The sequence below is a fragment of the Miniopterus natalensis genome, chromosome 13, assembly GCF_054644295.1.
Source record: "Miniopterus natalensis isolate mMinNat1 chromosome 13, mMinNat1.hap1, whole genome shotgun sequence".
NCBI lineage: Eukaryota > Metazoa > Chordata > Mammalia > Chiroptera > Miniopteridae > Miniopterus > Miniopterus natalensis.
Window position 1 is genome coordinate 29071984 of NC_142093.1, and position 223360 is coordinate 29295343.

The 223360-nt window shown below is 37.1% G+C and overlaps 3 protein-coding genes, 1 long non-coding RNA gene and 1 pseudogene across 6 annotated transcripts; 2 read left to right on the top strand and 3 right to left on the bottom strand.

The window, feature by feature from the left end:
• Positions 1-6335: 6335 nt before the first annotated feature.
• LOC107544292 (cytochrome c oxidase subunit 6B1 pseudogene) lies at positions 6336-6668 on the bottom strand (annotated as a pseudogene).
• A 44537-nt stretch (positions 6669-51205) lies between these two features.
• On the top strand, positions 51206-71235 carry CFAP36 (cilia and flagella associated protein 36). 2 transcript variants are annotated; one of them, XM_087823571.1, is made up of 10 exons: positions 51206-51496; positions 54786-54850; positions 55441-55542; positions 58455-58569; positions 60145-60232; positions 61630-61717; positions 63297-63399; positions 66909-67048; positions 67240-67389; positions 67893-71235. In XM_087823571.1, exons 1-10 carry the CDS (start codon positions 51382-51384, stop codon positions 67992-67994), a joined length of 1068 nt encoding a protein of 355 aa, XP_087679697.1. In that variant the 5' UTR covers positions 51206-51381; the 3' UTR covers positions 67995-71235. The 2 variants fall into 2 exon arrangements, with proteins under 2 accessions (XP_087679697.1, XP_016077633.1); XM_016222147.2 differs by having other exon boundaries at positions 61666-61717.
• An 840-nt stretch (positions 71236-72075) lies between these two features.
• On the bottom strand, positions 72076-117574 carry PPP4R3B (protein phosphatase 4 regulatory subunit 3B). Of its 2 annotated transcripts, XM_016222145.2 has the most exons (17): positions 117020-117574; positions 115673-115728; positions 106481-106579; positions 103605-104228; positions 99491-99568; positions 98304-98420; positions 96562-96678; positions 93013-93060; positions 91659-91790; positions 90205-90307; positions 88024-88065; positions 86213-86371; positions 81888-82057; positions 79809-79948; positions 79320-79504; positions 77379-77581; positions 72076-72242 (listed from the first exon to the last, which is right to left on the bottom strand). In XM_016222145.2, the coding sequence occupies exons 1-17, from the start codon at positions 117159-117161 to the stop codon at positions 72147-72149; spliced, it is 2511 nt and encodes an 836-aa protein (XP_016077631.1). In that variant the 5' UTR covers positions 117162-117574; the 3' UTR covers positions 72076-72146. The 2 variants fall into 2 exon arrangements, with proteins under 2 accessions (XP_016077631.1, XP_016077632.1); XM_016222146.2 differs by lacking the exon at positions 93013-93060 and having other exon boundaries at positions 117020-117573.
• A 140-nt stretch (positions 117575-117714) lies between these two features.
• On the top strand, positions 117715-222950 carry LOC148091637 (uncharacterized). Its single transcript, XR_015715520.1, has 3 exons — positions 117715-117886; positions 131443-131532; positions 222708-222950. It is a non-coding gene; the product is annotated as an uncharacterized LOC148091637 (long non-coding RNA).
• On the bottom strand, positions 125990-158632 carry PNPT1 (polyribonucleotide nucleotidyltransferase 1). Its single transcript, XM_016222154.2, has 28 exons — positions 158455-158632; positions 155306-155366; positions 154385-154459; positions 153601-153706; positions 151904-151953; positions 150611-150674; positions 150476-150523; positions 149440-149553; positions 147396-147582; positions 146240-146291; positions 145799-145856; positions 145236-145332; positions 144668-144770; positions 141291-141361; positions 139957-139993; positions 137777-137843; positions 137594-137683; positions 136465-136518; positions 133966-134072; positions 133450-133521; positions 133300-133363; positions 132802-132885; positions 132205-132288; positions 130988-131094; positions 130849-130904; positions 129649-129727; positions 127548-127595; positions 125990-126278 (listed from the first exon to the last, which is right to left on the bottom strand). The coding sequence occupies exons 1-28, from the start codon at positions 158613-158615 to the stop codon at positions 126120-126122; spliced, it is 2355 nt and encodes a 784-aa protein (XP_016077640.1). The 5' UTR covers positions 158616-158632; the 3' UTR covers positions 125990-126119.
• Positions 222951-223360: the final 410 nt, after the last annotated feature.

Genomic DNA, 223360 nt, shown 5'->3' on the forward strand with positions numbered 1-223360 from the left:
ACCGTACCACTGTCATAACACATTAGAAAATACAACAATGATTAAAATTTGGACATGCCACTCAGTTTAAATTAATCAATGAATGGACTTCACAGGCATTTTTAATAACAACATTCATCATATATTAAGTGAGTAGAACTACCATATTACCAATTTTTAAAACATCACACTCCAAATTTCCATAACCATATCTAAAATTTTACTAATAAACCTTGCAAAAAAATAAAGGTATAGTTTCTGGATTTTAAGTAAAACTGCAGTTATGAGTTCCATATTTGTCAGTGCATTCTCACTTTCTTCATTAATATTTATTGAGCTACCATATGTGTGATAGAGCATATTGAGCATATAAGACACATAGAAGATTGTATCTAAATGAAACCAAAAGAAATAAAATGGCAAATATATCATTCGATCAATGAGTTCAGAGGTCAGCAAACTTCTGTAAAAGGCCAGATAGTAAATATTCTAGGCTTTGTGTGCCATAAGGTCTTGTTGCAACTGCCACAGTAGCCTAAAGCACCCACTGACTCTACACAAAGAAAGAGGCTTTGCTGTGTTGTAGTAAACCTTTATTTGCAAAAGGAGACGGTGGGCCAGTGTTCATTGACCTCTAAGCTAGTATTCAGTATATTTACACTGGATGCAGCAAAACAGAACAGGGCTGAAGTTTTTTCCAGTCAGTTAACTTCATAAACAATTAAAGTAACCATCCATCTACATTGCATAAGTATACAATATGCAGAAGAGTTGGTCCACAAGCAGTTTGGGAATTGATTCTGTTATTCTAGTGTACAAGGGATAGTTAAAATTGTTTTCAGTTTCTCATGTTACCATTGAAAACCTTTCCCCTGGGTAAAAAGCCATTTTGTGGGGAATTCTCTTGTGCTTCTGCAAGAAACAGGGGGCAACTTTGGAGTGTCTAACAAGAGCGTTTAACGAAGGGATGCCTCCAAGAGGTATGAGGAGTTAGGTGAACCCACACAGGGTGGTCTAACACCCAGAGAGGAGTAAAAGTAGGGACTGTTTTCACCCTTAGTCGGGGTGGAAGAGACAAAAGGAGGAAACTGTATTCCTAGAACCCTGAACGCTCCTAGTCTTAGAAGAGGAGCCACTGAGTAGGAGCTGTGTCCGTAGAGAATGGGGCCACTGCCGTCACCGTGATGCAGAAGAAGAACCTGGAGAGGAATGTGCCGATCCCTCTGCCCTTCTCACTTATGCTGCTGGCCAGTGCCCCCCCCCCCCGCTCCTCCCATGAGCTGCAGAAAGCAAGAGAACACCAACACAAATGATGCAGTCCTCGGGGGCCAGCCCCGGGCAAGGAGAAAGGCAGAGAGGTCAGAACTCAGGGCCCCCAAAGAAAAAGCACAGGGCTGCATGTGAAAACTGTGGGTAACCCCTAGAATCACTTCTGTGGACTCTCTGACAGTCATACAAGATGGAAATTCTTTCCAAAATGCCATGATGAGACAGAGGAAACTGACATTGTTGACAATAAAGTGCCATAAAATCGTGGCATTTCGTTTGACATATGTGATCTGTTAATGAAGGTATAAACCAGATATATATTTTTTTAATCCTCACCCAAGGACATGTTTTTATTGATTTTAGAGAGAGAGGAAAAGAGAGAGACAAACATCCATGTGAGAGAGAAACATCACTTTGTTGCGTCCCACACACTCCTGGACTGGGGATCCAACCTGAAACCTACGTATGTGCCCTGACTGGAACTGAACCCCAAACCTTTTGATGCAGGGGACGACATTCCAACCAACTGAGCCACCCAGCCAGGGCCCAAATCTTTTTTTTTTTTTTTTTACTGACAAATATAAAATATCAGCACCTCACAGTGTCTTGTCAATAGTATTTGCTCTATATTAGTTGAATGAATAAATTTGTGAAAATAATAATTTTTATAACTTTATTTAAAGGACTTGATTTTTAAGTTGTGGGAAATGTAACTTATTAAAAGACATTATTTTTGAAAAATAACAAAAGTAAGTTAACATGACTATGGGGCACTTGTGATTCTCTGATCTGTGTCCCCCACTCATAGCAAAAACTGGAACACCCATTCATGTAACATTTATTTGGAATGTCTCCCCATTCGAAATCAGTCATCACTTTGTTTAATAAAAGCAAAATTGATAACAAATTGGAGTTATGCCCTTTACTTATATTTGAGAAAGTTCTAATAATCTCTTCCAAAATCACTGTGAAATCAACATAGTAGACAGCCATGGTACTGACTGAAATACTGGTAGTAGGTCATACCAACGAGATTGCCTATATTTCACAATACATTAATCATGTGAAGACTTTGACTCTAAAATAAGAAGAAATCTTTATGCATAAATGTGAACTTTCACAAACTCATACACACCCCCTGCGGAATTTACTCACATAAGTCTAAAAAGACAGGTTTTCAAGTCCTGGAGTGGGTATATTATTATCCCAGAAGGCTTTAGATCTCATCTCCCCTCTTTTTGGTTTAAGACATGGTAATAGTACATCAACTATACTGCAGCTACAATTTTCAAGTTTTGGTAATTCTGAATTAGTTACGCAGCTGTCTCTGTCTCTTTTATTTTCTTTTATTTACTATGGCCCTATCTAACTCATACTTGAATTTTTTTGAACAAGGGTCATAAGAACAATGGCCATATTTTTCCTGTAGCTCAATGTGAAAGCACTTTTCTCTCACTCATTTTGCAGGGGCCTATCAAATTACGTGGAATTGGCAAAAATCAACATGATTTTGTGAAGAGCAAATCCTGCCAAACTAATTTCTTTTTCTTTCTTTAACCAACTGCAGACCCTGGCAGATGGTATAGCAATGATCACCTCTGCAAAACATCATCTGTGTCTACTTACTGGTATATATATCATGTGTTTTTAAACAAACTGTGGTGCTCAAGTCAGAGGTAGAATCATGAAAGGAATGTTTCTTCTCCCCTCATTGCACTCTTGAATGCTGATTTCAGCATAAAAGTGTAAATGAGACTGGAATTGGTTACTGAGTGTGCCAAGTACACAGATTGTATCATCCCTGTCTCCAGAGAAACAGGAAAGTGGAATTCCACCTGGCCTAGAAATCAAGGGACCTGGTGCTACCAGGGTTTCTCCAAATTATGAATAACATGTTATTCCTGTACTTTTGCACTAAAGGACCCCCATTTTGACAACTAAAAAAAACTCCTGTATATTTCAAAAACAATCTCTTAGTAATATCTGATGTTTCCTGGACTTGTGAGAAGCACTATCCACATGCCTTAGCTGCAAACGTCAGTCCAAAGTTTTATTGAAGGTGTTTTGTTCAATATGAAGTTCCTGTTTAGTTACTTTCTTTTGTCCATTCAGTGAATACGCATTTTGAGTATTTATTACACACCAGGCATTGGAGTTACAAAGATAAATAAGATGTTTCCTTTCGACACATGAACACTCAGGGACCTTATGATCAGGTAGGAAATACAGACAAACTGGTTGTCCTCTAACAGGGCAATGCATGATGTGATATTTGAGGGAGGAAAAGGAAAGTCTTAATGGAAAGTCAAGAAAGTCTTCACAGAAATGTGGCTTTTGATCTAGGCCTTGAAGGAAAAGTAGACATTCAATGTGGAGCGGAAGTATAGGGAATTTCAGGCGGAAGATCAACAGAAGCAACACATAAAAGTCCAGAAGAGTGTGATAGGTTTGGGGAGCCATGAATAGCTTTGTGCGGCTAAAGAATAGTTTCTGAAGGTGTGGAAAATGGTGAGAAATGAAAGTTCAAGTCATAATGTGAAGAAACTCAAGTATCATTTTATTCTATAGTCAGCAGGGTTCAATTAAAACTTTCAAAAAAGTCAAGAAAATATCAGATTTTTATTATTATTTTTTAATCTTACCCAAGGACATGTTTCTATTGATTTCAGAGAGAGAGGAAGGGAGAGAGTGAGAAACATCGATGTGAGAGAAAAACATGGATTGGTTGCCTCCCGTACCCACCATGACTGGGGACCGAACTCACACCCCAGGTATGTGCTCTGACCGCGAACCCACAACCTTCCGGTGCACAGGATGATGCTCCAGCCCACTGAACCACCCAGTCAGGGCCACATTTCTCTTTTAAAAAGGAAATTCTAGTGGCACTGTAATGGGGGAATTGGGAGGAGGCGAGACTGCAGGCAGAGAAACCACCCAGGAGTTCCTCCTACTAAAGTTTTATAGATTCAACTTGTGTTGCTTTTGTTTGTTGCAAGTTTAACACTGAGTTCCTCACATTTTGTTGATAGGAGGCTATAAACACTACCATCAACCCAGCAACTTGGTAATTTTGCCCTCTATTGGCAGAAAGGAAAAGAAATTACTGTTTAGAGCATTATTTCACATTTCATTTGTGGGCAGTATTTCAATCTCCCTGAAATAATGTTTGTTATTTTGGTGATGTAAAAAGACATGCCAGCATTATGTTACAAATATATATGTGTTCCACCACTGAGGTTTTAAATCATTCTCTCCACATTATTAAACACAACTACATACAAAATGTACTCCTTCCTTGAAACTCAAGTCAGTCATAAATTTTATTACAACTGTATGCCAGTAACTGTGCAAGAGCAGAGGATGCAGAAAAGAATCTTAAGAAGTTTGCAATATAAGAATAAAATAAAATAAAAATAGCATTAGTGCGGTGGTCTCAATGCATAAGTAACATTAGCATGTGTTATACAAAATACGGTAAATACAGCTAATTCACATCTGTGTCTTGAATACTTATACATCCTAATATATTCAGTAATAAGCACATTAACAAAAACTATAACATATTTATATAAATTAACTTGTAAGAATATGTCGTCACTGCAGGAAAATCAGAATAATGCTTTCTTTCTTCATTCATCTGCTGTCAATGGACACTTAGATTGTTCCCATGTCTTGGCTTTGTGAATAATGCTGTAATGAACATGGGAGTAGAGATACGTCTTCAAGACACTGATTTCATTTCCTCTGGATATATACCAGCAGCGGCATTGTTAAATCACATGGTGGTTCTATTTTTAATTTTTTGAGGAACCTCTACACTGTTTTCCATAATGGCTGCACCGATTTACATGCCCATCAACAGTGAACAAGGGTTTCCCTTTCTCCACAGCCCCACCAACACTTAGATCTTGTCTTTTTAATAACAGCCCGCCCACCTGGCTGGCGTGGTTCAGTGGTAGAGCATTGACCTAGGATCCTGGAGAGCGGGGTTCAATTCCTGGTCAGGGCACATGCCCGGGTTGCAGGCTAGGCAGCTGATCAATGACTCTCTAATCGTTGATGTTTCTGTCTCTCTCTCTGCCCCCTCCTTTCCTCTCTCTGAAATCAATAAAGATATGTTTAAAAAAAAAATAGCCATCTCAACCGGTGTGAGCTTATCTATCACGGAGGTTTTGATTTACATTTACCTGATGATGAGTGATGTTGAGCTGCTTTTAGTGTACCTGTTGGCCATTTGTATGACTTCTTTGGAAACGTTTCTATCCAGATACTTGGTCAATATTTTAATCAAATTGTTTGGCTTTTTCTTTTCCCTCCTTCTCCCTCTCCTCTTCTTCTTCTGCTCCTCCTCCTTGCTGTTGAGTTGAATGACTTTTTGTATTTCAGATATTAACTGCTTATTTCAGATCTATGGTGTGCAAATATGTTCTCCCATTCCATAGGCTGCCTTTTCATTTTGCTGATAGTTTCTTTTGCTGTACACTCTTTTAGTTTGATATAGTCCCACTTGTTTATTTTTGCTTTTGTTGCTCTTTTGGTATCATATCCAAAAAACCATTGCCAAGACCAGTGTCAAGGAAATTTTTCCCTATGTTTTCTTCTTGTAGTTTTATAGTTTTAGGTCTTACACTGTAATCTCTAGTCATGCCAGCCAGGCTTCATTTCTGATTTGGATGCTTTTATTTCATTTTCTTAGCTAATTGCTCAGGTTAGGACTTCCACTACTATGTTGAATAAGAGTGATGAGAGCAGGCTCCCCTGTCTTGTTTCTGATCTTGGAAGAAAAGCTTCAAACTTTCCACCACTGACTCTAGTGTTGGCTGTGGACTTGTCCTGTGAGGCCTCTACTATGTTGAGATGTGTTTCTTCTATAACCAATTTGTGGAGAGCTTTCATCATGAAAGGATGTTGAATTGTGTGAAATGCCTTTTCTGCATCTATTGAGATGATCGTAAGATTTTTCTCTCTCACTTTTCCAACAAGTATTTATTATTAGTTAAGCCATGATTCAGGACCTTAGAGTGCTATGTACCCGGGTCCCCCCCTTCACCTCCCTGGGAGAAGGGATGGACTATAGGACAGGTGGGGCGCAGCCAGTTCAGATCTTCCCAGGAAACGTGCCTTCTGCCCGGCAATCAGCCCAGGTCGACACCCAGGATATGGGGCAGAGGGACTTGTACAAGTGCCGGTACCATTCACACATGGAGACATCATCCCCTTTAGCAGTCACTGCCTTCTCACAGCGGTGGAAGTCCAGGTAGTTCTGCCAACAGTTCCTGGCCTGGTTCTGGTTGGGAAGCAGCTGTCAAAAGGAGCAGTCCGGTAGTTCTTGATTTGGGTCTTGATGTCTTCTTCCATGTTGCTGACTCCTAAAGCTGCCCCTGAAGCCGCTCGCAGCTCAATGTGACCCTCAGCAAAGACTTCTCTCAAGATTTTTTTTTATCTTTCTTTCATTCTATTAATGTGAGAAATCACATTTATTGATTTGCATGTGTTAAACCACCCTTGCATCCCAGGAGTAAATTCCACTTGATCATGGATTTTTAAATGTGGTTTTTAATGTCTTTATTGTGGTAAATGGAAATAATATAAAATTTACCATTTTAACTATTTTTAACTGTACAGTTCAGTGGCATGAAGTACATTCACATTGTTTTACAATCATCACCACTATCCATCTCCAGAAATTTTTCATCATCCTGTTGAGGATAGTGAGAACTGGCACCAGGTGTTAGACCAGAGGAATCAGACCCCACCTGGGTTCAGCAACCTCAGTACTTGAGCCTAGCTAGGAAAGAATTCAGAGCCAAGACTCAAACTGTAAGAGAACACTTATTTGGAAAATCAGAGGTAGAAGTAATTTGTAGAAGAAATGGGCTTAGGAAACAAGTTATAGAGGTAAAGGAAGGGCCCTTGGAGCTTAGAAGTGAGGAAGGTAAAGGTGACATGCCTGGGGGCATGGGGGTGGAGTGGGGGAAGGGAAAGGGAAAGGCACAGAGTGTGCTTTTGGGAGGGAGAGAGTCCTGGGTCCTCTGTCCTAAGGGTTTTAAGGGTGGAGTTTTTAGGGAAGGTCCTAGGGGCAGACCTCAATAGAATATTCAGCTTTCCAGGTGCGTCCTTTCAGGGTAGGGGCCTCCACTGATTGGTGGGTGCCAGCTGATCCTGAGGTCAGCCTTGGCATGGCATTGCTTGTCTGGTTTTGCTGCTTTTCTGGGCCTGGAGCTGAAATATAACTAAGGCCTAGATGCTATCTCTAGGGAGGAAAGGTCAGGGGGTCCAAACCACATACCAGCGATATGCTAGGGGAGGATAGGTCATCCTGAGGACCAGGTCCCACCCTACAATTGTCCTTTGCTAGGCACCGGGGGTTTTCCACCCTGGTGACCTTCTGTACCTGGCCCTTCGTTCTTGCTCTGCTCATGTCTGTCTGACTCCCTAAGACAATCCCAAACTGAAAACTCTATGTCCATTACACAGTAACTCTCCATTCCTTCCTTCCCCCAGCCACAGGTAACCACTATTCTTTCTGTCTCTATAAAGTTGACTATTCTAGGTACCTCATAAATGAAATCATATAATATTTGTCCTTTTGTGTCTGGCTTATTTCATTTTCCATAAGGTCTTCAAAGTTCATCCATGTTGTAGCATGTATCAGGACTGCATACTAGGAGTATGCAAGCCCAGCTCCCTTGTCTCAATCTGGGACAAACTCTGAGGGGTAACATCTCAAAGTTCCCCGGTGGGATCAGGCCGAAGCTACCCTCGGTGATACTTTGCCTGAAGTCACACCTGTGCTTGGCTTCTTCTCCTTCCTTATCCTGCTTCTCACACTCCCCATTATTTCCTCCTGGGAGTACTTTCTGAAAATCATTCGCACTAGGATACTTATCTCACGGTCTCCTTCCAGAGAATTCAAACTGAGACATCAAGAAACAACTTGGATCTATAACATTTATTTATTTTAAAAGTCCTTCAAAAAATAGAAAAATGCAAGCCATCTAATAGGAAAAATGGCTAAAGATTTAAACAGATACTTTATAAAAGAGCATATCCAAGTGATCAATAAACATAGGAAAAGGTAATGTACTTCATTAGTCTCCGGGGAAACGCAAATTGAAATCACAGTGGTGTAACCACTACGCACCCACCTGAAACACTCAAACGAAATTACCGTGTGTTGCAAACACTTGCGAATGTGAAGCAGACGAGTTCTCACATTGCTGGTGGGAGTGTAAGCTGATCCTTTGAGAAACTATTTGGCAGCAGGTACTAAAACTAAATGTGCTTACTCCATAATAGAGTGATTCCACTTATAAGTAAATACGCAACAGGAATGTATGTCTGCATACACCAAAGATATGTGCTGGAACGTTTATGGTGGCTCTATTTGTGGTAGCCCCAAACTGAGAACTACCGAAATGCCCATCAACAGGAAAATTGATACATAAATAGATTACTAGACAGCAAAAAGAATGAATAATCTACACAGGCCAATATAGGTGATTCTCACAATATAATGTTCAGTGAAAGGAGACAGACACAAATGAGTGCATACTGTATAATTCTATTGATATGAAGAACAAAAATAGGAGAAACTATCTTTATTCTTAGTAGGATTGTGGTTAGTTACCATGGGGGTGGGGTAGGGGTAAGTAATAAGAAGGAAGCAGCTCAAGGAGGGCTTTGGGGGCACTAATAATGTTGTTTCTTGACCTGGTTCCTGGTTACCCTCGTGTGTTCAGTTTGTGAAAATTCACTGAGCTGTACACTTTGATATGTGCATATAGTTTGACATGTGCGTACATGTATATTTCTATTAAAATTTTTAAAAAATATATATAATTTAAAAAATGGCTCCTGTTAGAATAATAAAATAAACGATTGCACAGCAACACAAAGTCACATCATACAGCTGTAAAAGAGGGTGAGGAAGAGCACTATGAGCTAATTTCAAGGGGGGAGGGGAGGGGAGGGGAGGGGAGGGGAGGGGAGGGGAGGGGAGGGGAGGGGAGGGGAGGGGAGGGGAGGGGAGGGGAGGGGAGGGGAGGGGATAATAAAATGGTTAGCAACCAGGAACCCGGGAAATGCCTTCTCATATCCTGTCCCTGCTTCTCTATTTAATTCTCATTTCTCTGCCTAGCAACTGTCTCTGCTACTCAGTTCACACGTCAGGTTATGGCTGTGGTCCAGCTCTGAAGTTTTTATATTTCCTTCACTCAAGATGTAGCTCAATCTGAACAAGAATCTTACAGACCCGATTTCAAAATCCTGGCAGAAAGAATCCAATAGACCCAATTTTTGTCAGACCTCTACCCATGGTCTGATCATCTGTGACCAAGGAATGAAGTCGTATGTAATAGAGATACAGTTGTTTGGGGCCCATCTTTAAGGAAAAGGAAGTTACAGTTAAGCTAGACCATTGTGAGATGAGCCAACACCCAAAAAAGAGTTGACTACAATTGTTAAGTGGAAACCAAAAAGAATCATGTATAATAAACCCCATTTCTGTAAAAACAGAACAAAACTATTTATATACAAATATATGTCTGTTGCTAATGTATATATTAGAAGAGTCTGGAAAGACTTTAGTGAACAAGAAAAAAACATATTTATATTTTAACTTTTCATTATGAAATAATTTCAGATTTACAGAGTTGCAAAAATAGCACAAAGAATTCCTGTATACCTTACCTCAACTTCCCCAAATGTTAAATGTTACATAACCACATTAAAATGATCAAGACCAAGGAAATACCACTAACTAATCTATGGGCCATATTCAAGTTTTGCCAACAGTCCCACTAATGTCATCTTTTTCCTTGACAATCAGCATCACATAATGCATTGTTATCATGTCTTCTTAGACTCTTTAATCTGGTATACTTTTTAAATCTTCCTTTGTCTTTTGTGACCTTGACACTTTTTCTTTTTGCCATTAATAAGTATCTTCTATGAAGATACTTTCACCTTATGTAAAAATCCCATTTCTCCAGACTTTAGCCAAACAATTTTAGCATTCATTAATGATTCTTGCCTGAAACAACTTTTACTATAGTGTTTGGCAAATGGTTCTTTTTTTATTATTTTAATATATCCTTATTGATTTCAGAGAGAGGAAAGAAGAGGGAGAGAGAGATGGAAACATCAATGATGAGAGAGTCATTGATCAGCTGCCTCCTGCACGCCCCTGACTGGGAATGGAGCCCGTAACCCTGGCATGTGCCCTGACTGGGAATCGAACCGTGGTATCCTGGATCCTAGGTCGATGCTCAACCGCTGAGCCACGGCTGGCCAGGCGCAAATGGTTATTCTCTATTTCCATTACTTCTTCAACATTTATTACTTGGAATTCTACTATAATTTTATAATTTTTTCCCAACTTCACTGATTATTTCTATAACTGTATCAATTATTTATTTATTCAATTTTTTATCATGTGGTCTTATGGACATTGGTTTTATTCCATAGGTTATAATATGTTGCTATCATTATCAATTTTGTTGCTTAAATTGTCTCAGATTTGGCCACTGGGATCCCCTTCATATTGGTTTTTATGTTCTTTCAACATTCCCCCATCATTTTTTGACCATTTCTCTTTTGGCATTATAAGATGTTCCAGGCTCCTCTTGTTCTCTCCTTGTTCCAGCCCTGGTATCGGCCATTTCTTTAAGGAGCTATGGTTTCCTTTTCTTTTTTGTTTTTTGGAATATTGTATTTACAGAACAAAATCTGGGTACTGGGTGTGTTGCTACTGAGGTATCATTGCTTCTAGGCCCTCTCAGCAGAAAGAGCTAAAAACATATGTATATATACATACATTAATATCTATTTATATACACACCTCTATTTCTATTTATCCAAAATCACTAGTTTATGCTGATACTTTTTCCAGTTTTATTGAGGTAAAACTGACAAATAAAATTGTATCTAAATTGAACAACATATTCAATATATGTATACATTGTGAAATGATTACCACAATTAAGTCTATTAACACATACATTACCTGGCATAATTATTTTTTTGTGTATGTGCTGAGAATGCTTAAGATCCACTCACTTAGCAAACTTCAAGTATAGAGTATAGTATTATTAATTATAGTCACCATGCGGTACATTAGATTCCCAGAACTTATGCAAATAAAGTGAAACCATCCTTCTTACCCTCTTCACTGTGTCCATCCTCAGACTGTTTTTTGCTCCAGTGATGTGCTGGAGCTCTACCACTGGACTCCCGGACTCGGGCAAAGGGACTCTCGTCTGTGGGTGGTGGTCAAAATTGATGTTCTGTGGTGGGGCGACAGTAGAAAACTCCTATTCTGCTACCTTGCTCCCCCTACTTTTTATTCCAATGGAACACCACAGGGGTCATTCTAGCTTTGGTCCTTTCCTTATTTGTAATTCCTTTTTCTGATGTTGCAAACTTATTGAGCACTTAGTCTCTATCAGAACTGTGCAAATTGCTTTACATACACATCTCATTTAATCTTCATGAAAACCCTATGGGAGGTAATATTTTTTGCCTGCCTTTAATAGAAAAGTGAAATATTAAGAGGTTGAGTAATATTGCTAATTTTTTATTCGGTGTCAGAGCCAAGATTTGGACCCACGGAGTCTGACTCCAGAATTCATGTTCTTGACCACTATGCACACCCTACTAATAAAACCCGAGGAAGCTAGCACGATACAAACGAATCTCACCCATATAGACAGAAATAGTCTAACCAGAGGGATTTAAAATACATGTGAAATCTCAAATAATAAAACCAGGAGAAAACATATGTGAATATTTATTCAGTCTCAGGATGGGAGAGGACTCTGTGACCTTACAAGTGTCTAGTTTTCATCTGCATCAGTCACTTAGGATATACTCTCTTTTAGCTGTGACAGTAACCAGGTGAAAAGGGAAATTTTAGCTGTATTCTTTTTTTCTCAGGGGTCATTCTTGGCTTGTCTGCCTTCCTCCCTGTTTGAACTCTCTCTGCCTTGCCTTCTCTGTCAGATCAGCTTCGAATTAGAGCTTCCTCTTTTCACTGTCCTGTCTGAATTTGGCATCCTGACCTTACACTATTGGTCTTGGCACCGCTGACCCAGGAACTCCATAGGAAACTGCCCTGGTAATTATGCTCTTGGCTCCATTTACCGTAGCTTCATGCCCACTTCCAGCCCAGAAACTCAGGGCTCTACCATGCCTCTCAGGCCCCCATATGTCCAAGACAGGAGTTTGTGGTCAAAAAGTAACGGAAAATACACATGCAAACAAAGAAGCAAAGATGGATGGACTTGACTAAAGTGTACAGCTTTCATTTTTCAAGACACACATCCATGCACATATTGCAATAATTGATTTTTTAATTGCTAACATTCCTTAGTACTTAGTTTTTACCCAATATTATTAATTTTTCTACAAATTTATATTTTGAAAAATTTCAAACTTACAGGAAACTTTAAAGAATAGTACAATGAACACCCACATACCCATCACTTATATTTAGCAATCAAGAATTGAATTTTTCCACCAGATCTAAATATTGTCTCGACTGAAAAAAATCTATGTGCATTTTGAATCTTGTTGCATGCAGTATGTTTCAGGGGTCCCATGCCACCCATGTTTGGCAATTTGCTAGAAGGATTTTTAAGACTCAATATTGGGTTATGCTCACGGCTAAGGTTTATTACAGCAAAGGGTACAGAGCAAAAGCAGCAGGAAAAAGATATCATTGGGCAGAATCCAAAGAGATCAGATATAAGCTTTCAAGTCCTTCCCCATTATGTGCCACATAGGATGTGCTTTCTCTCTTGCATAGGAAATGTGCAGAATGTCTCCACTCAGGGGACAGTTCGAGTCTTAGGGTCCAAGGCGTTTATGGAGGGCTAATCACATAGGCACATTCGAGCACATGACCATTCATGGCAAGTGAAATTCAGGACCCTAAAAATGAAACCAGTGCACATAGGCAATCTTGATGTTTGGGCAAAGCAATTCTGACAAGCTGGTAGAGCATGGCCCATTGCTCTAGGTGTATAAAATAAAATCATCAAAATTAATAAAACAAATTTTCCAGGGACTACACATGCAGAGGTTGTCAATGGTCGGTCATGGATCCAGGCTTCCTTGGAGATACGCAAGAAGAGGGCTACCAGAACTACTGTATTAACTCCTCACACCGTATTTTTCCTTTTGCTGTTTCTGCCACTTGAATTGCCTTTCCCAAAAGCCTAGCTCAAGTTCCACATTTTCTCCAGCACCTGCATGAGGCCCTTCCTGGAGCAGTTACTTCTTAAACATGTGCTCAGTAGAGGAGCCTTGAGTGAAGTCTTCCCAGATCTCTTCAACCCAATGATCTCTTCCTTTTCACTGAATTCCCCACCTATTTTTATAAGTAATCATACAATGTTTAGGGATATCTTTTTTCTTATTATCTAACATTGTCATTAAATTTTCAAATTTATAGTTTCTTTTTAACCAGATGTTAAATGATGATCATGTCTTAGGCCACTTGATATTCCACTGCTCCTAGAACAGAGTATTGGTTGTAACATACACTTAATATTTGTTGCTGCTGATTAATCATTGTTTCAAAAAGTACCTTCCAACAATTTCATTTTTAATTAATATCTGAATAGTAAGGAGTGAATTATGTGGCTTTGGCTAGCACATGCTGAAAGGACTTTGTCCTAGTACTAAGTGACGTAAGAAAATTCAAGTCTTCCAGTCTTACGAAAAAATAGTTAAAAGGAAAAATGAACTTTTAAAAAATATGTTTTACAGAAGAAATTCCTTAGTTGTATTAACTATAAGAGATAGCATTGTATATATTATATGGGATTGAGTAACGATAACAGAGTACAGAACTCTAGAAGTGAGAGTGACCTGAAAAGTCCTGTTGATGACTTTAAAGAAATTGATGAGGAATATGATACTATTTCAACCTACCTAATATGCAGTTTAAAATTTAGGTGAAAGAAGTCATTGCAATACTGGAGGTCTACTAAATTGGTCTATTGCTGCAGGTAGTGACCTAGATGAACAGTCATCGCCTATGTCTACATCATCAGTACAAGTCCTATCGCTTGGGCGGTTGCATAAGCCACCAGAAGAGTGCTCATGACTATTAGGATGGTGCTTCTCAGGCTTTAAGATGCACCAGAAGCGTGTGGAGGGCTTGTAAAGCACAGATTGCTGGACCAGTTACAAGAATTTCTGATGCAGTAGGCCCAGGGTAGGGCCAAATAATTTACATTTTAAACAAGCTCCCAGCTAATGCTGATGCTGCAGGTCCACATACGAGGTACTATATCATTCATGTACACACAACAGTATATATTTTCGTTTTCCTAACTGTAATTCTCAGCAACCAATGAGGTCCCACGTAGCAGAACTTAGACTTTATCGCTCACCATTCCACCTTTGTTTGGGTCTTATCCACTTACCTGAGGCCACTATCTTTCATATATGAATACTAATATATTATTTTTCCTACAATGGCACTCCTCTTCAAAAGATGTTAAATAATAGAATTTAACGCCAGAGAGTTGCTAGTAATTCCATCGAAGTGTTTCTGTTAACACTTAAAATTGCAACTGATGCCATTTGTCCATTTTTAATCAACACTGCTATTCATTATCATCATACAATGGTCAGATCTCATATCACAATTTATTGTTGTCTGAATAGTGTTCTTGCCATTTGTTCTCTTTGTTCTTCTTTGAAGACTTTTAGTAGCTGAGAGAAGTAGGGAAATAATGGTATCCACATTGTGTGTGGTCACTTTTTGGCCTGGCACTTCATGTCTGACAGACACTACGTGGAGTGAGCTATTACCAGCAATCTGTTCATTCTCCCCTCCAGTAGGCACAGCAAACAGGATGGGTTCCAACTAGGCTGTAGGTCTCTCTGCGTGCTAAATACTACATATGGCATTTGTTGGATCATTTTATTGTCCACAAGACAGAGAGATATTCATCATGAACATCATTCACCTGGAAAGTCCAGGAGCCTCTTACCTATAGACAGTGATTAAATGGGTAAATAGTCTCTTTTTCTTTAGTCCCGGATTCAATTAAGTTCAGTGATGAAGGAAATTGATTTTTGTTATGATCTTCACTGTGATGGCATATTGGCACTTTTTCCCAGATGATCTTAAGGGGTTTTGGGGAGTTAATGGTATTGAAGGGGAGGCTGAAAAACCTGCTTGGAATGAGGTGGTTCCTGTGGGTTTTAATAGCAGGGATCCTATTTGGTCTCAGCTGGGTACTTATGCTGCAATGTGTGGACTCCATGGGCTCTTTCTTTCCTTACGATACACACTGTAAAATATAAAAACCCTGGCTACGCAACATTGTGGATGTACTTGATGCCATTGAATTGTGCACTTAAAAATGGTTAGAATGGCAAATTTTATGTTATATACATTTTACCACACAAACAAAAAATTAACAATGATCTTGATGTAGTCAAATGCTGAAAATATTCAGGAAAGCAATTTTAGAGCAATGAAACATAAATATAGCTTTTAATCTTTGTAGGAATTAGATGACATATGATAATACATGGAATTAAATAAATGTGATCAAATTAAGAAGCAGAGAAGCACAGAAGGTGACCAAAGCTGGACATTTCTTCTTTTCTCCAATGAGGAAAATGCTTTTTTCAGGTATTGTCAGTTTCAGTCTTAGGCAATAAAAGGACTTCAGAAAGTATCACTTCTAGCACAAAGCAATATTTTCATCAAACTAACTTCAATTAATCTAATGGCTTATATTAATAATACTGGGGAAATATTCCTTGACATTATATCTCTAAAATATGCTTCAAAAAGACCTGGGGACTAGAGGAAATCACAGGTAGATTGGCCATGAATTGTTCATTGTTGAAAATGAGTTTAGGTTTATGGAGATTCATTACACTATATATTTCCTTCTAATTCTGTGTATGTTTGAATTCTCCACAATAAAAAGATGATTAAATCCTAAAACAAAAAAAGTTCCAAGACAGAGAGTGTAGTTGGTTTAGTTTAGGTCCCATGCCATGCTCAGCCCTTGAATGTACCAGGGAGGTGAGAGGAAAGTCGTTGTGGGGGGAGACCCTCCAAGTGCTCCTTTGGTTTCTCTATCAGAAGACCACCTGGACTTACCATTCTGTCAGTGAAACACAGGAGGGAAGAGGTAATTCCCCCGGTGGACATTGGGATGCATCTAGGAAGAGGGATGATGGCTGAGCGTTCAAATAATGACAAATGTCTACTGCTTTGCATTAACATCGGGCTCTTTATCAACTCTTCTCCCTCATCGCCTGTCACCCCTGCTGCACCCACACTCCAGCCAGGCCAGCCACCATGTGCAGTCTTGCTCCCTGCTCTCTCTCGCCTCTGTGCCTTTTCACTTGTTGTTATATCTGCCTGATAGGCCCCTCTGTCCCTTGTCCCCAGTGAAAGTCTACTCGCTCTGCAGACGTCATCTCCTTTGACTTTCCAAACAGGAGGTGGTACGTCTTGAATGGTTCTAAAATCTTCATCTCACAATAACAGAGCAAAGATTCTGCCTCAGAATGAGCCGAGAGCTGGTTACAGTACAGATTGCTGGGCCCTACCCTTGGAGTTTCTGACTCAGTAGATCTGGGTGGGGTCCCAAGAATTTACATTTTTAACAAATTCCCAGGTGATGCTGATGCTCTTAGTCTGGGGACCAGTTTAGAAACTTCTGCTTTAGAGCACCGGTGTCCAAATCTGACAACATATCAGCCTCGCCTATAGAACTGTTAAAAATATGACCTGAGACTGGCACCCAGGAATTGCATTTTTAATAGATTCTGCAGCTGTTATTTCTGAAGTGGTTTGACACATTTTTTTTTGAATAAGCTTTTGAGGATGATTATAATAGTCTGTGGGCCTGATTAGTCAGCCCACCCCAACTTCCACTTCAGGCAAAGTGACAGAAGAGCCTGGTATATTCTTCCTAATATGACAGAAGCCACCCTGAAAAAAGGGTGCCTTCTTACTGGTTAAAACATTATGTTTGGAAGATTAACAAAATTTCACACAAATATTCACAACACATTCATCCTCATTAGTAATTTTGAATTTTAAATTAACACCAGATCAATTTCTACCTCTTAAATGAGCAAACATTAAACTAATTTAATAGATTAGAGAAAGTGGGGTGAAATGCATACTCTCATTTATTGCTGTTGGCATGGTACATTGATATACTCTCTTTGAAAAGTAATTTGGCAGCTCCATCAAGAGTCAGAAATGTTTGGTTTTGTAATCTTGATTCAGTGACCTTTGATTCAGTAATCTCACTTCTGGGAATCAGTCCAAAGAAAATAATCCATAATATATTAAAACTCATATAAATGAAAATACATATAATAGTAAACACTGGAAACAATTTAAGTGTCTAAAAATAGACTATTGGTTAAATAAATACAGGCATTTAATGGAATATTTTAAAGCAATTTAAATGCCTGATTATTTATTCATTCATACAAAAATAAAGTAGTTGCCAAGTTGTCCTCAAAGGATTATATCAAATTGCACTCTTCCCAGCATTGTACCTGTACCTTCAATGACAATGGACATTATCATTTAAAAAAATCTGTCAATTGTATCTTGTGTTGTTTTATATATTATTTTTATAGTGGAAAAATGCTAAAATTATATTTTAAAAAGATTTTATCAATTAGGGAGGAATGTATATCAGGTGCCATGGTTGAATATCAGTGTTTTTTCTTTCTTTTAGTTCCTGTAATTGTATGTGGCTTAAATTTTAAATTGAGCTCATTCAAGATAGCTTTTGCCCCTAAAAAGAACTACTTATTGAAGGCCTGATGGTATCTTACTGGCTTTCCTCTTATTTAACGCCACATATTTGAATCACTTAATCCCAATTACCCATGAAAAATAAATTTCTCGTATGTGTATACTTGTAGCCAACTAAATAAGGAATCATATCTAAAACATATCATGAGGCTTTAAAAATGTTCCAATATTTAGGCCCAGTAATTATATTTCTGAAAATAAATGCTAGGGCTATAACCTAAAATGGTTATAATATTTCAAAATTATCCAATAATAGAGAAAATTTATGAAAACTTTATTTATAAGGTGGTTTAAGAGCATGGGAAAATGTTATAATGTTAAATAGAAAGTATATTATGCTTGCATATTTATTATGATCATAACTATGTAAAATAAACATTTAAAATACTGCAAAACCTCTAAAATGCTAATCTATTTATACTTGAAGCGTAACAGAATATTCTCCTTTTTCTTTCTACTGATCTGTATTTCCAAATTTCATTTACAGTGAGTATGTATTGCTTTTATATTTAGAAAAGTAAAATAAATATAAAGACTATTCAGTTGAAATTAACAGAAACACAACTCAAATTAATGTAAGCCAAAAAGTAAGAGTAGGTAAAGGGAGACAGAAGTTCACAGAGGGGTTTGGCTTCAGGCCAGGGTGGAAATTATATCCTCAGTTCTCTTTCACCCTCCCCCAATATCTCAGCTCAGCCTCCTCTGTGGAGTGACCTCATTTCCTTCCATCTTCCAGGCTGCCAGAGAAGTAGGTTGGCCACACCTCTAGGCTACATCATCTGCTTTAGAAATCCCTGTGGGAAGAGACCTCTTTCCCCCAATGTCTATGTATCACTTCCAGGGAAGGACTATTCTAGGTCCTGCTTGGGCCACATGCCCACCTCTAGACTAATCATGTTGGCTGGGGAATGGAGTATTAAAATTGGGTGGGCTAATGACATGATCCAGAAGAGATGAACTGGTACCGGAAGAGAGAAACAGAAATATTGGCCAGCCACATAAATTCAATAAATTTTTAAAAACCTGAAAAAATAAAATACAGAAAGATAATGGGCAGCACAGTGTGCTATCTTAGTTCGCTATTATCATCTACACTCTAGCCTTTTGCAACACAAAATTCCAGAATTTCCCCTACTGGATTTACGGCAACACCTCCCTGTACAGTTCACCTCCTAGAAAAGCAACCCAAAGTCTTGTCCAGTGAGCACATTGTCTTAAAGTCTACAAACTCCGGGCCACACGCTTTCTTGGTCGGATGAAAACAGGGCTCCTCCTGCTTCTGCAATGCGAATATCATCTACATCGCTTCCATTGCCCTGGAGTTCTCTAGTGACTCAGCCTTGCTGCCCCCGTGTCTGTACATGTGAGAAGCAAGCCTCCCTCACCCATCGTATTGCAGAATCGAACCATTTTAGCCACCATCTCTTGCTGGCCTGATTATGGAGCCTCTGTGTTGCCTTAAGCTTTGGACATTCACAGGCTTGTTTTCAAGCTGGGTTTTCCTGGTAGTATGACTCCCTTCAGATCTCTGCTGGTTTTCTGCCAGATTTGTACCTGGGGATTCCATAAACCAGGCACCAATAGAAATTTCACCCCCTCCTCACAGTTTCTGTCTCTTAGTGCAAATCTCAGCTTTGCTTCGCCTATAAGCTCTCAATCTCCAGCCTCCCGTAATCATCAGCCTGCCGCAGGCTGCACTCCGGTGGACAGTGTTTCACCACAGGCAAGGTTTCTAGTTGTAGTTGGCAGGGAATAAGCACAATTGTTTAAGAGAAAGCGGCAAGGGACACAGGGTTCCCTAATTTTTATCAAGTCTCTGGTGTGTTTCCTGCCTCCCTCCTTTGTGTTCATTTTAGATTGGAGCATAGTTTGGCTTTTTCAAATCAACAAGGAGAATTATTATTGACCTTCAGTGGTCCTGGATTCCTGGCTAGGGGCAGAAGGGTCTTTCCTGTATGCTGGTGCCTCTGTGCTTCCAGCTTATCCTTTCCTCTCCTCTTAGCAGGGTTTCTTTCTAGCCACTCCATGCTCACATCATCCCAATTTGTGAGTATGTCTAGAGAAATGGGGTGCCATGTTTGATTGACCTGGGTCATGGGCCCACCTCTGAGGGGCTGGGATTTACTAGAGAAAGGGGGAGGGTAGAAATCCAAGCTCCTATTTAACCTTTATCTTTAAAAGAGTTTAGTACTCCATATAAAAATCATTGAATCTAAAACTGAAAATGTGCAAGTAGAAAAGATTCTTAGGATCACACCCTCATGTTTAAAAATTGCAAGGTGATCTCAAACAGAGTGAGAAAGAGCCAGAACCAGAGAACAAGGAAAACAAGAGAAGACTTTGCCACCCCTTCCTCACACCATCAGAAATGCAAGAGCTGGTCCTGCAAATATTTAGCGGCTTCCTTGGCTTTCGTCAACCTCCAGCTTTACCCACGTTTGACAGGTAGAATCTAAATTTCTTTTATTTTTTACTTATTTTTATTGACTGATTGATCTGAGAGAGAGGAAGGGAGAGAGAGATCAATTTGTTGTTCCACTAATTTATGCATTCATTGGTTGATTCTTGTATGTGCCCTGACCAGGGATCAAACCTTGGCATATTGAGAACGGCGCACTAACCAACTGAACTACGCTGCCAGGGCCTAGAATTTAAATTTCAAAAGTACTTTTAGAAGGTGCTATATCCATTATTTTCATCTACATATATGTTTTGTGTTTCTAACATTATGTGCGTCTAAAATCTCATTGCTAAATTTATATTAGCACTTAGTGAATACCAATATTCACAACCTAGAGAACTTCCCCTGCAGTTCTAGAGTTTTCTGCTAGCTTTGGACCTCCTCACTGAGAAGCTCTCTTCGTTTCCAGCCTTTTCAGTTTTGCATCTTGGTTCTGTCTTGTTTTTCCCCATAGCTCCAAATCCAATCCAGATCCCTGGAATTGTGGGCCTGGCCCCCTTATTCATGGAAATAGGTTGGAAAATATAACTTCAACATTTGCCTAAATTGCTTTGAGTTTTAAAAAATAAACTTTTAATTTCAGAGTAATTTTAGATTTACAGAAAGATTACAAAGATAGTACAGGGTCCCTTCACATCCTTCATCCAATGTCCCCTAATGTTAACATGTTACCTAGCTATGAAGCATTTGTCAAAACTAGAAAATCAAATTTGGCACATTACTATCAACTAAGCTTCAGACTTTATATGGATTTTACTCGTTTTCCGCTAATGTTCCTTTTCTATTCCAGGATTCAATCCAGGATAGCACATTGCACTTAATCTGCTAAATTTTAAAACAAATCATTTTTCAAGTCATTTCTAGTTAAGCTTTGATAATTATTATGAATGTGGCATTTTAATATTTAATATAAACTATTCAGTAGCCAAAACACAAACTGTCAAGATGCCACATTCTGTGATTACGAGTCCTCTGGGGAAGACTATTACTTGTGTGGCACATTTTAGCCACATATAGTTTCATACATTCTCTACAGGATGTAGTTTTCACAGCGGTAAGAGTTAAGAGAAGTACAAGAAAATTCAAAGCATTCTAACTTAGTGGAAAAAAATTTCATTCTTCCTAATGTAGAAGTTAGGATTTTATTCCAGTGACATGCTATAAAGGTGGCAGAAATATAATTTATGAATATATTATAGGTCTGATCTAATCGTCACACTTTAAGCCATAGAAACCACAAAAGACCGAAGAAAGATTCTTATCCAACTTCTCCAGGGAGAAAGACACTTGCCACCCAAGGCAAGAGTTCTCTCTAGGAAAATAAAGCTCTCTCTAGGAGTAATATCTGGAGTCATTTGGGGGATGTGGGAGTGAAAGTTACTTTGCAATTTTAAAGAGATATTTTCGGATCTATAGAGGTTATCTTGATGTAAGACCGATTTTTTAAAAAAGTTTACATTTTAAGAGAACAATATTGTAGGTATTATAACAAAAGAGCTCTAAAGAATTCTATTTGATGTCAATTCGAGGACTTATCCAATCCAAGGGAAATACAGAACTTTACTAAGAATATATATTCCATTTTATTCAATCTAGTTCCTGCCAAAATTAATAGTTATCTGTGAGTACTGTCATCAATCACAGGATGAGATGTAAAATTCCTATAGAAGTCTTCCTCTTTCTCCATCCCAGGAAAAAAAAATCAAGACTTATCATAATTATTTTGTAAAACCCAAACCAAAGAAAACAAAAATAGATGAGAAAAGCAACAAGAAACAACAAAATATTTTGCCAAGCATTAGTATATAAATAAAGAAGGCAAATAAGAATATTTTGTGTTTAGATTTTTATTTAACAATTTATTTTCTGGAGGAATAAGAAATATAATAATTTAACTATTTTAAAAAAGAAAGAAAAAACAATATTTACATAGCACCTTACTGCTTCCTAATCATTTGCTCATATGTAATATATTGAATAGTTAACTGGTGACTATATTTTAGGCACAGCTGCCACGGGTGCTGGCACAAAGTATACAATGTCTAACTGTCCTCTGAAGCCACTTCAAAAATAACCTCCTCTGTGAAGTCTTCTGATTGCTCCCAGCCCCTCTATCACTGAAGAATCTGCATGCTTTCCTCTGTGCTCTCAAGATACGTGACCAATTTTGCATACTTCTATGATAGAACTTGTCTCGGTGTCAACACTTTTGGGGATAGCAACTTATTCAACTTTTTATCTTCATAAGTAGGTGGCAGGCAGTGGTGTGGGCTGAATTGTGCCTCCTCCCCCCATTCATATGTTGAAGCCCAACCCCCACTACCTCGAATGTAACTGTATGGAGATCTTTAAAGAGGCCATTGAGCTAACCTGAGGCCATTGGGGTGGGCCCTGTTCCCATCTGACTGGTGTAAGATTGGTCAGATAAGAAGAAGAAATTTGGACACACAGAGAACGCACAGAGAAAAGACCACATGAGGACACAGCAAGAAGGTCACCAACTGAAAGCCTAGGAGAAAGGCCTAAGAAGAAACTGAATCTGCTGACACCTTGATTGGACTCCCAGCCTCCAGAATTGTGAGAAAATTAATTTCTGTTTAAATCATCCTGTGTATGGTATTTTGTTACGGCAACCCTAGCAAACTAATACAGTCACCAGTAAATGACATACAGTAAGTGCTTTAAAAAGGGTAGTTATTATATATAATTGGCAATTATTATACATACATTAGACCTCTTGTATATAAATTATACAAGCCCTGGCCGGTGTGGCTTGGTTGGTTGGAGCATCGTCCTGTACACCAAGGGGTGGTGGGTTTGATTCCCGGTCAGGGCATGTACCCAGGTTGTGGGTTCCATCCCCCGTCCGGCACCTGCAAGAGGCAACTGATCGATGTTGCTCTCTCTCTTTCTCCTTTCCTCTCTCTCTAAAAAAAAATCAGTAGAAACACATCCTCGGATGAAAAAAATAAAATAAAATAATAAATCATTTATGCTTATGATTGCAAGTTTTAAGAATTGATGTGGTTCTGAATTCATGTCTCTTTTATGATTGTCTTTAGATTCTATGGGTGTCTGTTTCTTTGTGTGTTAGGCAGTTGAGTAAATTATGTTTTTAAAGTTTTGCATTCAACACTGCAAAGGTTTCTACTCACATTTACCTTGTCTTGGGGATCCTGAGTAATCTGGCTCTCGAGAACTACTTTTCCTGGGAGTCACATGACTCACCCTTTCCCCTTCATTCCAATCTCTACTTCAATGTCACCAGATCAGAGTCTTTCCTAATCATCCAGCTAAAGAGCATCCCCTGTCATTCTCTATCTCCTTACTTTTTGTTTTTCAGAGCATCTATTAATTACCTGGGCATCGTGTCTTTGAATATCTGCTATTGTCTGGATCCCCTCTACCACATTTTCAGCTCCATGAGGATAGAGATAATAGCTTTCAATATTCCTTAATGATATAAGAAATATTGCAATGAAGTAGTCAAATAATGCTGAAAAGACGCATTCCACTATCGTTTGAGTACATTAGGTTGCGCCAGAAATCTCTGTATTTATTTTTTTACTGTGTATTTGACCCCTTTCCGAGGTCTGTTCTGCTCAGAACTTTTATCCAGTATCTTGAAACTGCTCCAGGTTCTCAAAAACAGAGGAATGCTGTCCAGTAGAAATATAATGTGCACCACATATGTACTTTAACATCTTCTAGTAGCTATATTTGTAAAAGTAAAAAGAATAGGCAAACTATTTTACTATTTTGTTTAACCCAAGATATCCAAAACATTATCCTTTCAACATGAAATCAATTTAACCTAGATACAATTATTATTATTTTTTATCCTTACCTGAGGATATCATACAATTATTAATGAAATATTTCACATTGTTTCTTTTTTATACTGTCTTAGAAATTTGATGAGCATTTTACACTGGCTGCACATCTTAATTCAGATGGGAAATTGTAACTATTAAAGTGAAATGTAGTTCTACTAAAACAGTAAAGTTATATGTAATGAAAAAATACTTTACACTGTTTCAGTTTTAAATTTTAAATTAATACCAGTTAAATAAAATGGAAATTCAGCTCCTCGGCGGTACTAGCCACGTTTCAAACGCCGCGCTCGGCCCGCGTGTGGGACGGTTCCAACTGAGGGCACAGGCCTCCGCCTCCGGCCGTAGCTGATTGGAGCCGCAGTAGCCCTCTGGCCACAGCTCAGCCAATCAGATTCTTCCTCCCGGGAATTTGAATTTTGAACTGAGACACACGGGGAAGCAAGAAATTTGGCTCCGAGTCATGTTAGTGGCAGAATTCCAGAACGAAGGTCATGAGCAGCTGCTGTCGGGGTCCCCAGAGATTCCTTCCTGTCGTCTGTCGTTCCAGAGGCCTTGCTGGTGGTTCAATTCGCTTTTGAATTCCATGAGAAAGCCTAACATATTTCCAGTAAGCTTTTATTTTCCCTTGAGGCAGCTCAGGCTGGTTTTTGTTACTTGGAATGATGTAAATGAAAAAGTAAAACGAACAAAAAAATCTTAAAAAATTTCTTTTAAAGGAGATGCGTAGGAGAACATAATTATGCAAAAGGATATACATTTATGCATAATTTTCCAGGGTGTTATCAACCCTCAACAGAATGGAGCAGGTTGTAGATCATTCAAAACAGTAAATTGATACGAAAAGAGCATCTCTTTGATTTTGGAATGCATTTATGTGAGTTGGGGGATGGGGCAGGGCAGAAACAGGATACAGCTTCCTAATTGTTTTACAGAGAATTTAATCAGCATGAATTCTCCGAGAATGACGTTGATCACACAGCAGGTGCTTGATAAATGCATGTTGATTAATTGACTTAGAATACACCAGCTGTCGGTGAAAAAATGTGATCCACAATCAAACCATTTGACAGAAGAAAGCCAGGATGGCTTTTTTTTCTTGCTTCTTTTTTTTAGGTTAAATGTGTGCTTGTATTAGCTCCTTCGGAGGGATGAAGCGGGAGGAGCGGGCGGCTCCGAGGCCAGGCCGGCCGTGGGTGATGGAGAACCCACCCAAGTAGAGGCCAGTCATCTCGGGCTTGATCTGCACCGGGCGGGAAGGCCGCCTTTGCCCACGCCCTGCGTGCCGCCCGCCACCTCGGGCAGGAGGGCCCGTCCCGCAGGCGCGCGAGCAGCGAGCGCCGCTTCCCCCGCAGGCCCGGCTCAGACCCGGCTCAGGCCCGGCTCAGGCTCAGGCCCGGCTCAGGCTCAGGCTCAGGCTCAGGCCCGGCTCAGGCTCAGGCTCAGGCTCAGGCCCGGCTCAGGCTCAGGCTCAGGCGCGGCTCAGGCTCAGGCGCGGCTCAGGCTCAGGCTCATGCTCAGGCTCAGGCTCAGGCCCGGCTCAGGCTCAGGCCCAGGCCCGGCTCAGGCTCAGGCTCAGGCCCGGCTCAGCTCAGGCTCAGGCTCAGGCTCAGGCTCAGGCTCAGGCCCGGCTCAGCTCAGGCTCAGGCTCAGGCTCAGGCCCAGGCCCGGCTCAGGCCCAGGCTCAGGCCCGGCTCAGGCTCAGGCTCAGGCTCAGGCCCGGCTCAGGCCCGGCTCAGGCCCGGCTCAGGCTCAGGCTCAGGCTCAGGCCCGGCTCAGGCCCAGGCCCGGCTCAGGCTCAGGCTCAGGCTCAGGCCCGGCTCAGCTCAGGCTCAGGCTCAGGCTCAGGCCCAGGCCCGGCTCAGCAGGCCCGGCTCAGCTCAGGCTCAGGCTCAGGCTCAGGCTCAGGCTCAGGCCCAGGCCCGGCTCAGGCCCAGGCTCAGGCCCGGCTCAGCTCAGGCTCAGGCTCAGGCCCGGCTCAGCTCAGGCTCAGGCTCAGGCTCAGGCCCAGGCCCGGCTCAGGCCCGGCTCAGGCCCGGCTCAGGCTCAGGCCCAGGCTCAGGCCCAGGCTCAGGCCCAGGCTCAGGCTCAGGCTCAGGCCCAGGCCCGGCTCAGGCTCAGGCTCAGGCTCCGCAGCCCAGCCCCGTGCACCCGCCGACCGGGACCCGCGCCGCCGAAGGTGAACTTAGGTCGGCTGCTGCTTCTGCTCCACCCCCGCCATCTTGTCTGTTCCTCCCGGGATGGCTTTTAAAATGAGTAACAATGTGGACTTCTGCATGCAGATAATGCAGAGACGGTGTCGCTCTTTGGCTTCCTTTCTAGGCGAGGAGCCAATCAGACTCTGCTTTGGGAGGAGGGCACTTGGCAGCGGAGGCTGTAACCCGGGTAAGCAGCCCCGGCGCTCCCTCCGAGCTCGCGCCGCGCACCCGGAGAGCCTTTCCCGCGCGTGCGCCCGGCGCGGGGAGGCGGCCCGGAGCGGGCAGGGGGCGGGCAGCCGTCAGCGATTCCCTCCTGACCCTGGGAAGCTTTGATGTCTTCCCCTCCTCCTCGAATCAGATCGTCAATATTTAAATTTTACACGGCAGACAAAGAGAAGTCCAGAGAGCTTCGGAACCCCAGGTTTTGACGGGTGGGAGTGGATCTAACGAAGCCTCTAGGGTTATGGCCGCTTTACAGGAAGGATCCGGTGAAGAATGAACGCAGGGAGGCAACCCGCCAACTCCGATATATGGGAGATTCTACAGAACAAATGACCCGGGGCTTTCAACAGATAATAGATTTTGTAACTATATTATAAAGGGCACGATTCCATTTGGAGGAGAGTGCCCCCCGCGGGACGTGATTTTAAGCTGGTTCCCTCCGCGCGCATCCCGAGCTGCAGAGCTGCGCGCAGGTTACCGGGGACGCGAGGAGGGTGCGCCTGGACGGTGGGGAGCTGACCCAGCCAGGTTTCAGCTGAGGTCTCCCTGGTCCATCGGGGTTCTGGAGTGGGGATGACCCTTCAGAGTTTGCCCAAATTGAGGGAAGAGGGCCGAGCTTTGTATTCCTGGTTCCACCAGGCGTGTGACAGGAGCTGCCTCCTACCAGGACGTACAGCCCTAGGAGAGGCACCCACGCGCGTTCGCAGCAGGGGCTGCAGCTGTGAGCCACAGCAGTTAACATGCTCAGCTGCGCGGGCCTGAGAGCGTTGACCCCTGATGGAGCACAATGTGGCATTCACTAAAATAATGTAACACAGAATTAAATCCTGAGATTACAGTCACCTGTAGCTATTATTCAACCCATAGTTTGCATAATAATGGCTATTTTATTTAAAAAGTCAAAAAGAATATGACTTCACCGTAAAAGTGCTGGCATTTTATATCAATTGATTAGTTCAGAGGTTGCATGTATATTTTCTCCTTTCTCTCCCCCCTCCCTTTTTTTTCTGAAGAATGTGGGCATGAGCAGTTGTACATTTTGATGCGGGGAAATAAATGTGTTGTATTGGCTTGTTAAACATTTTCAGTATACTGCCACTTTTGGAGCCCTGGGTGGGGGCCACTTTCTTCACTTGGCTCTCAGCTGCCATGCGTCCCACTCACTGGCCACTCCTTCGCAGTCCTCTAAGGACCTCCTCATCTATGGCCTCTCGATTTTGGAGTACTTATGGCTTAGTCTTCAGACTTCTTTTTCTCTTGTCAAAAATCTAATTTCCTAGATGTGTCCATCCTGACTCATGGCTTTAAATATCATGTATAGCTTCATAATTCTCAGATGTTTATCTCCAGCCAGCTTCTCTTCCCTGAATTCCATTCTTACTCAACATCTCTACTCAGGTATCTACACACATCTCGAGTTTAACCTGTCAAACCAAGCTCACAATTTTCTCCCTCTCCCATCCCTGCAAAACTGCTTCCTCCTGCTGTCTTCAAAAATCTCAGCAAAGAACAGGCCCGCTCTTCCAGTTGCTCAAGCCAAAAAATCTTGGACTTATTCCTGAGTATTTAAAAGAAAATTTTGGACATTATGTCAGTTCACTCCCATATACTTTGTTGGCCATCTCTGACAAGGACTTCCCCCCCCACATCAACACCATGTCTAACAAAATTAACATAATTCTTAAATATCTTTTAATAACAGTCTATACTCAAATACCCCTAATTGTCTCAAAGGTGTCATTATATAGTTGCCTTGTTCAGATCAGGATTGAAATAAGAGAGAAAATCAATTAACAAATAATTCCAAAATATGTCAGGTAGTAATACTGAAGTGACATTTGAACTGAGATTAGAATGAAATGTTTTAAGGAGAACTTAACCAAATGTGTCATGTGTTACAAATGAAAGGTGAGGACTGAGAATTGATCTTTATGGTAACATGAGGGTCAATGGGTACCTTGAGTAAAGCTGTTTTTGTGGAGTGATGGCGGTAAAAGCCTGGTTGGAACGGATTCAGGAGAGACTAGGAAAGGAAGTGGAATCACCAAGTATTGACAACTCTGTAGAGGAGTTTTGCTTATAGGGAAACTGACAATTGGGATCTTGGCTGGAGGAAAACATAGAGTCACTGGATGATTTTTTTTCCTCCACATGGGAGCTGTAATAATATGTTTGATGCTGTTGGGAATGATTCAGTAGAGAGAAAACATTGATGGTGCAGGAGAAAGAACAATTCCTAGAGAGAGTGACTTCAGTATGTGGACAGGGTTGGAATCTAGTGCACAACTGCAGAGGTGGCTTTAGACAGGAGGACTGACAGTATATCCATAGTTATGGGAGAGAAGGCAGAACATGTGGGCACTAATGCTGGTCGGCCAGTAGCCCTGGTGGTAGCTGTGGAAGTTCTCTTCTGAGTGAAGTAGGAAGCAAAGACATCCACAGAGGGATTCAGGAGATGTTGGAGAGTTGGAGAAGAAAAGGAATAAAATTGTGTTCTAGGAGAGTCGGACAGTAAGTGGCTTAGGGAACGTACTGGGACTTTATTAAAGGCCTAGTTGAGGCTGAGGGCCATGAATTTGCAGTGAGTATCTTCTGCATGGTTGTTTGTTTTTCTCCAGTCTCATTTAGCTGCTGGTGTAACAGAGGAAGAGGGTTGGATTTAACTGGGGCTGGAGTTTCACCATAGTGTACAGTTGAGGGAGAGAGGTGGGGTGAAGAATATGACATTCTGTGTAAGAATAATTGTAATGATGGACTATGGCATATGACAAGAGAGAACATGAGGAAGAGTAATGAGCAGTGAAAAGCTGACAATGGCCTGTAAACTTTATGGGACTTACAACATAATGAGAGTAAACTGGAAAAATAGGAGGTGATGGTAGGTACAAAGCAGAAATATATAGTCAAAAAATTAGGGAATGGGAAAATAGGCAGTCTTATGCACTGACTGTGGGAATGTAAATCGGTATCATTCTCTTGGGGGGGAACATTGACATATCTACCAAATGTTAAATGCCTTTGAACTGATAATTTTTCTCCCTAGAATTTATCTGACAATTATATTTGCAATTTCTATAAAAGATACCAGGTTTTCTTTGTAGCATTATTTGTAATGGCAAAAGATTAAAAACAATCTAAATGTCCATCAATAGTGGACTTAATAAGTAAATTATGACATAGCTCTAAAGGATGATCTATTAGCAGCCATTTAAAAAATGATTAAAAAAAAATCATTTTAGGAGGGTATGGGGGGATAAATGGTGATGGAAGGCGACTTGACTTGGGGTGGTGAACACACAATACAGTGTACAGATGATGTGTTGTGCAACTGTGCACCTGAAACCTGTGTAATTTTGTTAACCAGTGTCAACCCAATAAATTTAATAAAAAGGGAAAAAAATCACAATTTTAAAACCTCATGGTAATTGATTTACACATGGGTCATCAGTGGATGCTAAAACTGAAACTGAGGGTCCTTGCAATTCTAATTTGATTTAAACTGTAGTGTTTTTAAAAAAAAAATATTTTTATTGATTTTTAGAGAGAGAGGAAGGGGGAGGGAAGGAAAGAGAGAAATATCGATGGGAGAATGAAACATCAATCTTGATCGGCTGCCCCCTGCATGCCCCCTGTTGGGGAGCAAGCCGAAAACCCGGGCATGTGCCTTGACCAGGAATCAAACTGGCAACCGTTCAGTGCATGGGATGACACTCCGTCAACTGAGCCACACCTGCCAGGGCTAAGCTGGAGTTTTAAAACAATCATTTTTCTTCTCTCACTTCACTGACCTGACCTTACCTAGGTGATCGGTCACCCCTGAAGCAGCGGAAGACAATAACCAGGTTTTGACTAAAGGTCACAAGGTTTAGGCCCAGGCAGCTTAAGATAACATCTTAGTCTAAATTATGTTTCAGCTCCTGATCCCTAAGGCTGGATGACTCTTTGGCTACCTCTCTTTGAAACAGGTTATGGACAACTGGACTCTTCAAAAATGTCCATGTCATGAAAGACAAAAAAAAAAAAAGTTAAATAAAATCAAAGTAAGGGACAGTAAAGGAGACTAAAGAGATATTTCTATTATATGCAACACGTGAGCGTTGACTGAATCCTGGATAGAAAAAAGCTATACAGGACATTTTTGTGGATAATTGGGGAAATTTGGATATGGGTTATGTCATAGGTATTCTAGAATTGACATTAAATTTCTTGGATCTGATAATGGGATTACGGTTTTGTAGGAAAATATCCTTGTTCTAGGAGAAACATGCAAGTGATGAGTTGTCATGCTGTCTGGAATGTGCTTCCAAATGAGTCAGCAAAAACAAGAGAGAAATAAAGCAAACGCAGCAAATTTTAACGATTGTGTATCTAGATAAAGGGCAGACAGGCACTTATTCTGCTATTCTACTTTTTCTGTAGGCTTGACAATTTCTGATTGTTATGTTGTTGTCATTGGAACCAAGATTCTCTGCATAGTGAAAAGAGATGGAAATATAAAATCAAGCCAGCCAAGTAAAACTCTACGATATTAAATTTGAACAGTTTTTAACATGATCTGTAGAGTCCCTGGGGAGAGGAAAATGAAATCCTAGTATCTAATTTTCCTATCAACAATATTTACATAGTTATAACATATCAGTGATTGTTACTGGTTTTCAACTTTTAGAAGCAGCCTACGAACATGACAGGTAAAACTTACAGTTACTGGAGAAATTATAAATGCAAACCTTTATAATGCGAACGTAAAGGTATAAACACAGAAAGCAGGAGGAAGCTGGAGAAGGTTGGAAAAGAACTTATCTTCTCACCTAATACAGTGATTTACCAAGTAAATCAAGAAACAGCATTGTTGCTTGTGGGGGAGGGGGTCACTAGGAGGGGGGAAGGCAGACATCTGTAATACTTTCAACCATAAAGATAAATTTTTAAAAAGAAGTTAAATATTTTTTTTTTAAAAAAGAAATAGCATTGTTCAGAATTAGGAAAGTAGCCATCAGAAAGCCTTAAAACAGAAACAATTAAACGTGTTTCCTTTTGGGAAATCAAATTAGGGCTGGGAGAGGGTGGGGGAGTAGACTACCGTTTTCAAGATAAGCCCTGTTATATCATTATTTTTTTTCCTGTGTGTGATGATTGCAATAAAATGTTTTAAAATAAGGAAATTTTAATAAGGCAGGGCTTACGATTCCTAATGCCTGTACAAGCACGATAGAAACCTGGTGTTCAAATTACATCAGTTGCAGAGATTCCAGGGTGGGATTGGTATTAGAGGGTCTATCAGCGCCAACAGCAGAGGAGCCCCTCGGAGAGCAGGAGGGAAGGGGGAGGGAGGAAAGGGGGCTCATTAAAATATACGATGTGGCTGTCGGAGTAATTTTGAGAATGGTACAGTGTATTAATGATTTTATTCTCTATCCAGTGGTGTCCCAGCAACTAGGAACTTGAGCCAAAGTGCTAGAGGAAGATGGCTATTAATTTAGAAAAGAGTGAAAGCCCTGGAGTGTCCGGCTGTGTGAGATGCACGGAGCAGTCCTGCTGTGCTCTGGAGGTGGCAGGGGACGCTGCTGTCCTCAGCAGGCTAGGAACCCAGGCTGGCCAGGTACCAGGGAGGGCCTCCTGGGCACGCGGGCCTCCCTGTGGGAGCACTTGCAGCACCTGGTAAATTTTGAGAGAGAGAAGGGCTTGCATTGCTGTGGGTGTAGGCTAAGCTAGAAAAATAGTTTTCTTAATGTTATTATAACCCATAGTAGCTGCAGCCTGGTGTGGCCTATAAAAACATGATCAGCACAGCTGATTTCATAGCAAAGTGCATTAAGGGAGACAAACAGTGTTATATTATGAGTTAAGATACATTTAAAAATGGAAACATAAATGCTATAATGGTAAATCCCAGATATAATCCAACAATAAAATGGAGTTTCAAACCAACAGAGACACAAGAATAAAGCTTTCTGGTTGCAGCATTATGGGGGACAACATGGGAGTAGATTATATTACTATTTCCTACTATTTGTTGCCTTGCCTACCACAGGATTTTGTTTACCGCCCATTTGCCATCAAGTTGAGCCTTATGACTTGCTTTGGCCCGTGGAATGTATGCAGAAGTGATGTATGCCCCGCGTCTGAGCAGAAGCTTTAGAAGACTCCTGTGGCTCAGCTATGAACCAGAGTGTCTCACACAGAGGCAGCTCCGTCCGTCTACAGCCTGGAACTAAGATCCCGGAGCAGAACTGTAGCCAACATGTGCAGTGAATGAATAATAAACCTCTGCTGTAAGCCCCTGGGATTTGGGGGGCTTGTTTGTTTTACAATATAACCTAGTGAGAGCCAGCTAATATACAATAGAGCATAATCTTCAAGCCCTTTGCTACCAGCACCTAGAAAAGCTAGCTGAATTATAGCAAACAATCTTAAATGCATATTTAAACTCCCTCAGGATCTCTAAATTAACCAAAACAAAGTATGAGTGCTTGAAATGATGCTGCAGCTATAAATAGTAACAAGAAAAAAAAGAAAAATGTAATAAATTAACCTGAAAAAATCTAGAAAAGGAAATGGGTAATGTCTTAAAGACCAGCAAGAAAAAGGGAAATGTTAAAAATAAAAGCAGAAATGAACAAAGTTGAGTAATAGGAATGCAGAACATTAAATACATGTACCTAATGACTATTTTCATTTAAAAATTATTTCTGGAATGTAGCCTGTCTGTTTTGTGGTCCCTCTCTTTTACTATTAGGCTTAATTTACCAACTCTCATGGGTTTGATGTTCACTTTGAGAAAACTAATACATTTTTGGTATATTAATAAACAACATTAAATAACAAATTAAGGTTAGATACAGAAACTATTTAAATTCTGAACAAATGTTTATGCTTCCTTTTAAAGTGAAACAGAATATATTCTTCACCACAAACTCTATATCTTGACCTACATGATCTGGGTCAGTGTTTTCCAGTTGAGTGTTGCAAGCTACTAGTGAATCATGAAATCACTTTAGTGGGTTGAAATTTAAACTAAAAAATAGAAGAGAATTGAAAATATCAGAGTGCAATACAGGTAGTAAAGGTAAGTACAGTTTCATGAGATGTTAGTTTAGTTATATAATGTGTGTGTGTGTGTGTGTGTGTATGTGTGTTTCAGGGGGATGTATGTGTGTCCTGGGTTGAAATCAAAATGTATGTCTTTACTGTAGGTGGGTTGGAGTCAAAAAAATTTGAAAGTCACTGATTTAGGTCTCTGTAATGAAATCAAAAGTAATGTTCAAAATATTTCACAACTGGGAAAGCTTGGGCATAGCTCAGTCAGAACTAAAGCTGGTTGCCATTTGGGAGCAGCTGTCCAGGGAACTCTGCTATGTCAGGAGTGATCCTTGTTACTGGTTTGAGAGTCCCAAGGAAGCATAAGCATGGTAGAGGGAGGAGTGGGCTTGGGACAGTGGCTTTACGGGTATATTAGTTTTCTATTGTCGCAGTAACAAATTGCTACAAACATAGTGTCTTAAAATAACGCAAATTTATTATCTTACAGTTCTGAAGGTCAGAAATCAAGCACAGGTCTCACTGACCTGAAATCAAGAGGTTGACACAGCCGTATGCCTTTCCGACGGCTCTAAGGGAGGATGTTTCCCTGCCCTTTTCAACTTCGTGAGGCTGCCCACACTCCTTGACTTGTGGCCCCTTCTGTCTTCAAAGCCATCAACATTACACTTCCCTCTCGCCCTCCTTTCACAGTCACATTTTTCTCTGATCCCAGCTCCGGGAGAGTGTGCTTTTTAAAGATCCGTGTGATTAGACAGCCTACTGGATATTCTGGAATAACCTCCTCACTTCAAGATCTTAGTTGCATCTGCAAAGTCTTCTGCCATGTAAGGTAACGCTTTCACAGGTTCGAGAGGTGTAGAGAATGGGCATCTTGGGGGCCATTATTCTGCCTCCGCAATGGGCATGGAAGCGTTTCATTGCTTGAAAAACAGCACAGCCAAGCCTGTGCTGCCTGAGTGGAACTGAATACAGGTCGTCTGTAAAATGACCCCTCTGGATTCTCTCTGTAGCACCCAGTGAATGTGTCCTGAATGTTCACCCTATAACCCCCAAGAGAAGAAAGGGGAAAGGTTAAGCTACACAAACCAGTGCAACTTAATCTGCTGCTTTTACCTCTCCAGTACTTTCCTAGGGGATTAACTATGAAATGGGCCGACTACTTCAGATCCAGGAGAACTGGAGAAGAATTGTGCGCAAACTTAAGTAAATATCTGACAGTAATTTTCTCCCTTTTACCACATGTGAAAATTTCAAATGCATATATAGGAAGTTATTTTATTATTTTTATATTTTCATTAGTTCTATAGTGTGCATTTCATGATGACAGCAAGCAGCAGTTTAAAAAAAAATTAAGTTCCAGAAATCCATTCTGACTTTCATAACTGTAAAACATTTCATAACTCTGAATGAAGGCTTTAGCACAGCATTTCAGGGTGATACACCACAAAATGTAGTCATGAACTTAAGATGCCTACACACACACACACACACCCTGGCAAGGAGCAAAGTTCATTTTAAAAACTAATGTTTTAAGTTCATAACGTTTTAAAAATTTAATCTATTTTATTATAGATTAGAACTTTCAAAACAGTCTCTGAAATGATTTCTACATCTTTACTCATAGAGTAATCATTCCTATTCAGCATTGCTCATTGAATGCCAGCTAACAAAATAGGAATTAACAGATTTTTGAGTCATGTAAGCCACAAAGCCCCAACGAACTCTTAACAAAGCATTTTGTGAATTAGAGTGAGGGTGGAGGAAATATAAGGAAATTAAAAAAAATTCCACATCAGGTATCAACTGATGGTGACATGAGCCTTTTACAAATGCTACTATTTATGCCTGGGTGGAATATTAAAGAAAGCTAATTTGGGGACATAACTCTGTTATGCTGTTTCCCTCGTCTAAAGGCATTAAACGATGTTAATTTATGTAGCTTTTGTGGTTTTGGTGACTCATTTTTCTTCCCTTGTAAAGAATTTACATATAATTAGTGAGCTAGATTTTTCTTCTGCTTCTGAAATTCACTGGCTCTTGCTCTTTGGACAAAAGGAAAGGGTTTTTATTGCTATTTCCTGTCTCCACCCTCAATTTTAGAGACAAAATGTTTTATTTTATTATTTATTTATTTGTGTTTTTATTGATTTTAGAAAGAAAGGAAGGGGGGGAGAGAGGGAGAAAGAACTATCAATAGGTTGCCTCTTATATGCACCCTGACCAGGGATCAAACCCACAACCTAGGTATGTGCCCTGACCGGGAACTGAACCCACAACCTTTTGGTGTATAGGACGACTGAGCTCCAGACAACTGAGCCACCTGGCCAGGGCTGTTCTGTTTTATTGATTTTATAGAAAGAGGATTGGAGAGAGAGAGAGAGAGAGAGAGAGAGAGAGAACCACACTGATTTGTCGTTCCGCTTATTTATGCAGTCACTTGTTGATTCTTGTATGTGCCCTGACTGGGGATTGAACCCACAACCTTGGTGTATTGGGGCAATGCTCTGACCAACTGAGCTACCTGGCCAGGGTGAGACAAAATGTTTTCTAATTGGAAAGATGGAGTGTTTTTCAAAATTCTTTCTGGCTTTTCATCAAGTTAATTACTCATGTGTCTGCTCCTGGACCTGTTGTGTCCTGTCATTCCCTTTCTTGACCATCCCTGGCTTCCTATCTCAGTCTTGCCCTGCCATCTTAAATTCATCAAGATTTCTCAAGAAATGATCAGAAAGAAAGCGATTAGTGCTATACACTTATCCAATCCATTCAAAATAATTTTCTATCAAATGTAATTTATTAAAATGATTAATATCTACCTAATTGCTAACACTATTATGCCAGTTATATTTCTGTTGACGTAATGCCACGCTCGGCCTTCTGTAGTCTGTAATTCTAGGGACTGGAAGCCTGGAACTGCATTCCCCAGAGTCTTTTCCCAACTGGCTTCCAGTCAGGTTTGCACAACGGGAACCACTGGTGGGAGAAGAGAAGAAGCCATTCTGGTCTGGTGCCAGTGGTAGGGGTGTCTCAGCGGGCACTGGCGACGTGGTGCCCTTTCTGTGAAGGGCCAGTTGCTGCACCGGCCACACAGCAAGTGCAGCGGGGACTCCAGCCTGAGAGTGGCGGTGGCGGCTGTCTCAGGTCTGGGTAACATTCCTTCTTTCTCCCCCTTTCGCCTCCAGCCCCCCCAGTACCTTTGTAACCATTTCCCAGGATTAAATCCCTTTCTGTTTGAACTATGTCCAGTGATTTCTGTTTTCCTGACTGGACTGATTGGACTGATTATAGACCAAACTATTTCCTAAACTGCCAGAGCTTTGGAAAATCAAGATGTTTGTAAGTGAAAATAGTGTGACATTTCTCTGGAAACTGTCCCTACCCACAAACTATCAGGCGTTTTCTGCAGTTAGTACTAAACCCTCAAGGCCCCACCCAAATGTAATGGATCATGGAGTGTGACTGAGTCCGGTTTCAGGGGCACAAATGGGATACCCAGTGTGTAATTTGGACACTCTGGAAAGTGCCTGTGGGCAACAGTGAAGGTCCTTGGCCTACAGGAAATACAAATATTGTAGCTTGGTTTATGCTGTTTAGAGATACCCTAAGCTGAGGGCTCGGGCTCTGGTACTTCCTTGAAAATTCACTGAGAATATTTAGTAATTTGCAGGTGGAGAAAGCAGTAGGTCAGGCAAGAGAAGGTTGAGGCACCTAACTGAAGGTGGCAAGGTGGCTTAGGTGCTGTCCTACCTGGTTCTTCCCGTTTGACAAATACGCCCAGTAGAGCTCTCTCAAAGTCTATTTCCTGTCTTTGTTTCACAGATCAGGGATTTGGGATGGGAACCCCCAAAGGAAATGGGGTTAATTAAGGATGGTTAAGGTCACATTGGAGAGGATTCCTGGGGGTGCCACCATTTCTGGGCTCCTCAGATTCTCCATTTCAGGACCACATGAATGCATTTATGTGGGTGAGTCTGTATTTAATGCCCATCTCCCCTTGAGGTCTGTTTCTGCCCAGCACTATATCTTCAAGGCACAAGAAAGTGCTACATATATTCATTCAATCCTTCATTCATTCAATTAATATTACATGCCTATTTTATTGCCAACACCCCAACATTATAACCTCTTCAAAAGTTTTAGAAGTTTATGGCAACAAATCTTCAACACTTTTTTAGGGGCAGAAGGGAGAAAACATTTCAGTGTTGTTTTTTTAAAGGCAGATATTAGTAATATTTAATTAACTATGTATGGGAGTTACTTTGATAAATCAAAAATTTAAATAATACCATAATAAATAGACATATGTCATATATATAAACCAAAACCATTTACTGAGCACCTACTATTTCTGTGCTAAACAGAGAACTTAAATTACCCAATCTCTTAGCTTCCTTCCATCTCTAAATTTCTTTGTTTTTAATCAATGTCTACTCATTTTAAAAAATATCATAAAAAAAGTTTTAATAACTACCAGTTCCCTGTTATATCCCTATGTTTCTTTTATTTATTTTTAATTTTTTTAAATTACAGTTTACATTCATATTATTTTGTATTAGCTTCAGTTGTACATCATATAACACTCTTAAAGTGACATTTCCTCCAACAAAACCTTCCTTATGCAGTTTTGAATGTCTAAGCAGAAATTGCTATTTCTAAATTGATTTTCAGCGATATGGAGTGTGATGTGCCTGTGTTACCTTAATTCTACTGGCATGAGTCCTTTGTCTATATGATTGCCCAGTGTTCAACATCAGTGAGTCTCAAACTTAATGAACATAACATGTTTGAAGTGAGTAGGTATTACTTTTGATTAAGAAAATAAATAACAGCAACAACAAAAAGTAAAAAAAGTAAAAGAAATAGACAACAAAAACAAATTCCATTTTGGGGAGAGGAATATAGAATACTTTTAGAATATAGTAAGATGCTTGGAAATAAGGTAAATTTATAAAATTGAAACAACATTCAAATGTACCAACAATACTCAAGTTGAAATATATAATTTGAAAGGAATCATAATTTACAATAGCAGCAGATATGAATATGTTAATAACCTTTAATGGAAACTATATTGTCAATATGAAGAAAACTAGAATATTTTCCTGAAAGATGCTAAGTATAAGAAAAGTGGCACCATATTTTAGAAGACTAATGTTTTAATAATGTCATTCTCCCACCAATTAATTAATGTACTTAAAGCAACTAGGCAAAATTCCAATAGAAATATTTCAGAAGAACTTGACAAAATAATTTTGAAATTTATCTGAAAGGATAAACAGGTAAAAATAGCTAATATCCTTAGCCATCATAAAAAGTGAGCTTATGTTTCATTAACTTTTAAAATGAGGTAATCATACAAAAATAAAGGATTATCTCATGTTTTATATTATTTTTTCAGTTCACATTATTATTTCATTAGCAAAATGTTCTTCTAAGAAACAGCGCAAACGTAAACTCTGAGTTGGTGGGGACCAAGACAATAAGATTATATCTTATCAAGATTCTAGACTAATCTCAGTTAGACTCGGCTGATCTGAGGGAGGTATAGCACCTCGTTTCTGCTTCCTCCTGAAGTTTGTGAGTCACCTCTCTCACCCCCACTGGAATGGCCTCCACCACCAGACCCAGCACCTTTATAACATCCAGCCAGTCCAACATATCAATATTTTCACTATCTGGATTCCATTCACAGATAATTTCATTTAAAATTATTTTTTTTAAAACTTAGGCAGCTACCGTTATTTGCAACTACTGAAGATTATGACTTGAATGATGATTTATTTTATGAAATGATGAAGCTTTAGCTTCAAATGAATGATTGTTCCAACCTCTGTAAAAATGGTACTTTTCAATTTAATAAAAAAATAATTCACTGAAATTATTCCTTGATCCTATTAGGTTATTTGAAACCATAAAGCGTTTCAAGTCTACATTCAAATTGCTCCTACAGAAATACAAGGGCAACACATGCAGTATTGTTACAATAGTATAACCTCCAGATCTTAAAATTTTAATAATAATGGAGCTGGATGTGGAGACTCCATGTAAAACTGGTGTAGGCTGAAGTGTATATTTTTAGCAAGTTTAAAGTGTAATTACAGTAATGGATTCAGTAAAATGGCTTCATCTTTGAAAAGCAGTTCCATGATATAGCTGCAATTTCCATACTAAAGTGCCAATTCTATTCTTATAAGTTCACATGATATTTTTTTTTGCAAACACTTCCTGATAATTTTTTACCCATGACCATTTTATTGATATAATTATCTATCATTATACATGGCAAAATGTTCATGTCCAATAATTGAACCAAATTACTTCTTTTTAAAGGAACTAATAAAAATTCAGTAGGTTTGGATGCAAAATTACCAGCACCTAATGGCAGCTAAAGCATGTAAACAACAGGGAACAACAAAAATAGCAAAATGCCAATGACAGGAGGAACAGATACTTCTCAGAATGGCAGAAGAAGGTAGCTCAGACAGGAGGGAAGTATTAAGCCAACTTTTTTGTTTGTTTGTTTAATTCTCACCTGAGACATTAAAAGAAAGGAAGGAAGAGAGAGAGAGAAATACCCACTTATTCCTGCATTCATTGGTTGCTTCTTGTATGTGCCCTGACCGGGGATTGAACCCTCAACCAAGTTTTAAAAATGCAAGTATAAATAATTCTGGAGAAGTGAGCAGAGACTAATACTGATTATCAGTTGTCAAAATACTGACAAGTGAAATTTATTTATGCGTAATAAGAAATGTTTAGTGGTGAAAACATTCTGGGTTTTAGTGTATCTGTACTGATCAAATTTTATACTTTAAGCTGTGCTGTCCAACATGATAGCCACTAGCCACATGTGGCTACTTAAGTTTAAATTAATTAAAATTTAAAAAAATGCAGTCTCTCATTTGTACTAGCCACATTTCAACTCCTCAGAGCCACATTGGACACATGGAAACAGGACGTTTCCATCAAAGCAGAAAGTTCTGTTGAATGAAACTCTGATCCATCCTGAGGAGAAGAATCGTAATGAAGCTTTATCAATATTATTCATCTGGAAGTTTACCACAACTATGCCTTTTTATTATCCAAGCCATGAGCTACCTCTAAAGACAAAGATATACAACTAGATAAAGCAAGGGTCAAATGCTTCCCCCTCCCAGAAAGACTTCCTTGGAATATTCTCTACCAGCACCTAAAGAATGCAATAGCTTATTGTGAGAAATATATAGGAAGCAACTTTTGACTTGGTATAACATTGCAGATGCTGCATCCCTAGGCATAATTTTATTCTCTCCATGACTGAGCAGAGCAGTTGAGTAAAATAAAAGATTTTGTCTGCTTTATGTAATAGTATAACCCACAGCATACCCAGACAGAGATAATCTTTTATAATGTGTTTGGCAAGCATTTCTTTAATATGTTGGTGTAGGAAAAATAACCTTTATTACAGTTCTTTGAATTATAAAACATCTCTACTGTAATATAAGCATTTATTTATTTTCATTTAAAAATTTTAAAAATAGCATTCTTTTCGGAGCTGCCTTAGGAACATAATAATAAAATAGATAAAAATCATTACATATTTATTCTGGAACATGAAACACAAAGTTATTGGATGCTATCCAATTCTTTTATGAGCTAAATATAGCTCTGATACTATAATACAATCAAGATGTGACACACCAAAAACTTATAGACAATGCTTACTTGTGGTTAGAGCATTGGCCTGCTGACTGAAGGGTCCTGGGTTTGATTCCCGTCAAGGGCATGTACCTCTGTTGCAGGCTCGATCCCTTGCCTGTCAGGGCATGTGTGGGAAGCAACCAATTGATGTGTCTCTCTTACATCGATGTTTCTCTCTCTCTCTCTCCCTCTCTCCCTTCCACTCTCTCTGAAAAACAATGGAAAAGAATTCTCAAGTGAGATTAAAAAAATAATAAAAAATAAAAAAATAAACATGATGAGTATCTATTCCAAATAAAAAGTCTATTAGACATAGTAAGGATATATTATTTGTATTTATCATTATTTTATATTTTTATGTCATTTTTATCCAATTTAATAAAGTATGAAACAGAAATAAGAGAAATAAACAGTGGAAAGACAAACGCAGGAATTTTATGATCTTTTCAGATTATATAATTGCATTGCAAGAAAATTAAAAAGAATACAGAGATTATACATAACTCTGCAAAGATCAATATAGCTCTGTAAAGTCATCAAAATCCAGTTTCCATTTAAAAATTTTGAATACCTGTAAAATAAACCCATTCCCAAGTAAAATTCTTAATGAGTGACATCTATGATCTCTATAATGAAAAGTTCAATTCTCACTGAGAAATCTAAAATGAAGACTTAAATAAATGGGGAAAACATGCTCTTTCAATGGAAAAATAAGTATCACAAGGATCTTGATATTTTTCAAGTTAACTTATAAGTTTAATGCAATTCTAATTAAAACATTACTTTGGTAGGCCTTATGGATGAAAATAAATTCATAGGAAAAAAACAAAAAATATAAAAGATATTTTATCTAATAACAAAATACATCAGATTATAAACTACATTATCATTAGATCATTAAAATATTACCATGGTTTAAAACAATGCCTTCGACTAAGCTCCCCTTAACCCCCCCGCACCCCCCCACCCCCAGCCCAATAATAGTAAGAAACCAAGTTCCTTAAGGCCCGGGGCCCATCCTGAAGCCAGGTCTGGGCCGGTGTAGATTCTCCTTCTTCTTTCTTCCTGTGGTCTGCCATCTGGTGGCCTGAATCGGCAACTACCTTTCCGCTGTTACAAGGCACCTAGGGTTGGCTGTTGCTCTTTAATTTATGCTTTTCTCTGGTTAGCCAAGGAGTTAGAGGTGAGTGTGTGGGTCAAAGGACACTAAATGACATCTTCCAACCTTACTTAAAATCATTCCTATATAAAATGACATGGTGTCTGGATTTGGCAAAAATGTTGATACTTGTCGAAGCATGGTGCTTCTTTTGTGTCTATTTGCAAATTTGTCTAGTAAAAAGCTAAAAATAGAAACAAAAAATCATTGTTCTCACAATGATAAGTGGTCAGTTATTATATGAAAGGATCCTCAATCTCTTGAACAATTAAACTTAGGCAAATTAAAATGATTAAATTTTTTTTTACCTTTCAGATGAAAAAGGGATTAAAACACTAATAGTTTTTAGTGCTGAAAAGGTATGAAAAAATAAACACATAATCTTTTGGTGAGAGTATCAGTTGGTATACTGTCTTTGGAGGGCAATTTAGTAACACTGATGGAAAATTTTATGGTTCCAGAAATGTTTCATATCCTTACACCCAGAATTCCACTTCTCTTTTATGAAATGACACCAGCAAGAATACAAAAATAAATGCACACTGATGTTTATTATAACATTGCTTATAAGAGCAAAATATTGAAAAAGGGCATGAATAAGATATTAAATAAAGGTATGTCTATACAATTAAGTACCAGGCATCAATTTAAAAGAACAATTTAGTATTAATATTGAAAGATATCTTTGGAAAATGAGGTAAAAACAAGTTGTATAAATGGATATGAACACATTTTAGTTTAAGAGGATCATATGTGTTAATGCATGCCCAATAATCTGGAGGCCAATAACCACACAATTACAGTGGTTTTCTTTGTTGGTAATAAAAATAGGAGACTTTCACTTTCTTCATTGTGTAGTTCTATGATGCTTGAGTTTCTCACAATGTACATATATTACTTTTCCAATAGAAAAAGCAATAAAGATAAAATTTAAAAGTAAATAGTTAAAGAGTGTTTCCCTGTAATCCTTTAACAAATGTTCCTTTATGAAGCCCAGTTCTCTGCTGCCTCCCACATCAGGATCTTTCCCAGTCGGATGGCTCCCCTCTTCTGAAGGTAGCAGGGGTTTTGTCTTCCTTTTTTGTTCAAGAGTCTTTTATTTTTTTTTAAAAATATATCTTTATTGATTTCAGAGAGAGTAAGGGAGAGAGGGGGAGAGAGAAACATCAATGATGAGAGAGTCATTGATGAGCTGCCTCCTGCAGGCCCCCGACTGGGGATCGAGCCCGCAACCCGGGCATGTGCCCTGACCAGGAATCGAACTCTGATCACCTGGATCCTAGGTGGATGCCCACCTGGGCTTGTTTGAGAGTCTTGATCTCAATGTCCTGGCTCCAAATATGAATCTCAAAATTTTCTTTACTCTTTCTCCCAGAATATTCTTAAAGGAACTGGAGCAAATCAGAGACTCACTGGCTTCCTTACTACGCCAGAGGCCCAAACTGTCAAGATTTTCAAGCCCAAATTAATGACCTCCATAGTGGGTGTGCAAGATAATTCATATATTAATACTAATATATAAGCTGAAATAGTGTTAGTATTTCAGCCTATATATTTTATCTTATTCTTTGTTAATTTTAAATTTTGAGTTTCGTTTTTTAATTGTATATATGCAATTGTTAATATTCATATATGGATATCTACATGTATGTAGTTCATTAGTAAATATATATTCACATATTAAGGGGAATATTCAAAACTTTTTTTTACTGATGAAGCGTCTGCTCAAAAAAAATTAGAGGCCATTAATCTAGACTATGGCTGCCTTTGAGAGAACTAAAAGCAGATTTAAGGCACATATAAACGTGTTCTACAAGCTAGTCGCCCTCCCCAAAGTCACCAATATAGTAGTGAAAAGGAAAAAACCTAGGAAAATAGGCAAGAAAACATAATGAAAGACAAATAAATGCCAGAGCCAACAGAGTAGGTAATAAAAGGTAGAAGGAAAGAGAAGGAAACAGAAACATTTCTACATATACACAAATGAAACAATTAAAAAAACATAATGGATAAAGGAAGGGAGGTGAAATAAAGAGAAGAAATAATTCACAAGAAGACGCTGAACCTTTAGAGATGAAGTAAGCGACTTCATACAGCTGGAATTTAGGCTACGCCACGTCCAGAGCTCTTTATGTCAGTGTCTGGCATAATGCTTGGCACATACCAAGCACTCAATGAATAAAGAAATGATTTTAAGCTATGCCATTTTATACCAAATGGTTGTATTTAGTCATGATTTGAAAGGTCTGTATTTTTATTATTTCTTGGCTGCTAATTTAAATCAAGCTGCTAAATATTTTATAAGTTATGAGGAACAGAAAACAAAATACACTGAGAAGAGAATGGAAATTCTGTGATGCCGTATCTGCAAATGCAACAAACATCTAAAAATTCATTGGATGCATCCATATTGCATAACCCATGGACACAGACAATAGTGTGGTGGAGGCCTGAGGCTGGGAGTGGAGGTGGGGTGGAATGGGTCCATGGGGGAAAAAAGGGGACATCTGTAATATTTTGAACCATAAAAAAATAAATAAATAAAAATTCACTGGAGAGCTTGAAGATATGGCAGGTAATTATTTATTTACCAACCCATGGAAACTTTCTCCATCTCTTTGCTGTTATAGAAACCAAATAATCAAGTAAAAATATTTGCAAAGAACCTATAATTTAGAACTTCTAAACAGTCTTGCTATAACCAGAATAAAAGCAATTTATAGTGACCTTTTTTCTCTCTTTACTTGAAAGCTGACTTTGGAGTAGCAATTAGGTAGTTGATTAGTGATGTTTTATATGCTCTATAAATTACACATGAAAATTACACTTCCATTGCATCAGTATTTTTAGGCCTATTGCTAATAATAACTGTAAGCCATCTGATCTAGAATGCAAACGTGTTTTGTTAAAATGAAAAAACACTCTGCTCTGCCAGTAGTCATACCTTTACTCTCTCCCCAGGGTCAGAAAAGAGAAATGGATTATTTTTAGGCAAATATGAGGCACTATATCCTGAGATCATCATTCACATATTCATCATATATTCATTGTGGGTCTCTTTGTGCCAAGCATTGTGTTTGGCTTTTTAAATACACTTGTGAAATTAAAGGGTCTGCTTCCTGAGGAACTCACACTCATTTCTCTAGTCTTCCTTGATTAAATTAGCAATCTCCAAAGTACCAGAGATATATTTGTGCATGCGTATGGACATGTAGACTCATGGATGTAAAACAATAATAAAAAGGGTAAGAATTACTTAGCATTTACTATGATTATTGCAGAATGCACAAATCTTTCTCTTTAAAAAACTGCATAGGTACAAATGTCTTTAAAAACTGCATACTGTGTAATTTAGCAATTCTACTTTTAGAAAGGATAACGATTAGGTGCAAAGATTTAGTTAAAAGGATGCTCACTGTAAAATTATTTTTTAAATAGTACAAGAAACAGTCTAGATCAATACAGTCTTATTTAAATAAATTGTGTTATGTTCACACAATGGAAAAGTAAGTGCTCTATAAAACTGAATAGTTTGTGTATCCCTAAAATTTATATGTTGAAATCCTAATCCCCAAGGTGCTGGCATTAGGAGGTGGGGCCTTTGGTGGGTGATAGGTCATGAGGGTGGAGCCCTCATAAATGGAGTAAATGCCCTTATAAAAGGGACCCTGGAGAGATTCCTTACACTTTCCACCTCTGAGGACACAGACGATGACATCTATGAACCACCAGACATTGAATGAATCTGCTGACTCTTCGGTCTTAAATTTCTCAGCCTCCAGAACTGTGAAAATACATTTCTGTTGTTCATAAGCCACCTGTCTATGGTATTCATAGCAGCCTGAGCTAAGACACTAGGCAACATTTAAAAGGATCATGTAGAAATGTTTTGATTGACATGGAAAAATTTCTGTGATGTAATATAAAGTGAAAAATGGGAAGTTACTTGTTGCTTAAGTATCAAATACAGGGAAGTACAAACCCTGAGTTTGGTCTACTCCTGGGTAAGAAAGTTGACCCTCATACAGTCTCAGTTTTCCCATCTGTTATGGGGCTGAATTGTGTCCCCCAAATTCACATGTCAAAGTACAAACCCCTGGTACCTAAGAGTTTGACTGTATTTGGAGATACGGGCTTTAAAAGGGTAATTAAGTTAAAATGAAGCCTTTAGGGTGGGCTTTAATCCAATACAACTATGTAGGGAAGGAAAAAAAAAACATTTCCTCTATCTTCTTAGGTTTAGTAACTAGGGCCTATGAATTAAACTGACAAAAGAAAAATTAACAGGAGAGAAGGCATACAATTTTATTATTTAAAATTTTATGTGTATGGGGCTTTACAAAAAAGAAGTGAAAAAGTCAATGAGCAGACAAACTTGAGGGCTTACATATTATTTTAACAAAGGGTGGTAAGTTGTGGAGAAGTAACTAGCAATGGAAAGGGGATTTGGGCTTCAAGAGCTGATAAATTGTGCAAGAGTGACTACGAAATATATGGGGGTGGGTTAAGGTATCTTCCAATGAAAGATAATTTTAGTAAGGTCTGTTCATGCAGACTCATGTCAACATTGACTCCTCTTCTCCAGAGATAAGAGTGCTCTCCTATCCTCTCCTCTTTCTAGTATAGGAACTGTACATTTTTCACATGAAATTTATGCCCTGCTTTCATGCAGATAGCAGAGAGCTCTTTCTGCACCTGCTGTTTCTCATTTGCCTTCAGCTCAAAACAATCAATATGCCAAAGTGGCATATTTGGGGGTGTCATATTCTGATCCCCTTCGACTGATGTCCTTCTGCAAAGAAATTTGGATACGAATGGGTAAAGAGGGAAGACCCTGTGGGCACAGCAAGAAGGCTGCATCTAGAAGCCAAGGAGAGAGGCATTAAAAGAAACCAACCCTGCTGACATGTTGATCTCAGACTTCTCAATTTCCAGAACTGTGAGAAAATAAAATTTTGTTGTTTAACTACCCGGTCTCTGGTAATTTGTTACAGTGGTCCTAATAAAATAATACACCACTTCACTTAGCTCTCAAGTTGCACTGAGTCAAATAGATATAAATCCCTTTGTAAACCATAAAGCACTACAGAAATGTAACTGTTATTCATATGGTAGCTGAAAAACCTGGAGGAATACAGTTATCTTGTTAAGACTGACTTTTTAACACTTTAGTATGGAAAAGGCTCAGTGTCCATACACGAGATTTCAGTAGGACTTCAGGAAAGAACACAAATGACTTGCCAGTGAAAGGAGAGAGGCAGAAAAAAGAGAATGGCCTTTTTATACCCATGCTGTAAGTTGCTAAAAACACAAAACCCCACCTAGATTTCGTATAATGATAACAGCTAACATGTATTGAGCATTTACTAACTACCAAGCATGGCCCTGAGTCCTTTTTATGTGTTCTCTAATTAAACCTCTTATCAACCCTATGATAAAAGTACCATAGATACGTGTGTGTGTGTGTGTGTGGGGGGGTAGATAAATGTTTATTTGTCTATGTGTCAAATTTTCAATATGAAAATTTGTTCATATGATAAAAATCAATAAAATTGCCAAAATGAGAATCATGATTTTTCAAGAGATGACTCTTTGCACTACTGCAAAACATGAAAAAACACTACGTGACTGAACACAGTGTCCTATGGTAAAACATACAACACCCACCCACCACCCACCTCATCTCCTTCCCCTTATGACGTGCATTGCTCTGAGTGTAGGCACTGTTCTTTTGGGTTTGTGTTTATTTCATGAAGAGCATATTGAGTATATTATATCAAACCTATATAAGCACCCTGGTTATAAGAATCCTAAATAGTGAATAAAAAGAAAAGCCTTAGGTTTTGAGGAGAAAACTGAAATAATGAAATGTTTTGAAATAAATGAGAGAACTTACAGGCCTGAGGGAATCCACATTGCTCACATTCAGGAACCAGGATGAGAGAATAAATTAAAGGAGAGCTGAGCATCCCACTTGTCATCTGCATCCAGTACAACTGGAAAGCAAGACAAAGACCCTAATGCCAAGGAATGTTGAATGCAGCTGAATAGTACTGGTGGCCTCCAGGCTCAGTAGAAACCATACAAGCAACTTCTTTATGAAAAGAGGAAACTCTCAGAACAAAAGTGGGATTTCTATTTCAGGCTGGTTTAGGAAACAGAAAAACAGAACAATAAGCCAGAGTAATCCAACTCTGGTATCACAATATTTTAGCCTAAGGATGATGATGTCCTTCTTTCCTTTCACCTCTTAGCAGTAATTGAAAAACCACAACACTTTACCACACTGATTTTCAGCAAATGGTGTTTGGAGCACGGCTACCCACTAAGGAAAATAATCAGTGTATTACCTCCCATTTAGAGTAGACATGGAAAATATAAAACTTCTACATGACAAAAGACCAAATGACAAACATGCCATTGTAACATGTGACAAAGGGTTAAATTTTTTCTAATAATGTGTTATGAGTTCTTAAAAATCAGTAAGAAAAAAAAGAACATCCCAGTAAGAAGTGATGAACGGATGTGAAAAGATAACACAGGAAGAAACATGAAGTCTAATCAACATGAACCAGTGCTCAATTTCAAATTTAAAAATGCAAATTAAAATTATGCATAATTTTTAACCTAGTAGATTCGCAAAAACTTACTCAAAAAGATTTTAAAAATAGATTCAGCCTTGGCCAGGTGGCTCAGTTGGTTGGAGCATCGTCTTTGGAGCGTTGTCCATATACCAAAAAGGTTGCTGGATGGATCCTGGGTCAGGGCACCTTCTGCAGGCAACCAATTAATGTCTCTGTCTCTCCCCCATCCCCCTTCCTTTCTCTCTAAAAATCAATACACTTATCCTTGAAAAAAAAGTTTCAGTAGGTTCAGTAATTCTCCCTGGGGGAGTGAATTTATTCAAAGGAAATGAGACATGGGTTCAAAAACATATGCGCAAATATGTTCATTACAGAATTGTTTATAAGGTTAAAACACCGAAGCAATTTCATCTAGCAATTGAGAATTGGTCAATTAAGTCACAGTAAATACATTTTCATTTAGAAATTCTGCTAGAATCTACTCTTTGGAATAGTCATTTAAAACAACAGTTCATAAAGACACAAAGATTTTTATTTCAGCAGTTTGCAGAAGGTTAAAATGGTACAATACACCCACATCAGGGAAGGAGAGAAGAAAAAAACTGCACACTAATAATCACATTTTTGCACCCATGTAAGATACTGTATATATACATAAGTGAAATAAAAATGGGTTGAATGGTAGTTTCTAGAATACTAGTAAGGTTGTTTGAAGGTATTCTGGGACGCCAAGCACCTTGACCAGGGACACCCATCTAATAGTTGACTTGATGTTGTTAATGCAAGAAACATTCCAACCTGTAAAGAATTTTTTGTGTTTATTTGAACCAAACTGTCGACAATTGCCGGGAAGCCAAAACCTCAACAGCTTAAGATAATGCTCCGGAGAATGGCAGTTGTGCACTTTGTTTTAAACATTACAATCCAAAGAGATGTAAATGGATTACATGAAGTCCACTGGTGATAGATTAGGGAGGTGGGAGAAAGCAAAGCGGGGAAACCTCTGGGACTGGATAAAAAGTAAAACGATGGACACACTTCTTTTACTTAGGTGGGTGCAGGTTAAGTCAACAATTAACTCTATAACAATGAAGGGATTCGTGATCTCCCCAGCCTGCCTGTGCTTTGAGGGGTGGGGGGTGGGGAAGGAAAATTTCACATTCCAAGGATATGTTATTACAGATGCAAAAAGACAATCAACAGACTTAGTTAAGGTGAAAATTAACCTTTGTTAGGGAAAAATGCGGCCTTAGGACTTGACTACTTACCATAGACTGCTTTGAGTTAAAAAAGGTTTAATTTCAGACCATCCTTGTGGTTACTTCAGGTCTTTGGAGTTTGCAAGGCCGCCATGCAGGCCTTCCCTGAGCTTGTCAAGTTTAGCATGTGGCCCCTTTTTGTCCACAATGTTATTTGACCTAAGATTCAGTTACTTAAACACTTACTTAAATGAATAATAACTTTGATTTTACTCTTGAAAAGCTCCTAATTCTAGTTTCTTTCCCTATCTACGCATGAAAAAAAGACCAGAGGCAAAGACTGCAGAGCCAATCAGCAAGCCTTACAGAGCGATTTTGCTGGGCTTTGTATTTTCAAACAACCCTTTAATTACAGACACACCTGGGCCTGCACGTTTGCAAAAAGTTGGCACTTAGTTGGGTTCAAAGCCTTTGCAGCCCCTTGAGCCGGAGGTCAGGTCTCTGCTGGGACCTCCCAACGCCTTCCCCAAGACTGGGCTCCCACGCACTCCTCTGGAGAGGGAACGTCCGGCGGCGCGCTAGGACCTCCACCCAATGGCTGCACTTCTACTCTCCGCAGCTACTCCGGACCAATGGGCGGGAGGCTATCTTTTGATACTGTTCTTTTCCAGCCAATAGGAAACGTTCTTCAAATGCCTCTCGCTAAAATGCGCAGGCTCCGGGGAAGCTGGCTTCACTTCCGGGCGGCTCCCCAGAGCGCCGCGGCTGTTGCTATAGCGACCGTTTTACGTTGACTAGTTTGTGGGTTTCCTCCAGGTGGCGGGGCGACTGCTGCGGCAGCTCTAGGCCGATTCGCTCCCGCCTCCCCGCGGCCCAAGGCCTCAGCTGGCTCTGGGGGTCTGGCCCGAGGCTCCGCGGCGCTCCGCCGGTCGGGATGGCTGCGGAAGAAGAGGACGAGGTGGAATGGGTGGTGGAGAGCATCGCGGGATTCCTGCGAGGCCCGGACTGGTCCATCCCCATCTTGGATTTTGTGGAACAGAAATGCGAAGGTAAGAACTAGAGCCCGGACTGACCGTCCTTGCTCGCCTCTCTCACAGCAGCAGTCGGCAGGGAGGTGGTGCCCCCAAACCATCTCCCCCTCCCGGCCTCCACCTCTGTCCGCCGTGCTTAGAGCTGGGTTTGTAGGAGGTTTTGCCGTCGCCGCGCCAGTGTTGGATGGAACTGAAAATGGCATGGCCGCGACTCCCCTCCCTCTGGGCCCAAGCTCCCGTCCGAAAAACATTAGACTTGACTCCCGTGTTTGGTGTCTCCCCGGGTCCTGCACGTGTCCGCGCCGGGCGGTGGCTGTGGGGGCGGCTTCTTCAGCAGCCTCCCCGGCGGCTTGAGGGGAGCGGCGTCGGTTTGCCTCTGAGTCCGCCGGACCCCAGCAGTTGACCTCAGCGAGGGGCGTGCGGACCCTGCGGGCCAGGAGGCCGCGGCCCCGGCGGCCCGCATTCCCTTCGTTGAGCCTGAAACGGGTGGTGGTGGTCGGGCGCCTCCTGGCAGGTGAGGTGCGTGAACGTGGCGTCATGTTCCCGCCGCCTGGTTCCGACCGGTTCTCCCTGGAGAGTGGTGCGTTCAGCCTTTGGAGACCAATTGGAGCCCATTAGGAGCCAGAACCCCGTCGTACGAATGAACGCCCCCCTGGTTTGCTGCTGGCTTAGCTGGGCGAGACTTTGAGAGCAGTAATGTCCCTTGATCTTGGGAAGTTCGGGCTTATGTTGGAGGGATTAGACTGTTTCGTACGGTTCAGGGGGACGGAGCTGGAGTCGGTGGGTACGAGCGACAGGGAGACATTTCTTTGAAGGCGGCGAATCTGACACAGTGCGTCCCGGGTAGGGGAGCCTGCCCCTGGAGGAAACGAGCTCCCCAGGCTCTAGCAGTGTTCGAATGGACCTGACAGCACGTTAGTGGAAATGTTATCGAGGGGGAACTCAGCTGTCAAATGTTTTTTTTTATCCTGGATGACCTTTTTTTTTTTAAATTCTCACCCGAGGATATTTTTTTCCATTGCTTTTCAGAGAGAGTGGGGGAGAGAGAGAGAGAAAGAGAGAAACAGAAACAGGGAAACATTGATGTGAGAGAGACATCAATTGGTTGCCTCCCGCAGGCGCCCTGATTGGGGGGGGGGGGAGGGAGCGTATGTGCCCTTGGCCGGAATCGAACCCGGGACCCTCGGGCGGACAGTAACCACTGCGCCAAACAGGCTAGGGCGATAGGGCCCTAGATGACCTTTTAAGAATCCTTTCAATCCTAATATTCCATGAATATGGTAGAGAAGAAGTTTAGTTTGACCACTGAGTCTTTTCATGACATTCTCATTGCCATAATCAAAATTCAAATAGTATTTATTATATATTGTTTTTACAGGTGATTTTTAAAAAAAATTAAAAATAACTTGTATTTGTGCTCTTTTAAAGAATTTAAAATGCTATTATGAGGCTGGTGAAGCATGTGGAATTCTGACCTTGTTTAGGTGAAAAAGGAAATTTTGTCATCTTTTGATTCCATTTACACTACTGAGACTAAATGCTGAAATGAAAAAAAAATTCAAGCATTGTTCTTCCTTGTTATCCTTATGTTTAAACTGGCTGCATCTCAGTAATAATGCATACAGTTGTGTGATTTTACAAGAAACAGTAATTCTCAGCTTTATAAACATGTAATGTAGCGATTTGGTTTCAGAATTAACATTCCAGTGACTCTTGAAATAACAGTCATTATACTTCCCTGACTTTGGGTTGTCAGTGTGCTTTTCTTCACCTCAGATATTTTAAAGATTAGTTTCGTACAACTTTGTGATACCAGCATTTATTTCAACAAACATTTATTGAGTGTCCTTGGGCCGGAAGCTGGGGATAGAAAGATGAATAAAACAAAATCCTTGTGCTTGAGAAGTTTATAATTTAGTAGGGAAAACAGGCAGATAAATAGAATTTAAATATAGAATGGCAGGTATTATAGTCCGGCTGGCGTTGCTCAGCGGTTGAGCACCGACCTCCGGAGGCTGAGGTTTGATTCCCGGTCAGGGCACATCCCCTTGTGGGCTCGATCCCCAGTCAGGGGCATGCAGGAGGCAGCCAATCAATGACTCTCTCATCACTGATGTTTCTGTCTCTCTCTATCTCTCCCTTCCTCTCCATGAAATCAATAGACATATTTTTTAAAAAATGAAAAAATAGCAGGTGTTCTAATAAATGTAGGCACTTGGTGCTTTATTATAAGGGTTCAAAATGCTATTAGGAAGGTACCTAACCAGCCTGGGAGCTGGGAGTGGGTAGCAGGTCATGAAGAATGTGCCACTTACAATGTCTTGAAGAATGGTTGGGACAAGGGGGCCAGGTAAAGGTGAGAAGATCCAGGACTGGCTTGAGTAAAGGCATGGGGTTTTGAAGCACCGTGTCTATTGTATTTGGTGGTATTCCAAGTAATTGTAAGGAGTGCAAAGATTGGGTGTTGGAGTGGTGGGTGATGAGACTTGGGATCCAGTCCTGGAGGCTTTTGTCTGGCCTTCTAAGGATTTTGTATTTATTCTCTGGGCAAAGAATAGTCATTCAAGAGTTTTAAATTAAAAATTACAGAAGTTAGTTTTGCAGTTTTGAAAGATGGGGGGTGGGTGGGTTTTAAAAAGTTAATTGTTTACAATTCTTGAATTTGTCCTGTTTCCCTAATTAGATTGTTAGCTTCCTGAGGGACTATAGTATATCTTTCTAATCTACATTGTTTCACACATATGATCATTCAGTTAAATATTTGTTTTAGTTTTATTTATTTTTAACTTCACTATTGATTTATATGTAACAAAAATGGCCTAGTCACTTTCAGTAAAATTTTCATCAGCAAAGGTCCAGTACTCTAAAATCTGGAGCCTATTGTGAAAGGAATTAATGTTTAAAAATTATTAACAATAATATTCCATTAAAAGTTTATAAAGAAATTATTTATATTATTGATTGAAAAGTAGGAAATTAGTGTTTATCTTACATATGAAGTAGATTTTAAGTAAGAAAAATAACTTGTTTACAATTAACACTATATATACAGGGTGGGCAAAAGTAGGTTTATAGTTCATAAGGAAAATACAGTAATACAATAAATAACAATACAAGAATAAACTCTCTGTTTCACATACTCACAACTGTAAACCTACTTTTGCTCACCCCTGTATAGTATGCATGTGTAAGTATATGCTTGTAAGTATATATATAAGTACCTATTTGTAAGCTATAAGGAACAGACTTTTATACTAGCATTAATGAAATGATTTATTTTTTATGCAATATTTTTCTTTTGAATTAGTTTTTGATGATGAAGAAGAAAGCAAATTGACCTATACAGAGATTCATCAGGAATACAAAGAACTAGTGAGTATTTTTTCCCCCACTGATTTTTGAAGGTAATTAGAATAATTTTAGCTGTTCTAAATTAAAAAATGGATTTGTCCATCAAAATTCTTTAATTAACAAAAAATTCCATCTACCCTAATAGTACTACCACTTACATCAGGCTCCAAGGGTTCTCTCAGCATCTCATCCTTGTGACTTCTTATATCTTCTACTCTAGAATCTAAGGATTGGTTTAGGATGACTAGGTTAAGGGATCTTGCATCTCATTTTTAAATTTTATTCTTCTTTTGCTGACTATTAATTTAGTCAGGGTTGTCTTGTGATTTTTAAAAATGACTCTGGTTAGCAGAAGAGTTGTATCTCATCAAATTTCATAATCCTGACTTCAGTTATTTCTAGTAGAGGAAATAAAATTTCATTTGATTCTCTGACTTTTTGTTGTTTGTTTTTTCAATGAAAGACATTGTTACTGCTATGTAATATAATTTTATGTAGATTAATAATTGCAAATAAGCATTTGATTGTACTTTTTACAACTTATACTTAACATGAAACTGTCACTTTGAATTTTTTGTGTAAGTTATAAAAGTTAAACTTTCCCTTTTTAGGTTGAAAAGCTGTTAGAAGGTTACCTCAAAGAAATTGGAATTAATGAAGATCAGTTTCGAGAAGCATGCACTTCTCCTCTTGCAAAGACCCGCACATCACAGGTTTTTGCTCTCATGCTATTCCATCACACAGTTTTGACAAAATGATAAAAATAAGGGTTTCACTTAAGTTTGCTGTCTTTGATTATGAAAGTATAATATTCTTGACATTGTACTTATTCATCACATACGACTTCTTTTTTATAACTGCTGTGAGAAATGATAATTTGAGGCATTAATGAACTGATGCAATTAAAAAAAAACTTTCTGAACTCAGAACTATAATAGATCACTGGCTTAAATGTTACTTCTTAAGGCAGCTTTCCTGCTCCGTCTGGTCTGACTAGTGCTCACTGTGCCTCACTGGGCACTTATGTTTTTGGTACTCTGTCTTGTTTTATAGGTTCTTTCAAGTCTCTTTGCCTTACTAGATTTTAAGTCCTTTGAGCTATTTTCAGTATCTTTTCATTCCCAGCATCTAGCTCAGAGATGAGAACTTAGTTCCTAGTAGGTAGTTCTTAATAAATTATTGTTAACTTAAATTACCTTTTTATTGTGGCTTAGAAGACCTTGCTTTGACTACTGTTTAATCCAGCACTTCCTGCTACAGTTCTCTTTTGCACAACTTTTGCTCACTGAATGATCACCTCTAATTCTAGAGATAGAAAACCTTTAATATAACATGATATTTAAAGAAATATTAAATGCTATTGATATGCCCACACTAATGTAAAAAAACATGATTTTGTTAGTTAATAATTCTACAAAACAAAAGCTGTTTTACAGTTCACCAACAGCTTTTATTCTATATGCACCAGAGTTTTAGTTTAAGGAATAATAATAGATATTATTGTCCTTTTTAGTGGAATAGGAAGAATTTGATTGAAAATTACTGAGTAGTATTTAAATTTCTTTTAAGACATTGGTATTTGTTTTTATTTTCCTTGTTTTTCAGGAATATTTTCTGCTTTGGTAATATTTGTCAGCCTCTTAATTAGGTCATCGTGAATGAGTCTGAATTACTTTGTGAATAAAGATGTTCACAGTAATATTTGACACATCCATCTGTTGTTTTTGTTGTCAGGATAACTTGAAATTATTTGTGAATGAAGATGTCCAGAATTTTAAAATATTGTTTTCAGATCAAGAGTGACACACATTTCTCTTTTGTTCTGTTATACACACCTTTTGATTTATTTGGAGCTGATGGGTACCAGGAAGCAAGTCTTTTGACACAGACAGATGTGGATTTGAGTCATAGATCTTTCGTTTACTAGCTGTAAGACTTCGGACAAAAGTTGTTTTACAGTTTTTCTTTCTTACGCATTCAGATTCTAAATTTCCACACCTATAAAATACGGATAGTATCTGCTTTGAAAGGTTTTTGTGAATTTTAAGAGATAATGTTCATAAAGCATTTAGCACAATACCTGACATACATAAGGTGGTCTATAAATGGAAGCACCTCTTAATTATCAGTAGCTATTTTGGTGGTTGATTAGCACTGTGCTAATCAGGCCAGGGTCATGGGTTCAATCCCTGTGTGGACTAGTTAGCTTTATTCTCTTTTGGAGCAAACTCTTAGCACCAAATACTGAATAGCAACATGACTGAGCCAACCAATGCTGTCACCGTTACCCGAAAAACAGCTCAAAGCATGTTACATATTGCTTTGCAGCAATCATATAATCTTTTTTTTTTAATCCTCCCTCGAGGATATTTTTCCCCAGTGCTTTCCAGAGAGAGTGGAATGGAGAAAGAGAAACATCGATGTGAGAGAGACATCAATTGGTTGCCTCTCGCACGCACCCTGACTGGGGTATGTGCCCTTGGCTGGAATCGAACCCAGGACCCTTAAGGCTGTGGGCCGACGCTCTAACCACTGAGCCAAACTGGCTAGGGCTGCCCACAATTATTTTAATACTGAGCTCTAAGTTGCAACTTTCAGTCAAACACAGATGAAGTCTATTTGCCATCTCTGCCCTGGGCCTTTTGAACAGTATATATGGATTTAAGGGAAAAGAAACTTTTTTTCCTACGGTCGACTCCTTATAAATGTCACAGAGAGCTGCATTTGCACTTTACTTTGCTGTCTGCAGGTGTCTAGGATGTGAGCTGGTTGCTGCTGGAAGGGTCCTTCCTCTTCTTTGCTTAGAGCTTTTGTTACGGTGTCTCTGACATTATTGCTGCCTCCTACCTGGTGAGCAATAACTGCACACCCGTCATGGCCTCTCCACGGTTTTATGTGATCAGCTGTTCCATTAATGTCATGTAAAGCCTGAAATAAGATTTTAGTAAAATGGGTAAGATGGGACGGAGTGTTTTCTTTTGGGTTTTCACACATTTCAAATTTTATTCTACTTATTGGTTATCTCAGGAATTAGTTTGCTCTTTGATATGGCAATAGTTCTCTATAGTTACAGAAATGTCAATTTGGGTATTCTAGGGTAGACACCTTCATTTTTTCTAATTTGTTACACTTCAGTTTTATCCAGAAAATGATTTTACATCTTAATTTCTAACTTTACCTCTCCCGTGAAACTTTCTGCATATAGGACAACTACAGTTGTGTTTTCACATTACTAATACCTCATTACACTTATTTTCCAGACTCCATGTTTTGGCATTTACTTTTATTTAATTGGGTACTTTTATTAATTAAGGGATAATTTTGTAGTTAATGATTTATCATTAAGCAGTAAATTTCAAGTGACAGAATATAGCCAAATAGATTATTCAGGCTGAAAAACAAACTCAGATACTGTTTTTTTATGTAAAAAATTTAAGTTTTTAAATTAAAAAATAATGTATTTCTAACATCATCTGAGCCTTCAGTGAGTTATAATCTTTGTGTTGGTAGAAGGTCTTTCCTTGATGTTGAGGAAAACATTATCTAAGGAGTGCAATAAAATGGATAATCACGTACTAGTTTTAAAACTTGAGTCTTCATTTAACCTACAGATTTCTTCCCACAGGCCATTTTGCAACCTGTGTTGGCCGCAGAAGATTTTACTATCTTTAAAGCAATGATGGTCCAGAAAAACATTGAAATGCAGCTGCAAGCCATTCGCGTAATTCAAGAGAGAAATGGTAAAATGTTGAATTTAGAAATCTAAGTGCTAAATACATTTTTTTTGCAGTTTTGACTATTCTGATTCTAACATGGTATATGTAACTGCCTTATATAAATTTATTCCAAGTTTGAAAGTCTATGGCTGACTTAAGAGATCAAGAGTGTAAACTTCCTCATCATTGTGTGTTTGGCATCTCAGAAGCAGACCAGAATTTGATTTAAGTTTCTGCCACAGAATTTGTAATACATGTATTTAAGAATGTTGTTTAACGTAGATCCAGGGCCAAGGACCTTAGAGCAATGTTGATTGTACTCAAAACTGTAGACCATTTGAAAACTGTCTTTGTGGTGAGAAAAATTCAAAAGCTCTCTGGATTCTTTGTTGTACCTTATCAAAGAATTTGGAGGAAATGCAAATCAGAGTGTTATTTTGATGATTTTGAGGAATTGCTTACTGTTACATTATTCTTTCCTTTGTACCTTCATTTTCCTTACAAAGTTTTTTAGGAGAATACTGATTGTATCTCTTTTGACTTAGCAAAAATGCACTTAAGATTAATGGGTTGTATAGATGTAGTTTTCTGGTTGTGATACTATACTATAGTTTTGCAAGATGTTACCATTAGGAGAAACTGGGTAATGGGTACATAGTATCACTCTGTATTATTATTGCAATTGGGTGTGAAACTGCAATTATCTCAAAATAAAAATTTTAATTAAAAATGCACTTAAACATCAAGGTGATTAGAATAATAAAGCTGCTTTAATTTAGAGCATATCCAAAATCCCATTTTTATTATGTGGATAAAGAAATAGAAGGTAAAAATTTGAGACATGCTGCTAATGTCATGAGGCTATAATTATAGATATGAACAGAATACTTATTACCAGTTTACCTGCTTATAAGGAAGATATAGGTAATAAAGTAAATTAAATCAATACTTAAAATTACTTGCCATGAATTATTATTTGCTTTGGGCTGAAGTTGGTACTGCCCTGGTTTATAGTTAGTTATTAGTCCAATATCTGCATAGAAGCTTCCAAGGCAGAGATTGTTTTATCCATATTTATATTTCCCCTAAGTGCTTAGCACCAGGTTTTTTTGCATGTTGTAAGCACGGCCCCTTTCAGTAGATTTGTTGTATAAATGAAGACTATCAATGTGCTATTTCAATTAACAAAGTATTTTATATTTTATTTGTAAACTCTTTTCCCATTTAAGGGATACTTTTGAGAGCATAGTTTCATTAGTAGGAGCTTATTGAGTTCAGTGCTATACCCTCTAATAGTTATGACTATGGAAGGTAATAGCTTAAGTTAACTTTTATTGCCATATATAATTGTTGTTTTTAATAGACAGTACAAATAAGAGACATTTCTAGGCAAAATTGTGTTTTGTTTTTTTTGGGGGGGGTGCTGATTCCTTAAAACAACAAAAAGTAGAAAAGACCATAGTTAAGAAAACTAATAGCTTAGACTGCTTTTTAAAGTGACAGATATTACTTAATTTGCACTTCTTGAACCAAGATAGTAAGAAATAAGTATTTTCAGTTGAGCTGATATTCTTCCATGTGGTCTTTGGCTTTGAACAGGTGTGTTACCTGACTGCTTAACAGATGGTTCTGATGTGGTCAGTGATCTTGAACAGGAAGAGATGAAAATCCTGAGGGAAGTTCTTAGGTATCCTTCTTTAATTATTTTTTGAATGAATCATTAGAATTATGTAATATGACTTGTATATATGCTTTTTACCTCCAAAATATTATGAACTAGTACAATATCTAAATTTTCTGCTGAAGACCATGAAAATGATTTATCATTTTATTTGTTTCTAACTATGTATGTGCTACATTTCTTAATGACAGAAGAGATTATTTTCAGATGACTCATACCAGATCAACGCAAAAGGGAGTGTCTTCTTCCACTCCCATGGTGGGAATAGGAAGCTAAACCGAAATAAGATGCATTAGATCCAGGCCTGGAAGGGGGTGTAGTGGTCTGAGCTGAAACTCCATGGCTTCTGGATCTCAGTATTAGAGGTGGCTCAAGCCATGTGTCTCACAGTAGGAGGCTGGGCATCCAGACTCCACAGACCAAATAGCTGACTGGGTGGCAGGTAACCCGCCAGGGGAAGAGGGCAGGGGGAGGTGCCTATCCCAGACAACTGTCTTTTCCATCTCGTTTTTGCCTCAGTTACTTGATTCTCAGCCAAATGCCTGACATGGAATGTGTAGCCCACTAAAGGGGCAACTTTTTCCCCTTGGGCCTGTTGTCCCAGACGCCTATGGGAGTTTTGGAAGGGAGGGGCAATTGCAGCACCTACTTTTTAAATCTCCTGTGAGAATGTATAGGTTTAGGGCAAAAGGATACCTGCAGCCACTGTGTCACCTGTAGAATGGGGCCTTGGCCTCTACCTGTAACCACAAATCTAGCATCTGTTGTCCCTCCACTTACTCCCTTTGTCCCCAACTCCAAAGCAGAAGGGAGGATAGGCTGGTTGGTGGTAAGGAGCTCTAGGATTCACTGCTTAACTTGAGGGGATTTGAGTGTTGTGGGGAGGGAGGCAGGTGTGCAAGTGAACCGAGCCTTTTCCTGCCAGATCCTACATTCCATGGCAGGGACAAATGGGAGCCAAGACAGCACAGAAAGCTTTGAGTTTACAGTGTTGAAGAGGTAAGGATATTTGGTGACAGGTTTAGAAGACTGGTAAAGTTTTGACTTACACTGGTTGCTTCTGTTAATTGGTTGGTGGTTTTATCAGAAGGGCTGTAACTAAAGGAGGGGGTCAAAGTCTATATTAATGGGTTTTGCCATTCAAACTTGGGTTTAGGGTTTCAAAACTGCCGATCTTTGCTCAGGAGGGGTTCTTCACATTTCCAGAAGGAGTGGGAGCACCTGTGTTTATATTACTAACTCTGTTGTGCTGTGCATGCCTGTGTCTGTCTTTCTCAGTGAATGGTAAGCGGATTTAAGCGAAGCCTGATTATTTTCATCTTTGTTTCCAAAATTCCATGCACATACTGTAAGATTAGGGTAGCAAGTTACTTGTTGCATATTTTTTTCTTTAACCAAAAAAGAACACTTCCTTTTCTACCTTACTTTATATATTTCAGAAAATCAAAAGAGGAGTATGACCAGGAGGAAGAGAGGAAGAGGAAACAGCAGGTGCCCGCGGAGCATTCTAGGATAGCCCGTGTTTCATTGTCGTTGCCCCCAGGTTTTGTTGTTAAAATCTAGGCTTACGGAACTGCACAATTCCTCAGAGCATTCATATTATCTTGGCAATTCTAAGCATTTATATTTAACTTTATAATTTTATTCACTTTATAATCCATCCAGCAACCTACCTTTACATTTCCAATAAAGAATGAGATTATTAACTCCAAAAAACTGTAATACCATTTATATTTGGGGGTAATCCTTTTAAAAATTCCCCTTTTATGAATAAAATAAGAGTAAGAAAAATATTTTCCTTTCCCACTCTCCTTGATTTCTTTACTGTTTGAAACAGCAAGTGCAGTTACTACTGAGGGTGGTCTGCAGCGTTAATGTGACTGTCGGCCTGAAGCAGAGTCAGGGTCGCATTTCCTGGCCTACTGTGTTAGGAGCTAGTTCCATAAAGTGCCTAATCTTTCCTAAGGATAAATTAGGCATGTATCTGGCTGAGGTGAGGGAAGATAATACATATTTTTCTCCCCTCTTCTCCCTTCCCACATCTCCCTGAAGGGAAAGGGAATCTAATAGAAACTCTCTCAATCACTTGCAAGTTATTTCCCTTTTTCCTTCAATCACTATAGTGTGTACTTGTATCACTCACTGTCTTGGAAAAACCTGTTTTACTCTGAGGCCCCCGATGAAGAGCAGATGAAAGATGTTTTAGCTTTAAAAGGTGGTGTATGTAGCTTTGAGGTAAATCTCCTTTTAGTAGATGAAGGTAAAATTCATAGATATTAATACTTTTTAAAATGTAAGGGTATACAACAGAAACCATTTCAAAACTGCTATCAGAAGATACTAGTATTTACTCTGATTTATAAGCAGTCTGTTAGGCTTCTTGAATAATATTACTTTTTTAGGCGCATTGGTTTTTTTAAGACTTTTTGTTATGGAAAATTTTAAACACATAGAAGTAGAGCTGATGATAATAATGAATCTTTATGTATCCATCACTAAGCATGTAGGGGCTTATGATTTAGATATCCGTGAGTTACCTAATAAGTTGCATGTGATTGGATTGTCCTCTGTTTTTAAGGAAAAATAAATGATCAGTTTACTTAGTTCTTTCCAAGATTTAAATGATTTCTTGGTTTAAATATGCTATCCCATTTTAGAAATGGAAATAAACCAATTTGTGACTTCTTCAGGTACATCATAGTAGAGTTATACAGGTTATCTTAAGTAGAAATGCATCTTATAATTCAGTGGTTTTATTTTTCTTAGAGTATTTCTTGGTGTCTTGCTCAAGGTCACATGAATAGTAAAGTAAAGCTTGAGTTTGAATCCACTTCTTGCTAAGTCCAAAGTCCTAATCGTACTAGTTTTTTAATCTTAACACCACATGATTTGAAATGAGAGTGTTTGTGTACTTCAGAAAGTGGAAGATAAACATTAATGTAAACATCTTAAAAACTGGAAAAATAGAATAGTAATTTTTTTAAAACTAATGTTTTTAGATCTCTTAAGTAGTGAATTAGTCAAAATTAATCTAAAATGTCTTTTTTAATTGTATTATGGATTCCTGAAGTTATCAGAGGCTAAAACAGAAGAGCCCCCAGTGCATGCTAATGAAACTGCAAAAATGAATAATTCCCAAGGGGATGGTGAACATGTTACACACCCGCCCTTAGGTAAGCTTGAAGTGTTACTAAACTTTCTCTAATAATATGAATATATAAACATTGTAAAATGTGTTTAACTTTCTCTGACATACTTAACCTTCAAAAACCCTGGGAGGGAGCGGAGCATTGAGTGGCCATTGATATTAAAGTTCTTTGTGAATTTAGCTAAAGAAGTTGCAGGTAGGAAAAACCCAGCTGACAGAAACAATGTAGTCTACAAATTTCTAAGTGAAGCCTGGAACCCAGGACAGTGAGGGAGCCACACCAGCCTTTGGTACCACAGCTGTAGCATCCAAGATGTATTCACATAACATTTGGTATTTTCACCCTTGACCACAATTATATGGTCAGTAAGAAGCTGAACTTGGAATGATAATATTATTTTCCCAGTGAATTAAAGCACATCTAGAAAATAAGAAGGAACTAATTTGTCCAGATATTTAGTCAGAAACTATTGTTGAAAGCAAAATCAATGAGAATCCTTGTGGGAAATGTTAGCAGATGAAATTGTTAAATATGCAGCAAAATCGCTTTCAATATATTCTGATTTCCTTTATATGAAAACAAATAATTCTGAAATAGAAATTGAATTATGATCATGAATTCAGTTCATTTTATCATGGATTTCTATGGTTTTAAAGAAATATCCTTTTCTCAGTTAAAAACAAACAAAATAAGTCTGTTAGTTAGATATTATGGTCTGTCAGTTAGATATTATGATCTTTCCTTTTTTTTTTTTTTTAACAAGAAATTCAGGGAAAGTGAATGACTTATCCAAAATCACTAAACTATTAAGTGGAGAAACTGTGACTTACCTAGGTCTTCTCATTTCAGATCTTGTTTTCTTCTACACTTAAGTTTAGAAGAACTTTTATAATTGAGATAAGATAGGTTTGATGTTTACCCATTGATTTTAAGGCACTATATTCTTAAACTGATCAAATAATGGGGCATATGAAACAGGAGCAGGTTTATGAAGTTTCCTTGCTTCCTTCTTCCTAGCAAATGTAACCTTTTCTTTTTCTTTTTTTCATATTCTGCAGATTCTGAGTAGAATAACCTCATTTGAATTCCACCTATGAAAAGCACCTGCTTTAGATTTGTCTGAGCTTTTTTTTAATTTGCTGGCCCAAATTTAACTTTCTGTTTTATACAGACCCACACATATTACTGTTTAAATCTTGTGTCCGACATAATTTGAATAAACTTGCTTTGCCTAGTTCCTTATCTATTAAGTGAAACTATAGAAAACTTAATCTCAATCCATACTTAACTCAGTTATGCAGATTAGTGGCACAAAATAGCAGATAATTTCAAAACTAATGATTTTAATTTTCAAAAATGTTCTATTTTTAAAAAAAATGAGTATTTCTGATTTTATAGGCAGCCCAATTGTGAAAGCCCAATTTAGGAGGAATCAGCCCTTTGCTCTTTTTTCCCTGGTAGAAATGGGTAGTATCTGTTCTCAGATTCACACAGTTGCCAGAGATGAGACGATCTTTCTTTAAACTTGCTGGCTTTCTGATTCTCCATTCCTAGAATTCAGAGAAGCTAAGTATTTTGATCTCAAGTACTTTCCTCTCTAGGTCTGAGTTAGAAATAAAAGATGTTCATAACCAACTAACTCAAGGCAACAACTATCCAGAGCAAATACATGAATTTAACATAAAGGCTTATGTGCCTGGAATCCTCCACCTTAGAAATGAATTGAGCTGTCCCTTCTCCAGCTCTGTGGTTCCATACTGGGAGCTAAGCCTACCTCTGCTTAAGGTCACCCTCAGTAAGAACAGCATGTTTGATGGTGTCTACATACTATGACCAACTTGTTTAAGCTCATCTTTATTTCTGTTGAAGATAGTTCTGTAGCTCTCTGTTTAGGTTGGTTGGAGTGTTAGCTCCAGGCTCCTCTATTCCCTGGAGACTTCCCGTATTGCCCAAGTCTGAAGAGCTTTTCTTCTTCCAACCTCCCTGGCACTGTAGTTAGCCCACTCACCTCATGCTAGAGCACTGGTCCTTTGGCAAGCTTCTTGCTCATATAAAGTTCTGTTTCTGGTTTTACTATGCTGGCAAGATTTTTAATCATTTGGAGACATGTATATCATGTTCTCCCATTATGCTTTTAGTTCCTGGGTTCATTTTTATGTGAATCTTTATCTCATTCTGCTTTTTTTTTTTTTTAAAATATATCTTTTATTGATTTCAGAGAGAGGAAAGGAGAGGGAGAGAGAGAGATAGAAACATCAATGATGAGAGAATCATTGATCGGCTGCCTCCTGCATGCCCCTGACTGGGGATCAAGCCCGCAACCCGGGCATGTGCCCTGACCGGGAATCGAACCCTGATCGCCTGCATCCCAGGTCGACGCTCAGCCACTGAGCCACGCCCTGCTGGGCTCATTCCGCTATCTTTTATAGTCCATGTACTTACACTGAAAATGTGTTCTCTTAAAAAAATCACCTTGCCTTGGATGAGTAGCCCAGTTGGTTAGAGTGTCGTTCCAGTGTGCCAAGGTTGTGGGTTGATCCCTGGTAAGGACACATGCCAGGCCTGGTCAGGCGTGGCTCAGTGGTTGAGCGTCGACCTAGGATCCAGGCGATCGGGGTTCGATTCCCGGTCAGGGCACATGCCCAGGTTGTGGGCTTGATCAATGACTCTCTTATCATTGATATTTCTCTCTCTCTCTCTCCCTCTCCCTCTCCTTTCCTCTCTCTGAAATCAATAAAGATATATTAAAAAAAAAGGACACATGCCAGAATCAACCAATGAATGCATAAATAAGTGGAACAACAAATGATGTTTCTCTGTCTCTCTCGCTTTCTGTCTTTCTCTAAAATCAATAAAAAAAAATAAAAAAAGTATCACCTTATAACAGAAAGTGGCCCAGAAAAGCAATTAGCATATAATCCTGTCTCATGGCACAGTCACCAAATAACTGGAAAGTGCTGAGTGTTCATGTTATATCTGCTTCCAAGTTCTACTTACTTTAAAATCTTTACATTTTCTTAATGCTTTGTAGGTTCATGGTTATCTGCAATATGTAGTACAAACAAAAATTATTGATATTACTGGCACTTACTCTTTTGCTACAAAAAATTATAGTGTTACATTAATGATTCTGAAAATACAGGTTCACTTACAGTTTTTACCTGCAAGCAAAAGTTCAGAAACCAGTTACATTATTGGTAGGAGATTTTAGTACTATTTGGCTTATGTGGCAACCTTGTATTACATTATAGTGGAGTTCTAATCTTTAGATAAGAATTATATCTTTTTGTAGCTATAGGAGCAAACAGCAGGAGTTTGGTATTTGTTGAAATGTCATTGTTTGTAAGAAACTGAGGTCCTTGAGGACAAAGACCATGTTTATTGTTCTCACCCAGTGCCCGGCACAGTGTAAGCAGTGTGTGTTGATTGAATGAATGTGAGCAAAAACGTATTAATACTAGCTCATTTTGATGAACCTAGCCTAATACTTAATATTATAATATTCTGCTTGATCTCTACCTAATTACTGCCAGAAGTGAAAGTGCATTTTGCTAATTCGTCAGTGCAACCTTTGGCAAGAAAGCTGGAAGTGTTGCCTGAAACTTCCTCCCTCCCACAAAAAGGCCTGAAGATTCCTGGCTTTGAACTTGCAAGCACTGAAGGACCAATAGCAGTAAGTAAAGAAACATTACTTTTTAAGAACTATGAGCAAAAGGACAAAGTACTAGGAGCAAGCAATGTAAATAGTCATATCCTTAGCTTTTGTTATGATCTTGAACTCAAACTTCTAATTTTCAGTCAGGTGTCTATGCCACTTATTATATGGACTTCACTTGAAAATAGTTCTGTATTTTTTTGACCCAGAATTTATCAACACTTGGAACGGAAGAGCTCCGGCAACGAGAGCACTACCTCAAGCAGAAGAGAGATAAGTTGATGTCCATGAGAAAGGATTTGAGGGCAAAGCAGATGCAAAATGCGGAGCAGAAGGGAAAGCCCGCCGGGGAGGCCGAGGTAGGCTGATGGCGGGATGTCAGCGTTTGTAAGTCTGGAGGTGGACGGCTCAGGATCAGGGTACCTGGAAGAAAGCCTCCTGGGGAACTTGCTCGGACCCGTTCATACTGACCTCGGCTAGTGCGGCGCCTGCCCAGGCTCCGGGAAGTGAGGTGCTTGTGAATGAGGATTTCGTGAGGGAGCAATGACGGCAGCGTCGTCACACCTTTTATTTCTTTACTTGCCCTATTCTGAGTGCTTCAGGGTCAGCAACCTGTTTTACCCGAGCCTTTTGAAACAGTTTATCACACAGCAGCATTAGTATCCCAGCCACCACCTCTAAGAGGCTTCCTCAAGAAGAGATTTTCACAAAGAGGAGATTTAGGGAACTCAGTCCACGTGTGACTTTTAAAACAAATTTATTCACTAAAAATGCTCTTTGTTCAAAGCAGTATGCTGGGAATTTCAGACAAATGAACCCATCTTATACTGTAGCCAATTTTTTCTTTTTCTGTTTTTTTAAGGAAATGACAGAGAAACCAGAAATGACAGCAGAGGAGAAGCAAACATTACTAAAGAGGAGATTGCTTGCAGAGAAACTTAAAGAAGAAGTTATTAATAAGTAAATTTAAAACCAATTTAGCAGAAATTCAAATTTTCTTAAAAATAAATTATTTAATCCTTATACTGAGCCTGTTAGTTTCAAATACTTGTGCTTGTAAATGCAAATATAAACTCATTATTACTGTTTTATTAAACATTTTCAGGAAAAGGCAGCTACTTATGCTGACCAGTTTAAGATAAATTTCTGAATATTTATTGGAAAGAGAAGGTATAGAAAACTGATTCATTCATTCGAACTTGGTTACCTATTATTTCTGCTGAGCATTGTGCTAAGTATTAAAGATACAGTAGTCAACTAGATCCATAGTGTCTCTGCCTTTATAGGGCTAGTGAAGGCCCAAAGAGCAAAATGTTAGGCGGAAAAAGTGCAGTTGTAAGTAGGGCTGGCCATGCCTCCTTGAGAAAGCAATGTTTAAGCTGATTGGAAGGCTAATTGCAGGGAGAAAGGGGAAGCCCCCCCAACAGTCAGATCCTGTGGCAGGAAATAATAAAGCACATACTAAGGAGTCATCGGTATGGTTGGAGTATATATAAAATGAGGGGAGAGGGTTAACATGAAATTGGAGATAGGTTGGGGAACTGATTTGCAGGCTCTTATAGACAATGGGAGGATTTTAAATTTTACGGCACTGGGAAGTCACTGAAAAGTTTTAAAGCAGAGAAGTTACATGATCATAATGTTCATTTAAAACAAGATGTGTGGCTGCTGTGTGGACCCTGTGGGCGAGTGGGATATTAGAGTAGGTGTGGGTATAGCAGGTGTAAGGTAATTCAGTGGTAAGAGGAGTTACCTTGGACAGTGGTAAAATAGAGTTCAGCACTTTGCATTCGAGGCGGGAGCAAACAGGACTTGGAAAATGGATGGGTGGGGGGTGTCAAAAATGCTCTTTCTAGAAAAGCTATTAAAACACATAACAGGAACAATCAGCTGAGCCTGTTAAGGGGAATGCTGCCTTGAGTGTAGGTCTTTTGCATGTGAAAGTATTCTGGATGGTTTTCTGTAGTCTGTTTACTTAAGATAACCGGAAAACAGATGCTCCTTTACTTACACTGGGGTTACATCCTGATAAACCCCATTGAAAATGCATCTAATATACCTAACTACTGAACATCATAGCTTAGCCCTGCCTACCTTACATGTGCTCAGAACACTTAGACTAGCCTACAGTTGGGCAGTTATCTTAAGTTTCATCTAGAGTAATTGCCTTCCTCTGCTTCCCATTAAAAGCAGGAGACACAGATGGGTGTTTTGTAGAGGTGTGAAAACAATACAGTATCAAAAACCACTGGCAACACAGTACACTTGACGGTACTGGCTGTTCATCCTTGCGATGTGGCTGATGGAGCCGCAGCTCACTGCAGCAGCATGAGACTATCATCCCGTCTGTACTAGCCCAGGGAGAGATGGAAATTCAAAATTCGAAATAAGGTTTGTACTGAAAGCTTATCGGTTCTGCACCATCATAAAGTCAAAAAATTGTTAGGTGAAACCATCATCAGTTGGAGACTGTAGTAAAGAGAGACTTTTCTTTCAGAAATTTCCCGTGTTGTGTCATTCCAAAAGCACCTCCTTTCTCTAGTTATGGACCACTCGAGGTTTAACCTATAATTCCATTTTACTTCCTTAAATGTACAGTTATAAACTTTTTAAAAAAGGGATACCAAAATTAGTTTAGTTCCAAATCTTCAACCTGCAGAGAAAACCAGTATTACTTTTACATTTGTTACATTTTTATCACTTAGTGGACATGAGGAAAAACTAGTGATTAAAACACAGAAATCTGTTTCATGTAACTTTTTATTAAAAATAGTTTTTATATTGGATACATGTTTACAGATATAATTTTAAGAGAACCTCTCAGGCTGTGTATACAAATGTGGACTCTGGCTTGCTTCACTGAATGAAGGTAAAGATTTAAAAATCCTGATCTGCCTGAGGGTAGTCACTTAAGAGCAGCTAACATGTAGAATCTTGTTATTCTTTTAAGGGCTATTTTAAGTCCTGTTCTCATATCATTGTGGATGAGCCTGTGTACCAAGTGTTATTCTGTAATTGAAAAAAAAGTTCAATTTGTGCTATAAGAAAAGGTTCCTATGACAACGATGATTTAAATGTCTAAGACTCATGGCAGTTCTTCAGAAAGGAAAATTAAAGAAACTCTTAAAGGCACTACTTCCTACTGGAACTTAAAATTAACCAGGAAAAGTCAAGAGTAAACTTGTTTGAAAGAAAATGTATTCATATGGTAATGTTACTGATCTTGGTTTAAGTGATCTTAAGTCACTTATTTTATGAGGTGGAAAGTCTTTTTCATTATATGTACCTGTAATCAAAGAGGTGGTGATAGCCCCATGTCATGATGCTTTGGTGCTGGGACTTTGCCAGAGGCGCACCTTCTAAAAGTAAAGCTGGTGATATTTAAAGTGCAGTTGACCCTCATTTGTTTAGAATTCTTTCATTCAGATTGGTGTATGACCTAGTAGTTCATAATAAATATGGATAATTTATTGGCTTTTAAAGGATAAGTGTAAAATGGACATATCTCAAATGGAGTTAACTTATATTTACAACAAACCAAACAAAAACAACAATCATAGAATTACAGGGTCACATTTTAATTCCTGAATTTTACAGTTCAGCATTAATATCACCACATGTATACAAATGGTGTAAAACAAGTACAGTGGTATTTTTAATACAAAATAAACATCTGTTTTATGGAAAAACTATACTTCATATCTACACAAACAGCCCATCTTTTCCAAATAATAACCAAAATTAAAATTAACTACAAAATCTCCAAAACAGGGAAAACTGCTTTAGTTTATGCTATTCCAAGAAAAATGGACCCATAACACATTACAAGGGTGATCTGAAGATTATAGCTGGAATTACTATTTTTTATTTTTTTCCCAATGCATTAAACTGTAGTTTGGGGGATGTTTTTTATCAGCATTATCTCAGATCACAGATGAGCAAACTAGCATTAAAATATTTACAGTTAACTTGCTTGTTCTAAAAATAAAACCTCTTGTTTGCCTCAACTTATTATTTTAAGTTCATTGACGTACATGGAATGTGCTTTTACTCTTAAAAAAAAAAAAAAAAAAAAAAAAAAAAGCAGCTTTCGTATTACTTATACCCTTGTTTGTTTATGGAAAAGCTTCATGTGCTGCATACTGACAATGAAATAACTTCTTGGATCAAAATGGCCTCTACATATTAAATTCCGCTGAATTCAGCACTATTCTTTGTATGTTAGTCTTTATAAATTATACTTTAAAAATTGCCTGCAACTCTGGAGACAGAAATTTCCTAACAAAGCAGAAAGTAACTTCAAAGTAGCTTCCACAAAAGATTGTACTGATAGGCAGCTGAAAACATTCTGTTCAATCTACTTCCGTTTCTACAGAAAATCATTTTGGAATACTATTGTACTGATTCTTGGCATCTGTTATCTCCAAAAGTGCTGATTTTAAAGTTACATGAACAAAACTGTCCATTCTGAATCCAGCTTGTTTGTTTTCATCAAAATACATATGAAAATTCCTGGTGTAGAAAACGCAACATGTGCTGAAATACAGGGTGTACTTCCCTCCAACTATATAGAAAGGTTGAATTTCTGTTAAATCTTCAAAGAAATGGTCTCAACAGCTTGACTTCTTTTTTTATGATAGTTGAACCTGTTTTCTGTAAAAATTTCTTTTAAAAAGAGGCAACTGATTAAAAGAACAACATGGCCAGCACCATTAGACAAGTATTGGGTTTTCAACTGAAGTTTTATAACTGCTTCTACATCGACACCCCCCTGGAGCAACCCTGCATTAATATTATTTTATCAACCTTGTCCCGCCCCTAAAACCGTCCCCAAACCTGAGAGCTTCCTTGCTGAGAAGCTGTCTCCCAGGTTCTGGTTACTAACCTTTTTTTTTTTGACAGCCTGTAAGGCAAACCCTTTAATTACTAGCAAGCGATCAAGTTCCTGGGAAGCCTGTTTTTTACAGAAGCAAACGCTCCTAGCTGAAACACCGCGTGTCTTTTGCTACTCCTTGTATATTTGTAAGTTCAAGTGAGAACAGATTCAGATTTTCAGCTCATTGAACAGCTGCAGCATTTTAGTGAGACCACATGTGGAGGGTCCCCAGTAAAGGTTTTATGAGCCAAGGCGAGGTCTTTTCCTGGGAGATGTTTCTTCTTCTTCATCTTCCTCTTCATCATCTGGATAATCCACTAAACCAACCAAACTTCCCTGTTGAAGAATAAGTTTTTTTAAAAAAAACCATGTTACTTAAATAGAGATACCTGAATCTGATAAAGGAATTGCCTGAAATTACGAACACTTAGTAAAAACTGGTGGCACTCTTAGCTACCCTCAACTTCTCCATTTCTTTAGGATTTTTAATGATATCTCACAATTCAATTCAGCAAAATTTCACTGTGGAAAAATAATTATTTCCAAACAGTAGGGCTGACAAGGAATCATGACATTTGGAACTGGAAGGACCTTGGAGATGAACTAGTTCATTTCTCTAATTTGAAACTAGAGACTAGCCAGTCAGTGACAGGAAGTCTCTTCTGAGTCTCTTTCTCATGTATGTATTTCAGATTGCAATTATATTGACCCTTGTACAGCTGTGTTCACTTAAAAACACATAGTTGCCCTGGCCAGTGTGGCTCTCTGGTTAGAGCATCGGCTCAGGCACTGAAGGGTCCCAGGTATGATTCCTGGTCAAAGGCATGCAGGGCTTTGGATTTGCTCCCCGCCCCCAGTTGGGGTGCATGTGGGAGGCAACCAGTCCATGTGTCTCTCTCACATCGATGTCTCTCTCCTCCTCCCTCCCTCCTTTCCATTCTCTCTGAAAAAGCAGTGGGAAAAATATCCTAATGTGAGGATTAACAAAAGAAAACCAACAACAAAAATCCATACACATTACAGAAAACATTTTATGTTAGTAGACAAAGTTCTATTTCATTCTTTTAAACCCTAGTATTCCATGGTATGAATATACCATCATATAGTTAAATTCCTTGTTGGACATTTTGATTGCTTCCCCAAGATATTATATTCTCTTAAAAAAACTGTGTTTCTGACAATAGCTTTTCTCATCTATTAATGAAATTGATTGAGAATCATCTTTGTATATGGAATATCATATGGATATGTTAAATTGTTAAAGATTTATGCATTTGTATTCATAAATAAAATTCATCTACCTTTTTTTTCTTTCTTAGTGCTAACTTTTAAAAAGTATTACATTTGTATAATTGGAGGAGAGGTCGAGCTTACTAAGTTGCTGGAAGACTGATAAATACGTTTACTTCCATTGTCTCCTGAAAGCTCATGAAAATCAAAGTAAAGAAATTTTAAAAGGACAAAAATATAGTATTGACACACATACACACAAAGAAATTTTAAAAAGTATATTTTAACAAAGACGAAATAGGAAAGGAGAAAACAAATGAAAGCAGCCAAGGCATTTTTGGAAAAGAGAAATCAGAGGCAAGAGCTAGTAACTCATTTTTAACAGAGAAGAGTGTCAAGAATGAACTGATTTGACTTAACCCAAGAAAGAAGTAGGAAGTAAAGGCACCAAAATACTGGGGAAAGCAGGGAAGACAGTTAAGTCATGTCAGTAAAACAGACAACTGAGTCCTCAATTCTACAATCCATTCCCCCACCTGCAAGCCCCTCCTCCAGGAGATTCCTGCTCTTCCACAACCACCAACTATAAAGAAAATGAACCAGAAAGGTTCTGTTCTGCAGGCACAGTAAAGGGCAAGAATAAAGTACCAGGTTGAAAATGGAAGAATAAATTTAAATTCTGTACAGGGCACTGTTAGAGGATATGCTCTACCCAAATGATAGGGGAATTCAAGAAAGAGAACAGAGCAATGAGGTCCAGAAATAATCAATACAAGAAAAGGAGAGAGGTAAATGGAAGTATTAGGGTGATGAGAGAGGCAGCCTTAAAACCAGCTGTGCAGCAAGTCTAGAGAGCAACCAATCAAGGCTGGAACAGGATGGGAGACTTCAAGAGAGATGTCTCCAAGGGGGAAGCTATGCGGGAACTAATCTTAGAGGTAGTGAAAAAATTATCGATAGGCATATAACTATGGCAACAAATGAAAGAACTGACATTTTATTTATTGTAGAAAAGAAAAACTATAGAAAAAAAGAGCAGGAAAAAATGAGTAAAGAATATATTGTCAATACAGCTAGGAAATACGACAAACCTACAGCCAACATCATACTCAGTGGTCAAAAACTAAAACCATTTCCCTTAAAAACAGGAACAAGACAGGGTTGTCTGCTTTCACCACTCTTATTCAACATAGTACTGGAAGTCCTAGCCACAGACATCAGACAGGAAGAAAACATAAAAGGTATCCAAATTGGAAAGGAGGGAGTAAAACTGTCATCATTTGCAGATGACATGATACTGTACAGAGAAAACCCTAAAGACTCCACCGAAGTACTACTAGATTTGATAAGTGAATTTGGCAAGGTAGCTGGATACAAAATTAACATCTGAAAATTGAAGGCATTTTTATACACCAACAATGAACTCTCAGAAAGAGACACTAAAAAAAATACCATTTATCATTGCAACTAAAAAAATAAGATACCTTGGAATAAACTTAACCAAGGATGTAAAAGACCTGTACTCGGAAAACTACTGGACACTGAAAAAGGAAATAGAGGAAGATATAAACAAGTGGAAGAATATACCGTGTTCATGGATTGGAAGAATTAATATCATTAAAATGTCCATACTACCCAAAGCAATCTATAGATTCAATGCAATTCCCATTAAAATACCAACAGTATATTTCACAAGAGCTAGAACAAATATTCCAAAATTTTATCTGGAACCAAAAGAGACCCCGAGTAGCGGTAGCAATCTTGAAAAAGAAGAATAGAGTTGGAGGGACCGCTTTACAGGGTGTCAAACTATTACAAAGCCACTGTAATCAAAACAGCCTGGTATTGGTACAACAACAGACATATAGATCAATGGAACAGAACAGAGACCCCAGAAATAGACCCACGCCATTATGGTCAATCAATATTTGACAAAGGAGGCAAGCGCATACAATGGAGTAAAGACAGTCTCTTCAATAAATGGTGTTGGGAAAATTGTACAGATACATGTAAAAAAATGAAACGATCACCAACATACTCCATACAGAAGAATAAATTCAGAATGGATAAAAGACTTAAATGTAAGTCATGAAACCATAAAAATCCTGGAAGAAAACTTAAGCAGTAAAGTCACAGATATCTCGTGTAGTGGAATTTTCACTGATACATCACCTAGGGCAAGAGAAACAAAAGAAAAAATAAACAAATGGGACTACATCAAATTGAAAAGCTTCTGCACAGCAAAAGAAATCAGCCTCAAAATGCAAAGGAACCCCATGGTATGGGAGAACATATTTGCCAAGGATGCATCTGATAAGGGACTAATTTCCAAAATGTATAAAGAACTCATACAACTCCACAAGAGGAAGACAAACAATCCCATTAAAAAATGGGCAAAGGACCTGAATAGACACTTCTCCAAAGAGGACATACAGATGGCCAAGAGACATGAAAAAAATGCTCAACAGTGATAATCATCAGAGAGATGCAAATTAAAACCACAAAGAGGTATCACTTCACACCTGTCAGAATGGCTGCCATAAACAAATCAACAAACGACACGTGCTGGTGAGGGTGTGGAGAAAGGGGAACCCTGGTACACTGCTGGTGGGAATGCAGACTGGGGCAGCCACTATGGAAAACAGTATGGAGGTCCCTTAAAAAATTAAAAATGGAACTGTCTTTTGACCCAGTGATCCCACTTCTAGGAATATATCCTAAGAATCCTGAAACACTAATCAGAAAGAATATATCCACCCCAATGTTCACAGCAGCACAATTTACAATGGCTAAGATCTGGAAATAGCCCAAATGCCCATCAGTAGATGAATGGATAAAAAGCTGTGGTACATTTACACCATGGAATACCATGCAGCCGTAAAGAAGGATCTCGTACCCTTTGGGACAGTAGGGATGGACCTGGAGAATATTATGCTAAGCAAAATAAACCAGGCAGAGAAAGACAAATATCACATGATTTCACATATATGTGCAATCTAAAGAACTTAATAAACTGATGAACAAAATAGATTCAGTGACATGGAAGCATGGATCAGACTGACGAATCTCAGAGGGAAGGTGGGGGTGGGTGGGTGCGTGGGGAGAGATTAACCAAGGAATCTATATGCATATATGCATAACCCATGGACACAGACAATAGTGTGGTGAAGGCCTAGGGAGGGGAGTGGGTGTGGGGTGGAAGGGGTCAATGGGGGAAAAAAGGGACATCTCTAATATTTTGAATAAAAAAAAAGAAAAAAAAGAAGCTAACTTTTAAAAGGCAAGGCTGGCCAGCTAGTTTGGCTCAGTGGTTAGAGCGTTGGCCTGCGGAATAAAGGGTCCCAGGTTCAGTTCCACCAAGGGCATGTACCTTGGTTGCAGGCTCAATCCCTGGCCCCGGTCTGGGACCCGTGGGGGAGACAACCAATTGATGTGTCTCTCTCACATCGATGCCTCTCTCTCTCCCCCTTCCACTCTCTCTGAAAAAGCAATGGAAAAATATCCTCTGGTGAGGATAAAAATAAATAAATAAATAAAAAAAATAAATAAAAGGCAAGACTATGAACAGATTAACTTACAGAAGAGCAAATTCAAAAGGCTAACATTCAACCTAACTACTAACAAAGGACACAGGACTGGGAATAAGATATATACTGTCTCCTCTCCCTGACTGGCAAAGGTTAAAAATAATGATAGCAACACTGGCAAAGCTGCAGTGAGCCAAGCACACTCATATGATGCCTGCTGTAACATAAATCAGCATAGACTTTCAGGAGAGGAATTTGACACTATGTATGAAAACATTCTACTCATTTATCCAAGAAAATAATTTAAAATGCAACAACACTAGTAGTCATATCAGTAAAATATCAGAATCAACTTACATGTTCCAAAATATTACTGGGGGGGAGGGGACACTTACAAATATCATGATATAGCTAAATAAAATGAAATTCTACAGTCACCAACAATGTTTTAGTAACATAAAAATTCTTACAATAAATAAATAAAAGCAGGATACGAAACTGTTTATAGAAAGACCTCAATTATGTGTCAGATAAAGAAACCCACATACCTAAAGAAAAATCAATCAAATGTTAGCAGTCTCATATTCTCTGATGATGTGCAACGTTTTCTTCTTTTAAATCATTATTATCCAAATTTACTCCAGTAAACATAAAATAATTTCAAAGATTGGGAAAAAAAGCAAAGTTTATTTATGTGTAGAGCAGTTTCACATACCTTGGTGGCTGTTACTGATGTAGCCAAGTTTGTAGTTTTGGAAGAGGATCCATTAGAACTTGCTGGTGGTGTCTGCGCCACTACAGATTTACTGTTTGTACTGTTTGCTCCATTAGCAGCACTGGTGGAGTGGGAGAAAGTAAATTTGAAGCCACCAGAAGATGTCCTTTTGGGAAGGTTTTCCTTGTCTTCACTTTCTTTTGCTAAAGCGAAAGTAAAATTTTGAACCTATATCAGTAAATATTGCTAAGTCAAAGTATCTGAAAAGAAAAACTTATAAAACATTGTCTTTGCTTTATAAGAGCTAAAAGAGTAGAGAAGCATGACGTGTACAGTGATACGTCTTTATTAGTTGGAATCTTAGAAATCTCAGCATTAAAAAGGAACTTTAGAATCAAATAACAAGCCCTGGCTGGTGTGGCTCAGTTGAAAGGTTGCTGGTTCGAATCCCTGTCCGGGCACATACCCAGGTTGCAGGTTTGATCTCAGGTTAGGGTGCTTCCGGGAGGCAACCGATCAGTTTCTCTCTCACACCGATGTCTCTCTCTCTCTTACTCTCAAATCAATAAAACCATTAAAAAAAATAATCACATAACAAATCAGCCACCCTATGCTAGAATTCTACACTGCTGTATCTAGGACACTTACAAGGACACTTTAGTTGCTTCTTTCTTTGTCTCCCTGCAGCTTTCACCCACTGACTCTATACTTCTATGGTCCTATAAACACCTAATAATCCCCCACAAGCTAATATTTCAAATTCCTAAAGACAATGATATCAATCTTATTTCCTGAATATTCCATGTTCCTGTGTGGACATCTTTTATGAGACAGGTGTCTACCATCCTTTGACATCTGGTTGCTACTATTTTTTTTGTATTTGATTTTTAATTGGATACAGTAAGTTTGGCCTCACTGCCTCTTTCGAGAGTAGTCAGTCAGCACAGTGCCTGCAATGAGTAAAGGTAGACGAATATGGCTACTAAAAGGTGCCTATTCCTTAGGACATTTTAATAGGCTATTCGCTCCTGTAGGCTAAAATAAATGGAACTTAGGGCACTAATGAGTGGAAAATGAGTGAAGCTGAAAATAACAGTTTCAGGGAAAATGCAATAACTAATGAAACACTAACTAATAAGAAATACCTTTAGAAATCTCACATTCAAAATAAAAAACTTATCCAGGAAGTGCTTTTTCCTTTCAAGATACACATTTTTATTAAACATTTGGATGAGTACTCTAATATTGGTAATTACTCAGACCATAGAATTAAAGTGATTAGTTCTCTGGAAAGATGGGAAATTTTACTTTTATTTCTCTTGATATTATCTTTATAAAACTTTTGGGTGGGGGGATGTAGAAGGGAGTAAAGGAGGAATAGATGGTGATGGAAGCAGACTTGACCTGGGGTAGTGAATACACAATATAGTGTACAGATGATGAATTATAGAATTACACACCTGAAACCTATATAATTTTATTAACCAATGTCACCCCAATAAATTCAATAAAAAAAAAAAAAAAAATTTTACAATGATTTTAAAATTTCAAAGAGCAAATTTACTTTGCACTTAGTTTCCTGAGTAGTAAATGGCAGAGTGCTCTGGAACATGTCTACGGGTCTGTATGTTGTCTGTTATTACTGCAGATTTCAGAATAGAAAAGAAGCCACAGCTGTTCATAGAAGGCAAAGTGTAAGCAGACAATGCAATTTCTAAATAGCAAGGGAAGACGACTGTAAAATAGCAAGCTTCAGGAAAAACATGAAAATAAATGCCAAACAAATTTAGAAAAAGTGCAAAATATAAAAATTATGATTCAGCATAAAAATAACGTCTTTCATGCTTTTTATAAACAATGACCAGATCTTTACAAGGAAATGAATAATCTCTGTAAGAATTATAATAGGATGCACTATTCAAAAATGCAAACTTGCAATACCTTTCTTAGTTTCCATGAACTTCTCATAGCTGTCTGGGAAGTCATCTTCCGGCTTAGGCTTCTCCCCGGGCGCCGCGGCCGCCTTCCCTTCCTCCTCGTCGTCCTCGGTGAACCACATCTCCTCCTCCTCCTCCACGGCCTTGGCGTCCCTGCGGAACCTGTTGCTGCGCAGGATGGACGGCACGCTGTAAGGGAGGACCGCGGACACTGAGCGGCTGCAGTCAGTTCAAGGTGAAGTCTGAGAATAATTACTATACCCGAGGGGAGCTGAAACGATTTTACTGGGTAACATTTATATACTAAAAATTTATCTTGGAGTTTAGTTTTTCATATAAAACAATTTAGGGTAGGGAGGGTATCCCACCCTCTTACATATAATGCTGTCCTATCTAGTGATGGAAAGGAAATGCCTGGTAAATTTCAGCTCCAACTACGGACAATTTTGGACATGAATTTATAGGCTATAAATGCAATATACTTAAACAATACCTGTTCAGTTTCTGATTTTGTCTGTCTTTTTCTTGCTCATATTTAGTCTTCAATCCTTTGAATGTCTGAACATATTCAATCGATTCAAGTGCTTTATAAAAGTTTTCAACTATATGTGCAGTAAGAGACTTGATATCTTCCTGTATAAGCACAAAATTTAGATTTCAAATATAATACAATGCTTGTTAGGAGGGAAAACTTAAAAATAATTCCAAAACTGATCAAAAAAGGTTTTTCAAAATCACCTTCCAAAAATAAATGTTCTAGTTTCTTTATACATGAGCCAGGACTCCACAGAAAACTTGGAAAAAAGGAGAAGCAATTCACTGGAGCCCTTTTGGGGGATTATAAAGAACATTTTGAAAGTAAGTGGATGTAGTTTATGCCTTCTGTCTATTTTTACACTTACACAGCACATCACAATTTAAAAAGCATTTTCACGTACAATTTCACTTGATCCTCCTAATTATTATACTGATTTTACAGAGAAGGAAAACTGAGGCTCTGAGAGAAGTTGGATGGCCTGATCAAGAGCACAAGGCAAATTAGAAAGCGGATTTTGAAATTATATTTTAATAAACGTTAGGTACTACTTAATGACTTCTCATTTAACATGACATCCTATCTATCAAAATGGAATAAATTTTACCTAAAATATAAACATAGATTCCTCATACTATATTACATATACAGATCAGATAAACTATTAACTGGAATACTACTTGCTTATTCCCGTCTTCTAATGGTATAATCTTTGTGAAATAAACTGGTAGTAACAACTTCTCAATTCTAAATGAACCATTCTAAATGATCACTGCAATACAGGGGTACAAAGCAGGCTCATTATTAAAAATAATTGAAGTTGCGATTCAGGACTTTAATAGTAGTAAGAAATATACAGGCCACTTCTTTTAAAGATCCACCATAATCTGACTGCATAAAGGATTTTAAGTCTTTAAGTGAGTTTCCCTGGACATCTCAATTAAAAAAAAAAAATGCAGAGAAGGAAAATTAGAAATCTAGGTAAAATGGTCTAAAAGAAAAGTTAACCTTTGAGATTCAATGTACAATTATCAACCATTTCTATTTTCAGAAAAACAAACTCAATCACAGCAATAGGTAGGGGTTTGTGAACCCTATGACTTACTTTATTAGTATATCATCAAAAATTTTAAAGGAAAAAATGTAAAAGTTAATCTCTGATTCATCAGGACAGTGTACTGTGAATCTGGGTTGACACTTGGTGAGCTTGAGCTAGTTAACTACATTTCCTCTTTTCTAAGGCTAAGGACAGTACTTCTATCCTCTTCATTCTTTTGACTATCATACTCTTGGCAAGTGACCAATATTAGAAAAACAACCCAGCTGCTCAAATAATCTCCATATGAGAACAGTATGTCATCACTAGAAATCTGATTTGTAAGAAACATAAATAGAAAATGTATTTCTAGCTTTGACTTTCTTTTTTCAAGTTCTTTCTAACCATGTGGCTAGTTTCCCTGGTGGAATGATTTCGGTGTGTGAGAGAGGGCAAATTTATTCTATCAGTTCTATAGTTACGTCTTACCCGTTATTCATTTAGAGCTCTCTCCAGGTCTTTTTCTGACAAATCTTTTGTTGCCTGAAATTGAGCTGTAACATACTTCAAACCCTGACTGTGCTCCTAACCAAATAAATGTATGCTCTTGAATAGGTCATTTAATCACTTGGGTATCTCAAGTCCCTCACCTGTAAAATAAGGCAGAGTAGTCCATCTAACTCCCTGATCTCTTCAACTTAAAATTCCATGACATACTATTTTTATGCATTGCATATCAATGTCTAACAAAAGAATTATTTTCAACCTTTCTCTTCATTTTTAACACTACCCCTACAATCAATCAAAGACATCACATGAATGATATGCTTGACTGAAATGGCCACATATGACAAATTTGATCCTGAAACACTTGGCCAATAAATGGAAGATTACAGAATAAATATGGGTTAAAAGGATATGCTAAATTTCACAATTTAATGTTAACATCACTAAACATATAATTATTTTACTTTACTAAGAATCCTTTAATATAAACTTACCACTCTTATAAATTCAAATAACTCAATAACAGCTGAATTTAACAGATTGTACCGAGTTCCATTATCCAGAAGAGCATTTATAACCGGCTCAAAAAGATTTCCCTTGGTGATGTAACGATTGTAAAATTCATCTTTAAGGCCAATTATCCGCCTCATAAAACGAAGAGCACCTAATTAAAAATAATTCCAGGAATAAGTCAATGATCTTACTAATTTAATCATTATACAGATATTTTTACATAAAACAATGTACATGTTCTTCTAGAATAAAAACCAAAACTGTGCACTAAAAGGTTTTGAGAAAAATACAGGGGAAGAACACTTAAAACCTGTACAACTTTAGTAGCCAGAGCTAACAAAAAAACTCAGTAAATGGCAATTTGGAGATCTATCTAGGCAGGTTAGGTCCAGAACAAAGATTAAAAAATACACAAAAATCTCAAAACACAAATGTTGGTCATACTTAGAGCAGTGTGGGTGGATATGGAGACAATGAAGTGAAAGGCAGCTCAGAAGTAGTAGGGGGCTGTCATTAAGGTGGGCACAGGAGTGGTACAAACTGTCAAGAGCCAAGATAGCCTGCCTCTCTGGGGAAGGGAGCTGTGGAGGGAGGTGCTGCTTTAAAATTTTCTGAAAACATAGCCAAAGGGGTCACTTGCTGGGTTTTAACAGAGGGCTAAATGATTTTTACTTTTCACTATTTCAACTCTCTTTGCCTTGGAAAAATCAATACCACTTCCACATTATAACATCATTCTCTTGTTTACCGATTGCTTATGAACTATTTTACCTTCAGACTATGTTTGTAAAAAAACAATAGAGTAACAAATAAAATAGTACAATTTGGCTTTTCACATTTTATAATACTGAAAAAAATTTTCCTTTTAACTAGTCTTTTCCCTAGCTAAATAAAGCTAAACAAATTTTACAATGTTACTGCTAACATTACTAAAGACTGTATTTTAATCCCTTATTATTATTTTTATGTCTCTACTGATTTTTAGAGAGAGGAAGGGAGAGGGAGAGACAGACAGAAACATCAATGATAAGAGAGAATCATTGATCTGCTGCCTTCCCCATGCTCCCCACCAGGGATAGAGCCCACAATCCATCTCCTGGTTCACGGGTCAATGCTTAACCACTGAGCTACACTGGCCAGGCTAATCCCTTATTTTTATGTTTGTTCATTCTTTAACTTGTAACCTTTCCTCTAAGTAGTTTAAATTAATCTATTGATGCCAGTAACCAAATCTTTAAAAATATAAGATTTCCAATTTTATAAGTCATCTTTCATTTCAACCCTCTGTTGATGGATGGAAGTCATTAAAAGAAGTTGTGTGACTATTGAAAGAGGTTCTAAATATTATCTGAGAATAAAACAGAAACAGGACATATAAGGTAAAAACTTATGGTACCTGTAACACTAATCAAGTGTGGAGAGAAGTGCTTGACTTATCACATCACCTCTTTTTGTGGTGGGATAAGAAATAGTTTACTTAAGATGAAAAAGAATGAAGTATTAGCAAAGATGTGAGCAAATGGGCACTCTCATATACTGCTTGCTGGTGAATGAACTGACATGCAAGCAAAGCTATAGTTAGAAACCACAATGCTTTTAACAGTAGAAATCTTGAAGCAATATAAACATTTAAATACTGGAGATTCGTTCAATTATAATATATCCATAGAAATTGAACTATTCTACAGTAATGAAAAAGGACTAGTTATAGAAAACCAGACAGAAAAGCCTACCAGGAGAACCCTTCTTAAATTAATAAAAAATTTATATAAACGGAATCAGAATGAACTAGATTAATTTTTTAAGGTACTGTGAAAGAAAAAAATGTCCAAGAAGCAAGAACATTACAAATAAGAAAAGTGAGGGAGACCCTGGCTGGGTGGCTCAGTTGGTCGGAGTGTTGTCCCACACATCAAAGGGTTGAGGGATGGTCAGGGCGCATATGGAAGGCAATGAATGGACTGATTTCTCTCTCACATTGATGTCTCTCTTGCGCACTCTCCCCCTTCCTCTCTCTCAAATCAACAGACATACCCTTTGGTGAGGAAAAAAAAATAAATAAATAAAAAATAAATAATAAATAAAAGGTGAGGGGCACTTCACAGATATTAAACTTTACAGCAGAGAGAGACTATAACGGCACAAAAATAAACATCCCCTTTATTTCACCTGGTGAAATAAAAGAATAGACGGCCCAGAAATAAGACACAAGTATATATGATAACTTAGTGTATAACAAAAGCGATTATTTTAATTCAGTAAAGAAACTAGTTCATTTAATAAAGATGTTTGCACAACTGGCTATCCATTTAGAAGAGAACAAAGATAGATGCAAAAAAAAAAAATTCAGATGTATTACATATATAAATGTAAAACATAAAAATATTATTGAGAATTGAGGAAATTGAGAATATTTGTATAATCTTAGGACATAGGAGGCTTTCCTAAGAAAGACAAAAAACCCAAAAGCCATAAAAAGAAGAGATATATAAGAATTTTAAAATAATTATATGGAAAACAATACCATAAATAAAGATCAAAACAAAAGACAAATGAGACAGACATTTTCCCCAAAATGTGATAAAGTGGTAGTATCTCTAATATAAAAAGAGCTCTAAGAAAAAGATAACAGTTAATTCATAACAGATAAAATACAAAAGCACTAAAATAAAAAAAAAAAATGTTGTCAAGAAAAATGTAAATTAAAACACAAAGGAAATGGCACATTTTCCATCATCAGCTTGATAATATTTTTAAAAAAACCAGTAACACTCAGTGCTAGAAGAATGTCAAGTGCTTTAATCTTTTGGGAAAGAAATCCAGAGGCTATATATAAATATTTTATCCTGGCAATCCCATTATTGGGAATCTACCCTACGGAAAAAATCAACTAGTACATAAAAGATTTATAAACTAGACTACTTACTACAGTGTTGTTTGGAGTGGCAAAATACCAAAACAATTTTGTAACCCATGTATTAAAGAATGGTAAAGTAAATGTGGAAGAGCCACTCTAGGAAATGTTACTCAACTATGTTTAGGAAACAAAAATTGGTCCACACCATATCCAATGACCTAGAGTACTATTATGGGACTGAGAAGTGTGTTTAAGTATAATCCTGTTTTTGTAAAAATAAAAAAATGTGTGTGTGAATATGTTTATGTAAATTTGTACAAGTATGGAAAAACGAATAGACAAGAAATAGTGCAGGCAGTTAACAGTGGCTACTTTAAGGCCTTAAAAGTAAAGGAAGTAGCAGGGAGATTAACCTTTTCTCTACACATTAAGTTAATGCTTAAATTTAACTATAATTTTTATGCTAAGAAAAAAAGCCACAAAACTCTTTTTGTTTGGAAGGAGAAGGGAGCTTATCTATCTCTATTTGCAGGTGAAATTTTGAAGAGGAAAGAAAAACACATAGTTTGCCAAAAGTCAAAATTATTGCAAATATTTCTTACAAGTTCAATAAATAACCTGAGTTATACAAAAACATATCAAGGCCCCTATCTCAAAATATAAAGAGAGTCACTACTAAATGGCAGTTTGATGAAGCAGAGGTAAAAGATAGCAGGACTGGGTCTATTAGTGAAATGTTATCACTGCACAGGGTATTATCTCAGTTAAGCTAATTGAATCTAAATGTGAGAAAATGTGTGTGTATGGGTGAGGAAGCACTACGACCTATTCCTCTTATCCTTTAAATAAAAGATCAGTGCCTGGCCAGTGTGGCTAAGTGGTTGAGCATGGACCCATGAACCATGAGGTCACGGTTTGATTCCCAGTCAGGGCACATGCCTGGATTGCGGGCTCGATCCCCACTGTGTGTGTGGGGGGGGGAGGGGGGTGCAGGAGGCAGCTGATCAATGACTCTCATCATTGATGTTTCTATCTCTTCCTTCCTCTCTCTGAAATAAATGAAAACATATTTAGAAAATAAACATAAAAGATCAGTATTTCTCACAGTCATCTTTTTTTAAAAAATATATATATTTATTAATTTCAGAGAGAGGAAAGGAAAGGGGGAGAGAGAAATAGAAACATCAATGATGAGAGAGTCATTGATCGGCTGCCTAGCCCGTGCAACCCGGGCATGTCCCCTGACCAGGAATTAAACCCCGATCGCCTGGATCCTAGGTTGACGCTCAATTGCTGAGCCATGCCCGGCCAGGCTCTCATAGTCATCTCTTTCACAGCATATATACTGCTAAAAAATAAATTCACATGGGTAACTTTGGCTTTTATCTCTATAAAAAATGTTGTTCCTTTAAACATTTTAGTAGACTGTTCACTTAAATTGCTACTTACACAATGCCAGGAAAGTGTGCTTTGAATTCATCAAGACCAAGACTCTTCTTAGCAAATCCTTGTTCATAATATAGTTTTTTATGTGATATGTGTGATGCTCCACACAAAATGTGAGTAGTTCCAAAATTAAGGCAAGCAGCTGTGCTGTTTGGTAATTATCTGCAAAGAAAGTCATCACATGAAAATCAAATATTGCAATACATTTGAATAAAGCTTTTATCCCAGATTTTAGAGCAAAAGTAAAATTTTATTTCCTTCTCATTTTTATATCAATTAAAGAAGCTATATACATTTTTACTTTTTCATTAGGCAGACTCTCCAGAAGCACTGTCAGTTTCACCTACTAACTAGATACTTTTCTAAGGCTCCTGTATAAAATATTTAATAACTTTAAGAGGAAAAAAGAAACCTCAATAAAGATATACCAACATGATAATAAAACCCTCAATGTACTGAGATTTTCTTTAAGACATGCTTTAATGATTAATATTAATAAATCTATAAAAGGGCCCACAATAAAGATGAAGTACCTCAAACTTTTTGCCTAAAGTGGTGCAATGCAAAATTCCCAAGAAAAAATAATATGCTTTCTTTAAAGATATCTTTAAGGAAAGGATATTTTTGGCTACTTGAATATCAAGTGAAAACTGTTATATGAAGATTTTTTTTTTAAAACACTAATCTTTTTAACATCCAACCATAATATCCCTGAGAGGTCTACTGAAACGCACTAGCTTTATTCTCAAGTCTTTGGTTTATACATTCGTGGAATGATTTCAAGCTGCTTCCTGAGCATCAAAATTGAATATAATTGAAGAGCTAGTATAGGTAATTACCTACACCTATTATAAATGTTTTAGATTAGGAAATATTAAACTGTGAGCAATTTATGGAATCACAGTCCTATAGAATAGAAAAAAATAACTGACATCATGTAGTACAACTATTTTATTTTTCAAGAAGATGATACACAAATATTTTGTGGAACTATGTTTCTATTAGGAATAAATTAACATTCTTTTTAATAACAGAACAACCATTAAATATACAAAATACAATTCTGGTATTTCAAAGATCTTTTCTACTTTAAATCAAGTAAAGAGTTTTAGTTGCTCCAGACAGATTACAGCAAACACTTGAACTAGTCCCTTACAAATAAAAACAAACTCATTTAATTTCTCAATTCTAAAATTTTATATATAAAAGATTTTGCAACAATGACCTACAGTGTTAATTAAATGTCTTATTTTCACTTTCCCAAGTTAGGACATGAAATTAGTTATCCAATATCTGAACTGTCTCCTTACTTGAAACTGGTTTTCCTAGAGCTTTGATGAACCCAGTTGAAGAGAAAGGATGCTGGGTACACAAAGGCATATTTTCTATACTACCAGGCCCATACCTGGTATGCATGTTACAAGTAAAAACAACACTTTACACTCAAATTCACAAATAAAACTTAAACATAAGACTGTATGAATGCTAATTCCTAACTAATTGGTCTTAGTTTACTAAATTTCAAAACAAGCATGAACTAAATCATCAATGTTCAGACGCTTCTCAAAAAATATCAGAAAATAAGTTCTAAATCTAGAGAAAAAACACAAAAACAAAATTCAAAATAGTTTTCCAGTTTTTACATTGGAGAAAGTGGACTATTTTCTTTGTAATAAAGAAAAAAGTGAACGTATTTTTGTATTCTGTTTTTGTTGAAAATATGCCTTTCTTAACCTTGTACAAATGTATTGTACCCTGAGTAGAAAAAAGTTTACTATTTGCATTAAGTTCATAAAATAAAAATTTATACTTACCAGGACAAATCGTGCTGTTTTTGTTAGATCCAACTATATTATCTAATAAAAAAAAATTAAAATCAGTTACTTCAGTAATAATATCCCATATTTCCCTGGCATTACAATATATAAAGCACATCTTTGATCATAATTTCATTTTACCCACATAATAACCACCAAGAATTAGTTGCTTCAGTCAAATATCATACTTCTATCTGCCATCTTTTACAGAATTTGGTACAGATGACAAGTTATTAAAAGGCAATATCATAAATGTTCTGATAAAAAATGAGATTACAACCAGAGAAGACTGATATATCATCTTTTATCTTCACTCAGTCATCCTCCACCAATCTAAATATGTCTCTCCATATAGATAATTCTTAAATTTTATAACAACACAAATGGTAACAATAGATGCTTCATGCTTTGAATTTTTTAAAAGACAAAATAAGTGGAACATTTTAAGTAAGTTCCAATTTCTTGGCACACATCATAGGGCATATTTGTGTAGAGAAATATAAGGATGTATATTGCAGCACTGTTTGTAACAGCAAAAAGCTAGAAACAAATGTACATTAGAAGCAGAATGGCTGAATTACAGCATACTCATACAAGAGAATACTACATAAGAATTAAAAATAAATAAGAACTCTAGGAATCAATAAAGAGACTTCTCAAAAAAAGCAGTGGGGCCCTGGCAGGTGGCTCGGGCACACCAAAAATGTTGTGGGCTCAATTCCTGGTCAGGGCACAAACCTAAAGTTTCAGGTTCAATCCCAGGTTGGGGTGTGTACAGGAGGCAACCGACTGATGTTTCTCTCTTTCTCCTCCTTCCTCTCTCTCTCTAATGCATTATACATATTATAATAAAATAAAGGAACATAGGGGTGATAAATTCCAAATTCAGCATTCTTTGAGGGATGGAGGTGGGTAGGGTGGAATGAGAATGGGAGAGCTAATAGGAAATACATGGACGTCTGTTAAACTATTATCTAAGTATTTCTGTATGCTAGAGTGTTTTAAATTAAATGTTAAAACTGCATTTATTTTCATTTATATACATGGAACCATTCTGCAATAAAATGTTTTATGATGTTTTACCCATTCAGCTTTACATTTCTGAGAACTAGTCAGATGACAATCAATATTCAATTACTCTAACAGCTATATAGTATTCCATTATATGCATATGCCACACTTTAACTTTCCTACCATGAATAATGCAACAACATTCTTGTACTTGTCATGCTTATGCACAAACCCTCCCTAGGATATATACTCAGAAAGAGAGTTGAGATATTATGTGGGTGTGCCCATTCTACAACTTTATTAGTTTAGTATACATTCTCTTAAGTGACTCAATAAATTAACCAACAGTCGCAGAGAATATGTCCTACACATATCTCCCTTCACAAGTTGAGTTTTATTCTGATCAGAGTCAATTCTTTGTTTATGCTAGTTATATTTGGTAGCATGATTACATTCTTTAAATATTGCAGACTGATGAAATACAGATTTACAAAATACAGAAAGATAATACAGGAACTACCTAAAACTATACAGTAAGATTCTATACTCAGACTGTTTAAAAAATATCTTTAGGTTTTCACTCTAATAAACTGAAACCAGAAATATTAGCTGATGAATTATGGGTATAGTTTATACAAGAAAGACAGTATGGAAACACAATAAAAAACACATTGGAAAAAAAAGGCCTTGAGCTTGTACAAAAAAAAATTGGCAAATAAGTTAACATTTAGAGTAAAATGCTTATAAAGAATTTATTTTCATTTGCTCTCTGCTTTAATCACATCAGCTCGATTAACCCATCAGCTTCTGATCCTTACGTTGTGAAATCAGAAAACTTACTGTGCTGCCAAAATGATGGTATCCTTGACTTTTCAAATATAGGCAATAATCTGTCTGCTCTTATTCTAGAGATCAACTCTAACAACTTTGGGAACAATTTCCGTTTTCTACTAAGTGTTTACATCTCTTCCTCAAGGTGTAATACTTTTTGCCACATTTCTGCCACAGACAGAAATAAGGAAAATCATGATTTTATACTGCAGTTTAGATCTTTCAGTAGTAATTTCCCTGTCATATAAATAACTAAGTAAACCGCCTGTTAATTATAATACTTATTTCACTCTTTATAGAAACAGAAATCATAGGCTGATAAGTAAGAGACCCTACCCTTTTCACATTTGTCTTCTGAAGTATTGGTCAAAAGCGGTGCTGTGAGGACATGCATACAATGGTTGTAGAAGAAATTCAGAAATTCACTTTTTTCAGTTTTCTGAAACATACAGAATTTAAAAAGTACTTTATTACCTTTATAATTAATAAGACATCGTCCAGAATTAGCAGTGTAAAGAAAAAAAAGAATTAGCAATGTGGGTCATACACAAACAACAGATACTTTAAGATACCGTGAAAGAACCAAAAAACCAATTATATTCATCTTAATCTTACTTGTGCAGAATTTAAAAATCAAATCTGTTTAATATTACAAATAAAAATGAAAGGGATAAAAAGATCAGATAGTATGAAAAAGTTGTTTTTAGGAAATTATTCAGAGCAATTCTTTTCAGATATGCTATGATCTGAAATGCAATGAAGAATCTATTAGGCAGTGTAAGAGCAACTAAACTGCTTAAAAGTGATACCCAGATTTCACAATGTATCCAAATTTGAAAACCCAACAAATTGATTTATCCATCCATTAGAAACAGAATATAATTTAGATCTATTTTTAAAATTAAAAAAAATCTTATTATTTAGAAATTTGGAAAATAATGCCTTTTGAGTTTATGGGCTACTACTTTTTTATACAACTGGTTCTATATATTTGTATATAATTTAAAAATAATATACATGTTCTCTAAATATGAGGGAATTTTATAAAGAAAAACTATCCCACTATTAATATTTGGGGATAGTTCCTTAAATCAATTTTTTAATGACTTCCTTTACTAGGTAGTTGAGACCATTCAGTACATATTTTTTCCTTTTTTATTATAATAAAAAAAAAAAAGCTTACCATTTAACCATTATTGTTTACAGTTCAATAGTGTTAAGTATATTCACATTGTTGTATATTAATTTTTAAGAAGTTAGCCCTGGCTGATGTGGCTCAGCAGTCAGACCATTGGCCTGTGCACCAAAGGGTCTTGGGTTTGATACCTGGTTAAGGGCACATACCTGGGTTGTAGGTTTGATCCCCAGTCCTGGTTGGGTGCATGCAGGAGGCAACCAATTGATGTGGTTTTTTTCCTCTCTCTCTTGCACTCCCTTTCCCCCTTCCTCTCTCTCTAAAAATCAATGGAAAAAAATATCCTTCGGTGAGGATTAACAGAAAAACAAAAAAGAAGTTAACTTAGTTAACTTACAGGAGCCAAGGGTCATAAACAGAAGTGCTAACATTTCACTAAGATTTTACAGATTACAAGATTGTATTTTGCTCCAAGTGAACTGCTATAGGAATACCACTGCTACTTGAATACCAAGTATACAAATACTTAAGTATTTATTGTTTTTCAAAATTGTACACATTTTCAAAAATTTTATATTTACATATAATTTATATAAAAAACATCTACAACTGACTAGATCAAAACTTTTTTTTTAACCTCACAGTAATTTCTTACATTAGTTGTAGCCAGCATGTTCTCTGGATCAATCAGAGTACGAAGAAGTCCCATTAACTGAACAGCACCTCCTAGCTCAGGATCAGTATCACAGATCATTTGTTCAATTACTACATTAATGAGAAGGATATCCTGAAAGAAAATGTTTCCATTAGACCTGGTTTAGAAATATGACAAATATACCAGCTGAAAGAACAAAATCAGAATCACAAAGAAAACCCCCCAAAGAATATATTAACTTATTTAAGCTCTTTTCTTCCTAATCTTTTTCAAAGTTCTATAAACACAATAGAGGAAAAAAAAATCCACTTAAAAAGAAAAGTAGAGCATGCTACAGCTTACAATACCATTAGTATAGGGAAGCGGAAAATAAAATCATTTACCAGTGATTCTTGTTGAGTGGAGGTTCTAACGGATTCTCATTCTAGATTTCAGTGTCAAGTATGAATTTAGAAGTTGATTAAACAAGCAATATTGCACATCACATGAACCCCCAAAACACAATTTGTCTCAGCTTCTAACTGGAAGATCCTTTCTAGCAAAATAATGAGAAAAAAATAACCCAGTACACAGTTCTCCAAAGGAGGTGAGTGTACCCATATGTGTTATATAATGATCTAAGGCCAAATAGAGTTTCTGGTATATTAGCAACATGCTCTTGGGTCTTAATTAATATACAGAGCTACAAAGTGGCTTGTAGTTACAAAATTTGTCTTCTGCTTATATTTTTAAAGTAGAAATCTTGAGCATTAAATTAGGATACAAAATGATTATTCATATCAAAAAGTTCTGACATCAATTCAGTGGATTTGAAAATATGTTTATTACTGAGGGAAGAAAGGTAGTTCTGAAGATGAAAAAAGGGTATTGTATGGAATGAAGACAGATATCTTAAATTGGGAGAATTCTGGAAAGTAATAAATAGAAAGCTTCAGTATAAAGCACTTTTTGTTATTATTTTGTTTTGCTAGCCCTTCACAAACAATACACTGTTATCCAAAAATAATATATCCCTGTGAATTGTTTGCTTGTGAACTTAATGCAATAAAAGAACCAATAAAACCAAATCATAGCAACATAACTGCTTAAAATTAGAATACTATCCTCTACCATGTTTCAAATAGCAACATTTGAGTGAGTTTAACTACAGTTTCTAGGAGGTATTTCAATGCTTTAGTTACTTCTAAATCAAGGTTTTAGAGAAATGATATTCCTACTGGTTTTATCACACTCAAACCTCATACTATTCTTAGAAGCAAATACTTTTGTTTTAAAAGTATATTTAAGTGGGCTTAAGAATTTTGTTATATTGTGAAAAATAATTAGCAACAAAGGGGAAGTTCTGGGTACCTACACATGGAGTTCGGAGATTATCCAGGTTAAGAGCTGGTATCTCTATTTTCTGATTGGGAAAGATAGAGAACATACTTTATTTCATTGCTTCTGAGACAGATTTCTTAAAAATTTTAACTTCTTAATATTGAGATACATTTTCTAATCTATGGAATTAGACAGTTACTATTAGCCCAGTGGCAATAATGCATCATAAAGTTATATGAAAAAATTTTCACTGACACTTTCTAGTAAGATCAAGAAAACATTAGCATTCTGTATATCTTAGATTCCATAAATGTAGAAAGTAAGAGAAAGAAAGAATGGCAAGGGCAGGAAGAATATTCTGAAGTAGAATAAAAATAGCTGTTGATGTTGGGGAAACATTTCCAATTTTTGTTTTTTTTAAAAATAGAAGTGTAATAATTTAAAAAAAAAGGTCATGCACATGAAATTTACTCTGCAGCAACTTGAATGAAGGCTACAAATATTATAGAATAGTTCTTCCAACCCATTCTCACAAGTTAGAAGAAAGCAACAATAGTTCCTCAAATTTGACAGAACTTTAATGGTCCAATTCCTCACATTTGTGAAATGGCAAAATGGCCCAGACAAAGAAATCTGAAACACTTTTTTTAAAGTTGATGGAATTTCTTGATACAGTGCATTGAAGGAAATGTTACTTCTGTACTATTCCTGAGACAAAGAAATAACCTAAAGTGAATCATGAGCAAACATCAGACAAATCCAAATTGTTGACACTAGACCAGAAACGTTTCATTTTTGTCTAGGCTAAAGAGGGCATTATTGGGACAGCTGACAAAATCTGAAATTAGGACTGTAGTTAAATAAAGTAAAAATGTTAATTTCCTAATTTTGATAATTATAGTGTGGTTATGTATGTAGAGTTTTTAGTTGACACTGAAGTAAATATGGGTAAAGGGATATTGTGCCATCATTTCTGTACCTTCTTCTTCAATGGTTCAGAAAAAAAAATATATATGTAAAAGTGTATATACAAATACCGAGCAAAGAAAGAGAATGATAAAGCAAATGGGAGACAAAATGTTAATAATTGGGGAATCTGGGTGAAGTGTATGTGGGAGTTCTTTGTACTATTATAACTTTTCCGTTAATTTAAAATTACCTCAAAATAAAAAGTTAAAAAAAAGGATGCAGTTTTAAGAAATAAAATGTGACATTGTTCAATACAAATGAATTTATTCCTAAGTGAGAAATACACTGAAAATACTTGCCAAAATAAGCAGTTCAGTAATAGCTGTATTACTTATCCAGTCAGATTCTAAAATAAGTTTTACTGGATGTTTCAAAGGCCATTAGCATAAAAATCTGTGAAATCTGTGGCATAACAAAAAAGACAGCAATTACTGCTAAATCTACCCTTACAGCTTGGATAGAAATAATGACTACAGTAAAAAATGTTAATATTTCCTACTGTCCCAAAACACGTTAATATCGCTATCAATGATCCTAAAATCAACTCTGTTCCATACTGTTAGAAAGAACTTGAGTCTGAATGCTGTGCATTTATTTTAAAAGAACATCAAAATATCAACTGCCCACTGAATACACATGGAAGTTATTTCTTTTTTCTTTTTAAAGGTTGCCACCAACCCAATATAGAATTCAGCATGTAGGATCCTTTATTTTGAAAATTAAAAAAAATTATTTATCCTCTTTTACTGGCTAAGAATTATTTTGAGGCAACAAAAAATTCAAATTATAAAATTGTTAAATATCAGAAAACTCAAGGAAATGAAAGGCTTTGAAGACTGTGATTGTAAGAAAAAGAAAAACTGTAGTTAAAAATCAGTAACTGCTTCTCTAAGTTTCATGCATCAGTTAAATGTAAACAAGAAAATAATTCTACAAACTAAATGAACAAACAAAATTGAGACAGAATCACAGATACAGAGAATAGACTGATATGGTTGCCAGGGAGGGGTTGGGGGACTGGTTGAAAAGGTGAAGGAGTTAAGAAGTACAAATTGGTAGTTACAATACTCACAGGGATGTCAAGTATAGCACAGGGAACACAGTCAATAATATTGCAGTAACTATGCATGGTGCCAGGTGGGTACTGGAAATAGTGGGGGAATACTATGGAAAGTATATGACTGTCTAGCCACTATACTGCACAAATGAAACTAATGCAAAATAATACTGAACGTAAACTGTAATTGAAAAATTAAAAAACAAAATAGTTCTAATGAAAACAGAAAGTTAAAATTCTTTTTTTGTTTCTTTATTAATCTGTTCCTGAGGATATTTTTTCCATTGATTTCTTGAGAGAGTGGAAGGGAGGGGAAGAGGGACGGGGAGAGGAAGGAGGAGGGAGAGAAAGAGAAAGAGAGAAACATCAATGTGAGAGAGACACATCAATTGGTTGCCTCCAGCACACCCCCAACTAGGGCCAGGGATTGTACCTGTGACCCAGGTAGGTGCCCTTGACCTAGAATTGAACCCCAGATCCTTTAGTCCAAGGGCTGACACTCTAACCACTGAGCAAAACCAGCCAAGGGTGAAAGTTAAGAATTCTTAAAGTTAGTTGCTTACTCTTCTTATGGTCTGAGAGATTTTTAGGATGAATACCTTTAGTCATACTCATCACAAAGGATGGAACACTGAGTATTAATTTCAAAATTACCTTTTATAAAGGATGTCACTAAGATAATATCAACAATGAGATAAACTCGGCGTTTATTTCTTTAATGTCAGATTAGCATTACTTGGGTTAAAAAAAAAATCTTAAAATACTTAACACAAAATATGTCTTCTATTTCTTTTCTACCATTTAAACTATACCATTACCCCACACTGATTCTAAATAAAACTGCTTTAAAAAGAAACTGGAAATATCTATGAAAAACAGACATAAAAATCTAAGTTAAGAGATCAAAACATATAAAACAGCTGTAGTTTAATTTAATAATAACTCATACAAGGGTCAAATTAACATTGGAATTAAAAACCTTTAAGAAAGGACATCATAATATTTTAGTTATTTTTCCACTTAACACTAAAATACATTTAATATAAGAAAGTATTTAAAATGATAGCTATATGTTTATTTTATCTTAAAAGTAGTATAAGGGGAAAGTGTAAATATTTCTGTAGTGGGGAAACACAACATTGCTCTCATTATTAAACATTCATCCCCACTTAAAAAAAAATACACATCTGAACATAGTGAAAGTAACTTATTAGTTATACTAGGTAAGTGCCTGACCTCTGAGGCTTGAAATGATATTTCATTAGCACTTGAAACATTTAAGACCGGCATGTAAGAATCTGATTCTATGAAAATCTATTTATCTCAATCTCAATACTAGCTTGAGTATCTTTTTTTTTCAAACAGTCAATCCAATTGCCAACTGAATACAATGCAAATCAATTGGTACATATTCTGGGCCTTCCAAAGACACAAATTATCAGAAATCTATTATTTTGCTTCATAAAATATTAAGATAATGGCCATACTTTTTCTCTCAATAGTTTGCAAACACTACTCTACAGGTAATTCACATAGAACCAGAGCATTATTACTTACATCATCACTCTGCTGGGCTTCTTGCATTACAAACTCCCGGACCATGGATGGACTAAACTCTACTAGGTAAGAAAATATATCTGTAGCAGCTGATCTGACTTGCAAATCATCCATGCCCTGATAAAAGGAAAATTAGGTTACTTAGAGACTGTTAACAAATGCTATGCTTGTGTTTTTCTTTTTCCCAAATCTATGTACACCCTCAACTTTTCGGATTTAATTGTACAGGAATCAAAATATATAACCTCTCTATCCTTTTCTTCCTTTCCTTTTACAAACATTAAAAACTTTTAGGCAGCTCAATGATTAGTTTCTGCCAGTTTTTACCACCACAAAAATAAATACTTAGAGAATTTAAATACAAGAATTACCACAGGGCTATAAAGCAATGCTTTACAAATGCTGTAACAAAATGTTGGGTTCTTTTGGAGGGGAGTTGAGGGGAAGAATTCTTGATTTAAACATATTCAAAATTGTGAATGATGTCTCCCACTGAAGTCTTTAAAACCTTCCAGAACCTGTCTTTGGCCCTGGATTTGCCAGTTACTTTACACCTTAGTAACTGATTCTCTCTTATGATTCTCCTAATAGAGGATGCTTTGGAAAACACTTTGGGTATTTTTACTCTTTTTCACAACTTAGTTTTCTAAGGTAGTGATTCTGAAGGCTTTTCCCCTTTCAATACAGGAAGAATACATGATTCGTAACTTACAAAATCTTTAGGTTATTCTGAAAACATCCTATGACTCAGCAGTTCTCAAAGTGTGGTCCAGGGAATTTTGGCAAGGAGTCTCAGACTCTTTTCAGGAAGTGCAAGAGATTAAAACTACTTTCATAATAATAAATAATACTTGGGCATTTAATGGCCTTTTTCACTCTCAGTCTATCATAAATATAGTTGGTTTTTCAAGAGGCTACATGACATGTGATATCACAACAAATTAAATGCAGAAGCTGCTATGAGACTCAAGCTATTTTCTACTAAGCCAGACATTAAAAGGATTGGCAAAAAATATGAAACAGGCTCTGGCCAGGCAGCTCCGTTGGTTAGAGCGTTGTCTGGATAAGCCAAGATCAGGGCACATACAAGAATCAACCAATGAATGCATATTAAGTGGAACAACAAATCAGTGTTTCTCTGCCTCTGTCTGTCTCTTTCTCTTTTAAATAAATCAATAAATTTTAAAAATTGTTTAAAAAATATGAAATAATGCCATTCTTTCCACTAACTATTGTTTTACTTTGGAAAAATTATTTTTTTCATAAAAGTTATATAAATACTTTAAAATTTTCTCAATTTTAATTTTTCATATAATAAATACCAATAGATAAAATTCATAAACAAAAGCATGAAAACCATTGCCCTAATACCGTATTTCAGCATGAGCCCCTTTGATTCAGCCTGCCCTCACTCTATCACTGGTCTAAAAAGGAAAGACGTTTTATTAGCTTCTATGAAATATCCTTAATATTGTTACAGAACATACAGTCTTATAAAGACATGCGGGATTTTTATTCATCTGAAGCCATTTTATATGCAAGTGATTACATATTAATATTATAAATTTAAGTTAATAAAAATATGAAGATTGAAAACACTCTTGTATAACTCACTATCAAGAGAATCATAACTTAAATTATAAAATTCAATATGCATTACTATAATAAATACTTTGTATCCATGATATAAATTTATTATAAATTCACAATTTTAAAAACATGAAGAAAAGCTATACAATTACCATTACAATTTCAAGAGCAGGAAGAATCCCCAATTTTGCCAAAGTTTTGAAAAATGCATCCCTGTTTTGAGGTTGTAATGTCTGAGAAAATGTGCAAAATTCCTTGAAAAAATTCACCTGTAATGTTAGAAAGTACAGTGAGACATTGACACACATAGAAGTAAATTTAAAGCACACCATAATGTGATCAACAACAGTGTGGCATTCACCCTTCTGAAGAACCTTGACTTTTCAGGGTATCCTGACTCCTTAAAACTTACATCAAAGAACATATTAGAAGCTAAAATCCCATTAAAAGTAAACCTTGCATTCAGCAATTACCTCTCTAAAGACATTATGGTGTACACGTTATACATGGAGCCTCAGAGGGCATGCATATACTTATATATGTTATTCTCTATTTCTGATTAAGTTGTAAAAATGCCATGTAAGACAGATATTTTGAATTAGAGCACACATTTTCACAGAAGCCATGCTATAATAAACAGTGGACAGGTTTCTAGGGAGCCCTCAAAAGTATGACTCAGGTTTTAAGAATTGGAAAGGACACTACAGATTCCCTAGTCTAAAGGGCTAGAATATTGGGTAGGCTATTAATAACTGCACCAAAAGCGACTTGGCTGATTTTAAGTCAGCAATCTTTCATTACTTCTTAAAACCCAAATATCTAATTATAATTTTGAAAAATTGATAAACTGCTGATAAACAGCAATCACTACTCTCTTCCCCCAAGGCAAAGTTTATATATCAAAAAAGTGATAATAAACACATTTGTAAGAAAAAAAAATTTCCAAGAAGCAATTATCTAATTCATTTATTTAAGAAGCATTCTCCTTACTATTTCTTTAAAAAGAAAAGCATTTCCATAATGTATCTACAACCAAGAAAATGTGTGAGTTTGTAGTTCTGTCTTAACATAAACCACCTATCTGATTTTGGGATTTATAAGGAACACAATTTCCCTTACGGAAGGGGGACACATCAAAATTTCTTAAGAAATTTCTAAAATATATAAAACAACTTGAAGAAACAGAATAATTACTTATAGTGTAATTTCACATCTTTCATCTCATACTCTAATTGTAAAAAATTCTCTTTTAAGTTAACAAATTCAATATTAAAATCCTGTATGCCAAATGAGTAAGTGCTCTTTTTAAGGGTTTAAATTTCAAGAATAAATAACTTACCAATTCACGCCGTTTGTCATCATCTGTAGCCTCATCTGTTAATTGTGCAAATACTTCAGACAAAAACTTCTCATCTTCCTACATGAGAAAAAAATGTTAATTTTTAAACTAACATTAATTACTATGAAATATTAAAGGCATAAATTATACTCATTTTTATGATATAATAATTCCAGGATATATTCATGTTATAATTTTCAAAACTTGACTATACCATTCATTATTAGTTATATATACATTTAACCAGAAACTTCAATTATAAAGAACTCTTTGGAAAACAAAAATATTCTAGAAGTCATCCATAAACACTCATTTGCTTTAACTCAGAACCTCTTTAGCTCCCCCTCAGGGTGTATTTACTCTTTAATTTAAACATAATTCAGGTGAGTTTACAGATTTCATTGTCAGTCCATAGCAGATTAAACAATATAGTTTTTTGGTGTGCTGCAGAATTTTAGTAATTAGTTTATATGTGCCATGAGATGAAAGAGACTGAAAATTGCTGGTGTAGAGTCTCACATGTTCCATGGTCCCCAAGGATACCACTAAACAAGGAAACGCTACAATAACTGCTTTTCATACTGATGAGATGAAAAAGATTGAAAATCACTGGCGGAATCTTACAACTAAATGACAAAACATTACAATAAATGCTTTGCATAGTGAACCCATTCACCTTTTTTAGAATTAGATCAGGCTTTAAGAGATTACCTAGAGACTGCCTAGTCCAATTTTAAATTTCGTAAGAATGAGTTCCAAAGAGTGGACTTACCTGAGGCTAGCTAGTGACAGAGATAGATTTATAATCCAAGTCTCTTGCATAATGAGGTTTTCGTCACTCCTACCCAATAAAATGAACTACAGAATAGATCCCTAAGTAGTTCAAAGTTATGAAATAAACGAAAGCAACACACATACATACACACACACACTAGAATGGGACAAATCTAATAAGATAACATTTAATATGTTCTGTGTTTTTTTAAAATATATCTTTATTGATTTCAGAGAGAGAAAGGGAGAGGGAGAGAAATATCAATGACAAGAGAGTCCTCACTGATAGGCTGCCCCCGACTGGGGACTGAGCCCGCAACACAGGCATGTGCCCTGACAGTCAATCGAACCTCATCTCCTGGATCCTAGGCCGATGCAAAACCGCTGAGCCACACCTGGCCGGGCATAAGATAACATTTAATATTGTAAATCCTATACTTGAGGCCAACGCCTCTAAAACAAAATGAAGAACCATATGTTTACCATTAGTCGTTTTCACAAAGATTTTACATATTTAATTAGTTATCGGAATGAATGGCTAAACATTTCTTTTTCACTGCTGAAATCTTGATATATGCAAAATATGTCAAAAAGAACTAAATCGCTGATCTTACTGGATTTGTTTTTAGCTCAACTCTTATCTATGGAACAGTGGAATTACATGTAATATGTTTAAAATGTCAACATTTAAGAGACCTGTCCTCCATCATTTCTAGAGAAGGAAGAAGTTACAACTTCTTGTTCTGAAAAAGATCTTAATCTGTAGCTGTTCACGTGGACATAACTTCATTTTATTGGCTTTTAGGAATTTAATTTGCAAACATTTTAAGGTATATTTCTCAATTCTGGGAACAAGGAATTTTGAACTTCAATTAGCTAGAAAAGTTCAGGTCAACAAAAATCTATGCCTCTATCATGCTAAAGGCAATCTCAACATATATTAGAGTATATTCTAGGAGCCAGTGACCACACTAAATAATTTCTCCGTTACTTAACCTAAGTTAATCTAGGAGTTATGTACTTTTACACTACCTCATTTTGGCCCAGTTAGCTAAAATTCTTACATTCACTTGCCTTGTGTAACTCATGTAACAGCAGGTTAATACTCATTTAAGAAGCTACAGATATGTATACTAATTAGCCAGAAGGGTTATCTGGAAACACCGAATACCTAGCCACAAAATTTTTACATGGAAATCTTAGAGTTGAGTTGTAGGAAATGAGACTTTAGAGGTCAACAGCCATAAGCTTAATTATTTTCTTCTCATACACTGTTGGAAGCAGAATTCTGCATCATGGCTGGTACATAAGAGATAAGTGGTAAGCCCTAAACAACAGGTAATTTACAGTATCTGGCTATTTTATTAAATGCATCTCATGGACCAGAAATGAAGATTTTCCTTTTTTAAAGCTATACTTGATTTATATAATTATAGCCTTCACAAACAAACCTGTGAAAACATATATAAAATGACAAAGTGTTACAAATATTTATAAATTAGTTTGTGTAATTTATTTTTTTAAATCATAAAAGAGCATTGACTTACGGTTTTGGCAAACCTTCTGAAGTCAAAAGCAGTCATTTGAAATTCACAATGCAGCTTCTGTCACTGGGTTCTTTTACGTAAACTATATTGACTGTGGGCCCATTTCCTGACTTTTTTTTCTGTCAGGAAGTGAAATGGGAACCTGAATTGTACAGTATGATTTTTAAAAAGCAGGTCCCATATATTGTAAATGAAATGTAATGTATAGGTCTAACTTCCCTCACACTTTTACGGTAGAACAACGAAAAACTGCTGGGTGAAAGAATGATCTGGAGAATGAAATACTATATGAAAAGTAAAGTAACAATAATAGAAAGTTGAATAATGGTTGGAAGTGTCATAAAATGGAATCTTATAACTAAATACTAAGTCAGAGATTCTCAATTTTTTGGTCTCAGGACCCCTTTAAACTCTTAAAACTTACTGAGGGGCCCAAAGAGCTTTTATTATGTGGGTTATGTTTATCAATTCTTACATACTTAAAACCAAGACATTCAAAAATATTTATTAATTCATTTAAAAAGTATTATGTTTATATAAATATTTTTATGAGAGAGAACTATATAATTCCAAATTTTAAAAATTTAGAAACAAGACTGGCTCTGTTTTACATTCTGGCAAATCTTGTTAATGACTGGCTTAACAGAGGACAGCCAGATTCTCGTTATCTTCTTCAGCAGTCTGTTGTGGTGTGTTATTTGGGTTGAAATATAGTGAAGAAAATACAGCCTTACACTGAAATGAAGCTGAAAAGGGAAAACGTCAAAGACCTCTCTAAAAGGGTTCCAGGGACCACCAGCGGTCCACAGACCATATTTGAGAACCCACTACACTAAGTATACAGTAGCTGCTCAATAAACTTAGTGACTCATATGGAAATAGCAAAGAGTTACATAGGATACTGTGCATATACTATACTATCACCACAAGTAAAGCAAACTCTTCAAAATCATGTTTACTACACAGGGTATAAAAGATTAACAGGATAAACATGGTGCAAAACTCCTATTTTACAACTCAAAGAGACAGAATAAAATCAACCCCACACAGCAAATAATGTGACTAATTATCATTTCCTGAAAATTAATATTTCTCAATCCTGGCTGCACATTTTAATTATTTGGGCAGCTATAAGCACTCATATTTATACATATCCCAATAATAACTAAATCTCACAAAACGGAATAAACGGTGATTTAAAAACAGCTGGCGTGGCTCAGTGGCTGAGCGTCGGCCTATGATCCAGGAGGTGATGGTTCGGTTCCCAGTGAGGGCACATGCCCAGGTTGCAGGCTCGATCCCCAGTGAGAGGTGTACAGGAGGCAGCCGATCAATGACTCTCATCATTGATGTTTCTACCTCTCTCTCCCTCTCCTTTCCTCTCTCTGAAATCAATAAAAAACACACACAAAAAAACCAGAACAAAACAAAAGAAAAACAAACAATAAAAATCCAGCTGCTCTTGTTTGGGATGATAAAAAAATTCTGAAAATGGACAGAGGTGAATGTACTTAATGTTACGAATCCTACACTTAATGGTTAAAATGGTGAATTTTATGTCATGTATATTCTACCACGATTTTTATAAAGGAAAAAAAAGGTTAAATAAAACCCAGCTACATCATAGGACAATTAAAACTATAAAAGGTCACATTAAGAAATTATTCTCCTTCAGAAAGCCAAGAGATAAAGAAAATAAATCTTTCAAAAAGAAGGAATGAACAGCAGCTTGAACTATTATTAAAACTAAACATCTGAAAACAAAATTGTGAAGAACATCTTAGTTTACTTACCTGCAACATGCTGACTATCTCAACTTTGTTGAAGAAAATAAAAGATGTAAGAGTAGAGAGAAAATTCTCCTCAAAAACAGATGGTGTAGGCAAAATGATGTCCTGAATGTACTGTACCCTGTAAGTCTGATGTATTTTTTGCCTTAGTTCAGAGTCTGTTATTGGTATAACTTCCTTAAACTTTGCAGTTTTGGTCAGGAATTCTCTATGCCTTTTTGGCTGAGACAAAGCAGGGTCATATTCAAGGCATCCCACGACATCCATGATACACTCGTCAGAAAACATTACCTCAAACAGAGTTGCCTTATTTAGGAATAAGATTCCTCTAATAATTTCATACAAATGGTGTAAGCCTTCAGTGTTTTCTAGGTTCTCACAAGCTTGGAACAGCTGCAGTAGTTTTTTAATGTAGCCTTCATTTTCCAAGGCCAGAGCCAGCTTTTCCCTACGGATAGGTGAGGAGAGAACTGAGGTAACTAAGTCAGCAATCTCTTCAAGTTTATTGAGTTCACATGTGGGCAGGTCAATCAGATGACTGGTTTCAGGCATTTCTTCAAATCGTTCTTCTTCTGATTCATCAATGAGGTCCTGTGTGACTTCCACTGATGGATCCTTACCTTGAACCTGAAAATATCCAAGTATAGCTGGTTACCTTAAAATATAAATGAATTCCATTTTCTGGAAATCAAATTATTGACCATTGAGCTTAAGTAAAAATAACTTGCAAAAAATCAGTACTAGTAATATAGTCATTGTTAATTAAAAGTGAAGTCTAGAGGAGGAAAATACACCCAGTTTAGAGTCAATTATTTGATCTAAGTTACTAACCACATCATTTCACCTCTAAATTATGACTTACTTTACAGAAAACTTTGCAAACATAAAATTCAATCTTAATTCTTGGCGAGCACACGAAGGGGAAAAAAGGGGAAAAATTAGGACCTTCTTGCCATCAGCACGAAAGTTCCAAGTTAAAAATAGACAAAACCAAAGGCAAAATAAAAAAAGCTATTTGGATTATAGTCTATGTATATTGTACAAATTAAAGCAAAATCATATTTACTAGTGTTTTCAATTGTATGTAACTGGAATTCTTCTATTTAATAATGTATACTAATAATGCTCCAGCAATACATGATGGTAAGAAAAAAAGAAACCATTTACTCCCAGTTAAGTTTAGTGATTTAGAGCTATATGTCAAATAAGCTTTATATCAAATCAGAAGATTCACACTACACTTTCTTAGGCCACTTTATTACACTGTGTGCAACTATTACTGGGAAGACCTAGAGAAAAAAATGTCTGCAGTCAAATGCATAAAACTACTCAAGAACCTTCAGTGGTAAGAATCACTAGAGGGAAAAGCTGATATAAGTGAAAATGACAATAGTAAAACACTATATGTAATAGGATATCAGAGTAGGCAACCACTGAAACAGTGATTTCTATTTACAGAAAATGGTAGTTAAAATGAATGTTATGATTAAAAATGTTATGATTTAAAATTCCAGAAACTGCCACAGCGAAGACTTACCGAAGGAGACATAACTATTAAATGTAGTGTGGGTACAGCCACTGTGGAAAGGAGTATGGAGTTATCTCAAAAAATTAAAAATGGAACTGCTTCATTACCCAGCAATTCCACTTTTGGGAACATATCTGGAGAAACCTGAAACACTGATTCGAAAGAATATATGCGCCTCTATGTTCATTGCAGCATTATTTACAATAGTCAAAATTTGAAACAGCCCTAGTGTCCATCAGTGAATGAGTGGGTAAAAAAGCTGTGGTACATTTACACAATGGACTACTACTCAGTGGTAAAAAAGAAGGAACTCTTACCCTTTGTGACAGCATGGATGGACTTGGAGAGCATTATGCTAAGTGAAATAAGCCAGTCAGAGAAAGACAAGTACAGTGTAATTTCATTCATATGTGGAATCTAGTGAACAAAATAAACTAAACAAAACAGAAACAGACTCATAGAGAATGGACTAACAGCTGTCAGAAGGGAGGGGAGTTGCAGGGTTGGGTGAAAAAGGTGAAGGGATCAAGCAAGCAAGCATGCAAACAAACAAACAAAACACCCACATAGACACAGACAACAGTATGGTGATTACCAGAAGGAATGGAGAGTGGAGGGAAATGGAGGAGGGTACTGGGGGTTAAATGGTGATGGAAGGAGACTTGACTTGGGGGTGGTAAACATACAATATACACATGATGTATTATAGAACTGTACACCTGAAACCTATATAATTTTAGTAAGCAATGTCACCCCAATAAATTCAATAAAAAAGAAAAATAAATAAATAAATGTAATATGTAACCCTGAATGGGATCCTGTAGCAAAGAAAGGACACTGGGTTTTAAGCTGAGGATATCTAAATAAAGAATTGGCTTTAGCTAATAACAGTATATGAATAATAAAAACAAATAATAATAAATGTTTAGTTCATTAACTGTGATAAGTATATCATACTAATGTAAGATAACTAATTCCAGTTATCTGAGTTACCACTTATACAAGTTCTTCATGAATTAAAGTCATGAGCACTTTCAATCATCAGTGTCTCTCGCACATAGTATTCATGAACATTAGGAAAATGGATAAATAAAAAAAATCTAAAAGTCTTAGAACATAGTTACTTATTGTTTTGTTTTTTGAAAGATCCTGACATTTTACAGGGTATTAAAATCTAAAATGATTAACAAAATTATAATTTAAAAAAAATTTGGTGTAAAATATAAAAGGAATTTCCAGGTTAGGTTACCAAAATCTCACATGAAGACATTTTAATACACATCTTTTAGGTTAAAAAAAAATTCAAGAATGCATACAACTGTTAAGTTAAATATTATTCAAAGACCCTTACCTGACAAATTTTTTCCCAGATCTCATCACAGCCAGCTTTTTCCTGAAAACTTAGAGCCAGATCATAGTTTTCAGCTTCTGACCAAACAATTAATGTATCCTGTTTGAAAACAAAAATTTCTAGATCATCACATTTGAAAAGAAACAATTACAAAGCATAAAAAAAAATCAAAAGGACAGAAACCAGCACAGCAATGACAAATGCCCTCTCAATTAATGTACACTTAATTGACATCATTTAACTCTATTTTGATACCCTTTAAAACTTTAGTAACATACTGGCAATGAAATAGTAGCTTTGGCACTAAAAATGACATTGAATAATTTTCTAAAACAAAAAAGACTAAAGTAGGTTAGCAGGTTCTGGCTGATGTTACCAAGATAATGTTTAATGTAAAGTCTAGCCATTCTTGGCTAAACTGTAAGTAGACAATCTAATCATCTACTTTCTATTGTTTCCATAAAGTCAGCTGTTCCACTCACTAACCACCTACAAGTTTATTTTCCCCTTTTAGCCAGTTGTAACTGGCTGCAAATAGGCTAATAGCTGAAAATATCTTAAGGTTTAACCCTTTCTATTTTTGCCTTTTTTAACCTGGAAAAGCCTTCAGAATATTAAGAAATGTAAAACAATGGTGAAATGAAGATAACTTGCTTTATCTGTATTACCAATAGCACTTAGTTCAGCAGCTTAGGTTGTATAAAAATTAAGAACCCCACGTTCAGGTAAGTACTTTCTCAGAATGTCCTTAATCATATCTCCACCAAAAGGTTGGTTATCTGTTTAGGAAAAAGTTGTCAACCCATTTATTAAAAATTAAGGTTTGGGTTTAAACTAAAACACACATACACATTTAAACACTAAAAGCACTAAAACACTCAAATAAAATGAAATTTTTTTTTTTCGGATACATAATGAAAGTTTAATATGGCTAAAACTTTGATTTTCAAAATATGTATATTTGAATTTATACCTTAATTAGTAAAAATATAATCCATAAAAACACCTTATTTACTCATTGTTCATCTGACCTCTTATTAAAAATATAAAACTGAAAGTAAGCTCCAGATTAATAAATACAAAGTCTTCAAAATAAAAACATTTCAATATTTTGGTAGGTCTAACCAATACTCAAATAAAAAATATGCTTTAAATGATCCAGGCCTCGGATTACTACTTTTTTGCTGGGTAACCAGGTAAAAAAACAGCTAGAAATCAGTTTTCTAGCTTCTGCTTGGTCATGCTTCTAGTAAGGGAAATTTACCACCAGGTATTCTAAAATTTTATCAGGCCACTCTTGCATTTAAAAGCTTTAAGTAGTTCCCCCATTTACAGAAGAGATTTTGAAATCTTAAAAAACCAAACAAAATCTAGCAGAATTCTTTTTACAAGCAAAATTTACTAAAATTCTCCGTGTTAAAAAAAAAAAAAAAAGATAGAAACAATGCTACTTAGGTTAAAGCACTAAGACACCCACTCAGGCTCTGTGTTTCCTCAGTCCTGAGCTGTGTTAGATACCTCCTCAAAACAGTTTCATGAACAGTGATCTCCAAAACATTTTTAACTGTGTCTCAAATTACTTATATATTATATACAGGAATATAATATTAATACAGCAATACTTTTAAAAACATACACTGAAACAGACATAAAAAGGTTTACATAAGGATAAAATAAACAGTACCTTAAAGTGTTGGAATTATAATGTCTCCATACCATTAGCATTTTAAGATGCAATATATACTTAGGGCACAGTATACCCACAAATGACAGTACACACAAATCCATATGTAATGTCATTGTTTTAATAATTCTAAATTTTTGAGGAGGGGCAACTTCTTGTAAGATCACAATTGGTTCTTTGTGACCTGGTTGATAGAACAATTACACTAGGAGTATAAATGTCAGTTTAACCATTACCTTGTTCATTTGCACTTATTGTTACCAACCATTTTTAAGGCATTTATTTATTTTGTTAGGGTTACAGGTAGCTTAAATTGAAAAATATCTGTGAACAGTTAACTGTACAGATAGTCTATAATAATTCACCACAAGTGGGAACTCTTTTCATGGAAATGCTACTTTTCTCTCAGAATACCATACCTGTTTTTGACTCTTGATCACCTGACTTCATTAAATATTAGCAAAACTCAACTTCTGAAAATGGGTTTCTTCTCAAATCCCAATGCTTCATACTGTGCATTCCACTTTGGAGATCACTAGTACAAGAGAATGAAATCCAAAACCCTTACTCCAGGCATCCAAGGCCTTTTCAATTTTGGTTCCAATCTACCTTCTAAGTCCACATAAGCAGCAGCCTGAATTAAGGTAACGGAGTCCTCTTCTTCATCATCATTTTCTTTTGTTCTTTCCTCCCCCATTCCTAAAGGAAACTTTTCCCCAAGCCAGTCAAAATCCCAGAAACTAAATGGAATTTATAAACAGAATTGTTTTTTAATGCAAAGAAGATTGACTTTGGGAGATGGTTAAAATACAGATTCCTCCTCTTTGGGGGCAGATCTGGAGTGAAGCCCAAGAATCCTTATTTTTAACAAGGGTCCCAGGTTATTCTTTTGATAAGTCAAATTTGAGAACCTGACTTAAGTGTATCTCTGGTTGACAAAGGATAGGGAAGTGCCATCAGAGTAGGCACCTTTCGGCTGTAGGTATCTACTCCAAATGGGTGACCAACCCCATCCTTCCTTCTCCACACCACTGCCTCAGTTGAAAAAAATACTGGGAAGAAGCACTCCTTAAAATTGCTTATTCCAAGGGTTAGCATAAAAGCTCCTACTGAGCACAGAGTTGGCACAAGAACATGTAAAACAGAATGAGAAGTGTAAAGTGGCAGGGTTTCCTGCATATGAAAATGCCTAGATAGAGCCAAGCTTAATTTTTCATGGTAAGGTCTGTTTTCTATCATTGTGCTTTGTGATATATTTTTTGCACATTTGTGTGCCACACATATCTTTGGGATGTTATTAATGCCTTCTCTAAAACCAAGAGAAGCTGAGAGGTTTTCCCCCCAACTCTACTAACTAAAACATTTAATCACCACTATGTCCCTGTGGAAATCAGATTTAAAATGAGCCTGCAGGGAGAATAGAAAAAGGCAGTTATGTATGGTCTGGTCGTTTAAAAAAATAGGAAAGGTGATTATGTCCAAGTCCATGATGGGAATAAGACATGAGCTAGAGAAGCTTGACAATTTAATCTTTACCAAATCAGGTGTTCACAATGTAGTATTATTATAAGGAATTGTTATTTTCAATCTTATATATTAAATAGATTATTAAGCCATATACTGTTTAAATGAGAGTTTCTTAATACAGAGTCCAAATGATACCTTAAAACTATATCACATCTCTTTTGGGTAAAGGGTTGGATTTTTAATATCATATTCACAAAGGCACCTGTGACACATTTAAAAGGATCTAACAAACTAATGGATTGTCTGTTTCAGTTTTCTGGTACTGATCCACTTCATTAACATAAATAAATGCAGAGTCATGAAATAGATCTGAGACATTATAGTTTGCCAGATCACCCTATACCTGCCCCTTATTGACTCTGACAAAATTCAATACAGAGAGAGCTGAAATTTTCAAAAAGGAGTATTTTTTTTTTTAAAAAGGAAAATAAAAAATATCAGCAGGTTTACAGAATTTAATTGGAAGATCAAAATCAATTTAAAAGTCTGAAAATGAGTGAGTTTAACCAGATAAATAATGCAGCATCTAACTCTCTAGTAGTCCCTAATAGTTAACCTAGTTTTTCTGAGATGGATTTTTAAAATATAGTATGGTAAAACATAGAGTCCAAGAAAGACATGATGACACTTATAAACAGTAGTAATATCTATCTTCCCAAAATCATTGATATATTTGGATGCAAAAATAATAATTCTCAGCTAGAATTACGACCTGAGTACAACTCAAAGTTTCACTGTCCCCTATTTCTGTGAATTTCATCAGAGTATTTCACCTCTTTGATCTTTTTTCATTGGAAGAGAGGAAAATGCTGCCTACATTGGGATTATTTTAAGATTATTATGAATATAGTTCTCTTACTGAACTTATGTGTCAGGTACTGTGCTAAAGCATTTCTCATACATTAATTCACAACTATTCTACAATGTAGGTTGTATCTCCATTTAAAAGATGAGATTCAGAGAAAATTTGCTCAAAATCACACAGCTAGAAATATGAAGTTAAATCCACATTACTACTATGCCACATAATAAACGTGAACAAATTCTAAAAACCCCCACAAAGTTCTTTACAACTTTGCTTTCCAAGCTTCTCCCCTGTGGCATTATGTTTATCTAGGCATCTCCCTAAACACTTAAATAAGAAAAATCTGTCTCCATCTGATTCCCAAAGATCTCTCCTTGGTCCCATTCCAAGCCATCACCCAGAACACATCTCCAACCATCACCTCACCCAATCTTTCAAAGCTAATCATTCATATCCTCTACTCATGCACCTGCTCAATAGTTCAAAGTGCAGAGTGAACTCTACTCACTACAAATTCATGCTGTGATTTTAAAGTAGCATTCAAAATTGTAGAAATCTCATTCTCCCTGTATACTCATTAGTCCATTCTCCACAATGACTCTCAGGCTAAATCCCAACATCCTTAATGGTATTGGAGTTTTTGCCAATTAAGAGGTAAATACAATAAATGTATGATCAATCTCAGTGGACATTCTACTAACCAGAACCTAGAATATTCTCAATCTTTCTCTTGCAGGATATGGAACAGCCATTTGCTGATTGAATGGCTGTCCTTTCCTTACCAAAATTCTGCTCTCCCTTAGTTTGAAGACATTTTCCTGATTTTCTACTTTTTCCAATTGCTTAATCTTCTCTTTACTGAATCTTCATTCTTCCTGATTACCAAACACCTAATCTAGCAGCATGCCCTGTCAATTCTATCTCCAATATATATTTCAAACCCATCCATCCATGTCCGTCTCCACTGCTATCACTGCTAACCCAATCCAACATTATCTCTTGCTTGGACTATGCTGTGATCTCTCCATTAGTATCCCACCCCAGTTATTGGCGCTCTTCAATTCCATAAATTCATGTCACTATTTTGGATCATGTCATTCCTCTAATGAAACGTTTCAGAAACTTTCAAATGCACTTCAAAAAATCCAAACTAAAGATAGTGGCCAACCCATAAGCATCACTCAACCAAGTATTACTGGATGGATGAATTAATGTGGAGAATTCAACAAAGCTCAGTCTTAAGCTCTGTTCTTTTCTCAATTTGTATCTGCTTTCTCAAAGGAGGTCCTTCTTACAGCTAAAAATATTAATGATTCTCAAATTAGAATCTCCTACAACAAATTCTTACTGTATTTTTGGTCCCAGGTGTTCATTATAAGACCTTTCCATTTATTTTACAATCGCTTTGGAGCCTGAATGAAAAAAAGCAAGGCACAGAACAGTATATGGTGTGCTACATTTATGCCAATAAGAGAAATATCTGCGACTGAGGGCATATTTGTTTTATATGCATAAAACCTCTAGGAAGATAACAAGAAACTAGTAACATTGGTAGCTTCTAGCAAGGGAAACTGTATGGACTGAGTCCAGGATGGAAGAGAGACTTTACCAAATACTGTCTGAATTTTTAACAATGTGAATGTATTACCCATTTAAAATAAGCCTCGAACCAAATTATTAACGTAAATATGCTTTCTTCTTAACTTCCCAGTTTCCTAAGGGAACCATCATTTCCCTGGCCCCAAGATTCAAAAACACTACCAGTAACTTGATTTTTCTCTGACATATAATCATTCACTAAATCTTCCAGCACTTTCTTAAAAATATACTGGAGCTCTGTTCCTTCTTTCTAATTCCATTTACTACACTGAAACAGACTTTCACTTTCTTGTATCTGAATTATTACAAAAGATCTTGCTACCTACAGCTCGTTTCCCTCCCCACCCTCAATTCATTATTGATGACTGCCACACTCACTTCCTAAACAGAGTATCACTTTCACCATGTCAGGTCCCTAAAGAACCTATAAATTGTTCCCTTTTGTTTAGGAAACCAAGCTCTCAATTAAGAAACCTAGGCTGAAAATAGGCATACCACCTTTTGTATTAGGTGTACTATTTCCTTCCTTATCAGTTCAGTTCCTTTAGCATATACTACACCCAGGAGTGTGTTTTTCTTAATGATTCTGGTTGAAGTCAATGTCTCCCTTCTCTAATTTTCTACTGCCCAAGTCTGTAGAAGTTGCTTTTTATAAATAATATTTAGTGTTGGCATATACCTGCTGTATAGTCTTAGTCATGAAACGTAAACCTTCTGTGCCTTAGTTACCTTATCTGTGAAATTCTTTCATGGCCTTTCAATGAAGACTGAGTTAAAACACTCCATCGGCTATTTTATCATCGTTCTGTGATTGTTTCACCTTTTAGTTCTTATCCCCCAATAAAACCAAGGCCGAGAACGTCTTTATACTTCCTTCCTAAACCCAATGAACACAAACTGTGTTACATATAAAAGGTACACATCCCAATGACACTTTCATCAGCAGGGCTGAATTTACGTAACTTAAAATTTTGGCATATGTATCAGGCACTTTATTTCATGTTCCACTGTATAGTCATTCTCTTCCCTTCCCAGTGTGGATACTGGCTCCTTTAGGGTAAGTGTACCTTTTCCTTCCCAGTAACTACTTCAGTAGTGCCCACAATATGCAAGAAAATTGATGTGAATAATGATAACCTACTGATATTGAACATGACATTCAACTCAACTCTAACTTATTTTGAAAACACAGTTCATTACTTAGCTCGTTTTAGAACTGTAATGTTGAAAAGAATATTGAATATTCCTCTCTGAATTTATTCAATGTATTGTAATACAGTAAAATATTCTATAAACTATGGATGTCTCATTCATTCATTTTTTAAAATTAAAATCCACTAATGATCAATATACTTCATATACTGATATAAAGTATATTGACTTATATTTCATATACATTTTGGAAATAATTTTTTAGACTAATTTACTGAATAACTTAAATGAAATTCTAAAAAAGGTAATTCTAATGAACATAGAAAAATAGCAATGTGTTTGGAAATCCCAATTTGTGTAACTTGGTATAAACTTTAATGTTATTTAGTAAAAGTACCTCAACTTGAAAAAAATAAAAAGAGCCCAATAGTATATTATTTGAATGTGATTAATTACAGAAAACATTTTCCCAATAGCATAAAAATTTTTTTTTTAATTAAGATTTCCCCCCCCTCCAATGCTTTAATTTTCTAGCAAAGTAACATTACAAACAAAACTACATCCCAAAGTTTCTAAATACCACCGTGTATTTTTGGACTAATATTGGGGGACTATTTTTTATACAAACCTCTGCCATAATGTGATCTTTCCAATAGTAACAATAGCCAAAAGATCTTGTACACAATCAGAAGAATCCATATTACAACTAATTTGTAGGGAGTCACATGTAAGACCACAGTTCCTGAGAAATTTATATTCACACAGATAGAAAAAAATACAATCACAATATATTAGTATTTCTTTCCCCACAAACAAGCAAGCAAACAAACAGGAAAAACAAAACCATAAGTGGCTATCTGGCAAAATTCTGTGCAAAGAGAGAGCAACTACCTGTCTGGCTGACTGAGAAATTAAATTTACTTAAATGTTCTATACCTTAAAATGTCTAAGGTATAGGAAACATCTTCAGGTGTTCAAAACAGGACAAATGTTTAATTTGATTCTCTGTCAGAAAGGACACAGTATTTTCTAAATAGAGAAAAAAGACCTACAAATTGAATACTGAAAATTAAAAAATATTTCAAAGGACTGATTAAGAATATATTGCATACACAAAACAATTGTTTAACAGTAAAGCTTTTACTAATAACGCATTGTGCAACAGACACAGTTTCATTCCTCCAACAGGAAGTATTTGTTTCTGGGTATTCAAATTTTCATTGGCCTTGAAGAAAATAGGCATTGATGATGCAAATATCTTAACATAATTTATATTTTCCTTCAAAAATCTCTGCCATATTCACTTTACACACCACACACACAAAAATAAAACTGGAAGTAATCCAAATGTCTAACAGGTGTATATCATACATCAGAATACTGTACAGTATTTTTTTAAAAAAACTAGATCTACATTGTTAACATGAACAAATCTCCAAAATAACGTTGAGTGAATAACGAAAGTTGTAGAATACATGTAAGAGTACGAGATCAATTGTATAAAGTTTAAAAACACACAAAAGACTACATATTATTCATGGATACATACATATGTAGAAAAGGTATAAAAGCATGTACAGAAATAATACACATCAACTTCAGAATAGTGATTACCTATAGGGAAGATAGAGAATGGAGAGAATGAGATGGGTACAAAGGGGGCTTTAACTCTACCCACAATGTTCAAAATTACAAAAAAGATTTGAAACAAATACGGTATGTTAACATTGTTCAATCCAGTGGTGTTACACAGAAACTCATCATATTATTCTCTGTACTTTTCAATTTTGAAATCTTTCATAATAAAAACATTCACAGAATAAAGAAAAGGTTGAATCACTGCTGCCATTTCCAGATTAAATAATTTAGTACGCTAAAACACAACACAGGTTTTCTTTTCTCAAATGAGACAATAAATATTAACAGAAAACATTACATAATTTTGTACACTTTTGTAAAGTATCATTGATTAAAAATATACAACAATTAAAGAACAGGAATTAAATGCTCGTACTTCAAAACTCTACTTTTGCTTAAGTCAAAGGATCTAATTTCACACCACAAACAGGCTTTCCTTGCTCTAAAGAGTACCCTTTTGAATTTTCTTGTATGCCATTTCCTTTAAAAGTGGTTGAGAATAAAAGGCTTAGTGTACAGGGTATAGCAAGACCTGGCTAAATGTAAGTTAAATAAGACTAATGAATACATTGTATTCTACTATAAACTAACAGTGGCTAAACTCAAAGATAATACATAAACTTTCACTTTTTCAGTTTGAAACTTTTAACCTGCAAGGGAAATATAGATGGTCTATTACTTTATCAAACATGTTTTTCTTGTCAGGAAAGCTTTCCCATCTTTGTCAGATTAATATTTCCTTGATCACAGATGAAGTCTTTCAAATTAAAGATAAACAACTACTTGCCTGTTGTTTCTGATATGCAGTGTTTGGATTTATCTTTGATTCCAAGAGTAGTGATCCTGAAAGATAAAAAATAATATCTATAAGTTTCCATTTATAAAAACCTGAATTAAAAAATCAGACTCCACATTAAAAAAATTCATGTTCTCTTCACTCAGCTAGACACCTGAAGTACTCTAATCCACACTTTTCTCTCCAGATCTGAACTTCATATTTAATTTAGAACATATCATCCTATCCCCAGAAGCCTTTTAATGGAAAAAAAAAATCCATCTAAGACAAACATTCAGACCAAGAATATAAGTAGACTTGATGACTATTAGAGTTTTATTGAAATGAAATTTTAAGGTCTAAATGACCACTTGAAGCCAAACTCTTTTTAACAGTTATTTTATTGCATTTCCAGTTTAACAAATAAAACAAATTACAAAGGACCACAATAGGGATCTATGCACATAAATTACAGAACTGCTTTATCCTTTTCTCCTTAGAACAAAAGGAAGAACACTGCATGTAGAAATAAACGTCCATGTCTATTTAAAATAAAAGGAAAAGTACAAGAGTACAAAACACATCAGGAACAAATCTAAGATAGTTATTTTTCTATTATCTGCACAGAGTTTCAGATTACAACGAGAAAGGTGTTTTAATTACAGCTCTACATTTCATGATTTAAAAATATTTCCCATGACTGGTACAATAAGTTAATGAATACATGTTTACTATCCGCTTTGGTGTCCTAACTTGTTTAGGTTGTGAAGAGTCCACAGCACCCCTATACAAAGGCAGCCGGGAGGGATCTCAGACTGGAGATGTGCTTGTGCGTGCGGGTATCGTGGCAACGGTCTGGAATAACCCCAGGCTTTAAAAGGTGCCTTTTGCTTTTCCTCAGCACCTGTCGGCTGTGGCAACTGGGGCTCGTTGGTAAAATCGGTTTAAAAAAAAGACTCGGAAAGAAAAGTTCCACTGAACCATCTGTACCAGACATATAACAGATGAACTAAAAAGAGGAGGGAGGCTCGGCTCCCTAGGCCGAGTAGATATCAGTACCTTGTCTCTCTCTAGCTTCATCCCTTCTCTTTCACACGCTCCCCTCTTCAAAGGAAAAGAGACTGGAGAGGAAGGGGTCAAATCCTTAACAGGGATAGGAGGCGGAGGAACAAAAATAGGCTTCTGACTGAGGGTGAATCCGGACAAAGTAGTTTGTTTTTACCCTAAAGAAGTGCAGGAACAAAACCGAGGCGCTGTATCAAGAGGTGGTAGTCACAGAACCCCGCCTACGGCCTAAGCCCCCCGGCTGTGCCCATCCTGGAAGCATTATTCCCTGTCCTACCGTGCCAATAACCTTACCGTCGGACTCCGCCCGAACCAGCAGCGACATCCCCTTGAGCTCCTCCACATAAGTGGAAGAGACGTGCCCGGTGCCTCGGTCGTCCCATTGCCGGTCTTCATTCAGGGTATAGACCTTCACTCGCCGCCGCGTATCCGACATCGTGGCTGCTGTTCCCACCACTTCAGACGCCGCCTCCACGTTCACCTCGTCCGCGCCCCTCACTCTTGAGAGACGGTAGCGGCGGCGGCGGCGGCGGCGACGGTGGCGGCGGCAGCTTCGGAGAGGCCCAAGTTCACCATGGCTCCCAATGTTTAGCCGCGGGAAGGGGCAACAAGAGCCACCGAAACCTCTCTGGCTGGAGTCCCGGCTACCTCTCACTTCACCCCTACACACCCCCACCCTCCCCTCCCTTTGCCCCCCAGAGCTCGCTCGCTCTACCGCCGCCGCCGCCGCCGCTGTTAACTACTACACATCCGCCATCTTGTAACCCGATTCTCTCTGCCTTTCTCTTCCTCCTCCAGCAGGCTCGCACGGGCTGCCCTAGCAGGGGCTACGGAGGCCGACGAGGCCGACGCACCGCGTCTCAGCCTCTGCTCGCGCTACCGGGGCCGGCAGTACTCGGCGTTCTCGCGAGGCGGGGTGGTAAACTGAGGTGGGAGGGCCTAAGTGCGAGTTTTTCCTCTCTTGGCCACGCCCACCGGCGCGGGATTTTTACCGAGCTGGTGGTTCTCGCGATCTCCCCGTCCCTGCTGGTGACGCGAGACCTTCCTGAGTAGGCTGTGAGAACTGAGTCGTGGAAGCTGTTTCGTCCGGTGGCTGGCTGCGCCCGGCTTGTGACGAGTCGTGCAGCCCGGCTCTGAGGAAAAGCAGAGCAAACCTGGGAGGTACGCATCCTTGGACGGGACTAACCCTGAGCAAGAAAGGAAGGAGATGTGCTCGCATTCCGTAGTGGGAGCTCGCTCTGTCAGCTATGGGAGAAAAATAGTTTAAACCTCTTTCCGTGAAGACGTAGTCTAAAACTCGTTTTGCAGTCTGTTATAGTTAAGCATTTCCTCGGGAAGTGTTCTCGGAATCTCCTGACGATTATAACGCCGTACCAGAAAAAGTGTGTTGACAATTTCGTATTTCCCGCCAAAGCGTTTTACCGTTAGGTTTTTGGTAGCTGGCCATTGAAAAGCAGCCTTTCCGCTTCATGAAAATACAGTGCCTTTATTGTGGTTGTAACCTCGGGAAGTAAGTCTTCAGATAAGTTTAGGGACCTGGTGGGGAGCTACCTTTCTAACACATCCAAGAGCATTGTTCTGGTATTTTTGAGTTTCTCTTGTGGGCATTGCTTGCGTGATCTGTCGGGAGGTCTTGTGCACTGAATAAGCGAAGGAGGAATTCTCTCGGCATTCACGTTAGTTGTCAAACATTGCGTGGTGGATGCAAGTCATGCACTGGGCAGTCGTTTATTTTCCTCTCCTTTCGTTTTTGGTAGAATCCTTTTATTTTTTCTTTAAAACAGTCTCGGCTTGTTCAGCCGCCAGGTTTTTACTACGCGTTGGCTTGAAAGGTGAAAATCAGGCGAGATGCGTCTGTTGACCCTGCAGGGCATCTTGGGAATTGTAGTCGTCACTCAGTGGTCTTGTCAAAACGTGCTTTTGTTTTGACCAGCTCTTACGTGCGGACTCTCTTCCTTCAGTGGTACCCTAAAACGAGGGACAATATTTTACACAGAGAAGGCGCCTGATAAAAAAATAAATTCTAATTTCAAAATCTGGATACACAGAATTTTTTTTTAAATTTAAACAGGACCTCAGAAAATTTACTTGAATTAAGTTATGCATAACAATAGAACCCGTTAATTGCTATGATTGACATGGGAAAAATGCATTTTGAGCGCAGAGAAAATAACATATCTGTTTTGGGTCAGAGCAAGCTTCACACAGATTACTGTGAGCCTGATGTTAGAGGATCCCTGAGTGGGAGGTTAGCTTGCAGAGGTGTTCAAGGCTGAGGGGACAGGGTAAACAAAGTGATTTGTTACAGGCCTAAAATAATATATAAATTATATATAAGTTAAAGGAATGAGAACTATACAGAAGTCACTTTAACACTATGTTTTAAGAGGTTAGTATCTTACAAAAAATCTAACGGGGTATTTTGAAGGGCCTGGAGAGTTTTGAACTAAGGGGTGAAATGATCTAATGTTTCCAAGCAACTCTCCCATCTTCTCTTCAGAATCTTTTTTCTGATATAGCCCCTGAGACCTGGTGACTCAGAGAAATAAGGGAGCAGATTAAACCCCTAGGACTCATCTCTGCCCCTTGCTAGATCCTCAGGCACAAGTTCTTTCTTGTTTTTTTCTTCTACTAGGTCAGAGGGATTCATTCTCACTGCTTCTACTGCATCAGGCCCATCTAACATTTGTAGAAATGGACATTTGCAAGGCCAGGGCAAGCATACAAATGGAAAACAGTATACCGTAAGTCTAAATATTTGTAAGTTTTAAATCAAGCTAACAAACTGTTGAAATATATTTTCTCCAACCTTTGGTATACTTTGACAAATATATTTTCATAATGACCTGGAAGCCAGAGTCAAATCTAGAATTCTTGAATTCCTCAGTTCCGGAGCCTCCTCCTGGCTCCCAATGCCCTTAGTCTGCCTTCCTTTTCTCACACCTCAGCTCTGTCCTGCAGTTTGACAGCCCTTAACTGTACATATAGGATACCCCAGCCTTTTGTCCAAGCTCTGTCTACACTCCCTGAATATAGTCAGCCCCTCTTGGCCGCTCCTCAGGAGGATAGAACTTGGGAAGAGGATTGTGTAGCCCCTGGAAGCAGGTTTGGTCTTTGGGGTGGACACATCTCTTGGTTCCATGACTTATCACCAAGAAGCATAGACAGAAAGCCAGAGCAGATCCCTCTAAAACACAGGGCCCAGCGTTTACTTGGGTCTGAGGGCAGTGCTGCACTATGACAATGTGTTTTTCCCGGCAAAGGTTCTTTTCTTCAGACAGTTATCAAAGTTCTACTCCAAGGATTGAGATATATAATTTACATATATTTATATAATATTTATACTACCACCTCTTTTAAAAAACATGAATAATGGAATACTATACAACACTGTTGTACAGATGAACCCTAGTTTATTTAAGCCATCTGCTGTTTATGTATATGTGTGTCATTTCCAATAGTGTGTAATTTCAAACAATAAATGATTGTACAGAAGTTATTTCATGTGTGCCAATATATTTGTAGGTTAAATTCCTAGAGCAGGTTTTTTAAACCTTGGCACCACTGACATTTTGGGCTGGATAATTCTTTGTTGTGAAAGGCTATCCTGTGCATTACAGGATGTTTAGCAGCATCACAGGCTTCTACCCACCAGATGCCAATAGTATCGTACCCTCTCCTCCAGTTGTGAATACGAAAATTATCTCCCATCATTGCAAAATGTCCCTTGAGGACACATTACACTTTTTAAAAATTCTTGAGGATTTAAAAATATTGTTAATCTCTATAGGGTAAACTGGATTCTCATTGACTCATGTCCTTGAAATGTGAGGCTTTCTATTTTTACCCTTCACAATTCTGTTAGGCATTTTTATGAAATAACTTTTTTTTTTTAAAGATTTAAAATATATATCTTTATTGATTTCAGAGAGAGAAAGAGAGAGAGAGGGAGGAAGATAGAAACATCAATGATGAGACAGTCATTGATTGGCTGCCTCCTGCACATCCTCGACTGGGGATCGAGCCTGCAACCCGGGCATGTGCCCTGACCGGGAATCGAACCTTGATCTCCTGGATCCTAGGTCGATGTTCAACCGCTGAGCCACGCCTGGCCAGACTGAAATAACTTTTATGAAAGTTTTTTGCTATATTCACTCATTTTTTCCTGAAGATGATTAATCTAAAAAGAATAGCTGACCTCCAGGCAGCACTGCATCCTGCTTACACATGAACTTTCTGGACCATTGCCCATAACCAGCCCATAAAGTAACAAGTAGTTTTTCCTTACTGACTATTCACCTATCCCAGAACTTTCCCCACTTCACCTTTTCCACCCCACCTTATCTATAACCAATGTAAATTCATTCAAAACCACTTATATCTTCTCCAAACTCATTATGTAGAAGAGCTCCATCAATCCTAGGATGGCAGACATGTTGTGTACTCCATCTAGCCCTGCTGCTGGTGGTTTTGATTGCGTGCCCCAGGACCTGGTCCTTTCTCTGGCAAACATATGGCTCAATAAACTCTTTGGACAACTTTCAGTTTTGAAAATTTTTGTCTAACAGCCAGGCTTATCAATAACATAATCAATCCATTAATATATTTTGTATGTTATGTTTTATTTACTGTATTTTTACAATAAAGTAAGCTAAATAAAATGTTAAGAAAAATCATAAGAGAAAATACATTTACAGTATTTATTGAAAAAAAATACTTGTATTAAGTGGACCTGTGCAATTTAAAACCTGTAATCAATTCTAAACTTATCACTGAGTGGTATTTGTGAAAAAAACTTGATCATATTCTTTTAACATCTTTCAATAGTTTCTGATTTCTTGTGGGATAAAGTTCTTTAGGATTGCATGCTAAGCTCTTCATGATTTGGCCCCTACCAAATCCTGACTCTTCAGTCTCAAGAGCAAGGCTATGGACTGCAGGCCTTGTCTGCGGTGATTTTCTTATTCAATCATAGCTCTTCTTGCACCCCTTACCAATGTTTTTAGAAGTCTTCTCGGGGGGAATATAGTTCCTCCAGGTATTCCACCCATATCCAGCCTGGGTAAAGGCAGAGGAAGGAGGTTAGAGATCCAACTCTTTGGTATTCAGGCTTTCACTTTATCCCCACTTTTAACCCTGTCTACTGTGACAAGTATCCCCAAGTCAAAAGTCTCTCTCATTTCAGAAAATAAATCTTGTCTCCTGATGTGGTAGAGGCAGTGTTATAAGAGGGTGAATTGGGCGTGTGTGTGTGTCTGGGCGCGCAGATGTTAGTCCTTTGATTATGGAGGATTGGGGAGTAAACCCAGGCATTTAGCCCCTCTCTGTATAGACTTTCACCATGCCCTCAAATTCTGAGCCCTGATTCTTTCTTATTTTTTGTGGATATAAATTTTCATTTTTTCTTCCCTTATCACCCCTGTATTCATATAGGTTGTAACTGCTAAGTCTACCACTGCCCTTCCATCTGTTTGTCATGCAGTTGACATTTGTTACAATCTTGTCTGCTGTTGTCTTATTTTGTTTGCTGTTTGGACTCTCCCCTTTTAAAAAAGTAACTTTCGAAGATGGGATACTTGTGTATGGTTAATTTTCCATGTTTAATCCAGGTATTCTAATGTGTTTTTAGTTTTTTTAATGTTTAGTTTTCTAAACCACTTGGAATTTTTTGTATATATGAAGTATGATGCTAAACTTTTTCCTCAAAAAGGAGTCAATTTTCGACATTTATAGATGAAATAACTTGAAGTGCTATTTTAATCATATTCTTTACTAAATTCACAAACACACGCACACACATATCTGGATGAGTCTCAGTTTAGTTCTCTTTCTTTATTTGATCAACTCTAGTATGACAGTTTTAATTGCTATAGTTTTATAGCTTGTTTTGATATTTGGTTGGTGTAGATGCCATATAAGTGAACTACTCAGATCTCCTTCAAGAGAACCTATTTTGAGGAACATAGTTGGCTGACAGCCAGCTGCCACCCCTTTTCAATTCACCATTGTATTTGTGCTGAAGCAATAAATATCTGGAGCTGGTCCCAGCTAGTGACTCAGCACAGCAGGGAAACTAAACTTGCCTTTTCCTCCCATCAGGTTTGACACCTTTCCCAAGCTAAGCCTATAATTTTCTACTCCATGAGAACTAGAACTCAGAGCCAGGTAGCTTCCTGTGGGACAGCCATCTTTTGCCCCATGCTTTGAAAATGTTTGCATAGAAGAAAAAAACTGTTGTGTGGAAAGAAGCACAAATGAGGGGCCATGAGACTCCACAGGTAGGTAGAGAGGGAGAACTACCTTAGCTCCTGATGACACTCCTGGTTCCAGTATACCACAGGGCTTGTAACTTGGCTTCTGTGAAGTAAATTCATGGCCCTATGAAAATTTTCCCCTTTGCTTAGGTTAACTTAGGTTGGTTTCTATCTCTTGATACCAAGAGACATTCTCTGTTTTCCATTTTCACTACCTACCACCCTAGTCTCAACTCTTATGAGCCTGGAATTTTGTATAAGCCTGTTAAACTTTCACATAATATTGGTGTTTACCTTCTCCTTGCAAGTAACCGAGCATATTTGTGCCTGACTAAATGCTTTGAAAATAACACCTTGCACTGCCCATCTCCTCTTATATTTTAAATAAAATTTGCTTTCTACTTCTGGTGAACAGGCACTAGATTAAAGAGTAAAAGACTATGTGAAATTGGTTTATAAAATGAAAAGGCTGCTCTATATTCTAAACATAAAATACCAAGTGAAAACGAAGTTGTTAGTCTCTATCTGGAATTCTTTCCCAAGTAGCTGCCCATTTTCCTCCATTTCATTCTGGTCTCTGCTCAAATGTTAACTACTCAGAGAGGGCATTCTGGATTATTTTATCTTACTACTCTATTCCCTTATCCAGTTTTTTCTTAAACACCCCCTTCCCCCCCCCCCCCCCCCCCAGCTATCAGAAATAGGAGCAACTGGCCCGGCTGGGCATGGCTCAGGGGTTGAACATTGACCTGGGATCCAGGTGATCGGGGTTCGATTCCCAGTCAGGGCACATGCCCGGGTTGCGGGCTCGATCATTGACTCTCTCATCATTGATGTTTCTGTCTCTCTCTCTCCCTCTCCTTTCCTCTCCCTGAAGTCAATATATATTTAAAAAAAAAAAGAAATAGGAGCAACTGGGGAAAAGGTCTTTCTGCAAGGAGGTGGGGAGTGTTACCACTTACTAGGAGGTATGAGCCACTTCTGTAAGCCCTGAGGGTCCAAGGCGTCTAAGAGCCCAAATTCTCAAGGACACCCATCCCAGGTTTTAAAGCTTCAGGCTTTCCCAACCAAGGCCCTAACTGCATAGCAGACTCCCTTAGGCTGAGCATTCAAATACCTTTAGAGCTCTGTAGCCATCAAATCCTGTCTGTTTTCCCACTGTAGGAAGTAAGAGCCTCTCTGAAGCTCCTATCACTACATGACATTTTATATACTTATTTACTGTCAGTTCCCTCTCACTAGAATGTGAGCATTGGAACTTAGGTTTTGTTTACTGATGCATCCCCTGTGCACATTATAGTGCCTGGCACAGAGTAAGTGTTGAATAAATGAATGCTATGATTGAACTGAACTAAGAAAGATACTGGTATTCATACTACTATTTTAGATCCAAAAATTCAAGATATTCTATAAGGGAAAGAAAATGATTGTATAAGTACTGTAATTTATGGGCCTGGCGGTGTCAATAGCAAAGAATATAAAGGAAAATGTCTTGTAAGTACCTATTTGCACTAACTGCCAAAGATGGGCATTCCATTTGATTTGAGACATTATAAATTAGAGTTTTTAGAATGTAATAGCCCTCATAGAAAAACTCTATTAGAAAATAGGGAAAACTACCAAGATTTGAATGAAGATAAAAAGAAAAGTTCAGACATTAGTGTAGGCTCTTGGTTTAAGTGGAAATAGGATCCTTTTGGTGGTCTGTGATTAGTAACTAAATAATATTGTAACTGTGGTACTAGTGGTCTCTAGAGTTTAAGCACTAGCTTCATTTTTTCCATATTATTAGCAGTTGGGAGTTGCTTTGAAAAGGAAAATAGAAAACTTAAAAACATAAGTTTTAATTTTGAAATTCTATCCTTAAGGATTATGTCTTAAACAGAAGGCAAAGAGAATAAAATTTTTTTCAGTATTTTAAAATAGAACAATCAGGTGTACAAAGCATGTAATTTAAATTTAATCTTTCATTTTTCAGTTAACCCTCAATATTGTAGAAAGTGTATGAGTACTGCCTAACATGCTATTTTATACACTACAGATATATAATCAATGTTTACTGACTTACATATTCACATTTTAAAAATCTTTGGCCAGTTAAATTTTTAATATTTTACAAACTAATTAGCCCTGAGTCCTGAATTTACAAATTTTATCAGATTTATAAAAGTATTACATATTGTAAATTATGACTTCCATGAGCCATTTACTTTGTGGAATTATGATGTGATATATTAAATGATGGGAATGAACAACTTACATTTGTTACTAATAATTATATCAACAGCCTCTATATATGATTGTTTCAAGCATTAACTAAAAATCATGATTCCTCCACCTCTTATACCTAGAACATCCATACATACACAATCAAAATATGACCTAGTCTATTTTATGAGTAAATGCTTTTTCTATATTTCCTAAATATTTTCTAAATTTGAAAAACATACTACCGCATTCTAGTTAGGATCCCATTTATATTTACTTCACTACGTTTATGGTTTTGTGGCCAGTTTGAAAGGCAGTATATTATTAAAAACACATCAAATTAGCTCCCTCAACTCCTTACTATGTTTGGTAACTGTACTAAAGAAATAGGCACTACCTTTGAATATTGCAAGTTCCAGTTTGTGAAATAGTTGTAGCCAAATAAAGTTGGGCAAAGAGGTGAGCCATAAGATGACCAAGAGTAAATATGTAGGAAGATATCCATTATAGCTGCAAATGTGATCTATTATTTCTAAGTTTTTCAGATATTCCAGAATTACAGGAAATAGAGGTTAGTAGTATTTTCTAAGATGTATGTATAAATGGTTTACTTTTATTAAAATTGATTTTTAGAGAGAGGAAGGGGGACAGAGAGAGAGAGAAACATCCATTGGTTGCCTCCTGCACGAGTCCTGACTGGGAATCGAACCTGCAACCTTTTGGTGTATGGGACAATGCTCCAAGCAACTGAGCCACGCAGCCAGGGCTACTATAATTATTGGAATAAAAAAAATGGCACATGTAAAATGAACATTTTAATATAAATCATTAGAATATATTTATAGTATATATAACTTATACATTAGAAGATACTACTGAAATTTTGCTCTACAAATCATCACTCTAGAATGAATTCTCTTTTAAAAAGTATATTATGGGGAAGAATTAGAAGATGACTGTGAAACAGATTCTCCCATTACAATACTGCTTCTGTCATTTAGAGTTTTGACAACAGTTGTAGCTGGAGATTGCAGCACTTTCCGAGAAAGCCTCATTCTTCCATCAGCTGGATCACGTCCAAAGTATTTCACCTGTGTTAAAGAAACAAATTTACTTTTAAAGTTATTGCATATTGGTTGACATCCAAAGTTAAAGATTTAGACTTCCATTGTCCAAATAAGGCACTGATTAATGTTTTTCCTTGTTCACTGAAACCATAGCTCAGTGAGAGTATATGCTAATAAATATAATTTGGTTAAATAGTGACTATAAAAAAGGAGAAGAAATGGAATATAATCTTTTTGCCTAATTACAATCTTCTGTTAGACTCATCTGTGCCTTCTTATTCTCTCCCTATAGCATAAGAGGCCAGGTCCCTATACCCGAAGAACAGTGAAAGTCATGGTGAATGATTCTAGACAAGGGCTTTTGAGCCTAATTGTGCTATAAATTATACAGGATTATGCTTAGGTCACTGAGACTACTGCTCAAAGGACTATCACAATGAAGGTTATTTGGACTGACCTTAGACAATGAAAGTCGGGGAAATGTGGCAGTATTTAAGTCCCTTATGATATAAAAAAAAAATCTTATACAGAGATATTATGTCTTAGTTCTCATCTTTCTCCAGAGGCTACTTGAACAATGGGTTTATAGACTGGGAATAAATTAGAAGCCATAGTTACTCAGATCATGGGTATTAGGTGTAACTGGAACAGAATGTGGTGTGGCCCAAAAAACCCAGGCTGGCAATAAGTTCTTTCATCTACTCATAAAGGACTATAAAAAAGGCAAATTTTGTTACCAATTCTAGAACTGAACAATATGGCTTTATCAAACTCAAAAAGTTTTAGCCTCAAGCAACATATTGGAGTCTCAACTCTTTAAATATGACATTCAAGACCCTCAACAAAGTTACATTTATCAGGGTTCTCAGGTCCTGTCACCAAATCAGACTCCACATAGCCATCCCTGACCTCAGGTAAATTTTAAAAGCTCTAAAGGGGACTATTATTCTAACTAACTAAACTATAAACTCCTTGAGGGAAAGAATTGTCTTAAATCCTTAATGAGTCTGTTTAAGCAACCCTAAGGTAAAAAAAGAAGCATAGCATATAAATAATGCAAGTCACAAATGTTGCCCTGGCCAGGTGGCTCTCAGTTGGTTAGAGCTTTGTCCTCATACGCCAAGGTTGTGGGTTTGATCTCCGGTCAGGGCACATACGAGAAGCAACAGTGCACGCATAAACAAGTGGAGCAACAAATGTTGATTCAATTCTTTCAGCTTACTTTTTGAAACAAATAATTGAAACTTCAAGTACAATTTACAATTCTAAGGCTAAAAGGTTGAATACAGGTACCTGAATTTCTTGGCCAACCTCTAATCCTAAGGCAGTGGGATGTTGAATCTGGAAGAGAACATGTTAACCTATTAGTTGTCATGCACAATTACTTAATATCTTTGGTAGTACACATTTTTTCCCCAAGTAGAAAATAGCTTAATTGGGTTTTCTGGTTATAAAATCATAATTATAAAGATTTAAAGTAATACAGAAGTATTCAGATAATAGTAAAAATCATCTGAAACCCTTTTACTTGTGCCCTAGCCGGTCTGGCTCAGTGGTTAGATAACTGGCCTGTGGACTGAAGGGTCCCAGGTTCAATTCCTGTACCTGGGTTGCAGGCTTGATCCCGGCTCTCGCCGGGATGCATGCGGGAGGCAACCAATTGATGTGTCTCTCTCACATTGTTGCTTTCTCTCTCTCAAAAAGCAATGGAAAAAATATCCTCAAGTGAGGATTAAAAAATAAATAAGTAAATAAATAAAACCCTTCTACCTATAAACTATTGTGAACACTCCAATGAGTATCTCTTTAAATGTTTCCCTATTTAGTGTGTGTATTAATTTATAAAAATGGACCTTCCTGAACTTGTTGTTTCATTCAATATGTTGAAGACATCTTGTCATATCAATAAATGAAATATTACAGTTGAGTATTCAAATGATATAATTTGTATAACCAATCCCCTATATATGGTCATTTGTTTTAAATTCCAGTGCCGCAAATGTTAATGGGTGAATATAGGTGAAAGGCATATGGGTGTCCAGTGTATTCTCCAAAATAAAAAGTTGAGAAAAAATAAATTGCAGCGTTACAATGATTATGTATTCAACTACTCTAATTATCTTCTCAAAACAAAGACCTATGTGGAACTCCTAGGTCCAAAGGTACTCATATACATTTACCAAATACTTTCCAAAAAGTTTGCACCAATTTACATTCCTATCAACGTTGTATGAGAATGTCCATTGCTTCTCTACATTCTTATCCACACTGGGAATTTTCAACTATCTGAAAGCTGAAAAATGGTAACTTTTTATTTGCTTTAAAAAAAATTGCTATAGATATTGAATATCTTGGTTGGCTTTAAAGAATGATTTGTCTGTCATGTTCTCTGCTCATTTTCCTATTGATATTCATCTTTCTTACTGATCTATACAAGACCTTTGTATATCGAAACCTCTGTCATATGTTACAAGCATTTTTTCTTTAAGTTGTTGCTTGTCTTTCAACCTTATTGTAATTTTGCCATATAATTAAAAAAAATTATGTGGTCTAATTTTATCAATTTATTTACATTTTGGCTGTGATATCATGCTGAGAAATATTTACCCAGTCCCAAGATTATTAAAATATTCTGGTCCTTCCTCAACAGCTTCCCATGCCCCAATTTGGTTTTCTTCTTTCGCCACCTTAAATTTTTTATTTTTACAATTAGCTCCTTGATCCAGATGGGATTTTGGTATTAAAAGAGTAGCGATCCTGCTTTATTATGATAACCAGCTGTACCAATACAATTTATTGAATAATCTTTGATTCTTCCTTGACTGAAAAATACAATGTTTAGCATGTACTATAGTCCCATGTACATAACTGGGTTTATTTCTGGTCTTTTTTTCCCGTTTCATAGATTGTCTATTCTGGGCCAGTAATACACTGTTTTATTTTCTACAGCTTTATATTTTAATATATGGTAAAAACAGACACTCCTATTATTCCTCTACCCCTATCGTTTTCTTGAATATTTTCATATTCTGCCTATGAACTATATAACAAAGATTAAATAAATTTAAAAACATCCTAAGAATTATCTTGCCATGACTGGTTGGTCAAGAAAATTGGGAAAACAGGGTTATAGCTATTTTAAGTAACTGCTGTGTGTTAACTCTAGATGTTATTCCACCTCAAAACATTCAAGAGTGTTTCTATTTCATCATGGAAGGAGAAACAAATATCTGTGGTAAACAGTGTTAAACCTTTTGTCAGCAGCATCTCTATCACTTTTGGTTGTCTATATTAGGCCAGTAGTGGCCAAAGTGTATAGTTTTCATCAGTCCAGGAAATTTCACTATCATTATTTTAAGGCAGTTTTAAAAATCAAATTTCTTTTCTTTTTTACCTTTCGTTGATCAAGTTGTGAGTTATGAAGTAGTACTGCAGTCATATTTGGATATAGTTTAACCATTACTCCAGTGTCTCTACAAGAAAGGAAATAGGCCTGGTTAAAACATTAAGTATCTACGGTGTCTACTGATAATCAAACTATGATTATGTTTTCATATGAGAACAAAATAAAAAAAAAAAGAAATCCCTCTAGTACAGGTTTTTCTCCCGTTTTATTGAGATATAACTGACATGTAACATTGTATAAGTTTAAGGTATACAACATAATGAATCAGTATATGCTTTTATGACTATAAAAAGTGTGACTATCTAAAAGGGATACTTAATTTTTTAAATTTAAAATACACTCTATATTAAAATACTTGTGTATCAAAGGACAAAGAAAAGATAACAGAAAAATGTTCAGTGAAAAGATTTTAGAGTATATATTCTTTTTCTGTATTTCTTTTCATAGTATTTTCCAAAAATTTTTGAAATGACATTAAATATTTTAAGAATTACCGTCAACCTAACAGTGGTTTAAGGAAGGGGGTAGGATAAACTGGGATACTTATTTTATTAAAAAATTTCTCTTATTTTCTGTAGTCTAAAATAAGCCATCCCATTCCTTAGTTTTCACCTGTAATATTAAATTATCCCATTGCCTTTTATTGTTATTCATTTCAAATTGCTTTGAACATTCATGCTACATCTGATAATTTCTTTTTTTCTTAGAAAGGGATTTTTCTGATCCCTAAAATCCAATCTTGTTATCTGGTTAAAAAAACAAAACAAAAAAGCACTACATAGGCATTAAATACTACTTATTTTTAAAATAAACCAACAAGAAACTACCAGGAAACCCCCCCCCCCCCAAAAAAACCAGAAAAAGCAGAAAGAAAGAAAAAGGAAATATTGCTAAGTTTATTTTGGGCTTGTTAAACTGTTCACTGGGAAAATTTAAAAGATGGGAAATTTGGTTAAATAATTTAGTTAGAAGACTCTTAATATAATTATTACAGAACCATGTTACCGAAAGTCTACAAACTGGTGTAGAAAATAAAATTATACCTTAAAATAATTAATGATTATATGGTAACTGACAGATAACCTAAACATAATTTCAAAGGAAATAAAGCAAACATACATGAAGTTAACATGGGCTTATAATATAAACCTTATTAAAAAACTAGCATAGCATATTACTTGGTATTACCTGATTTCAGTTATTGTGGCGGTATATACTGCTCCAAATTCTAATTGCTGCTCTTGCTGTAAGTGCAAAATAAGCCATTAAGATTCATTAAGAAAACAGCAACAAAAAGAAAAAAATAACTTACAAGAGCTATACTTACGTCATCTTTACAGATTTCCGTAATGTAGTCTCTTGCTTCATGCATAGCACTGGGTATTGGTGCAAATATAGAAAATGTTTCTTCATCTACCTGACTAATGGTTACACCTTTTAAAAAGATAATTTAGCATATTAAAGTTAACTTGCTCATTTCTGTGGAGACTAGACTTAAAAGTAGATATGGGCGGAAGCGAGCCACCTGAAAGTAGCTGGGCAGGGTTGTGCTCTGTTTAATCAATGCTTTAGGAAATTTATTCACCAACAAATACAAACTGCACCCCTGCTAAATATCCAACACTGTGCTAGCCAATGTCCTTTCTTGCAGCCCATAATTTGGTGGGATAAAGCATCTAAGTTCTAATTTTGGAGGGTTTAGTTTTATTCTCTTAATTATGAATAGGGACTATCCTAGAAATCTTCCCTTAACTTTTCTTCTTTTTCCCTCTTATCGTTTAGAGTGAAAGATGGATGAAAAACAAAATCATGTCAATTTCTCAATCTTAACTGCCTAAGGTGACTCTCCTCACTCTCCTTACCTCAAAGCTGGTAAGTACTAGGTAACTCAAACGTTGCTTCCACAAAAAAACATATCAAAGCATACTATACTCCTACACATATTCTTTAAATAAGGGTAACACTATGTGAAAAATGGCAGAAGTAATCATAAGAGAAAATTAAAGCAGAACTCCTCTAAAGTGAAAAACTAAACATTTTTCTAAATGTTGATATTATATTACTGTAAAAAAACCTGAGGAATTCTAGGTCATTCTTCTTGAATATAGTTAAGGATGATTATTTGCTAATTAATTTTTTTAAATTAAAAAGTTTTTATTGATTTTAAAGAGAGAGGAAAGGAGAGAGAGAGAAACATCGATGAGAGAGAAACATCAACATTGAATGGCTGCCTGCTACATGCCCCATACTGGGGATAGAGCCCACAACCTGGGCATGTGCCCTGACCAGGAATCGAACCAGTGACCTCATGGTGCATGGGCTGACGCTCAACCAGTGAGTCACACTGGCTGGGCATTTGCTAATTTATTAATAGGCATACAGAAAACTTATATATAGTGAAGACATATCTATGTTATATCCTTTTCTCTTGGTCTTTCTCTCATTTACCAAACATATGTTTTTGGAGCAACACCATAGGAATGAAATGGCAAACTTACATGGCCCAGCATTAAATAAAAAACTCAAACTTCGTACAACACTTACCTGTTTCAGCCTGAAGTTTTTTTAAATGATATCCACCTGGTCCAACAAATTTTGCTCGTTTTGATAATGGAACCTGAACAGTTTCTGAAATGTAGTATAGACAAAAATATAATTAAAATACATATATGAATCAAAAACATGTCCTGGTCATTGAAGTTTTTTTTTTTGGCCTAGACACATGTAAAAATATTTCAGTATGAAACAGAAACACAATTTGTTACTTGACTAAAATTATTGAAAGTTCGAATGTCAAGAATGTGGTGGTTGCCAGAGGGAGGGGGGTGGGAGGTGAAGGGGGTCTTAATACATGGTGAAGGGAGAAGATATGACTTTGGGTGGTGGGCACACAGAGCAATATACAGATCTTGTAACATAGAAACCCACACCTGAAACCTATATGTTCATATTAACCATTGTCACCCCAGTAAATTTAATTAAAAAAAGAATATTCCCTCAAATTTAAAGCATTTAAATTATAAAAGTATTTAAAATAGTTTTGTTTTGTGTATGGAGTTAAAAATATTGAAAAATGACAATATACTTTCAGATACTAATGTTTACCTTATCATGAAATCAGTAATAATTTTAATGTATTACCTACAACAGGTCCATTTTCTTTTCTAGATGCCCGAGGTTTTGAAATAGTTTTGTTCATAATCTGTAGTATCTCCTTCTTTGCCACTAGGAAAGATTAAAAACATAATAAAAGTGACAACTACATAAAGTATGATCAGATATAGTAGCAGTATTCCTAGTTTTTATGGCATAAAATTCAAACTCTTTAGCCTTAATAATCAAAGCCCTTCACACCCCAGTTACTACCTTGACAATTCTCCTCACATTTCCTTCTCTATAAATCCTGTCTTACAGAGTTAATTTGTAAAAATTAAATTTTCAGTGGTCTCCCACTTTGGTGGTTAGTTACATACCTAATAACTTAATACTTCTTGACCTAGGGTGTTACATGAAATTTCATTTTCTAAAGCAACACTTTATAATAAGCCTAATGTTTATAATAAGCCTACTGGGAACTATAGTTCCATTAACAAACTAGACAATGATGAAAGGAGAATGAGGCCCACTGGCTTGGCTTACCTGTGGCTTGTTGAATGGCCTCCATTACAATTTTTAATGGTATTCCAGGTAATTTAATATCAGCCTGATAATGAAAAGCCAAAAAACTTATAAGTATTGATTTATGACATTTAATATTATAAAAATGAAACAAAATGGGTTTAAAAATACCTGTAATGCAGTTATTCCCTTATTTGTGCCAGCTATTTTGAAATCCATGTCACCATTGTAATCTTCAATTCCCTTAAGGAATTTAAGAAATTATGATATAGTTTTAAACAAAAACAAAATTCATCGTTGAGCAATTTTAAAAAATAGCTTTAGAAGTAAACTGTGTCCTCTAAGATGACACATAAAGACATATTTTCTACATTAACAGCTGCTTCCAATTTGTGACTCTAAGTTACAAATATTTAATCAGAAAAAACACTATTTTTAGATTATGTTTTCCCCCTAAATGCTTAAGGATTAATTTACGATCATCCTAAAGTGAGCTATAGTATGGATACTTATATGTAATACATATTTTTAACTCGCATCCTATAAAATCCAAGGAGAATATGTAGAGGAGGAAAGCAAGTACAAGGACCTGTACTTCTTGAGTCCTAGTATTCTTCTAAGCATAGGCTGCTTATAAAGTATGTATAATTTTTACCATGAAACACTGGAAAAAGTGAATATACTTGCCAGAATATCTGTTAGCAAACGATAATCTTCTATTTCATCCTTATCAGGATTGTTTTTGGTGACCAATCCTATTGCCACACCCGCGACAGCAGATGAAATAGGAACCCCTATAATTGAGAGAGGGAACTTCTGTGTGATGTTGTACTTCAGCCTAAAACATGTATTTATCATTCTGTTGACACTTACTTTAATGTAAGTGAGTGGCATTCTAAATTGCCAAAACTAAGTGGGAAAGGTCTTTTTTTTAAAGATTTTTAATTGAGCCCGCCCAGGAGTGGCTCAGCAGTTGAGTGTCGACCTAGGATCCAGGAGATCAGGGTTTGATTCCCGCTCAGGGCACATGTCCAATGTGTGGGCTCGATCAATGACTCTCTCATCATTGATGTTTCTATCTCTCTCTCTCCCTCTCCTTTCCTCTCTCTGAAATCAATAAAGATATATTAAAACAAAAAAAGATTTTTAATTGATATTTTTAGAGGGAGAAGAATGGAGAGGGAGAGAGAGAACTATTGATGTGAGAGTGAAACATGATCAGCTGCCTCCTGCAGCCTCCTACCAGAGATTGAGCCCACAACCCGGGCACATGACCTGACCAGGAATCAAACCGGCAACCTTTCAGTGCATGGGACAAGGTCTTAATAAATCATCTACCTACCTCATTTTTTCTTAAACATATAATAAAATCCCCTTAAAACAATTCTAACAGGTACTACCTGTTCTCAGCACAAACCTCTCTAATAATAGTAAACTCTTTTATTTATTGATTGAGAGGAAGACAGACAGACAGACATCAATTGTGGAACATCAAATAAGTGGAACATCAATTGGTAGTTCCATTTATTTGTGTATTCATTGGTTGCAATCAGTATCCTTTTTTTTGGCAGGCCTGTGCTCTCGGTCAATTCACACACAAAGACAATGAAAAGGACAAGGGTTAGGATGACACATCCTGAAGTATTTCACTTGAGACCTCTCTCCTACTGACCAATCAGATTAACAAGTCCCCTTTGCTCATCCTTCAGCCAGTTATGAAAGGTACACCTATCATTCAGTTTCAATTTCTGCATCATTTATACAAAGACCATAAACTGCCAAGGCTGAACTCTAGACACACTGCATAAGTTAGTCCTCACTCACTCCAAACCTAGTAATATTTTTGAAAACAAAAAATTAGTTTACTATGGCATGACTTATTTTGAGTCCCTCTGGTTCCTTCTCTCCACAGCCCTCTTCCCTTATAAAACCCTTATAAACCATTCTTTTTATAGTGTATTTAAGGGTCTTGCCAAGGGTCACTTTCAGGTTCACTGGGTTATACTTTACAGAAAATACCTTTCTTATCTTTCAGAAGAATTTTTTGTCCTTGGTATACTAACTAGTCTCTGTGATTTCTCAAACACTAGTTACCTCATCCTGAAGTTCTCGTTATTACTTAGGATGGATTTTTGTCTAGATCAAAAGATCTGATTTCATTTAAAACAGAAAAAAATTTTACAATCTCCTTTCAGTTGACCTTTTTCAGGATTTGTTCTGTGTTTTCCAATTTGAGATTAAAAGACTGATGAATGCAAGCTCCACAAGGACAGGGACTTTGTTTTGTATCTTAAAAGCTTAAATCAGGGCTTGGTACAGAGTAAAGATTTGTTGAATGAATTTATGAAGGTGAAAATAGGCATAGTATTTTACCAGTTACCTTAAATATCAGATTATGTTTCCCTTCCACTGAACACAACTAGAAAATTACCTTTAACTGCTGTTAGCTTTTTTCCTTTGGCTTAAGTTTTAATCTTCCTAGATGATATTATATAGTCACACTATTCTTTTATTTCATCTTTGGTTAGGCTGTCTTATCTTTCATACTTTTACTGTAAATGTATAAATTATAGGGAACTCCTTGTGTGGCCTCTTGAGTGACTTTAGGTTTCTTTTCTCTTTTTTTGAATAGCACCATTGGTGATTATTTGGCAATAGTTATCAGAGCCTCTTAACTTTCTCTTTCCCTTTTGGCGTTTCAGACCCAGAGATTATATATTGAACGAATTGCAGTCTTCCTTCCTAAAATTCTGTGTACACTCTATGAGTGGCATTGTTCTTCTCATGGCTTATATAAAGCGACTAGAAAATTACATGGTTATTTTCCCTAATCAGTCCTAATACTTCTGCTTGCTAATCCAAACTTCTTTGGTGAATGGAATCAACTGTGGAGCTCTCCACCTTTTGGAAGGTGAGAAAGCTCACTGGGTCACCAAGGGCAAGTGAATAATTTCAGTGTATTGCTTTTAACCAAAAAATAGGAATTCCAGCAGATGTCTATAGAGTTGAAGCTGTACTTTGTAATTATTTTGCTTCTGGCCTGGTTTGGTCTATAATCTGACTTCTTCAAATCTTACTTGGAATTAATTGGAATTAAATATCTAATATTAAAAAAACCTTATATTTTATACTAATCAAGTACTGTATATATAAAACATTGGAAGTTTTGAGATATAATTCTTTTACCTGCATCCATTAATGCTAAACTTCCACAACATGCAGATGCCATAGAAGATGATCCTACAGAAAGAAATAAAAATACTTGCTTTATAATATACTGATTTATTTTTTCTTTTTAATCCTCACCTTAGGATATTTTTTCCATTGCTTTTCAGAGAATGGGGGGGAGAGGAGAGGAGGGAAGGAGAAACATCGATGTGAGAGAGACATTGATTGGTATAATATACTGATTTTAGAAAAACATACAAAATTATTAGTATTGGTTATTTCTTTACAAATATTCAATTATAATATTAAATTTAATATTCTTTCCTTCTTTTTAAAAGCACTTAAGGCAAGCTCTCCCAAACAATGAACTATAGAGCTGTATGGTCCAATATGATAGCCATTAGCCACCATATGTGGCTACTAAATTTAAACTGAAGTAAATTCAGTCCCTCAGTGGATAGCACAGAGATTGAAAACCCATCATCAAAGAGAGCACTGCTAGAGATTCTAAGAATCCTCCCAGAAGAACCTCTTTTGTTGCTTAATCAGAAGCAGTTAAAGATACAGGGCTTTGGTTTACCATACTCAGTAAAGAACAGAAAGTCTCTAGTTCAAATTCTGAGCTTACCTTATTTTACTTTAAAAAAAAATATCTATGACCACCTGATCTGTGCCTGCTACATCTTTGAGAACTCTGTACCCTTTCTGCCTTTAATGATGGTACCTTGCCTTGACATGTGATTTTTTAAAATTTTAACTTGATCTTTTAACCTAGCCTCTCTCTGTGGTGTCTACCTATATCTGTGATACATGACAGGTGTCCCCGGCCTAATGGATCAGTCTATTTTGGCCCTTCCTCTCTTCAGGGTGTCCTTGCTCTATGGTTTGTGAAAATAAAGAAACAACCCAAACTGGATCTATTATAACAGATACATAACGAGAAATATTTGTTTTATATTGCTTTCAAAACATCTAATTAGATAATAACAGAGATGCAGACAAGTACATGATTAACTAAACACATTTTTCTCTTGCAATGGGTTTGGGTACTGTAGTAATAAACAATGTAATATTAGTTCTGAAAAGTTAAGAATATAACAGGGAATCTGGTATTTTTGACTAGGAAAAATATATTTCAATGCCATACCATTTGACTCCAGGACTTCAGAAGTCACTCTTATGGTGAAAGGAAAATCTTTGGGAATAACAGGATATAAAGCTTTCTCGGCAAGAGCACCTAAATTAGAATAAAAAATAATGAGCAAAAAATGTACTAATGCATTTTTAGTCTCTGTAAGAATACCACATAAGTTTATAGATTTGTACTCACCATGCCCAAGTTCTCTTCTATTTACACCAGTGACTTTGCCAATTTCATTTGTTGCATAAGGAGGAAACTTTAAAAAAACAACAACACATACACAAAGAATTGACATGGAAAGATATCCAAGATATATTATCTAAATAATAAAACAAGTTACAAAACTCTAGAATTACATTTTGTTAAAATTAAAAAAAAAAGATACACATACACACACAGAAAATAACTGGATATCTAAAATATATACCAAATTGCTAAAAGTAGGTGTTTCTAGTGTATATGTGAATCAGGGTGGGAAGTGGATGGTTATCGGGATTTATACCATAAATTTCTATAATGTTTAAATTACTAACAATAACAAGATATATATCTATATATTTTTTCCTCACCTGAGGATATGTTTTCATACTTATTTTTTATTCGGAGAGAAAGGGAGAGGGAGAGACAGAGAGAGAGACATAGATTGGTTGCCTCCCTTATGTGCCTGGCTGGGGATCGAACACATGACCCCTCCATGCATGGGACAATGCTCCAACCAAGTGAGTCCAGCCAGGGCAAGATATATTTTACTAATAAGAAAAAAATATATACATATTTAAAAAAAAAAATCTACATTGAGGAAATAGATCTTTTCCAGTAACTGTTTTACTTTAGACAGAGCTTGCAAACTCTTATTTGACTAATACATTGTCTTAAAGAAATATGAATTAGTGTGATCATTTAAAAAACTTGGAAAATTTCCCATAAAAATCTGGAATTCCAGTTTTTTTTAATAAAATATTTTTAAGGAGTAATGGATTATGAATCTGAACAAGTTCTGAATCTAGCAGTCAATCTGCAGGAGATAGAAAAACAGGAAATGCCTAAACTGCACCATGACTGCAGCACCACCCAGACTGTGGTGAACTCTATAGTTCAAATGGCTCTGGGGCTTCAAACAGTTTATAAGGAAATGAATGTAATGAAGGATAAATCTATGGGTTAAAAGAGACTTAAAGAAATATCAAAATTTTTTAAATGGGTAAGCCTAAACTATAGTAGCTAGGGATGTACACTAGAAACACAAGGAAGTGATTACTGTAATACTTAGGAGAGTAGTTACTTTTAGGGGAAGAAGGGCGTTGAGACCAGGTTGAAAAACATGGAGTGGCTTCTGGGGTGACTGGCAACATTCTATTCTCTCACTTGGGTGGTGGTTACATGGATGTCTGCCGTATAAAAACTCTAAGCCACATTTTGGTTTATATTGGTTTCATTATCTGTGTTTTAACAATAAAAGATTTTAAAAAATGTGATGATACAACATAGCCCATATGTCCTACGCCCTCTCCTACCTCTTTTCCCAATATCAGCTAGAGCTACATTTTTCAGAGCTGCCCTTTTAAAAAAGACTGCTATGTGCTCTTTGGCTCACGATAGAGGACGTGCTTCTGTAGCATCTGGGTATATCCAGAACAGGATATTTATAAGGGACTCCAGATCTGTGAGAATCACCAGGTTTATGGTTATTGTCTAGTATATATTATATGAAATGTTCTCTATTAATTATAGGAGGTTCACCAAAATTGAGATACTGGGATTTGGGGCAGCCAACAATGGTCGAAAGGTGAAGTGACTTGCTACTTTACACTAGCATCCCAGTGTGTATGCTTTAAATACTAAAATAAGTATTATATGTCTTGTCTGGTCCTTTACAATTAGTCGTGAATAAAGTCAATCATAAACTCAATTACATATAAAAATTACATATAAAGTGTTTTAATATTAAATACCTCAGCTTTCTGACTACTAATCAACTAAGTAAAATATGAACATATAAATGAACTAAAAGAGAGAAAGTAATTTGCCACTTGAGGCATCTGAAAAGCCCCATTGTTGTTTGACGTACATGAATAAGTACAGCTCTTTCGTGACTAAAACAATATTGTCTACTATACTTTAATGTATGACTCCGAACAGGAAGTTGCTGATTAGACAGCTACTTATTTTTCTAAATCCCTTCTGTATGCAATAAAATAACAGCCCCAAAATCCACCTTAAAAGATATATCATAAAACTAGCACAGTAAAATGTTAATGGAAGAACCTAGGTAGGTATAAAGGTATTCATTGTAAAATTCTTTCAACTTGGCTGTATCCTGAATATTTTTCATAATAAAATGTTTTCATAAAAAAAAAAATTCACCTTACCTCATAGTGCAGCATGAAATTTTTATCTTTTATTCCACTACAAACAAAAAGGATAATATTCAAAACACCAGACAGATACAGATTTGTTTCAATAAACAATTAAAAGAGATCTAAAGGGATTTAAAAAAACACAATTGGGTATCAAAGAATTGGTCTGAAACTGAAACTCAGAAGAATTAGAAGGATGTCAGAGACAGTATTTTTTCTGGGGCTTATGACTGAATTCTACACAGATTTGGAAAACAATTTTGCACTTAAATATCCAGATTTGAATACTAAGACCATAGATATACATATATATTTTTTAAGTATTAATAACTATTGGGAGAATCATAAATGTTATAAACTCATCAGTTAAGTCTCAGTTATGATCTTTTTCCCAGTCAACATGTGAAATGAAGATCAGTAACTGAAATGATATAGCTGAGAGCAATCAGAAGATCTGACAGTCAAAGATCTTTTTAGGGTTTGAAGCAGTGTTGCCTCCTAGAAGAGAAAAGGAGTCAGTGTGAAGAAGAGCAGGGCAAACAAGTTTTGGCCCAGATGAGAATTTATAATATAAAGTATAAGAGCTTCCCCCAAAAGGATTATGATTACAATGAACATTCCAATCTTATACAAACAGTTTCACTGTCAGTTTTATTAGAGGCATGATAAACAATAAGCGATACTATCGTGAAGATACAGGGGATTATCCTCATCAGTTGGGCAGTAGGAAGAGAGAGGCAGTCCTATAGTCTTCTGAGACGCTTAACCAGAGAAATGGAAGCAACCTTGTTAGGTACTGAGAAAAGAAGAGCTATGGTGGCCTTGAGTCCTAGAACTTTGATGCAGTAATGCTGGTGGGGATTATAATATAGATTTTTACTGTATAAAATTGATCAACAGCATTTTATTGCTGACATTTTAGGAACAGAGGAGAGCTAAGTAATTATGAACACAAATTCATATGTGCCTTGTAATCAGACAAGGTATTTTCATTTAGTAACAAAAGCCTCCAGATTTGTTTCAACAACTGGATTCCTGCTTATTTATTTGCTCTCTTCTTTGTAATAGAATAATCGATCGATTCAAGATTACCCAGGAAATCTGTCCTGAGGAATGGTTCCAGAGACAGAATAAACTAAATATACCCATATCAAAGAATTAAATTCTTTACCAATATTTGTTTCAACCAATGAGTTAAAAGGCATTAAAAAATCCCTTGAAATTATAATTATGTAAACAGAAAAAAGAAGTATAGAGGTACAGGTTTTTAAAAGTAATAATGAATAATAATATACCATGAACTTCAATTATACACTGGAACATCACAACCAAAAAACATAACTTACTTTATAGCTGTTATAATTCGGTCCTGCTTAATACTGGATTCTAATGAATCAAATGTGACAGTACAAAACACCTAAAGAAGAAGAAACAAAATTTGTTAGGCTTTAATTTACTAACAAAGGTGAAAATGAGAAATATTTGAAGAACCGAATTAGCTCTTAAAGAAAAAGGATAAGTATAATCTATGGAAATCTATACATGGTGCTTAATACAATAATCAATAATCCAAAGGTCTAACATCATATAGACTACATATATAAAGCACTGTACTAGAAGTGCTAGGGGAGGAGGAAAGAATATTAATAAAATCTGACCATAAAGAAAGCCTGAATAAAGGTTCAGTCAATAAAACTGCCTTTAAAAAAATTAGTCTTTGAAGGAACTGAACATAATCCAGAGACTCTACAATGTATCATTCAAAACACTGAGGATACAACCTACAAAAAACCAGGAAATAGGGCCCATTCTCAAGAGAAAAAGACAATGAATAGAGATTGACCCTGAGCTAATTCAGATGTTAGATTAACAAACAAGGATTTTCAAAATCTATTACACTTAAGGACATAAAAAAGAACCCAAATGGAAATTCTAGAGCTGAAACATATATTACCTCATAATGAAAGGAGATGACAAGAGTCAGTGAACATGAAAACAGATTAATAGAAACTGCCTAATCTAAAGAATAGAAAGGAGTAGGGGGAGAACATAGTCTCAGGGACCTGTGGGACACTATCAGGAGGATTAACACATGTACTTGCAATCCCAGAAGGAGAGAAAAGAGAGAATGAGATACAAAAATATTTGAAGGAATTATGGCTGAAATTTCTCAAGTTAGATGAAAGACAATTTACAGGTTCAAGCTCAGGAAACGGTTAGCAGGATAAATACAAAGAGAACCACTTTTCATAGTCAGACTGCTGAAAACCAAAGACAATATCCTGAAAGCACCCAGAAGACAACAATAACACAAGGAGCAATGATTTGAATGAGTCCTGACTTTTCATCAGATGAAAATGGAGGAAAAAACTCAGTGGAACAGTTTTACGTGCCAAAAAAACAAAATAAAACCAAAACCCCCACAGCAACCCAGAATCTTTATCCAGAAAAAAGATTCTTTGCGTTTAAAGGCAAAATAAAGACATTTCAAGTAAATGAAAAATAGGAATTTGTTGTCAGAAGACACACAGGACAATACTAAAGGAAGTCTTGTCAGATTGAAGGGAAATATTAGCTGGATACAAGGATCTTCAGGAAGAAATGAAAAGTATCAGAAGTGGTAAATATGTGGGTCAATATATATAAAAAAATCTTTCCCTCTTGCCTTCTTTAAAATACATCTATGACTGTTTGAAATAAAAGTTATAACATAACCTTGTGGAGTTTATAACACATGTAAATGTAACTCATAAGACAACCACAGTATAAAGAATGGAAGAAGGGATAAATGGACCTAAATGGTTGTGAACTTTACTAATTTTATGTGAAGTAGTACAAAATTAACTCTAGAAAGACTAAAAAATTAATGATGTATATTGTATTCCCTATGGTAAGCACTGGAAAATGCAGAGGTATAGCTAAAACGCAAGTAGACAAATTAAAATGGAATTCCAAAATAAATATTTGGTTAATCCAAAAAGAAGGCAGAAAGAACAGAAAATCAAAAACAGAGGGGCTAAACAAAAACTCATAATAAAATGACAGACCTAAGTTCAATTACATCACTAATTAAATTGAACATTAATGGACTAAACACTCCAATTAAAAGGCAGAGATTGTCAGAATGGCTAACAAAAGTATGTATAATATCTTAATGGAGTTACTTTAAAAACTTATTAAGAGGCATAGAAAACCTAAATGAAAAGTGAGAGAGACTATATTCATTGTAAAGACTGATTTAAATTGTAAAAATATCATTTCTCAAATGAATTCATACATTCAGTGAAATACCAATTTAAATTCTAGATTTTTTTCAGAACTTGATATAATAGTAAAATTCAAATGAAAGAACAAATGTAACATATACCTAAGACAATAATTGGGGGAGAGGGTAGAATAAAAAAGGATTTGCTTTTTATATATTAAGACATACTTCAAAACCATATTAAAACAGTTTGACAATGGTCAAGGAGGCTCACAGAAAAATGAAGAATATATTTCAAAATATATTTGTAAACTCTGAATATAAGGTGATATTGCAAATCAACAGGAAAAAATGAATTACTAATAAATAGTGTTGTAAAACTGGCTCACTCTGGAAGTTTCCACCTCACAGTATGCGTAGGAATAAACTCCAAGATAGATTAATGGTCTAAATTTGACAGCTAAAACTAGAATGTTAATAGAAAAAAAAGTGCATATTTTTGTGACTCTGGGGTAAGGAAAGATTTCCTAAATAAGACTTTAAAAACACAATCCACAAAAGTTAAACAGGGAAGGATTAACTACATCAAAACTAAAGATTTCAGGTTCACTGCATACATAATAGTAGGCTACCACAAGCAAAGTTAAAAGGCATATGACACCTGGGGCAGGGAGTGGGTGCGGGGTGGAAGGGGTTAATGGGGGAAAAAGGGGACATCCATAATATTTTCAACAATAAAGATAAATTAAAAAAAAAAAAAGGCATATGACCAAGAGGGAGAGGATACATACAAATTCTGGTTACTGAAAAAGTAATATTTAAGTCCCATAAGAAATCACTGAAAAACAGCAGAAAAAAGACAGTTAACCATACTAAAAAAGGAAAGATAACTGGCTAAAAGATATGAACAGATGAGTCACCAAAGAGCAAACCTGAACCAGTGCTACCACTTTGCACACAGTTCCAGGGACACTGTGAAAATAGGGCCCTTAGAGGTGTGCAACCCCCCAGGGTATGGTTTAATACTGTGACCATGTTGACTGGCTATTATATAAAGACACCTTAGTCATAACTAGGGCAATACAAATGAAAAAAATGACATCCACTTTGTACTCATTAGATTGGCAAAGTTAAAGTAGGGATTAATAAAAGAAAAAGGAGGAGGTATAAAGCATAATATTGTACACAAAACAATAGATACACGTATGTGTTAAATATAAGAGAATGGGTGCCTATGTAAGGGAAAAGAATAGGACTGAGGTACAGACTAAATGGGGAAAACAAACTGAGGGTTTTGAATAGAGCAACAATGACAAAATCCCATAAACTAAGGAATATGAGCGATTAAGTTTGTGTACCTCAAAAAAGCTTTTAAAAATATTTTTAAAAAACCAGATATTAATCTGGTTAATACATTCCATATGATAAAAACCTATAGCATCTACATAATGTGCTTCTATTAGATCTAATTAAGCAATCCTGATTCAGCAAATAATTGTAGCTTTTTACATATATTACCTGTGTTTGTCCCCTTTGAAACAATGCTGATCCATGAAGAATTTTAAACATATCTACCTCACAATTTATATTCCTAAGTGAAGTCAAATCTCGACCATCACACCTATAGTAATAAAGGAAATAAGTGTATAAAGCAGTGTTGGAAATCAGAAATCATATATTATTACTTTATCCCTACCAGGAAGGTCTGAACCCCAGCTGCATATCCTTTTACCTGTTGAACTTTAAGAAGTTTACTTGGGCCTCACCCTAAGATCCACTGAATCAGAATCTTACGGATTGTGACCGTGACCCATACACCTGTATTGTTAAAAAGCTCTGCAGGTAATTCCTTACATGCAGCCGGGGCTGTAAAGCACTGCTCTATACACAAGGCCCACAGAGAAACAGTCAAATACATCCACAAAATTCACACACTCTTCAACAGGTACTCATTTATAAAATAAATATGATAATTCTTTCCTGTTCACTTTAAAGAATAGCTCCTTGCTTTGAGAAAGTTGCCACTTTCAAGGCAACTTGCAGAGATAGTGCATGCTTCAATTCCAGCAAAAAAGGATATGTTTACCTTTTGTATTCATTCAAAATAATACTTCTAAAAACATCCTTTGCAACAACATTGAAAGATTCTATTATTTCATATGAATCGGCCTCTGGAAATTTTTCTACAGAAGAAAGACAAAATAAAGGTTTTCTTTTTTTGGAAGACAGGATTTTACTTAAGTTCACAGTATCAAATCAATTAACTATGAGAGTAAAACAAGGGAGTTAACTCTGAACATTTAAGTCCTCAGGCAAAAAAAGTAGATAAAACAAATGTTCTCAAGTAGGAGATACGCAACAACTATTATACCTTAAATGTACTGTTATTGGGTACTTAGTTTGCTTTGTACCAGAACAGTGCTTTGAAATCAGCTCTCTGTTGCATTATGTTACCTGACAAATCCAGTCAACTATATTATGAAAATAGTCTAACACTTTTAAGAGTAATTTGGGATGTATCATTATCACAACTTTCCTGAAGATAAAACTAAGGAGCAGTAAGAACTGATTTCTTCAAGGTTTCACATCCAAAAATTTAAAAATCTGTTCCTTTAAATACTTTCTTAAATTTAAAAAACACACCACTACCTTTTAGTTGTTCCTCTGTATCTAATCTTATCTTGTTAACAGCTTCATCTCTGGAAATCTAAAAGAAAGTAGAGGTTCAGTTCTTACACATACATGGCAATGTTCAACATTTCTATTTCAAAATTATTTTACAATTAACACATTGTAACAGTACTTAGATTTCTCTAATGGTGGTATTCTTTAAAAGATTAGAACTGGTTATTGATTTGTAAGAGATATTACCTGTTTATGAATTCATTCAAATATTTTTACACATGTCCCTAAAACTTGTATTAATCAGCAAAAGGACAATGTAGAAGCACATAGCTAGGCTTTTATTTATACTTTCTGCTTAGAGATTTTTTATAAAAATAAGACTGATACTTATATACAATTTATGTGAATTACAACAAAAAAGAATTCCCAGAACAATTATTTAAAATAAAATCCAGGTATACTTACTTTATCATGTTCATAATCTGTAAAAACTGCATAGAGTCTTTCCATGGCCAGTCTATTTTAAGACAAGATAAACATCAGTATAGTATTTGGAAACACAAGGCAGTGTCTATTACAAAACTGAAACACTTAATAAGCTAAAATATTGAAACATTTCATTAAGAATTTTAAAATGTATTTACTGCTCTTTAACACTGTTAATCTGTTTGCTACTTATAATGCAATACAGAACACACATTTCTTTCCCCTTACCTCTCAGGGGAATTACTCACACATGGTATTACACCCTGTATTCTTAATTGTTTAATTTACTTCACCTTAAATTTTTCTTACACTTACTCTTTATTTTTTCCTTCTACCCATTCTGGCTGTTATTGCAGGCAACTCTTTTGCTGGGGACCGTTTATATAACTCATTAATGTGCAGGCATTGTTCTAAGCATTGGGCATATAGTGATGGTTATACTTGATTTCTTTTTGAGAACCTCAACAGCTTCCTTACTCAAATATCTTATACTCTATTCTTTTTCCTTGACTCAGAGAGATATGCGAATTATCTGAATCTTGACCAATAAACTCACTTCCCCTTTCCTTTGAAATTCAAACTTAGGACACTGAAGATGTGGGTTTATCCTTGTTAAAGCATTAGACTAGTATTTATGCTGCCCTGGATGGTGTGGCTCAGTGGTTAGTGTCAGCCCATGTACCAAAGGGTTGTGGGTTCAATTCCTAGTCAACAGCATGTACCTGGGTTGCAGGTTTGATCCCCGGCCCTGGTCAGTGTGAGTGCAGGAGGCAACCAATTAGTGTTTCTCTCCCTTTTCCCCCCTCCCACTCTAAAGTAATATCCTCAGGTAAGGATTAACAAAACAAAAAACAGAGGGGTGCTATTTGAAAAGTAATACATGGACAGTGCTTCCATATGAAATATTTTTCTGAGAGATTAAACCTGGTGAAAATTTCATAGTTTCTTTTATTTTTTTTGGTAAAGAGATTCTTAGAGAGAGAGAGAGAAAAGAGAGAAACATCAATCGGTCGCCTCTTGTATTCGCCCTGCCTGGAGATCGAACCCACAACTTTCTGGTGTACGGGACAGTGCTCCTGGAACCAACTGAACCACTGGCCAGAGGTTTCAGTTTCTTTTGAATAGATGTTCTTACTTATGAGTGTGCTTCACAATCTCTGGTGAAGGGGTAAATAACTTCTGAGGTGTCCTCTTGGTAACACCAATTTCTTTTACCAGTTGCTGGATGCCCTGAATTATTTGTTGTGTATATTTTACTCCCACTTTGATAGCATGGCAAAAGTCCTGCTGTAAAATGTTCTCTGCAGAGGCCTCCAACATGACTAAAGAAGAAAAAAAAGATAGCTATTGAACATATTGCCAATATAGTATTTTCAAATAGCATGATATGACATAAATTGAACAGATCAACTTTATTAATGGCATGTATATCCACTTTTTTGATTTATCGTCTTAGAATCAACATACTTCCAAAATGTAAACAGCATTAAATAAATAAAGAAAACTTGATATCTGAAGTTAGGTTTATATTCTTAAATTTAACGAGGGGCTCAAATTTTAAGGCAGATAGAGGCTAAATGACCATTTAGAAACAAGTTTATTTTTGTGTCTTAATGATAATAGCAGGTATTAACTGAATGCCTACTAGATACTAGGTATTATACTGGGCACTTTACAAACCTTAACTCTAATCTTCACCACAACCCTGTAAAGTAGCCAGATCAATTTATTAACTGATACTGTAACTTTAAGCAAAAAGAAAAAATAATAAAAAATTTTTTTTTCAGGTGTAGACCAAGTAAACTTTAAACAGTAAACTAAGGTTTTGCTCAAGGCCCTTTCTGAGATGCTCACATAAGATGGGGTCATGTGTTATTTATGGCTCCCCCAAATCTTTGGAATACCCTCTCTACATTGTGCTAGTTCTCTATAGTATGAACCCTACCTTCTACAGAAGAATCCAAAAACTCTCTCTTTGCCTCCATGGTAGTCAAGGATGCAGTCACGTGTCACAGTTCTGCCCAATGAGATCTAAGTAGAAACTGCTATGTGGGGACTTATGAGAAGGCTCCTTAAAAGGGAAGGTAACTCATTCAGCTGACACACACCTTTTTGCTATTTTCCCCTCTTTTCTCTTCCTTCTGCCCCTAAGTCCAATAAGTTGGTCAGAGCTCTGGTAGCCAGTTCATCAAGCATGAAGATGAGGGCCACACCTTGAGAATAGCAGAGCAATAAGCTAGAAGGAATCTAGATTTCTTAAGCTGCGGTAACTATCCTGGACTCACCTACCTTTGAATTTCTTTTACCTGAGAGAAAAATAAATTTCCATCTTAAGCCTTGTTATTTAGTTTAACAATACAATCCCTAACTCTTATGTAGATAATATACAAATGTTACAAGTGTTCTATCATATAGTACCTAATCCTAATCCATTACTGACCAATAACCCAAAAGAAGGTAGAAATGAGCTGTTTCACACGTTAATTGTACCAAAAAACACTGAAAGTTTAATTTACATTTCATCAAAATGTTTCCACATCAGAAGGTCCTATGCCAAAAAGTCTCAGACATCAAATATCATAAGTAGAATAAACTGAGAAGAAACCTTAATTAATTTGTCCAACATAGCATGGCTAAAGTATAGCAGGTGTTGGGTTTCAAACCCAGCCCATTCTATTAAAGCCCATTCTCCTTCAGTAGAACCAGGCTCTGATTTTCATTCAAGCATTTATGACATTTTTGTTATAAGGCATGAAGATGACCCAAGGCATTTCTTCTATTTTATTACTAGTTTTCCACCTCAAAAATAGGTCACCTCCGTCTCAGAGGACATCAAACAGGCTAGAAATGACTGAATTAGCTAAATTAACATATTTAAATTAATAAAACAATTTATTACCAGATTTAGAATTTTAATTTTTAGACTGGCTTATCAATTTAAAAATAATTACTAAAATTATCTTAAGAGTTTTGTATATTTCAATAGAAGCTGTGTAACATTCTATAATTTTAGGTATTGTCTGATGAGGCAAGAGCACTACCAAAATAAGGCAACAATAAAACAAAACAAAAATCCTTTATGACTAACTGACAAAATACACATACAAAAAAAAGAGTTTAAATGCATTTTTAAGAAGGCAGAACTCATAAGTAAAACCCAGAACAAATTTAGTACTTACCAATTTGACTTTTAGGTGCTCCAGCAACTACTAAATTTAAAGTACTGGAAGACATTTCTTTTCGTGTTGGGTTAACAACACATTCTCCATCAATCATTCCTATTCGTACTGCCCCTATAAGTATATTAAAATATTGGCAGTTAATAAAAACTCTCAGTTTTCAAGAAATTATTCCAGTAATGGCTTTAACCCCTATCTTTGATTGTGACCATAATAAAGTCCATATTTCTAATATGGTATTTAAGGCCCAAAGAGTATCCTACTCACCCCATCCCACCTTCCTGCCTCACTGTATCACTTTGAGTTGCTCAAATATACAATTTCTTCCACACCTCTGTGATTAGGCTCATGCTCTTCTCCTAGTTCTAGACTGTACTTTCTCCAAGGCAAATGTTTATCATCTGATCCAACTAAGGTTCAGCTTAAATGTTAATTACTTTGAGAAGACCCTCGACAGACTTACAAGACTAAACCCACTCTTCTATTATTTTCTTAGCGCTTTGACTTCACCTTTATAATACTGTTTATAAATAATTATTTGTGTTTCCCAAGAACTGCCTCATTTGTTTTTGAATTGCTGGTGCCTAGTCTGCCTTTGTTCCTTAAGTTCTTAGCTCAGTACCTGGCATTTAGGACACTTAATAATTACTCCATGAATCATTTTTATATTGCATGATTAAAACTTATAAGAACTGTAAATTACAAACATGTTTGTTTTTATCTTGTTAAGTATGTACTCTGACAATGTTGCAGTAAAAAAAAAAAAAAGGTCCTCAAACAGGAGAAGCAACTAAGAAATCAAAGTTTCTAGGGAGACAAAATCTCTAACACCATAACACTGCTATCAGAAACAAAGGCCAAGGCAAGGATGAAAATGTTGCAAAGAGCTGAAATAAGTCTTAGAATGTCATCTAATTCAAGATAATAATAATAGATAATAAATTGGAGCCAATAAATCTAGGTACTTGCTAACAGCATGCTCACTAGTATTTCCTGAAAAATCATAAGTGTTTCTTATTTTCAAATCCTAACTTACCAATAGGTCCATTCCAAGGAATATCTGATAACGAGAGGGCTACAGAAGCTTAAAAAAATAAAAAAATAAGAGCTGAAATAAAAATATTTCATTGCTTTAAAAAACATTAATTTTAATCTCTATTTTTATACTTACCACCATTAATTGCTAGGACATCAGGTTCATTAACACCATCTACTGCTAACAAATTACAAAGGACCTGATACAAAGGAAAAAATTCAAAGCACTTAACAAAACATACTTGATTTGGGAGAATTATCATTTCGGTTAACATCTTGGCCTAAAATATAGCAGCACTACATGGTTAAAAGCATGGGCTGTGTAGTCAGACCCCTTAATTCTTACTATCACTTAACTACATGCTTGACCATGGGAAAATTACTTAAAGTAAACCTCAAAAGTTTCCTCATCTTTGAAAGGAAAAATAATAGCATCTTCCTAAAAGGTTCTGATTAATCTATTACATAAAAATATTGTTACCTCATTTATAAGCACAGACAAAACAAACCAGTAAGTTATTTTACACTGCAATAATATGCCTATATCTTATGCTTAAAATAATTTGAGGCAGTGACATCCTTGCAAAGGCATATTTACAAGGCATATTTATTTTTATCAAATAAATAAAATACTTGTAGTATATGGGTCACTCTGAAAGAAAAGATTCAGAAAGTATTAAAATATAATGAAGGTCTACGCCTGGCTGGGTGTGGCTCAGAGGTTGAGTGTCGAACTAGGATCCAGGTGACCGGGGTTCAATTCCTGGTCAGGGCACATGCCCGGGTTGCGAGCTCGATCCCCAGTTGGGGGCGTGCAGGAGGCAGCCGATCAATGCCTCTCATCATTGATGTTTCTCTCTCTCTCCCTCCCTCTCCTTTCCTCTCTCTAAAATCAATAAAGATATATTTAAAAAAAAAAAAGTATATGATTATCTAACCACTATGCTATACACCTGAAAACAATACAAAATAAAATTAAAAAAAATATATAATGGTTTAGAGGACCCAGTAATAAAAATAATTAATAAAGATTAGTTGTGTTGATTGTCCAGCCTGTTACTAGTGTGACCTACAAATCCGAAACTGATCTGCCCTCACTGATCTCAATCCCTTGAAACTTTCAAACTCATCAATTTCTTTTTTGCTTTAGGGCTTTTGTGCTTCCCATTCCATCTTCCTGGAATGCTTCCCCCACACTCTTGGGTTGGCTAACTCCTACTTATAATTCAGGTATCAGCTCAAATTGACATTGAATAAATATTAGCTTTATAAAATTATGTTTTTAAAAAAATTTAATGGAAAATGTAGTAGCATCACCAAAAATTCTCATTTTGTATTCTTTTTATAATGTTTAGCCAATAAGTATTACAGGGATTCATTAAATAATTTTTGATTGTTCTGGAAACAAATAACCTAAAGGAAACCCTACCTGTGTATCATAAAAGTAGCCTGCTGGAAAAAGAGGTCTAATTGAACGATCTGCCAATAAAAAAAGAGAAAAGATATTAAATAGTACTGACAGTTCAAAATGTTTTCCCTATTAAACACCGGGCTAAAAAATAATATAGCTAGCTGTTCAATATGTCAAAAGAAAAACATCCCCTTGGACTGATTTACTGAAAAGGACAAAGATAAATATAAATGTCAGTGCTTCAGTTAATACACACCATGCCCTAACAACAAAAATTAGCAAAGCAGGAACACACGTCTAAAATTAGCAGCTTTTCATTCTGGTTTCACAGGTGTCAGTTACTAATATAAGCATAGGAAAGAGACTTAAGACCAATAGCAGACCAAAAAAAAAATCCTACCTTAGTATTGTGTCTGACAAATGTATATAAATATACACAAACTAGCAATTTCTGGATAGAAGAACTATAAAATACAAGCGATCCTACAATATTTAAAGATGTCAAAGATTTCTGCCTTAAGGGAGAGGAAGGGGTTTCAGTACTCCAGGTGAGAGTTGAAGGAGGCTTGGACCAGGGTATGGCCGCAGAAGTGGAAGATTAGAAAGATTTAGGATAATTAATTGGATTTGGTTGAGGGTGTGGCCAAGGATGAGTCTCAGGTTTTTGGCTTGTGTTGTATAGGTAACACAGAAGAAATGATGAACTTCATTAGTTTATTTTCTATTTTTTATTACAATCTGTTATACATGCATAAAGTATTATTTTGTATATATGCAATTTAAAGAATAACTAAAACTTATCTACCCTTATGTCACTTGAGAAAAAGTATATACTAATACATCTGAAGCCTCTGAGCTTCCCTCTGTGATCTCATGCCCCCATCCTTCTCCAGAGGTAACCGCTATCCTGAATTTTGTTTAATCTTGCCTTTGCTTGTCTTTGTTGTTTTTCCCCCATATATGTATCTATTCTTAAGCAATACAGTGATTGGTTTAATATGGTTTTGAACTTTATGTTTATTCTGTTTGGGGTTCATTGAGCTTCTTCAGTCCAAAGGCTTACAGTCTTTTTGTGCCTGGCCAGCATGGCTCAGAGGTTGAGCATCGACCTATGATCCAGGAGATCACGGTTTGATTCCCAAGCAGGGCACATGTCCAGACTGCCGGCTAGGTTCCCAGTGGATTGGCTGCAGGATGCAGCTGTGATCAGTGACTCTCTCATCATTGATGTTTCTCTCTCTTTCTCTCTCACCCTTCCTCTCTCTGAAATTTATAAAGATATATTAAAAAAAAAATTTGGAGGATAAAAGGATGTCAAAGATTTGAAAGATTACAGACATATTTCAGTAGCTGATGAATAGAATGCTTTTAGGAATTACTATGCTAAACATAAAAATGAAAATTACTAGGGATAGGTTCAACAGAGTAGAGACATGAGCAATGGAATTTATGTACTCAATAGAGATTCACTCATTTAGTCAACAAATATTTATTGAATGCCTATTTTGTGCCAGGCAGTGTACCAGGTCCCAGAGGTTCAGTAGTGACCAAAGAATTTTTTTCCTCTAATGAAGTCCATATTTGAGTGAGAGGATACAGAAGGTAAATAATCTTAAGCTGTATAATGTAATGAAAGAAAACTTAGAGATCTTGTAGAACACAGATGAAAGAGAGAGGTGCTAAAACAGGCCTAACAGAGAGGGTTAATATCTTACCTATTACTCTACTTGTAAGAATTTCTTTATCAGAAGATCCAATCTCTCTTCTTAGATAGTTTGTGGGAATTCTACCTGCTGCAGCAGCCTTCTGTCTATAGTCAACCTGAAGTAGCAATGAAAAAAATGAGTTCACTTGACTGCTTTTTTGTAGTAACAAACTATTCCCTAAGAACTATTATGATGATGCTTATTCTCCTGAGGTTGTAAACAACATATTCCAGACTAAAAGTGGAGAATATTTTACTTACTTGTAGAGTTTTGTATCACTTAGGAAAGGAGAGGTGATAGAAATGTTTCAGCAAATTCATTTTTAAAAAGCCTTCCACTACTCCCCACAGTAGCTTATTCTGGTCAAGTCAAACATTTTCTTTTTTGTGTCAACACTGTTAGATATAACTGCATCCCTCCTTTTCATAAGAGAGGGAAGCTATAAAATCCTAATGAATTTTTTTACTCTTCAGCAAACATCTACTTGCAGACTCATACTGATGGGAAACCTATGAAAACAATGCATTTGCTGTTTATTCAACATCAAAGTACTTATGTACTTCCACTGTTCTTGTTAACTTTTGATCATGGACATTCTAAAGTATGCTAACTACTAATACAAGAATTGATTATGAAGCAATCAGTTTAAAGTCTTTCAAGTAGTATCAAACAACTAGGGAAAATCCTTTGTTGTTGGACGTTTACATTTTGCACTTACTAGACATGACAAAAGTATTACAAATTCTACATTTATGCTATATATACAGGTTCAGGTAAATCAGCAAATACTTACCACCAAAGGCATGAACTGGGAAGGTGAAGGTTTTGTTTTACTGACCGCTGTGACCATCACTGCAGTGTCACCTAACTTAGTTAAAAATAAACAACACTGGTAAATTCCTTTAAAATCAGATATTAACATATAAGTTGTGACTGAATGAATCCTCACTCCAATAAATCCAAGTAAAGAGAACTGTTATCCTATGACCTAATGACAATGAAAAGAAGTATTCACAAGTAGTCCAATCTTGATCCTCCCTGCATGATCATATTGTGTATTAGAACAGTCACTGAGATTTCAAAAGCAATATAACTAAAAGGAAAAAGACTCATTCAATTATATTTTCTACTCCTTATGAGGAAATTTAGGCTATACATAAAGAAGTATGTCCCAAGTACTACTATTGAAGAAACCAGTAAAATCATTTTCTCTAGAAAAGCATTATAGAATTTACTTACAGAATAAAATAGAAACCCAAGTTTGGAAGAGATCTTAAAAGTCATTTAATATATCCAGCCCTCTGACTCTCTGATTATCTGGAATGGTTCTGACACTAGGAATGGTCTGAATTAATTTCCAGTGCTACAATTTAAAAAGTTGTATGATGGTGTAAAAATATTTAGTAACATCTCCATATCCAATTTTAAGATGAAAATGTAGCCCTGGCTGGTGTGGTTCAGTTGATTGGAGTGTAGTCCCATGCACTGAAGGGTCTCGGGTTCGATTCCTGGTCAGGGCACATACCCAGGTTATAGGTTCAATCCTTGGTCGGAGCATGTGCAGGAGGCAACCAATGGATGTTTCTCTCACACTGATGTTTCTCTCTCTCCCTCTACTCCTCTTCCTTCCTCTCTCTCTAAAATCAATAAAAAAACATATCCTCTGGTAAAGATTAAAAAAAAAAGATGAAATGTAAAAAACTGGACTTTTTACCTGTACTACAGCAGAGCCATCTGCAAATCTGGCCAGTTTTCCAGAAGACATTTCCAATTTTCTGTTTAAAAAATAAAAATTCAATACAAAAGGACTTAAGTCATCAGCTTAGTATAAAATAATCAAAGATTCTAACTGACGAACTAAAGGTTACCAAGCCCCACAGGACACCCCACCCAGCAAACAAACAAAAAAGGGATAAATTCATAATAATTATTAAAAATACAAAGGGAATTTAAGATCTCTGTAAGGAAAAATACAGAAACCAAGGCACTGGAGTAATCTGAGTGAAAGTATTTGGGGGGTACAGAAGTTCTCTTCCTAAATGCTAATTTCCATTTACTAACTTAGTTTAGTTTCTTTTCATTCCTTGCCTTGTTGACTAAAGCAGCCTTTTAACACAGACTAGATCATTTCCCACTTAAAATCCTTTAGAATTTTCCCACTGCTTTCAGGACAATATGTCCTCCAAAAATTGCCCACAGAAACCTTTAAGTTCAACAGTGCTGCCAAGACAAGTTAATGGGGGAAAGAATAGTCGTTTCAGCCAATGGTTCTGGACAACTGGATATCCATATGCAAAAAAGTTAATAAAGTTGGACCTCCCTTTCTCATACTACAAATAAAAATTAATTCAAAATGGACCACAGACCTAAGTATGAGAGCTAAAACTATAAAACTCTTAGGAAAAATCATAGGAGTAAGTCCTCACAAACTTCTAAGTCTTCTTATATATGACATCCAAAGCACAAGTGACAGAAGAAAAAATAGATAAATTGGATTTCATCAAAAGTAAAAACTCTCATGCTTCATAGGATATCGTCAAGAAAGTAAAAGGTGGGAGTTGATAATGGGGGAGACTATGCATGTGGTGGGCCGGGAGTAAATGGGAAATTTCTGTACCTTCTCTCGATTTTGCTGTGAGAGTAATACTGCTCTAAAAAATAAAGTCTATTTAAAAAAAAAGTGAAAGAAAACCCAGAGGCAATATCTGCAAATCATATATCTGATAAGAGACTTGTATCTAGGATACACAAAGAATTCTCACAACTCAACAATAAAAAGACAACCCAATTTTAAAAATTGGCAAAGGATTTGGATAGATGTCTCTCCAAAGATCTATAAATGGCCAATAAGTACATGACATTATGCTCAAATCATTGGCCCTCAGGGAAATGCAAATTAAAACCAAAAAGAGATACCACTTCACCACAATGAGATACTACTTCATATCTACTAGGATTATGTGTTGGCGAAGATATGGAGAAACTGGAACCCTCATATACTGCTGATGGAAATGTAAAATGGTACACCTGCTTTGGGAAATAATCTGGCAATTCTTCAAAAGGTTAATCTCAGAAGTACCATATGACCCAGCAACTCTACTCCTAGGTATATACCCCAAAGAAATGAAACATAAGTCCATGTGAAAACTTGCATATGAATGTTCATACCAGCATTATTCATAATAGCTTCAAAATGGAAACAGCCCATTGTCTATCAATTGACGAATGAATAAGCAAAACATGGTATAATCCATATAATGGAATATTATTCAGCAGTTAAAAAAATGAAGTACTGATACATGTTGCAATATGTATAAGCCTTGGAAACATTATGCTAAGTGAAAGAAGGTAGTCACAAATGACCACATTATCATTTGATTTCATTTATAAGAAATGCCCAGAATGCACAAATCCATTGGGATTGAGTGTAGATTAGTGATTGCCTGGGGCTGTAGGATCTGGGGACAAATGTGAAGTTACTGCTAATGGATAAGAGGTTTCTTTTTTAGGTGATGAAAGTTCTAAAATTGATTATGGTGATAGTCGCAAATCTCTATGAATATACTAAAAACCATTGAATTGTACATTCTAAATGGGTAAATTGTATGGTACTGAATTATATCTTAATAAAGCTATGTTATATATGTATATGAAATAGGCAGCATTGTCAGCCTTATTTCCCAGTTTCTGCAGAGAGTACAAAAAGAGGTCACTGAGGGCTTGAAACAGACCAGCAAAACTTGTCAGAGCCCGTAATTCATGAAAGTACTGTGAAAGCAACCAACTCAGTGACTCCTGAAGGTACTTAGGGAGATGTTCAGACCCATGAGCTCGGATTTAGAAACACTCTATCATAGTCCAGTGCTGAAAGATACACAAGCAAACACAAACACAAACACACACACACTCAAGTATGTGACAGACAGTATGCAGTCCACAAAGTCTAAAATAGTTACTATTTGAACCCTTACAGAAGAAGTTTGATCTAGTCCAGTCTTCTCATTATATGAAATAAAAAAGTGGCGAAGTAATTTGTTCAAGATCAGTTATTCAGTAAGTTAAGGAGGAAGGCCTGGATTCAAAGCCAGATGTTTTGGCTTTTTATACAAACAAGGGTAAATTTTTTTTTAAAAAGCACATGTAAAAAATATGTACACACATACATATGTAAAGTAAACATTAGCAGTTTCATTTTTTTCAAGTGATTCAAACACAATTCTTTAAAAGTGATTTTAGGCGTGAATTCTGGCAAAAGGACCCCTGGAAAAAGTAGGTGGCTTTGTAACAGAGAAATTACAAGTTCAAAATCCACTTAGTTTCACAGTACTACCCTTGGAAAGTTAACCATTTTTGAACCTGTTTTCTTAACTATAAAAATGGGAGTAATAGTCCCTTTACTACAAGTTTTAAAAGAGTGTATCATATAATTGGTGCTCAATAAACTGACGTTTTCCTTCCCTTCATACACAGGGTCATACTGACCAGCTTTTAGGAATAAATAGGAATAAATAAGCATCCAGTCAGCTCATTATCCTGAGGTGGAATGTTTCATATTTCAGAGTCCAAGGGTCCCCAAAATTAAAGAGAATGGAAGTCAGGTAGTCAGACTCAGCTGAAGAAAGGAAGCCAGGAACGGGGCAAGAGGGAGGAAAGAAGCAAAGGACGCGAGGCTGAGGCAGGGAGGGAAGAGCGCAGGTGCCGGGAGATCGACCCCACACCCAGGGAGGGACACTTGTAATTCAGGCTGGGAGTAAACGAGGGTAGAGAGACCCGAATGCCAGACTCCTGTCCCGGGAGATGAGTGTACTCACGCCGGCCAGACAGACCGCACGGAGAGGGCAGAGAACGCACGGCGCTCCTTACCTGCTGCCTAAGTCCACGGCCACGGCCCGGGCGCCCGCGCCACCCCACAGTGCTCGCACCTGCAGCCGCGTGAGCGCCCGATCCCGCCCTGGCAGCCGCAGGGGACTGTGACCCAGCGGCCGGAGCCGGAGGCGTGAGCAGCAGCGCCTGCAGGCAGCCATGGCGCCCGGCACGCGATCGCCCGGGCTGCGCCGCGGTTGGCTCGTCGTGCAGACGGCGGGCGGAGCCTGCTCCAGTTTCGGTTCCGCCGTGCGGGGAAAACGTCGGGGCGGGGACACCGAGGCCACTTCCTACGAGGACCAGAGAGGGTCAAACCTGTCTGAACGCGACTGTGACGGCCGTCTTTCTAATCAGTATCTGCAGATGAAGGCAATTAGAAAAACAATGCTTGGTGTGTTGTTTTGCTATCGCAGTTTAAAAGAAAGTCCAGAAGGGACCGGAGGAGGGCAAGAGAGAAATGTAAAGATCAGGACTAATGTGGCACAAGAGTGACAAGGAGAAAGGGTGGACAGATTTGGAATGTATTTTATTGTTGGAACTGTAGGATGTGTTGATGAATTGGACACTGGGAGAGAGGAATTGAGACTATTAACAGATGCCCTGGCCAGGTAGCTCAGTTGGTTAGAGCATTGTCTTGATACGCCAAGGTTGCTGGTTTGATCCCCAGTCAGGGCACATGCAACAATTTGCTGTTTTTCTCTTTCTGTCTCACTCTCATTCAAATCAATAATTGAAAAAACAAACCCTGCCCTGCCAGGGTGGCTCAGCAGTTGAGCATCGACCTATGATCCAGGAGAATGCAGTTCGATTCCCAGTCAGGCCACATGCCCAACTTGTGGATTTGATCCCCAGTAGGGGGTGTGCAGGGGGCAGCCAATCAATGACTCTCTTATCATCGATGTTTCTGGCTCTCCCTGAAATCAGTTAAAACAACAACAGCAAAAAAACAAAGTAAGGGCTGAGGGTGAGGGAGGAGGACTCTGGGATGACTGAAAGGTTTGGAGCATGAGAGAAGATAATACTAGTTTTGGTCATGCAAAGTTTGAGGTGTTTATCCACCCATGTGGATTTGTCCTGTAACACAAGGTTGAAAATAATGGCACAGAGGAAGTAGAAATAAAACTCAGGTGAGCAGAAATAATTTATAGTTTTCAGAATCAGAAAAGAAGGTGGTGTTTGATCGAGGCTTTGAAGGATTGGTAAGATTTGGATGTAGGAATGTGATAGGAAGGAAATGTCCAAGTGAAGGCATGGACACCCTCACAATATTGTTTGAGAACAACTGAGATTTCCTGTTTGTGACTACAGTAAAGAGTTTGCTAAGCTGGATGTGGGAGATGTGGCTGAAGTGGTAGGTTGGAGCTGGGTTGTGAAAGGCCTTGGGGTCCTGTGTGTTATGGCATTGGGCTTTGTACTGGGCAATGATCCAAACAGAGCCACAGACTGGGAAGAATAATCTCAGGTGTTACATAAAACAACAGGCATAGAAAGATTGAAGGCAGAGAAGAGTCAAAATGCTGTACCAGAATGCTAGACACAGGAATAGAGAGGAAGGGATCAGTGATATAAGATTGGACAATTCACTGCATTTTAGAGTGGGGCTCAGGTCAAAGGTTGCAGATGATTGGACTGTAGGGATTGAGAAGATGGTACTGCCTCTATAGAGCTAAAGGAGTCTAACAGAGAAACAGGTTCAGAAGGATAATGTTTGGTTAAAGTACCAGGAACACCTTCAAATTGAAGACTACCTATGTCCCCACTTGTCTTTTCCTTTGTTTCAGGCAAAGAGATTTAAAACAATAAAAGTGGAAGTAGTGTGCCATACTGGTCAAGAGTTTAGTTAAGAATTCTTGGATTTAATTCTTAACTGGCTGTGTGCACTTGGGTGAGCATTCTAACTACTGTAAGTCTGAGTTTCCTGATCTGTAACATGAAAACAGCAAGAATGCTCATCATGTAAGGTTGTCCTGAATAGCATATAGCATTCAATAAATGCTAGCAGCTACTGTTAATATTCTAAAAGGAAGGAAATACTGCAAAATATAAGTCTAATTCAGTTACTACATTAAAAAATAGAATTCATTCAAGGTTTCCTCAGCTCTTTTGATGGATTGAAGGGTTGGTAAGAAAATACCAATATCATGTTATAACCCAGGTAGTGGTTACTAGCAACCATGCAAGTGCTAGAAATTACCTGTTGGACTTAATATTTTGAAGATGTCCTGAGCTAAATCCCTTAAGCCTGGCTCTAAACCTATAGGTATGTGCTATGAATCCAGAGAGATCCATGCCGTGGGTCAAGACACTTTATAAAAATGCATAAGATAGCTTTATAAAATGTCAAGTAAATGGAAACAAGGCTGGTGGCTTCAACAGACATCATTGGCATTTTCAAGTGAGACCAGCAGTATATTCATAATTTAAGATAATTTCAAGAGTTTACCAGAATCCTAGTTTTGTGTATTAATATGTTATTGCAGTGCTTTGGAATCTATAATTCAAATAAAAATATTTTATTTCATCATAATAATTGACTTAGGCAAGAATTATCAATGAAGCAAAAACTAGTGGGTAAAAGCGTGAGGAGTAACAGATTTGATTTAGATCAATATCTGATCTAAAATTTATCTTTCATTTTAATAAAGTGATCTCCAAAATACCTTTCCTCTCATCAATATATTTTTAATATTTTTTTCTCAACACACAAACATTCATCAAATTCAAAGGGTTTAAAAAATAATGGTAATCTCATTTATGGTTGAGCATGGGAAATAGTTGGACAATGGAGAAGTCAGTTCCCACCAGAGGGCGCTCGGGTGTTACTTAAGTCACCTCAGATTTCGGGACCTCCTTTGTAACTTAAAATGCAAAATGAAATCTTCGTATTTGTAGGTGCACTTCAGGATTTTGGGGTCAGTATAACTCCATGTTTTAAAGCTTGAGTATATCTTGTTTTTCCTTTCAGATTAAAAATAATTACCCAAATGACATAGGAACTCCTTATCAAAAAGAAAAAAAAAGCACCGGTCATACAGGATAAAAAAAAACAAAAACATTCAAACTTCCACCACCCAAAAATCATTGTGGTGTTTTTTTATTTTTTATTTTATTATTGTTTAAAATATTACAGATGCCCCTTTTTCTCCCCAATGACCTGTACCACCCTGTCCCATCCCCCTCCCAGTCCCTCTCCCCACTGTTGTCCATGTCCTTGGGTTGTGCATATATGCATATAAATTCTTTGGTTACTCTCTCCCCCTCCACCCACCCACCCTCCTCCATCCCTCTGACATTCGTCAGTCTCATCTATGCTTCCATGTCATTGAATCTATTCTGTTTATCAGTTTATTAAGTTCTTTAGATTCCACGTATGTTTTTGTTTTTCAGCAGACACTTCCTGTTCTGGTTTATTCCAGGTTCGAGAACCACTGTTACTTCTCTATCTCAGCCACCCACTCTGGAACCAGGTTACTGAGGGTGGGTTGGGGCCAGATGAAAGGAACACTCGGTTTCAGGGCTTGGGTGCCAGGTGCTGGCACTTGTGTGAGTCCTGCTTCCTAGAACAGTCCTGTCTCCTGTTAGGCTATGCCAGCGGTTCTCAAAGTGCCCCCACCAGCAGCAGCAGCAGCAGCAGCACCTGGGAACTTGTTAGAATGCCAATTCTTGGGCCCCACCTCAAATCTACTGGATCAGAATTTCTGTGTGTGGGGCCCAGCAGTCTGTTTTAACAAATTCTCTGGGTGATTCTGATGTACAGTACATTACAGTTTGAGAACCACTAGGCTAGACACTTTGTTTTTATAAGGCAATCTGCTTTGAGCAACCAGAGCCTCAGTATTATTGTCTAGTCCCCCTCTCCGAGAATCAGGAGCAGACTTGTTTGCCAAGTAGGTCTCAGACTCTTAGGCAAATGGCAGACAGCGTCAGAGTAGTTTTCTATCTGCTTCAAGCTTCTAAAGGAACTTGTCTTCCACTGGTCTAAGCAGGGCCACCAGCCGGTGGAAAGAAGTTTTAGAAATAGATCACTTATGTTTAGATGGGACCAAGAGAGTCAGTTAAGGGTTTAGGAATGAAGTATAGCTTGCTGGCTAGGCCTACAGATTCTGGATTCACTCGCCTGCTTCAAATAACGGCTCAGTGTGGTATTGGCAAGTTGTTTTACCTTTCTGTAACTCAGTTTCCTTATCTGCAAACTGGGGATAATGATAATAATACTATCTTACAGGGTTGTTCTGAGGATTAAATTAGACAAGATTTTTAATTCCACTTAGAACAATCTCTGGCACTATATAAGTGTTTAAAAATACTATGCTTTGCACAGGTCTTCTATCATCCTGTCAGCACAATCCTACCTTCTTTGGACAGCAACAAAACAACCATAATCATACCTTTTCCCAATTCTTATGGAAAAATCTTAATACAAACAATCCCTATCACATTTACACAGGAGACAGGAGTCTTAGGAGCTTCTTAAGAGTCATACAGACCTTTTCTTTTAATCCCAACTCTCCCCTAAGAGAAGTCTGACTTTAAGCAAATTACTTGACCTCTCTTTAAATTTCACTTTTTTTTCTCATTTGTAAAATGGGGATTACTATCTAGCAGGGTTAGTGTGAAAGAAAGGAATACAGTCAGAGAGAAAATTGTGGAAATATAGCACAGTTATCTTATTTTACTGTTCCAAGAAATGCAATAAAGAGTGTAAGATAGTGCTTGGCACATAAGAGGGCTCAATGCACATTAGTTCCGTTTCATTCATAGCTTTATACAGTTTAAGTATTCAGGGGCCTTTTAAATCACCAAAGTTAATTATGCTCTTGTACTGTTTACTTTCGGCTTCACACTCCAGCTCCTGGATTTCTGGCCTGGAGTGACTGGGAGAGTTGTGTTTTCCCTCCTCACACAGGAACCTTTTAGTCCAGATTTTCTAGTGAGCTCTTTCCCTTCTTTTTAGGCTGACTCTCCTCTCCCCGCCCAAGATCAATAAACTTATATTTTTAATTGTAGAAAATTTGGAACATTCAATAAAGCATAAATAACAAAATGAACATCGCTAATTCCTCTCCAAAAGAAAACATCATTAATATTTTTGTGTATTTTCAGTTAGGTTTACCTCTTCACTTAAATAAAATTGCTATCAAAAAGCATGTTCAATTACCCTTCCTACCTCAGAGCTTCTATAGGTGTGACCCTCTGGCCTGGCATATCTTTTTGTGGTCTGGGATGCTCTTTATTTCCCCACCTCTTCCTCCTATCCCAGCCATCCCTGATGTTTCAGATGAAGCTAGGTCTCTCTCTTAGACACTTTTAAAGTGTGCTGTGCTCACTCTGGACAGCATTTTCCCAGTTCATACTGATATATTTACTCATGTGATTTTGTGAGTAGAATATATCTCCATGACTAAATTGTAAGCTCCAGGACAGTAGGAACCCTGTCTGGTTTACTCACAACTGCATTCCAAGTGTCAGCACAATGCTGGGCACATAGTGTGCCCACAACAAGTGATTTTCCATACTAGATATGATCCTTTTGAATGGCTGATTTTAACTGTCATGATTTTAATTTGTCGATGGCAGGGTGATAGGTGACATGTTCTCTCAGGACCTCAGAGGTCTCTGGGTTTCTGAAGCAGTCTGTTATGGTTGCAGGATCCCTGGGATGGGCAACAAGGGAACTGCACTCATCTTTCTGCTCTGCCAGTGCCTGCGAACAAGTCACTGACCTTCACTGAGCCACATTTTCCTTATATGCTCTGCCTCTCTCCCAGAGAATTTCACATATTACATAAAGCAATGCATATGAAAATACTTCTCAAATTGCAAAGGACTATATAAATATGGCAGACGTTTCAGAAGATATTTTGCTCTATTTGATAAATAATGCCACTTGCAAAGTTGCACAGAGGCTCCAACTTTCAAACTTGAAATAGATTCTGTTCCCAAGAGAATCTCCTGTTTCAGAGTTTAATAATTAGAAATAATTGTGAGTCTGAATGTCTTACATAGCAAGAATACATTAACTACTATTTTATTCTTTAAAGCAGACATAGTAAAATTTGTTTCAATTGTATGGTAAGTTGTAACGACAGAAACTTAGATTTATACTTCTTCCAAATTTCAACTGGCTGATGCAAGATATTTGTGACTGACTTGCCAATGAATGTAAATTAAATAGATTATTTTTAAAAACACTTAGTTTTTGAATATACTTTCTACCTTATTCAACAGGCAAGAAATATAAAAAGATTTGGAATTTCCACAATTAATGTTCACATTTGAAGGCAGGATGGAAGAAAGAAAACTTCCCACCAGCATCTCAGATGTCAGGAGTCGAAATGAGTAACCTCTATGACTAGCTTTTATTGGCTGATTTTTTGGTAGTTTTCCATTGTATTTTAAGTAATTTCCATATGTTTTAAGCTATGTGAGGGTGTGCTTGAAATGTACACACTGAGAAGGTAAACATTTTGGAGAATAGCTAAGAATTGAAAGTATGATAAAAGGGAAGACCAGCCTTTTACACTCTGTGGAAATTGTGAGTTCATGGATAGAATGAGGCAGCGTTTGCCACTTTTACTTACTAATGACTACAACACATCCTATTAAAAAAGAACAATTTATTCTTTCTTCATAATACTACATAGTAAATGCATAGCATTTTAGAAACGGGAAGTACTTTAAAAGTCCTTGTTTCATAGATAATTCTAACATTTCCAAAGAAATTTACAGTTGCTTCCAGACAACATGATTTCATAGAATCTTCAGAACTCTGTTATTATCTTCAGTTAAAAATGAGGAAATGGAGACTCAGAGAGATCAAATGACTTGTCTAAGGTCACAGGGATAATAATAATAATGATGGATAATACTAATTGAGCACTTACTTTATCCAAGGCCTCTCATGCATGATCACATTTAATTCTCATGATAGTCCTATTACTTCATACATAATATGTGAGAAGTTGGGATCATATATCAGTGCTAAGAAACTGGTATAACTGATTTATTTTTTCATTGAATGCTCTTCTATAGACACAACCCAAATATTGAATAAAATTAATGTGATTCTATATTCTTAGCCTGTGTATGGATGAAGCCAATTGATCAAGTGAATAGTATTCTCATTTTACACATGAGAAAATATGGAGAAATAAGACTACTGTAATAGTATTTTTTTTAAATTTTATTTTTGTTTAAAATATTACAGATGTCTCTTTTTCTCCCCAATGACCCGTTCTACCCCGTCCCTTCTCCCCCCCTCCCCCAGTCCCTCTTCCCACCATTGTCTGTGTCCTTGGGCTGTGCATATATGCATATAAATTCTTTGGTTACTCTTTCCCCCTCCACCCACCCGCCCTCCTCCATCCCTCTGACATTTGTCAGTCTCATCTATGCTTCCATGTCATTGAATCTATTCTGTTTATCAGTTTATTAAGTTCTTTAGATTCCACATATATGCGAGATCATGTGATATTTGTCTTTTGCTGCCTGGCTTATTTCACTTAGCATAATATTCTCCAGGTCCATCCATACTGTCCCAAAGGGTCCGAGATTCTTCTTTACAGCTGTGTAGTATTCCATGGTGTAAATGTCCCACAGCTTTTTTATCCACTCATCTACTGATGAGTACATGGGCTGTTTGTAATAGTATTTTAAGAGCTAATGCTGAGAAGCGGAGGCAAGGATCCAATTCTTCTAAATAGACCAGGTTCTTTTTCTCTGCCACATGTACCAGAGTGTTGGGTTGGCAATTGGCAACTAGGAGCCAAAACTAGGGATAAAGAGGTACCGAGTGAGTACTCCATATACTGAATGTTGGAGACCAGGCATCTCCAGCAGGATTTAATGAGAGTCAGAGAAACATACTCTGCATCCCCCTGCACTGCCCCTCCATACCCCACCATCATCTGAGACTGAACCACTCCTCATGCCCACTCCACTTCAACTTTTGACTACACTAGGGGAGATGGATGTGTTGTTAGAGTCGTGAGTCTTGACCAAATGGAAAGTACTGTGGCTCCCTCTTTTTTCTCTTTAGAATGTTTTTAAAAAAATATGTCTTTATTGATTTCAGGGAGAGGAAATGAAAGGGAGACAGAGAAATAGAAACATCAATAATGAGTCATTGGTCAGCTGCCTCCTGCACACCCCGTACTGGGGACCTAGCCCACAACCCTAGCATGTGCCCTGACTGGGAATCAAACCGCTATCTCCTGGATCATAGGTCGATGCTCAGTCACTGAGCCATGCCAGCCGGGCTGTGGCTCCCTCTTGAAACCAGAGTGAGTGCTCTGAGGACCATTAAGGAGATTGGGATTAAAAGGGGAGAGTCATATTTTATTTCTTAGTCATCACACCAGTGCCTGTGTGAGTAAGGGAACAGAAAACTGAAGTGTGATAATGGAGCAGAGAGAAGTGAGGCAGTGGAGCAGCCTGTACCCCCTTTGTGGCATGGCAGCAATGTGTGGGTTTCTCAGGGGTCAAGAAGCCCCCATAGAAAGTAGCCAGATGTGAGCTGACTTGCCAGTACCTTATTCAAGAGGCTGTAGGGACGATGCCAGGGCTAGCAACTGAGGAGGTATTAAAAGGGTCTCCCTGGGGCCCTTCTAATCTCTAAAGAACTCTCACACTCATACCCCAGTGTTGAGATCTCTGACAGAGGCCAATAAGCAACATTAGCCGAGAGAAGGCCACAGTGCAGCACTGAAGTAGACATTTGTCCCTGTTTCTATCTCTGCTTCTACTATATGCCAGGACCCCCAAACCCACCACTCAGGAGGGAGAGGAGGAGGAACGAAGGAGACAAAGCAAAGCCTCTTCCCCATTTTAGGCCCTGGCCACAAATGCCTGAGATACAAGGGGGAGGAGCTGAAAATGAAGTTTTACATTGGACTGGACTTCTTACTAATGTAGCCATTTCAAAGCTGTGGGAGCTGCCCAGAATGTCATGAAGAATGGGAAAGGAAGATTCAGCAGAGCAGGATTAAAGTAGTAATGGGGGCGGGGGGAGGGGGGAAGACATTTTAGTTTGTACTCTACTGAGTTCAGGATGTTTAGAATGAATATTATATAGGCTTCAAAAATATATTTAATAACCACAGCTTCCCTGGAGAGCTTTGCCTCCTTTTCAAATATACAGAATGTTTTAAGGGATGATGTTGTCAGCAACCAAGTAGCATCTTTAAAATTCTCCATTATTGCACGTCCAAGGATGAAGTCAAAAAAATAGGGACCAGCAAAAAAAGCAACCCCTTCCTTTCTTCTGATTTTTCCTTTTGCCACAGCCAGTATCTTGGCATCTAACCTGCCAGAATGAAGAGCTGTGGTTCCAAGGCAGGTAGTTCATTTTTGCATAAGAAATCTGACTGATAGATTCAGTCAACATTTAATGAGTGCCTTTTATGATCAATACCATAGGGATTAAAAGTATATAAAAATGTTTCAAGAATGTTACCATCTTGATAAACAAATACTCATCAAAGATAGGACAGTGTATGACAAGTGCCAAATGAATAGAAGTGATAGCTATAGAACTATATGAATTTAGATTACCTAGATACCCTCTTGCAATGGTTATCAGATCAGAAAAGGTGAGGCTTGAACAGTACCATGAAGGATGAATGAGAGAAAAGTGGGCAGAGACTAAAGGGCTGCTGCAGGAGCAAGGGGCAGAGATCAGGAAAGTGTGGAAGTCACATTTGGTGGCATTGTGTCCCCCCAAACAAATTCTGCATTGGCCTACTTTTTTTGGTAAGTACTGAAAAACCTAATTAAAATGGCTTAAAAAAAATAAAGGCAATTTATTTTTTGGCTTATGTAACTGATAAAAACCAGAGGTAGAGTGAACTTTAGAGGTGAATTAATTACGACTGTAGCTCCATTTCTCCGCGATCATCATAGCCCTCTCTTTACCTTCAGTCTGGTGTTCGTAGTTGCAAGGTGATTCTTCAGGTGTATGAGTTATCTATTGCTGCATAACAAATTACCCCCAAACTTAGTGTATCAGCAGTAAACATTTATTATCTCAGTTTCTGAGTGACAGGACTCTCAGCAGAGCTTAGTTAAGTGGCTCTGTCTCAGAGTCTCTCACAAGGCTGTGGTCATCTGAGGCTTCACTGGGTCTGGACAGTCCACTTCCAAGTTCACTTATGTGGCTGTTGGCTGGAGGCTTCAGTTCCTTGTCATGTGGATCTCTCTATGGATTTCTCATGATATGGCAGTTGGCTTCCCTCAGAAGTGATGAGAGAGAGAGAGAGAGAAGTAGAGAGAGAGGGAGAAGAGAAATCAGTATGTTATAATGTAATTTCAGAAATGATGTACCATCACTTCTGCCCTAACCTGTTGGTCATACAGACCAACCCTGGTACAAAGATATGACCGCCAGGAGGCTGGAATCATTGGGTGCCATCTTAGAGTCTGGCTACCACATGTAGTCTATATGACTCCTTGTTTATATCCAGGAGAAGAGAGTTGTCATTTTTTTAACCACTGAAGGAAAGTTCTCAGATTTGCTCTGATTGTACTATATTTAAACCAATCATGGTGGTTGGGAGAATAACAGGTACTGAATGACGTAGGTCGGGGATAGGATGAAATGATTGGCTTAGACAAATTAGGGCCCACTTAAAGCTGGAGATTTGGTTTGCTGCTAATCAAGCAGCATCGTTGCTGTACAGAGAAGAGTGGATAATATGTTGGGGAGGCATCCACAGGGTCCTTAGTCTATCTCTGGCCACTCAGTATCCATATATTTTTTCCTTCTTACCCACACATGGTTATATTTAAAATCTCTCTCCAAAGGAAGACAATCCAAAGTATAATTTGAGCTCCAAGTTCAGGATCTCTGGGTAGTGTCCCCTCCTCTTCATCAGCTGTGAATACAACTCTTCACAGTCTTGTAATTTAAGGGGTCCACTTCCAATACAGCCAATGTGGAGTTGTGGAGGGAAAAACAGTATAACTTCAATAAAACTCCCAGTAGAAAAGGAAAGCTCAAATACAATACCTAGCTTTTCCTGGTGCATAGCATGCGTCATATCCCACTGGATAGGAATGATAAGTTCTCCTTGCTCTGGTTGGGAGAGAGAGTCTGGGTAGAGAGGGTAGAAAGTGAGGTCCCAGGCACTAATTGCTACCAGATTGTTGAGAGCCTTTTAGGACTTTAGCCTGTAGGCAATGAAGAAAGAAAGAGGATCATTGAGGGGTTTTGAGTAGGGTAGTGACATGATCAAAATTGCTTTGGTAAAATTAATGTAGAGGTGCTATGCAGTATAAATTTATAAATCCCCTTAATATAATGCCCTGGGGATAAGTTTCCTCACATAAACTGAAAGTGATGTTTGAAAAAGAAATGCTAACAGATTCCACAGCAAAAGTCCATGTATAACCCAGTCTTGTCTCTTTCCAAATAGAAATTGTAAGTTGTTTCTAGGCATCTTTGTGGAGCAAACAGAGTGGTTCATGTGTCACTTCCCTGGCATTAGTTCCAAACTAGAATGAATGAGCTTTTAAGACACTTTCAAAAAGGTTTGTAATAGAAGGTGGACTTGGCAGGTAGAGAATGACAGAGGTAAGTTTAACTTGCAAAAGTGAGGAAAATGTTAGTAGGGAAAGCATTTTTAGATAATAATAACTCTTCATTTACCTGTACGCAGTGGAGGAAATGATAAAAATTACTATTTAAATTATTTTAGTACTGTAAGTCCTATATAAGTTAGCTGGTTAAAAGTTTGTAAAGGCTGTGAAGCATTTGTATTTTTAAAAAGAATGAAGGCCCTGGCCAGGTCACTCAGTCATTGGAGCATTGTCCCGTACACCAAAAAGTTGCGGGTTCTATCCCTGGTTGGGGCTCGTACAGGAGGCAACCAATCAATGTTTCTCTCTCTCCCTTCCTCTCTCTCTAAAATAAATAAAAATATATCCTCGGGTGAGGATTAAAAATAAAAATAAAAATAATCAAAGTTGGGGGTAAGTAAAGCTGCGAGCCTAAAGCACGACCTGCTGTTGTGAGGGAGGAGCCTTTACTAGTTCAGGATATGGAGGAATATCCTCTTCATAGTGATAAAGCCTATGGGATTTATCCCCTGAGATGGCCTGGAAGGAATCCAAGGTGAAAGTGGTGTGAAATTGATTATTCCTGGTTGAAACTTCAGGTATTAGGACTGAATCTGTATTTGACTCATTCCTGAGGAACATATGGTGGAAGTACCCCCACAACCAAGTTGGTTTTCTCCCTAGTCTACACACTTGAGTGAGTATGGGTGAGTAAAATGGATAAAATAAAACATTTTTTTGAGGTAGGAATAGTTTCATCATTGAGTTTCCCTGCCAAATTCAGAATTAGATAGTGGAAAAATTCTATTTATTTTGAGTTTGTGAATCTGCCAGCAAACTGTTGGGAAAAATAAGGACAAGCCAGATGATCACTTGGGTTATGGAATGAACCATAGATGACATATGACTGAAATTTTTAAAAGAAGAATATAGTTCTTCTTACTTTTATTTCCCAACTTTAGTTTGGAGTCTTTAATAACTTTGATTTGCAGCTTTTCTATTGTACTAAACTATAGCAGCAAAATGGAAAACATGGAATATTGCAGTGTTGAAATCAACCTTAAGGGTCAGGAAATTGAAAATATCAAGTTTCCATAGTAACACGAATTTAGTCAGATCACACATGTTGTTCCTGAGCCATTAGTTTACTCTTATGATGTTAAAAGAACATAATATTTATTTTGTAATGTGGTTAAGTTAATGTTACAATGCAAAGCAATTTCATATTGTCTGCCTGCACATCTTAAATCATTTTATTATGATAGGATTGACATTTGATTGCTTGTACTATTTTGCAAAATGTGAAAACATTGTTTTTTAACTTTCTGAAGATAATGACACAGGAAATCATGAACATATCACAACTTAGGAAGATGATAAGATAAAGATAAACTGGATTTTGAAAGTTTGCACCAGGATATTTTGCTGAATTTCTGAGAATTCATTTGGTCTTCCAATTGGGTAGATTTGACATGATCTGATTTCAGTTTTCACAGTTATCACATTCTATCTGGTATGTCCTTGATATCTACTAGGGATTTGTCCCAAGTTCTTTTTGAATTCCCAAATTTCATGAATACTACGATAGCTCTGTCTGTTGGTTGACTTTTTGGGCCCACTTTTCCACAAAGAAGCTTTTTCCTCACAACTTTATAGGAGTTACTACAAATATAATGATCTAGAAAAGGGAAACTCTGCCTTCTCAGTGGGTACCCTCCTGGTGCACACACCAAGCACATCTTCACAACTGGCCCTCACATACTGGTCTTGCATGTGGTTCACCTTTGCTTCTTAGTAAAATGACAAATAGTACATGTCATATCTTCAAGGCCACTCATGATTATTACATTGATTTCCAGCTATTATATAGCCTTACTTTCCTATGAGAGATCCTACTTCACCCCATAGTGTATACTTCTTTTTGTATGTTGCTGGAGTTGGTTGGCTAGTATTTTGTTGAGGATATTCACAATTATATTCATAAGTGATGCTGATCTGTAGCTTTATCTTCTGGTGGCATTTGTAAATATTGGAGCATACACTATCTACCCAAGTTCCCATTCAGTTCACTCAACTTCATAAAAACAAGTTAATTCAATGAAAAATGACAGTCATGCTTTTTGATAGATATTGTGAAGATGGATACAATTTATTTGGTTAACTGGACTGTTCACTTCTTGCCCTAGTATAAGTAATGCTAGAAATTCAATTCAATCCAATCCAATCCAATCCAATCCAATCCAATCCAATCCAATCCAATTCAATTCAATTCAATTCAATTCAATTCAATTCAATTCAATTCAATTCAATTCAATTCGTATTTATTGAATGTCTACTATGCTAAGCATTGTGCTAAGTACTGGGGATATATTGACGAATAATGAATGATAGTGGCAGTAATAGTAGTGCAGTAGTAATAAGTTGCATAGTGGCTAGGAGTACTTGGATTTGACTCCTGCCTTTACCACTTCTTAACGGATAGACCATGGGAAAATTACTTTGCTTCAGTTTCTCCCTGTGTGAAATGTGGCTCTATGTAGTTCGTAGAATTGCTGTGAGTATTAAATTAAGTAATAAATGTAAACAGTACTGGCAGTTGGTAATCACTAGATACTGTTTAGCTACTATTACTGTTTGTTTTTTATTTGCCAGAACTTACATTACTTCATTTAATTTTCGTAACAACCGTGTTTGAGGAGGTTGGTATTATCTCCATTTTTATAGCTGAGGAACAAGACTTATAGAGGTTGAGTAAGATGTCTGAGATTATTGATGTGTTGATTGGTAGAAGCAGAATTTACACCCAGAATAGGCTGACTGCCAGGCCAGTGTTCAAATACTTTACACAGCCTGTCCCTGGCTTAAAGGAGCTCTCACCTAGTTTTTCCAGGAAGCCTTGTCCAATAACTAGCTTAGATTCTTCAAAGTTTCCAGAGGAGGTCTTTTGGTGCCATATTCCAGTAACTTGTTCCCCTAAAGCTTGTTAGGAAAAAGAAAAAAGTTTAACATAAATCTCATCTATCGCACTAGAACTCTATGTCTTCCTTAGTATAGAGAAGAAAACACCTACCCTGTGGCAACCTAAAGTAAATCCAGCTCAGTGTTTTCTCTTACTTTTACTTAGATAATTCATTGTTCAATGTGGAAAAAAATCACAAGTTATATATGAAAACTTTGATTTCTGCATTTCTCTGTAATGTTGAAAAGCTCAGTTATGGAACTGAATCTTTTTTTGTCTATTTGGATGCTCTTTCTCCCCTTGACTTTGATCCTGTTTCAACATTATTTTCCAGGGTTTTCTGACTGCCTGCTCGTGGGTTAGGTTCCCACTTTGTTGTAGTTTTTAAATGCTCTCAGTTTTCACACTACGTGATAAGCATAGGAGGTTATGGGAAGGTGGAAATAGGTCAATAAGTTATGTGAAGGCACAGGTATAAACATTTAGGGCCAAATTGAGTGCACAACTTCTCTTGTGTAGAAATAGTTTATCTGTGGTAAAAAGGGAAAGCTATCAGCTTTGGGGAAAGATGACAGAACTTTGGATGTGGAGGCATCAAGGGGAGGAATTTAAGTGGACTGAGACAAAAGAAAGATGCAGAATGAAGGTAAGGTGACTATCGTGATTCTACGAAGAGACATCCCAGAACTTAACAGTAGTCTTATATGCCTTTCAGGGTAAATGACATAGAAAACCAACCTTCTTCTTGAATAAATTATTCAACATTTCCTTTCTTTCTTCCAATCTGACTCTTATAGGTAATAATTTTAAACCCTACATCAAAGGAATGGGCTAATGTTTCCCCTAAATATAAAAAGTCTTATGACCAATATACTTAGAATTGAAGTTCTTTCTGAAAGTAAAAAAAGGCTTTATTTTAAAGGAAGAAAATTCCAGTGCATATCAAGTATGACACAAAGCTGATACCCACCCAGTGGCCAGATATGTTTCCCTGAGGGATTTTGTTGTGTTTATTTCTCTAACATTTTTTCATTCCTGACTTTTGGGGTGGCCCTTCTGTGAAGAGTTTTCTCATCCCAGCTGTTATGATGTTTAATCTAGAGTTGCCAACTTCTGATCTGGCGGTTCCAAGACACAGGGTGAGGAAAACAAAGCTTTTCAGTATTTCTGAATGCTGTCCCCCACCCGCATTGGGATCAGTGCTTTTATCTCTGGTCAACCCTAAATTGTTTTCAACCTCGGCTTCATCTCCTCTCTCCCCCGGAATAGCAGAGCAATTACTAATGGTAAAGATCCATGTCCATGTCCAGAGTTCAAATTACTTATGCCCCACGCAAACCTTAATTTATTTCTCTTTTCCTTTCCTATCCCTCTCCTCTCCTCCACCCAAATAAATTATGGTGGTTTTCTTTTCGGGAAATATTTGCTTGAAAGAGCTTTTTTTTTTTTCCTTCAAGATAAAAATTAGGTTTTTGGTTTTTAAAGTAACTAGGGTGTATTTTTTTCTTAGGAAAAACAGGGTAATCTTTAAACAGGATAATCATCTGGTTTTGATCCTAGTATTAGTCCATGGGATGGCTTGACACTTCCAATCAGGCAAGTTGTGGTATTTCATTTTAGAAATACACAAGGATAGCTCCTTCCCGCTCCCTCCTGCCCTTGGCCTGAATTGTTTAATGTTAAAGTGGAGTGGTCCTGACTGGTCTTGTGTTTTATGCTTGGCCTGCTGCAGGACTAGGCAGATAAGGAATTAAGGGCAGGCAGAATTAATACTTAAAGGCAGAAAGCAGGGCATAGATACAGATGAAGAAACAGCCCCTTTTACCAAACGTGTAAAGCCATAAATCTTATACTACTATCCCATGTTGCTTTCTTCTGGTACATTTAATGTGCTGCTATACTGTGAGTGAATCTACCGCTGGCAATGGAAAATATTTAGGAGATCAAATGGTGAAGTAGGAAAATGTGGTTCTCTGGTGGTCCTACTATCCTCCCCAAGTGGCTGGTACAACATGGCTGTTCCCACATGGCTTTGTCTCAGAGCCCCCACAGATTTGCTTTTAAGCAGTACCCCATGCTCTGAATCTTGTCCTCGCCCTTACTTCACTGACCTGAAATAATTTAGTGTCCCCTTGCCTTATACACATCTGCTGCCAGCTATGTGTAGCTAGCTAGCTGATTGGAAAAATATTAGCATTAATATATTTTACATTAACAATAGGAATCTTTCAGAATTAATTCCTTATCCCTAAAGAAACTCTGCTACTGTAACACATTAGTGGAAATTTTGGATAATGACAGGCTACTTGGATAGGTGTCTGGAGCAGGCAGGATAGGATTTTATGTGTAAGGTCAAAGCTGCCTTTGAAGCTCCTCTTGTTTGCTATTGAGAAAAACCCCTGTTACGTACATCAAAAAGCAATAATGAAAGCTTGAAGGAAAAAATGCAGATTTGTGTAAAAAAAAAGGAAGGATGGGCACTTTTTTTAAAGCTGCTTTAACAAAAAATTTACGAAGATTAAATGGTGTCCCCAATATTTCATAGCAGTCTAGATGACAAAAACACAGATTTATATATATATATTTGCTATATTATTCTAGAAACTTTTGCATTCTTTTTGTATTCTAGGACTTTTGACAACTCTTGTTCATGTGTCCTCTTTTTCCTCTTTCTGTCTCACTTGTATTATTTATATGTTTGTTTCCATATACAAAAAAGTTCCTTCCAAATAGTTGAAATGCCTATGAAAGGTTTGTTTTGTTTATTTAATTATTAAATATGAACGTAGGAATCTATCTTTGGCAGAATGGAAACTGTTTAGGAGATTCGAGTCACAATTACACTATTATTGGTATTTACACTGTACATGGCTCATCCCTGAAATAACAAATATGGTGGAAACCTTTTGTGAATAAAGCTTGTGTTGAGTGGATTCGTGTATCTGACTTACACACTAGGCATGACTTCTTTGGAATTTTAATGTTTATGAAAATATACTTTGTATACTATACACCTGAATTTATATAATAACTCACTTTTGCAGAATTTAAGAAAATAATTCCTTCCTGTTTAAACATTAAAATGTGCTTTTTGATGGATAACCAAAAAAAAAAAATAAGCCATATCTAATTATGATTTTTTCCTAGAGTATATATTCAGTTTGCTGTTCTGCAAATTAGAAGATAATTAACAATAGAAACTGATCATTTTCAAATTAGTACCACAGTTTTATAAACAGATTGCTTCCATTAATTTCTCATTTTAAAATAAACTGATTAGCTTCATTTGGCTATTTTACCGATATTAACATTTTACTATTCTTTGGATTGATTAAAATGTGGTAGAAGACTAATGAAGTGTTTTCCTACCCTTTCATTCTTGTCATAAACTGACACTTAAACTTCTTTTCATTTTTTAGGACAGCTTAATAATGACTTGAAATTTAAAGAGATTTAGAAATTTTCAATATTTTAATAACTTTTATGATATACTAAGTACACTAATAGTTCCTCAGATTAATTTGTCTCACTATAAATAAGCTCTTGATTAAATTTAGAAATTAGAAAGCTATTGATAATATTTTTTTAAATTCCAGTTTAATATAAAATTCTACACTATTGGATAACTTTTTATTCTAAATTTGTCTCTGTAATACTTCTAATTTATTTCAAGAATTAAAAAAAAGTACATTGTTATGATGTACGTGCTACAAGTGTAAATTCCATATTCTATACATGGCTGTTAGGTTCATTTGTTATTTATGCTGCCTAAATATTTTGTCCTTTTTTTCTCATTCTTTTATTATTTATCGAGAGAGGTATATTAAGTCTCTGAGCATAATTGTGGGTTGTTTATTTTGCCTTGTACTTCAGTTTTTGCTTTACGTATTTAAAGTCATGCTATCAGGTGTGTACAATTCTAAAATTGTCTTTCTGGTAATTGAAAGGCAATTGATGATAAATTCTTCTCATCATGTTTGACACATTTGGTCTACATTTTTTTCTCTGCTTGTTTGCTTTTTTCCAAATTGACCAAGTATTGACCAAATATATATATATATATTTAGAGAGAGAGGGAGGGGAGAGAGTGAGAGAGAGAGGAACATCGACGTGACAGTGAAACGCTGATTGGTTGCCTCCAGCATGAGACCTTTCAGTGCACAGGACGACACTCCAACCAGCTGAGCCACATGGGCCAGGGCTGACCGAGTATATTTTTAAAAAATCATTTGATTTTTTCCCCCTCCATTAGCTTGGTAGTTATATACTTTAGTTTCATTCATTTAGTGATTAACCTATACATTATAACTTACATAATTTACTTATCAAAGTCTAAATTAATACAATCTATAGCCTTATTCCAGATATTACAAGCAATTTAGTATTTCATTTCCCCTATCCCCAACTTTATTTTTTCTCTGATTTTGACTTTTTGGATAATTTCAAATCTATTACTCCACAGAAATGGAGAAAGCAATTTTGGAAGAAATAATAATTTAATATTATTAGATACAATGCTTACAACAGTTTTAACTAGAAATTCCAAATTTAATTACATGTGTATTCCATTGATTTTCAGAGCTGCTAAGGAACATTTTAGTCAGTGTATGAATTCTTATGTGTAGACTTCTAAAAATTTAAAAAATAAATAGTACATTCTAAAGGTGGATTTTTTTTTTAACTTTAGCATCTTTATTGCAATGAAACAATTCCAGGACAAATATATCCATTTATCCTGTGTAGTACTTGGTGGGCACTTCTAATCCGAAGATTCCTGTATGTCTTTTATTTTGGAAAAGTTTATGCCGTTTCCTCAGTGTTCTCTTTGTGGCTCTCCCATTAGATATATTTTGGAGACTCCCCATTAGATACATGTTGGAGACCCCTCATTAGATACATGTTGGAGACTCCCCATTACATACATGTTGGAGACTCCCCATTAGATACGTGTTGGAGACTCCCCATTACATACATGTTGGAGACTCCCCATTAGATATGTGTTGGAGACTCCTAATTGATTCTCCATATTGTTTAACTGCTTTTTCATAATCATGTTTTTACCCCTATCACTCTTTAATAGGTTCTAGGTAAATTTATCAGTACTTTTCCTTTTTATTAATTCTCTCACCACCATATCACCTATTAAAGTTTTAACTCTATTTTTTTAATTTCCAGGATTTCTGTCTTTTAAGTGCCTATTCTTGTTCCTGCTTGTTTTATTTCATAATTTCTTGGGTTTTTCCCTCCCATAAAAGTCTTATTCCTTTATCTCTTTGAGTATCCTAACGTCATGTCATGATTCCTCTTTTCATTTTGTTGCTTAGTTTTCTTCATGTGTTATAAAATTTCAATTTGTACTCATCTTGAAGGCAAGTTTTTTTTCCTTTGTTTTCGCTTGTCTGTACACAGCCCCCTTGGGCCCCTGTTCAGAATCAGGTCATAGGGACAGCTCAGGGCATTTATTATCATTGGTGATTTGAATAGCACAGATCCAATCACTTAGCCAGTGGCGGCTCATCCCAGTCCTGACTGTCCGGATAACTGCTTTGTCTCATGTGGATGAGTACCTGGCTTTATACGTGCCCTAGCCTCAGGCAGCAGTCAGTTATAGCTCTTTCCAGCCTTCTTTCTATCCCAATCTCTTATTTCAGGCTGTCACACTGACTCTTGTCTTCTGCCTCAGAAAGGGCATTTTACTCTCCATCACCCAGAATAATATACATCCCTGGCTGCTTTTGCCTGCTGCATCCATCTGTTAGAGTTTTTTTCTCTTGGATTGTAAGTTTCATAAGGACAGAGACTGTTCTTTTTAGTGCAGTATCCTGTGTCTAAAACAATGTCTATCACATAGTAGGTGTGGAATTACAACTTGTTAAATGAATGAATTAATAAATGAATGAATGAATATTTGGTTACTGGCCCATCGTGATGTTTGGCTTTTTGTAAACTTGGCTACATTTTTTTAGATTTTCAGCTTTTACATTTTATCTTTCATTGTTATACACTTATTTGGGGTGCAGATTGGCTCAAAGCATGAAATTACAACATTATTTTGATCTGAAGTTGTGGCCAAATATATACATATACATACACACACACACACACACACGCACATGCGCACACACACACACACACACACACACACACCCCGTTATTTGCCTAATAGGGATGGATAGTACCTGCTGCAGTTATTAGTACTTAATTTGTCTCACACAGCCTTAAAATGCTTTAAAGTTTTAAGAATTTCAGTTCCAGAAACTCAAACTAATTTCCTAAGCACATCTTGATTTAATTTTCCTACATGCCCTAATGGTGGACAACATTAAAAATTTCACATTATATTGAGCTTGGTGGAAACCTGCCAAAAATAGTCATTGAAGACAGCTTGTCTAATTAACCTTTTTCCGTATGATTGTAATTGTAAATGTGGTAGAATGTTCTGCAGAATATAACATGCCCAGAGAATTAATTAGAAACATGCCACCAAGGAGGATTTTGGCATACGTATTAGTTTCTCTTGCTGCTGTAACAAATTGCCATAAATGTAGCAGATTACAACATACATTTGTTATCTAATAGATCTGTAGAACTAAAGTCTATCATGGCATAGCTTAGCGATTTTCAACTGGTGTGCCGCAAAATTTTTTACAACAGTAATATTTATTTAGTCAGGGGCACTGACTGACCTCTTTCCCCTTAGATTGCCAAATAAAAAATGACAACAGTGGTTGCCTGGTGTGACTGAACAAAAATTATACCTTTTTTTTGGTCAGATCAGGAAAAATATATTTTTTGGTGTGGTGCAGAATCTTAGTAATTAGTTTATGTGTGCCATGAGATGAAAAAGGGTGAAAATGGCTAGCATAGCTGGATTCTCTACTCAGGGTCTCACAAAGCCAAAATCAAGGTGTAGGCATGGCTGCATTCCTTTTGGGCTGTTATTGGGAAGAATCCTATTTAAGCTGCATTAATTATGCCTTTTAATTTCTGTATTTCTGTTGCTTTGACATCTGGGACCTTGCTGACTCAGGAGAGACTGCCCATCTGGGCCAATTTCTTTCTTTTTTTTTTTTTTAAGTATATCTTTATTGATTTCAGAGAGAGGAAAGAAGAGGGAGAGAGAAAAATAGAAATATCAATGATAAGAGAGTCATTGATTGGCTGCCTCCTGCACACCCCCGACTGGGGATCTAGCCCGCAACTCGGGCCTGTGCCCTGACTGGGAATCAACGCCGATCTCTTGGATCCTAGGCCAACGCTCAACCCCTGAGCAACGCCTGGCTGGGCTCTGCCAATTTCAAGAGATAGTAAATGACTTACGTGCACATGTACCTTTCATATGCAAACTAAGTAATCCAGAGCCCTGGTCCTAATCACCTCAGGGCCAGGTACTAGGCAACTAAGGACAACCCCTAGGCTCTGAGTCTACATAAATTATTCAAATTGATCAATCCTAAACTCGTTTGCTCTGCCTTGGCCATTCCTTCCCACAGAAATCACAATAAAAGCAACTGCCCACATTTTCCCCTGGCTTCTTCTGCCTCCTAACCAGCCTTGGTGCCTTGTATAGTGTGGTGTGCCCCTCCTCTTGGCAACTGTAACAAACTATCTTTTTGATGGCAATTGTCTCTTGATTTGCTGATCTCACCCTATCTTAATAATAATCAAACCTACATTTTAAAACACAAAATTATTTTCATGTCTTCCATATGACCTCCACCTTCAAGCCAGCAATGGTACATCAGGTTGTTTTCGTTCTTTGAATCCATTTGGCATCCTCTTCTGCCACATCTCTCTGGATCCCTCTTCTCCTTTTAACGGCTCATGTGATTAGATTGGGTCCACTTGGATAATCTCCCTATTTTAAGGTCAGATGATTTGTAACCTTAATTACATCTGCAACATCCTTTTACCATGCAATATAACATAACCATAGGAGTAATACCAGGGAGCAAAGATCATAGAGGCTAAAATTCTGCCTAGCCCAGGGTTTTAGAAGTTAAATAGGAAAATTGGCTTCAAAATTCGCTTTGGGAGAACATAATGAGAAGTTATAATATGTTCTTAACTATTGACCTTGCTGGTTGCAGTCTCTGAATTTACCTGTTTAGAACTTTTATGACTAAGCTAGCTTTAGATAATTGTACGACTGAAAGAATTACACTGTAAAGAATTACTCAGGCACTAGTTTTGCACCTGTCATGCATAAGGTCAACATACTAAGCTTGCTTGACACTTAGACTATATTCTCTATTTGAAATTTCTTATATTTCTCTAAGGGGTTTCTTAGGTATTTCTGTGTCCCTTCATGCACATTTACCCCACACAGAACTCTTTAATGCACATCATATTTATCTACCAGTGTACCTTTATATTGACTTTGTCCACTTTCTTATACAGTCAGTGGGGAAAAAATTCTGAGGCATAATTGTACATCAATAGTTTAAAAGGTCTGACTTCCACTGCCTAGTATACAGTTAAAAATACTCCACAGTTAACACAGGACTAAACAATGCAAATGTAAAACATTTCAGAAGCAAACATTTTCCAAGATCATCTTACCCCGTTACCCAGGGGCTTTTTGAGATAGTCACAAGTGTGTTCTTCTTGCCCTGTGAATGACTGCTCTTACTTCCTCTGACCCTGCTTTACTATGCCCCTTTCTATTTTTTCCTCCTTTTATTACCAGAGAGGAGAGGTCCTCACCTGTTGCTAGTGAGAGTGGAATTCTTGCAATATCCCAAGAAATAGAATTTTCCAAGACACACGGGAGGATGAGATATCATAGAAAACTTTATTTCTATGGAATTAAATCCCTGAGTTTCCAAGGTCCCATTTCCCTTCGTCCCTCTGCCCTCCCCCCCCCCCCCCCAAAGAAAAAGTGTAGCTGGGACTTCAGCAGAGCTAAAATCAGAGCCAATGTCCAGAGTTTGAGTTCCATGTTGGAATAGTCCAATACAGCATCAGGTTAGCTTAGTTTGTGTTCCCCGCTGCAGTCCATCTGTCCATTGCATGTGGGGTTTGAAGGGCCATGTGGCCATGGAGGAAACACAGGTGAATGCAAGGAAGCAGGAACAAGAGAGCCTCATGAGCCAAAAACCTAGAGTAATAAGAGGGCTTGATCTCCTTTGTTACGGGGATTATGTATTCCCAAATTTTCGAGGGCTTGCAATGGCTCACCCTTTCTGGCGTATGATCTCTGTCCTGAGGTTTGACTGACAGCAAGCACCTTCCCTACATCATTCCAACAGTGCGCAAGCATCTATCTCCCCTTCGTTGGACCCCTTCCCCCAGTGATCTGCAGGGAATGGGATGGTGGTTCCCTGAGGAGCATGAAATTGCAGCTTCCTGGTGAAGCTGCCCAAATGACCATGCTTATTATGTTTGGCCTTCCCTTTGCTCCTTTCCTATTATTAATAACTAGCTAATTACAACAATTTAACTTTCTTCATAATTATCTTTCTTTACTTATGTCTACTTCTTGCTTTCCCCTTTCTTCCATTTTCTATTTTTTTCCTCATGTGCACATCCTAATCCTGCTTTATGGATTTCACCACTGTACGAGTTCATCACTCACTTTATCCTAGTTTTTCAATATCTTTGTATTACCCTCTTACTTTCCCCCCTCCCCCCTCCCCAACAAGCATTGTTGTCTTGCATCCTTTGTTTCTCAAACACAGTATATTCCCTCAAAGCAGACTATGAAATCATTTTTTTTTTTTCTTTTTTGCAAATACATCTATAGTATCTGCTGAAGATTATTGCTAGGTGAGGTAAGAGAAATAAAATTAATGATAAATAATTGACAATGTGAACTTAGATTTAGGTATAGGGTCTTTCTTACCCAGAGTGACTAATCACATTTTCTTAAGCTTTACCTTTAATTTTCTAACTTCAGAATATTACAGATTAGAATAACATGATGAGGACAGATAACCAGTTGGAGTTTAAGCGTTTTTCATTTTCTTGCCAAAACAGGAGGGCATGGCAGCCTTATGAGTTGGCTCAGGTTCAGAGACATGCTTCTCATGTTTTTCATGCCTTTATAAAAGAAGTTCAGAGTTGCTCCAGCTCTCACATCTCATATGCCAAGAGTTCTGAGTTTATCCCCTTAGGGTACACTGTGGTTAGTACACTATGTGCTTAATGAGTCTCTGTTTGGGGATAAAGCTTAACTCTGAACTGTCATTATTTTCTCAATGTAAGTAGGTTTACTGTAGCCTTGCCACTTGGTTGGTATGCTGCTATGCTGCTGCTTTAATTCCTGAAAGATTGGTAGAATTTTCTTTTGGCTGTGGTAGTTTCAACAAAATCAGACTTGGCCTTTGCAAAATCATTTTGCTTTTAAGAAGTCATGCCCGGCCTTGAAAACCCTTAGTATCTTTTGCAAGGCTTTTAAGAAAATTATTTTGTGAGAGTCAAATCCAGTGTTTTTTTTTCTTTTTAAATGGCCACTATTATGGGAAAGCTGGGAAGATGAATCAATTCCATGTTTTCAGACTTAAAGCAATGTTATACATAATGTAATGGGTAGTATTTTGCCTGTGTTAGAATCCTACCATTTTTATTCTGCTACAAATATAAGAACAAACAAGACCTTATTTTCCTATTAAAACAAATGATTCAGGTCACTTCTCTTTGTCTCTTGGTCATTCAGAGTAAAATCTTTTATTGCAGCTGCAGAAATGGACTTCTCTCACTGTGTATTCATGATACTTGGGTGGGACAACTGATGTGATAGAATGAGGTTACCATAATGTTGGTGTTTGAGAGAAAATTTTTCTGTAATAGTTATATGGTAGTACCATTCTGTCTACACTAAGCTAATGATAAAAAATATTAACTTGATGTAGGCTTCATATTTGGATTTTCTCCTTTTCACAGTCTAAAATTTACAGTGCATGGAGGCACTGAAGATTTTATATATGTATAAAAATCTATCATCTATCTATATCTATCATCTATCTCTCTCTCTCTCTCTCTCTCTCTCTCTCTCTCTCTCTCTCTCTCTCTCTCTATCTATCTATCTATCTATCATCTATCTATCATCTAATCAATCATCTATCATCTATCTATCTATCTATCTATCTATCTATCTATCTATCTATCTATCATCTATCTATCTATCTATCTATCTATCATCTATCTATCTATCTATCTATCATCTATCATCTATCATCTATCTATTATCTATCTATCTATCTATCTATCTATCTATCTATCTATCTATCTATCTATCTATCTATCTATCTATCTATCTATATCTATCTATCTATCATCTATCTATCATCTATTTATCTATCTATCTATCATCTAATCTTCCACAGTGTGAGAAGAACTACAGGATAAAATGTAGCAGGAAAGATTTAAGGTCAACATATGGGAGAATTTCTTGAATCCTGAGATTAAGGGATTTAGCATTGATTGAGAGTCCACTATCTACCTACACTTTACATATGTCATTTTATTTAATTCTGCTAACTACCACATAAGGGAGGTATTATAATCATATGATAAATAAAACCCATTTAAAACCCACTCATAATTAGAAGCATTTAAGGTAACTGAGAGTGGGGAAACCAGGATTCAATACCTGGTCTGTCTTTCCCTAAGGTTTATGCTCTTTTCAGGTCTCCCGTCCTGAAAAGTCTTTATATTCTTATTCACACGGTCCGGGATTATTTAATTGAAGTCTGGAGGTGAAGATAATGGAGAGAGAGCTCTCCCAGGTGTCAGAGATCTGGGTTCTAGAGCTAGCCCTAGTTTTCATGTGCGAAATTAGAGATACAGCTGCTGGCTTTGCCTGGACTTTGTCAGTTGTAAAGCACTATTTACAGGCATGGTGTTATTACTGAATAAAAAAGTCAGTCCTGGTTTTATTGTGGGGTAGAAAGAACACAATTTAGGATTTCCCCACTGCCACTCACATTACTTAATCATCTACTCTTGGTGGAAAGTGGTTACCATTAAAATTCACAATTGCATGAATGAAGAAGACATGGATAGTCAGCATTACCCATGTCTTCTCCCTTGATTAGGGTGTTATGGAACTGAAACAAGGAAAGAGTATAAATGACTGCTCTTCTGTGGCAAGAAAGCAAAACGTGTCATAACTTATGGAGCCAATCCAGTATCACAGATCTTATTGCTAGACAAGTCCTCATGAAGAGATCTGGCTCAGTCCTACTTTTGGGCAGGCTAGGTTTGATTCCTATTTTATAAGTAAGACAGAAACTGAGAGGCTATACAATTTGCCCAAGGTCACAGAGGGGTGTCACCGAGAGGAAGGAGAGAGTAGAACCACTTCTGAGTACAGTGATCTTCCTACTGCAAAATACCAAAGCAAGTTCTGATTTTGGAGATGTCTCTTTTCTGTAGGAGCACTTGGTTTTTCATTCCACAACCAGGGAATGATCTCTCCTCTGGCTTTCTAAATTAACTACTGTGTTCAATCTAAAACGATAACTAAAGCTTTCTGAAGGAAAAGGCTGTTGCATAACAGTTCTCTCTAACAGATGTTAAAACATCTGCATTGCATCTGCTGGCCCCAGATCACCACATCCAGAACACTTGGATAAATCCTCTGGTTTCAGAACCAGGTTGTTTATTGCTTTTCAACAAAAGTTCCTTCAGCAGCCACTATTTTCATTTCAGGTGTTTAGGGCCTGCTATCTTATTTATCATTCAATAAACTAAAATGTGAAAACGATTTGCAAGTCTCTGATTATACGTGGTGTATGTATGTGCCACGCCAACACTCAGTGTTGCTTTGTGCTGGAATGGTCGTCATCACTGCAAATTCCTGACAGGCACGAGTCAGGGAAGCCGTGGAGGGATCCATGCATTGGATTAAGACTTAGATGAATTTTTGGATCCTGTGAGGCTATGATTTTGTGATATTAAAGTTGGTTAGTTGAGAGAAGTGGGTAACCACTTGCCAGTGATAGTGATCGATGTGGACAGCCACTGTAAATTAATATGTGTGTGAGTGTACTATTGGGTATTGGTACAGAGGCCTGAGGGATAAGAATAGGATACATTTGTCAGTTTCACTGCTTGGCTCTAACCACGTTCCCCTTTATTTTATCTTCATCTTCATGGTCTGATTAGTGTTCTACAATTTGGTTAATATCAAACTATTCCTGCAAAAGCCAGATAGTAAATCCTTCAGGCTTTCCAGGTCATGTAAGGTCTCTGTTGCACATTCTTTTCCCCCCTATCTTTTTCTGCTTTCTCCTCAGTCCTCTAAAACTGTAAAAACCATTTTTAGCTTGCAAGCAGCACAAAAATAGGCTGAGACTGCATGTGGCCCAGGGTCTTACAGATGGCAAACTCTTGATCTATGCTATAATTTAAAAAACACACACAACCAAATAGTTATCTATTAATTGACAGGTTGTTTGGATTTTTTCACAATTTCAAGCACTGCTGCAGTGAAAAATTCTACTGCTCATTCTTTGCTCGTGTGTGCCAATTGAATTCTAGAAGTGAATCCATGGTTAAAGGATATTTGCATTTAACATTGGGACAGATATTGCCAAATTATCCTTTGCAAAGGTTGTACCATTTTTACTTCAACTAATAATGCATGACAGTGCTATTTTCTATATCCCTGTAAAAACTCAGTATTAATTATTGCTGATCTGGTGGATAAAAAAAATCATGTCTCACTTTTTAAAATTCTATTTTCTTTATTCTTAGTGATGTCAGGAGTCTTTTCATATATTTTTAGGCATTTAAATATATTTTTCTATGAATTTCCTATTCATTTTCCTTTTTTGTTGTTGTTATAATTTGTAGGAACTCTCATTAATCCTTTCTGTTTTATGTGTTGCAAAATTTCCACCCAGTTCATCACTTGTCTTTTAACTCTGTTTAGAAATTTCATATTTTCATTTTAGACAAACTAAAAATATTTTACTTTGTGGCCTCTAGGGGTGTTGTATCTTGCTTTGGATGCTTCCACTGTTAGATTAGAAGTATATCCTTTTTGATAGTACATTTGATTACATTTCTATCAGAATCTGACATAAGGAAAATAATGGTTTCTCTCAAACAACATCTATGCTTTTTTTGCCTTGTCAGGGAACAGCTAAACCTATGGTTCAAATGTGATAACTAGCCTACTTTCTAGGCTATGCAAGAGTTCCTTTGAGCTGGCAGTCCTCAAATGGTAGCTATAAACCTGAAAATAGAGGCTAGGGGATTAACTGGGCAAGTTTGAAAGCCTAGCTCCTGAATTGGAATCCAAGGCAGAAAAAAGGTCATTAGGAGGCAGCTCTGACAATCTGAGCTTGTGGGACACATTTGATCAGCAGTACGAGGGAGTTGCATGATGGCCTGGAAACAGGGATGGATGCATAAAATCTAGGGGAATATATAGCTACAGGTTCTGATCCTGTGAATTTGCAACTTCTACAGGCTCACAATCCCTTCCCCACAATTATGAAAGCCAAAACACTCTAAGGACTCAGACTTAAGAAAAAAATTGATGTTAAAACCCGACCTAAATAGATATGAGACTGTTTAAAATCTTCATCCCACTTTGAAAATTCATACATTTTGCTGCATATATAACAGTGTGGTTGATTTTAGGTTGTTTCTCACACAATACTAGAGGACATATGTCATATCTGGTGTATGGACCTCCTTACCTTTCTAAAATAAAAATAAAAATCTGAATTTCGAAACATATCTGGCCTCAAGGGTTTCTGTTAAGGGATTGTGGACTTGTAATAAATATCTTACCCAAAGGCTCAGACAGAATTAGCTCCCTTCTTGCTTCTTTATGGTTTCTTGTTTCACTTCCTAGCATTATTTTTCATAATCTTATTGCATATGTACTTTTAGTATAAGCTCTCAATTTTTTTGGCAACAGGGTTGTGGAAGCCAGCCTCCAAGAGGATCCAAAAATCCATGCTTTGTGTAATGTCCTCCTATATTAAATCACAGCTGCTTTGCTCTGTTGTTCTTTTAACCACTAAGCTTTTGGGTAATTTGGTATGCAGAAATGGATAACTAATGCAATGAATGAAAGTTAATGAATAATTAATTAATTAATTAATTCTAAAACAGCACTTACTGTTTGGAAACTTTTTCTGCAGGGTCCCAAACCAATAAATAGATTTTAATGTATTATTCGATTTCTGCATTGCATTTCCTGCATAATTTCCATATTGACAAAATCTAGGGTTTTAACATTTATAGTATATAATATTTAATTTTTTCTCTCTCTTCTTTTCCTTTCTCCCTCTGACAGAATTGCTGACATAATCTCATTTTCATGAATAATATGTTCATTCAAATAAGGAGTTTTATGGAACTACTTATTGTGTGACTATCCTGATTCTGGTCCAGAAATAGTTTTCTATCAACTGTGTATTGTTGCATAACAAACCACCCCCAAACTCAGTGTTTTAAAACAATGACAATTTACTGTTTCTCATGATTCTGTGGGCTGGCTGGGCAGTTCTTCTCCTGGTCTTACTCAGACCCCCTCATGGTAGGTCTGTTGGAGCAGGAGAGTCTAGACGGTCTCATCTTCATGTTGGGGACCTTGGCAGGGATAGTTGGAAAGCTGGAATATCTTTCTTCACATTGTCTCATATCAGTATTCAAACCCAAGCTCATTTCCATGGTGGCTGAGTCCTAAGAGAGCAAACGTGTAAGGCACAACAAAATATTGATATCTAAGCTCTGGAACTTTCAAAATGTCACTTCTGTCATATCCCAAAGGTCAAAGCAAGTCATGGGGCCAGCCCAGATTCAAAGGGAGAAAAAAGAGCCACCACCTTTTTATTGGAGAACCAACAATATCATATTGCAAAAGAGGCATAAGCACAGGAGGAAGTGACTCCTTGGGAAGCTTTGTTATAATGATTTACCACATTAGGAGAAATTATAAATAAATGTTAATTTATAAGATTCCAGCAGCCTGCATTCCTGAACTACAGAACTGGAAGATCCAGAATGAATTATTCATCAAACATACATAGGTTGAGAATCTACTATATGCTGGCCCAAGTAATCAAAACATAGAATCTCTTATTGAAGCAAGAAACATACTTTATTATTTCTTTGTCTTCATATTTAGCCCTTTAGGATTATGAAATGAGTGTTCTACATAAATAAACAAAGCAATAGATATTTCTTGACTGCCTTCTGTGCTTGGAATTCTGCTATTTATCCCTGAGGTGCTTTGCTAGGAGATAAATGTGACAGCCTCTGTGAGTTATTGATGTTCTCTGCAGATGTGCCTATGGATCCCACACTCTTGGCCTCGGCCATAACATCTGCCCTCAGGGTGTTTGATAGGGCATCTGAGTCCTGTTTGGCTCCACCTGCCTTTCCTGTTACACACTTTACCAGATGGCAAAGATGCCAGGAGTGAACTCTTATGTCTTAAAATAATTGGAGTAGGTGTCAGAGGGAGGTTATGGAATTGTCTGTCTGTACTTTATGTGCACAACAAAGTATTGAGCATTAGGTTACAGAAACCTGAATAAGATATAAGACATAGAATCATAGAGTAGGAAGGGAAAATACAAATCATCTGGCCATCCCTCTCACTTGAGAGATAAGAGCATTGAGACTCAGATTTTAAGTGACATGCTCATGTTAACATACCTACTTAAGCAAAGAACTGCACCTACAACCTAGGAATTTTGACTTGCTGTCTCATGTTCTTTCCACTGGTGCCTGCCATGCCATGTTAACACCTTATGTCCTTAAGGAAAGAAATAATAATATCTAAAATTTATTGAGAGTTAATTGAGTGCATGTCAAACAGTGTGCTAAATGTGGAGTTTCCTTAATGAATCCTCATAACAGCTGGAGGAATGGGTATTGTTAGTACTCCCATTTATAGAGGATGAGAGCTTAAGTAACTTTCCCAAGCTTCCAAGATTAAAAATTTCAGAGACAGGTTCTCACCCAGGAGTTTGTACTCCAGAGACTGTGCTCTTAATAATTGTGTTAGTCCTAGTATGTGAATGAGGGTGACAGTACTGAAAAGGCCATAGGAGGCTGGGAGCCTGCTGAGGTTTCATGGATAATCTTCAGGTCTAGAGTGGGGAACTACGCTGGAGATAGAGGACATGCACCTCTCGGGGGTAGAACAGAGAGCCTGGCTCATGGTAGAAGCCTAGGCTGAGTCTATTGAATGAATGTCCAAATATTTCATCTTGGTGAACAGACAAGTCAGTAGAGTAGACATTATTATTAGAATTTCTCTCTTGCACTGCAGACATTGCTAATGATAGTCTGGTCATGAATGAATTAAATCTAGCCATCCTATGGTATGGATAATATATTCTCTTTTCATATTCCACTTCAGAAATGATTAGATTTGTGGAACATTCATTCACTCATCATTTCATTCAAGAAACTGAACACCAGCTATGTGCAAAAAAAGATATTGCATTAGGTACTGAGCCATTTCAGGGCTACCTTTGGAAGTGGTCTCTACCTTTCTTTTAGCTTTGATGATGTCATTCTATTTATCATGGCTCATGGTCCTCCCCTCCCCTCCCCTCCCCTCCCCTCCCCTCCCCTCCCCTCCCCTCCCCTCCCCTCCCCTCCCCTCCCCTCCCCTCCCCTCCCCTCCCCTCCCCTCCCCTCCCCTCCCCTCCCCTCCCCTCCCCTCCCCTCCCTTCCCTTCCCTTCCCTTCCCTTCCCTTCCCTTCCCTTCCCTTCCCTTCCCTTCCCTTCCCTTCCCTTCCCTTCCCTTCCCTTCCCTTCCCTTCCCTTCCCCCCTCTCCCCCTTCCTTCCTTCCTTCCTTCCTTCCTTCCTTCCTTCCTTCCTTCCTTCCTTCCTTCCTTCCTTCTTTCCTTCCTTCCTTCTCTTCTTCCATTCTCCTTCTCCTTCTCCTTCTCCTTCTCCTTCTCCTTCTCCTTCTCCTTCTCCTTCTCCTTCTCCTTCTCCTTCTCCTTCTCCTTCTCCTTCTTCTCTCTCTCTCTCTCTCTCTCTCTCTCTCCCTCTCTCTCTCTCTCTCTGTTGTTGTTGAAGTAACAACAGAGGTTTGCATTCTTCTTTAAGTTCATGGCGCAAGTAAGATTAGAAAGTTACTTATCTCACATAATTTTTGATCTGGTATTTTTTTAGGGGATCTCAGAAAGAATAAACACAAATTCGTTCTTGGTCACTTTGAATGAAAAATTATTGTTGTATTAGGTAAATTATAGCTAACTGGTAAAAAGCCACCAAGATATTTAATGGCTAAAACATGAAATAAGTTTGTTTCTTGCTCATGTAAAAGCCCAAATGAGTATTTCTGGGAAATAGGTGGTTCCACTTTGAGTGGTAATTCAGACACTTAGTTCTTCTCAACGTAGTCACACACGTCTGCATCAGGCTGGCAGAAAGTATTATGGGTGTTACACTCACTAGGTGTTTATTGGCTAGAAATGGAAGTGTCATCTATCCTCCTGCTAACATTCCTTTGACTGAACTCAGTTACATGGTCAAAACCTAACTATGAGGGAGCCTGGGAAATGCACACTTCTGTATGTCCAGAAAAAAGAGGAATAGTTGAAATCCTCTGACCTATTTTACTTCCCTCTTAATTCATAACCCTTCTTTAAATCTACTCATTTTCTTGACTTTCATATAAATATTTATAAAGTTTTTCATTTCATAAAATTAAAAAGTTATATTGTCAAAGTTTTTTGAAGTCATGTTCAACTCTTCTGCTTAAAGATGAGAAATATGAGGTCCAGACAGGTTAAATAACTTGGTCTCACAGCCTGTTGGCAACAGATCTAAGACTATATCTCAGAGGTTTCTTGATTTTATCCTTTATTTTAATTTGAAATAATATCAATAATATCTGCCCATTATCTTCCCATTATTATCTGTTTTATATTTTAGCCTCACACAGAACAGTTTTGTTGAATTCATTTTGTAAAGATCCTGATACGAATATTATTTATTAAAAAAAAAATTAATTTTTTGGTCAAAGAGGTTCTCACTATAGCCTTTAGATGGCACAAGTTAGCTAATCCAAGGCTGTTTTGTAGCTAGAGTAATTATAGAATGTTCAAGAAAAGTTTATGGAAAATGGGAGCATTGAATAATAATTTAAACAAAGTAGACGTTACCAGCAAAGTCTCCCTGCATTTAGAATCAGTCTTCTAAATGAGTTTTTATGAACAGGAGGCAAATGTTTAGAAGTTTTTCCAGCAGTTCTCTAATTCTGTCAGGGTCAAGAGTCACTAGGAATAAATGGCTGCTGGGATGGATTTGGGAGTAAGAACTGGAATTGGAGGAAGTTTTCCAAAGTGGATGGAATATAAATCTGGGAGATAGGAGGCCTCAGTTTTCCACAAATCCTCAAATATTCAGGACAAATTTTGTCTTTATTAACTTTGCTACTTGTGGATCCTCATGGCATTTGCTAATTCTTTACCTTACCAGAGTGTCCTGAAGACCTTATGATGATGTTTGGAAAGGATTGTAGGATGGTGCTACAAAAAGGTGCTAACTATGATTTGCCCTTGTTAGGTCTACAGCAATTGTTTGCGGAATTGAACTTTTCCCTTTGGTTTCCTTTTCCTCATTCTTACTCCTAGAGAGGTTGCAAACTCTTTTCCTAAGGTGTCAAGGAAAAGTAGTAGTACTCCTATAGCCAGTGTGAAGAATCCTAGGCAAATCTGCTCTCTCCTGATGTCTAATTTAGCTCTGAAGACAATAGCTAAGAAAAAAACTCACATATGGAAGGAGCAAGATAAAACCAAAACACTGAGTGATTATGTGAATAATTAGTCCTCCTGTCGTGAGCATGTGCAGACAACTGTTATATCTACCAAACAGAGGAAAATGTGTTGAACTGAGGAAGGAGATGGTGAAAATGCTGCTCTGGTACTCACTTAGGGTGTACTCTCTGGCTTCACAGTCTCTCATTTTCAAAATCCATTGATTTTGGAAAGAGTATTGGAATCTGAATTAAAGTTTGAATATGGTCACTTCATTTTTTCTGACAATGTCAGTTTCCAGGCTTACATAGTAATATGAAATTGTCAAGGCTAATTGTTGGTGTTCCTGGACCCAGCATGGTGGGTTCTTTCTCATGTTGGGTGGTATTTTCACCCTTAGCTCAGTCCCAGTAGTGAAAGTTGTCTTGTTTACTGACAAAACCCATTTTCTCAATCTTTATAGTAAAGCATATGTGACTGATGCTGGCCTCATGCATTCCTGGTCTCCACCAGGTGTTCTTTAAATAGTCTCAACCACCTTCTAAGCCAAAGATACAAAGTTAAAGAGATGTACTGTTTTTGTAAAAATCTACACACAATCATTACAAAAATTAAAATGGTATAGATAAATACATCCCAAATTCCATCTCCCAAAGATAACTACAAACACCTTGGTGAAAATTTTTTCTTATGCACGTATACATGTAAATATATGCACAAAAATGGGATAAGAGGTGTTTTAATGAAACTGAAGCCTTCCAACAAGAAGCCTATTCCAACAGCTATGTAATTTGCTTTGCCTACCAGTAAGACACCTTGCATAACAGGTTTAGTAACTTAAAATGCCTTGTGTCCAATTATCCTCTGTGATTAAATGATATATTTGTCTTATAAATATTCTGAAGTGCCAAGGGTTATTTCTGATGATTCTCATATTGGAAAATAATTTAAGTTATGTCTAGAAATCCGTGTCTATTGTGGTACATCTTATGGTACAGATTTTGGTAGGAGAGAACAGACACCTAGTTTTTTGCCCTTAGTTACCCATTAAGAGAGATAGCAAGTATGATTCCTCTTGACTACGTCACAGGAAAGGGTTAGGAAACATTGGGTATGATTCAGTGAAGTGACTAGAAACATGTATGATTATAGTTTATTGGTTCAGTCACTATAATGTCTTCTAAAACAGAGTTTTATATCATGAAACTATATTATGGCTTCACTATCTCTTATTAAATTTCAAAATCTTACTTTTATATGAAAATGTCTTCTGTAGAACATAGACTTCTGACCTCTTGAATACTTTTTTCTCACTCAAAATACCTGCAATCACTTTTGGTATTTCAGGTGTAGATTTGTCCTCTCTCTTGTCCTTATAATCTGGACCCACATTTTTTTCTTCTTTCCATTCTGAGCAGTAGGGCTTTTCATCCAAGCTAATTATTTAAGCAATTAAGCTAATTAATAATGTGCCTAGTACACTGCCAGGCACTGTGAAGGTTATGAGAAGAGGTAGTGCTGCTTAGTAGTCTAGCACTTGGATTTTGGACTCAGTCTGCCTGGGTTTCTATACCTGTCCTATTAGCTGTGTGTACATGGGCAATTTCACCTCTATAAAGTGAAGATGACAATAAAAGTATTGTTGATATAATTAATTGAGATAATCTATGTAAACCACTAAGCACAGTACTTGATACATAAGTAGTCAATAGCTATTATTTATTTATAATTCTTATTCTTCATTATTATTAAAGAGCATTAAACATGAAGCCTATCCTAAGGAAATTAACAGTTCAGCTGAATTAATATTCATATACAAAACCACAAAGAACAGAGTAAATAACAAAATTGAGTAATGTAGATTGTGATATTGGCAATAAAAGCTATAACTAAGGAGGAATTCCTGGTGGATGAAAGAATTTAGCTGAACCTTGAAAGGTGGGTAAATTTTAGGTCTGTAAAGAAAGATGAACAAGATTCCCTTGTGTAGACAATATGTGTTAAGGTTAGGGTGGTTTTTTAATTTTGAGGATCAGGAGACTTGGGATCCTTCCATCTTTTATGGATAAGCTGCTTCTAGGGCTAGGTTCTGGCAAGACGAGGAACACCGTGGCTTCAGGGTCTCAGGTTTTGATGAATTTGTTCTTTGGGGATTAATAGAGTAGATGAATGAGTAACAGAAATGGTAATTAAGCAATAGGATAGGACAGACTATGGCATAACAATGATTAATGGGATGCCTCAGGTGAGCACCAAGGCACAAGGCAGAACTGAGAGCTCTTGGTGTACCAGAGAAGTGTCATTAATCAGCATTACATCATGCTTGAGAGTAGTTTATTGAAATTATAAAATAGGTACTTAAAATAACATTAAAAGCACAATTTTAAACATGCACAACTGATTCTAGTGAAGTACTATGCCAGAAATAAATTCCAGCCTTCCAGAGGACTATACCCCAAGAAAAAGAAAAAAAGCTGTGCCCCTCAAAGCTGAAAGTAGCCCATTGACACAGTGTGGGCCTGCCAAATTTACCTTCTTAAAACTGTCCTTTTCATTGGAAACCACAGTAGAGACCAGCAAAAACAGAAATGAAATCTTGGCAGTGCTTCTTCCTGCCTCATGTGCCTTGTAATGCTGACCAAGCTGTCAGCCAAGGCTGGCTGTTTCTTCCACACTAGATCGCCAGGGAGCGTGTAAAGGAAGGCGTTCTGGACAATGCACAAGCATCTATTGAATTTGGGACAATCTACTGCATTTATATATCAAAGAGAAAACATGGGGTTTGAGGGTTGGTAGGGAAAGGGATCAGGTCTTTCATCTTGAGTTGCTATAGTGGATTCATTGCAGTGGGGGTAGTGTTAAGCATCAAGCACTGAAAGTGTTTGGACAAGAGGTCAACATCTAGAGCAGATTTTCATTGTTATTTGGGTATCTCAGGATCTAGAGAAAAGCTCAAGGTTTGGAAAAGGCTTCTCCAAACTGCTTTTGGAGAGATGAAGGCAGGGAAGCAATGTAGTACAGAGCTCATACATCCAACAGGTCCCAAAGAGCTGCCTAGAAAACCTGGTAAGGCCTCCTCTGTCTCCTACCCACTTCCGTGGAAGGCCTCCTTCCCTTTACTTGAGGACCGCCCCCCCCCCCCCCCCCCCGCCAAGGAACTCTGATACTGATTCATCAGAATTAATTAAATAATTTGGCACTTATTTTTTTCTCTTTATTTTGTCTATTCAGAAAAAAAAAAAAAAAATCAGAGCTGTGACCTCATGCTAAAACAAAACAAAATAACTTCCCCCTCTTCCCCTAGGTATACAACTGTAATCCCAGCCCTCATGAGGTTTCAGACTAGTGAAGTCAGGAGAAGACTGGCAGGGAGCAAGGATCAAACAAGTAAATATATTTTTCCAACCTATGATAGATTTCTGTGATAAGAAGTAACAGGAGGGACCTACTTAAAGGGGCAAGGAGTGAAAAGTAATGCAGGTAGAGGAAGCTACCTGTAATACACCTGTAGAGGCAAATATTTGTTGAATGGGTTTTTAAAAGAGGAAATGCACTAGCAAACAAACTCCCAACTTTTAGTAAGTCAACCCATTGCAAAGAGTGCATTACTTAAATTGTTTTTCTATTAAACTGTATTGCTTCGTACATTCACTAGTCTCCAGTGCTTTTGTGCCTACTGTTGTAGGCCCAGAAAGGAGAAATTTTACTGGAGTCACGGGATTTGTTGCTTTCAGAAATACTTTTATGTTCCTTCCTAGCACCAGTATGTTGGTTAATAAATAGAAGATAGCTCTCTAATAAATATGACTGGCTGTTGACTAATAAAATAGGAAATGCTGAGATCATTCTTGAACACATCCTAGCAAACAGGTCTCCAATTTGTTATTATTCAGAGATCTTTATACGCTAAAGACTTCTGTCCCCAGATAGTTTCATCTTCCTTTCAACATGAGAACTTTGGGTACTTTTAGTGCTACTTGAGGGAGGAGATCTCACAAAGCCAGTTCTTCCCTCTTTGTAAAGTCAAAGTTAGAAATAATCATTGCTTTATGCCTAGTGTCAGGTGACTTGGTGGCATAGCTCTACCCATGCTATAGTCCAGCTCCATTATGCATTAAGTAGGATTTTTTGGCTGATCTGGAAACCTAATAGCCCTTCATGACATTGTTTTAAAGGAGGAATGCAATCAGAGTGCCAGATAATAAACCTTTAAGGAAAACTTAAGAACTTAATTCACCCCAAAAGTAAGACTGAATTTCACTTTTTTAGTTCTCTAAAGAGAATCAGGAAACAAGTTTTTGGAGTTACTGGACCAATTTCTAACACTTAGCCAAGAATATTTGATTTTTATATTTTCTGAATTTTCTATAATGAAAAAATTATTCTTAGAAGAAAGACATGCAGGGAATACAATGGCATAAGTACAATAAATGACATAAGGACCCATCGTGGCAGAGGTGAGGGCAGAGAATATACACACTGCTGGGAATCACTCACAGTGATTCTGGCAATCTTTGGAGCCACTCTCAGCCTGAGCCTGAAGAAGAATGGACCTGAGTGAGCAGGTTCAAAACCAGAGCTTACACTGATGTGATCTCTCTAGCCTCAGCTTTGGTTTTTCCTTTGGAAGATGGTTCTAACTCTTGAAAGCATGTTCTGTTCTTAGTTGGACGGTGCAGAGGGTGGCCAGAGAATGCATTTGCAGTCAGGATTGGAACCTTCAGATTGTTATGTAAAAGCCAACCTTGACCCACTTTTTTCTCCTCATTTCTCTTCTGCCCTTGGGTCTGCGGAAGTACAGATACTGCCATTTTGCACTAGACTTCCCTCTTTCTATCATTTATGCTAGATATTCAGAAGAGGATTAAGTGAGTCACATAAAATACTCTTCTGGGGAACCCACTGCTTTATAAATGAAAAAGAATAAAAAAACACCATTAATGGTATGCATATGTGTGGCACTTTATAATCTACCAAATATTTTCTTTTCAAAAAATTAAAAATATTAAATGTGGTAAATACACAGAACATAAACCTTACCATTCTAACCATTTTAGGTGTATCACTCAGTAATAAAAAGTTTATTTACATGGTTGTGCAACCATCACCATCATCCACCCCTATAACTCTTCTCATTGTGCAACACTAAAACTCTAGATCCATTAATAATAATATATTATGCTTCTCATACATTATTTCATACCTCAGGTTCTTCTCTATCGTCCTAAAAGTAGAAGGGAAGGTACTGTGAGCTCAGCAGAGCACAGTGGTTAATGAAGCAGGCTCCAGAATAAGGCTCTCTGGTTTAACTGTTGCTCATCAGGTATTGTTAATAACAGAACCTGCTTTGTGAAGTTGTGAGGATTACACGAGGTCATTCATAAAGTGTATAGAACATCATAAACACAGAATACGGCTGTGATCATCCGCATTTTGCAGATAAGAAAAGTAAGACAGACAGAACTTAAGCAATTTGCCAAAACCCATGGAATTCCTAAATGGCAAGTGGAAACCTGAGCTGTGGTTGGCTCAATGTTCTTTCCTTTATGCCAGTCAAGAATTATTCAAGTCTCAGCTCATTACCGACAGAGACAGGCTAACCAAAGGAGGTGATAGCACTTGAGCCTTCTTTTACATTTTGACTTCAGAGTCAAGGCCTTGCCAACTTCCTTATTAGCCCTGGAATCCCATTGAAGGTGCCACACAGCCTGACCTTAAGACATGTTGGGAACCCGGGAGAGTAAGAGCTAGGATAAGGAAGCTAGAGAAAAGGTGAATGAAGGTCAAACAGGAGTAAGATAAATGTAGTCCAGTTCTAACCTAGCACTGGAGGCCCAAAGGGAGCTTCTTGTGGGGGCACTGGCATAGGAGGTGACTTTAAACTATAGAATAGCAATGATGAAGGAACCAGGCAAAGCAGGGTTATGCTAGGAAACCTGTCTCAAAGTAAGTTGGGGAATAGGATACATTCCAGACCCAAGTCATAAGTGTGTGTGTGTGTGTGTGTGTGTGTGTGTGTGTGTGTGCACTCCTGATCAGGTACCTGGGATATAAGGCAGGATTCTCTCCTACCAGAAATTTCTAATTGAATGTCTGCCATATACCTCAAAGTCAATATTTTTGGAACTGAATTCATGATCTCTTTACTCAACCTGCCTTTCCTGTGTGCCCTTAACTCAGTGAATGGTACCTACCATGCACCCAGTTGTCCAAGCCAAAAACCTAGAGTGGTTTCATTCCTTGTTCTTCCTCTTCTCTCACATCTAATAAGTTGTGAAATCCTACCAATTCTACCTCCTAAATAGCTCTCAGATCCATCTCTTTTTCTCTAACTCCACTGTCATCATCTAAGTCCAGGCCACCATCATCTCTTCCTCCATTATGACAGTGGCCTCCTCATTACTATCCTTGGCTGCTGGGCTTCCTCAACCTTTCTGCCTATCTTCATTCTGCTTAGCATGGACAACTTCTAGTCATCTCTCCAGTTCCACTCAATGTCACTTCCTTTAGGAAACTTTCCTGACTAAGCCCTCCCCACCCTGAGCCCTAGGATATGTTGAGTGTGTCTATTATATGTGTTCCAAGCATTTAAATCATCCTATTATAATTGCTTATTTAATTGCTTAATAGTCCAACTAACCCACTAGATTGTAAATTCTGTTTTGTACTGCTGTATTTTTAGCACCTAGCTCAGAGCCTAGGGCACATAGTACAGAGTAGTACATAGCACATAGTAAGTAGGGACTCAGCAAATATTCATTGAATAAATCAGTGAAAAGAATCTATAAACTGAAGAAGCACCATTTTGTAGTTCATCTAAAAATAAACAAGTTCAGTAGCTTAGCAAAGAAATCTATGGTGTGTGTATAAACCTCCCACTCTCAGTTCATGTGGTTGTTGAACCTCAATTATGTAAGTGAAACCTTATTTTCCAAATAAAAATATTCAGTGTGGATTGCAGTGTCATAACTTCTTTGCTCATGGCAACAAGTAGTTGCAACAAACAAATTAACAAAGAAGCAAAGGTAACAAAGCCTCATTTATCCATCCAAATCTTTTTTGTTTAACTCTGCAGTCTTAACAGTTCAATAATTCAACTGCAAATTTGTTAAGATTCATTGCTTTCCAAGTCCATCACATGCTCAGGCCTATTTGTGTGTCTTTTTCTTCTGGGAAACTATTTGTCTGTGGAGTGGCCCAGAAAACAACTTTTTCAATGTTAATTACTCAAAGATTAAGAAAGGTAAAATAAAAGTTATGTAACAGAGGGTTTGTTTTGCTTCTGGATTACTGGATAGAGATCATGCATACTTATCCTTGGGAATGCTTATGATGATGCTATTTTATGAATGGCTTTTTTTCTTGTATCCTTATGAATAAGATACTATACTAATTTTTATCTCCTATCCCCATCAATGAAATAGCTTTGTATAAACCCTCCTGTCCCTGAAATTAAAACTTTGGATTATTTATTGTGTATCCTGCAGTGTGAGAATTGCCAAAGCAGTAGGAGATATGACCTAGGTCCTCAATCCCTTTGGGAACGTGCGGTTGAATCATGAAGCATATGGAATAAGGTGTGAGGAAGTAATTGTAACCAAAACCTCATTGACCAGGGTTCCTTCCTACCAACCACCAACCACTGTTTTTGGACTTAATATTACCACTTGGGTTGAACTTGAATACATTAAAAATGAGAGTGAGTTTTTTATTAATTGAAAAGCTGGGAGCAGTTGCTTTCTAGTGTTGCAGTACCTTCAACAATTGTTGTATAAATATTTTTATAATGCTACAGTTTGTATATGTCTATTTTAAGTATAAAACTTCATTCTTTTCTCTCTCCCTTCTACCTATTATTATTATTTTTTTAAATTTATCTTTATTGTTGAGTGTATTATAGGTGTCCCATTTTTCCCCCCAGTTGACCCCCTCCACCTCGCTCCCACCCCTCCCCAGGCCTTCACCCCGTTATTGACTGTACCCATGGGTTATGCATATATGCATATAACTTCTTTGGTTAATCTCTTCCCACCCTCCACCCCCCTTCCCCCTTTCCTCTGAAATATGATCATCTGTTGCATGCGTCAATGTCTCTGGATCTATTTAGTTTTTCAGATTCTTTTGTTCATTAGCTTCTTCTTAAAGAAGACCCTTCAACTTTTCCTGTAGTGTTGATCTGGTGGTGATGAACTCCTTTAGCTTTTTCTTATCTGTGAAGCTCCTTATCTGACCATCAGTTCTAAATGATAGCTTTGCTGAGTAGAGCAATCTTGGTTGTAGTTCCATGTTTTTCATCACTTCGAATATTTCTTGCCACTCCCTTCTGGCCTGCAAAGTTTCTGTTGAGAAATCAGCTGACAGTCGTATGGGTGCTCCCTTGTAGGTAACTAATTGCTTTTCTCTTGCTGCTTTTAAGATTCTCTCTTTGTCTAACCTTTGGCATTTTAATTATGATGTGTCTTGCTGTGGGCCTCTTTGGGTTCCTCTTGTTTGGGACCCTCTGTGCTTCCTGGACTTGTAAGTCTATTTTTTTCCCCAGGTAGGGGAAGTTTTCTGTAATTATTTTTTCAAATAGGTTTTCAGTTTCTTGCTCTCTCTCCTTCTCCTTCTGGCACCCCAATAATATGAATGTTGGGCCACTTGAAGTTGCCCCAGAGGCTCCTTATACTATCTTCATATTTCTGGATTCTTTTTTCCTTTTTGCTCTCCTGGTTGGGTGTTTTTTGTTTCCTCATGTTCCAAATTGCTGATTTGATTCTCAGCATCCTCTACTCTACTGTTGATTCCCTGTAACTTATTCATTTCAGTTCCTGTAGCCTTCATTTCAAATTGGTACTTTATTATGTCATCGATGGTCTCAGTTGTTTTCATAATACTCTTACTAATATGGTTGAGCATCCTTATAAACAAAATTCTGAACTCTGTATCTGTTAGTTTGCTTGGATCTATTTCATTTAATTCCTCTTCTAGAGATTTCTTTTGTTCTTTCCTTTGTGACATGTTTCTTTGCCTCCACATTTTGGCTGCTTCCAGGTATTTGCTTCTATGTATTAGGTAGAGCTGCTATGTCTCCTGGAATGTGTAGAGTGGCTTTGTGTAGTACGTGTCCTATAGGGTCCAGTGGCTCAGCCTCCCCAGTCACCTGAGCTGGGCCTTCTAGGTGCTCCCCTGTGTGGGCTGTGTGCACTGTACTGTTGTAGTTGAGCCTTGGTTGCTGTTGGCATTGCTGGGAGGAATTAACCCCCCGACCACTTATCAAGATGTATGGGGAATGCTGCTGCTTGTTTGAGAGATTTTAGGAAAGTCCTAAGCATAAGGCTCGAGAGGCCACTTGCACAGAAAAGCCCCTGGAAATGGCCCGGATGAGCTGCAGGTGGGGAGGGGCGGGGCCTCCGGGAATCACTGGGGCGGGGCCAAAGGTGTGTCAGGTGCTGGAGATTCAAATATGGCGCCTGCCTGAGGGTTCTGTGGGGGGAGGGCTCACCAAAGGAACAATGGCCTCTGCCAGCTCTTCTGCCCGGGAGAAAGCTGCCCTTCTACCTCTTGGCCCAATTTCAGGCAGGTTAGTTCCTCCCTGAGTGTCCCAGGTCCTTTCAAGCTTCTGCCCGGCGCTGGGCTCAGAGGGAGCGCGTCTGAGTGAATCTGTGTTCGGGCCCTTTAAGAGGAAAGTCTAGGACTCCCGCAGTCTCCACAACCCTCAGAGACCGTCCCCGCTGGTTTCACAGCCCAAAGTTGTGGGGACGTCTCTCCCCGGCCCTGGAGCCCTGGGCTGGGGGCCCAATATGGGGCTGGGACCCCTTACTCCTCCAGGAAAGCTCCACCGCCGAGATGTCCTCCCGGGTTTAACCCACGGCACTGGGTGTGGGCCTGCGGCAGCGTCTCCGCAATTCAGCTCCGATCCGCCCGAGTCTCCGCCCGTCCTCCCTGTCTCGGTGCCTCTTCAGCTCCCTGGTTGCGGGGCTTCTGTTCAGCCAGACTTCAGGAGGCTCCGAGTGACGGTGGTTCTGTACTTTAGTTGTAATTTTGATGTGGCTGCGGGAGGTGGTGGGTGCAGCTGTTACCTACGCCGCCATCTTGTTTCCTCCTCTACCTATTATTTTATAAAAAGTTAATATTTTTCTTTTTTCATCAAAGTAATTTGAGCACACAGTTTTAAAGTCAAATAATGGTAAGGGGCTTAGGCAAAAACCATTATTCTCTTAATTTCTGCACCCTACAGTGCCTCTCTGCTCCTGCCTTTCTGAGGTAACCATTTTCAAAACCTTCAGCTATTTATCCAGGATAGGTATTGACTTCTCATATGAAAATACTATGCATATGCTGCTATTGTTTGAGTCAATGTTTTTAGACATTATTTATTTTGACTTACAACCCCTTTCCCCATTCCATTCCTTCCAGAATAGTAGAGTCACAATTTTTGCTTGAATCATTATTTAGTGATTTATTACACCTATTATGTAATCATATATATATATATAAAATGTATATATGTGATATACATATAGTTTATACTATATATGTATAATCATACAGTTACACTATATATACTATGTATATAGTTTATACTATATATACACTATATTATTTATTCAAATACATCTAAATAGTTTATAATATATAGATTATACTAGAAACTATATTTTATGTACTGTATAGAGTGTATGTATACTATATAAAGTTTAAACATACTAAAATATATATGTATATAGTGTGTGTATATATAGTTTATACTATAATTGACTTTCTAATACAATTTCTAAGTTTCTTTGGAGCTAATAATTTTACATTTTCATTTGCTTCCTTTTTATATATTTTGAATTGTTACCGATTCTTTCCTATAAAGTGACTCTCAATGCAGTGTTCCACATGATAAAATCTGTAAGGTAATCTGCAGTTTTATATTTTTTCTGTCCTAGGGAAATCTATCCTGTCACCTTTTACCTTTCCTTTTCATTCAGGATCTGTTGCTTTTGAAACCTAGTATACTGTTTACTAGGATTCAATTTGACACCACCTTGAGAATTCCTTCTCAAAGAATTCTCTCTCAGTGATGCTGAATCTTCTTTTCTTGGTTTACTCCAGCATTTTAGTGGAGCACATTCCTCAATACTTTCCAAAGAAAGGGTGCCTAGGAGTTTGCATGAGACTTTGTGTGTCTGGAAATGACTTTGTTTTACCCTCACATAGTTTGATGTTGAAAATTTTTCCTCAGAATTTGTCTTGGTCTCTTTTTTTATTAGAATTTTTCTTCAAATATCTGTCATTTGGGGGCTATTTATTTATCTTTAAGAGTAAGACATTAAGAAGAGTTCAGTGGTTGTGGTACCTTGTTTTGATTGGGGCAGGAGACAATGAGGCTGATGAGGTGACTGGAGAGGGGTCAGGAAAGGCTGTTTACAAGCAGCCAACTATTGGTCTTTTCAATCCTGTTCTTTTTCAATTTTATTTGCATCTTTGAGATTTTGAAATTTTTTTAAAAAAAATTTAAGTTTGTTTCTTCTCTAAATCTCTTGAAAGAAAGTACACAAACCTGAACTAATGTTTAATTTTTAAATATGACTGATACCTCACATTCATTATCATTCCCTTGGTCATTTCTTTCTTAATTTTCTAAAAAATAATAATTTATTTGACTATTTGTAAAATTAGCTATAATTATATTTCAATTTCTTCTTGCTTTTTTGGTCAAATTTTCTTTTATATATACTTTTGCTATGCAGTTTCAGATACATGTAGTATTACTAGGTCTCATTGTTAGTCTGTATATTCACTATATGGTAACCATATTTATTTCTATTAATAATGTGTACTAAGAAATCACCATTATTGACTACTAGAATAATAAGCTATATTTCTCTTATGTCATACAGACATGACAGGCTTTGACCATTTGCTAACTTATAGTTGAAAGGTTTTTATTCCAGCCTATAGATATCTGGAATTGTATTCCAAATATTTCTATATATGCCTTAATGCATTTCCCACCTTAACCCAAAGGATCCTTAATCTAACTCTCAAATACATAAGGACCATAATGAATGTAACTTGGATATAAGTATTTCTCTTACAGACAACAATTCCAAATAAAACAACAACAATAAAAAAACTAAAAAGTAAATCTTATCTTTTAATATAGCTAGTGGTCTTGGGAGTTAAGGCCATTGTGATCATACTTTATGTTCTTTTTATTTTATTTCTATGAACTAACTAATGTTCTTTCTTTCTAAGTTTATTTATATTTACTTTGACAATTCAAATTGGTTTATAAAAATAGGCCAGTTTGAGATACAGGAAAAAGATCTGGATCACACTAATTTTACAGCTATATTTTTCAAAAAATGTCAAAGTTTTCTATATATAAATACACATACAAATATATATACACACAAATACACATATATGAATATATTAACAAATGTGTATATACCTATAAATACACAATACACATGTATATGTATATATATACACATATATAATATAATATTTTTCAGCTATAGTGGAATGTAAGATCTTAAATGAATAATTGATTAGTTATAACCAATGCATATACCTGTGTAACCCACACCCAAATTAGAATGTTTTCATGACCCCAGAAAGAACCTTTAGTTTAAAAGCTTTTAAAAACAGAGTTGGAAGATCGTTTTAACCAAACATTTCAGATACATGTATTTTTTCAGGTAGAAATTTAAGAAAAATGTTCTTCAAATATCTCACCAATGTTGGCCTTTCTGGTTTTCTTCAATATACCATTTTTCTTGCAGGTTAGAGCTTATGGTTCCATTTCTCAGGCACGTTTAGTCTTGTGCATTGTTTCTATCACTTGTCTGAGCCGATTATCTTGTTTGGTGCAGCATTCCCTTGGCATCACTGATTCTTTGCTGTGCTCTTTTACGTTTGCTCTTTTAAGATCCTTCACTTGAAAAAGAAGTTTCTCTAGTTTAAATCAATGATGCTCAACTGGGGGTGGTTTTGCCTTCCAGGGAACATTTGGCCATGTCTAGAGCATTTTTGGTTGTCACACTGGTGGTGGTGGTGATGGGGGCTCTGCTATTGGCATCTAGTAGGTTGAGGCCAGAGTTGCTGCTTTATCCTACTACGCACAGGACAGCCCATGATGGCAAATAATTCTATGGTCCAAAATGTCAATTAATAAATTCTACAATTAACTAAATAAACATAAATACTTTACAGAAGAGATATGGCATTATGTGTTATTTAGCCTTAAGTTTGAGAAATCCTGGTTTAGATAATTTTTAAAGTATAGGGTAGTCACTTCCTTTACTTGAGTAATATTTTTAGCATTAGGCATCTCATATAGATCAGAGATTCATTTTGAAGCCCTTCTTTCAGTTTCCCCCAGAGACTCTCCAAAATTACAACTGACACTTGTTTTTTCATTTGATAGTAAACAAAATACAGCAGCTCCCTTTATAGTTGCAGGTGTTTACTTTGGCACTTAAAACAAAGTTCTCACTTGAAGCATTTCCAATAGTACATTATTTATAAACCTTAACTATCATCTCCCCTGTTTACTCAAGGGACTTCATAAATCAGTGAATAAAGGAAGGTGATTGCATTTATAAAGCTAACATAATAAGCCTTCATTTTAACTTGGATTTTTTCCCTAAATGTTATTGAATGAAAAATATATTCTGAGCAAAGTCTTTTTAAGACTTGACCATTTTAAAGGGATTCTCAGCATGAACACACCATGGCATTTGCTCAAGAAGTGATTTAGCATGTGTGCTGAGAACTCTCATGTTGGGAAGCTGAACTAGATCAATTTTTCATTCTTTCTGATTGAACTTCATGTACTAATAAACACTATAGCATGGAAACATGAGGATATTTTGGGTTTGGGACTTGGTCTGTAGTCTTGGTGAAAAGTTGTTTGTTTTGTTATTTTATTTACTTATTTATTGTGTTTAGGGTTTGGACAAAGATACAAAAGGAAGTAGGAGACTTGATACTTTGCTCTGAAGTTTTAAAAAGAGCAAAGGAAGGATTTGTGCCTGCTCTGTACTTGCTGATTAGTGAATCTTAAACCCGAGCCAGGCAGATGACTTCCAGACTTCCTGAAAAGAAATGGGGTTGCTGTAACCTTCTCATGGTTTCCTATACACATGGCCTTCAGAACATTGGAGCACATTTTATTGTTATTTAAATAAAATATTTATTGTCTACATAGTTTGTTAGCTGTGGGGAATACAGAGAGTTATAAGATGTAGTGCTTACAAATAAGGGATGCATACATTAAAATATTAACAGCTTTTTCAAATTAGAATCTGCTAACTGCAGAAAGAATGGCACTGGCAGTTCCTGCTACTGCTGTTCCCTTTCTCTTCTCACGCAGCCAGCCCTCCCTTTAACTAGCTATGGGACAAAGTCTGCTCTCCTAGGGATTTGCTTATTATGACCCTCTTGCTACTAGTGTGCTGAGTCCAGCACATCCTGGCTGTTGGATATCCCATGGACACTGGGTTTCCTGTCTGTGGGTAGGCCTCGTTGGCTGGGTGATTGATTCACAGGCAGCCTTGTCTGGATTACTGACCTCGGTGCTGTCTCACCCCTCTGCAGCCTGTCTTGGTTGTTTTACTTAGCAGCTTCTGGGAAGTGACAACTTACACTGGCCCTACAGCACTCCTACCAATGTTGAGCAGCTGACACCTCCTGCCACTCCTTTCTCCCATCCTAGTCAGGTTTCTCCTCCTGCCAGGGAAGATATCAGACTTCATGGAGGAGGTGGGACTTCAACTGAACCTTGTGCAAAACTTTTGAAAAGATTAATCTGAGAAGGGCATGAACATTGCAGTGGAAACAGGAAATCTTCATGGAAGTTTTACAGTGGTCCAGGAACAGGGGATAAAGTCCAAGCAGGTGGCAATAAAAAAAAGAGGAGATTGATGCTGGGGATGTTACTAAGAAAGAATTACCTAGATTGCTTGGGCAGAAGGAGAAAAGGAGAAGGAGTCTTTGAATTCTTAGAAATGCTAAATCTAAAAATAAAAAGTTTTGCTTAGAAAGTAAAGGCGACCACCTGGAGGAAAATATGAGAAACCATTGAGAGATCATCTCCCACTAGTATCCCGATTTGCATAGGACTGAGAAGATTCCCTGGATGTGAAAGTTTGGGTTTCGAAACAGGATGGTCCTCAGCAAGTCAACTAGTACCAACATTATATAGTGTGGTGTTGAATGAGAGCTTTTATCTTCTTTTTGGTGGGGGGGCTCTTTTGACGCTTAAAGTCAACTTTGCTTGGGTTATCTTGGACAGGCATCTCAAATTGTTGTTGGGATTTTAGTCAAAAAGGTTGAGATTTTATAGCTGGGGGAGATCACTATAAATAAGAGTGGCAGGTGCCTGTGAGAGTATAGCCAAAGTTCCTGCTTCCATTTTGATGAGAAGCAAATTTAAAAAGTAAAATCTTTCATTTCGATGTATTTTTTTCATTCTTCTCTCACCAATCACTTAATCTCTGCCCCCTGAAATCAGAGTTCAGTTTGCATAGATTAAAAGACTTGTCGGGGGATCACTTCATAAGTTATATAAATGTTTAACTGCTATGCTGAAACTAATATGATATTGAATGCCAACTATAATTGAAAAATTAAAAAAAAAGAAAAAGGTTTTGCTCTTTCTGCTAGGATTTCTTTCCTTATACTGGATGATTTAATGATTATTAAAATGGCTCAAAGCAGAAATCAGAGGAATGAAGAGAAGACAAGAACAAGAAGATAGGAGAACTCTTAGAGTGAACAAATTGACTTGCAGATTGCTGAGATTGACTGTACTATACCCCAGAAGAAGCATCTGGTAATCCCTCTTCTGTGAGATACAGATGGAGAGCTGATGAAGAGCTCGAAGGGCTTTGAGCAACCAGAATAGGTGTGGCACATTCACACATGGATGCTTATGCACTTAGATCAGGCGACTAAGCTACAGAATATAACCCAGAACTAATTTAGGTTAATTGTACATGTTGTTCAACAATCTTATTTGGGTTTACAGCCATCTGAAAACTGAAAGCAATAAGCCTAAAGTGTGCTTCTAGGGGCTGACATGAAAATCAGTGCAAAGTAACCACTGATAATTTGATCGTTTGGAAAGAGATAGAAACAAAAATAAAAATTTGCCAAAGTAACCAAGAAAGGATAGTGGTCTAGTTAATGTAGGGGCAAATAATTCCATGCATGTGTTATTGTTTTATAGCCCAATGTAATAACTGATAGTTTAAAGAGGACCCTAAATCAAGAAAAAGTCAAATACATTTAGCATACCTGTTTGAGACCCAAAAGATCTAATTAACATTTTGGAAAGTTTCTGTCAAACTATTGCATTAAAAAGTCTTCAGCCTTGTCTGGTTTTCTCAGTGGTTAGAGCATCAGCCATGAACCAAAGGGTTGCAGGCTTGATCCCTGGCCCCTGCCATGGCGCATGCGGGAGGCAACCAATCCATGTGTCTCTGTAACATTAGTATTTTGCTCCCTCTCTCTTTCCTTCTCTCTCTCCCCCCCTTCCTCCCACCCACTCTCTCTAAAAATATCAATGGAAAAGAATATCCTCAGGTGAGGATTTAAAAAAAAAAAAGTCTTCAGTTATCTGAAAAATCGACTTCTGTGGAATACTTTGTCCCAGGAATCATTGATTATGGAAATGTTCAAGCATGTTTAAAACAAACAAAAGAGAGGAACCTATGTGAGCTTTGGGCCTCTATGTTAGAATACTAGGGGCCCTGCAATTCTGAGAAAATTAACTTGCAATTTCCCTATTCAGCTGGGGCTGCACAGTGGATGCCGACTGTAGGACAAAGCCTGATCTTGTAGACATTCTGTTGCCCTGACTGCCGGCAGAGAGCCATCACAAGCTTTCATGCAGTCCCAAGGGGCGCATATATTAAAGAAAAAACAAGAGCCATGCTCCAAAATGGCTTATTTAAAATGCAAAGGGTAACAAGAGAGCTACATTTGGGGAAAACCCAGCTCTCAGAAACAGGAAAGTAATACCGAATCTTGGTTAAAGTTGCTTGCTCTTGAACTAATTAGCTGGGGATTAAATTCAGCATAAGAAGTCAGAATGTGGGTTAAGAGTGAAGGAAAATGTTATTTTTCCTCTTAGGTACCAGCCTGGCACTTTAGAATGTAGTAGCAGGCAGCACATGAGATTCAGCCAGTTTGGCGAAATCGCAGAATTGTGAAAAACACTACAGCTGAATGTAAAGGGGTTCCAGAGATATAATTTAGGTCAGATGCATGATAAAAGATATTTTTATCTTCTTAGGTGGTAGCCTCTTTGTAATAAGATATGGGCAGATTTCTCATTAAAGAAAAGAAGAAGAATGAATAATACACAATCCAGTGGAACAGCAAATAATACATTCCCTACCTTTTGAAATACTACTCCTACCTAGCATTGATCTGCTATTGTTTTCTTTCAAATCCCTTTTCTTGTTTTTCTAAGATGTGAAATTTGTGGAAAAAGCATACTTTTATAAAAGAAGGAAGACAAGTTCTCCTGCTTTTGTTTTACTTGTGAACCTTTAAGAACAGGGTAGAACTTATAATAAAGTCATATGACCCATAGATGGCATCCCTCACTGGATATGTGCCCTTGACAGAACATGCCTGCATTTAACAAGATTTTCTTAACAGGCCTGTGCTAGACTCAAAATTTTCATGCCTAATTAGCAGTGTAAACAAATTTGGAATTTAGGGAATTTTCTATGTCACAAGGGAGTGAAGGTTTATTTTCTATTTTGAAGATGGGTTCCCTTCCCCCACCTCCAATTTGTAGAGTCTATACTATCTGGAATCCATGCTATTCTCCATGGGCTCCCTTGGACTCTTACATTGTGTATTCTATGTTAATTTGGTTGTGGCCTCTGCATTCAGAAGTGTTCAGAGCCAGAACCAAGGATAGACCACCTCAGGGAGAGTTACACTGCCCACAAAGTGCAGGGCACATTTCAGCAGAAGGCACCCAGCCCTTTAGTCCTGCCCTGCCAAAGCCCAACAGTTATGTAATGTTCCCGTGCCCAGGCCTCTGCCAAAATTGGGGTTTCTGTGAATTTCTTGTTAGTCCATTGCAGAATGAAAGGAGAGGCAGGTAGAGACTATACCAAATCGAGAGTTAGGGGAGAAGTGGACTAATTGGGCATGGCCATCTATTGGCAGAGAGCACCCACCTTAGCATCAGCTGGTCAGGAATCCATGGGGAAGCCAAGGGTCATAGTACAGGTCACCTGCAGGTGGCTTTATCTTCTATGACTGACATTTAAATGTCAGAACTCACTTGAAGCTGTTCCAGGCTTGCTGCTGGGTGTTTCTAATCGTGTGTTTTAATTAATGTTTTTATTGTACTTGGGCCCAGAGGCTGTTTCAACAGACCAGCATATATTTAGAAGTCTCTGAATAAATAAATTTAAAATAAGGGAAAAATGACTCTGCTAGAATAATGAGAGTGATTGTTTCTAAAAAGATAGATTAAAGCTTCAGATTTTTTTGCTTGAGATGAACTCCTCTGCAATAGCCTGCCACCTAAACACACTTTTTGGGTGTAATAGAGCATGGCTTTGGGGTCTTATCCAGGATCTGGCTTTAGAAGTCTATACTCTCAATCTTGAGGCAGTTGGGGACACTGTAGAATTGTGTTAATTTTAACTTTAAGAAAACAATTTAACAAAGAAATAGGGCTGTTAGGTTGGTAGTAGTAGCAAACTTGTGAGGCAACATTTATTGGGACCAGTGTAGACCTCTTCCCACTGCTGGAGAGAAGAGGTAATTGGAATGGTGAATTCCTTTGTCTCCCATTACTGTTGTCTCTTGAATTTTTGCTCTTCCTTTTAAAAGGGACTTATTTTTCATACATTTTAAGTTAGTAGGACTTTGAGGCAATAGACTTAATTCAATTTAGCCAATATTTACTGAGCACCCCAACGCAGGATTTAGACTTGATAGGGGAATGAGAAGTTAAAGGGATTGCATTTGTAAGATACATACTGCTTCTAAACATGCTGAATTTTGGTGTAGATGAAAGCATCTTCCTTTTCTTTTTGTCAGGATCCATTATTAGTTAAATTCTCTGGTTGTGATTTTCTCCGGGCCCCAGAGAGCTTGTGAAAGTTACTCAAGAGCTATAATGCTGGAGTGTTAGCAAATTGTCTGGCAATAGTAACAAGGTCTGGTGCTGGGAAGAAGAGTGAGGTTTTGAAGCTTATCTGGTTATCTGCCATCACTGTTTTGCATATCTATCCTAATAGCGGCACCTCTTTTTTCCTCTTTTCTCCATCTTCAGGGCTCCAAATTCTTCAAGGTGCCCTAAATTAGTGGTTTTTGACCCTGGGTATAAAGAGCATAAAAAAACAAACCCCCCCCCACTGTTTTTGTTCTTTTTTTAGCAAGTGCTTCCATTTATTTCCACCTCCCATGTTTCTTTTCTTTCTAACTTTTTTATGGCTGAATTTGGCCTTCTGTGGTCTTCTTAGACCACAGCAACTTATTATTTTGTCAGGAGATGTTGTGCCCAAACCACTGCAGTGATTCTGTTGTACAGTTAGGGTTGAGACTATGGTGCCCCCTGTCCACATTCAACCATTCCCCTCCCTGTGCATTTTGGTAAGTTTGCCCTCAGGAAAATACTTGTTTAAACTACCCTAGTTCCTAGATTGCAGATGCTATCAGTTCTAAGATAGGCTATAGACTTAATAACAGCTTGATTAAAAAACAAAACAAAATAAGAAAAAAATCACCACATTAAAAGCACACCTTAATTTTAGGCCATGACATGGTTTCAGAAATATTAAAATTTGAAAATTATATAAATCTTAGACTAAAGAGATATAGTTCTTAATAAAATATTGACTGAGAGCAAAACTTTACCTATAATTTTTTGAGGATTATTTGCATTATGAAAGAGGGTACTTTCTAAACCAAAATATTGCATTTTTAATGATAAATTTTTACATTGGATTCTGGGATAGGGAAGGGTTTCTCAGTTTTGGCACTATTGACATTTTGGACTAGACAGGTCTTTGTGGTGGTGGTAGGGCTGTCCTATGCATGGTAGAATGTTTAACAGCATCTCTGCTCTCTATTCACTAGATGCCAATAGTACCCAGCCTCCTCCCATTCCAGTAGTGACAACCAAAAATGTTTCCAGACATTGCTATGTGTCCTGTGGGCAGGGGGAAAAATTAGCCCCAGTTGAGAACCATTAGGCTAGTGAAATATATATTTTGGGAGCCACAGCTTGTATCAGTTAGTGTTCAGTTGCAGAGAACAGACCCCACTCTAGCTGGCTTAAGCTGAAATGTGTTAACGACAGAGTATTCACTGGTGTACAGAACTGGTTTGTGGGCTGAAGAAACAGATTCTAGGCTGGTAAGCTTCCAAAAATGAATCCTGAAGCCACACCACAACTGAGCCATCAAAGGAACTGTGTGCTTGCCTTGATCTGTACACTGCCTGTCAATTGGAGAAGCTGTGGTCAGGAAGCCACTTCTGCTGAACTAGGGAGTCAACACTTCATCTACAGCAGCAGAATGATGCCTCATGTCCAGTCTTCCTCCCTGTTTCACTCAGTCCAAATTCACGTTCTGAAAGTGAATGTGACGATGGAGCAGACATCATGCCCAGAACCCTATTTAGAAGGAATTGTGGTAAAAGTAGTTTTTAGTTTACCAGCCTCTGTAATACACAGGAAGGCATTCCAGAAGGAGGTTGGAATAGGTGTTGAATGAGCTCATCTTCAGTATCTTCCATAGGGTTCTTCCCAGAGATCCTTAACTCACACGGCTGGGTAACCACCTATTCTAGGCAATTGAGGTTGGTCCAAATGTCCTCTTTGCTCCCCATTTACATTTTTTAATATCAAGTTTCTTTTACTCCGCTTTGCTCCCTATTTTCTCATTGATAATCACTATTTTCACACTTCTTCCCTTTCCCTGATGCTAAGTATAGATTTTCTGAGATCTTGAAGAGTATATATTTCACACTTGGCCATGTCAATAGACATGAACATGTGAAAGGTTTGTGTTGGTAGGATGTGAACAGAGGCCTAGGATACTCAACTAATACCACCGGTATCTCTTGCCACTCAAGACACAGTGGGAACAGATATTCTGGGACAGAGAATTGTATCTTTGAATCATATTTTCTCCATCTAGAAGAATCGAACAATTAACATGAACAATCATATTGTCTGATTTGAAGTAAATGTTGATCAGTAACCTTAAGTTCAAGTGGCTAAGAATCAAGCTATGATTTCTGTCTCTGAGTTACAGTCTTTTGCAGTTTATTATTATTATTATCATTTTATTGATTTATTTTAGATAGTCTTTTGCAACTTAAAAAAAGGTGATGCCCCAGCCAGGTGGCTCACTTGGTTGGAGCATCATTCTGCACACACACACACACAAAAGGTTGCTGGTTTGATTTTTCAGTTAGGGCACATACCTATGTTTTGGGTTCAATCCCCTGTTGGGGCGTGTTCGGGAAGCAACCAATTGATGTTTCTTTCTCATGTTGATGTTCCTCTCTCTCTCTCTCTCTCTCTCTCTCTTTCTCTCTCTCTCTCTTTCAAATCAATACAAACTTATCCTTGGGTGAGGATTAAAAAAACAGGGTGACTCCTATGGCTAAGCATAATAAGTGATTGCTTACCTGATATATTTTTCTTCTAGTTTGTTGCTAAAATTTCCTAATTATTTATTTGATTTATAACTTAGATCCTAAGTTAAATACATTAGGAGAGTTAAAAACATCATAAGTAATTTACTCTTTAGTATAGGATTACCGTGCAAAATATAAGACAACCAGTTAAATTTGAATTTCAAATAAACAATTACTAATGTTAGTATTAGTATGTCCCAAATGTTGCACAGGACATAGTTATACTGAAAAGTAACTTGCCATTTATCTGAAATTCAAATTTAAGTGGATATCCTGTATTTTTATTTGCTAAGTCTGGTGTGAATGAACTGATCAAATTATTTCTTGAAAATCCATTTGTTGAGAGGGACAGGGGACTGAAAAAACATGAGGGAAATGGACTCTTGAGAAAAATAAAGATGAGTAAGTTGGGCTATCTGTAGAAAGGAAGAGGGAAAACTAAAAACAAACAGGCACCAAACAGGTCCTGGTTATCATCGACCACTTCCTAGACATGCATGCAAATAAAGCCCTGATGTGAAGTTAAATCTCTGTTCCTTTTCTGCAACTGTAGCCACTTTCCTCAAGTATTTGGATCTGGTCCCAATGCAGGATTCTGTTGCCCAGGCTGGACAAGCCAAGCTTCGAGGTAAGCGGAAGAGATGAGCAGTGCAGGCACTGGATACCTTGGAGCCTTGTAATCTCGCTTGCACAACCTCCAGATTGCATGGTTCTTGGCTTCAGTGCAGCTGGGCACAATTTCAAAGCACATCTATGGAGACCATGTCACAACAACAAAACAAACCAATGTAGCTGTGAGTTACATTAATAGTTTGAAAAAAAAAACAAGTCAACAGACTTGAAGACTGCTCTGGGAGCCCCTCCCAGAGAGTCAGACTTTGGCAGAAAGGGAGTTACTGTGCCTCCTATTTGACATTTTTAAAGCTAAGATTATTCTATATGATCTGCAGCTTGTCCCTTTCAAAGAGTTTATGTTTGTTTGTTTGTTTGTTTGGAGCCCTTATTTGCTGTATTGTTGATCAGCACTGGATCTTCCTGAGGTGTGGAATGTCTTGTACGGCATGCAAGTTTCTTGACCTAAGAGATAGTTTCCCTGCTACAGATGTCATACTACATATAGTGGTACATCCTTTCCTAAGCTCTTACATTGCTGTTGGTCACAAATACATTGAGCCAGATTTTCCAAATCTTCTGATACTTCAGTCACAGTCTGGTAGCAAATTGGTAGTTGGGAGGAGTGTACACATTTTGCAGCAATATCTCATATGACAATTCTGAAGTAATTCGCTCCCTATAGAGAGTACATTAGTATACTTTAAATTAAGTCTGGTACCAGCTTCCCCATTACTGAACTAAGAACAAACTGGCTTCTTTATGTTAGTGGATTAGCAGATGATGTATTATAGAATTGTACACCTGAAACCTGTATAATTTTATTAACCAATGTTGCCCCAATAAATTCAATTAAAAAATGTTAGTGGATCAGGCCCAGTAGTATATGTGGATGGGAGTCTTGCCAATATCAGGAACCTCCTGTGCTCACACATTTTTTATTTCTGATTTTTATGGAAGGTTTGATTTATGTCACTAACATCAGGATGTGTGGGTAAGTTACACTGTGAGGAAGCTGGTGAAGAGAAGGAAAATTAAACATTTTGGAACGGATCTTCTTAGCTGCTCAATGTGATTTCTTTAAAAACAAATGTAAGCTATGCTTTATTTTGCATCTTGAATATTTTCATCTGATTTGCATATATTGTAAGACTACCATATATTACCTCAAAAGTGCCATTCCCTACACACACAGTACATTATAACAGCTCTAACTTTTGCCTCATTTAGTAACTGTGAGAGAACAACAGTGACAAACATAGCAAAGCCGTTCTCATTTTCCTGATTTTTCTTTGGTTGTCTTCAAAATTTTTTTTTATTTTATTTTTTTACCAAGCCTCTCCTGACTCATATCCTGGGCGATTTCAATCTGTGCATGTTTCCAGAATTTTTTTTTTTTTCATTTTCACTATTTTCCCTAGTTTTTCTGTTTCCTGTTTTTTTATTTTCCAACTCCTGTTTCCACATATACCCCCTTCATCATCTCTTTCTGTTTCTCTAGACCTTCATGGAGAGATACAACCTTTTTTGCTCTTTTATCATAGAACTTTCATGAGGCTCTTCCAAATCCCCTTAATTATACACAACAAATTGCCCTAGCTCAAGGAGACACTCCAGTGAGAGGCATGAAATGGCTTGGAATAGTGGGTGTGAAAGGGGATGGGCTATGATCCCTCGCAGGTCCATTCTACCCTTGCAAATCAGTCTCATGCATGCTGTTTCTGGTCAGGTATACTAAGCCTACATCTAGGCAGTGTAATGTAGTGGCTAAGATGGCAGCCTCTGGAGCCTGACAGCTAAGGTTCAAATCCTTGCTTTCTCATTTATCAGCTATAGGACCCATGAACAAGTGGGAAAATTACTTAACCTCTTCATGCCCTGGTTTTCTCACTTCTAAAACGGGGATGATAGTAATAGTCCTACTTTATAGACTTGTTGCCAAGACTAGATGTATAATGCATCTAAAATATTCTAATCATTATTATTATTATTACTATCTACAGGAGATAATTTTCTGGTCTAATTCAAATAAGCTTCTTCTCAATTTAATATATAGTTGGTGTTTGGTGAATGTTCTTTTCTACATAAATCATTCTTAACCTCTATATCCATGTTCTTCCTGAAGGCCTCCTAAATAGCTGTGGACTCTGTGTGTGTCATTGGGGTTATTCAGATTATAAAATGCAGCATACCATTATATTGTGATATGAATCTAATATTGCAGGTATTAAAACAGTAAGGACACACAGAAAAGAAAACTAACTTTGAGAAGATACTTATAACTGTGTGACCTTGGTAAAGTACTTTCCCTCTGATCTTGGCTTGTTTAAAGTTTTTTAAATCACATAAGATGCTGGCATTGGAATAAATCCCTAATTTTCTTCCTAAGCATCAGATTTATAGCACCCTTCCTCCTGTCTGACATGCTCTCCTTGTACAGCTGGTCCCAATTTAATGAGGCCATTCATTTTTGGACATCTGTATGATGATGGATCAGTGTAAGGTGGATCATCTGTTTTTAACCCACTCAGGGTTGTCGGTGGAAACCACAGGAGAAGCGGTAAAGGCACCTGGGAGTGAAGTATGCATTATTATATGCAATATTGTCATGGAGGCAGTGCCGAATGACAAAATGATGTGATGAAAAGAAGGGTCACCTGAACGCCTGCAGTGTTTAATGTTATGGCATTTACTAACATCTTACTGAGCTAAAATTTCTTTAGGCAACATAGTCTAGATAGAAGCTGCTGCGAATTTTTGCCTTTAACTTTCACCTTCACTATTCTGTCCTCTTACTGTTTATAAAAAGCTACATCTTACAGGGCTGCGTGTTACCGGTGTTGAGTGTCACCACCATCAAGGACCCACCATTTTTAAGGTACTCTTCTGGGTGTTGAGTAAATATTTGCAAATGTTCTAAATGCCAGGGCCTCTTGAGAACTTAAGAGGAATGTTGCTTAGGCAGGGACGGGGTAGGGCAGAATAATTTCTGGCTCTGCAGTTCTGCAGTGAATTCTGGAAGTCTGGGCTGAATGTCTCAAAAAAAATGTACCACATTTCTACCGCTTTAACTGTTACTGTGTTGGTGGCTGCATCTCCCTCAAACTCCCTGGAAATATTCTTTCATGTTGACATTTTGGGGAGCAAGAATTCTCCTCTTCTCTTTTGAGTTTTGATCTGTGTTTGAAAAGGGAATTATGGAAATGTTGGTCTGCAAAGGCATGACAAGGCAAGCCATCAACCTCACCATGAAGTCTCAGCAAGTTGCTTCATGTTTTCCATTTATAGCCACCTCTTCTCTGTCAGTTCTTTTGAAGCACCCATAAAACAAAATAGGCTCATTAAATATGAAGGGATAAGTGAAGTTGGCAGTTGCACCTATTCAAATAGGCCTTTTTTTTTTTTTTTTTTAAGATGTTCACACTCTAGAAGAAAGAACAGTCAGAAGATGAATGCCTCTTTATCAGTGGCTGCTCATGACCTGTCTTTTGGGGTGAGTGAGATCAGTCAGGGTTGGGAACATGTGGGCATTTTGCTGTATATCTAGCACTAAACTGGTCATTGAGGTTAATATCCACAGTGAAAAGGCAGGATGGCCTCATCACTGTTATTTCATTCACCAAGTTTGTATATAAGGGTGAGGACTGACTGTCTCAGTGTTCCTTCCTAAACAATCAAGGGCATTTTTTCATGACTCTCCCCACACGGACATGGGCTTGTCTTAGTTGCGGCATCTTGCTGACAGGCACAAGCAATAGTTCTGGTCTGTGGACCGGCTCTTCCTAGCTGTAGATTCTCTTCTTTTATGAATCGTTTTCTGCAAGTTTGGCTCCTTTTCTGAACCTATAACATCCACATTTTAATGACTGGGGAGGATACCAAGATACATGAGATGTTTTTAACCCTCAAAATCTATAGTCAGCAAATGAGGGAACATTTGATGGTGTTTAGTAAATCACTAAGCAAATGTGAAGCAATTTGAATGGATCCTTGAAGATGAAAAAGTTTCTGTGGTTTCTCATTATGGAATAATTTGCACAAAGGCACAGCAGTGTTTATAACCAGTGGATACTCTTTTTGGTCCTTATTTTATTTTGTCTGAACAATATATGACACTGTTGACCACTTGCTTCATCTTGAAGGATTGTCTTGGCTTCTGTGCCACCACATTTCCCTGGGTTTCCTCCTGTTTTTCTGACAGCTTTTTTTTTCAACCTTACCCTCAGGTTTCTATGACCAGGTAGATGCTGATGATGCCTGGCCTGTGCCTCTAGCCAGGCTGCTCTCTTAAAGGTCAGACCCATGTATCTATCTGCTGTTCACATTCACATATCCAATTCTTACTTAGGTACCTTAAGTCCAGCATGTCCAAAACTGAACTCATCATCTTTCTCCCCAGTTCTGCATCTTCCTCAGTGTTTCTTATCTTAGTGAACAATGTACATCCAGTTATTCAAGTCAGAAACATGGTATAATCTTTGATTCCTCCCCCCCATCCATATAATAAACCATCATGCCCTTTATATTGTAGTTTCTTCATATCTCCTGAATCTGTTCAGGTCTCTCCATTTCCATTACCACCTCTGTTGGCCATCACTCCATCATCTTTTGCTTGATGACGGCAGTAGCCAGCTACCTTAGATCTTTCCTCTAGCTAAGTCTTATTTTTAAAAAATTTTAAAAAATATATCTTTATTGATTTCAGAGACAGGAAGGGAAAGGGGAAGAGAGAGAGATAGAAACATCAACGATGAGAGGGTTGTCATTGATCGGCTGCCTCCTGCATGCCCCTGACCAGGGATCGAACTGCGATCTCCTGGATCCTAGAACACTCAACCGCTGAGCCACGCCCAGCCAGGCCCTCTAGCTAATTTTTTCTTTACATACTAGTCAAGTGAATCTTTCTAAAATACAAATATGATTATTGTGTTGTTTCTTTCCTTAAAGCCCTCTAATAGTTCGCCTTTGTCCTAGGGATAGTATCCAGATCCCTAATTAAGGCTACTTACCTTTCTTGTTTTGATCCTGCTGACCTCTCTTGCCTCATCTCTTGCCACCACCACTCAAACTCCCTGAATTCCAGCCCTTCTGCATTTGCAGTCCACTGACTCACCAGGTGAGTTTTCATATCTTTGGGACTTTGTGCATGCTGTTCCCTGTCTAGGACACTCTTTTCCCTCACTCTTTCTGTCGTCTCAGCTGGAAAATCACTGTTCATACTGTATTCTGATAGTGTGTTTACTTGTCTATATCCCGTTAGGTCAGTCAATACCTCGTATACAGCCGGGAATCATTTTAGATATTCAGTGGAAAATTTTTTTGGACGTATGAGTTAGTGGTAATGCATGAGGTATCTTTAAGGAATGGCAGATAACTCAGTTTAACTGGAATGTGGGCTATATGAAGGATAGGAGTGAAAGATATGAAAGGAAGACAGGCGTCAGGTTGGGTTCCGTGAACACAAATTCTGAGATAAAGATTCAGTGCAGGAAGTTTATTAGGGAATGCTCTTGGATCCACTCTTGTAAGGGATTTAAGGAGGCAGGATGTGGCAGACAGAGAAGCTGAACTGAAACAAAGTTGCAATGGGGGCTCTCAGATAATTCCACATGGCATTCAGAAGGTAGCACAACCCTACAAAGTTGTCCTGAATTGAGACAAGAGGGCTGGGTCATTGTATACCCATAGCAATAAGTCATTGGATGTGGGCTGACTTTGGAGAGGGAGCAAAACTTGGGCCAAACAGCTCCTTTTGGCCAGAGCAATTTCTGGGGAGGGATTTAACTATGACCTGTCAGAAGCCACCTGCGACATCTGGGGAAATGAATGACTTGGTACCAAAGGGGGATCTGGGTGGCATACCAAACCATCCACAACACTAGGCATACTTCTTGCCAGATTGAGGAATTTATACTTTATTTGGTAGGTCTTAGGATGCCATTAAAGGTGTTCACATAGAGAAATATTGTGATTCAGATCTGTATTTAGGAAGATTAATCTGGCTGAGGTGTTTAGGTTGACTTGAAGGTAGAGAAACTGGAAATAGACAGGAATGTGGGACACTTTGGAAATAATCCAGGTAAGGAAATAAAGACCTGAGCAAGGGTGTTAGCAGTGGAAATAGAAAGGGCAGGAGATTGGTTGCAAGAGATATGACAATGCTAGAATTCACAGGCCCTGGCCACTGATCAAATATGGGAAATATGAAAGAGAAAGGAGGCTCTAAGGTGATTCCAAGGTTTTGAGCCTGGCTGAAATATAGGCGTGTCCCCCCATATGTATACACACACTTTGAATAATTATAAAGGCAGTGTTTATTAAAGTACATTTCATTTTCAAAATTGATCTATTAGCTGTTATAGTGTGTATACTTCTTTTGGGACACCCTGTATCAAAATGGTGGTACTGCTAATAGAAATTTAAGAAAAATATAGGCTTGTTGGTAGACTTGTTGAATTTGCAGGATGGCAACCACTCAAATAGAAGTGACCTACAGATGGCTGGAAAGTTTTTCAGGAGGTAAAAATACACATAAATAAACATATATATAAATAGTTAATGCTAAGAGAAGTCAGAGAAGAAAGAAATCACTGGCCGAGAAGTCTTCATGGAGGAGGTGGCTTTTGAGTGGGGTCTAAATGGAGGTGTGGGATCTATGTTTGGGAAGGAGAGATAGGGAGGGAGGAATGATGACATTCTAAGTGAGGGGCAATGTTTGAGCAGAGGCAGAGAAGTAGGAATACAAGCCACATGTTCAGGGACCATGAGAAGAGCAATTTGGCTAGAAGAGAGGATTCACTGAAGGAAATTTTGGTTTTAAAAGTTGGAAAATTTATTGTGCAGGGATTTGAATGACAGAGCAAATGACAGAACTTGGGAGATTTCTTTTAAAACTTTGGCTTTGTTTCTAAAGTTTGATCCTATCTACCACCTGAATGTGGGTCTATAGTTCTGATGTAGAAGACTACTGGTTGTTGGCATTCTTTTTCATAGAAATTATATGAAGACATTAAAGGAAAGTTCAGCCTGCATGTGTTTCTGAGGCTTTTATATTCACAGTCTTTGCTTAAGTTTCATGAGGCATGAGGAATCTGCAGCCTAATTGGGCAGCTGGTTTACAGGCTCACCCTGAAAAGTAAATACTGTGTATCTGCAAGTGGAAAGGCAGTATGTGTAATCTAGCTCCCTAGTCACACCTGCCCCAATGCTGTTGAAAACTCTGACCAAGGGCTATAAAACTGTCAAGAGCTGGGGCCCAAGCAAGCTCCCACATTAAATAGCTCATTATTGAAGCTATTGGGAAGATAACAGGACATGCATTTGACTTGCTGGGATCCCTGTTTCCTACAGAAGCATCTGGCAGGGCTAAGTAGCTTTGTATTACATTATTTTTCATTTCTTGTTTTTTTAATTATACTCTATTTAGATTCGTTTGACATCAAAGCTTGCCACAGCCTCTTCAAAATACTACACTCATAGGATAGAAAGGGTATCAAGGCAGTAACTTTAAAATGGAATCTTCAAATTGGTACTCAGGCCGTTAAAAACAACAACAAAAAACAAATTACCATGGTGTCTTTGAGCAGATGTTTAATTTCACCCTCCTCCAAAGTGATCATGGGCTGCTATGAGATTAACTCACTGCCAATTTTTAACATTTGCAGCATCAATTACTTTCTACTTTCTTTGCATAATAATTATATCACAGAGAGTTGGAAACATCTCTTCGGAAAGGATTAGAACTGCTACTGAAGTGACTTTTTTTTAACAGGAGGAGGTGAATGATATGTGCTGAAACTCCATGGTTACTTTTGGAATGGCCTGCTAGCTTTAGGACCAGCGATAGAGAGTATGCAATTGATGAGCTATGAAGTTACTTCTGTCAAGGTAAAGTGACCCAGCCGTGTCTGTAGCTTTCTACACAGCTAATTGCATGAACTTTGACTCAACAGAAGAAAACATGTCAACTTTTGAATCATTAACAAAAAAAGCACCTGAACATGTGATTAAGTTGCAATTGATAGGTAACAGCTCTACATTGATTTCTAAGAAGCAAATAAAGGAGTATTTACACTTTTTATCCATTGTTTAACTTCGCACAATTGAGTTTATTTTTTAGTCCATAGAAATGCTTACAGCACTATAAAGTTTTTAAAAAATATATATTATACATAAAATGTCCTTTGCATGTTTGGTCTAAAGTGGGTATGTGTCAGTGATCCAAAGAAGAATCACAGAAGGGTTGTGAGTTGTGTTTTCAGTGTTAATTAGAAATCATAATTGCTTAATGCCTTACTTACTCCACTTGGATTCTTCCTGAATCCAGTCAAATTTTTGCAGCTGCCTTATACATCCCTAGTATAAACTTCATTTTCTCCATAATTACCTTGGCTAGAGAGGAAAAAGAGTCATATCCAGACCCCA

Coding starts and splice junctions, on each gene's coding strand:
- CFAP36 (XM_087823571.1), top strand. CDS start 51,382: ATGGCTGCGGAAGAAGAGGACGAGGTGGAATGGGTGGTGGAGAGCATC. Junction 55,543..58,454: donor CAAAGACCCGCACATCACAG/GTTTTTGCTCTC, acceptor TTCTTCCCACAG/GCCATTTTGCAACCTGTGTT. Junction 67,049..67,239: donor GCACTGAAGGACCAATAGCA/GTAAGTAAAGAA, acceptor TTTTTGACCCAG/AATTTATCAACACTTGGAAC.
- PPP4R3B (XM_016222145.2), bottom strand. CDS start 117,161: ATGTCGGATACGCGGCGGCGAGTGAAGGTCTATACCCTGAATGAAGAC. Junction 98,421..99,490: donor ATGACAAACGGCGTGAATTG/GTAAGTTATTTA, acceptor CTAACATTACAG/GTGAATTTTTTCAAGGAATT. Junction 82,058..86,212: donor GCACACTTTCCTGGCATTGT/GTAAGTAGCAAT, acceptor ATTTTTAATTAG/GTGCTCTTCGTTTTATGAGG.
- PNPT1 (XM_016222154.2), bottom strand. CDS start 158,615: ATGGCTGCCTGCAGGCGCTGCTGCTCACGCCTCCGGCTCCGGCCGCTG. Junction 139,994..141,290: donor CGAATTATAACAGCTATAAA/GTAAGTTATGTT, acceptor TTTTGTTTGTAG/TGGAATAAAAGATAAAAATT. Junction 132,289..132,801: donor AGAAAATGGACCTGTTGTAG/GTAATACATTAA, acceptor ACTACATTTCAG/AAACTGTTCAGGTTCCATTA.